The following is a 288,358-nucleotide window of genomic DNA, read 5'->3' on the forward strand; positions in this document are numbered from 1 at the left end:
GCAGAGGCTTGGTGGATTCTGAAAGCCATTATATTGAGAAGCAGGTCTCTAAGGCAAGATCTGAGAGATGCTCTGCACATGAAAAACCCAGTATTTTATAAGAAGGGACCCTCTATGTGATTCAGTATCAAAGCAAGAGTAGTTTCAGAAGATCTTTCCAGATTTCAAACAAATGTTGGATGGAAGAGACCAGATGGATGTATGAAATTATCTTCTAATCAAGATCTACCATACTCCCCCCCCAAAAAAAAAGTACTTGCAGCATCATACACACAGGGCAATGCAGTAAGAATTCAGGTAATCAGCATTCCTTCATAGTCCCCCCTATCCACCTAGTGCAATAACTCAACATTTCTCTTCAGCTGTGTGAAATCCAGCCATATCTTTCCAGAAGCCTGTCAGAATATCCATTTCCTACCACTCAAGCCACAGTATCTTTCTGAGAAGGTCTCTATCCCCTCCTTGGCAACCACGTCTCACGTGACTACTGTGTGCAACATAGTTATGCAAGTATATTAAGCACCTATTGGACAGTGACTGTAACACACTTGGTAGTTACACAGCTGCCTGCACCAATTTCTGAACTGCAACGTTCTTAAAAAGCAAATAGATGCTAAACTCTCTTCCTCCTGTTTTGTCACTCAAGTAGGGATATGCTCATGTTGCTTGATCATTTAAGAAAAAAATGCTCTTTCCAGGCTCCTCACCTTCAACTCTAGACCATGGCCTCACTGTTTCTTTCTTCCCCCCCCCCCTGTAACATTCGTGCCTTGAAAACCCTATGGGATTGCCATCAGTCAGCTGTGACTTGATTATCACACACACCCAGGCAGCATCTCTCTCCCAGGACCTTTTGTCTTTCATGGGGAGAAGGCAGTGTGCTACTTGGTCTGGATTCTACTGTCTGAAACGGCTGCAAGAACATGTGAAAATATAAGCTGTAGAAGTGGGAAAGGAGCCCCGTGGCACAGAGTGGTAAGCTGCAGTACTGCAGTCAAAAGCTCTGCTCAGGACCTGAGTTCGATCCCAACGCAAGTTGGTTTCAGGTAGCCGGCTCAAGGTTGACTCAGCTTTCCATGCTGGGGGTAAACTGTAGATGACTGGGGAAGGCAATGGCAAACCACCCAGTAAACATAGTCTGCCTAGTAAACGTCAGGATGTGATGTCACCCCATGGGTCAGGAATGACCCGGTGTTTGCCTTTTACCTTTAGAAGTGGGAAATGGCTTCTGAGATATCAGAACTTTACGACAATATTTCTATTTATGACAAAGCCTTCGATAATATTTTACAACAACTCTTTGTTCATTTCTGCTGACGTTATGTTATGTGCTTCTGCAATTTGTAACAAATGCCTAATAAAGGTTTTTGATTTGAAGACAACATTTCTACTTAATAGAGAGCGTTGAGGAAAAACAATATTGTTCAAAATTAATGCTGCTATCTTAAGCCCATCAACTTCAATGGTCTCGGAAGGATGTAACTCTCATTAGGATGGCACTGTGTTTTCTTTCAAGTAACTCACTGCAAAGGTAAATAGTATTCCCCCCAAGAAATCTCTGTAAAACAATAGATGAACCACTGGTGACTCTGCAACTTTTTCCATTTAAAGCACAGCTGCCCAATTGCCTTTGGTCACACAAGGTTTAAAAGCACAATCCTCAGAGATGTTTGCTGGTATAAATTGAAAGCTCAAATGAGCGGGACCTCATTTCAAACTGAGCTCTTGTGCAATTTCCATTCCACTAAGTGGGACTACTCAGGCATTCACAGTAGATTGCAAAGCTTTGCAAAATGAAAATAGTATTAAAAAGGGTATTTGATGTCCCCCACCATGACTCATAATGTGGAAAAAAGAAGCAAGAACACTGTGCCTGCAGAAAATTGTTTTTTTTGGTATGTGAAATTTTCATCCCCACAAAATTATTTTACAGACACTTCAGCATGCTCAAATGAAGAAGACCAGTAAGCGTTAACAGCCTGCTGTACAATGGGGCTATTTTTGATGATTAAAAAGACAAACACACTCCCATAAAATGGCTCTCAGCAAGGATCACTTCACAGAATCACAACCTAGTGCCAAGACATTAGCTACAAAAGAACCCAGGTCCAAGATAGTGTGATGCATGTCCTAGACAATGGTTGTTAATGGTCATTGTTGCTGCCACTAAATCAGAGTGCAGAGTCAGCATTCCAATAAATATTGCTGCACCTAATTCCCATTTTCATCAGCTTTGTTAATTTGGCCACGGCTGGCATGGAGAACTCCGCAAGTAAACAGTGCCAACTACATCACTGATTCTACCATGTCCAAATGTAGCTTCCACTTCTTTCAATTGTGCAAGAGACCTTCTCAATGGACAGCACCCAACAGCAAATCCATTTTCTTGTCTTCTTACAGTTACTCAAGAAGATGTTACTTTTCTTGAGACAGCAATTTGCAAAATAATTCCAAGAAAGATATACCAGCTGAATATTGATTTTCTGGGCGAATGTAGATTTGGAAAGAGAAAGGGGGGAATCAATGGTTGAAATGCCATCACAATGAGTTTCAATCAATTTGTGGTGTGTTGAAATCCCACTAATTTGATTGTCCTTGGCATTGTCTTAAATGCACCCAGTGTTTTAGATTGAAACTTACTATCCTGCCTCTACAACATTTGCAGGAATTTGAATTATAATACTCAATTGCTGAATGTAAAGTATAACACCTTACGCCTTGGAGCTAAGTCCCCTTTAAGTGCTTGAAACTAGATACCTGATGATACCACGTATAAGGAAACATTGCATCAAAGTTGCCAGCTAGTCACCTTTTCTGCTTCAGCGATGAACAGTTTGTCCATTTCACAGTGCAAAACAGATCCACATCAACTTCTGCCAGTGATATCCTCATCCTAGATCTTCATATCAAGGAAATGTATTAGGAATTCGACATTTTTACACGTTTGCCCCCTAGTGATTCACTTTAAGACATTAACTTGGTAAACTTCCTTGAATCTTTCTAAAGGACACTTTCTAAATAGTGGACTGGAAATTCAGGTCAACACTTAATACAAGCTTTCACCAAAGGCAATGGCTGCTGGGGGGCAGGGGAGGTCCCATTCCTTCTAAAATCAGTTTCTGAGCAGGCTTCAGTCTTTTGTAGACAAGCAGCTGTGTGAGTGTGTGTTAAGGACCATCAAATTGCTTTCAACTTATGGAGACCCTATGAATTAATGAATTCCAAAATGCCCTATTATTATCAGCCTTGCTCAGGTCTTGCAAACTGAAGGCCGTGGCTTCCTTGATCGAGTCAATCCATCTCATCTTCGGGGTCCTCTTCTTTTCCTGCTGCCTTCAACTTTTCCTAGCATTATTGTCTTCTCCAGTGACTCTTGTCTTCTCATAATGTGACCAAAGTACGATAGCCTCGGTTTAGTCATTTTAGCTTCTAGGGAGGATTCAGGCTTGATCTAAAACCTACTTCTTTGTCTTTTTGACAGTCCATGGTATCCATAAAATTCTCCTTCAACACGACATTTTAAATGAATCTACTTTCTTCCTGTCACCTTTCTTCATTGTCCAACTTTCACACCTATACATAGTATTGGGGAATGCTATGGCATGAATTATCTTGATCTTGGTTGCCAGTGATACATTCTTACACTTCAGAATCTTTTCTAGCTCCTTCATGGCTGCCCTTCCCAGTCTCAATCTCCTTCTGATTTCTTGGCTGCAGTCTCCCTTTTGGTTGATGGTGGAGCCTAGGAATAGAAGATCTTGAACAATTTCAATTTATTCATTGTCAACCTTAAAGCTGTGTAATTCCCAAGTAGTCATTACCTTTGTCTTCTTGATGTTCAGCTGTAATCCTGCTTTGTCATTTTCTATTTTAACCTTCATCAGTAGTCATTTCAAGTCTTCACTATTTTCTGCCAGTAATGTGGTGTCATCTGCACATCCAAAATGGTTAATGTTACTTCCACCAGTTTTCACTCCACCTCCATCTAAATCTAATTCAGCTTTCATTATAATACGCTTGGCATAGAGACTGAAGAGATAGGGAGATAAAATGTATCCTTGTCTGACACATTTGCCAGTTGGAAACCTTTCTGTTTCTTCATATTCTGTCCTAACTGTAGTTAGTTTCTTGTCCAGAGTGCAGTTTGCACATCAAAATAATCAGATGTTGCGGCACACCCATTTCATTTAAAACCAACCATAGCTTTTCATGATCCACACAATCAAAAGCTTTGTTGTAATCTCTGAAACATGCTGATTTTCTTCTGAAATTCTCTTATCTGCTCCAGTAACCACAGCCCGGATAACCTACAAGAACCAATGAACTCTGACCGTGAAACCCTTCGACAATATGTTGGCATATTCTTGTTAAGGTTTTGATGGACTCCATTTCTGTGGCCTGGAGTAGCTCTATTGATATCTCATCTACTCCTGGTGATTTCTATCTCCCAGTTGCTCTCAGTGCAGCTTTCACTTTCTAAAACTGTAGGTTCTTCAAAGAATCTGTTATCCTTTCATCTCTTCTGTATAGTTCTTCAGTGTATTGTTCCCATCTTTTCTTTATGTTGTGCTGTTAACATATTTTTGTGTTGGTCTTTCAGCATTCCTGTGGTTTAAATTTCTCTTTGATTTCTTGGATCTTGTGGATCAGATCTCTTGTTTTTCAATTTTTGTTCTCTATTTCTTTACAATGGCTATAATAATAGTTCGCTTTGTCTCTGTGCGTAAGTCACTGGAACGCTGAATTTAGACTTTTGATTCTATTTCTGTCACCTTTTACTTTTGCTTCTCTTCTATTTTTAGCAATTTTAAGAGTTTCATCTGTCATCCATCAAGGGTTTTCATTTCTTTTGGCTACAGGAATGGTCTTTGTGCATTCTTCCTTGATAATATCTCTGGTTTCAATCCATAGTTGTTCTGGTTCTCATTTGCTTGAACTTAGTTATGCAAATATGTTCTTTACATGTTCTTTAAACTCTTCAGGAATGTTGTTTAATTGTAGTTTGGCACAATGAATGTTTTGTTTTTTTCTTCAGCTTTATTTTAATTTTCGATATTAACAATTCATGGTCTGTACCAGTCAGCTCCTGGTCTTGTTTTGCCAGAGAGAATAGAACTTCTCCATCTTCTGATTCCAATTATGTAATCTATTTGATTTCTATACTGGCCATTTGGTGATGTCCAAGTTTGGTTGTCCATTCGGTTGCCTGAAACCTATGTTCACAATGAACAAATTGTTGTCTTCACAAAATTCTATGAGTTGCTCTCCTGCTTCATTTTGTGCTCCTAGCCCAAATCTTCCAACAGTATTTGATCCTGCTTTGTTTCCTACTTTTGCATTCCAGTCACCTATGATTTTAACTCTAAGCAACACAAATCTAGTTTTATACTATAAATAGTCCAGTTTTTACAGATCTTGGTTTGATTGAGAAATTCGAGTGTTTGAATTTATTTTCATCTCCATTCCGTACATTCAGACAAACTCCTGAATTGCACAGTCAGAATTATTGCATGGTTTTGCCCATTATAGACTGGATGTGTAAGGTAGTACACTGGACAGCTGATCCACCTTAACCTTGCTCCTGGAAGGCCAGATTATTAGAGAAACAGATTCTCAACCTAGCACACACTGAACATGGTGCTTTTTACGTGCAGAAACGTGCTTTAAATGGGGAAACATAAAAAAACAAAAACAATTCCCCACCTGCACTCTGAAATATTACAGTCCAGTGATATTTATGAACATGCAGTTCAGCTCTAACAGGAAACAGATTTTCAAAAAAAACAAAAAAGCTCGACAGTAAATAGCAAGAATCCCATGACCTTTCCCTTTCAAGTCTTTAATGATTCACAATGCATCCATTACTTTCCCGCAGCACATTTCTTATACTTTTTACAAAAGGACGATTAGCAGCGGGTTTCCTTCCAAAAGGTCTAGGAAGGTTAAAAGTAGTTTGGTTCTGTTATACAGCGGTGTTATCCATATTACCAGCTAGCCCAGAGTCGTCCCTCTAACCCCCCCCCCCCATTCAGGGCTGGCACCAGCCCAAGCACTCCCAGGCATCTGGTGTCCCCCTGGGCTTAGCTCTCAGGTTCCTTCGTGATAGCACATGCGCTCGTGGTCAACTGCCTATAGAAGCAGTTAATCAAAGGAGAGGAGAAAGTCAACAAGCCAGAAGCTGGTAGATATCCTGGATGAGCCTGATACAACTTCACTGTTTGGGCAGAGGCATGCAATACCTTGGCGAATATGTATCTGCTGGTGAATGGTAACACAAAGGCAGGCTATTTGCAGGAAAGAATCAGGTGCCTAATTTCCCCCAACCCATCAATTCTCCCTTTTAATCACATCCCACCCACCCAACCAAATTTCAGAGTTGGGTAGAGGAAAACCAGAAGAAAAGTAGCAGAGAAGAGGGATTATATGGAAACAATAAAGCCTGCCTCCCCATCCATTCTCCCTGCAAACGTGTTCTTGGCTCCCATGTTAGTCCTATGTGGCATACTATGCTTGCTATGCACCTTACTGCACAGATCCTTTGGATGTCAGAAAGCTCACCTTACCGCAAACACTGCTGTTGAATATAACAAGCGTTTTCCCTTTACCCAAGTCATGGTGTCCCTTTAAAAATAATGCAGCAATATCATAGCAAGAAAGAATCCGGATGGGCATTCTTTCTTCAAGGGGATTAAAGAAAACCACGTCATAGTGAGATGTTTGACTCTGGTTTGGGGCACAGTATGGCACTGTAAGTGTTGTCTACTTAACAGTAAGACGAGCCACCCGTTCAAAAGGATTTTCCAAGATGCTCAAACACTTATATCTACCTGACCCCCCAAAAGTAGTAATATAAAACATCACGAGGAAACGAAAAAGGAAAACAAAATATATGACATTGTTTTCAAATAAATAGCCTCGTTCACAGTTTCCAAGTAAGCTGATTGCACAATGGAAGCCACGCTTTTTGCAATTATCTGCCTTGGACTTCACTTGAAATAAATAGAAATGGACAGAGCTTGACCGATCAGGCAGTTCTTCCCGCTTACTTGGCTGACTCCTAGCCAACTTGCTCAACTGCCAATTATTCAGTCTTTTCCCACAAAGGTCACCAGTCAACGCACAACCCTTACACAACTGTCAGAGGCAGCTGTTACTATGATGAACACACATTGATTTTGTCTGTGAGCACTGTGCAAAAAAACACGAGTCTTTGCTTCGTTGGGAGAAGCACCTATGACGTCAGCTTCGAATAGCTCGGAGGAGAGAACCTTCGCCTCAGGTACTTCAGGACGTAGAGAGGGAGGCAGCTGACCAAGGTGATGACCGTCACCTTCCACAAGAACGATAAGGTTGTGATGAAATAAACATCTGGAAGGGAAGAACAAAGAAAATGATCCAGATGATTGGAAGGGAAATCAAGTAGTGCAAATTAGGTAAGGTAGAACCAAGTGGGGTCCGTGTACCGCAGTGAACTTGACAATTACAGAAAGGTAACCAGATTGGCCCTCAAGATCTAACTACACATTAGACAGGTCCCAAGTCTGTCCTAAGTAAAAGGTAAAGGTCCCCTGTGCAAGCACCGGGTTATTCCTGACCCATGGGGGGAAGTCACATCCCAACGTTTACTAGGCAGACTTTGTTTACGGGGTGGTTTGCCAGTGTCTTCCCAAGTCTGTCCTGCATCCTTCCAAATCAGACATGTATTGAGACATCCGTATTAAAACAATTCTCAGGCATGTAAGAGCCCCAGACAGGGAGAGGAGTCTTTCTTACAGCTCCTCCATTTTCCCAGCCTGAAATGAAACAAATTCTCAGGCATGTGGTAGCCCCACACAGGGAGAAGGGTCTTAAAGCACCTACATTTTTCCAACCTGAAATGGCCCCAGGGAGCTGTTATTCATCCCACTGGGGAAATTAATCTATACCGATGGGCTACATAAAAGGGGCAAATACTGGAGTCCCCAGAGCCATTTTCATGTCAGGAAAATGGTGCTAGAGGCTTTGCGTGCCCTCTCCCTGTGGGTCACATAAATGGGCCACTCCGAACCTCAGAATTAAGTTTCAACACACAACTCCCTGGACACGCCTGGTTGGACAGGACCCAGGGCAAATTTGGAAAGAGACTATTATCCTTTGAAAGAACATTGTTGGGTAAAAGACGGGTGGCGGCCCTTTTTCCCCCCTTCTGGGGAACACAGCCCAGGGAGACTAGTTTCAAAAGGTGGAGCTGTATGGAAGGATTAAACCCCTTATCTCCTTCCCACATGCTTCTGATCCAAATTCGGGCCATGTGCATCTGTAACTTAGCTTTGAAAAAAATCGTGGGGAAATCAGATTGCTAATTTCCCAGCATCTCATCATTCTTATGAGTAATAATGGATGCAAAAAATTATTCTCAGAGGAGGGGCTGTGGCTCAGTGGAAGAGACTCTGCTTTGAATGCAGAAGGTCGCAGACTCAATCCCTGGCATCTCCAGTCAAAAGGACCAGGCAGTAGGTCATGTGAAAGACTTCTGCCTGAGACCCTGGAGAGCCACTGCCAGGCTGAATAGACCAAACTGACCTTTATGGGCTGATGATCTGATTCAGTATAAAGCAGCTTCATGTGTGTTCATGGGTGTCCCAAGTAGAACTACCCTTAACTGAAGTAGCACTAGAGAAATGAATGTTGTTTCCCCTTTTTTTTGGAAAACAATAGTCTTCATCCACTTGGCTACTTGGAGGGGCTCCACATTTGTTCTATGAATCACAAAGCTCCATGCAGGATATATTTGTGCTAAAGCTCAAAGCAAAGTAGGAACACCCATGTGGAAAGACAGCCTTCATATAAATGAGGGTTTGTGACAGAGAAACTAGCAGGATCGCCTTATGGGTAGTTAATAAAGCTTCGAGGTACCATTTTTTACTTCACTGAAGGTGCTGCAGAATTTGATTGTTGGGAATCCACATAGGGAGGATGGGGAGTTAAATTCTTCACAGGGTTGTCCTTCAAAAAGCACTTTTTTTCAGGTTATAACAAGTTTTGAAAAGGCAGCCATAAACAAATGCTCCAACATTAAACTGTGTTTTTACAGATCTGTCTGAAAATGTGCCTATAACCCTTGTAGATGCCCCCCCCCAATATCTCTGAGAGTAAGGGTGGTGTATTAGCTAGAGTCCTGGATTAGGCCCAGGATGATCCCCACTTAGCCAGGTAGCTCACTGTGCAGGGGGGGGGGCACTTGGGATAGTCAGTTACACTCAGCCTTAAGTTACCTCAAAGGTCTATTTGTGGAGAAGAGAATCATGGAGCGTGCCATGAGCTCCTTGGAAGGAGGGTGGAATACAAATCTAAAAAAGCACTTAGACCTCTGACTGGCTCCTGAGGACTCTACAGAGAGCCAGCATGGTGTAGTGATGAATAGCGGTGGACTCTAATCTGGAGAACTGGGTTTGATTCCCCACTCCTCCACATGAGCGGCGGATGTTAATCTGGTGAACCAGGTTGGTTTCCCCACTCCTCCACATGAAGCCAGCTGGGTGACCTTGGGCTAGTCACAGTTCTCTTCGAGCTCTCTCAGCCCCACCTACCTCACAGGGTGTCTGTTGTGGGGAGGGGAAGGGAAGGTGATTGTAAGCCAGTTTGATTCTCTCTTAAGTGGTAGAGAAAGTCGGCATATAAAAACCAACTCTTCCTCTACTACAACTTATTTTATTTATTTATTTATTTTTGGACTTGTATCCTGCCCCTTTGTCTTGGCCCAAGCCGGGCTCAGGGCAGCTAACATCAATTAAAATGTCCTGAAATACAATAAAAACATTCAAGATTCAGTTCAGTACTAAGTAAAAACCCAACAGTTCTAAGCTAAAATCAAATGGCGCTCAATTTTGGCAAGCAGGGCCACAGCCGGCCTGGAGAAAGCAGCCAGGGTCCCCTATTTGAGTGATATAATAAAAATGTAAGAAAAAATGGGGAAAGGCAGGGAGGCCAGCTCTGACAGAAACTGTTTGAATTTGTCTGTAATATATATCAGCTCCGGCATAATTCTCTTTTTCTCCCCTAGGCACTCATGGCTTTGCGCATGGGCCCAGAAACCACAGTCATTTCCAATGAGAGAAAGGATTTCTGTCAGTGGAATGGGACTTCCCCTCCTCCCACTGCAGCTGAAAAGGGTCCCTGAAATGCTGCTCCTGGGGGACAGAGCCCACCCCCCACGAACAATATGAGGGGAGAGTTGGAGGTCTGCAGTGGGAGGAGGAAATCACTGAGAACCAACCTCTACTTCCAGCCATGGAAATCTTCTGCTAAATCCAACCTAAGGACATTTTTGTCCTTGAGATGGAAAATCCCCTCACACACACTTGACTAAAAACTTCCTAGACAGTTATTTGCTGACCTTTTAAAACAGTGGCCAAAATCTGCTGCCTCACTAGCTGCCTGGCAGAGCTGGCCCTGACTTGGTAAACCTTCTCTCGAGGAAAGCTCAGAGAAAGACGAAACAGTGACTGTTACCAATAAATTCGTGTAAGAAGACCAGCGAAGCAATGTAGCAGGAAAGACTGAGTAATTCGGCCACTATCATGAACCAGTGCCACGTCTGGATGGTCAGCGCCACCATCAACAGCTCTGTGAGGATCAGGGACGTGAAGGAAATGGCCACAATGTGGACAAACTCCGATTCAAACAGCAGCAGTGCTCCGTACATAATGATGCTACCTGGAAGGGGGCAGAGGAAGAGAGGGGAGGTTACAGGCCTTGGTAGAAAGTGCTGCCAAGTCACAGCCCGGTAGGGTTTTCAAGGCGAGAGACAAACAGAGGTGGCAAAAAAAAAAAAAAATCAAACAGTATCTACAAATATATTTGGAGAAGCCATATTAAAACCTATCGCAGCTGTGGTGCTCCTTGTGGTGAATCACGTCAAACCCATAAATATCACTCTAAGGCAGAGGTGTCAAACTTAAGGCCGGAGGGCCTATCCGGCTCCCCTAGAGAGCTCTTATCCAGTCCGCAAGCCAGCCAAGGCAGACACCTGCCCCACTCTCAATCTGTGCTGGCAAGGCAAGGCCCAGCCCAACCAAGTGACATTTATGTCATAGCTGGCCCTCGTAACAATTGAGATCGACACCCCTGCTCTAAGGCCTTTTATGCAGGGACGGTTCCCCGTGGTCATCCTGCCGACTGCTTCAGGGCTTCCTTTTGATTATGCATGCTTTTTCTGCCTGTCAGAGGTTGCCTCGCTCTCCCTGCACATTTTGCTCACATTTTCCAGATTCTGTTTAAACAGCATCTGGAAAACATGGGCAAAACACACAGGGAGGACAAGGCAACCTCTGACAGGCGGAAAAGGGATGCGTGATCAAAAGGAAGCCCCAAAGCAGTCGGTGGGGGTGACAGCAGGGAAACGTCTCTGCATAAAAGGCCTAATAGTAAAGTGACTGACCCCAGCACCAATCATCAAGGAAGCAAACAGGCAAGATGAGGGTTGTTCCCTGGTATGAAGGAAAATCTGGCTTTGTAAATCAGCCAAAAATATTGAACCCCTTCCCCATCAGGAACCGCACATTTCAGGAATCACAGCATGTTGCGGGCGGTTGAGATAGTCAGAGGGGGAAAGGCAAAGGGAAAAGTAGAAATGGGCACAAAAGCATACAGAATTCTTCAGGGGAAGAGGGGGTGGTGGCAGAGGAGGAAGAGGGAGGGGAATTTCTAAATTGTTCATCTCCCCCTCCCCACAATTCCTTACGGGCCTCTAACTTGTTATGTTTTGAACTACTGGATCGCTCAAGGGCACAGAGAAAAATGAGTTTGATTCAGGTTGCAGTACGGACAAGAACTGTTGATCTGTCTTCATGAGCTGAAGAACCCTTTCGTAAATGGTGGGATTTCCTACACGGAAGGGCCTTCTGTGTCTGGAAAGGTGAGAGTCCTGCAAATAATTATGCACCCCTGTGCAATTCATTGTGGACATACACCTGGCGAGAAGACATGATTGATACATAGGCATCCTAACAGAAATACTATATTTGAGGGGTATACATTTTTTTAAAAAAAAGTGAAACAGAATGGGAAACAGTCATTTCACTATTTTTACAATGTAAAGTAATGGGAAACCCTCAAAACAATGACAAGACTCATTCATTTTGACTTTTGTTTATTTCCCCATGGCAATGCAGTGCAGGCATTTTTGAACTGCATGTGGGCGAACACGGCATGCAGGGTTCACAGAAAGTTTGCTTGGCAGACTGAAAAGCTCTCCCACCCACCACAAAGAAATGTTTGAATACCGGTTGGGTCTTCTGCTGAAATCAAGGAGGAGGAGAAAAAGGGGGAGGGGGACCTCTGAGTGAAGAAAAAAAAAGGTGCACAGCAATCAGAGGTTGCAAGGTGTTTATATAACAAATTGTAGCTACTCCAAAAACATTCAATGTAGTTGTTACAAAGGGTCAAAGTAACAGATGATTTACAATTACTTTGAAGCTTTGTAACAATGGTGCAGAAAAGAGCAACCAAAATGATCAGGGGACTAGAGCAACTGCCCTATGAGGAGCGGTTAAAACACTTAGGGCTGTTTAGCTTGGAAAGAAGGGAGCTAAGGGGAGACATGATAGAGGTCTATAAAATTATGCATGGTATGGGGAGGGTGGATAGAAAAGATTCTCCCTTTATCATAATAAGAGAACACGGGGTCATCTGCTGAAGCTGGAGGGTGAGAGATTCAAAACAGATAAAAGGAAGTATTTCTTCACACAACACATAGTTAAATTGCAGAACTCCCTGCCCCAGGATGTGGTGATGGCTGCCAACTTGGAAGGCTTTAAGAGAGCAGTGGACATGTTCACGGAGGAGAGGGCTATTCATGGCTACTAGTCAAAATGGATACTAGTCATGATGCATACCTGTTCTCTCCAGGATTAGAGGAGCATGCCGAATATATTAGGTGCTGTGAAACACAGGCAGGATAATGCTGCTGCAGTTGTCTTGTTTGTGGGCTTTGTAACAACTATATGTATGTTTTCGAAGTCGCTACAATTTGTTATATAAATGCCGTGCAACCTCTGGTGCTGTGCACCTTTTAAAAAAAAATCAAGGGGAAGCCTACAGCATGTAACATTTGTAAGCACCTCTAAAATGGGTGCCCATCGGCCTCTGTCTCTGAAATTTGGCAGCTCCAGTGCCTTGGGGGGTTTAGTAGAACAGCATGCTCTTTTGGATGAAAAGCACAAAAGGTCCCGGCAGGAGAAAACTGGCTGGGTCTCCTGTTGCGATCAATGGACAATTTAAATGAATGGACTAATAGGCTAATGCAAAATAACATGAACTACATCTTTAAAATGAAAATAGAGAAACTAACGAGTTTTCTACCTTCATCCCTAATATACCCAAACCATGCAGTTCTATAAGGTAGTAGCAGTTTTCTAGACAAGAATATCTGGTGCTCAAAGGCCCAAGTGGGCAATTTATGCCTTCATGTAGGAGTGTCAAAGCGGCTTACAATTGCCTTCTGTTCCTCTCCCCACAACCTACCTTGTGAGGTAGGTGGGGCTGAGAGTACTGTGACTAGCTCAGGGTCACCCAGCTGGCTACATGTGTAGGAGTGGGGAAACCAACCCGGTTCACCAGATTAGAGTCCGCTGCTCATGTGGAGGAGCGGGGAATCAAACTCGGTTCTCCAGATAATAGTCTGACGATCCTAACCACTCCACCACGCTGGCACACACGAAAGGAAGACGGGCTTGCTTAAGACTACCCAGTGAGCCCATGGCTGAGGAGAGATGTGAACAGAGGGCTTTCCAATTTACAGTCGTAAGCACCACCAACACGCCAGATGTCAATACAGTCTCTGGAGCTGGAGAGAGAGGGAGGGAGGACCACTTCACATCCTGCTTCTGGCTGACCTGAAAACAGCCACACTGCTTCCCAGATACTCAGCTGTAGACATAACTCATATCAGCAGCATGAGTAATCTGCGTGGATGAGTAATCCACAGCCTTTGCATTCTGCTTGTTTGAAGAACAATTCTACCAGTGACTCAAGATCCAGCCATAAAACACAGACCCAGAAGTAACCTTTCCACCATCTGGGTACTGCTCAGTTTCAAGTCAACTCCTTCCCCTCCACCCATCTTGGGTGAAAACGTCTAGCTAAATTGCATTGAGAGGTGAAGTCATCCGACCCACAGAATGTAACAGGAGAACAGCCTTGGCCTGAAAGTCTTTCCCATGATTGTTGCTCTTTCTTTCACTCTGACCATCCAGAAAACTGTGTGCTCCCTTTTGAAGGCCTGGGGGCGGGGCGCTGCTCTTCTACAGCCCTAAAGAGAGTCATTGCTGCTGCAGGGTTCACTTTTACAGCTCTGTTACTCCCTGGAATACAACAGAGGTATTCTGTTCCCGGTGTGGCTTTCCCAATTTAAATGAACAAAATTATTAATGAAATTCTCCTCCTTACTACAGTCCAGGCGTGGTCTTAGCCATAGGACATCTGTGACAGCTGTCCTGGGCTGGGGGGGGGCAACCACCCATACCCCCTCCAATGAGGGGGGGAGCAAAAGCTGGCCGGGTATTGCTCAGGCAGGGGTGGTGGTGGTGGCCGTGGTTCTGAGGTCCCATCCAGGGCTTTTGCCTAGAACCATCAATGGCAACCATGCAACAGCCCCCATCCCACCTAGCTTTTGCCCATACAAGTCCCATGACGTCCAGCATAGACCGCCAGGGTGGTGTAGTGGTTAAGAGCGGTGGTTTGGAGTGGTGGACTCTGATCCGGAGAACTGGGTTTGATTCCCCACTCCTCCACATGAGCGGGCGGAGGCTAATCTGGTGAAATTGATATGTTCCCCACTCCTACACATGAAGCAGCTGGGTGACCTTGGCTCTCTCAGCCCCAACTACCTCACAGGCAGACCGCCTGTTGTGGGGAGGGGAAGGGAAGGTGATTGTAAGCCGGTTTGGTTCTCCCTTAAGTGGTAGAGAAAGTAGGCATAGAAAAACCTCCTCCTCTTCTTCTTTTCCACCCAAGGGAAAACATGGTTGGATCTAAGCTATGCTTCTCTGTTGCCATGCAGTACCATCATCACAGATGGCCGCAGCGAGCTATTACAGTCTCCAGCTTGGCTGAGCTGAGCATCCTCCCCAGCCATCGGAGCAGTTTTTTTTTTTTGCTTGTTTTTTTTAAGTGCAAAAAAACCAGATATCAAATTTGGGAAAACATGAAGTTCAAACAGTTCGTTTCCCAGCACAACACCACATTTTGATTATACGGTATTAAGTGTTTTACAAGCAACTTGACAAAGAGGAAAAAGCTTCATACCTTGATAAATACTTATCAAAACCCATATCAAAAACGTTTTGTAGGATAATGGCCTCCCCTAAAAATAAAACAGGACAAACAAATTACATAAGTCTAGCGTATGTTATACTAAAAGAACACATGCAAGAACCTGAAAGAAAAAAACAAACAAGAAAATCTGTTGAACCTTCAGAAGATCTTTGTAGAGCTCTGGATATAGCATGGCAACTTCTGATTTGACATCCTTGTCCAGGACCAGAGAGAACACCGGAAACATGGTGTAGATTGTAGAATACCTGAAAGCAGCACCAGGAGAAATACCCACTGATTTCTTCATTCTTTTAAGAGATTTCCTTCGGCACATTGGACAAACAGATTTACTGCAGGAGGGGTGGCAAGTTTAAGTGGAGCATATGGGCGGTTTTGCTACTTCCTGTATTTCCCGAGGGGGTGGAAGGCAGCATGATATAGCCCAATCTTGTCTGCTCTTAGAAGCTAAGCAGGATCAGTAATTGGAAGGGAGACCAACAAGGAAGACTCTGCAGGGGAAGGCAATAGCAACCCACCTCTGCTTTTCACTTGCCTTGAATACCCCTTGCTGGGGTCTTCATAAATTGGTTGCCAACATGATGGCACATACATACATATATTTCCTCCTTATGCTAACTGCCAATCCAGTGGTAGAGTCTGGAGAGACTTTGTAAGTCTGTAAGGAGTAACACAGCCTCCAGGATTCTGATTCCAGGAGATGGACACATAGATTTTAAGTCAGTGAGGGACTCAAATGAAGCGCTGGCATGTAAGAGCACATAATAACAATTAAAATCCAACAACAATTGATTTAAAAATATTTTAATATGTGGTGTAGTGGCTAGGGGGTCTGGGATCTGGGAGACCCAGGTTCAAATCTCCACTTTCCCATGAATAGGTGACCTTGGGCTAGTCACACACACTCAATCTAACCTTCCTCACATGGTTGCTTTGAGAATAAAATGGAGAAGAGGAGCATGATGTCAGCTGCTTTGGATCGTCATCTGGGAGAATGGTGGGATATAAACAGAGTAACTAAATAAATCAAAGAAGAAAGAAGAACTGTGCCTCAAAAGCTAGGTGCTGTAATCCCAAAAAGTTGTAGGGTTACATGCCTCATATGTTTTCTGTGCAACCAGAGTTTGCAGATTATTAATGTAACATGGATCAGTGTGCATACAACACAACCCAGGCATATTTTAAGGAGCTAGAACTGGCTATGCCTCTCTGAGCTTTGCCATAGATTAAGACACAGATCTTACACCTCAAGTCCAGAATGGACAATACCACTTCAGACAACAGATCGTGAGCTCTAGCCCTTTGCCCCAAAAATGCCACTCAAGCAGAAACCTAGCACAGCAGAAAGAAAACTTCTACCCTTGCTCTTTTTCCTTGCTGTGCTGATTTTATTTATACCCCGTTTCTCCCCAATGAGGACCCTGAAGCAGTTTATATTATTCTCCTCTCCTCCATTTTATCCTCACAACAACCATCCTGTGAGGTGGGTTAGGCTGAGAGTGCATGGCTAGCCCAAAATCACCCAGCATGCTTCCACGGCAGGGTGGGGATTCTAACTTGGGTCATAGAGGTTTTTGTCCAACACTTGCCACTACATCACACTGGCTTTTGCGGGGTTTTTTTTGGGGGGGGGGAGGAATCCTCCATTTGCTGTCTAAAGCAGCAAAGTCCTTCCTACTCAAGTCAGGTCTCTCACTGCCAAATCATTTCACATATGTAAACCAGCCCTTACTATTAAGAAAGTTCAACCTCAAACCCAATTTACAATGCCAGATGCATCCCCCCCCAACACACACATAAAAACCCTGTAAAGGGGATGCATTCATTGCCCTTTCTTCCACAAAAGGTACCTCTTGGAAAGACTCTGTGTGTGTGTGTGTGTGTGTGTGTGTGTGTGTGTGTGTGTGTGTGTGAAGTGCCGTCAAGTCGCTTCCGACTCATGGCGACCCTATGAATCAGTACCCTCCAAAATGTCCTATCATTGACAGCCTTGCTCAGATCTTGCAAATTGAGGGCCGTGGCTTCCTTTATTGAGCCCCCTTTTAGATGCACACCTTAACGTGGTGAGGGGGTGAATGTGTGTCAGGCAAGCTGAAAGCAATACCGTAAGGGGTTTAGACTCTATCAAGAGACTAAGCTCCTAGCAGAGTCACTCAAGACGGAAAGGTCATGGCTGAGACCCCCGACGAAGATGCATCCACTGCCTCCTTAAGGGATCAATGGCCACATCCGCAGAAGAGAACAGGCAGTTCCAATGGCGATGGGGACAGAGGAATCTCTGAAGGTTAGTTACTGGGCAGTAGCAGCAGTGGAAGGTGACACTGGCGGAGGATCTTTCGTAGACAACGGCAGTGCCTCTACGGCTAACCCTGGTTAGCACTGCGCAGAAGAAGGCACTGGTAAACCACTTCTGACCAACATTTACCTTGAAAACCCTATGATGAGACAACGGAAAGACTGTCCACCCTAATTATTTTATTTTTTTACAAATGTATATTCTGTGTTTCTTCCAAAAGACAGACGCCAGGCAAAACTAAACTTCTGATCCCGAAGCTCAAATAAAAGGAGTTTCAACAGGTCCTGACAACAGCAGCTGAAATTCGGCTAAACAGGATCCCACATGCTTATCCCTGTTGCTGGATAAAAGTAGCTTTGAAAAATCTCATCCCTCCTTCTGATAACCGCAGCAACAGTCGACAAGACAACCGTTTGCGGCTTAATCAGCATCAGGTGTCGCGGCGAACACTTCCAAGCATCTGAAACGTATCAAACAGGCGCCTTTACATTGTGAGCTCTCTGCACTCGTATTTTGGGAAACTGTTTGGCTCTTACCCAATGATGAGGAAGCCCTGGTAGAGGGAGATGGAGGCGAAGTAGAACACTGAAGAGAAAACAGCCTGCGGGAGGAAAGGGAAACCTATTTACCTCAGGTTCAGGGACCATGACCCGTCCTCGTAGTTCTTAACAGGAGCAGGCGGGGTAGCCCACTGTTCAGATGCTTAGATATCCCACAGGCATGAGGTAAAATTAGAATGGGCTAGGGCCACGATTATTCCCCACTTCCAACCCTCAGAAAGTTGAAGACAGTTTTGAAAGAAGGATGGCTGCTTGTGGGCTTATCCTTGCATCTGACTTTAGCCTCTAGCAGACGGGTTACTGTATGGGTTCCCAAACGCAACACTGAGACACATAAGAACATAAGGAAGGCCATGCTGGATCAGACCAAGGTCCATCAAGTCCTAGTTCACACAGTGGGCAACCAGGTGCCTCTAGGAAGCCCACAAATAAGACAACTTGTCCTGCCTGTGTTCCAATGCACCCAATATAAGAGGCATGCTCCTCTGATCCTAGAATCATAGAGTTGGACGGGACCACCCGGGTAATCAAGTCCAATCCCCTGCACAATGCAGGAAATTAACAACTACCTCCCCCCACATCCCCAGTGACCCCAACCCTCCCCCCGCCATGCAGGATCCCACAATCAAAGCACTCCCGACAGATGGCCATCTAGCCTCTGCTTAAAGTTCCCAAAGATGGGGACTCCACCACCCTCCGAGGCAGCACATTCCACCGTCGAACAGCACATTCCACTGTCGAAATGGATCAAAGCTTGCAACACCAGTTAAAATAATCCTTTTTTAAAAGTACCAACAGAAACAAAAGGCTACCCCACAACGTTTTGCAGAAAATGTGTTCGGTTGATGTCAGTGACATAATAGATGCAATGTGAAAATATTGATTTTTCTCTTCTCTGTGTTGAAGGCTTTAAGAGGGGAGTGGACATGTTCATGGAGGAGAGGGCTGTCCAAGGTTACTAGTCAAAATGGATACTAGTCATGATGCATACCTATTCTCTCCAGGATCAGAGGAGCATGCCTCTTATCTTAGGTGCTGTGGAACTCAGGCAGGATAATGCTACAGTTGTCTTGTTTGTGGGCTTCCTAGAGGCACCTGGTTGGCCTCTGTGTGAACAGACTGCTGGACTTGATGGGCCTCGGTCTGATCCAGCATGGCCTTTCTTATGTTCTTTTGATCCTCCAGTCTCTCTAAGTCAATAAGGCCAAAACCTGGCAGAAGATACAGAGCGGGATTGTTTACCTGCATGGTACTGATGCACAGGCTTCTGTGGATCACGAACTGGCTGAGAGCTGCCGATCTTTTGTAGCTGTTCCGTCCGTGCACCATCAGTAACCGGCCCAGGTGTTTAAACTGACTGATGGAGAAGTCTGCAGCGAGAGAAGCCTGCTTGCCTTCCTAGGGATGCCGGGATAAAGAAAAGCTCATCAGACCAAAAAGAAGCAGCAAAGCCTCTTGTGTCATAGAAGTAAAAACAAGAAATACAGAATAGCACAAAAGCAGCACTAAAAGGAAGGGCCTTTCGAAACAGGGCGATGCAACATAATGCACCAGCCCCATGGTTAGCCCGAGTTTGATAAATGCCTTGCATTTGCTACGTGCTTAGGAATGCAGATGTGCAGAGGGTTGTTAAGAATGTGACATGCTATAATATCCTTTGGTAGCTTGCATTTATCTAGAGAATGATGCCTCGTTTTTCTCCTCCATGGGGATAAAAAGGAGCTTACATCATTTCCCCACAACCACCCTATGAGAAGTGGCAGAACTACATTTTTGGGGCCCTGAAGCTAGAACTGTTATGGGGGCCCCTCTGCAACCAGCAACAATAGGGCAACATCCAACAAGGTCCAAAGGGCCTTGCTGCCCTTGCAAGGACCTGGAGGCTCAAATGGTGGAGAACAGGGTGGTGGGGTGGAGTCCTTGAAAATGGGTCATACAGTGATGAAATAAAACTACAGAACTATTAAGCCATGCATTAACAAAGGGTCTGACAATCCAGATGCCCAAATGTAGGCTGTGAATAGATCCTGGCGAGCTCAGTGAGCCCTTACAGCTGGGGGTTCGAGCGCTGTATGTCCCCGCGAAAATTTTGAAATTTGACCAATTACAGGGACATTTTGAGGCCATATGGAATGGGTATTAGAGCACATTCTAATGTCAATATTAAGTACTTCAACCCATTGGCTTATGATTCTATCACTTAAAAAAAACTCCATCGATTTTGTTGAGAAATTCACTCATTACAAAAAGTTGTTTCATGGCCCCCTCTGGGATTAGGGGCCCTGAAGCTTCAGCTTCATTAGTTTCGCAGTAGATCCGCCTCTGCCTATGAGGTAGGTTTGGTTGAGGGCGTGTGACTAGCCTAAGGTCACCCAGTGACCTTCCATGGCAGTGTGGGGGTTTGAACATGGATCTCCCAAATCCTAGTCTGACTCTCTAACCCAGGGGTGTCAAACGTAAGGCCCGCGGGCCGGATCCAGCCCCTTGAGAGCTCTTATCCGGCCCGCAAGCCAGCCAAGGCAGCCACCCCCCCATTCTAGGCTGGCAAGGCATGGCATGGCCCGACCAAGTGACATTTATGTCATATCCGGCCCTCGTAACAATTTAGTTTGACACTCCCCTGCTCTAACCACTATACCACTCTGGCTCTCATTGGGTTTAGTGGGAGGCCAGTCCATTTAAAACACTGAACATAGCTTCTCCTTTTTTACTTCCCCCATCCAATGTTTATGAAGCCAGAGCTTACTGTGGCACACGTACAGTCCTATCGGATGAAGAGGATTTTACCATGTCCTTGCTCCTGCTTATTGCTATGGTAAAAGGTGTGGTCCTACACATGCAGTAGAATGAGGTGGCAGAACACCAGAGACCAGCGTGGCATATTGGGTAAGAGCGGTGGACTCTAATTTGGAGAACCGGGTTTGATTCCCCACTCCTCCACATGAAGCCTGCTGGGTGACCTTGGGCCAGTCACAGTTCTCTCAGAACTCTCTCAGTCCTACCTACTTCACAAGGTGTCAGCTGTGGGGAGAGGATGGGAGGGAGATTGTAAATCAGTTTGAGACTCCTTAAAGGCAGAGAAAATTGGGGTATAAAATCCAACTCATCTTCTCCCTACGTGAAAAATTCCATGCAAATAGAAAACTAGCACAACAGAACAGGCTGGACTAAAACGCTTCCTGTTTCTGTGCCACTTTCAAGGGTACCTGCCACCCGCAGTACGACGTGGTACAGCCCATTCTATCATCTCAGAACGCTAGCAATTTGTTCTGCTGCCTGTGGAAAGCTGGCAAAATTTCCCTTACTGTATGGATGAGCACTAACATTTCTCACAGGGAAGTATTCAGTCCCAGGAAGTTACACCATTACACCAAAATCAAATGGCCAGCTATGTATACTCAAACACAAGCCAAAAAAGACCGACTGACCGAACGAGAGTCTTATGGAGCCTTAAAAGCTATCATGTTTATATTCCACAAAGGCTGGTGCTAGAATAATGCCTCAATGATACATATGGTCCTGTAGAAAACGAAGAAGAAAGAAGAAAGAAGAAAGAAGAAAGAAGAAGAAGAAGAAGAAGAAGAAGAGTTGGTTTTTATATGCTGACTTTTTCTACCACTTAAGGAAGAATCAAACTGCTTACAATCACCTTCCCTTCCTCTCCCCTCAACCGACACCTTGTGAGGTAGATGAGGCTGAGACAGCTCGGAGAGAACTGTGACTGGCCCAAAGTCACCCAACTGGCTTCATGTGTGGGAGTGGGGAAACAAATCCAGTTCACCAGATTAGCCTCCGCCGCTCATATGGAGGAGTGGGGAATTGAACCCGGTTCTCCAGATCAGAGTCCACCACTCCAAACCACCGCTCTTAACCACTACACCACGCTGGCTACACCACACTGGCTTTAGTTTCAGGTGGGATGCCGTGGAGGTCCGCAGTAGAACAACAAGATTCGAGTCCAGTAGCACCTTAAAGACCAACAAGATTTCCAGGTTTCGAGAGTCAAGGCAAAGGACTCTCAAAAACCTATATCCTGGAAATTTAGCTGGTCTTTAAGGAGCTACTGAACTTGAGTCTTGCTTCCAAAAACTTGCTGGTCTGTAAGGTACTGCAAGATTCCTGTTTATTTTTGCTGCAACAGTCGTAACACAGCTACCCATCTAAAATTAATGTTCCTCATGTCTGAGAGTCAGGATACACATTTGACGTGCAGCCTGGCTCTGTCTGCTGATGACTCTGAAGGTCCCCTCCCTGTCTACGCAGAAAAAGAGAATGGCTTGAAGCAACTGGTAGAATCTCGTCTCTCCTAGTTCTCCCACTCCCAACTGCTGAGGAAGGCGAGATGAGTCAGAGCTTATGACGGGAGGAAAGAATCCAGCATGACTAAGCTGGGTCTCTCTCTTTTCTGGGATTGCAGGGGGAAAGGCAAAACCTTCAAGAACCTCCAAGAAAGTCTCCAAGTCCTGCACAAGTAGGGCTGGACTACCCCCCACCCAGTAACTACAATATCCAGCCCAGCAAACAATCCTGAAGAACATACAGCAATGTTTGACATAGGCCATTTATTCAGGGACAATTTTGATGCTTGCTCACAGTTCTTTTTTAAAATGCGACCTTTAAAATGCCTATTCACGGTCCTGATGCAAAAGGAGAAATTCCATCACCCCTCACTCGCCTGCTCCTTCGTTCCTTTGTTTGCATAGCCATTGGCAATCGCTGGTTGCATAGCTAACGCGCAGCTGTGATTTTGCATGCTTCCTTGAGGGGATTCTTCAAGGCGTGAGCGGAGCAAACACAAAAGGTCGTGTTAAAGGGGCTCTTAAGAAATGTGAAGCAGGTATGCGCTGGCTTCACAGTCACTTCCTGAATGACGGTTCAACGTGAAAAACTAAAAAAAAAATATGCGAAGCACTTCAGCCTGGAACGCACTGCTAATTAGCAAGCATAAATGGCCATAGCAAATTATCAAGCAGGTTAAAACTAAAAGCTTTTCTTCCACTCCACCTTTCTTCCACTCACCTTTCCTTCCACTCCAACACCACAATCAGCTTCCTGAATCATACTGACGTCATTCCCACCATCACCTGCAGGAAACATAGAAAAAGGTCAAGTGAACCTCGGTGAAAAACCAATTTACAGCTTAACAATCCCAGTGTTTTACGTTTGGATTGCATACGTTCCAAAGTAAAGATCGCAAACCTCTGAGTGAATGCGCCCTTGCGCTACAGATGGGATTAATCCACTGCAGCAGCATTTGCGCTCTGTGGCTGTGTAAAACTTCTGCGTCATCATTCAGCAAAAAACAGGAGACAATTGGTGCAGTGGAAGAATTCATTTTAATTCAGAAGAAGTTGATTTTTATACCCCACTTTTCTCTACCTTTAAGGAGTCTCAAAGCAGCTTACAATCGCCTTCCTTTCCTCTCCCCACAACAGACACCTTGTGAAGTAGGTGAGGCTGAGAGAGTTCAGAGAGAACTGTGACTAGCCCAAGGTCACCCTAGCAGGCGTCATGTGGAGGAGTGGGGAACCCAACCCGGTTCTCCAGATTAGAGTCCACTGCTCTTAACTACACCACGCTGGCTATCATTGGGACTTTTAGGCATTTTGCACAGGCTTTGTCAGGGGATATGTAAAATATCATAGTCTGAATGCTTCCCACAGCATCATCAGTCAGGCCTATCTGTACCACAGAACACAACCATCTCTGCAAAAGTCAGATTTCATTTTAAGGAATGGAAGTGAGAGACTGCTTGGCAGATGAAACAGAACTAAGTTATTCATGCTTATGTGCTTCTTCCAGCTAACATGCAAAAGGAGAAATTGCCCATGCCCCTTGTGGTGAGACGCACAAGTTACAAATGCATATAAGTGGAAGGTGCACAAATTCATGTGTGATCTGGAAGATACACGTGGCAAAAAAAAGTGCCAAGTCACACAAAGATCTGCTTCCTGACTTTTTTCGTACTACTAACTTGCCAACGGCAGTCTGTCCTGCTCGCCAAGACCAAGCTTATATTTAGCTGTAACAGAGCAGGTGATGTTCAATACAACACAAGTTCACTTGGGTTGTTTCATGGTTTGCAGCGTGGCATTTCCCCCTCTCTGCAATAATCAGTTCCAGAGCTTAATTATACATGCAACAAAGCGAAAGATGCAAAAACAAAAATCAGCTGCGAACCTGCTATTTTGTTCTTGGATGCGACACTCTTCGCTTGCAGGAATGTTGCTTGGGGCAAAGGTTTCAAGGCTTCTTCATACAAATTTAATTCCCCCTTATGCCCTTTAGCCACTCTCTCTCACTCACAATCAAGGTGATGTCAGAGTAAAAGGGTCTAAACAGGACCAATACGTTCCCAAACGTGCACTTTAAAAGCGAGGTGAGGTCCATAATCCCAGAATCATAGAGTTGGAGGGGCCATACAGGCCATCTAGTTCAACCCCCTGCTTCATTCAGGATCAGCCTCATGCATGTTAGTGACTCAATTATTAGAATATAAATGTAATCTTACATTCCACCGTTGCAGAATTTTTAAAGTTTGGAATTCAATGCAATTTACAGATTCATCTTCCGTGGTAATGAAAATCCACTAAAATAATTATATCCACTAAAATCCACTAAAATTAATTATATCTCCTATCCAGCGTGGTGTAGTGGTTAAGAGTGGTGGACTCTGATCTGGAGAAGCAGGTTTGATTCCCCACTCCTCCACATGAGCGGCGGAGACTAATCTGGTGAACCGGATTGGTTTCCCCACTCTTGCACATGAAGCCAGCTGGGTGACCTTGGGCTAGTCACAGCTCTTAGAGCTCTCTCAGCCCCACCTACCTCACAGGATGTATGTTGTGGTGAGGGGAAGGGAAGGTGATTGTACGCTGGTTTTATTCTTAAGTGGTCGAGAAAGTCAGCATATAAAAACTAACTTTTCTTCTTCTTCTTCTAAGGAGGGGGAAGGGAGGGGCCTTCTCAAAGTCATGAGGCCTTTCGCCCATCTAGGTCAGCCCTGACTCCTCTGACAGGCAGCAGCTCACCAGGATCTCTGCTAAGTCTACTACCTGGTTTCTTTTAAGTGGAGATGAACCGGGGATCTTCTACACCAAAAGCAGATGCTCTACCACTGAGCCACAGCCCTCCCCTAATAAATGACATATAATTTCTCAGTTTCCTACCCCCGTTTCCTACTTAGTTTCCTATCCTAGCCCAATTTGATGGGTGAAAAATCTAATGAAGAGCAATGGTATTCCCAAGGGTGTCTGTGAGGAAGGGCTAAGAAGTCAGGGGAATCAATTTCTTTTTCGCAATTTTATGTGCAGACAAACTATAAATATGCTGAGTTCCACCCTCCTAAATTGTCTGGAAAATGTACTTAAAAATGTAGGCATGTGGTGTACAGAAGCAGAGATTGACACAGGGCTGGCTACAGCAGTCCACGTATTCTGCCAACCCATCTTTGCGGTTGGCAGAGGCTAGCCTTTGAGAGGGAGCTTTGGAATCACTCGAAGGACCCTTAAGGCCCAGTTCCCAATTCTGAACGGGAGGTGGGTGGCAGTCTTGGCCTCCCTTCACTGGCTTTAAGGATCCTTTGGGCTCTCTGCATGGTAAACCTACATCCTGCCCTGGGGACTTGAGCCCAGAGAATCAAAACCTGGCCTTCTTGGACATGCTAGATAGTGCGATAAAATACTGCACATGAACACATGAAGCTGCCTTATACTGAATCAGATCCTTGGTCCATCAAAGTCAGTATTGTCTACTCAGACCGGCAGCGGCTCTCCAGGGTCTCAGGCAGAGGTCTTTCACATCACCTACTTGCCTAGTCCCTTTAACTAGAGATGCCAGGGATTGAACCTGGGACCTTGGGCATGCCAAGCAGATGCTCTACCACTGAGCCACGTCCCCTCCCCCAATGCAAGAATGAGAGCATTGGCAAATCGCCAAATATGCAAGGCTAGGTATTAAGCATAGAAGCACTTGGTCTAATTCTGATAAGGGAAGAAGAAGAAGAAGAGGAGGAGTTGGTTTTTATATGCCAATTTTCTCTACCACTTAAGGGAGACTCAAACCGGCTTACAATCACCTTCCCCTCCCCACAATGGACACCCTGGGAGGTAGGTGAGGCTGAGAGAATGTGACTTGCCCAAGGTCACCCAGATGGCTTCATGTGTAGGAGTGGGGAAACCAACCCAGTTCACCAGATTAGCCTCCGCTGCTCACGTGGAGGAGTGGGAAATCAAACCCAGTTTTCCAGATCAGAGTCCACTGCTCCAAACCACAGCTCTTAACCACTACCCAACACCACACTGACTCCCTGAATGGGTAATATTAAGTAAATATTTAATTTTATTGTAAACATTTAATCCTAAATAGTGTTTTATGAACAGATGTATTGCTAGATTTTATCCTTTTAGTCATGTTAATTGTTTTGAATATTTGCTTTGCTGGTCAATGACTAATAAATTAAACCAAGAACATTGAAAAATGCCTTTTATTATGTAGGTAGGTAATGTGTGGCCGGGGAGAAGCTGGCATGATATAGCCTGATCTTGTCAGATCTCGGAAGCTAAGCAGGGTCAGTACTTGGATGGGAGACCACCAAGGATGTCTCTGCAGAGGAAGGCAATGGCAAACCATCTCAGCTTCTCACTCGCCTTGAAAACCCCTTGCTCGTTTCAACTTGATGGCATTTACGGATATTATTGTGTGGCCAAGATCCAGAAAGGCCTGTGTGGGAAGCGCTTCTATACTCTCAGGGGCAGAGGGGCTGGCCAATTCTTTCCACCTGATGGCAGCCCCACACACCTCCCTGAAGGACTCTAAGCCAACGTGGGGTTTTTGTGAGGAGGAGGCCCACAGAAATGTGAAAAATCCCCACATATGTAGTATTTGGCATCACAGCTTATATCTCTGATGTACAAAAAAAAAAAGAAGAGGGAGGAGAATACAACTGGCGCTTCCTACCAACTGCACAGGTCAGCTTCCCAGTTCTCTCTTGGAGCAAGCGCACAATCTGTGCTTTCTGGGTCGGGGCACATCTGCAGCAGACCACTGCTGGACACTGACACGCCAGCTCCATGAACTCGTACTCATAGTATTTCAAGCAGACCTGTTCATGAGACAGACAAACGCGGTTACGAGGCATGGCGACTCTCTGCAGCCCTTCCCACCCTTTCTTGGGGACGCTAGGGATCTGGCAACTGCTGCCGTGGCCGCTCGGCTCTCACCTCCAACGAGTCGCCAGAGATCACAAGGGCACAGTCGTGCTTGCGGCGGAAGGCGTTCAGTTCCAAGTGAGCTTCTCCACGGTTGGTCACCTAGCAAAGAGCAAAGAGGTAACCCTGGACACATCGTAAATCCTTGGGGACGGGGAAAGGGGAAATCAGAACCAAAAGTACATAACTAAACATGGTTAATCTGTAGACCAAAGTATACTTAATTGAGGGCTAATGGCCAGCTAGATGAAACTTTTGTTTTAAAGAGTCCGGCGTGTGTTCCCTTGACCCAGTTCTCAGAATATCAGCTATACATCATGCTGCTAGGAACTCATTTTCCAAGTGTACGAGATCCTGATTGGGACTGGAGCACAGAGTTTCAGCCTCCCCTCTGCACTGTTTCCTTGACCCAAAAATGATCCAGGTGGCAGAGTGAATCCACTTCTTCTCACTCACCACAGGGATGATCAGAATTGGGGCTTCGGACTCTTGGGAAAATGTAACCCTGTAGTGTGACATGTAGGGAGCCAGCATGGCATAGCGGTTAAGAGCAGGCGGATTCTAATCTGTAGAACTGGGTTCAATTCCCCACTCTGGGGAATTGGGTGACCTTGGACCAGTCTCAGTTCTCTCAGAACTCTCTCAGCCCACGCAGAGGAAGGCAACGGCAAACCACCTCCGAACGTCTCTTGCCCTGAAAACCCTACGGGGTCTCCATAAGTCAGTTGTGACTTGACGGCACACACATAGTGTGACATGCGGCTGATTGGTACAAAAGTTGGGTCACGGGGAAAACCAGACCTCACTCTCAAAAAAACTAGTTTACACCCAAGTTCTACAGAAAAGAACAGAACTGCATGGTGGGGGGGGGGAGGCATAAAATCAGGTTCATAATAGATCAGTCCATCACAGCTATGCAGTATGCCATAGACTAAGATCAAGAATTACAGCTACTGAGGAAAAATTCTTGCAAATGGTTATCTACACTACTACCAATATCAATTCTATGGCACATTAACAGTCAGTTTCCCCAGAAGAACCAAATTATGAGGAAATGCCCAAAACTCTCCAATTCCTAGCTTTCCTCCTCAGAATTACAGCTCCCTGGTTTCTGCGGGAAGTAGGAATGGCACTTCAGCTGGTTTAAGACTGTAGTGCTGAGATTTCATGACTTTTTTAGCCAGGCTAGGAAACTTTTACTGAGCCAGTGTGGTGTGTTGTTTAGAATGTCTGAGTAGGAATTTGAATCCAGGTTTCCGCCATCCACAATGAAGCTTACTTGGGGCCATTTCTCTCCGCCTAATATACCTCACAGGTTAGTTGAGGATGAAAGGGGGTTGGGAATATGTCCTCCTGAGCTCTTTGGAGGAATGGATAAAAATGTAGTAGTTCAAAATCGAAAGATTTACTGCATAATACAGATTGACATCATTGGCTTCTCCCAAGGAATCTTGAGGCCTGTGTTTAATCTATTTCCTTATTTCATTTATAGCCCCACTTTTTTTTTACCAACAGGTAGAAGCCTGAATAGTATTGACAAAAACACAGTAGGTAAGCGACTAAACTAAGCAGGGTCAGTACTTGGATGGGAGACCATCAAGAAAGATAGGGATTGCTAGGCAGAGGAAGGCAACGGCAAACCATACCTCTGATCATCTCTTCCCTGGAATGCCCTGCGGATGGAGTCGCCATGAGTTGATTGACCCAATGGTGCTTTCTTCTTCTTTTTCACCAATGGAGAATGACTCACAATGTTCTTCCTTTCTCAGTTTTATCATCATAGCAACCCTGTGAGGTAGGTTAGGCTTAGAGTGTGTCCCTGGGCCAATCTCACCTAGCAAGCTTCCCTGGCAGAGTGTGGATTCGAACCTGGGTCTTTCAGATCCTACTCTGACACTAGCCCTGTTCATACGTTACAATGAGTATGTGTACATCCTGCATGCACATGCATACATCTGTTTGTAAGAAACAGCCAACAGGTGGTCATTTGACAAATAAAATTGGTGACCAGTACCTGGATAAACATGTGGTTTAAATCACACCTTCAGCTGTACAGGTGTTGAACACAACATGAACATTACTCAATGCATGTATAATAATATCAAGTGTACCCTGTACATGGACTGGACGTGTGTTCACTAGGGTTGCCAGCTCCAGTTTGGGAAATTCCTGGAGATTTTGGGGAATGGAGCCTGGGGAAGGCGGGATTTGGGGAGGGGAGGGACCTTAGCAAGGGATTTGGGGAGGGACTTTAGCAAGGTTCCAAAGCAGCCATTTTTCTCCAGGGAAACTGATCTCTGTTATCTGGAGATCAGCTTTCATCTGGGAGATTTACAGGCTCCACCTGGAGGTTGGCAACCCTACTGTTCATTGTAACTTGTGAACAGAGTACTCTTTCTGGGAATTCCAAGTAGTAGAAGAAGAAGAGTTGGTTTTTATATGCCAACTTTCTCTACCACTTAAGGGAGAATCAAACCGGCTTCCCTCCCCCTCCCCACACAGACACCCTGTGAGGTAGGTGTGGCTGAGAGAGCGTGATTTGCCCAAGGTCACCCAGCTGGCTTTTTGTGTAGGAGTGGGGAAACAAATCAAGTTCACCAGATTAGCCTCCACCACTCATGTGGAGGAGTGGGGAATCAGATCAGACTCCACCACTTCAAACCACAGCTCTTAACCACTACACCATGCTGGATGTCTATAAAGAGGTTCCTGTCCCCTCACAGAACAACTCAGCAGTGCCTTTCTAAACAAAAAGGCAGGGAAGAGAGAAGCCATGGAAATCATACTGCTTTAAACATAGTTTTAAGCATAGTTTTAGAAAACAAGTCAATGAGATGGACCAGAACAAGACCCATACAAAGATACAGTTTTCCGTGATCACATTTATCATTTGTTAGCAAAAAGTTTGCTCTACATTTTGCCCTCTTTGAGAATCTGTTGCAGAAGAGACTGCAAGTAGCCCCTGGCCGCTGCGGCTGCAGGAAAGAAGGCCACTGATGCCAAAAACTTGGAACAAAAGAAGGGCTACGTTTTCAGAATGTTCTTTTCCCTCTATGAGCATCCAAGTCCGGCATATTCATCAGATGGCTGTACGTGTTGTGGAAATGCAAGAGAAGGTCTGAGAAAGACGAGGTTTGTGCAGTATACCCCCAATCTGGTTCTAACTGTATGCTGAAGCTGGTGTCAAGTTATCCTCCTTGGTTCACAAGGCAACTCCTTGGACAAGGGCTAAGTAAACTAGTTTTGTTCATATAACTCACCAGTCTAAATATATGAATGTCCTGGGTCCTGGTGACCAGATGTGCATTCTTAGCTGTACATGTGGCTGTTTCCAATTTATCCCCTGTGAGCATCCATACCTACAAGAGAAACGTATTTAAAATATCCCAACCTCAAAATTAGCAACAAGAAAAGGTTTGGCTAAATGAAAAACAAAACAGCAAACATAGACTCAAAATATACACCCAGATCCTGTAAGGTGTGCCATCTCCAAACCTATAAATGCATGCCAAAACATAATGGATGGATACCATGTACTGCCGAGGCACACTATTGGGGAAGTGGATTTTTCCTGCCTTCTAGCAGCTGCCTGTGAACACATGAACACATGAAGCTGCCTTTTACTGAATCAGAGCATCAAAGTCAGTACTGTCTACTCAGACCGGCAATGGCTCTCCAGGGTCTCAGGCAGAGGTCTTTCACATCACCTACTTGCCCGGTCCCCTTAACTGCAGATGCTGGGGATTGAACCTGGGACCTTCTGCATACCAAGCAGATGTTCTACCACTGAGCCACAGCCCCTCCTGAGCTTTGAAAAGGTGTTGCCAGGTTAGGCAACCTGCCTTGGACAAAAAAGCTACGCAACATGGCCTGCTGCAGTGAGGAGGGGGGAATTGGGTGAAACCCCTTCTTGTCTCTTCCACCAGTGATACTTCTACTAGAGCAAGAGGGGCCATTTCACCAATGCCTTGTCCTCACTGAAAATGTCAGGGCTTCGTGGCTTTTTTTGTCTCATTCATCTCTCTAGTCCAGCACTCCAGCTGCCGACTGAGAGCAGGCGCACAACAGACGTAGCCAAGCTGTTCTGAATAACACAAACAGGACCTTGAGGGCAACTCTGAATTGGGTCTTAAATTTCTAGCTATCACAAAGCTATACACACAGGGACTATAAAACATAATGCCTTTTGAAGTCTAATTTTAAACTGGCAAAGAACATACATGAAAACTGGACTTCCCTACCATATCATGGCCAAAGCCAGCTAACACAAAATAATTTTCAGCTCTGGACTTGGTTGGTGCGGGGAAACCAGCAAAAAAGAAACACCAGGACTCCACCATGCTATTCTTTTAGATGATGCCCCCTCTGGTGGCCGTCTCAAGACAGGAACCCCAAACCTCACGGTTTAAGGAGGATCGTTCAAAAAGCCTCAGACCAGCTGAAGGGAGCAATTTTGCCCCATTCACAATCAATTAATGCAGAATAACTTGATAAAAGGTCTGGAACACTCTCAGGTTTGCCAGGCAATACTCAAGAGAGGCAGACTCATTTGCCGCTGACTCATTTACTCTTAACGGGGTATAATTTTCTAATGTTCTCCCTTTGTAAAAAGCTTCCTGTATGCTGTTTGCTGGCATCAGAGTTTGGCACAGCTATCTCTGCAATGTGCGGGTCACTTTTTTTTTTTTTTAATATGGGAGACATTTAAAAACGGGATCTGTCCACCTCCAGTCGAACTAGCGCAATTGAAAGTCTGTTATTTATTGCTGTGGACTGGTTCTTAGCTGATACTTTACTTTTCTGTTTACCGAATGTAAAAGAAATTGTGAAAAATCATTGTGAAATTGTTCACCAAGGTTGGAGGTATGCAAACAACTTCTCAATATCCAAATCAAAAGCCAGCACTACTCTTGGGAACTGATTTTGTGAGTTAAATTTAATGGGTACTTACTTACTTCGTTTATATCCCCCCTCCCCCGCTCCCATGGGGACCCAAAGCAGCTTACACTGTTCTCCTTTCCTCCATTTTATCCACAGAACAGCCCTAAGAGGTAGGTTAGACAAAGTATGCAACTGGCTCAAGGTCACCCAGTGAGCTTCCATCGCAAAGTTGGGGATCTGAGCCCAGGTCTCCCAGATCCTAGTCTGACACTCTAAACAATACACAACACTCGCTCTGTTGTCAGTATAACCCCTCTTTTGACATCCCTGAAACCACGACATTTTAATAAATACAATTCTTCTACACAGTGATGCTACTATGTCATATGAGATTGATGCGTGCTGATTGTGGTCTTTCAGATGTCCCAGCACATACTGGTTAGCTCCGGTGACGCAACACACACATGAACACATGAAACTGCCTTATACTGAACCAGACCCATGGTCCATCAAAGTCAGTATTGTCTGCTCAGACCGGCAGCGGCTCTCCAGGGTCTCAGGCTGAGGTCATTCACATCACCTACTTGCCTAATCCCGAGATGCCGAGATGAACCTGGGACCTTCTGCATACCAAGCAGAAGCTCTACCGCTGAGCTACGGCCCTTCCTCATTCATTCTCTCAACCCTACTATGTTGTGACAATTCAACAGTATTTTATTAGCACATGCTATGCTTAACAAGTTCTCCCAAAACTAAGGAAATAGGAAATCAGCTCTTTTCAAAAGAACAAAAAAACCTAGAGACTTGGGGAAAGCATTATTATATATGCAAGTGGTCAAAAGGAGTCTGAGGAATCAAGTCTATACAATGAATACTAAGCTGAAATCAGTTATTAGAACATTAGACATTTCAGGAGGGCAGCTGTGTTGGTCCGCAGTAGAAGAGCAAGATTTGAGTCCAGTAGCGCCCTGAAGACTAACGAGATTTCCAGGGTATAAGCTTTTGACTTTCGAAAGCTTATAGCCTGGAAATCCTGTTGGTCTTTAAGGTGCCATTGGACTCAAACCTTGCTCTTCCAATGGATTAAAACTGTTCCTAAGGACGTGGCGCAGAGTGGTAGGCTGTCGTACTGCAGTCAAAAGCTCTGCTCACGACCTGAGTTTGATCCAGACAGAAGTTGGTTTCAGGTAGCCGGCTCAAGGTTGACTCAGCCTTCCATCCTTCCGAGGTTAGTGAAATGAGTACCCAGCTTGCTGGGGGTAAAGTGTCGATGATTGGGGAAGGCAATGGCAAACCACTCCGTAAACACAGTCTGCCTAGTAAACGTCGGGATGTGACATCACCCCATGGGTCAGTAATGACCTGGTGCTTGCACAGGGGACTACCTTTACCTTTAAGCATGTGAAATTCTCCTCCTCCCTCCTGCATTTCTTTACCACCGCACTGTCCGTGGGGCGAGGTGGGCACTGTTCTGTTCCCTGTTTCGCCTTACCTTAATGCCGGCATTTCTCAGAGTCTCCAGCGTAGGCCTGACGTCTGTTTGCAGCTGATCCTCCACGCCAGTCAGACAGAGCAGCTCCATCTCCATCTCCAGGCTCTCGATCACAGTTGCTACCTTCAGGGACCGGTCATGGACGCTGAGCTTGGCCTGGACGTAACGTGCCTAAGAGAGGCCGGAAGACAGAGCTCACCAGCTCAAAAACCCTCTCGAATGGGTGCAAAGCGCGTAGAAGGAAAAAACAGGCATGACTCCCACAAAGCCAGCGGCCAACTGAACATGAAGCTACCTTATACTGAGTCAAACCCTTAGTCCACCAAAGTCAGTATTGTCTACTCTGACCAGCAGTGACTCTCCAGAGTCTCAGGCAGGGGTCTTTCACATCACCTGCCTGCCTGGTTCCTTTAACTGGAGATGCTGGGGATTGAACCTGGGACCTTCTGCATGCCAAGCAGATGCTCTACCACTGAGCCACAGCCCCTACACTGATTTGCCATCCCAAGACAAAGAGGGACTCTCAAAGCCGGGCCCTCTCCCCCATTCCGTTGCCAGCATATTTGTAGGTGGTGGAGACCAATAAAACTCCAACACCAATATGCTTCTAGCGCTGGGAAGAAGAGAGCCAGCACAGGAAACATATTCATGGAGCAGCCTATGTGGGTTTTTTAAAACACTCTCTTTCCTCCCGAAGCCAGCTGTGAAAGGACTGGCTAGATCTCAGCTAAGTGTCTAGAAAAGCACTGATGTGCCTAAAAAAGCATCAATCTACTTGAAAAGCATGTGTAGCCCACTTAGGTTTGCCAGGTCCCTCTTGGCTATCAGTGGGAGGTTTTCGGGGCAGGGTCTGAGGAGGGCGGGGGTTGGGGAGGAGAGGGATTTCAATGCCATAGAGACCAATTGCCAAAGCGGCCATTTTCTCCAGGTGAACTGATCTCTATTGGCTGGAGATCAGTTGTAAGAGCAGGAGATCTCCAGCTAGTACCTGGAGGTTGGCAACCCTACTTACCTCAAAGTCTTGATACTGTTCCTCAGTCAGGGATTTCTTGGCTACTACAAGGACCCTGAGCCCTTCTCTTGCCATATTGCCACACTGCCGGGGGACAAAAGATATTGCAAACAAAGTCAGGCGCTTTTGAACAAGCTACCCCAAAGTCAGATTTGCAATCAGGAATGATTAGCAGGGGGAAAAAAAAACCTACTTATTAGAACAGAAAAGGGAACATGTGCTTTCTGAAGCTATCAGATAAGGCAGGAAGAGGAGGCAATTTATATTTCAAGATTTTGCGGCTGCATTGAACCGACTGTCCCAGTATTGTTTTTATACTCATGAAAACATGATTAGTCAGAGATAAGAAGTCGATGTCACAAGCAGTATCCCTAATGATCACTTTCCACAGGAACAGTTGCTAAGTTCTACATGGCACAGGCGCCAAGCTTCACATGATATCCACCCACGACTGAGGTCATGAATGCCCCCCCTTGCCACCTGGTGGTGGTGTTACCAAAATTGCTCTTTGGATGTTAGGTATCAGTGGTTACCCCCATGATGAGGCCTACCAGACATCACAGCTTCTGCGTGGAGTTACCAACATGCAGAAATGCTTCCTCCGGCTTCCCACATGGGACCGCAACATTTCATCCCGTAAGCAAGCGATGAAATAAACCGAGGATGCCTGGTGTACCACAATTCAGTGGGTCTCCCAACTTGTACCTATGCAACAGCTTGATATCTGTGAGCTCCTGTTCCGACGCAGCAACTCACAAGAAACAGGCATCCCGGAACGGGGAAATAACGTGCACGTCTTAAGAGACGTACTTTCCTAGTTGCACATAGATGGCACTCAGATATTACCCGACCGGCCTTACCCGGCAATACTGTTTATTCTTGTGTACATTTATATTCGGAAGCTCTTTGGAAAACTGAAAGTGCTTACAAGGGCGGTCCCAATGGTCCCCCACTTGGGCACGATGGTCCATACTTACGTTGTCTCAACAACGCCACACTGACAGCTGGCTCCCAGACTATTCCGCGGGTCGAAACCACTTGGATAGCCACTCACTGGCCCAATTCGTATTTCGGAATGAAAAATCCACACGGGCCATTCCTTACCTCTTCTTCCAGCCAGTCGTTGTATTGAACAATGCCAGCCATCACCACGTCAGCACCTTTCATGTAGAAAGTTATTTCTCCTGTAGATTCATCCTGAAAAAGGCAGGGGCCAGAGATAAAAATAGAAATCTTTGTTAAATTACGTACTGGCACACAAACATGGGGAGCTCTAGATCTGAGGGTGAGAGATTCAAAACACATAAAAGGAAGTATTTCTTCACATAACACATAGTTAAATTGTGGAACTCCCTGCCCCAGGATGTGGCGATGGCTGCCGACTTGGAAGGCTTTAAGAGAGGAATGGACATGTTCATGGAGGAGAGGGCTATCCATGGCTACTAGTCAAAATGGATACTAGCCATGATGTATACCTATTCTTTTCAGGATCAGAGGAGCATGCCCATTATATTAGGTGCTATGAACACAGGCAGGATGGTGCTGCTGCAGTCATCTTGCTTGTGGGTTTCCTGGAGGCACCTGGTTGGCCACTGTGTGAACAGACTGCTGGACTTGATGGGCCTTGGTCTGATCCAGCATGGCCTTTCTTATGTTCTTATGCCTCAGCATCTACTTGAAGATTACCATTTCTAAGGCCCAAACTAGACATGACAGTGTCCTCGTGGCCACCACTGGGATGTTATCGCCATTTAAAAGGGATTTTAAAATGGCACAAGGGCCCGCTTCAGATTGGGCCTGCAGCACTACCCCCTGGTACCCTTTCAAGTGCCAAAATAGCCACGGGGGTACAGTCATTGGGCACTTGATAAGGCACGTGGGTAGGGGAACCAAAGCCCCTCAGACTACCGCGCTGTGGGCCCACTCAGGTCTACATTGGTACATGGACAGTTCAATCAGTCTAGCAACAAGGGCTGGAAAACAAACACACATCCTTAAAATAAATTAAAAAAAAGATCTCTGGCATCAGTTAAGGTAGATGTTTGCGCATTAAATGATTTAAACTGTTAAGAGGCGTTGAACAGCTTTTCAGTAGGAAACTGAACAGCGACTCCTCTTCCTGTGGTATAGAGCGAGCCTTAAGATAGTTTAGATCTTTTGTCCAATATAAATACTATATCAACTATCTCCTTGCATTAGTCATTTCCCCTCAACAAGTTCAGTGGGAGGTTAGCACGTTCCCATGTTATGGTAGTATTACTACTATAAATCTGCAGAAAGGTTTGCCAGTTGCCTTGTTCCTCAACCACCACTTTTTCCACCATGGTCTGATTTTGGCCAGAGTTCAAAGGCCTTTCCCTCTCGCATTCTACATATGACAGCAGTGCGCTCCGAACTGCAAAGAAAACAACTACAAAGACGACGGAAACTTTTGTGGTTGAACAGATCGCTCCTTACCAACAGCAGCAACAGTATGGCCATCTGACTATGACAGAACCTCTTGGAACTAAGATAAGAGCTGAGGAACCTCTAGGATTCAGCTTTGAGGAAGCAGATATTGCAAAACCCAAAAAGGAGACAAAAGTCTTGCACTTTTCCCCCTGAAGGTTAGCAAAGTCTAGAGGCAGCCAGAGAACCTGAAAAAGGAATTCATCTAAGCAGATGAACACATGAAGCTGCCTTATATTGAATCAGACCCTTGGTCCATCAAAGTCAGTATTGTCTACTCAGACTGGCAGGGGCTCTCCAGGGTCTCCAGGCAGGGGTCTTTCACATCACCTACTTGTCTAGTCCCTTTCACTGGAGATGCCAGGGATTGAACCTGCGACCTTCTGCATGCCAAGCAGATGGTCCACCACTGAGCCACGTCCCCTCCCCTAATATCTGGTCCAGATATCTGGTCCAGAGTGAGACCATTGACTCACGCAGTTGAGTTCTGCAGACCCTGTACGCCAGAGGTTCACCAGGATCTCAGATTCACCCAGTTATCTAAAAGCTGTTGATTGAATTGTTCAACCAAGAAGAGAGGAGCCTGAAACCTGCAGCATGCAAAGCATATGCCCTACCACTGAGGGCCAGGGATGCTAAGACCCACCTGATGGGGGGAGAGGGAGAGAGAGCAGCATTGTCTGTTGCAGGTGGAAGGTCATCTCCCACCTGGGCAGCTGCTGCAACGAGCAATCCTTCCAGGGCTCTGACCCCTTTGTTTGTTTCGAACTCCATCTACATCTCTGGGTGCTTGACTTGTGTTTCATGTTCCCAGCTCTTTGCTGCCCATGGGCCTCACCCTATCACCTGGATCCCCTTCTTCCTGTCAGAAGATGCTGATATCACATGATTTCCTGTCACCTGATAGCAGCTCAGTGGGTTGGGTCTGAAAAAGCTGAGGGCCACTGTGCAGAACACCATGTACACATGACGCTGCCTTATACTGAATCAGACCCTTGGTCCATCAAAGTCAGTATTGTCTACTCAAACCGGCAGAGGCTCTCCAGGGTCTCAGGCAGAGGTCTTTCACATCACCTACTTGCCTAGTTCCTTTAACTGGAGTTGCTGGGGACTGAACCTGGAACCTTCTGCATGCCAAACAGATGCTCTACCACTGAGCCACGGCCCCTCTCTAAAGGGAGCGGGGTAGCTGTGTGGCACTGTCATGAAGAAGTACTGTATGCCATAGCAGCCAGTAGTCAATGCGACTGTTAATGTGAAGAGATAATTTCACAACTATTTGAATTGACTGAGCAGATCTTTGGCAGCAGGTCTCCAATAAATGGTGCTTTCTTTCATGAAGCTGGTTTCAGAGAGTAGCCGTGTTGGTCTGCAGTAGAACTACTAGATTCAAGTCCGATAGAGCCTTACAGTGCATTCCTAAAGAGAGTTACTCCAATCTAAGCCCATTCATTTCAACGGGCTTAGAAATGCACTGTTAGACATCAAGTAGAGTTTTGGGGAATAAGCTTTCAAGAGTCAAAGCTCCCTTTGGCTATCTGACGAAAGGCATTCTAACTCTCAAAAGCTTATACTCCCAAAATCTTGTTGGTCTCTAAGGTGCTACTGGACTTGAATCTAGGCATTTTCTTTATAATACAAATGGCTGAGATTTCTTATTATAAAACAAAAATTAAACTAGAGTTCTACCAAATGTGACCATCGCACAAAGCAACTTGTGTGCAATTGCTAGTTAAAAAAAAAAAAATTCACGGCACCTCCTCATCTAAACTCAGATTGTTCCATTCACCCAAGTCCAAAGTTACCTGATACGGCATACATACAGCTCACTTATGGTGACCCTGTAAGATTTTCTATGCAAGAGACATTAGGAAATGGTTTGCCATTGCCTGCCTCCACGTTACGACCCTGGTATTCCTTGGAGGTTGCACATCCAAATATTAACCAGGGCCAACCCTGTTTAGCTTCTGAGATCTGATGAGATCAGCCTAGCCTAGGGCTATCCAGGTCATGGCACTGCATACATGGGCAGTCCTTATTTACATATAAAGATGCAACACCCGACAGTTCATTCCTTTCATTGTATCTGAATGTTACAAAAATATACCCAAAGTCATTGTGTTTCATTGACTGGTTACAAACTCCACAATCCACAAATGCCACAATATTCCCCTACCTTTTTGTACACAACTACTAAAGAGAACCTCTCTCTGGGGTTGCAATTCATAGTGTATGACCACTGTGGTTCAGTGGCAGAGCATCTGCTCGGCATGCAGAAGGTCCCAGGTTCAATCCCCGGCATCTCCAGTTAAACAAACCAGGCAAGTAGGCGATGTGAAAGACCTCTCCCTGAGACCCTGGAGAGCCGCTGCTGGTCTGAGTAGGCAATACTGACTTTGATGGACTGAGGATCTGGTTCAGTATAAGGCAGCTTCATGTGTTCGTGAGTGACTGAACAACCTTTCCAGTGCTAATTTGATCATGTTGTAGGACTCTAGTTCCATAGTTTTATCAGCTAAAATAACTTGATCAAAACTTGTCCTAAACCAAAAGTGAGCTAGTCATAGATGCGTTTTAAGACTGCTATCGTGAAGTTGAACATGACTCACCCGAACAATGATCCCCATACGTTTACTTTCGTAAGTGAATGGAAAGATCTGCAGGATGGTGTAATTTAAGATGTGGCCACCAGGCGTCCTCAGTTGCACAGAAGACTGATCTCTGCCGACCAGGGTCAAGCCGACACTCTCCGTCCACTGTACCAGGGCCACCTAAACAGAGGAAAGGTCACAGGTCAGATAGACTGCTGAGCTCCGCAGTTCAGAGGTCATGCAAATGAAACAGGAGGGAGGGGAGGAAAGGGAAGAGGGCGAGGCAGAGAACAAAGTTGCTCAGTTCTTAATGGAACACTTTTTTTACCCACCAGATTTCATCCACTATGGCCACTACAATCAAATACAATAATCAGAGTTTACCCCTTCATTGCCAGCATTTCATTCCTGGCACTCTGGCATTAAATCTGAAATTTTGTTACTGCTAGTACCTCCAAGCATTGAAGTCACAGTGCAAAATGACTCAGGGAATGAAAATATTTTTCTTTGTATAACCCAAAGCTATTGGGGTGTCCCTTTCGAAACAGAATACGCTCCAGTGCTTCCTTAGATATTGCAAGAGAGTATGGGACATTGTAACTAATCAGCATGACTCATGTTAAGGGCATATGCTGGGGAAAGATAACATAGTACTCAGTAGGACAGCACATGTGCACGTATGTACATGCAAGTTGGGGGTGGGCTCCATGTAGCCCCATTGTGCCTCTAACAAACATGCCTTCTGAATACCCCCCCCCCCAAGAGGTTGCATTTCTAGAGTTGCAAACTCCAGGCTGGGGAATTCCTGGAGATTTGGGGGTGAAGCCTAGAGACCTCAGCAGGGTCTAATGTCATGGAGTCTACTCTCCAAAGCTGCCATTTTTTCCTCCGGGGGAACTGATATCTGTAGTCTGGCAATCAGTTGAAATTCAGGGGGACCTCCGTCCCCACCTGGAGGTTGGCAACCCTAAGCAATACAGATGTCACCTAAAGCACACATTAAACCAATACTAAGCATGAAACCAGTTTGTAGCTAGGCTTGCACATGTCCTCACCTCAGCCTCCTCCCGTCACGCACAATGAAGTAATCCTCATTTAAGCCTAGCTCCACTTATCTGCACTGCACAAACGGAGACTTCAAGGTTAACCCAAACTACTTTCCTTCCTGCCCACAAATTTGGATTCTGAACTTGGAATCAACTGTGTTCTAGAATCCTTCTTTGCTGAGAGAAAACCAATTCTGGTGAACACTGGTGCTGGCATTTATATTGCAGGTAACTACAGGCCTGAACTGACCTTAGAAGCTAAAACGACTAAACTGAGGCTATCGTATTTTGGTCACATTATAAGAAGACAAAAGTTACTAGAAAAGACAGTCATGCTAGGAAAAGTTGAGGGCAGCAGGAAAAGAGGAAGACCCAGCAAGAGATGGATTGACTCAATAAAGGAAGTCACAGCCCTCAATTTGCAAGATCTGAGCAAGGCTGTCAAAGATAGCACATTTTGAAGGACATTGATTCATAGGGTCACCATGAGTCGGAAGCAACTTGATGGCACTTAACACACACACAGCCACAGTTGGCTTTTAAAACTGGGATTCCTTATGTTGCACTGAGAAGGGAGAGGAAACGAGGCATCCGAGCCGGCCTGGAAACAAGACAGGTTCATCCACATGGTCGACTTCATGTTGGATTAACGTGACAACTGTCTGCAGCCAGAGGCTTGGATCCTGCGGGTTTCTAACTATTGAGCATGATCTTCTTGCCTCTTCCCTCTTGCTGCACACACCCCCCCCCCCCCGAATGTGGCATTTCAAGCTGCCACCAGGATGGGAGAATTGAGAAAGTCCCACTCCATCTTTCACCCATGGAACCATCCAGCTGGATCCATTTCAGAGAGTTTTCTGCACATAACCGTGACCAGCCTCCAAAAGTGAAATCAGTGGAACAAGGTTCCTGCGGCGGAACTTGTAAGCCCGAGCACATTCTTGTAAGCCATAGTACAGGCCAGCAACCCATTGGTTTTAATCCAAAAAAGACAGGCTTTCCAAAAGAAGGTCTGTGGATCGCCACATGAATGTGTGAGAGAACATAACACATTCGGGCATTAACACTGAAGCTGATAAACAGGGTATTGTAGAGAGTCTCCGAACAGTCTCTGGGCCACAGCAAATGACTGATCTTTTCTACCTTATGCATCATGAGCTACAGAAAACATTACCATCGAAACAGCCCCAGGAATCCAAATCGAGTGTGAACTATTAACTTCAATCATCATCAGAAGGACAGCAAAACAGGACATATAAGCAAGGCCCCTTAGCGATGTCTCCCGTCGGCTGACAATAATTAATTATCTTGGGTTCTGAGGGGCGTTAGCAGCTTCCCGTCAAAAATGCACAGCTTGAACCAGGTTACATTGTTCACCCCTGGTCTCACAGAGGAAGTAAAATAGCTGGAATGGACAGAGTGATGACGGAAATGATACAGCAACGATTTGCTACCAAACAGTTGCATTTAAAAGGTGTGGAAACAGTACGATCATTGCGTGGGAATGCTATTTGTAGGTTCCTTATCATCCCCCAGGCTCTATGTGGTGGTGGAAAATGTCATCCAGTTGCAGTGATCCCATAGGGTTTTCAAGGCAAGAAGTGTTCAGAGGTGGTTTGCCATTGCCTGCCTCTGTGTAATGACTCTGGACATCTTGGTGGTCTCCCATCTAAATACTAACCAGGGCCAACCCTGCTTACCTTTTGAGAGCTGACAAGATTGGGCTAGCCTAGTCTGAGCAGGCCATCCAGGTAGAAGAAGAAGAGTTGGTTTTTATATGCTGACTTTCTCTACCACTTAAGGGAGACTCAAACCGGCTTACAATCGCCTCCCCTCCCCCTCCCCACAACAGACACCCTGTGAGGTAGGTGAGGCTGAGACAGCGGTGACTGGCCGAAGGTCACCCAGCTGGCTTCATGGGTAGGAGTGGGGAAACAAATCCAGTTCACCAGATTAGCCTCCGCCGCTCATGTGGAGGAGTGGGGAATCAAACCCGGTTCTCCAGATCAGAGTTCACTGCTCCAAACCACAGCTCTTAACCACTACACCACACTGGCTCTCTAACCATGACACCATGCTGGTCAGGGCCCAGCCTGTGTAGGAACAGCAAAGTCTTGGAAGCCAGCATGGCCTTGCGGTTAGAATGTCAGGCTAGGATCTGGGAGACCCAGGTTCGAATCCCCACTCCACCATGTAAATTTGCTGGGTGACCTTGGGCCCATCGCCTAGCACTGTGGTCTCTATCCAGTCGACCCATGCAAAGCCATGAGAGCCCGTGTGGTTAGTGTGCTGGCCAGGACTCAGGTTCAAATCCTCACTCTCTCATGAAACTCATTGGGTGACCTTTAGATCAGTCTTTCACACAGGGTTGTCATTTTGAGGACAAAGGAGGGGGAAAGCCACGGATGCCACCTTTGGCTGCTTGAAGAAAGGGTGGGATAAAAATGCATCAATATTTATAGAAGTTTAAAGAGATGGGAGATCAAGCCACTCATCTGCAATGCGTCTGCTAGTTGCACCCCGACATAATATTCACAGTGCCATAAAACAGACTTTATTCATTGTTATGCTAGCCAGGGATATGATATTACACCCATCTGCCTAGGTTGGGTTTGGAGATTTTTTGATCTGATGGGCAGGGAGAAGAAAGGCAGTTTGCATTTGTCTAGAGAAAAACATTAATTTTCGAAAGCTGCTGAAGAAGATGCAGAGACAGATACCACTTTAGGATCTGTAGCGCATATACAGATGCTTGCTGTCTAGCCATTCAGCCGGTATGTTTCAGCACAGATGTTAGCAGAGGAGCAGGAGAGATCCACATCTGATACCCTGAGCTCCTTGGAAGAACAGTAAGATTAAAAAAGTGAACGTACAGTTGCCAACTCCGGGTTGGGAGATTCCTGGACATTTGGGGGTGCAGCTTGGGGATTTAGGGAGGGGAAGGACTCAGTGGGATATAATACCATAAAGACCACCCTCCAAAGCAGCCATTTTCTCCAGGAGAACTGATCTGCTGTCTGGCGATCAGTTGTAATTCCAAAAGATGTTCAGAGAGAGGTTTGGTAAACAAACTATCAGGAAAACACTACGACTCCCCAGTTTCTCCCAAGAGAAAGCGTGGTGTAGTAGTGAAGAGTGGTGGTTTGGAGCGGTGGACTAATCTGGAGAACTGAGTTTGATTCCCCTCTCCTACACATGAGTGGTGGACACTAACCTGGCTAACTGGGTTGGTTTCCTCACTCCTACACATGAAGCCATCTGGGTAACCTTGGGCTAGTCACACTCTCCCAGCCTCACCTACCTCACAGGGTGTCTGTTGTGAGGGGGGGGAAGGGAAGGTGATTGTAAGCCAGTTTGCTCCTTCCTTAAGTGGTAGAGAACGTTGGCGTATAAAAACCAACTCTTCTTCTTCTTGTTGTTCAAAGGTAAAGGTCCCCTGCGCAAGCACCGAGTCATTCCTGACCCATGGGGTGACGTCACATCATGACGTTTTCTAGGCAGACTTTGTTTGCGGGGTGGTTTGCCAGTGCCTTCCCCAGTCATCTTCCCTTTACCCCCCACAAGCTGAGTACTCATTTCACCGACCTCGGAAGGATGGAAGGCTGAGTCAACCTTGAGCCGGCTACCTGAAACCGACTTCCGTCGGGATCGAACTCAGGTCATGAGCTGAGCTTTTGACTGCAGTACTGCAGCTTAACACTCTGCGCCAAGGGGCTCCTTTCTTCTTCTTGTTACCCGGAGAAATTTCCCTCAGGGAAGGCAGGAAGGACAGAACGGTGCCCCAAACTACAGGGGCAGAAGTGTCACCCGCTGTTTTAGCCAGCTCCCTTATTTATCTGCTCAGGTCATTAAATCACATCAAATGTTGTCAAAATGGCTCTTGATTGGTAACACTCTGGCACTGGAGAGAGCCAAGCAGATCCCTGTTTATGGTTAGCCACAGCTCCAAAGATGCAAGCCGGTCACATGGGCGCAAAGAAGCCGGGTAAGCCGTTGACCAGGACATTCTTTCGCATCCGGCAAAGCGCTGAAGTGTTGTCAGGGTTAAAGGCCAGGCTGCCAACAATCCTCTCAGGCAGTTATCTCTGATCAGATCCCACCTATTACATTCCCTTCTTGGTTACTGTATGGCCTCGGACTGACAGAACCACGGAGCCCCCTTAAGGCTGAAACTGATCTCTCAATAGAGATGCTTTTCAGCAGTCCCTGCCCAGGAATGTGCACAGGAAACAAATTTAGGAAATCCTGCTTTGTGTTTCAGGAAATGAATCCTGTACCAACTGGTAGAAATTACCTTCGCTGCTCAAAAGTCGGGGGGGAGGGACCGCCACAAAACATCCCAACCACAAGGTTTTGTTCCAATTTTGTCACGGGCTGACCTTCCTGCTTTAATAGTATTTTATTGCTATAGAATTTCAAAGGTAGAATCTGGATGCCGATTAAAGAGACTTTGAAAGAACTGCCCACAGGGAATGGCTGCTTAGCACCATCTTTCTTAAATGAAGGTTTCAACCGGCTTTCCGCTCTAATTTAAGAGTCATCTGCAGCAGATACAGAAAAAAGCACACACAAAAATCGCAGGCACACAGTTAAAGCCTGATGTACTCTGTGATTGCCCATCCCACCCTCAATCAGGTTTCTGGGTTCAGCATTTGACTGGGAATGAGATTTTAGCACATTCTTTTTTAAAAAAAATATATGCGCCCTGACCCTTACAGATGGCACAGTCCTGAAGTCTAGATGTATCCTTTCTATAAATGACACTTCTATTATGTTGGCTATCAACAAATCTTAAGATTGCCATCTCTAGGTTGGAAAATACCAGGAGGTTTGGGGGTGGAGCCTAGGGAGGGCAGGGTTTCAGAAGGAGCAGGGTCTCACAGTTGACTTATAGCAACCCCATAGGGTTTTCAAGGCAAGAGACCTTCAGAGGTGGTTTGCCATTGTCTACCTCCGCGTCATGACCCAGGTATTCTTTGGAGGTCTCCCATCTTAACACTAACCAGGGTCAGGGCTGAGAGTGTGTGACTGGCTCAAGGTCACCCAGAAAAGCTTCCTTGGCTCAAGTGGGGATTTGAACCTGAGTTTCCCAGGTCCTAGTCCGACACGTTAACCACTACACCACACTGGCTCTCTCAGTGGTGTATAATGCCATATAATTAGGGTTGCCAGGTCCCCCAGGACACTGGGGAGGGAAGGGATGATTGCTCAGTAGTCTGGAGATGAGCTGTAATTCTGGGAGATCCCTAGGCCCCACCTGGAGGCTGGCATCCCTACACAGAATCTATCCTCCTCCAAAGCATCCTTTTCTCCAAGGAACTGATCTCAGTAGACTGAAGATCACTTGCGATTTCAGGAATTCCCCAGGCCCCATCTGGAGGTTGGAAGCCCTAACAAATCCCCCAACATTTGATGCTAGCTGGAATCTAATAGCTGTGCACACTGATTTTTTTCAGCATATCCAGAGTTTTGTCCCCCTGTAGCAGAAAAACAAACACACAATCCAAATCAGGAAGTCCAGCCATGTTAACTTAGGCTTTTTACCTCATCAGGACTAGAAGCTTGGTACACCCGGCATGAGTCTTCGTAGTGCCTCTCTGCTTCAGCTTGATCCGTCACACCATTCGATTCATAGACAGGAGTCACGTTGTGGCAGAGGGCTATTGCTTTCACCGCCTCGTGGACCCGACTGCTCAGGGTTTTCCGGACTTTGGTAGCCAAGGCGGGGCCTTTCGAAGCAGGTGGCTCCTGGGACTGCTAAGAAAAAGGACAAAGCCCCAAGTGTGTTAACTGGGAGGAAGATCCTTGTCGGAAGGTCCCACAGGTAGATGCGTGCCTCACCCATTCTAGGAGGCTGTTCCACAGCAGCAAGGCATCCAGAGAAAAGGCCTAGGCTGTAATGGGATCTGTTTTCAGGAGCAAGGAGAAGTGGATTTATATATAGGGTTCCCAGCTGTCTGCTAAAGGCGGGCAATCTGCCACCAATTCGCCCCGCTGCATGTGAACACTCAGCTAGTCAGTGGGCAGAAACAGGTTGGCAGAAGGGGGGGCGCAATCTGCGTCCCCTGTGTGATGACATCACTTTTGGCTTGATGAAGAAGCGCCGGCATCACGTGGGGTGGGGACAATGCTCTAGCACTCTCCCCAAAAACTCGATGGAAACCATAGTGTTTGGGGGCTAGTGCTAGAGCACCACCCTGTCATGATGAATGGCTTCCTCATCAAGCCAGAGTTGATGTCACTGCACAGGGTATGTCAAAGGAAAACAGCGCCTCTATGTAATGTGTTACATTATCAATAGTACAAAATACATAGACCAGCCACAACTGTAAAGGTAAGCACAAGGTTAAAAGGTAAAGGTCCCCTGTGCAAGCACCGGGTCATTCTTGACCCATGGGGTGACGTCACATCCCGACATTTTCTAGGCAGACTTTGTTTACTGGATGGTTTGCCTTCCCCAGTCATATTCCCTTTACCCCCAGCAAGCTGGGTACTCATTTGACCAACCTCGGAAGGATGGAAGGCTGAGTCAACCTTGAGCCGGCGACCTGAAACTGACTTCCTTTGGGATTGAACTCAGGTCGTGAGCAGAGCTTTTGACTGCTGTACTGCAGCTTACCACTCTGCGCCACAGGGCTCCTAAGTACAAGGTAGGTATAATTAAATGAGCTTGCTTTTCTATATATAAATAATATCAATGACAAAGATGTCAATATCGTGTACAGGTATCAAAAATACATACACATTCCCAAATAGAAAGTCCAAAATAAGGTACTATTCCAAGGAGGAAAAATACAATTTCAGGCGAAACTTATGAAGTATGATTACGAAACGGCAAGATTGCCTCTAGAGGACTGTTTTTCGCCTGGAATTGTATTTTTCTTCCCTGCAGTGGTACCTCATTTGGGACTTCCTATTTGGGATTGTGTATGTACTTTTCACCTGAAATTGTATTTTTCCTCCCTGGAATAGTACAGGGTGTGCAGATCGCTGCCCCCGAACCCTCCTCCCTAAAGTTCCCACTGGATGCACAGAGGGACCTGGAAACTCTCTTTATATACCATTTCACAGCATTTGTGTGCCATTTTTAAACAAAAAAAGAGACACAAGTTTTCATATCAATTTGGCTACCGAATTTAACTCTTTGGGTTGGGAGAAATGCAGCCACAAGTTTGTCCTGACTGACAGAAAGCTGCAAAAGACACACCAGATTCTGAATCCAGCTCCAGCAGCTGTGAAATTCAGGAACAGACTTCTCCTTACAAGAGTTTTTATTCCCATTTGGAGATGGAGAACTGATGCAAAAGAGACAGTGGGTTGGAACCAGCAGTTGATTTCCACTGACAGAAGCACAGGGAGGGATTTTTTCTGGATCCTTCCTTTTGCCACAGAAGTACAGATACACCCTTTATGCTGATCCAGGAACGGGGGGAGTCCCTCTTCCCCAGAAACAGCATTTCAGAGAGCTCTTTCAGTTGCAACAAAATAGAGGGACACGAGAAAGTCCCATTCTACTGATGGAAATCCCTCGCACCAGAACCAACCCAGTGATCAGATCCCAGCAACACAGTCTGTTCAAAACTGTTCAAAACTGAACAGAGATTTGTAATCCAGATTCCAATTAAATTTGAATCTATATTCAAATCTGGTCCTTTGGATGACACAGGCCTTCTTAGAGCAAAAAAAAAAAAATATTTGTTGGTCTTTTGCATGGTATGAAATGTATACTTAGACTGAGTAAGAAAGTAACAGGGCATCAAGACTTTTGAACAAAGAATTTTTCAAAGTTATTAAAAAAATTGTGCAGATAAAACAAAACTTTATAAAAGTGCTAAACTATGTCTTTTGAGGAAATTTCTTAACCAAGCAAAAAAAAAAAAGGAAAAAAAAATAACGAAAGAACAAACTTATGCATTCATAAATTTGATCACTGAAAACAGATGACGGAGGCAGACAGCAGATCATTTAATTTTTAATACTATTTTTAGAGTCCACACCAGACCCTTCAGGTAATTTTACAATTACTAAATTATACCAGTCACAAGTCATCCCATTTCCTGCTCTGTTAACCTCTTGTGTCAAGAGGACAAAAGTTTCACTTCCAGGTCAAAGGGCATAGCATGGTAACAATAATTAGAGCAATGAATCAGAACTACAGTTTAAACGAATCATGGCTAGCAAATGCTTCCAATTACCAAAGAATCTAACCTTTTAATTATATTTAAACTTATACTCCCCAGGAAGCTCCCCTTGACCACTGTTCAGTGCTACTTTTCCGTATGTAAATGCAAACGGTATCTGTTAAACTTTAATCAAGGTCTGTCTCAAAACCTAAGGTAGCCTCATTCACTGCTGAAGAAGAACTGACAGTGAACAAGGTATGGGAACTACATGCCACAATTCCATGAAGGTGTAGGTCATAATTTCCTCCAAAGGTAAAAATAAATAAATTACATCCACTTCCCCATATGCTCTCCATCCCACATTACTCTGAAGCGTGAGCCCTTTTCAGACATTACAATCATGTGTGCCTAGGGTTGTCAGCCTCAGGTACTAGCTGGAGATCTCCTGCTATTACAACTGATCTCCAGCTGATAGAGATCAGTTCCCCTGGAGAAAATGCCCGCTTTGGCCACTGGACTCTATGGAATTTAAGTCCCTCCCCTCCTCAGGCTCCGCCCCATTGGTGGCAAAACCCCTCCCATTGGTGGCAAAGAGGGACCTGGCAACCCGATTTGTGCCAGAAGCCTACAAAGGGGAACACATGCTATCCATAATTGTCCTGATATGCACAGTTGCTGGTTGTGTGAAGAGGGTGATCTGTGAATTTTTGATGCACCTACAGTTTCAGCACATGCTACCCATTTGTATGGCACATAACGAAGCTATACACACAAAGAAAATCTGTACATTGCCCTCTGCATGCTAAATGGCAACTGCACATATTGGGAGCATGGAAGGCAGCGCACCCTTTTTGTAGGCTCTCACTATGGGTGGTTCTAATATTAGAAAAGGGTATAGAAAGAAGATATTGCAATCTCAAAACTATGGAGTTGGAATTAAATAAACTATGGAGTTTATTTCTTGTATGTCCAGCCATAAAGAGCTCTTGTTAACTCAGATTTCTCCTCCTAGTAAATGGCAATTGTGCGTGCCAGCTTCCTTGAAAAAGTAAATGGAGAACCTGTGGGAAGCTATGATTATGCAAAAGCCAATTTATTAAAATTCAGGCAGCTAAAGCCATTCCTCCTCTACTGTACATATGAAGCTGTCTTACACTGAATCAGGCCAGAGGTTCATCAGATTCAGTACTGGCTGTGGCTCTCCAGGGTCTCAGGTAGAGGTCTTTCACATCACCTATGACCTGATTCTTTTAATTGGAGATGCCAGGGATTGAACCTGGGACCTTTTGCATGCCAAGGTGATGCTCTACCACTGAGCCATGCCTCCCTCCCCTGTTGCTTGGTTTTTGCTACTTGAGAGACACAGGAGGGCAAAATCTCAGTCCCTGTACAAGTGGGTTTTTCTTTCTTTAATGGTTGACTCATTTGACCAAAGGTCTCAAGTCAGGCCGCAGGGATTTTCAGAATTTATGCCTTTCGTTACTAATTTTTTTTGCCATCAAGTCACATCTGACCTATGGCAACCCCTGGTGGGGTTTTCAAGGCTAGAGGCATTCAGAGGTGGTTTGCCATTGCCTGGCTCCACATCACGACCCTGGTATTCCTTGCAGGTCTCCCATGCAAATACTTACCCGGCTCAACCCTGCTTAGCTTCTGAGATCTGACGAGATCAGGCTAGCCTGGGCTACACATTCTTGCTCTGTCCAGGAACTGTAGCATTTCAGAATCTACAGAGCCTCATAAATGTTTACGAGTGAAAACATCCATGATATGCAGCTGATATATCTTTCATCAATGTCTTGTTTTTGCAAACTTCAGAGGCTACAGATTTGAGATAAGGAATGGCAAGGGAAGGGCTTCACAATCATTTTCCCCATGTATATTTTTCCACTCAGAATTGCCTCCCTCCGTGGCTGTCTTCCCCTCTCCAGGGGGAAATAGATTTGAAAAGACAAATACCAAAAGGGAAAAGGTTAAGCAGTACATTGCCAGCTATTCCTTAATCTCACAGTGGAAGCATTCAGATCTGACAGCTAACCATGGTTAAGGGGGAACTTGCGTGAACTGGGTTTGTGGTTGGACTTGCATGCACATCTCACTATCCCTTCTCCACTGAGAATTACAGTTAAACATTAACTCTGGTTACCTGCAATGCATGAATGCAGGCATGGGAGTTAGTCAGACTTAGTTCCCTTTCCTCAATACTTAGGATCGCAGTTAGTGGGGTGGGACATCTAAATCCACTTAACCAACTCATCTGATCACAGGTAACCAGAAGTTAGCCTTAGTCTAAACTCATTTACTTTTGGGGGACTATTCCAAAATCTATAGTTTGAAAATTAGGGCTGAACTGAATAATTATTGGCTTGTTCCCCCACCTCCACACACAATTGTAAAATCACAACATTAGTCTTTAAAAAAACTGTATATGAGAGATTTGGGATTTTTTTCTTACATAACAACACAGGGATCGACTCACCTTTATTCTTCTTGCTTGGCTGATGCTTTACCACCTAGTCCAGTGATGGCGAACCTTTTAGAGACCGAGTGCCCAAACTGCAACCAAAAACCCACTTATTTATCGCCGAGTGCCAATGCGGCAATTTAACCTGAATACCACCCCCAGAGGGGGCCCAGAGGGAGAGGCTAGGGTTGCCAAGTTCCTCTTCGCCATGAGTGGGAGGTTTTTGGGGTGGCGCCTGAGGAGGGTGGGGTTTGGGGAAGGACTTCAGTGCCATAGAGTCCAATTGCCAAAGTGGCAATTTTTTCCAGGGGAACTGATCTCTATTGGTTGGAGATCACCTGTAATAGCAGATCTCCAGCTAGTACCTGGAGATTGGCAACTAGTTCCTTAGTGTTTTCTCTCTACATATCAAGACAAATGGAAAGGTGTTTGGAGGATAGCTTGTGGGCACTTCAAAGGTGGAATAGGACTACACGCCCCTCCGCCCGCACAGACCCAGAGGGTGCCGGAGAAGCCGCTGGAGGGAAAGAAGGAAGGAAGGAAGGAAAGAAGGGAAGGGAGGGGGAAAGGGAAGGAAGGGAGGGAGAGAAAGAAAGAAAAAGAGAGAGAAAGGGAGAAAGAAATGGAGCAAGGGAGAGAAAGAAAAGGACAGAGGGAGACAGAAAAAGAAAGAGGCCATTTATGCATGGGAGGTTTTGCCTTGGATTTGCCACTCGGTGGGGCTCGGCGGCAGGCTTGTGAGAGGCGAGCAGGGTGGGGCAGAGGGCTCCTCCTTCGCACCCACCGACCAGCCATGCCCCTCCGCCCGCACAGGCCCAGAGGGCGCCGGAGAAGCCGCCGGCCATGCCGAGTGTGAGTGCTCGGCATCTGTTCCCCGCTCTCCCACCCGCCTGGCTGGCCGCGCACGCTCCAGCGGCGGCAATGGCGGCAGCTTCTGTGGGAGAGTCTGGGGCCACCGCCAATGATGTCGGAGGTTCCCCACCCCTGGGCTACAGCCTCCCCCATCCGGGGTGGGGCAGAGCCGGAAAGGCCAGCGGCTTGGAGGAACAGTGCGTGCCGGCAGAAAGGGCTACGCGTGCCGGAAGTGGCACCCGTGCCATAGGTTCGCCAACACGGACCTAGTCCGACTGTATGATCACCACGAGAGAAAAATACTCATCTGTTCATAAAGGTGGCACTAGAGGCTGAACTTTACGTTACTTTTGACACGTGACTGCCGTTGGGATTTACAGTCAGACATCAGCTGTGCAATTCTCAAGCAAGCAGAGTCCCCAATAGGGGTGTACACCATTTTTTTCAGTATTTTTCGGGTTTAGGTTTAATAGACCCAGAAATTTTAGGAAAATCCGAAAAAAGCCAAATCCCCATACTGTTTTTTTCCCAGATATTTGAATATTTTTGGGTCTATTAAACCCAAACCCGAAAAATTCCAGCCTCCTACGAAATCCGCGTGGGTTCCGGAGGTGGCAGGCAGTGTAGAGTTGAACGCGTTCAGCTCTGCACCACCTGCTGCCTCCGAGACCCAGCCAGCCTGCAGGTAAGTGAGGGGGAGAGGGGGGGAGGAGATCCCCCCCGTTTTTTAAATTTTGGTGGGGCCAAAGCGGCTTGAATAATGCTGATAATGTACTTTTTGGGGCGGGGGGGGGGAGGTTCAGCTTTGCCAATTGCACACACCTAGTCTCCGATTCAGATTGGGACCATGATGTCCTGGGAGACAAGGCTCCTGCCTCCCTCCCAAGCCATTTCCCTTACCTGAAACAGCCACAGGGGCTGCTAGTTGGCTTATTGGCAACTATCTGTGCAGGCCCATGAGTACATAAGCAGCTGCCAATAGGGCCGAGTATCACCTCCTGGCTGTTTTATGTCCAGAAAAATGGGGCAGGGAGGAGCCCCTTCTCCTGTAGTCCCAATCCAAATATGAGCCACACAAGCTTTAGAAAGGGGCTCCCTGGGGGGAACTTGTCTCTGTAAGTCCCCACGATGGTCATGTGACAAACCTAACATGTAGCTTGGCCGTAGGGTTGTGGAAGGTTCCAAAAAAGAACCTTTGAATTAGCAACAGCTTGCCACCTCCCTATTATACATGCTTCCTATCCAAAACCTCCAGCCTATAGGCTTGGATCCAACAGAGTATTTATTGACCAGCCAATGCAACATCACAAGTTGCTGGGAAAGCCCTTTCAATTTCAAAAACCAAACACTGTATCCCATAGAATAAGATACTGGGCTGGAGAAAACACCCACACATGAACACCCTAAGCTTGAAGGTCCATTTTTCTTCCCAGTTCTTTGGGTTCTGCACCATAAAGTCCAACATGTAACATTCCAATAACATTGCTCTGCTTACCTGAGTGTATATACTAAATATATGGCTCTGAACTTCATCCATGGAGTCTAGTCCGTAAGCCACAGTTCCAAGGTGTAGGCGTTTGAAAACCATCTCATTTTGCGTTAGGGTCCCTAGAACACAAGCAAAATTCCAAGTCAGGCATAGTTAAATCAGGCCCACCTATTTTTATCCTTGGTGTTTGATCCACAGTGATGAGAAGGGGCACAACATGTCTGCCATATCGGCGCCTTGGCATAAAGCAACATCGTTATTTTGATTTCTAGGGATGAACTGAGATAGCTTAATAACATGAAAAGGCTGACTAAATGACTAGTCAGGGTCTTACAGACATACTGCAGCTCTGACTTCTTGGTCGGAACTTCATTTAAAAGCGCCATGGGGGTCCAATTCAGACTGGAACCAGGGAATAGGGGGAAGAGGAGCTCCTGCCTTTCCCCAGTGCCATTTTCCTGGCCCAAAGTAGGTCTGGGAATGGGGCATTATTTACCCTGTTGGGGCTCCATGCGCACTGAATGCTTGCCCATGCATCCCCCCAGTGGAGCAAATAATATTCCCAGCAGTTTTTTCGGCTCAGCAAAATTGCACAGAAGAGAGGGGAGCAGAGCCCCTCCTCCTCCTGCCCTACAGTTGCAATCTGAATCAGATCACCATGAGAGAGAAAGCAACCGGCCCAGGATTACCTAGTGAGCTTCATGGCTGTGTGGAGATCTGAACATGGATTTCTTCAATCCTAGTCCAATGGTCTAACCACAATGGCTCTTAAAATGGGTAGGTGGGAAACATAGAGATACTGCTTTACATGTTATGTGGTTTGTGGCCCCCAATAGATTACATGTCTGCTAACACAAAAATCATTACTGAGATTTAAAGTTCCCATTGAGTCAAGGCTGATGAAAAGTTTCTTGGACACACTCTCATCTCTAAGAGCAAACTTCATTTATTTATCAGAACATAGAAACATAGAGCTGGAAGGGACCTCAAGGGTCATCTAGTCCCAGCTCAGGAAATTCACAACTAACTTTGCCCCACCACTCTTCCAATGGCCCCTGCTCTAGGCCCAGAGAAAGGCAAAAAACCTCCAGGAATCCCTGGCCAATTTGCCCTGGAGGAAAATTCCTTCCTGACCCCAAAGTAGTGATTGGCATTACCCTGGGCATGCAAGAAAGGGCCACGACAGCCCACTGACTCATCCCTTCCTGCCCTCCCTCCCATGATCTGCCTAAGTTCACAGAATCACAGAACACAACTCCTTTACATGCACAGATACCTGTTTTATCTGTAAGCAAATAGGATATTCTTCCTAATTGTTCTGGGATTGTACTGGATCGAACCACAGTGCCAGGAATTTTGGAATCCCTCCGGATCATCCAGCTGTAGACTATTTTCCCCATGTCTAGATTCACACGTAAACTATAAAGGGGGGGGAAGCAGAGAAAATAACCAAGTCATAATATCTTAAGTGTATTTCTTCACGCCAACACTCAAAGAGAGCCATGAAGCTGTGTGGGAAATACTATGAAATTATATATTAAATATTATTTTTAGAATGACTAAAAAGTTGATTTAAGCTTAAGTGTGAAATGGTAGATAAATAACCAATGGCTGCTAAATCTAGGGAAAGGAAGCATTATGTCAGGAAAGATATTGTAGGCTAGTTTCATACAAACAAGGAGCATTTTAGGTGTATGTGTGGGAAATCATTCAGACCTTTAAAATGGTACCCACCATCTGAAATGGGACAACCCAGCAACTAATGCATCTCCTGAGGTTTCTGTTCATTTATTTCAGTTGTCATGTGATGAAACTTGGAACAAAGCTGCCATCCATGACAGGACACAGGATAAGAGTGTGGAATGTAGCTGTTCATGTTCACCATTCCCCTCCCAAAACTACGGTAGGCATGTATTAACTGAGATATGGTACTTCTTTAAAAAGAAAAAAGAAAATACCCCAACTATCTCATACCTGATCGGAATGATGTTTGAGAAAAGAAGAAGAAATCTGAGGATCTGAAGATACCAACGGCCAGCAAAGTGTTGAAGAGCAACCATGACAAGAGAAACCACCACTAAAGCACCAAAGAGAATCTTGGTGAGGCAATTCACTTCCAAGTCAAAGAGGCCAATCTAGAAAGACAAAAAGACTGGCTGAACAAGATTGAAGACTAGTAGCATTTTAAAGACCAGCAACATTTCCAGGGTATACACTTTCGAAAGTCAACTCTCCCTTCAAAGAATGGTTGTAACAGGTCATAACTGTTGCTGAACTCCGTAGCCTCACAATCCAACCCCAAACCAACCAGTGTATAGAAAAAGATAAAATCCACCCTGCTCTCCAACCATCCTGAGTGAGAGCCTGATGGAGCAGATGAAGTATGGAAAAAATTAACTACTAAATATTAAGTGATCTTGACCAGGGCTTCCTTCTCCCCAAGATAACAAACTTGTGTCTGGTCTCTCTCACTTCCTCTGGAGTTGGGCTCGCAGAGTGTAATGGTCTCTTCATGAAAAAAAAAACTTACATGAAGAGAAAGTGAGCCTGTCAAGGAGGGGGCTAGACTAGAGCCCTTTTGACAGACATTTTGTTTTTTGGGGGGGATGTTTCTGTATGGGTGAGCATTTGATCATGTAAGCCCCACCCCCACAGCCTGAGGCAGTACTGTCCAGAGACATGGACTTTCTTACCAACTCAGAGAGAATTATGCTTAACTGCCCAAAGTGTTCCAAAATATGAGTGTGGTGCTTTGCAAGGACAGTGTGAGAAGGCAGAGGCCAGCCAAAGCATTTATTTTGACCCCCAAATGGAGGGTTCCATCTTTTTTTTTAGCTGCTTTGAAAGGCTGTTTGTAGCTTGAAGACTGTTCTAGGGATATCATTTTAGGCTGCTGAATGTTTTTTTACACTGTTTTTTTTTTAATTCCCTGTCTTATTTTTATAGTTTGTTTCATTATCAGCAGTTCTTAATTTGTTTATAATGATTTCACTTTATTGCTTCTATACCATTGTGAGCAGGTCTCCGAAGAGACAGTGCAGATATTCTCTAAAAAAATAATCATGTATACAGGTATCATCAAGGGGTCCAGACTGGCAAGAGCTCCTTCTCAGATGAAGATTCAGTTGCAACCCCGCATGGGCTAAAGCCTTATTGTAAAAATAGCCCACGCAGAACCTCATTCCTTACTTTACTCCGTGGATTTGATGTGTTCATAACACTGCGCAGTTCCCGGCCTGTGTAGAGAACAACTCCCACAATAGTTCCTGAGAAAAGATGAAAGGACAAAGTTTAAAGACAGAAACATGGTTGTAAAAGAGAGGTGTGTGTTGTTGTTTTTTAATTTAAAGAACGAATGCATGGAAACTCATCTTGATAATTTGTACCACAGACCCAAGTGGGAAGCTTGACTCAGATAGGAAACTGGTATGCCTGCATGTGGGTTTAGGAAACTGGGGGTAGAGTCTGATTTCCACTTATCACACCTAAGATGTCTTTTTGGTGCACATGATTTATGCCCACAGAAACCATCAACGCTCACTTCGATATGCATCAGAGTATGCTGTCAAGCACTAACAGCACAGCAGCATAAATCACAGCTGAAGCTGTATCGTTGTGGCTCATTATTGCTGCCTAAGAATAACGTGAATTACAGGCCAACCGTTCAGTTAAAGCCACAGTTTGTTGCTATATGAAGAAGCTTGGGTGACGTACGCTTACACTCCCTCCTCTCCCCTTCCCTCATATGTGGCCAACCAACAAAAGACTTCTACATTTTCAGAACACTTGAGTTGTCCAAACAGCAAATTATGATTGGTGCTGCCCCTGAAAACCAGGGTTGCAAATGGAATCTTGTTCCCTGTTAGGAACCCTGGAGGCTAGCAGAAGCCCACCCCATGGTTCACCAGTTCAAATACAAACTATGATTTGCCGTGAAAGTGGAAACCATTCATTAGGCGGTTGCATGCACAGGGAGAGGGCGCCCAGGCTCATTCATGCAGAGGCAAAACCATGGTTTGCAGTTACATCTGAAGTGAGCCAACATGTGCTATTCACCCTTGAAGCAAAACTTTGGCTGAGATGGATCATGCATCTAACAGTATTTTAAGTTATTTGCAAGGCAAAACACGAACTATAAATTGGGATGGTGAATCTTTTTGTCTGACACAAATGAACAGGATGCAAGGCCACCAATCTAGCATGAACGTACAAATCTGCCTTACATTGACTCAGACCATTGGTCTGAGGGGCCGTGGCTCAGTGGTAGAGCATCTGCTTGGCATGTAGAAGGTCCCAGGTTCAATCCCCGGCATCTCCAGTCAAAGGGACTAGGCAGGTAGGTGATGTGAAAGACTTCAGCCTGAGACCTTGGAGAGTCGCTGCTGGTCTGAGTAGACAATACTGAATTTGATGGACCAAGGGTCTGATTCAGTATGAGGCAGTTTCATGTGTTCATGTGTCTATTAAGGTCAATATTGTCTATTCTGACTAGCAGTAGCAGCCCTCCAGGGTCTCTGGTAGAGGGGTCCTTCACATCATAGAATCATAGAGTTGGAAGGGACCACCAGGGCCATCAAGTCCAATCCCCTGCATAATGCAGGAAATTCACAACTACCTTCCCCCTCCACACCCCTAGTGACCAGAAGATGGCCAAGATGCCCTCCCTCTCATCATCTGCTACCTGATCCTCACATCGTCTGCTACCTGATCCTCCTAACTAGAGATGCTGTGAATTGAACCTGAGAACTTCTGCATGCCAAGCAGATGCTCCACCACTAAGCCACAGCCACTCCTACATATGACGATCAGAAGGCCTTGGTGTTACTCTCATCAAATGAACCAGAGAGCAGACAGCAGAACAATACATATAAAGTAGTCTGAGGTGCAAGTAGGGTTTTTTGTTTGTTTGGGGCCCCATGAAGCTTAAACTGGCTTGCGCTTCAGGAAAAGATATCAAGCCTTTATGACCTGCAAATAACTGGCCACTGGCCTGCTCCTGTGCAAGAATCCTACAAATCCCCATTGGCTGTATCACAAGTGGCATTCAGGCCGCAGTTTGGCCATCCATGAAATACAGGTGTCACGGCATAGGACAATGTTGATTGACCACAGGCCTAAGGTAGCTAGCTAGCTAGGTTAACACTCTCTCTGTGACCACCAGCAGTATCCTTCAGACTTACTTAAGACTGAAGTCTCTGTTAACTATGGTAACTATCCAAACCTGGGTGTAAAGAAGGAAGGGGAGGCAGAACCTTGCTCACTAGAACAGATGCCTCTACCCATACATGCATGCTGATAAGCGGCAACACCAAGTTATCAGAATCTACGTAGCCACATTTCTCCCTGTTCCCATTTTTATAACCACCTCGTGTGGCGGGGAGGGAGACAATCCATTAAGATTGTTGTATGAATAGTGGCATTTCGCCAAGTCCACAGGAAAATGATTTCTAGATGTTATGTATTATTATTGTGTTATGATACCCTCTAGAGGTTCCCAGAAGTCATGACTGTACTATAAAAACTCTCAGCTGTACATTTACAACCCTGAAGTACTTTCCAATAGATAGGCAATAGGAGGTCAAAGTTGCAAGTGGTCAAACTGAAACATTAAAAATAATACAGAAAAAAATGGCTCTGGCTATTGAGGAGAGCCACAACACCTACCACAAAGCTAGTAGATGGTGCAATATCTTATGTTGACTCAGTTTTCTAATATCTAGCTCAGTTTCTGGTTACCATTCCACAGACTAACTTCCAAGACTTCCTTGGATTGCTTAAGGGTTATCTTGTTGAGCTCCCTTGCTGGATTTTCTCCAGCCCCAACTAATCCTTCCACCTAAACTCATAAGAGGCCACAACTATTACCACAACCAGGACAGCAAGATCACAGGACGCTTCTATCTGGTGTATCTTTTAGTTCTCTCACAGAAAGGGGAAAAAATTAAGCTTACATGAAAAACAGTAACTGAAGAAGTGAGCTGTGACTCATGAAAGCTTATACCCTGCCAGAAAGTTTGTTAGTCTTTAAGGTGCTACTGGACTCTTGCTCTTTTCTACTGCTACAAAAAACAGAGATATATTAACTGTGTGATTTTTAAAAAAAATTGTCTTCTTTCTTTAAGAAGCGCTCAATAGAGATCTCATCCTCTTTTTTACCAATTTCCACATGATACATTTCAATTTTCACAGTTGATCCATCGTTACTGGCCTCCCCATCTCCCCCCTCCCGACATCGGTGGGGGGTGACCTGCTGGAACCCTGCTACATGGTGGCATCTGGGAAATTTTTAAGGCCATCTGTTTAAAGTTATATTATAATATTTTATTGTTGTGTTAATGTTTTACTGTTGACTGAAGTTTCAATGTCTTTTTAAGGTTCTAACCCGCCCTGAGCCTGGCTTGCTGGGAATGAGGGCGGGCTATAAATTTGAATAAATGAATGAATAAATAAAATGTGGTCAGAAAAAGGTCTCCTTTCTTTAAGAAGCCCTTAATAGAGATCTCATCCACTTTTACTAGGTGTCTTTCTATGGAACTACAAACAGGGTGGTGGCGGCGGTGAACTTAGAAATCTTTTATCCTACCTCCATCTATAATCTCTTTGACACCCTTCCTGTTACAGATTTAAAACATCAATATCGAGAGCAATTAAGTGCTGTTCTGGCAGGGGATGCTTTGCCCAAAGGTTATTAGAATTCCAAGGCCTTCTCATCTATAAATGTCCAGGAGGTAATTAGATGTCAGCTCAAACTCCCCTGTGGTGTTAGGACAAGTGGAAAACTTCATTCCAACCGCTAATTTTCATTGACAAGAGATGATTATTTCAATTACAAAGAGATTTTTTAAAAATTGCTAACATACCCTCTCAGCCACTCACACATTTTAGGGCCTTACCTGAAGCTATCACAGTGCTGGCCCACAGAGTATTTTCAATGCTTAAGCTCTCGTTCACTGGAGGGTCGCTGTCCTCCTGAAAGATTTTTTTTTTTAAAGGACCACTCAGGAGTGCATTGTACAAACTTTTCAACAAATACAGAGTCTCTCATGGATGGTCTGAGGCATGGGAATCAAAGTCCTCTCAAAGTGAGAAGATTCTGACAGCCAAGGACGTCCACTTAGCTTCATTTACAGAATCACAGGAGTAAAGCTGGCATCAAACTCCCACAAACATGCTATTATTCAAAAATCTTACTTTACTTTACTTACTTTTATTATTGTTACAGTCTTTGACCAGTAAAATGCATATTCACAAATATAAAACATTCAAATGAAGAAGAAAACAATTTTCTATAGGACAACACCAGAAGACTAATTCATTATAATAGTAAGGCCGCTTTACCGATAACAATGGAGTCTACAGATAAATCTATAAAAGCTAAAATAAAAATAAAATACAACAAAAATATGAATATAGAATTTAAGATTTAAATTCATTTAATATTTTTTCCAATTATACTTGCAGCGAACTTTATATACAAAAGCACAGAACTTAGCAACGTTATTTGTGTCCTGTGAATTTTCAACAGAGAGGAGTTTTTCAAGTCGAGTTTTTTCAGAACGACCTGGGATTTTCTTTAGTAGAGGGTAAATAATTTTCATTTGCATTTCGTTGTAAAAAAGACAAAAAAAAAACAACACGCATGTTCTCGAGTCTCCACTTCCCCAAGTATACATGAACACTTTCTCTCCGAGAAGTGGATCTTTTTGTACCTGCCTTCTAAGGCAGCTGATGGCATCTTATTATTCAAATCTAAATCCAACAAGGGCCCACTGCAAGCATTCATGGGAAACTGAGTTTTCCCACAATTCTTGGATGAGGAAGCAGGCGGCCATTAGAGAGACTGAGAAGTAAGTACTTTTAAAATTCTCCCAGGGGGCATTTTTTGAGAGAGAGTCACCAAATTCGCAGCGTAGCTGAAAGGGACTCTCCTTGCATGAACCCCAAAGTTTGGTAAAGTTTGGGACGGGGGTCCGATTTTATGGGGTCCCAAAGGGGTCGACCCGTCGACTCACCATATTTCTTGAAAGAAGTTGCCTCCAAGCTCAACACTATCTTAGAAACTGACTAGACACTACTGCATGCTTACCAAACAACCATTCACTTACTCTAGTAAAAGTCCCAACGAAGTTGTGGATGTCAATGTTAGGCTCCTCTGCATACACATAGGATCGGATCTGAAGAAGATCCTATGGATAGGGTTTAAAATGTGACACGTTATTAGCAACTTTGCAAGATCCTGTTTTAAGTAACTATTTTTTCCCAAATAAATGATACATGGTAAAAAAATTATAAGGATACATATTTTGATTATGTTAGTTTCAATTGGGTCGATACAGATGAGATTCCAAATGAACTGTACTATCAGCCAAGCCAATCCAATCTGATCATGTAATTCTGAAGATTCAAGGGTGCTTAAATTTTCTTAAAATTTTCTTAAAGTGGGGCTGGCAGTTCCCATTGATTTTCTGCTCCAGCTGCAAGCCCCAGAAATTTTGTGACTAAGGAACAACAGACTCTCAGGAACAGCATAGGGGGGCAAATTATGTGGGGGGATGATCACCAGAAAAAGCCACGCCTTTTAATACTTAAGCCCACTTGAATTTCTTTTGGAACAGCACAACTGGATACAGGCCACATTTTGTATTACATTTTGGAGGAAAACCAAGAAACATCAGAAAGCTTTTACATACTGAAGCAGTGGGTAATCTCTGAGTGCAGCTGACGGGCAGGCGCAGCTTCCAGTCTGTTTCACCATCCAGTTGATCCGTACGCAGAAAGCAGGACCCTGGGGATTTTTAATCGGTGTTCATCAGGGTTAGTTTGTTTTTTAAGATGGTGGTGGTGGTTGCATGACACCCAAGAGGTGCCTACTAAAGACAAACCTTAGATACAAACTGCAGACGGTTTATGGCCAAATCAAAATGAAAATAAGAACGTAAGAAAGGCCATGCTGGATTAGACCAAGGTCCATCAAGTCCAGCAGTCTGTTCACACAGTGGCCAACCAGGTGCTTCTAGGAAGCCCACAAGCAGGATGACTGCAGCAGCATTGTCCTGCCTGTGTTTCACAGCACCTAATATATTCGGCATGCTCCTCTGATCCTGGAGAGAATAGGTACACATCATGACCAGTACCCATTTTAACTAGTAGCCATGAATACCTCTCACCTCCATGAACCCATCCACTCCCCTCTTAAAGCCTTCCAAGTTGTCAGCCACATCCTGGGCCAGGGAGTTCCACAAATGAAAACCGTACCAAACATGGCATCGATGATAAACAAGTAACCACATGAGAGTCAATCCCAGAAATGTCTATTTCCCTGCTTTTCCTTTCTCCTTGCAGCCCACTGGGATGCCTGACAAACTGATGCTGAGGGTCAGGGATCCTCACAGATAATGTGCCACACACCATGTGTGTGGCAGTAAGGAGAAAGATGTTGTGTGAAACTGTCCCCTTCAGTTCTTTACCCTTCAAAGAAAATACTTCTTTACACAGCAAATTATTAAAATGTGGAATTCGCTGCCAGATTATGTAGCGATGGCCACAGACAGCTTTAAAAGGGGATTAGACAGATTCATGGAGGATAGTTTTATCAGTGGCTATTAGCCATGGTGACTAAAGGGAGCCTCCCCATTCAGAGGCAGTAAACCTCTGAATACCGGTGCCAGGAGGCAACATCAGAGGAAGGCCTTGACCTCCATGCCCTGTTGTTGGACCTCCAGAGAAACTGGTTGGCCGCTGTGCAAAACAGGATGCTGGACCAGAGGGACCAATGGTCTGATCCAGCAGGGCTCTTCTAATGTTCTCATGTTCATCTTCTGCTTTTGGACAGTTCAATATCACATTTTTCTCTTTACTATTTCAAAACTCACAAAGGAAATCAGCTAGAACACAGGATAGGAAATATGTTTTTGTATGGAATTTCAACAGTGAGAGTCTGGGGTCGTTTTGAAAAAAGTTCCCAGAATTTTTCTCTGTAGTTCTTGGGCTCATGTCAAACTTTTACCATCAATAAGACATACTTCTGGCATTTATTCTCAGTGAAATAAATGCAAATGTCCCATTGCAGCTTTAAATTTGTTCTTTTTTAAGGAACAAAACTGATTTGAAGAAGAAGAGCTGGTTTTTATATGCTGACTTTTTCTACCACTTAAGGGAGAATCAGATTGGCTTACAATCACCTTCCCTACCCCTCCCCTCCCCACCCCACAACAGACACCCTGTGAGGTAGGTGAGGCTGAGAGAGCTCTAAGAGAGCTGTGACTAGACCAAGGTCACCCAGCTGGCTTCATGTGGAGGAGTTGGGAAACAAATCCATTTCACCAGATTAGCCTCCACTGCTCATGTAGAGGAGTGGGGAATCAAACTTGGTTCTCCAGATTAGAGTCCACCACCCCAAAACACCGCTCTTAACCACTATACCATGCTGGCTCGTGGTATAGAAGAGCATTGCACATTCTACAATTATGTTATGCAAAGTCTGTAATTTTGTGTGCTATATTCCATAATGCAAAAATCTCACTCTTCGTTTTTTTTTAAAGAAAGTTTCCAGTCCTTATGTTATGAAAGCTATCATGACAAGATGATTTGTGCCAGTGACTGATAAGCATGGATATAGAGACACCATTTACTTGCCATTATCCAAGACCTCCATCTATTAGTTCTGACCGCCACATCACAGTGGTTTCCTTCCACATTGAGCAGAAGCAAAATTGTTCTGAGCATGTCAGACCAATCCAGTGTGCCCTGGGAGTCTCCCGAGAGCAGGGGCTGCACCATTGGGTTGATCATCAGTCTCCTTTTGTTTGTCATAGCCATAAGCCTAGCAACCCATTCATTTCAACATTGGGGACAGGTCCATGTGTACTTCCCGACTGCACTTTCGATTGGGGTCATCTTCTCTGTATGACCCACAACCAATTTGATGGTGGCCACCAAGACGGTAATATGACTGCACTTGAATAAACAGTGCCACGGGCAGCTGTTCGCTTGATAAATATTATCACACGCAGGCAGGGTCCCGCAGTCTGGAAACAATGGGGGTATTTCGGCATATATTTTAAAGTTACCCTCACCTTTCCTGGCAGTTCTACAAATGGCTAAGTAAATAAACACACCAAGGAATCCCGAAAACCAAGGCTGGTTTTAAAAGCTTTTATCAGATACATTTTTTTCTTGGCCTCTGAATAATAGCAGAGATATGCAAAGCAGGTCAGCGAGAAATTCAGTGATAGCCATAGCAAGACAGAGAGGAATACTGCACACCCTCTTTTGTTCATGGTCATAACAAGACACAACATAGAATAAACAGTCTCTGTATTTTTATAGTCACAAACAAGGACACCCAAGTGATCAAAAAAAGGGTGGGTGGGGTGTTAGAATTGGTTGGATCGCCCAGACTAAAATTGTGTTTACTTGGGCTACATTTTCAAACTGATTATTTTTGTCCCTAATCATCAGTAAAAGGTTTTAATGGTTATTTTCACAATCGGTTCCAGATGTTTACCGTTCTTTTCCGACGTCCTCAGGAAGATCATGTCTGCGGGGACTCGTTGGTTCTGCATTGCAAACAGAGGGGAGGTTATTGAGCCTTCAGTACACCATCCCAATTAGCAATAAGACATAAAGTTGAGTGGGTTCAGAACAGAGTATAGAATGGAGTTATTTCTTTTTTATTTTATAATATAAGAATGTGATCTTCTCCAACCCGCCACCCTACCCCACTCCTCCACGTTGTGTGGATCAAGGCATATACTTGTTGGGGTGAGGTAAATAGTTAAGCTGGAGATATGTGCATGAACGGAAGGAGTTGTCGCAAAAAAAGCAGCAAATTAGGAAAGGGATTATTCTCCATCCCAAATCACCCCCTCTGGACACAACAGCCCTTGCTGGTTTAATACATCATTAGATTTGCATTTATAGTTTTGGCCTTGAGACATGAGTGAGGCTGCTTCCAATCAGCACCAAAGAAATGTACCCCTGCTAGGGTTGCCAACCTCCAGGTGGTGGCGAGAAATCTCCCGCTATTTCAATGGATCTCCAGGCAATAGAGATCAGTTCACCTGGAGCAAATGGCCACTTTGGAAGTGGACTCTATGGCGTTGAAGTCCCTCCCCTCCTCAGGCTCCGCTCCAAAAATCTCCAGGTATTTCCCAACCTGGAGCTGGCAACCCTAACACCTGCCAAGGCAGCAGTGACAAGTGAACTTCATTTTTATTCTCTATGTTAAAAGAGAAGGCCCCAGGAACAATCTCAGTCACGCGCCTTTTTATGCCAATAAAGGAATGATTGATTGAGTGATTGATTGATGTCATTTGGATGTTACCCTTTAATCAGAGGGCTTTCTGCTTTCCATACAGGGAAAAATCACCATGTGAAAAAAGCTTAAGTCCCACTGAAACCAATGGAGATGTTTCTACAACTTCATAACTAAACTTGTACCACAGGGGGAGGGATGGACCTCAATTCAATTTGCCTGGAACAACTCAAGAAATCTTCTGAGTCCCACCAAACTACCCCCCATTGTGATCTCCTAAAAACAGTAGCTAAAGGAAATGTTGAAAAAAAATAAGGGGCGGGCCCCACTGCTTCACTCTATCTGAAATAGAGTGGCCAACTTCCAGGTGGTGGCTGGAGATCTCCTGCTTTTGCAATTCATCTCCAGGCGACAGAGATCACTTCACCTGGAGAAAATGGCAGCTTTGGAGGAGGAGGAGGAAGACGAAGAAGAAGAGGAGGAGGAGGAGTTGGTTTTTATATGCTGACTTTATCTACCACTTAAGGAGTATCAAACTGGCTTACAATCACCTTACCTTCCCCTCCCCACAACAGTCACCCTTTGAGGTAGGTGGGGCTGAGAGAGCTTTAAAAGAGCTGTGACTAGCCAAGGTCACCCAGATGGCTTCATGTGTAGGAGTGAAAAACCAACCTGGTTCACCAGAGTAGAGTCCGCTGCTCATGTTAAGGTTCTCCAGATTAGAGCCCACTTCTCCAAACCACCACTCTTAACCACTACACCAAGGTGGACTCTATGGCATTATACCCCATTGAAGTCCCTTCGCACCCCAAACCCCACCTTCCTCAGGCTCCTCCCCCAAAATCTTCAGGTATTTCCCAACCTGGAGCTGGCAACCCTAGTCTGAAATCTATTCAATTCCATTCTTGATTGAACTCTGCAAGTACAATATTAAAAGTGTAAGATCTGGCACAGCCAAGCACCACGTTTTCTCTGCGCTTGTCAAAATTGCTTTAATCCCTGGAAAATCTCAAATGGAAGCTCTAAACAAAACACACAAATGTTGACAATTTGCATAATTTATTCTGCCAATATCATCTGGCTCATCTTGCCCAACACTTTGGCACAGAGTCTGGCTTTGCTTGGGTAGGTGTGTTTGGTGGATGGGTGCAGATGTATCACAGGCTTGTATACACACAGATCCCTCTCTGTCATCGAATCTGGGCCAACAAACTTGCAATTTGTGAATGACACGAGCGGTGACAAAGTGGTGACAGACCACGAAAAAGGGCTCACTTAAAATGAACACATGGGCCCCCTCCAGATTCCAGCACACGCTGCCTGCACTTTTAGAGACAAACTAGAGAGGACAGCATCTTTGTGCCTACCATGGGGACACAACTGACATTTTAAAACAACATGGCAGGCCAAGGAAACAAGAGCATTGTTCTGTTTCTTTAAAATAGCAGTGGCATCCCCGTGACAGACACAAGGACACCATCACAGTTAGTTTGACCCTTAGGCCACCAGTTTAGGAAAATCTCCTTAGGAGTGATTGGCATTGTACCTGAGGGATGAACTGAGGAAAGATCTCCCTCATTTGCTGGGCTGCCCCCATATAGAGACACAGCAGAATTACATTTTTAACCTCGCTTTCAGTGGGCTAATCCAAAGAAAAACGCAAGTTTTCAATGAAAGATGGCACAGAATAATGGCTGTAAGACTGAACTGTGAATCAGGAAGTCCCTGCTTTAAATCTCACAGAAGAAGAGTTGGTTTTTATATGCCGACTTTCTCTATCACTTAAGGAAGAATCAAACCGGCTTACAGTCACCTTCCCTTCCCCTCCCCACAACAGACACCCTGTGATGTAGGTGGGGCTGAGAGAGCTGTGACTAGCCCAAGGTCACCCAGCTGGCTTCATGTGTAGGAGTGGGGAAACAAATCCAGTTCACCAGATTAGTGTCCGCCGCTCATGTGGAGGAGTGGGGAATCAAACCCGGTTCTCCAGATCAGAATCAACCGCTCCAAACCACAGCTCTTAACCGCTTCACCAGGCTCATTCCCACCACTTCTAGGAACTCCATTGGTTGAGTCAAGCTAGTCAATTTCTCTCAGCCTCTACAATGTGGGAATACCAACCCAATTTACAAGACTCACAAACGATCTAAGAAGTACTACAAACAAGCCGAAGGCCTGTATAAATGTTACTAATCATACAGCAGTGAGAACTGTACAAGTGTCTCCGTTTGGACATGCGGAGGAACAACGATCAAAGACTGCATAAAAATGGGAAGGAATCTCTGTTTCGCATTCCTTGCTACTGAAACGCAGAGGCGTTCGAATTGGCTACAGAGTGTCCACATGGGAATTTTCTGTGCACTTTCTTCTACCAGCCCTCATTTCCTCTGCTGTGCCACAGGGGGGCTTTGGAAAGCTTTCAAAACCTGGTTCATCAGATTAGAGTCCACCGCTCATGTAGAGGAGTGGGTAATCAAACCCAGTTCTCCAGATTAGAGTTCGCCGCTCTTAACCACTATGCAACACTGTGGACAGTGCTGAAGATATTCCGACAATAATCAAACAGTGTAAAGATGGACAGCAAAGCCAGAAATCTGAATAGCATTCATGTATCAAATAATTAATATACTTTATGTTATGAGCTGTTTATTCAGCGTGAGGGACAACAATCTTAACCCCAGATAGCGTTTAGTTTTGCCAGAAAACTAGGCGGTCTCCTGGCGTGGCAAGAAGAATAAACACATTTGCAAATCCAGACATACCTTTTCCACAATGATAAGGTCTCCCACTTGAATATTTGAACTCTTCACCTTGACTGTTCCTATAGAAGAGATAAGATATGCATTCATTAGAGCCATTTCTGCTTCCTCCACGCAAAACACACACACACACACTTTGGCAGTATATTTCAGACATGTGTTGAACCCATTTGTTTTTTTTTATATTTGACATCTGAATTGTGGTTTGTGTAACAAACTCTGGGGGTTACCGTACTTGTATTCCCAGCGATGTATTAAGAGTTTGAAAATGTTATAAAAAATACTGTTTGCGCTTTCTATGTATTCCCAGCGATGCATTAAGAGTTTGAAAATGTTATAAAAAATACTGTTCACACTTTGTTTGGCCCCTTTAGCTGTGAAGACGTCTTCCAATCATTTATAAGCTGCGGTATCCAAAAACCCTTTTAAAGCAATGTTTTTTACAACATTTTCAAACTCTTAATACATCGCTGGGAATACAAAGTGCAGTAACCCCCTCTGATTAGCTGTGAGCAACAAAAAATGGTTCATACACAAATGCTGGTTGATCTGTTTCTTGCCCCTCCACTGCCCATGATATTCTCCATCCTACATTGCTATCTTTATATCTAGGTGGCCGCCAGGAGGCTACTACTCAGCTAAAGAGGTAAAATTTCCAGAAATTTTGATCCCATGGAGGAAGATAAAATGCACTATTTTCCTAGCAGAAGACGGAAGGGATGCAAAAAATTGAAAAATGCAATACTTGGTTTCCCATCAAACCTAAACATCTTTTGCTGCATTAACAACATAAAATACATCATTTATAATAGTTAGAATATAAAATTGTACATCACTTCCAGATACAATCCAGAAGTGACAGAGGGTAGCTGTAGGAAACTCTACGGTAAAACTACAGAGTGTCTGGTGATTCCTAGAGCTACCCTCTGTCACTTCCAGGTGCAAACTGGAAATGATATAGTGATGCCAATGACATCATGGTCACCTCCCCATATCCCCACTCCCAGCCCTCTTGCCAGGCTCCCCCAGGAGCAGCATTTTGTGAAGGCCAGTGGGCACAGTGGGAGGAGGGAGGCTGGGAAATTAATTCAACCGCTGGTAAAATTTAGCCTAATCCAACCCACTGCCTGTACCGTCTCAAAAGGATGCAGCAGAACACAGCATCAGGCCACACCAGTAATCCCATTCACTTTCAAAATACTCTCTTCACAAACTATCCTTTGCCACGCCTGCTTCAACAATTAACAATGGAGGTCATTCTGCGCTCCGGGGCTGCTGTTGTTTTGCTGACAGCACTGCATGTTCAACAACTTGCCTCATCCCGGCTGCTCATAAAAACAACAACACAGATTTCTTCGCATGCCATTCCTGTTGCTTCGAATGGTCAAAATAAGTCGTGGGAGACATTTGCAATGATACTCTAACGAGCGCTCTCATAACTACTGGCAAACATGCGGAGCACTGAAATATTGGCTCTACGCCAAAGAGTCTTTTCAAGTCCTTCCGCATATACACTGGGCTGCCGTGCCCGCCCCCCCGTCCAATTGCAATGACCGCATCAGATACCACTTTCAATATTTCCCTAAAATTTAGGAGCAGTTGCCTTGTACCAGCGGGGGCTTGATTTAGAAGGGAGAGTCTCCGAAGACATTGGGCGAAAACGCATGGTCGCTTTAGCCTCCTTTATTCCGTTTCAGCCAGGATTGAACCAGGATCGAACGCACGTTCGGTGAAACGCATGTGTTCGATCCTGGCTGAATCCTGGCTGAATCAGGGAATAAAGGAGGTTAAAGTGACCATGCGTTTTCGCCCCTACTGTACGAGTGTTGCTCACCATGCAACTCTTTGAAACGTGGCCCTTGAACCCAGCTCTCCTTCTTGGGAGGGGATCTGCAGGCGGAACCAGTGGAAATTGCCAATGTAATCTGGTTTCAACATGATTAATCTAGTCTGGGTCCTCTTAAATCACCCACATGCCAATTGTGACAATCTGGTTGGCTCTCCCGCTTAAGGTGGCCCGCTTGGCATCTGCTAGAGCAGGGGTGGGGAACGTCAGGCCCGGGGGCCGTTTAATGCCCACAAAATCATTTGGTCTGGCCCTTCGTGGGTCCTGGTAGATCTCTAGCTCAGAAGGATCTAAGACGGGCGATCTGCCCCCTCCCATGGACAGGAATAGCCTCTATTCAAGGCGGATGTGAGTTTGTTTTGCTGAGAAAAGGAACCTTTTTTCCCCCATGCAGAAGAGTCGTTAGCTATGGAGCCGCTACAACCGCCCAAGAAACTGTATTGACCCTTTCCCATCCGGGCCGTGGAGAAATGTATTCCCTCTGTATTACAAGAGGGCTGAGGGTGGAAGTGGCGACAATGGAGGGGTTAAAGGGGGCAGGGCCAGAATGCGAGCGGCGGGGGGGGGGGTGAATTCTTAGCCAGTGTGTCCTCATTTCATCCCTGCAGGCAGAGGTAGCAGAAGCCGTCTGTAGAATCCGGCCCCGACCATGCGGAGCAGGAGCAACTCTGGCATGTGGCTGGACGACTATACCTGGCTGGTGCAACAGACCATCCTGTGCCACCAGGTGGGCGAGTGCGCCACCAGTTGGATGCCTGCCTGCTTGCCCACGTCAGGGGAGTCATCTGGGGCAGCTGCCTGCTTGGGGCTTGGTCAGCTAATTTTTAAGTTGATAATTTTGTATGGCTCGCGAATGATGTTTTAAATATCCAAATGGCCCTTGGCGGGAAAAAAGTTCCCCACCCCTGTGCTGGAGCCTGATCCTTTACTATACAGAACAGACTCCCTGAGGAGGTGAGTGGGGGAACGCTGTCTTTAAAAGTTTTTAAGAAGTTCTGGGGTCTTTTTTTCTTTGCCAGCAAGTCAAAAATGACTTATGACGACCCTATGTGGTTTTCAAGGCAAGAGATGTTCAGAGATGGTTTGCCATTGCCTGCCTCTCTCTCATGACTCTGGATGCCCTTGGTGGTCTCCCATCCAAATACTTACCAGGGCCAACCCAGCTTAGCTTCCAAGATTTGACAAGATTTGGCTAGCCTGGGCTATCCAGATCAGGGCCAGAGTGTCAGTAAGGCCACTTTATTCACAAGGACTTTTAATGGTGTTACAGGTTTAGCTATTTTCTTGGGGGTGGGTTGGTAATGGGGGGGTTATTGTATTTTGTGTGTTTTTAATCTTGGAACTGTAAACCACGAGGGAAAGGTAGGGCACAACTTTTTAAAATAAATAAATAAATAGGAACATAGCAAGCCCTTTCTTACTGAGCTGTGCCCCACACTGTTTAGTGTAGGTTTAGCATTTGAGATTTGCAAATGTATATACAGAAAGATAAAAACAAACAACAACCTACTTCAAATCTAAGCCAGATTTAAGGGGGGGGATTAGCCATGACACAGGAAAGTGCAAGAAAATGGAGCGCTTGGGATCTCAAAAATGAGCTTTTCCACACACCCCAAAATGGCATGTTTACCCCCTTCAGAAGTGCACGCACACAAACACACACAAAGTGGTGTGAAGCTGCTTCCACACAGCACAATACCATAATCCTGGGAACAGAGTCCAAAATATTGCAAGCATGTGGGCAATATTTTTTTTGCCTTTTTTTTTACTTGATCTTTTCCTACGGAGACAGAGGTAAAGGGAGACCCCATCTTGATTCAAACCAGAGAACCATGATAGGAATTAAGCATAACTGAATGCCCACTCATGATAAGACAACACCCAGATCTATGTGAGAAGCTACTAAACCCCTCGTCAAGGGCTTATCTTATGACCTCCCTTATCCTGATCAAATTGAATGACCTGTGCCTGTGAGACAATAACCTGGCATTCTATTCCCCTTAATCCCGATTTATGTAAGAGCTGCCTGGTGAAATAATCAAGTTGCCAATCAGCAGGGTAACTGCTAGTGTGGTGTAGTGGTTAAGAGTGATGGACTCTAGTCTGGAGAACCGGTTTTGATTCCCCACTCCTCCACATGAGCAGTGGACTCTAATCTGGTGAACCAGGTTGGTTTCCCACTCCTCCACATGAAGCCTGCTGGGTGACCTTGGGAAGGAGGAAGGGAAGGAGATTATAGGCAAGTTTGAGACTCCTTAAGGGTAGAGAAAATCTGGGTATAAAAACCAACTCTTCTTCTTCTAACTTCTTTTCCTGTCCCACAAGCATTTCTCTTGAAGTTGCACAGATACAAAGGAAACCTTGTTTCCACCACTGGTAGAAAAGGGTGCAAATTTGGGGTATAAAGAGAACCCCTTTGGTGGTAATAATAATGTGCTAACAAGGTAGGAAAGACCTTCATGATTGTATGTATATATGTCATATCCTACGGGATGTGGAATTGTATGGTTTAGCCTGATCTCATCAGATCTTGGAAGCTAAACGGGATTGGTATTTGGATAGGAGGCCACCAAGAAAGGTTCTGCAGGGGAAGGCAATACTCTGCCTTTAAAGTTCCTTGCTGGAGTTGCCATAAGTTGGTTGCAACTTGATGGCACTCTACACTAGGGTTGCCAGGTCCCTCTTCGCCACCAGCAGGAGGTTTTTGGGGTGGAGCCTGAGGAGGGCAGGGTTTGGGGAGGGACTTCAATGCCATAGAGTTCAATTGCCAAAGCGGCCATTTTCTTCTCCAGCTAGTACCTGGTTGGCAACCCTACTCTACATACATATCACATCCTACTGGTATATGATTGCAACACAGAAGAGGCTCCAGCATTGGGGGGGGGGGGTTTTCCTGGTCACTCTCTACAAAGGCACGTATGGGGTGGGGGGAAATGCACATGAAGCCACCGCTCTAAAGGGTACTCCAGCTGCAGCTATTCTGCCTGCTGAACAGGCCAGCCCGTTTTAAACAGCCCAATCCACATGTGCTGAAAGAACTGCCCTCGGGAGCCTTTTGGTGTCAAATTCCATAAGCTAATTGGAACACCAGCCCACAGTGCCATCTGAGAAGGCTTGGGAAATCAAAAGGCAGCGTGTATTCAAGTTATGCAAGTGTCAGCCCAAGTTTTTGGATGTTTTCAATACTACAGCTGCTATGCAGAATTATTGCGGAAGTGAAATCTAATAAGACCCAACAATAGTAGTGATGTACCTTCAGGGTTTACCATGACATCCAGATGGTATAGTGGTTAGGAGCAGTGGTTTGGAGCGGTGGAGTCTTATCTGTAGAACCGGGTTTGAATCCCCACTCCTCCACATGAGCAGCGGAGGCTAATCTGGTGAATTGGATTTGTTTCCCCACCCCTACACACGAAGCCAGCTGGGTGACCTTGGGCAAGTCACAGCTCTGTTAGAGCTCTCTCAGCCCCACCTACCTCACAGGGTGTCTGTTGTGGGTAAAAAGGTAAAGGTAAAGGTCCCCTGTGTGCAAGCACCGGGTCATTCCTGACCCATGGGGTGACGTCACATCCCGACGTTTCCAAGGCAGACTTTGTTTGCGGGGTGGTTTGCCAGTCCCTTCCCCAGTCATCTTCCCTTTACCCACAGCAAGCTGGGTACTCATTTTACCGACCTCGGAAGGATGGAAGGCTGAGTCAACCTTGAGCCGGCTACCTGAAACCGACTTCCGTCGGGATCAAACTCAGGTCGTGAGCAGAGCTTTTGACTGCAGTACTGCGCCACGGGGCTCCTGTTGTGGGTAGGGGAAGGGAAAGTGATTGTAAGCTGGTTTGAGTCTCCCTTAAGTGGTAGAGAAAGTCGGCATATAAAAACCAACTCTTCTTATATTGATTCTGCAGTTAATACATGTCAATTAGCTTTTGCCCCCAGGCTTTTACATACTTTTAACACAATAACGCTGCAGAAGCCAGCAGAAATTTAACAAGAAGGCTTAGAGATATTTGAGGTGTTTCTGCACAGCAATGATCAGGACACATTTCGCGCACAGAAAGCAAAGCCAAGAGGAAGCAAAATGCATTTAGCAAACAAGGAGTTTTTACTCTGTTCCAATGAGCTTTTCTTTTTGGCTTTTCGGTGGCCTTACACTCCAGGACTTACAAAAATATTGTTTTTTCTATACATCTGCTAAATGCCAATGATCTGTATCAAAGCAGCACTCCCTCGGCAGGATGTCTCTTTGCATTTCATAAGGCCTTTTTTATGTAGTTCTCCCTCACTATGCTCTGCTAGCTTGAAGGGGGTGGGAAAACAAGACAAGGAAAACAACCCTGAAATTTGAAAGCAAGAGAAAAATATCACACAGATATCAGGCCTGCAAATTCAATAGCCAAGTTGGGCTGACAGATGAATGAGTAGAGAAGAGTTGTTTTTTATATGTCGATTTTCTCTACCTTTTAAGGGGTGAAAACACATGGTCACTTTAACCTCCTTTATTCCCTGTTTCAACCAGGATTCAGCCAGGATCGAACGCACGTTTGGCAAAAATGCATGCATTCAGTCCTGGCTGAATCCTGAAACAGGGAATAAAGGAGGCTAAAGCGACCTTGCATTTTCACCCAAGGAGAATCAAACCGGCCTATAATTTCCTTCCCTTCCTCTCCCCACAACAGGCACACAACGGGGTACAATGTCTTCAGAAATTTTCAGGAGGTACTCCAAGGCCATTTTATTCACTGGGACTTATAACGGGGGTACAAACTTCAGGCATCTTTTTTGTGGTGGGGACAGAGGTTAGTTGGGGGTTTATTTTGTACGTTTTTAATGCTGGTGTTTTTAATTGTGATTCACAAGCCGCCGAATGCCATGAGGAAAGGAGGGATATATCTATTTAAACCAACCAAACGTATGAACTCCTCCACACTCTTATTCAGACCGTCTCAAAACACAAACACATAAGATGGAACTATTCCAAATCATTTGATAGATCCCATTTCCTCTCCATTTGTATTTCATGAGAAAATGCTCATTTACTAATAAATTTCAGCTATGAGAAGGCAAAGAAGCCATGTACTCTTCCACTAATGTTCCACCTGAACCAGGAGCAACGAAAAGGGCCATTAAGCCATGAGCTTGTGTACATGTCAACACATACGCACACCACCATGAACACCCAACCCTCCTTCCTACAATCTGCTTCTCCAGCTGTCAGTAACTTTTGATTGAACTGCAACTCCTGCTGTTCTGGCGGTCAGCTGCAGGACACAGCAAACAGATGTCGAAAGTCTGAGCCCAACATGAAAGTCTGAGCCAAACAGCTGACCTCTCGCTGTGAGCTTGCTGTAGATCTGGGAGTTCACTTCCTTATCACGCATGTAGCATCGGATCTCCTCTACCGCCTCGCGGATGATGGTCACGGCGAGCACAAAACCCTGAAAAGAGCAGGAGGGACAGGGATCGTTTCTTTTAAAATGTATCAAGGCCGCAGAATAATGCTCAGCACATGGAAAAGTGCCGAATTGTGCTTCCCAACCTCTAGATAATGCTTCCCATTTCAGATGCTATTGGATGTGAACCTAGTGAACTAGCTCTAGAATTCCCCCTTTGATTCATTCATTGAAAACAATGAAAATTTCTAGCAAAAGCATGCTTCATTACCTTTTATTATTTATTTATTATTACCATTTTTATCTCACCCATCCTCCAGGGAACTTAGAGCAACTTATGTTGCCTCCCTAACCCTACTTTCCTCATTCTAATCCTGTACTCCATTTTGTCTCATGTTGGGGGTGCAAGACTTTGCTATTGTATGATTTCCTTAATTAAGAAATGTACATGCAAAAGGAAAGAATCCATTGCTTAGATGCTATAAACAGACCCCAGATGAAGCTAATCTGTCCTGCTAATTGCAAGGCATCTTTAGTTCTCTGCACATACCGTCCATTGACATGAATTCAGAATTATATTGTTACATGCCCTCCAGGCTAGGAACTGCTTTACAAAGAGATGCAAAGCCTGCACAGGCAACCGTTCAACTGACAAGAAGTTTGGAAGTCATTTGTGTACAATACCAAGCAAAAGCTCTCATTCCAAAGGGTCCCGAGAGGTCATAACTGCTCAGTTAAGGGCGCTGATGTATCTACAGCTTAAGTGACAAGCAAAAAAGAAGAAGTTGCAAGTCTTTTTAAAGCCTTGCCATCAAGGATTTGAGAAAACCTTTGCTGGATTTTGAACTTCTCCTTAAAATGCAATTATTACATATTATTGTTCCAAAAGGAATCTTAAAAAAAAAACAAAAAACCCAGCTCATCACCACTATAGACAGCATGCAAAAACCAAGTCAGAGGGATTTGCGGAATCAGCATTTCCAATAATCATTTTTTCAGAAAAACCCAATGAATTTCACATCTGCTAGTCCAACGTAACCCAAGTTGTTATTCTATACCACAACGGCCATGCTTGCAGGAAATAATGAACAAAAGACTTTTTATGTGTGACTCCCAGCAGCTCGCATGCTGAATGCGAATGGTTCACGTGACCTGGACAAATCACAATGGCCTTACAGGTTAGGGCTACTGCCTGTAAAAAAACCAGCTTGCAATAGATACATTGTTCCCAGCCATGACAAACTCAATGGTGCAGCTACAAGCAAGCGCTTGAACGCCAATTCCATTCTGCATAGAATATAGGGCTGTTTAGCTTGGAAAGAAGGTGGATAACGGGAGACACGATAGAGGCCTATAAAATTATGCATGGTATGGAGAAAGTGGACAGGGAGAAGCTTTTCTCTCTCTCTCTGGTAATACTAGAACGCGGGGTCATCTGCTGAAGCTGGAGGGTGAGAGATTCAGAACAGATAAAAGGAAGTATTTCCTCACACTACGCATAGCTGAATTGTGGAACTCCCTGCCCCAGGATGTGGTGATGGCTGCCACCTTGGAAAGCTTTAAGAGGGGAGTGGACATGTTCATGGAGGAGAGGACTATTTATGGCTACTAGTGAAAATGGATACTAGTCATGATGCATGCCTATTCTCTCCAGGATCAGAGGAGCATGCCTATTATATTAGGTGCGGTGGAACACAGGCAGGATCCTGCTGCTGCAGTCGTCTTGTTTGTGGGCTTCCTAGAGGCACCTGGTTGGCCACTGTGTGAACAGACTGCTGGACTTGATGGGCCTTGGTTTGATCCAGCATGGCTTTTCTTATGTTCTTATGCCACAAAGTAAAAACAAAACACACACACACAGTTTCTAGCTCCTCTCCCTAAACCCTGCCCTCCTCAGGCTCTACCCCCAAAATCTCCAGGTATTTCCCAATGTTGACCTGGCAGACCTATTGGTTTTGCTAATAAAAACTGGGTTTCCTGTGCCACTATTAGTTACTGGAAAAAATAGACAGGTTTCAAGAGTTCATCTTTTTTTCTTTTAAAGTTGCTAAAAGTGGTGTGAGGAGCCTGGTTATAATTAGTAAAACTGTGGGGCTTAAAGTGCTAATCTCCCTTTCCCTGATCCATATGTCTGTGCGTGCGATTCACTGAGATCTGTGATCTTCTGTGCGCAAATTTTGGTTTTTTGGTGGTGCTTGAACTCAGATCTCCGAGATGTATGCACTGGATCACACTGGCTCAGTGGATGGAGAATTATTATTTTTCACAGGAATCAATGCTAGAATGTTCACATGATAATCTGTTTTTCCAAACGTTAGCCCAAATAAATTTCTTCCCACTGTACTTACAGAGTGACCAAGCTATGGGATAAATTACCCATTAGATCAAGTATCCCTGTTCATTCTTTGCATGGCTCAAGGTCCTGTTTCTGAATGGCAAACCTTTATTAAATCAATTTAAGGAGTCAGACCAAGCATCTACAATTCCCAAACTCACGAAGGGCAGGTTTCATAAAATAAGCTAACAAAAACCATTTTAGGTTACAGCATTCCCCGGATCCTGGAGATAAGGTAACAAAAGACATCTTGTATTCAAACACTGGAACTTTTCTTGAATAAATAAACCCGATATTACCTACCAGTGGAACCCAATACGTGTACAGGGCACCAAGCCTCATTTCAGGAACAAATTGAGAACAGGCCAGAAACAAGAAGTAGAGGTTGAAGAAGTATTTAAACTGGTTGAACAGCACCTAAAAAAAAAAGGGAGGCAAAGCGAATGGGTAAAAGACAGAATCCAAAAACAAAAGTCACGTTGTATCTTTTCCACGATCAAAACAACACGTCACAGCATGCAAGCTTTTTAAATTCTACAGAATTCTTCATCAGGCTGGGTTAAACAAAAGAAACGAGGGGAGGGGGGAAAAAGATAAATATTCCACTACAAAGTAATATGTTTGCATCCTATGTTCCTTGCCAGGCAGTCCTAGAGACACTTGCATTAGATAATTAACATTAACATGGTAGACAACGGAAACATAAGGATCCTAGAAGGATATCCGAGAAAGATTTTATAAGGGGACACATGCCAATTTAAATGAGCCATTGTAAGAATAAAATATTCTTCACCGGCAGAAATGGGCGAGGGGGTGATTTTCACCAATTTCCCCTTCCACTGAAGAACCCCACTTTGGCCCTCCATGCTGTACATGAGGGTCCCCCAACACTAGGGTTGGCAGCTCTGGTTTGGGAAATACCTGGAGATTTTGGAGGTGGAGCCTGAGGAACGCGGGGTTTGGGGAGAGGAGGGACTTCGATGAGGTATAATTCCATAGAATCTACCTTCCCGAGTGGCCATTTTCTCCAGGTGAACTGATCTCTGATGCCTGGAGATCAGCTGTGATAGTGGGAGATCAGCTACCACCTGGAGTTTGGCAACCCTACCCAACACACAGGGACAGAATTTGAAGGGAATCGATGAGATGAAGTTCGGGGTCAGGAGGAATCTCTTTTCCAGTTTGGGGTCAGGAGGAATTTCTTTTCCAGAAATTATCTGCTCACAGTCCGTGGGATACAAATGAGGTCTCTGAACCTATTTTTGGAAAACCACCATTCAAAAGAATGGAACATTCTGAAAGGTTTGTGTAATACTCCAGCCAAAATCAAAGATAAGTTTTTAACACAAGATCGGTTTTCACGTCGAGGGGTAACAGAGGGGGTTACTGCATTATGTATGAGTTTGAAGACGTTATAAAAAATACTGTTCACACTTTGTTTGGCACCTTTAGCTGTGAAGATGTCTTCCATTTTTTAGCCGTGGTATCCAAAAACCCTTTTAAAGCGATGTTTTTAATAACATTTTCAAACTCTTGATACATCGCTGGGAATACATAATGCGGTAACCCCCTAAGTTGGACCTACAGTTTCTGGAAGGGTATGGCTGTTCAGTAGAGGTCCCAGTTTCAAGTTCTGCCACAGGCACTTCAGATCCAAAGTTTCTCCAGCAGCAGTGCTGGAAATAGCTCCAGGCTGATACCTCAACTATTTACAGCAAATTGGGGTAGACAGTACTAGGCTAGACGGGCCAATGGGTTGACTCACCAGAGAGCCAGTGAGGTGTGGTGGTTAACAGCAGCAGACTCCAGTCTGGAAGAACAGGGTTTGATTCCCCACTCCTCCAAATGAAGCCTGCTGGGTGACCTGGGGCCAGTCACTGTTCTCTTAGAACTCTCTCAGCCCCAACTACCACACAAGGTGTCTGTTGTGGGGAGAGGAAGGGAAGGTGATTGTAAGCTGGTTAGAGACTTTTTTCGGTAGAGACATTCAGGGTATAAAAACCAACTCTTCTCCTCTTCTTTTTCAGAAGCCAAGTTCATACATTCATCCAGGAACATGTGAGGGTTTTGAAGGGTGTATTAGTTACTAAATATTTATATATATTTATACCATAAACCATCCAAAGTCGACCAATAATCACCATTATCAATAAACTATGGCTAAGTACACTTGTTTAGTCACCAGCTAAATGCCTATCTACACAAAGCATCCTTGCCTGTCTTATGGAAAGAACAGCTAACATAAAAGGGCCTTCTAGGGTTGCCAGGTCCCTCTGCTCCACCAGCAGAAGCTTTGTGGGGGCGTGGCTAGGGGTGTGCGTAGGGTTGCCAAGTGCCAGGTGGTGGCGGGCAAACCCCCGCAAATCCACCTGGCTGCCCGCTGACCAGCTGAGGGTCGGAGGGCAACCTGTGCACACGGTGACACGTCACTTCCAGTTTACATCTGGAAGCGCCAAATCGCAAAGGGCCTGTTGCGATGCAGCACTTCCAGGTGTAAAACGCATCACAAGGGGCAGTTTTCCACTCCAACTGTTGATTTTTGTCAGGACTCCCAGGTAGTGTAATCCCGACCATCACATAGACAGTTAACTACATTCTCTCTAAGTTAAACATGGAGTTTTATGGAAAACGGGAGGGGCAGGATTTACAAGCAAACATCATGGGCTTTCTCAGGCAACAGTGTTCAATGGATACAGCCTGAAATAGCAGCAATGGACACACACATGCACAGAGAAAGAGATGGAGGCAGGGATGCAGTATAGGATAACACAAATCAATACCACGAGATCTAAAAATACCAAGAAAAGAACACATCTGGATAAACTGGAAGTGGTTGAACCTTTTGAAAAACCCATTCATCAGTCTCGATTTTTAAAGAGGACATGAAAATTTAGGGCTCAACTACATGTAATACCAAGAGACAAAGAAAAAAAGAAAACATGCTCTTCATATTACAGTTTTAAAAGAAGAGATTACTTCTCTGGGGTTGCTTTTTTTCTCCAGCGCCCGCCGACACCTGAGAGTCAGTGGGCAGCAGGAGCAATGGGCAGTAGATTGCCTGCTAGAAGCGGGCAGTTGGGAACCCTAACTATAGCAAAGGCAGGCAGAGAGAGAGTTACATTAACTCTTAACAGGAGAACAAAGGAAATGGTTTGGCAACAGGTTTTCAAGAGGACATACCCCTGGTAAAAAAGTAAAGAAGTTGTATTTTTGGTTGTTGATCACATTGCGTGGGTATCGCTGCTCTCTCTTCTCTGGGTGGCCAAGCCAAACAGTTCGAGGCCTCGGGTCTCCTCTTCCGCAACATCTTAAGCAGTCACAACACCTGTAGAAAGGCCAGAGTTTTAAAATGTTTTATTATGCAGAGAACGGCTTTATTTTTATTCCTTCCTGTCTGGTTTTTTTTTTTTTTATTGTTTTGTATGAAGCAAAAGGAAATTTTCCATTTGACCACAGCTCAAAATAGAGAGCTTGCAACACAAACTGCAAACACAATGGCTTGTTTCGTCACAGTTTCACTATTAAAATGGCCTGCTCTTCAGGAAACAACAATGTATTGCACAATATCTGGCAGAGGGCATTCCCAACACACTGGCGCTGCCAAACCTGGCAGAGGATGGAAAACATCAGGCCCCACAGCAATTATGAGCTATTTACAAGCTTTTGTTAAACAATTGTAACTTTTTTTAAAAAAAAAAGGCAAGCAAAGCATGCTTCCAGTCCAGAGAGAAGTCTGAAACCAAAATTAGGATCTATAAAACCAAAAATAACTAACATTATCTAACAACCCCACTATAATGATTTTCCCACCCTCCAATAGCTACCCCATGTTTGAGGGTAGCAATTTCAGTAAAATAAAAACCTGTTCTCCCACACCTTTTTGCAAGTTCTGCTGGCTTTCTCCTAGGGATGCCAGCCTCCAGGTGGGACCTGGGGATCCCCTGGATTTAGAGCTCATCTCCAGACTACACAGATCAGTTCCCACGGCTGCTTTGGAGAGGAGAGGGGAGAGCCATGTATGCAAAGCTCTCTCATAATACTAGAATGTGGGGTAATCTCCTGAAGCTGGAGGGTGAGAAATTCAAAACTGATAAAAAGTATTTCTTCAAACAAGTTAAATTGTGGAACTCCCGGCCCCAGGATGTGGCGATGACTGCCAACCTGGAAGGCTTTAAGAGTGGAGTGGACAGGTTCATGGAGGAGAAGGCTATCCATGGCTACTAGTCAAAATGGCTACTAGTCATGATGCATGCCTATTCTCTCCAGTCCAGGCTCAAAGGAGTATGCTGAATATATTAAGTGCTGTGGAACACAGGCAGGATGGTGCCGCTGCAGTTGTCTTGTTTGGGGGGCTTCCTAAAGGCACCTGGTTGGCCACTGTGTGAACAGCCTGCTGGACTTGATGGGCCTTGGTCTGATCATCCAGCATGGTCAGGATCATCCAGCACGGCTTTTCTTATGTTCGTATTGGAGGAAAAGTTAGGTAAAAACGTGATAGCTAGCTAGAAAGAAGAGTTGGTTTTTACATGCTGACTTTCTCCATCAATTAAAGAAGAATCAAACCGGCTTACAATCACCTTCCCTTCCCCTCCCTACAAGAGACACCCTGTGAGGTAGGTGGGGCTGAGAGAGCTCTAAGAGCTGTGACTAGCCCGAGCTCACCCAGCTGGCTTCATGTATAGAAGTGGGGAAACCAACCAGGTTCACCAGATTAGGGTCTGCTGCTCACGTAGAGGAGTGGGGAATCAAACCTGGTTCTCCAGAGTCCACTGCTCTCACAAGAGCAAGATTAGTCAGAGTTCAAATTACCCTGTTTGAACACCAGCCCAGCTCTCATAGTTCTCCTGAAAATATTTTAATTAAAATATCTTCCACAGAAGATGGAGCGCTTACGTCCTATTGCATGTCAAAAGCTCCAGGACCATACTTACTTCTATATGCTCTTTACAGTATTCTAAACCAATGTCACTAAGTATCTTTTTCACAGTTTTCTGGGCTTTTCTTAAACTGCCAAGGTTGTAGTAGGGTTTTTTTTTTTTTTTTTGCTGTCAAGTCACTGCTGACTTATGGCAACCCCATGGGGTTTTCAAGGTGAGAGACAGCCAGAAGTGGTTTGCCATTGCCTGCATCTGCATCACACCCCTGGTATTCCTTGGAGGTCTCTCATCCAACTACTAGCCAGGGCTGAGAGTGTGTGACCAGCCCAAGGTTACACAGTAAGCTTCCATGGCACAAGTGGGGATTTGAACCTGGGTTTTCCAGGTCTTAGTCCAACAGCTGAACCACTACACTACACTGGCTAGCTGAAATACATTAACACAATCTAGAAGACTGCCCTCATAGCAAACATAAGAGCCCTGTTGAATCAGGCCAATGGCCCAGCTAGTCCAGCAGCTTCCAGTTTTTCACTGTGGCCAACGAGATACCTCAGAAGGGTCCACCAACAAGGGAATGACAGACAAAGAGTCTCACTGCTGTTGCCTCCTAGCATCTGACCACCAGATCCATACTGCCTCCAAGCAGGGAGGTCCTATTCAGCCACGTAAAGGACCTATCCACCATAATTCTGCCCAATCTCCTTTTAATGAGCAAAGAAGTCTTTTCTTCTCTGCAGCCCCAGAATAAGAAAAGTTGATCATGTACTAGGGTTTCCAACGTCCAGGTGGGATCTTCCAGAATTACATCTGATTTCCAGACTACAGAATTTATAACATTATATCATGCTAAATTCCCTCCCCTGACATCACCCTTATATTTAAAGGAATTTTTTAATCGAGAGTTGGCAACCCTATCATACACATCCAAGAACTCACCCAAGGCAGTGGATGTCTTATTCCCAACTGAGATTCCTGCACGGCCTGTTAAGATAGCAAGTCATTGCATATCAGAAACTGTGAGTTTGGGAACACATTGCACTGTGGAAACTGGGTTCAGCTGGAGAGAGCAGGTGTTGCTCATGAGCTGATGCAAGAAGGTGCAATGACTAAGCTAAATGAGTCAGCTGGATGCTGATTGGTTCCTGTAAACCTGAAATTGTATAAATGTAATGTGAAATGTACCAACAGTGTGGGAGATAGTTGGTGGAGTGTTGAGAGTGTGTAAGTTGGATTTTATACACTGTAAATAAACAATCACTGGCTTTTGTAGCTTGGCTGTATCTAGATTCTATTCTAAGGACTCTATAACTAATCCACCAAGCTCCTTGTGACACAGCCAAGCAAGGTCTCTAAGGAATTTAATTAACTGGTTTGTGTGTTCTATTAAAATTTATGGATCCAATCAGATGCTATCTTCCTGGTAGCCAAACAAGTGTTAGAAAAAGTCAAGCATGATTGGTCACACGCATTCATTCCTTGAGTAGGGCCTCATTAAATGGTGGGTGCTTTTCTCTCTTTTTGAGCGGTGCTAACTTGTCCTTATTTTCCCTAGAGCTTCAACACCACATGAGCTTGTTTGGGAATAAGTCCCCATGAAACTGGTGGTATTCAATTTGAGTTGCCAATCTCCTGGTGGTGGCCGGAGATCTCCCACTGTTGCAGCTGATCTCCAGGTGACAGTGATCTGGTCCCCTGGAAAAAATGGCCACTTTGGCAGTTGTACTCTATGGCATTGAAGTCCCTCCCCTCTCCCCACAGATTCCACCTGAAGCTATTTTTTTTCAGCTTCTTTCATGCAGATGTTGGCAAAAGCCTACTTTCCATGCTTCACCTGCTGATGTGATTTCTATATCTCAAGGTGATTTTAAAGGAAACATGTGGATGGGTCCAGCATCTAAGGAATCCTTTAGAGTACAAACCTCCTGCTTCGACAGAGGCCAGAGAATCTTCCATAACAGCCAGTTTTAGTCTGTCTTTCAGCATTATTTTCTCTCCCCTGCCCCTTACCAACAAGGATGGGCTCTCTGTTCTGCCCAGAATAATATGTGATTTCCCCTTTTTGACCTTTTCCTTAGTTCCCATCCCTATTAAGAATTCTGAGTGACTTGAAAGTTTGCACACTCTGTTGTTAGGGTTGCCAAGAACTTGGAGAGAAAAAATTACTTGCCCCATTAACAGACTTTAACATGTGGAAATGCACAGCTGAAGCTTTTCAAGGCACAGAGATAAATAACATATTTTGGTAAATAAGATCCCATTAGGCCTCTGTTAAAGGGGCAGAGCATTTTTTTCTCCAGTTTGTTGGGAACCATATGTTTTGGAAACACTGGTTGCTCTTGAAGAAGGTGGTGTTTTACTTTGCCTATGCACATTTGTTCTAATAGAAAAATCTGGCTTTCTCTTTGATACGGTTTGTAGTAGCCTCTTTGAGCACTTTGGAAAAATGACCTGGAAAAGGCTTTCAATAAACAATAAATAATTGCAGCTCGCCTCCAAGCAGCTTAGCATGGTTGTAAATAGCTTACAGTCACTGTTTGGTTGACCTCAATCATTAAATACTGCTCTCTGTCCAGTCCAGGAATTGGAGTATGAAGTTGTACTTTGTCACTGTGCTGCTACAGATAAGGATGACAAAGCTCAGTTGGAGCACAACCTTCAGTCAACACCACACTGTAACACCCTTAGAATACACATTGTTTAATGGGTGAAGCTAACCGCTTCCGTAATGCTTGCTTCTGCAAAGGCTCAGATCTGGAGCAACAAAGAAAAACTGTGCATAACTGAAGTTTACCATGTGGGGGGCTGGTTCACTTTTCCAGCTATTATGTGGGGGCCCTGACTGCCTTTCCAGGCCCTACAACGGCCTCTATGCATCAATAATTGAGCGCTACCTGTTGCTTATCTTAATGATGTTTTTTGGGATTGTTAAATTGGTTTTATTTATTGTATTTTATTTGATATTTTGTTGTTAGCCGCTTTGAGCCTGGCTTTGGCTAGGGATTGAGGGCGGGGCAAACCATGGAATGAATGAATGAATAAATAAATGCATCTTTGAGAGTATGTGGTACAATTAAAATAAAGGCAGATTTAGATACCTGTCCTTGATCGAGTTTTACAGTCTCTTGCCATCCTAATTTGTACCAAAAGTAAAAAGGAAACAAAATCTGGACTACAATCCTGCATGTTGGACTAGATGGCCCTGGTGGTCCCTTCCAACTCTGTGATTCTATGTACTTCATGGAAGTAAATTCCACTAAACTCAATGGGACTCGCTTCTGAGTAAACACATTTTATTTACAACATTTATACCCTGCCTTTCTGCCTTCAACAGTGTCTCCAACAATTAAACCATTAAAACCAAAACTAAAATACACATACAAAAACATCAAAACGACAATGAAAATTTAGGGCAGGAAAGAAGGATCTCTGAGCGAACACCAGATTAAAAAAAAAAAATCTTCACCCGCTGGCGGAAGACAGCAACAGAAGAAGACAAAACAAGTCTCCCTGGGGAAAGTGTTCAAGGGTTTTGTTGCCATGACCCAGAAGACCCTCTCCTGGGTTACCACCCACCTAACCTCAGAAGGCAAGGACACCCAGAGCAGGGCTTCAAAAGATGTCTATAGTGGTTGGGTAAGTTCATAAGGAAGTAGGCAGTCCTTTATGTGTGATGGTCCCAAGCCATACAGGCTTTAAAAAGTCAACACCAGGGCTTTGAATTGTGCCCGGAAACAAATTTGTTTGAAACCTGTACTAAATCTAGGGTTGCCAACTGCCAGGTACTAGCAGGAGATCTTCTGCTATTTCAGCTGACCTCCAGCCGACAGAGATCAGTTTACCTGGAGAAAATAGCCACTTTGGCAATTGGACTCTGTGGCATTGAGGTCCCTCCCTAAACCTCGCCCTCCTCAGGGTCTGCCCCAAAGACCTCTTTTTGATTCTTCAGTACACTATAGTCAGAGAGGGTTCAAGCAAAAGAGGACAAGGATGTTAAAAGTGCTAGATTCAAGTCCAGTAGCACCTTAGAGACCCACAAGATTTTGCGGGGTATAAGCTTTTGAGAGCCAAAGCTCCCTCTCCCTTTGACTCTTGAAAGGTTATACTCCAAGAATCGTATCGGTCTCCAAGGTGCTACTGGTCTTGAATCTAGCTCTTCTACTGCAGACATGGTTACCCACCTGAAAGGATATTACAAGTGTGCCCCTGTTTTCTTTGTGTGATGGCTGAGGTTGTTCAAACACTAGATGCCACTCAAGCACACTACGCATCTAGACTGTGGGGTTGAATGGGCTGAAGAAGAAGTAGTTATCCCCCAAATCACAGCTGTTCTGAAAAGCCCTTAGGGAGATCTCTCTTGAGCACTGCAAGCTTGGAATCTATCCCAAAATGAAATATTAGGGTCAGGACCTTGGTAAAAATAGCATTTCACCTGTCTTGACTTTCAACAAATACTTCCTACCGAAATACTATAGTGCTGAGAGATTTGACACAACAGGCATGAAAAACCGTCTTGCATTTATTCTCCCAGGACTGCCTGAAAAAAGACTTATTCTGAAAGTTAATATTTTTGTTGCCTGTGGTATATTCTGATTTAAGCTAAAGCAAGTTAGCAACATTGCAGTCAACAGGATTTTCTAACTGCTGCTGCTGCTGCTGCTTGCTCTCTCTCTCTCTCTGCCGGCCCCTCTTTTTGGCCTTCTGAAGGCATTTCCTAAGTGGATAAGATTACTCCTATGCTTATTTGCAGGCAGTGAGGTGGAAAGTGAGATACTTGATATTCTTTTTTTAAAAATAAAAAAAATAAAACTAACTTCCTTCCTCATTGTTGCCATTCCCCAAAGAGTATCCTGTTTTGTAGTCTGCAAAATAGTGACGACTCTACCTGTTGAAAGAGGTGAGCATCTCCTGAAATGGAAGTTTCTTTGTTTCTAATCAACACATTATTTGCTCACTCAAGTCACCGGAACAAACAGGTACTATTGCTTAAGTTAGGTGGCTAGATACTTTGCCTATAAGAACTGCATCTGATTTCTTCAATGTACCTCTGACAGTAACCCACATTTCAAAATGTCAGCAGAAACCATTTATGCTTTAACTTTTCAGTTTTCAGTCACTTGCAAACAACAATCTGAGGCCCCATAGATGCCAATTAAACCATTGTTTTTGAAAACAAATGAAATGCAAATGGCTTTAATTCATAGGGGCTGCATTCTATTCAGTAAATTGCAACTAGACTAAGAGAGGCAGCGTGGCGTAGTGGATAAGAGAGGTGTTTTGGAGCAGTGGACTCTGGTCTGGAGAACCAGGTTCGATTCCCCAATCCTACACATGAAGCCAGCTGGGTGGGTGACCTTGGGCAAGTCACACTCTCCCAGCCTCACCCACCTCACCAGGTATCTGTTGTGGAGAGGGGAAGGGAAGGTGATTGTAAACCGGTTTGAGTCTCCCTTAAGTGGTAGAGAAAGTCGGCGTATAAAAACCAACTCTTCTTCTTCTTAGGTATGAGTACAGCATTTTGCCATGTCCTTCCTTCTCTCCTCCTCCTCCAGTTTGACTAAAAGCTTTATGGTTTGATCCAACTCCAGTTCACTGTGATCTCTGAGTGCAGGGGCCTAGGCAAATCAGAGTTTGTAGATTCCCCACAAACTGGGATTCTAAAGTAGGTTAATTAAACTGAGGTTTGGAAGCCTGGCTTGAGGGGAGCAGACAAACTCCAGTTCACCAAGGCCTGCTTTCAGAAGTCATAGGAAGTTGGAGTTGGATCACACCAGGTAGCTCTAAAGCACTCTCTATGAACAAGGAGGAAAGAAAGGTGAAAGGAACATGGAGAGTATACATATGTCAGCTGTGTTTGAGCCTAAACTGAGGAGCACTTTCTCTCATATGAGTCTTTAGGTGAGGTTCTACTTCAGAAGCCATATTATGCAGAGGTTAAAACCTATTTAATCCTTTGGCCTTGGGCAGATGAAATCAATCTGCATTTCTGTTTTTGGGTTGCTACTTTTGGTCCCATACATGCCCATCTACTATTTGATTTTATATACGGTTATATCATTTTATATTGATGCTTGGGTTTAATGTTTGGCAATGAGGAAATTTTAAGCTTTTTTGAATGTCGATGAGGTGTTTTGTTTTTTTACTCGCTAATGGCTTTTGATTAAAAAGGTAGTCCCCTGTGCAAGCACTGGGCCATTAATGACCCATGGGGTGATGTCACATCCTAGACAGATTGTGTTTACTGGGTGGTTTGCCATTATCTTCCCCAGTTGTCTACACTTTACCCCCAGCAAGCTGGATACTCATTTTACTGACCTCAGAAGGATGGAAGGCTGAGTCAACCTTGAGCCGGCTACCTGAAACTGACTTCTGTTGGGATCGAATTCAGGTCGTGAGCAAAGCTTTGACTGCAACACTGCAGCTTTCCACTCTGTGCCATGGGGCTTTTGATTACTGCTGTGGAATTTCAGTATAAAGAAGTATAATCCCTTCTGTAAATAAATATTTCTCAATGATTCTAAGTTTTTGTTTAAAAACAGAAATGGCATTAAGAATAATTATTTATAGTACCAGGGAAACAGCTGTTCAGGACTGATATCTGGAGTCTGTAAGGACCCCCAATGTTAATTCCATTTGTGTCTCACAGTTCAATCCATAACACTCAGAAGGGTTCTATCTCTACAAAGTAGAGCATCTGCTTGGCATGCAGATAGTCCCAGGTTCAATCCCAGCATCTCCAGTTAAATGGACCTCGTAGCAGGGGACGTGATTGACAACCTGAGACCCCAGAGAGCCCTGCCAGGCAGAGTTAGGGTTGCCAAAAGGCCCCTTTGTTCCCCACAACAACTTTGTTTACATCAGCAGGGGCTTCTGCAAGTGCCAATCTGCAAACAGGCAAAACCAACAACTGCCCATACTCATGCCTTCTCTATTGTGGCACCCGCCTTGTGAACACATGAACACATGAAGCTGTCTTATACTGAACCAGACCCTTCGTCCATCAAAGTCAGTATTGTCTACTCAGACCGGCAGCTTCTCTCCAGGGTCTCAGGTAGAGGTCTTTCACATCATCGACTTGCTTAGTCCCTTTAACTAGAGATGCCAGGGATTGAACCTGGGACCTTCTGCATGCCAAGCAGATGCTCTGCCACTGAGCCACAGCCCCTCCCCAAATGCAAATTCCAAATTGTGGAATGGCCTGCCTGAGGTGGCCAGGAAAGCTCCCGCTCTCCTGGCCTTCCACAAACTATGCAAAAATGAAATATTCAAGAGGGCTTTTCTGTGCAGGTAATAGGGTTGCACTGTACAAAACAGTCCACAAACTTACTTGGATAAATGATTAGGGACTGTGGTCTATACTGCTGTGTATATCTTACTGTAAGTAGGATCCTATTAGGTAATTTCTGTACCGCTTAGATGTGTCACGTTAATACTTCGGCTATGCTTCAGTTCTTTCTGGTTGGTTTCAGACTTCTACAGTCCTAATGCATTGTTTACTGAATGTCCCATTTTGTTTACTGAATGTCCCATTTTGATTGTACAGACTTACTATGTGTAATTTGCCAAGTCCCTGTGAGAAAGGCAAACTATAAATAATATAAATAAATACGCCCCAGGCCACTGTGAACGCAAGAAAAAAGTAGGCTAGGAACCATTTTTTAACATTTGTATAACACTCTCAGTGTTGGCCACATAGATTATGTTGTAGTAATCCTTACAATAGGGAGCCCCGTGGTGCAGAGTGGTAAGCCACAGTGCTGCAATCAAAGCTCTGCTCACGACCTGAGTTCAATCGTGACGGAAGTCGGTTTCAGGTAGCCGGCTCGAGGTTGACTCAGCCTTCCATCCTTCTGAGGCTGGTAACATGAGTACCCAGCTTGCTGCTGGGAGTAAAGTGCAGACGACTGGGGAAGGCAATGGCAAACTACTCGGTAAACACAATGTGCCTAGCAAATGTCGGGATGTGACATCACCCCATGGGTCAGTAATGACCCAGTGCTTGCACAGGGGAATACCTTTACCTAATCCTCACAATAGTCCTATAAAATGGGTCAGTATTATGATGCTCATATTGAAGATGGGGTGTGTGTGGTTTGCCTATTGCTCCCTTGTTCCAGAAATAGCTTAATGGGGAGCCCCCAGATCACAGTTCATTTGCTTAGCCACTTTGCTGATCCATCTCTTAAATATACACATATTTCAAATAAGTACATTCAAAATTGTATTCAGGTTATATTTCTGAAAGAGAGGTCAATATTAAAATTGGCATGAGTCAAAAGCTGCTTTGTAATTGTAAACTAGCGATCCTGGTTGGTTACCTTTCAGGCTGGGCTTTTGTCATAATTTATTTATATGATGACTTCATCTATACCTTGCCTTTCCCCCAATCGGGACCCAAAGCGGCTTACATTATGCTCCTCACTTCCATTTTATCCTCACAACAACCCTATGGGGTAGGTTAGACTGAGAGTGTGTGACCGGCCCAAGGTCACCCGGAAAACGTCCGTGGCAAAGTGGGGATTCAAATCCCGGTCTCCCAGATCCTAGTTTGACGGTCTATCCACTACATAACACTGCCACCACCTGTTAAATATTCAAATATTTTAAATAAATAAATTTGAAATTGTGCTCAGGTTATGTTTTTGACTCAGCATTAAAAAGGACATGTTTTATTTGAATGCTGTTGAGCAAAAGACTGCTTCGTAACAGTACACTGTAAATTAGTTAACCTTGTTTACCGTTTAGGCTGGGCTAGTCTCAGTAGATTTCAGGAGTGGGGGAGAGAGAAAGAAAGGAAAGAAAGAATCTTAAACTTTGTGTTTCTAGATTAAAGAGAACGGGGCAAAGCGTCAGAATATTTGCACACAACTTCCCAAGCAAATGGAGTACTGAAAATCCTGCAGTCTGCTCCAAAGGCAAACATTTAACTATCCTTTACCTTTAAGAGGGTTTAGCTGCAATGAAAACAGCAGAACCTGAAGCACAGGTGCAATGTAAATCATGGAACTTAAAGTGATGATTCATCTTTGGGTGACTGAGCAACAGGTCAGCAATCAAACAAACAAGGAAGGGCCTATCTAGGTGATCGATGAATGGATATTTCCGGGATGGTTCCTCAAGTAGGGATGCCAGCCTCCAGGTGAGACCTGGGGATCCCTTGAAATTACAGCTCATCTCCAGACTACAGAGATCAGTTCCCCTGGAGAAAGTGGATGCTTTGGAGGGTGGACTGTATGCCACTGAAGTCCCTGTCCTCCCAAGACTCCACCCCCAAAATCTCCAGGATCTGGCATCCCCCGCCAGTAGCCAGGGGGAACCTGGCAACCCTATCCTTAAGTCCCCATTCAGAAACAATAATGACACAGCATTGAACCCCCAGACTTGCTAACATCATGCATAGCTATTCCACTGCTAGAGAAGGAAGCACATAGACTAGATCAACTAAAACAGGATTTACAACACAGTGGGTTACTGATGTAGGCAAGCCCACAGACTGAAATGTTAGGATGAGGGGGCATGAGTTGGGTTGTCATTCTCCCAAATCCTGAGAGTCACTGGGCCTGACCTGATGATGTAACGGGTAGCGAGTTAGTGATATCATGGGGTAGAAGATGGTGATGCCACAATGAATTGCTTTATTAATAGTAGTACTTCCATGCATCACTTGGTATATCTCAGCATTATGCCTCTTCAGCCTTTTAACCGTAATCCCAGATTCTAGGAGGGGTAAGAACTCTGCACATGCCCAGAGGCTAACTTTATTTCACACAAGTTACAGTAAGACAGCTTTCAATTAAAAAGAGAAAGCAGGCTGAATGAAACCAGGAATTCATTTTTGTACTCCTGCTAGGTAGGGTTGCCAACAGGCCTGAAGAAAAATATCCTTAAGCTTAATGCATGGAAATGGGCAGTTGAAGCTTTTAAAAAAATATGCCTCTGCTGGACCACTCTGTGTGTTAAGTGCCGTCAAGTCGCTTCCGACTCATGGCGACCCTATGAATGAAAGTCCTCCTAAATGTCCTATCTTTGACAGCCTTGCTCAGATCTTGCAAATTGAAGGCTGTGGCTTCCTTTATTGAGTCAATCCATCTCTTGTTGGGTCTTCCTCTTTTCCTGCTGCCCTCAACTTTTCCTATCATGACGGTCTTTTCCAGTGACTTTTGTCCACTCTAGCAAAGCAAAACACTAAAACATTTTGACAGCACATTTATATGGCTGGAATGACATCTTAAAAACAAAAATCTCATTGTGCACACAGTACTGAATCATATCATCAAACTTTCCCAATTTTACCAGGGATAATTCCTGTTTTCCAGTCTCTGTCCCTAAAATTTTTTTTTAAAAAATCACCATTCCTATTTTGACTTGGCAAGATGGCAAGGGTGAGTGTCTTGAGAAAAACCGTGAGTGCATGAAAGTTTATCTAGGTAGTAAATCCTGCTGAATGTCCGTTGTTGCTGTTCTCTAGTGAGACTGAACACTCCATGACGTATTATCAGGTTTTAAAAAAGGAAACTGTTTCAGTTGATTTACTAATACATCCTACTGCAGAAGCCAGCAAATCACAGGTTACTGCATGTTAAACCTCCTGGGGAAAGGGGGGCAGCTTTGGGGATGTTGGAGGGAGGAGCTAACCGGGGCTCAGGCAGCAATTTTTAATATAAGAATAGGGAAATTATAAATACAAAAGCGGAGCCCCCCAATCAACCAGGCCTGGGTGAGTCATGCAAGTCACATGACATCAAGTTGCCCAGGGATTGGTGCCTGGGCTGGCCCCTCGGAGTCCTCCCTCAAAAGAAAAAAAAAAACAGCCCTGGAAAGGGTCCCCCCCACACACACACACTGACAGGGCATTCATTTCTTAAAGCTAAAGGCACCATTTCTATTATTTTTAGTGGGGTTAACCCCCTAATACTTTATCTTTTAACTTTTCAGGTCTTTCTGCAAACCTGAGGCTTTTCTCAGGCCTGCAGAAATGTGTCTCTTCATGCTCCAAACTCTGGACTCAAGAATCCACGGATTTGGCCATGTGGAAAATTAGATATATTGGTTAGGGTTCGTTTTAATTGGCGCAACTTCTGAGGAAATACTGGATGTATTCGCAAAGCTACTATAGGAGTAACCAACTCCACCAAAGAATAATCCTTCAAAACAGCTTTAATCTTTGACAAGTTAACAGGCCATTTTTGAGATGAAACCCAGCTTTCTGCCACAACTTGTGGCTTTTCTTTTTGTTGCTGTTAAGAGGGCATTTTTTGTTACTTCAAATGGGGCAGGCAGTTTCCTTCATTTGCTGGGGCTATGGGATTCAGAGTCCTGTGGCAAAAAATAGCCCTCTAAATTTTGGGCAAAAATCAAGAGATTAACTATGACAGGAAGGTGTTGGAGCAGGAAAACTCAGATCCAAAACCCTTCTCACTATTAAAAACTCACCGGGTGACCTTCAGATAGTCATTCTCTCTCGGATTAACCTGTCTTGCAGGGTTGTTGTGAAAGTAAAATGTTGTAAGGGAAAAAGCAGTGTCCCCTGAGTTCTTAGGAGAAATGGAGGGATAAACAAATACAACAGGCAGAACAGTAAAGCAATCAGGCCAGCATGTATGAGACATCGAAATATATGTCGTCCCTGACCTGGGGTTGCCAGGTTCCTCTTTGCCACCGGTGGAAGGTTTTAGGGGTGGAGCGTGAGGAGGGTGGGGTTTGGGGAGGGACTTCAATGCCATAGAGTCCAATGGCCAAGGCAGCCATTTTCTCCAGGTGAATTGATCTCTATCGGCTGGAGATCGGTTGCAATAGCAGGAGATCTCCAGCTAGTACCTGGAGGTTGGCAACCTTACCTTGACCTGGCTAACAGGATCCTGAAGTTTCAACTGCAGGAATTAAAGCAACAGGATCCTGAAGTTGCACCACCAGGCCACAAACTTGGACAATGAGAAGAATTTCATTTCCACTCTGTAATTTCCTGAAGGTTTCGCTAACCATCGATGTCATAATCTCATTACACACAATGAAAGCATGCTGAGTCACAATTAGATGCCAGGCAGAACTTCCTGCCCAACTGGTTTCTTAAAATATATAAAAAAAGAGACACATGTAAGAATTATGAGCTTCCGTACAGAATAACTTCTGCCTCCTGCCAACAGACCTAGAGAAGAATGCCCTGCCCATTTAGTAAAGGCCTGATGAATGGAAATGGGCAGCCGGAGCTTTTCATGACATGGAGGGAAATAACATCACTTTGTAAATAAGACTGTTAAAGGGACTGGACATTATTCTCCAGGCGTTTTGCAAACCTAACTCTGCCTTCGCATGCAGTTGCCAATCATTTGCTGAATATTAATGCTGTTGATGGAACTGCTTGTTTTTTGCAACTAAAGCAGAAGTCTTCCTTTCTTTGGAAGGACCTTAAGCATCAAAGCCTATAGTTCTAGTTAGAATGAATAATGTGGAGGGTTGCCAACAGCCTGAAAAAAAGTGTCCTGTTCCTTTAATAGAGACTTAGATGTTATTTACCGGGTGATGTTATTTACTCCCATTCCATGAAAAGCTTCACTTGCTCATTTCTATTTCTTTGCCAAATAGGCAATATTCCCCCCACCCCCACCCATGCAACCCTAGTAATGTGTTCTACCCAGCACCAACCTATACTGCTCTGAAACTTGCCTTCCTGGCTTTGGGCTGGGAATCATAGAATCATAGAGTTGGAAGGGACCACCAGGGTCATCTAGTCCAACCCCTTGCACAATGCAGGAAATTAACAACTACCTCCCCCCACATCCCCAGTGACCCCAACCCTCCCCCCGCCATGCAGGATCCCACAATCAAAGGCTCCTTGGAGGTGATTAGCCTTGCTGGTCTATTCGTGCCAACCTCCTCGGCAGGTATTTTACAGGAGTGACTCATTTAGCGCGTCTTCTTTGTGTTAATTGAGTTTGTTTTATAGTTTTAATATGATATGTTTAAACCTATGTATTTATATGAGCCTGACTTATACTGAATCAGACCCTCAGTCCATCAAAGTCACTATTGCCTAGTCAAACTGGCAGCAGCTCTCCAGGGTCTCAGGTAGAGGTCTTCCACATCACCTACTGCCTGGTCCTTTGAACTGGAGATGCCAGGGATTGAACCTGGGACCTTCTGCATGCCAAGCAGATCCTCTACCACTGAGCCATGGCCCCTCTCCATACTTGTATATTTATACTTGTATATTTGTTGTTGGAAGCTGCCCTGAGCCCGACAGTGGCGGGGAGAGTGGGGTACAAATTGATTGAATAAATAAAGTAATTAATTAAGACTCTATTAATGGGACACAGAGCCCAGTGGCGCAGAGTGGTAAGCTGCAGTACTGCAGTCCAAGCTCTGCTCATGTCCTCAGTTCGATCCCGACAGAAGTCGGTTTCAGGTAGCCAGCTCAAGGTTGACTTGGCCTTCCATCCTTCTGAGGTCAGTAAAATGAGCACCCAGCTTGCTGGGGGTAAAGGGAAGATGACTGGGGAAGGCACTGGCAAACCACCCCGCAAACAAAGTCTGCCTAGTAAACGTCGGGATGGGACGTCACCCCATGGGTCAAGAATGACCCGGTGCTTGCACAGGGGATCTTTACCTTTACCTATTAATGGGAGAGGCCATTTTTCTTCAGGCCTGTTGGCAACCCTACTCTGAACCCATGCACACATAATTGACAAAGCAGACTCTTGTTCACAAAAGGTTATCACCAGTTGTTTCCCTACAACACAGGGCTGTTCTACAGGAACTATCCTCTAGCATCAATAAAATCAGTAGTATGGACAAGAGTTGTTTCACCTGTTCACTGCTGAGGCCCCGTTTTACTCATTACATGACAGCCAACACAATTTTTCCACCGAGTAGACAGTCAATGGGGAGCTGCTCCCAATCCTGCATTTAGATACCTATGATATTACATATTTTCTGTATCCAGATTACATTATTATACAGTAAAAAAAAAGATCTTAAGTGTACACCTACAAAACGAAATGTATGAAATCAGCTCTATGTCAGAGATCTTAGGCACATTTCCTTGGACATAAATATTCCCAAGGAAATACGCTTATACCTGGGCTGTAAAACAGCCTGGTTGCTGCTATATACAGCACTGGAGTAGACTGGGTCTAGTTACCTTTTACCACTGAATAGGCAACAACGTACAAAAGCAAACTGCACAATTCAGGAGTGTTACGCAGTAACTGTTTAAACCCCGCATTTCATTATTGCGGATACAATATGTCCACCCACTCCTGTATTAGCAACAGAACTAGCTGTAAAGCGTCGAGTATCCCCAAGAAATTGCTTTAGGGAGATTATAGTCACCGGAACATCATAATGGATTTGTGCATTCACATTGTTCATTCAGATAAGAGTAGAAGCACAGAGAGCATTCAAGTAGCAGCAGCAAAGACTCACTCACTTTAACAAGCAAAGCAGCGTCCAAATTGTGAACTATGTTAAAGTGCCAATAAGCCTGGCTTCTCCCACTAACCCGCTCCTTTTTTTTAACAACTGATCTCTCCTCTATTTGTTTTAAAATTTGAATACAACTTTGAACTTTCAGTTTACACCCAACTCCCTCCCTCCCTCTTCTCAGGTCATTATAGAATCAAAGCTTTCTCCTGCTTATCCAGGAAATTAATCAACCATTAGTAGGGTTGCCAGGTCCCTCTTCGCCATTGGCGGGAGGTTTTTGGGGTGGAGCCTGAAGAGGGCGGGGTTTGGGGAGAGACTTCAATGCTACAGAGTCCAATTGCCAAAGCGGCCATTTTCTCCAGGCGAACTGATCTCAATCGGCTGGAGATCAGTTATAATAGCAGGAGATCTCCAGCTAGTACCTGGAGGTTGGCAACCCTAACCATTAGACCATTAACATTACTTCATACAGACTAGGACCTGGGAAACCCATGTTCAAATCCCCACTTGCACCACAGAAGGTTGCTGTGCGACTTTGGACTAGGGTTACCTCCTCCCGGTTGGAAAATACCTGGAAATTTTGGAGTTGGAGCCTGAAGAGGGGAGGGTTTGGAGAGGGGAGGGACTTAAATGGAGTATAATGCCATACAGTCCAACTTCCAAAGTGCCCATTTTCTCCAGGTGAATTGATCTCTGTTCCCTTGTCTTAAAAAGCATTTCACTAATTTCAAGGGAAAACAAATATTTTTATTGGCGTTTTTTCAGTGTTCCTGCATATTTTCCAGTTTTGTCCAGTGGAAAAATTGAAAACAACATCCTCTGACTCTTTCATTCTATACATTTTGAATGAATAAAACCTTGTCTTAAAAAGCATTTCACGCATTCCAAAAAGAAAAAAAATACTGATAGGAGGGTTTTTTCCACAGTGTTCCCTCCAATTTTCCAATTTCCCCCTGGGGAAATAAGGCCTTGCAGGAAAAGACATACCCCAATTTTTTCTTCAAATTTTCCCTTTTCTTCCAAGCTTTCAGTGTAGTCCACAAAAGCTTATGTTGGAATAAAATTTTAGCTTTTAAGATGCCACAAGACTTCTGTTTATCTTGGTTTGAGGCTTTCCTGACAGGGTCCCCATCTAAAAAAGGCAGAATGAGATTTCCTGCCCAATCCTCAATGAAATGAATAGATGCGGTTCAACAACCAACAGTTCTTGGAGTATTGCAACCCAAATAAATGTTTACCGCTTTAGACATATCCCACAGTTATGAAATCAAGCTTTAACAAATGATCTGTGGGAGGTGAAGCTACACTCCTCTAAGTATGTTCAGGCTTGACGGATTTTTCTCCTCGGGGCAATACTGTTTGCTGCTTGCTTTCTGGATTTTATGTCATGCTACATTAAAAAGAAGTCATTGGTGGGGATTCATTTCATTATGCTTAATTGAGATATCTATATTTTCTTAAAAGAAAAATGTATTCCGGGGACAACTGGGTGTTGGGACACCTCCTTTCTTTTCCACCGCCCCTGTTCCTATGCCTTTCACAGCAGCAAGATGTACAGAAATTCAGCAAAATTGAAGCTTCTCCAGGCAAGGAACTAAAGCCAGAAGAAACGCTTGACCCTCTTTACTTCTAAACATCAGGCTACTTTAAGGCAAAGGAAGAGAGCCAGTCAAATAAACTGGCAACACTTAACAGCCAATTCTTTAACAGTTTCTCTGCAGAAGCCTTGCAAATAAATATTAAGGATCAGTTTCTCTGGGAAGAATAGGGTTGCCAGGTCCCTCTTCGCTACTAGCGGGAGGTTTTTGGGGCGGAGCCTTAGGAGGGCAGGGTTTGGGGATGGACTTCAATGCCATAGAGTCCAATTACCAAAGCGGACATTTTCTCCAGGTGAACTGATCTCTATCAGCTGAAGATCAGTTGTAATAGCAGGAGATCTCCAGTTACTACCTGGAGGTTGGCAACACTAGGGAAGAACTATATCAAAAAAACATATTGGCTTTATACTATTAATCTGTCTTTTTTCCCCTATGAAGAATCCAGGTTTGGTGAAGGTGCTGAAAATTCTCTGTGAGAGATCCATAGTTATTACTTGTAAAAACTAAACCAGTTCAGGTTTCCAGGGGAGATGGAATGTTTTTGTAAACACACCACACCCTCTTCTTTCAAAATCTGGCTTGGAGCACATTCACAGTATTCTTACTGAGGGACCAGATGTACTCATGCAAAACATCTGATCCCTGCAGAAGGTCCCAGGTCCAATTCCCAACATCTCCAGTTAAAAAGATCAAATAATGGGGTGATGAGCAGGACTTCTGCCTGAAAAGAGCTGCCAGTCAGAGTAGACAATACTGACACTGATAGACAAATGGGCCAGCTCAGTATAAATCAGCTTCAAGTGTGGATATTCTCAGGGTATGTATGAATGTTCCCACTCTGGGATCCATCACTCCAGCAAAATTGGGGGGGGGGAGCATTAGCATTGTGCTGATGTTACTACGTCACTTCCAGTGCGATCCTGGAAATAACGTTGACTGCACTGGAGCAACGCTCTAGGATTTGCCCCGAATTCTTTGGTAAAACCATAGAGTTTTAGGTAATCCGATAGCATTGCCCAGAATCATGCTGGAAGAGATGTTACAGCGTTGGCGTAATGCTCCTTATCAGGACTCCACCCTCCTGCATGTCCTAGGGGTTTGGAAACACTGGGTTGGCAACCATATTTCAGGGGCTTTGATTGGTGATAGTTCTTTGCACATCCACCCAGCTGAAAAGGGATGACTTTGCAGGCTGTGCTCTGCAAAGCATGCTTCCCTTCTGCCTTTCTCAATAAATTTACCCTATACAGAACATAAGCACACCTATGCTGCATTGGCCCAATGGTCCATCTTGTCTAGCATCCTGCTTCACATAGTGAGCAACTAGATGCCCCTGCAGCTGGCCACCAGCACTGATGTTCAGAGTAGGGTTGCCAGGTCCCTCCTGACAACCAGTGAGAGCTTCACAGGGGAGGGGCTGTTAGCTCTGTTAGCATGAACCATAAGCATTTTCATAGGGCTGCCAGACAATCGACAGGGGGTTGGGGGTGGGGACATGGGGTGTGCAACAGAGTAACTCTAGGAACTGCTGGAAACTCTATGGTAAAATCATAAGAGTTTCTGGAGAGTCCTAGAGCTACCCTATGTCACTTTCAGGTTTACCCTGGAAGATTGGGGGGGGTCAGCTTTTGAGAGTCAAAGCTCTCTTCATCAGGCAACAAGGGCTGCCCTCGGGAGGCTTCACAGCCTGGCAGCCCTACATCCTCATGACAATGGAGGGCATGAAATTAGGCTTGCCAGCTCCAGGTCGGGAAATACCTGGAGATTTTTGGGGCAGAGCCTGGGGAGGGCAGGGTTTGGGGAGGGAAGGGACTTCAATGCCATAGAGTCCAATTGCCAAAGCGGCCATTTTTTCCAGGTGAACTGATCTCTATCAGCTGGAGACCAGTTGTAATAGCAGGAGATCTCCTGCTAGTACCTGGAGGTTGGCAACCCTAGCTGGAGATTAATTGTAATAGCAGGAGATCTCCAGCTAGTACCTGGAGGCTGGCAACCCTAAGTATGCAGCCACTGCCTCCTTTACAAGGGACTCCTATGAGAGGTGCTCATCCCTCCCAACTGCTTGGCATCTCCCTCCACAGCACAGCTGGCTGACTTGGGTCCTGGCATGTGAAGGGTGAATGCCCGAAGCCCTCATGTTTCCTGCCGCAGCAGCTGCTCAGATTGGGCAGCAAAAACACTTGTAAGTCATGTCCAAAGTGCACTTCTCTTTGGCTAAGGACTTGGAGGTTTCCTTATTCCCCTCCCAACACCATTTGAATTAATGAGTTGACGATGCGCCCATCCAACATCTCCATCAGTCCGTCTCCTTTCGTGATTAAAAGCATTATTTCTCCAGTACTGTGGCCAGCTGAACAATATCGCCCTCGTCCATTTTCAGTTGCTCCACCTTATCTGCCCTTATAATTGCTTTTTGTGTTCTAGAGCGCAACGCCAACATTACCAACCCATTTCCCGGTCATGATTTAGCAGCGTCATCTGATTACTTTATTTCTGTTGTCTTTTACGGGATGCTTGGCCCTGGCAGGACAACCCAGGGTCGGCTCCAGCAATATCCAAATGGGTACTTCAATATGGCAGACTCTCAGGGCACTCTGTTCCAGTTCAGCTCTTGCTGAGGCAAAGCATGCCTGCACATGGCTGTCCTTAGGAACCAAATGTCTCAGGGTGCCCGATCCTACCATTCCCAGCTCCTCACGTTATTAATCTGCCAGGACTGATGTCCTACACACATGAAGATGCCTTCTACTGAGTCAGACCATTGGTTTATCATGAGTACATTGTGTACTCTTACCAGCAGCAGCTCTCCAGGGTCTCAGGCAGAGATCTTTCACAGCACCTACTACCTGGTCCTTTTAACTGGTGATGCCAGGGATTGGACCTGGGACCTATGAGTCCTATGAGGAAAGGTTGAAGGAGCTGGGTATGTTTAGCCTGGAGAGGAGAAGACTGAGAGGTGATATGATAACCATCTTCGGGTACTTGGAAGGGCTGTCATATAGAGGATGGTGCCGAGTTGTTTTCTGTTGCCTCAGAAGGTTGGACCAGAACCAATGGGTTGAATTAAATCAAAAGAGTTTCCATCTAAACATTAAGAAGAACTTTCTAACAGTCAGAGCACTTCCTCAGTGGAACAGGCTTCCTCAGGAGGTGGTGAGCTCTCCTTCCCTGGAGGTTTTTAAGCAGAGGCTAGATGGCCATCTGTCAGCAATGCTGATTCTATGACCTTAAGCAGATCATGAGAGGGAGGGCATCTTGGCCATCTTCTGGGCATGGAGTAGGGGTCACTGGAGGTGTGAGGGGGGGAGGTAGTTGTGAATTTCCAGTATTGTGCAGGGGGTTGGACTAGATGACCCTGGTGGTCCCTTCCAACTCTATGATTCTACCTTCTGCATGCAAAGCAGATGCTGTACCACTGAGCCACAGCCCATCAGGGAAACTCTCAGAGTAAACAGAATAAGCCAGGCTTGGAGAATTAATTCAGGCAGATTCTGACAAGGCTAGGTCACAGCTCCAGGTCAAGCTACCAAAAGCTACCCTGTATATACAGGATACAATTACAAGGACCTACCAAAAAGGCTAAGGATTGCCATTCCATTTTGTGAATGATATTAAATAGACTGTCGAAACATTCATCAGGCCATTAGCACTGCCATTTTTATTGAAACAGGAAGTAAGGGAAAGCAGTTAAAAATGGAAATAATGCATTTGCTTTGTTTGAGGACAAAAGGTGGATAGGATGTGCTCGGGCCCCATTAATGTTCCACGCCACCCCAGCACCCAAAATCCTAGCTATGCCCCCTACTGACCTCCTGCCAATTCACTTTTGCTCATTATATGTCAATGTCATTTCCATATAACTATATGAACAGATGAAGTTGCCTTATACTGAATCCGACCATTGGTCCATCAAGGTCAGGATTGTGTACTCGGATGAGTGGTGACTCTCCAGGGTCTCAGGCTGAGGTCTTTTCATATAATCTACTGCCTGATCCTTTTAAATGGAGATGCTGGGAACTGAACCTGGGCCCTTCTGCATGCCCAGCAGATGCTCTACCACTGAGTCATGGCCCTTCCACGTTCCTCTGTGGAACTGTAAAGTCCATAGGTTTGCAACATCACTTCAAGTGTAAACCTGGAAATGACATGATCACATCAGTGTGACTCTCTTTGATTCACCCAATGTTCCTTGGAGCAGGAGCCTCCATTTTCCTTATAGTTTCGCATGATAAAAATAATAAATAATGTCTCTTCCTCTCTGCAAAACAAGAGAAGTTAAATAAAGGTTCTCTCCCCACCCCCACCCCCATAGTACTAAGAGAAATTGGCAAAACTGTTTCACAGTAGGGAGATCGATCCCTACTTTTACATCTTGTACTTGGCCTTTCCATCTCTGACATGGCCTTTCTTTCAGGACAAGAGGAAATACAAGAAAAATGAAAAAATTCAAGGGGGGGGGGAAACCCACATTTTTATTTTTGAAAGTGAAAAGAATCTCACAAGCAGCCTTATATAGATTCCGACAATTGATCCATGTAACATATAACAATCTACTTCTGCATCAGGTTAGCACAGCAGCTAAAAGATCAAGCCCTTATATTAACTTATTTGCATGAACTTATTAGATGGCTCATTCCCTCACCTCCAATAAGGGGCTGATAACAAATACCAGGCCTAATAAAGTTGGCATTTCTGGTGTTAGCTGCCTGCCTGGGACTGCAAAAAAAAAAGGAGGGGGATGAGGTGTCCAGGATCTGGAAAGCCACAATACATGGCTTTTGGTTCATTTTTTGTTTATGGCTATAATTATTCCAGGCTAAATACTGATCTACCTTGAAAGGTTGTTGTAATGATTACCGAGAAAATATATGCAAGGCATTTTGAGCATTCTACATAATGTATAAATGCTAACTTTTATTCTTCTGGTTGGCAGTGGTACTCTAGGATCACATTATTTTACCCAGTGAGTCATTTTTCTCCGTATGTCTTTCTCCTCTTGCAGATTCCACGTGAAAACTATAGCTGGCATTGATTGTCTGCTCCTTACATTAGGTTCCAGGGATAAGACTGAATATCCTACTTATTTACCAGTTGCTTAGCTATCCAGTTGGCACCCTGTTTGATCAGGTAGTGGTAATCTCAGTCTTTTTGTCTACAGATACCCAGATTGATTGTTCTGGGCGATTTCAACGTTCATGCCACTGGCACCCTGCCAGGGCTGGCTCAGGATTTCGTACCCCTGCTGGCCAATACGGATCTCTTTCAGGTTGTGATGCGCCATAAGCATAACAAAGGAAATAGCTTAGACTTAGTTTTTTGCACTGTCTGGTTTGGGGACTGGAGGTGCAGGGGAAACCAAAGGGGTTGAGCTAAACACTATTTAATGAAACAACAAATAAATATATTGTATTTTATTGTGCAGTGTGCACAACTTTACAATATATTTTATTGTATAGCATGCACAATTGTATTTAAAAACACAGGGCCTAAAAATCAGGCTTCCTAAAAAGTACGAAGAATAAATGTTTACAAATGTTACAAACATGTACGCAGTTGATGCTAATACATATAACGACCAAAATCTGACCAGACGCATTTCGGCCTTTGAGAGGCCTTCCTCAGTGGTCATACACACACAATTTCACAATACACATCCTGACATATACGCATACATTGTTCAAGATTTTTTTAAAAAAGCCTTTTGGAAGGAGAGAAAAAAAGAAGGGTTGAAAAATCCAATTAGTATTACCATAATTAACTATATAACCACGGTCCGACCACTACAAAAGTCAATGTAGCACCAATGCTGTGCAGATATGAGGGGTTGGTTAAAATAGTCTGCCTGAGGAGACGGGCAGGTTTCTAAAAAGCCCTGGAGGATGTTAAGATCCCCACTGGCAGCCCTGTTGAGGCCGTGGTGGGAAGCCAGAATGAGAAGCTTTCTGGAAGCTTTCAACAGGGATGCCTTTTTTTTGGGTTCTCTCCTACCTTTGGGACATAATCTGGCACTAGGGTTGCCAGGTCCCTCTTCGCCACCTACGGTAGGTTTTTGGGGTGGAGCCTGAGGAGGGTGGGGTTTGGGGAGGGGCTTCAAGGCCATAGAGTCCAGTTGCCAAAGCGGCCATTTTCTCCAGGCGAACTGATCTCTATCGGCGGGAGATCAGTTGTAATAGTAGAAGATCTCCTGCTAGTACCTGGCAGTTGGCAACCCTATCCAGCACCTTTGTTTAGTAGGGAGCTTGGTGACTTGAAGAGGGCTGGGGGACATCTACAACAGTGTTGGCAGAAAATCTGAACGGAATCTGACAGATGCGTGCTACAGATCTCACCAGGAGACCTACGAGATGGCAAACAGAGCAGCAAAGAAATTGTACATCTGGGCTCCCATAGCGCCAGCTAGTTCATGCCCAGCTCAGTGATTTAAAGTATTTTGACATTGTTGACTCTCCAGTTTGAGCCTTTAAATTCCCAGGGAATTATGACTGGCTGTGAAACTTTAGCACTTTAGAGACCAACAAGATGTGGGGGGGTACCAAGCTTTCAAGAGTCAAAGCTTGAGCTTTAAGAACATAAGAAAAGCCATGCTGGATCAGGCCAAGGCCTATCAAGTCCAGCAGTCTGTTCACACAATGGCCAACCAGGTGCCTCAAGGAAGCCCCCAAGCAAGATGACTGCAACAGCATTATCCTGCCTGTGTTCCATAGCTTTGACTCTTAAAAGCCTATACCCCCAAAATCTAAGGTGCTACTAGACTCGAATCTAGCTGTTGATCTATTTATGGATCATTTTGATCTGGTTACTGCAACAGATGCCGACAGGATCCTGAGATCTGTGAAACCCACCACTTGTACACTGGATCCTTATCCATCCAGGTTACTGAAATAATGTAAGGATCATATCAGTGAGTCCCTGATGCCCAAATCATTCCACATCTTGACTTTTCTGAAGGTGCCACCCTGCAAATGGATAAAATAGCCAACTGTCCATTGGCACACATTTTCCGTCATGTCTCCTGGAATGGCCTATATGAAGAGGTAAGGAAGGCACCTCCCCCCACCCCCCATTTCACAGAACGTACAAAACAGATGTTCAGAAAGGAATTGGAACTGTAGTGTAATGGAACAGTTAACAAGGTCACTTTTACAAGGGAATAGGACCGTGTGTGTGTGTAAAGTGCTCTCACAGCTGACTTATGGTGACCCCTGGTGAGTCTTTCAAGGCAACAGATGTTCGGAGGTGGTTTGCCATTGCCTGCCTCTGTGTCACATTCCTGGTATACCCTGGAGGCCTCCCAGCCAAATACTAGCCAGGCTCAGGGCTGAGAGTGTGTGACTGGCCCAAGGTCACCCAGCAAGATTCCATGGCAGAGTGCGGATTCAAACCTGGGTTTCCCAGACCTAGTCCAACACCTTAACCCCCACACCACACTAAATAGTTGTCTATTGCAATGCTTCTTTTATTGCTTTGTCTTCTACCTTTGTAACCCATGTTCCGCATTAGATGTAATGCCTTATGCGGGTTTTTCTTGCTGCTTCTGTGTTTATTTGCATTGTTTTCCAAGCTGTTTTTGCCCCAAGGATTTCCCACATTTCAGCCACCAGAAGGTGCAGGTGGTCCCCCCCCATGTTTCCACATGACATGCTAACAGTCCACACACACACAAATCTGCTTTATTTTAAACTTATAAAAAAAATTTTTTTTTCCTGGACAGGATGTTGGATAGCACCAGCAGATTCTTGTGTCTGAAGGTGAAACAGCATGATCAGCTAAGTGCTAGTCAGTTACTCTATTCATTTGTTGATGACTGCAAGGAGCCAGTCCCCTGCAGATATTAACATAACAGATGAGTATTATCTGCCTTTATGGGCAGCCTTGTTAGTCTGTCACTAGCAGTAGAAAAGAGCAAGAGTCCAGTAGCACCTTAAAAAAAAGGTAAAGGTCCCCTGTGCAAGCACCGGGTCTTTCCTGACCAATGGGGGTGGCGTCACATCCCGACGTTTCCTAGGCAGACTTTGTTTACGGGGTGGTTTGCCAGTGCCTTCCCCAGTCATCTTCCCTTTACCCCCAGCAAGCTAGGTACTCATTTTACCCACCTCAGAAGGATGGAAGGCTGAGTCAACCTTGAGCCGGCTACCTGAAACCAACTTCCATCAGGATCGAACGCAGGTCGTTAGCAGAGCTTGGACTGCAGTACTGCAGCTTACCACCCTGCGCCATGGGGCACCTTAAAGGCTAACAAAATTTCTGGCAGGGTATGAGCTTTTGTGAGTCACAGCTCACTTCTTCAGATACAGAAGAATCTGAAGTATCTGAAAAGTGAGCTGTGAATCACAAAAGCTCATACCCTGCCAGAAATTTTGTTAAGTCTTTAAGGTGCTACTGGAACTGGACTCTTACTATATTCTGCATTTTAGACAGGAGGGAGGGGATCATTGTAGAAGGTTTTCTTTTTTTTAAAGTTGTGATAGTATAGCATTATTCCTAACCAGCATTATACATGGTTGTGTATTTTTAAAAAACAGAAGAGAATCACCCACAGTGCTTCTGAACTCCAATTGGCCAAAAATAAAACCCTTAAAGACTAGAAAGGAGTATAGTGGGGGTGGGGGGGACACCATAAAATGCACAGTTGCTACAACCAGCCTAACAACTTGGCTCTCTGCTGTCAACAGCTCTGGAGGGTTATAGGAAATGCCTCTAATGACCCAGTTGAGCAAAGTGACTCTCTCATCTCTAATAGAGCTATGGAACTAAGGTTAGATCAGGGTAATTGCTGCAAGCATTACTAACAAGGCAAGCCACATAACAATGTCAGTGAAACCCCAGTAGTAATTGTAGAATGCCTCAAAAAACAAACAAACAAACAAACAAAAAGCAAGATTAGGTAAGGAATGTGAATAGGAATGGTATTCCCCATCCTATTGCTTATACTAATTTATATTACGGTATGTAATCTGCCTTGAGTCTCAGTGACAGTGGTGGACTATAAATACATTCATTCATATTCCACAACCATGAAGTGGCTTTTGTGTCTTCACAACTGGACTCTTAACAACATTTAGCATTTGATGTTTGACCACTATCATGTAACTAGCTAAATAGCCACCATAATGATGGCATGGTAAATGTTTTACATCTTCAAGAGGCTGTTTAGGACTCTCAGGAGGGACAGGATTTGTTGTTATTTGAGCTATCAAACAAGTCTTTACAACCTGTATGGCAAACATGGCCCCACTAGTCATGTCCACTGGCCAGCCAAGAGACTGCTAGAGCTCCTATTTCTGTCGGTTCCCAGAACTACAAAAACACAACATTGTCCAGCTCCATGAAAGCTAAGATATATAGCTAGTGTACTACACTTCATATTGGTAGGTCAGATAAACATGTGAAGCTACCCTATACAGAGACAGACCATCAGTCCATCTAGTTGAGTACTGTCTGCTCTGACTGGTAGAAGCTGGGGATTGAACCTGGGACCTTCAGTATGCAAAAACAGGTGCCCTCCCACTGAGCCACAACCCCACTCCAACAAGCATCTCCTCACATATAAACATGTGAAACTGCATTCTGTTGATTCAGATCACTGGTCTATTAAGGTCAGCACTGTCCACTCGGACTGGCAGCAACTCTCCAGGCCATCAGGTGTTTCACATCACCTACTACCTGATCCTTTTGGCTGGAGATGCCTGATTGAACCTGGGACCTTCTGCATGCAAAGCAGATGTTCTGCCACTGAGCCACGCTCCCTCCCAAAGATGCTGTACAGGCCTGGTCAGAGCATCAATCCATCTCATCTAGTACTGCCCGACCTAAGGTCTCCGTCAGAACTGCAAGAGAAGCCTAGAGCTGAACCCAGGACTTTGTGCACTCAAAACTAGGATATTTCTCCCCCTCCTGAAAAAAAATGTGGCTGTTATCCTACAATTTGCCCATTGACAAACGGTTGCTTTAAGCATGCATGCACTGTACATTTTGCATCTTTGTCGATAAAAGTGATTTGGAATCCATGGCTTGGTCTTGCAAATCTCAAAGAAGCTCATTAGGCTTCTGGTAGCTTGACTTGAAAACTGCCTGTACAAGCCATATAGCAAAATGCTGAAAACATGGTAGCACAAATGCTTACAAAGGGATGTGTGATTTCTGAATTATGAACACACATGAACACATGAAGCTGCCTTCTACTGAATCAGACCTTTGGTCCATCAAAGTCAGTATTGTCTATTCAGAACGGCAGCGGCTCTCCAGGGTCTCAGGCAGAGGTCTTTCACACCACCTACTTGCCTAGTCCCTTTAACTGGAGATGCCGTGGATTGAACCTGGGACCTTCTGCATGCCAAGCAGAGGCTCTACCACTGAGCCACAGCCCCTCCCCAAGAGTAACCAAGAGTTGAGTCCAGTAGCCACTGCTAGTGTCTTTTGCAGCAAGCTGGGCCTGTGCAATGTTGAAGTTGAAGCCACATCAAACCAAACGCAGCTCAGCAGGAGGTTGAGAAATTCCTGTACTTGCCGCCTGACACAGAGGCTGCCAAGCATCTGGCAAAGCCATAATATTTGTTGAGATAATCTGTTTACTGCATCTCTAGAAGTGTGTCAAGAGGGCAGTCTGGCATACCACAAGTTGTAATACACGTTGTAGGGCTTCCTCCTCCCATGATGTTCAGCCTGCCGGTCACATAGGGTTGCCAGCCTCCCAATGTGGGTGAAAGATTCCCCACCCTCAGCTGGTGTGTCCCATTGCCACCCAGAGCAGTGGCAGTAAAAAAAAATATATTTTTTAATGGCCATCAGCCGACAACCTGATGTCGCTTCTGGGAAAACCTGTGTGTTCATAATTCACACCTCTCTAGGAACTGGATCTATAGTAAAACCATAGGCTTTCAGCAACTCCTAGAGAGGCATGATGCCACTTTCACATTGCACCATCACTAGACAGCCACCCCCCATATCCCCGGCACTCCCAGTCTCCTGTCCCACTGGTTACTAGGCTTGACTGTGCAACTGTATTTCCACAATCCCAGTTCTCGATGCCCTTGCTTTCAGAGCTGAGACAACCTTTTCAGCCATGGCACCTTGCCAGTGGAATGCCCTTCCTGTTGAGGATCTCCTCTCTTTTAGGTACCCTACTCTCTTCTTACCCAGGCTTTTAAATAGGAGGTTGATCTTTTAAGCACAATTTTTATAATCTTCCAGCCTGAACTGTTATATGTCTCCTTTTAAACTGTTCTATGTTTTTTGCTGCTTTTATGGATGAGTTTTTAGTGCTGTGTTTTTCATTGTTAAGGACTGTTAACGTTTTATGTTTTGGTTATGTTTTATTTTGTAAGCTGTCTCAAGCAGGTTTTCTGGGAAGATGGCACAGATATGATCCAAATAAATAAGTTACAGAGGTCTGCTTCAAGTAATTGTTTAAGGAGGTGCAGATAAAAATCCAGGAAAGTGATCTTACAACCTAATTCAGCTTCTATTTCTCTCTCTGTGTGTGTGTGTGTGTACCATCAAGTCACAGCTGACTTATGGTGGCCCCATAGGGTTTTCAAGGCAATACATGTTAGGAGGTGATTTGTCACGACCCTGGTAGTCCTTACAGGTTGCCCATCCAAATTCTAACCAGGGCCGACCCTGCTTACCTTCCGAGATCTGATGAGATCAGGCTGACCTAGGGCTATCCAGGTCAGGGCTAGTTCTATCCTTTAATATATCTTTGGCAATAAGAATATGCTGCATGAAGCTCCCAGCAAGCTATCCAGTCAAAACTACGCCCTACGCTGTCTTCAAAAAGCAATGGGCCAAATCCCATTAGGATACTTCTAAAATACATAAAGCAGGCTGGCCACCATATATTTAAGAAGTTCTCTGGCTGCACTGGCCTCTTTCAATGTGACTCTTGTCCCACTAGAGGGTGAAACATGGCTGCTGCTCACTTCTTTCACAATGAAGTCTTCTCAGCAAATGCTTTCCCAAATCCACTAGCAGGAATCTAGGCCAGAAACAAATCCCACTGGTGGAAAAGCAGCCTGGGGGAACATTTCCAAGACATAATCTGTGGGCATGGACTTCTCCCATCCTTTACTCTGGCAAACGTAAACTTGGAGAGCAAGGCAACATAAAGAAAAGGATGCCTCATGGGAGATACAGTGTGCATTTCACTCATTACTCCAGATATACAGCTTGTACCTATTTGAGATGGAAATAAACAGGAATCTGTAGGTACCTTAAAGAATAGCAACATTTTCTCCAAGCATACATGTTTGTGGACTAGAGCCCCCCTTCTTCAGAGACACCGAGTGGATCCTTAACTCGGCAGACATTTTATGCAGGAGGTACGAAAGACCAAACAAACCATGAGGTCAAGAGGCCACAAAATGCTCTGCAAATGCTGACTGTGTGAAATACAAATCTAATCAAGAAAAACACACAGACCAATCACTAGCTATGCAATTGTGTGAGGAAAGCTGCATAAAGTCATAGCCAACTTGAGGCAACCAAGTAAAGTTTTCAAGGCACATTCGGAGGTGGTTCACCATTACCTGCCTCTGCTTAGTGACCCTGGACATCCTTGCTGGTTTCCCATCCAAGAACTGGGGCCAATCCTGCTTAGCTTCCAAAATCTGACCAGACTGGGCTAACCTGGGCCATTACCTGCTTATTATTGCTGAAACAGACTACTATGGCTACTCCTCTGAAATCATTAAGGTGCTGAAATAAGCAGGACTGCAGTGTATTTAAAGAAGAATTGGTTTTTTTATGCTGACTTTCTCTACCACCTAAGGAAGAATCAAACCGGCGTACAATCATCTTCCTTTCCTTTCCCCACAACAGACAACGTGTGAGGTAGGTGGGGCTGAGAGAGTGTGACTCGCCCAAGGTCACCCAGCTGGCTTCATGTGTAGGAGTGGGGAAACAAATCCAGTTCACCAGATTAGCCTCCGCCGTTCATGTGGAGGAGTGGAGAATCAAACCCAGTTCTCCAGATCAGGCTCCACCACTCCAAACCACCGCTCTTCACCTCTATACCACGCTGGCTCTCGTAACTACATAACAGGCAAGTAAGGGAGGTAAGCAAAAGGCTCAGGAAATATTTAGGTTGCAGAAGCCAGGGTGGTTTTATATCTCTGGCTTCATTAGAAATGTTAAATGGGATGGCCAAATCTCCAGGTTGGGGCCTGGCAACCTTAGGGATGGGGTTTTCTAGGCCATGGTCTTCTAAACAGGGAGGGGCTGTGGCTCAGTGGTAGAGCATCTGCTTGGCATGTAGAAGGTCCCAGGTTCAATCCCCGGCCTCCCCAGTTAAAGGGTCTAGGTGAGTAGGTGATGTGAAAGGCCTCTGCCTGAGACCCTGGTGAGCCGCTGCCGGTCTGAGTAGAAAGTACTGATTTTGATAGACCAAGGGTCTGATTCAGTAGAAGGCAGCTTCATGTGTTCAACCCTGCACCTCTTTCCCTCCCTCCGCAAAAAAATTAATCACTGCAGAGGAGAGGGCTGTGGCTCAGCAGTAGAGCCTCTGCTTGGCATGCAAAAGGTCCCAGGTTCAATCCCCGGCATCTCCAGTTAAAGGGACTAGGCGGGTAGGTGATGTGAAAGACCCCTGCCTGAGACCCTGGAGAGCCGCTGCTGTTCTGAGTAGACAATACTGACTTTGATGGCCCAAGGGTCCGATTCAGTAGAAGGCAGCTTCTTGTGTTCATCATTCCTGACAAACCCACACGATTCATACCTAACAGCAGGACCCAGGGATGCTTTCTAAATCTCCCTCCCAATCGACCTCCCAATTGCACAGCCCTGAGTTTGGCTTCAGAAGGGAAAGGGCGGAGTAAAAATCAATAAATTTCTAAACCAATCAATACATTTCTTAACCATCGCAGGACACCGATGGGCAAGCAGGCTGTTTCCAAGCTAGCCGAGGACGGTGGCGGAGTCTCTCTGCTAGGACCATTGTGTTCCAAGCAGCGCCAGCGTTTTCCTCAGAGGCCGCCCCAAGCCCTCCAAGGAAGGCGAGGGATGCCTTCGGGTGGTCTTCCCGCCCTGATTTCCTCCCCCCCCCCCTCGTCGTCCCTCTCATCCCCCTGGCCCTGCCCAGCTTTCCTTTTCCCGTCCAGGTCGCCGAGCCTGGAATGGCAGCCAGCGCGCCTGGGCGGGCCTCGACAATGGCGTCAGGAGCAACCTGTCAGCTCACCCCCCCCCTCCGCCTCCGCCGCCGCCGCCCAGGAAAGGGAGGGAGGTGGCGGATCCATCCCGGCGCCCTTTTAAATCACAGGTGTAGAGGGGTCCCTTTCCCATGGGGGGGATCCATTGACCCCCCCGACCCCCTTCTCCAAAGCTCTCCTCCCCCGGGGAAGGGGACGCGTCCAGGACGGTTCCTCCACCCGCGCTGAGCTAGCCTAGGACCGGATTGCAAAGGAGAAAGGCGAACGTGGTCGGCCACGCAGCTAAGGGAAAGGCGGCGGGGAGAGGGGGAGAGAGAGGGGGACAGAGGGGGGAGGGGAAAGGAGAGGGGGGAGAGGGAGAGAGGGGAAGAGAGAGGGAGACAGGGGAAGGGGGACAGGGGAAGAGAGGGAGACAGGGGGAGAGGGGAAGAGAGGGGGGAAAGGTGGAGAGGGGGAAAGAGAGAGGGGGGAGAGGGGGAAAGAGGGAGGGGGAGAGGGGGGAAAGAGGGAGGGCGAGAGGGGGGAAAGAGGGAGGGGGAGAGGGGGGAAAGAGGGAGGGGGAGAGGGGGGAAAGAGGGAGGGCGAGAGAGGGGAAGAGAGGGGGAGGGGGAGAGAGGGGGGAGGGGGAGAGAGGGGGGGGAGAGAGGACGGTCCCGGAAGGTCCAAGGCTGGGGGCCGCCGTGCGCGCGGCAGGGGAAGAGACGGCGCCTCCTTTGGCGCCCCGCACGGCAGCGCCAGGGCCGGCCGGCCCGCGCATTGCTGGGGCGAGCCCCTCGCCGCCGATGGCCTGCCTGGCCTGGCCTCGCCGTCCCTCCCGGGGCCCGCCGGGGAAGGGAGGGGGAGAAGACCCGCGGCCGGAGCCCGCCGAGCAGCCGGGGAGGCCAGCCCAGGCGCGCACGCAGCCGGCGGGCGAAGGAAGGAAGGAAGGAAGGATGGGCGGGCTGGGCTGGGCTGGGCTGGGGGGGGGGTCTTTGGGGTCGGGGGTCCGGCTCACCCTCCGCGGCGCTTGCTGTCCATGCGCTTCTTCTGCCTGACCGGCTGCAGGGGGATGTTGTCGCTCATGGCCGCGGCAGCCGGGCTGGGCGCAGCCGCGGGCGGGGAGGAGCGCCGGGGGAAGCGGCCGGCCTCGCCGCGCTCCTCTGACAGCCGCGCTCGCCGCCGAGGCTGGGCGGCGCGCAGGTAACGTGGGCGCTCACGCCGCCCCCGGGGCCGCTCGCTCGCTCGCCCCCTCCTCCTCCTCCTCCTCCCCCCCGTAGCCCACCCCTTGGGCCACGCTGCCTTGCCCCCTCGCCCCCTCCCAGCTGGGGCATCCCCCCACCCCACCCTCTTGGCACCCGGGCCCATTTCTACTCCTGGGCCATTTATGCATGGGAGGGTTTGCCTTGGATTTGCCGCTCTCTAGATGCACCTTTTCCCCATCCGGATTCTCAAAACTCTGCCTGGGCGGCTTCTTTTTGAATTTTGAGACTTTGGATAGGGAAAAGGTGTATCTGCAGAGCAGCAAAACCTCCCATGCATAAATGGCCCTGATTTCCAACAGCCGCTCTTTTGTGCATGCCTTTAGCATCCAGAGCCCTTCTCCTGCCCACTTTACACTATGGCCATTTATGCACGGGAGGTTTTGCCTCGGATTTGCCACTCTTTAGATGGACCTTTTCCCCATCCGAATTCTCAAAACGCAGCAATAAGGCCATTTATACACGGGAGGTTTTGCCTTGGATTTGCCGCTTTCTAGATGCGCATTTTCCCCATCTGAATGCTGAAAACTCTGCATGGGGGCTTATTTTTTGGGTTTTGAGAATTCAGACGGGGAAAATGTGTATCAACAGGGTAGCAAATCCAAGGCAAAACCTCCCATGCATAAATGGCCTAAGCCCCCATGCAGAGTTTTGAGAATTCAGATGGAGAAAATGTGGATCTAGAGAGTGGCAAATCCAAGGCAAAACTTCCCATGCGTAAATAGCCATACATTTCCCCCTGTATGTCAGTTGGCCCAGATAAAATATATGAAGAGACCTTTGGTGTATGGGGTCAAAATGAGCATCTGGGATTTCTTTCTTTTTACACCCTTTCCTCCCTCCCGAGATCCTATTGTCTCTATCTTTTTATACCCATCTCCCATATGGAAGCCAAGATTAGAGGAGCCAGGGTTCCATAGGGTTGCTAGCTTTGAGGTGGGAAATACTTGGAGATTTTGGTGGTGGAGCCAGGGGAGGGCGGGGTTTGGGGAGAGTAGGGACTTCTGCAGGGTACAATCCGATAGACTTCATCCCCCAAAGCCACCATTTTCTCCAGAAAAACTGATCTCTGTAGTCTGGAGATTAGTTGTAATATCAGATCTCCAGGCCCACCAGGAGAGAGCCAGCGTGGTGCAGTGGTTAAGAGCGGTGGTTTGGAGCAGTGGACTCTAATCTGGTGAACCCGGTTAGTTTCCCCACTCCTACACATGAAGCCATCTGGGTGACCTTGGTCTAGTCACAGCTCTCTTAGAGCTCTCTCAGCCCCACCCACCTCATGGTGTCTGTTATGGGGAGGAGAAGGGAAGGTGATTGTAAGCCGGTTTGATTCTTCCTTAAGTGGTAGAGAAAGTCAGCATATAAAAACCAACTCGTCTTCTTCTTCACAGTAAATTGAAATAGGATTGAGGAGATCTAGGTTCAAATCCCCCAATCTGTCATGATGCATGTTGGGTGATCTTGGGCCAGTCTCTCTCTCAGACTAATCTGCCTCACAGACAGGGGTGGTGTGAGGATAACATGTAAGGGTGGGTGCCCTGAGCTCCTTGAAAGAAGGGTGGGATAAACATATTAGTTGGCTACTTCTTCTCACAGCTTCTGCTCATTCGTTGGCTCCTAACTTCCTTTTGCCGCCTTCGCTGTTCAGGCAATTGTCCGGTTTTCATTAAATATGATATACAGAACAGCGAAACTGATCACTTTCCTCTGATTAATCTCCGTGTGCCCCCCATAATGTAGTCCGTGCAGCTTTTATCGGGCCCATTTGGCTATGGCCCTACTCTTCTGGGTGCTTAATGTGATGATTAATGCCACCCTGCCCTTAATTCTGTAGCCTCCAGTTTCTTTCAAAGCCCCAGATGTGTCCCGATGAGATAAATATACCTCTGGCAAGTTGCTGTGAAGAAGAGGGAAGACCCATGAGGTGAAGGAAAGCCGATATCTCAGTGAGACCGTAGAGTTTTAGGAGGAACCTGTTCATGAGGTATCTGTTCATGAGGAATCGGGGGCTGAGGTGATGAAGAGGGGAAAAGATAAAAATGTAAATACAAGCTCCCAGTTTCTGGAGTCAATTAGAGCAACCCAGTGCCATAGGTGAACCCCTGACACATGACCCCAGTTAACACACTCACGCTCACACAGGGCAGGAGTTGAAGAGGCCTTCCTAGTTTCCTTGAGATCAAAGAATATCGCTGGTGACAGGTTTTCAGCCTGGTTGGGGCAAAGGGTGGACTCAAAGGGCAATGACTGTGTATTCTTGCAGAGCTGCAATCCTGAACAGTTAGGCTGCTTAAACCCCACTGAAGTTACCGAGATTTCTCTATTATTGTACGCCACCCTTTCGCTAACAGCTCAGTGTAGGGTTGCAAACCTCCCTGATCTGGGATATCTTGAAGGTCAAATTGGAAACAAACAAAAAACAGAATCTTTTTTAAAAAGGAATGTGTGCCTTTGACATGCACGTCTAATAAATAGTTCCGTTTAACTGTGTCACTCATTCTGTGTACGATAATTTGTTCCGCACCATTCCAAGGAAGCCTTAGGGGTTCTCTGAGAAGATCAGAAATGCCTACCAGTTCCCTGAAAGATCGATCACCCACATCAAAACAGGAGTCTAGTGGCACCTTAAAGACAAAATTTATTTAGAAGAAGAAGAGTTGGTTTTTATATGCCGACTTTACCACTTAAGGGAGACTCAAACCGGCTTACAATCGCCTTCCCTTCCCTCCCCACAACGGACACCCTGTGAAGTAGGTGGGGCTGAGAGAGCTCTAAGAGAGCTGTGACTCACCCAAGGTCACCCAGCTGGCTTCGTGTGTAGGAGTGGGGAAACAAATCCAGTTCACCAGATTAGCCTCCGCAGCTCATGTGTAGGAGTGGGGAATCAAACCTGGTTCTCCAGATCAGACTCCACCACTCCAAACCACTGCTCTTAACCACTATACCACGCTGGCATACAGAGGCTGGAAGAATACTTCTGGAACAATGAAGGACTTACCCAAGAGTGTCTTGGCTTGATACTGCAGATGCAGCTGAACTTTGGGCAGGGTTTTACAGTAGTCAAGAGATGGGATTTCAAGGCCCTGGGCAGTTCCAGTCTGTAAGCATTCTGTTTGCCTGCTTTGGATGGGCATAGTCCAGCTGCTGGGGCATCAGGTCCTCCTAGCCATTGTTGCTTCTGGGGCCACCAGGAGAACAGTGGCGGGGGGCGTGTGTGACATGCTATGTGTCATGTCTGGGAAAACCCTGGAGGTGACATCCACTGACACTCTGGTGGGGCTGAGAGTGTGTTACTAGCCCAAGGTCACCCAGCAGGCTTCATGTGGAGGAGTGGGGAATCAAACCTGGTTCTCCAGATCAGTCCACCTCTCCTAACCACAACTACACCACACTGGCTATCACGCTGGAAGTGCTGAATGCAAAGCAGATCCTCTGCTATTGGGCCATGGGCCAAAGGCTTGCCCAGTGCCTGAACGACTAAGTGCCTACCCTTGATCCAGAGCATTCCTTCACAGATAGGTCAGTTAGGCTAAGGTTTCCTTGCAGGTTTTCAGTTAGCTCTGACCTGGTCCGGGCTAGCCTGATCTCATCAGATCTTTGAAGCATGCAGGGTTGGCCCTGGTTAGTATTTGGATGGGAGACTACGAAGAAATACCAGGGCAGCTACGCAGAGGAAGGCGCTGGCAAACCACATCTGTTTAGTCTCTTGCCTTGAAAACCCTACGAGGTCACCATGAGTCGGCTATGACCTGACGCTTCACACACACACACACAAAACACATTTCAGTCATAGATTGGATCAGCCTGACCAGACTGGTTGTCTTCCACCACGAATAAGGCCACTTGAGTTTAGCCAACGGACATCCTGTTGAGGATAACTACAACAAACCAGCCTGTGATGAGCTTGAGGGTAACGAGAAATGTGATTGTTGTCAAGGCAAAACTTGGAGCAGTAACCACAGCCAGAGGTCTTGACAGCAATCCTAAGCAGGCCTACTCAGAAGCAAGATCCATTTTATTCAACAGGACTTGCTCCCAGGAAAAGCGTTCTTTGGATTACAGTGCATGTCTCTCTCCTTAAAGTGCTTCTAATTCTCTTTGCTCAAACAGAAGAGAGGACCTAGAGCAACAGTATAGTTGACAACCGGTCATGCCAAGTGACAAAAAGAATCTTACTGCATCCCTGCTTCCGTGAATTCCTATCAAGTGTAAAAATGAAGAAGAGTTGGTTTTTATATGCCAACTTTCTCTACCACTCAAGGAAGAATCAAACTAGCTTACAATCACCTTTCTTTCCCCTCCCCACAACAGACACCCTGTGAGGTAGGTGGGGCTGAGAGCTCTAAGAGAGTTCTGACTAGCCCAAGGTCACCCAGCTGGCTTCGTGTGGAGGAGTGGGGAAACCAACCCAGTTCACCAGATTAGCATCTGCCGCTCATGTGGAGGAGTGGGGAATCAAACCTGGTTCTCCAGATCAGAGTCCACCACTCTTAACCACTACACCACGATGGCATGTTCTCAGACAGATCTAAAAACTTTGGAGTATTTATTTATGGCTGCCTTGTTCATAACTTGTTATAATCCGAGAAACTGCTTTTTGAAGGACAATGCTGTGGAGAATTTAACTCCTTGCCCTCCCTATGTGGATTCACAAATATCAAGTTCTGCAGCACCTTCAGTGAAGTAAAAAATGCCTCTTCCAAGCTTTATTAACTACCTATAAGGACATCCTGCTAGTTTCTGTCACAAACCCTCATTTATATGAAGGCTGTCTTTCCACATGGGTGTTCCTTTACTGCCCCTGCAGTAGACAGTTTCATGAACAGTATTAGATTCCTACTAAATTTCCAAGGGTGACGAAGGGAATGCTTTCTCCTCATTTTCATTAATCAACGTGCACAACCTATCCTGTTTTCTTCCAAAGGAGCAGAAAATAAAAGGACATCTTCTGAGAAACACAAAATGGGAGGTTGTCCCTGCAGATTAATAGACCGTCTCCAAAGGCACTGAATATCTGTGCTCAATAAAACAGAAGAGCTTCTGCAAGTGAAGCACAGTCATGATCTTGTTTTTTTAAAGATATTTTATTAACATTTTCAGGAAAAAAAACACAAATTACATATACACACATTTGTGTAAATGTGCGCACAGCCATGATCTTGGATGCCAAGGCAGGAATTATTAGCAGCATTGCAGCGTTCTGCTTGCCCAAAACCTGCATGTGATACAGGTATCTTTTCTTTGTGTCTCAGTCCCAGCAAGGCTACTGCAATTAATGGGCCACTTAATCACTACCAGAGTATTATAAGCTGTTAGCACCTGTACCTCAGATCTTCTGGAACGGCTTTGATTTCTCCCCCCTCCTCCTTCTGACAAGCGGGTGACAGCGGATATCCTTTAAACACACATTTAATGAAGACCTTCATAAATCCATCAGCACTTGCTAAGGGAACCAACAATAAAGCTCACACTGCCGGAGGCTTTTATTAGAGAGGCCATTTGGCATCTTCATAATGACGCGTCAGGGGTGTGATGCAGGCTTGGGAAAATATGTGGCAATCCTCATAGAATTTGGGGAGGGAGGATATAGGCAAGTACGGAGTACCATTATTTTTTTCCTATGGCCTGAATGAAAGACAGCCCCATTTTCTCTCTGCTCCGGCATTATGGTAAATTATGAGACTTACTTTGCTTTCATAAAATGGAGCCCAAGCAAAGTTAGGAAGAGACTGTCCTAAATGGTAGAGGCTAGAAAAGGAACTATGAGAACTGGAGTCCCCCCGCCCAAAAATTTTAATTATACCACTAGTCATAATTATTATTTTTGAAACTCACAGTGCAATTCTAAGCAGTTACACCATTCTAAAGACCACTGACTTCAATCAGCTTGCACCGTAAGCACCATGACTCAAAATCTGTATTGTGGTAATAGTGGCCCAAACTAGTACTAGGATCTGGGTTCAAATCCTCACATGGTCTTCAACCTCTGCTATCTTTTGGCTTCACGTTCTCGAAAACCAAGAAGGGAGATTTCTGGGGCCTGTGTCTTGCCCTGTTCTTTGCCCATTTCATGATGAGTGTAATGACGATGGTAATATAGCATCTAATGAAATGCATCTAATGAAATTTATCAAACGGCGAATATGATTCGGTGGTTTCAAGGACTTGCTAGAAATAATTCAGCTGCCCTTCCTTCAATGGGATGGCGGAAAGTGCTGTAAAGTCACAACTGATTTATGTCAACCCAAAGGTTTTCAAGACAAGAGGTGTTCGGAGGTGGTTTGCCATTGCCTGCCTCTGCATAACAAACCTGGACTTCCTTGGTGGTCTCCCATCCAAGAACTAATCAGCTCCTGTAGCTGACATGTTCGTCTTCTTTTAACAAACGCCAAACACTAAAAGGTTGTACCTTGTGACCAAGGTTTACACATTAAGCAGATGTGCGTAGTCATTAGTTTACAGTACACTTTCAGTGTACAAAACTCTTCATATTAGGGTTGCCAGCTCTGGCTTGGGAAAATCCTGGAGATTTGGGGTAATGCCTAGAGAGGGCAGATTTGGGGAGGGAGCTCAGTGAAGCTGTGATGTCCCATGAACCCCTGAAACTGCCTTAGAGCTATTTAACGGCAATGATCCAATTCTGGTTGCCTATACTTCTACCACTTCATAAAATTCTGAATCAAGTTTCCCTCCAGACTAGCTTTTCTTTTACATGCTAAAATCCTTCCCCTCACACACACAGAGAAAAGGACCACTCCATGCATTCCTTACTATTGATCAACAACTAAGCACAGCTCTACCGGAGCAGCTGTGGCTTAGTGGTAGAGCGTCTGCTTGGTATTCAGAAGGTCCCAGCTTCAATCCCAAACACCTCCAGTTAAAAGGATCAGGTAAGTAAGTGATGTGAAAGACCTCTGCCTAAGACCCTGGAGAGCTGCTGCCATTCTGAGTAGACAATACTGAGTAGACAGATTCCGCCAGGCCTATGGGTGAAGGCAGCATATCATAGCTGGCCTCCCTCCCCTCCCCACTTTCTTTGTTCCATCTTACTGAGTTCTAGCGGGGTCCCCACTGCCTTCCCTCGGCTTTCCATGAGCCAGTGTTAAAAACAGGTGTCATCTGTTTTTTGTTTTTTGTGTGCAAAACTTTAGTTTATTCTTAAAAGGGAATGGTAGTCCCCTGTGCAAGCACCGGGTCATTACTGACCCATGGGGTGATGTCACATCCCGACGTTTACTAGGCAGACTATGTTTACTGGGTGGTTTGCCATTGCCTTCCCCAGTCGTCTACACTTTACCCCACTACACTTTACACTTTTTCTTTTTTTTGGATTTATTATAAAAATCAATAAAAAAATTTATATATATATAAAAAAAGAGTAACATAAATTTGTAATAAAACAGTATCAGTCAATCGAAAAGTCCACAAAATAAAATATATCAATAAAATCCCATATCTAAGAAGGTAAGTAAGCTAGCTTCTAAAACGTTTATCAGTCAAATTGTACCTATTTGTACATTACATCCTTTTAGGCCTTATATATAGCAGCACAAAATTTGGCCACACATCTCTAAGTTTGTGTGTTACTATCTTCCAGTAGTCGTTGGATACAGATTTTATCAGGTAGCCTTGTATTATTTCTTAAGAGTTTCTTGAATAGTCTTAGATCTTAACTCATGATGGAGAGGGCAGTATAAAAAGATGTGTTCATGGGTCTCAATTTCTTCACCATTGCACGGGAAGACTCTCTCGGAAAGAGGAATTTTTTTATATCTGCCTTCTACCGGTAGTATCAGCTGCACAAGTCCTTCCCAAAGAATTCACACTAAGATCAAGGAGCAAAGAAAGCACAGTATGCAACGGCGGTGGAAAGTGTCATCACGTCAAGTTGCAGGCAACTCATGGCAATCCCATAGGGTTTACAAGGCAAGAGACAGGCAAAAGGTGGTTTGTCGTTGCCTGCCTCTGCACAGCAACCGTGACCCTGGTAGCCTCCCATCCAAGTAGACTTGGTGAAAACTTTGTTTTGTTTGGCATACCCTCGATAATGGTTCTTGGTCCTCCTCCCTTGTTCAGGTGTCATTTGTGTTTTTATTTAATTATTTTATAATTTTAAAGTTGTTTTAATTGTTCTCAATGTTTTAATTTTTTATGTGTGCCATCTTGGGGAACCTGATTGGGTGGGAAAGTGGCATTAAAATGTTTTAAATGAATAAATAGGTAATAACCAGGGACAACCTGGCTTATCTTCCTAGATCAGGCTAGCCTGGGCCATTGAGTTTAGGCATAGTACATGATAGAAAGTGAAAAAAATCAGCTCTTCTTGGCACAGAATTTTAATAGCTCGAGTACAGAATTTGTAAGCCCTCACTACAAAGTACGTAGTACTTTGGGGAGGGGCTGTGGCTTCAGTGGTAGAGCAGCTGTGTGGCATGCAGAAGGTCCCAGGTTCAATCCCCGGCATCTCCAGTTAAAGGGACTAGGCAAATAGGTGATGTGAAAGACCTCTGCCTGAGACCTTGGAGAGCCGCTGCCAGTCTGAGTAGACAATACTGACTTTGATGGACCAAGGGCCGGATTCAGTATAAGGCAGATTCATGTGTTCATGTGTGTACACTGAAAGAGCTATAGAAATGTAAAAAAACAAAAAAAGAAAGCTTGAATGCAGTGTGTGAAAAAGTCATCCCAAATTTATTCTCGCATCAACAGAAATTCATCAGTAGATATTTCGTAAAAAAGAAAAAAAAGGAAAAAAAACTACACATAATCCCATTAAAAGTCCATACATTCGCAATGCAGAAGAGAAACAATGTTCAGGATGCACCTTTGGCATATTCCATGTAACAAGATCCATTTTACAGTGTAAACAGTGTTGTCACTTACAAAGTCTAGCAGGAAAGGCACACCTTGGCAAAAAAACAAAAACAAACCAAAACTAATCCTAAGCGAGAAGAGAGGTTCTCCCCCCCCCCTTGAATATACACAAAAAGCAATTCAGGCGCAACAACATTACAACTGCAACGTTTTTTAAATTAAATCTACACTCCGGGCCTTCCGCATGAGCAAAGGTGGACTCTGAAACCAGGGGTGGGTGGGAAAGCCACACTTTTGTTCAAGTCGTTTTGCTAAGTTCTCCAACGTAGCTTGACATCAACACACAGAGAGCCCCTGTAAATGCATTGAGGATAGTTTGTGGGGGTTGGGAGAGAAAGAAGACAAATAAAAAAAAGCCACAACACAAGTTTACAACATCTGCAGACCACTGCCACCAGTACATCACGTTTTGGTTCAAAATAGTGCATGGGAGCCTCTGCTTGGATCTCAAGTTTAATACAGTGGTTATTTTTTTAATAGAAAAATAGATACTTAGCACTACAAAAAAAAGAACAAAAATAATGAGGTAGATAACTTAGAATCCAGAGGGCCATCCCAATAACCTTCATACAATACAATTACAGACGCCATCAGGGTTTATTTTATGTAAATGCAAACACACGCACACACAAAATATCAAGAGGGGAAAAAATACTTAGGGACCCAGGGAAATATACCTGTATAAGCCGTGAAAAATCTGCACAGGGCAGCACAAGGCTTATGCAGGGGAGCGTTCTTGTAGACTATGTCCTGGATGCTCAAGTGGAAATGTCTTCAACAAAAGAACACCCCACCCCCAAAACACGTGATACCTAAGCGCATACTTCGTTTTAAATACAGATGTAGACAGACTCATCTCCATTGGGTTTTTTCCCCCAAACAAAAAGCCTACAAAGATGAGATGCATGAATGAGGAAGGGTTTTCCCTTGCTAAGGGAACCGCAACACAAGTCACCTGAGATTCCTAGCAGAACATTCAAAAACCTAAAGTCTGAAAGACCAGATTCCCTTTCAACAGTATATACACAATGTCTCTAACCCATGCTCGTTCTGGTTTTCCGATGCAAACTCTCTCCCAGCCCACCTCCCCCAGCCTTACGTGGGAAAAAACAAAAACGAAAAGACCCTGCACCAACAAGTCAGAATTTTGGCACTATTATTCAAGCCATGTGTGCATGTCCAAGTAGTATTTAAATAAGCAGCAGTCATTAACACAGGGTATCTGAGATGTAACACCAGAGCCAGTTTTAAAATTGTCCTTTTTGTTTTCGAACAGCAGTCTTCTGCATAAATGGAGAACTGGCACGTTTGACAAGCAAGATTACATTCAAAACCACCACAAGGAGGGGAAAAAAAGAACTATTCAAAAAGGGTGGTGTTCTAGAATATTTACCCGCATAATTAAGTTTCCATGTATCATTTGTGAATTACAGGACCTCCGAAGTCCCTTGTCCCGCTTAATGACTAATAGATTGGATTCTACTCCACTCAGGAGTCACCCCATGGTTTCTATGTAAGCAACCACAGCAACCCAGGAGGTAAACATTATCTATCACCTTTGGAATTTCACGTTGTAAAACTTCTAAGGCTTTACACATTGAAGTCAAACGTGTAAAAACTACTCTGCAAGACCCGCATCTTTCCAATACAGAAAAGAATCCTAAATTGGTTCCACCTTTTTTTTTTTTTTTTTGCGCAAAACAATGACATGATTGTACTCTGGGCAACTCTGACAAAGACAACCACAGAATCATTTGCACGTCAATAGGAAAATAAGGATACTTGGGGTGTAATCTCTTAAAAATATATAGATTTATATATACTTGTATAGTTATTTTTTTTTTGTAAATCCATTTTGCCTCCCTTTTCTGTTTCCCGATTTTAATTGACAGCAATTTTGTTCTCCTCCATGAAATGAGGAAATTGGTGTTTTGGCACATTGCCTGTGGTAGCACCACTGGGTTTCTCCATCTCTGAGCCAATGGCAGACTGAGAGCCATCTATCTTGGAGACGGTGGCAGAATTCATGGCGATGTTGATTGCCGGACCTCCCCCAATTGTGGTTGGAAGAGGAGGGATCCCGCCACTCTGAATCACAGAGATTTCATTGGTCTTCATGGCTAAGCCGTTGCTGAGCACTGCTGCATATTGGTTCCAGGCTGCAGGATCAAGATTGACCGACTGGGGTACAACATCCTTATGAAAGATCTCCGATACCTTCTTTGGGTCACTGCCGAGCAGAGCCATGGGGTTATCAATGGACAGTCTTCTTCCGCGTCTGGCTGAGTTGTTCCACATATGAGTTCCAACGTGGACCTTATGGACAGAAGGATCAGGGGGAAAAGTTATCTTTCTACTTGTACTGATCTTGCAAGGCTAGGACAAAAACTCAAAGGACAAAGTATTAGAAAGGAGAACAAACTCCAGTTTGTTTCTGCACAAGAATGACCCTGGGGTATTCTTGGACTTGGGTGCTAGTTTAAGAAGTCTTCACAATCAACTGGGATTAGCTTGACATTCAAATGTGGGCACACCAGCAAATTAGCTTTTATTTCTTGCCCACAAGCCAAGATTAAACCATGGTTTAGAACCCCAGTTTGAAATACCTGAATCTGGACAGAGCCTAGAGCAAGGGTCCCCAATGAGGTGCCCATGGCTGCCATGGTGTCTGCTGACACCTTTTTGGTGCCTGCCAAGTATTTTTAGGAAGTGAGTGGGGGCAGGTAGGGCTTTTTTCCAGCAAGGCTTTTGATTGGCTGTGCACATTTTTTTTAAATGCTACTTTGGCAGCAGCTGCCACCACAGCACAAGGAACTGCACCCAAGAACAAACAAGGCCTGTTCTAATCACAAACAACCTCTAGTTGATTTAGGATAGATGAATATAGCCTAGCCAACATCTCCATTTACCTACCCTACAGGTAGGGTTGCCAGGTCCCTCTTCACCATCGGTGGGATGTTTTTGGGGCAGAGCCTGAGGAGGGCAGGGTTTGGGAAGGGACTTCAATGCCATACAGTCCAATTGGCAAAGCAGCCATTTTCTCCAGGTGAACTGATCTCTATCAGCTGGAGATCAGTTGTAATAGCAGGAGACCTCCAGCTGGTACCTGGAGGTTGGCAACCATGCCTACAGGACTATTGTTAACATAAATGCACTAACTTCTTGAATGCTATCTCATGGTACCTGGAATACAGTTGTGATAGGTTATGAAGAAAAAGGGGGACCTGCCACACATACTAGACAAAAGAATACGGTCAGTACTTCTTCACTCACACGTAACTGTCTTCCTTCAATATAGGTATCTCCCTCCCCCATTTAAAAAACAACTGTGGGATGGGTAGGGGATGCCAAGGCATTTGCAGAAGCTACGCAAGTCACATCAGCCTCACCTGAAGTGTTTTGGAAACAGCCGGAAATGATGCCATCCCAATGAGGAATGCACTGATGTCAGTTTGCCTGGACGAGGAGACTATATAAACTATCCTCCCAGCTTCTCTGGGGTCGGTCTGCTCTTGGCAGTGAAGCTGAGAACATGCGCGGAGCCCTTTCAGAAGAGCCTTCTCAGGACCCTCCCCTTACCTCCCAGGCCCAGACCAAGGGGCTTTATAGAAAAAAAGATGCCAAATGGATGCATATAGAGCTGGGACAGCCACTGTTAGATGAAGGGGGTTCAAGGGAAGCCCCTGTGTGAGGAAACATGAAGGGGCTTATACCTCTAGCTTCCTAAATAAGATGCCATTCTAACCCCAGAGGTGGGAGCTGGAGGCTTGCCAATAATGTATCTCAAGAAGCCAGTGATGAAGTAAACAACTGCCCCACAGGGCAGGGGTGGGGAGTGAGACCTCTCCACCCCCACCCTGCGGGACAGTTTTTTTCTGGTTGCCTCTTCTGGCCAAACAGGCTTTAGAAAACCATATAAACACCTGTTTCATCCTAATGTGCCACTGGGACACCCAGAAGGCTAGGCGGAAGACTGGGGCTGCACCCTCAGAGACCTTCAGGTGGGCAACGGTTGCAAACCATTTTCTGGGGTGGCTGCCTTCACCAGTGGGGGCCATTGCTCATACCCACCAAACAGAAACAGGGCCATCAAACTTTACTCCTTGTTCAATTAGGCCCCCACAGTGGTGCCAGTGTGGTGTAGTGGTTAAGAGCCGTGGTTTGGAGCTGTGGACTCTAATCCGGAGAACCGGGTTTGATTCCCCACTCCTCCACATGAGTGGTGGACGCTAATCTGGTGAACTGGGTTGGTTTCCCCACTCTTTCACATGAAGCCTGCTGGATGACTTTGGGATAGTCACAGCTCTCTTGGAGCTCTCTCAGGGTGTCTGTTTTGGGGAGGGGAAGGTAAACTAGTTTGATTCTAGTTTGATTCTTCCTTTGATTCTAGTTTGATTCTAGTTTGATTCTTCCTTAAGTGGTAGAGAAAGTCATAATATAAAACCCAACTCTTCTCCTAGTTTTAGGGGAGTTTGTGATGGTTTTCTGGGATACTTCAGAACATTCACCACAGCAGGGCAGCCTCAAGATTTATACTCCCTGTATCTAAGATTTATACTCTCTGTATCTAAAGACCCATAAACACCTTCTACTTGCTCACCTTCAGGTTCCCTTTGGTGGTGAACGCTCTTCCACAGATGGAGCATGCAAATGGCTTTTCACCTGTATGAGTCCGTTCGTGAATCTGAAGCGCGCTCGCTGAAGAGAAATTCTTGCCGCAGGTAGTGCAGATATGCTGTTTAGCGGTACGGCGGGGGGCGGGCACCAGAAGAGGAGGGACGCCAGGAGACAACGCAGGGGGGCCAATAAAATGGCTTGCACCGATAGGACGATCACTGGGAATTTCCATTTTGATGAGAGCTGGCGGTGCGCGGATAAACGCTGCATGGACGCTGCTTCGGCCTGAGGAATGAGAACATGAAAACGCTATAGGTGGGTGGCGGCACTGAGCGAACATTAAAATAAGTGTTTGGCAAGCTGGGTGTTAGAGGCAACATAAGCCCATCTTTATAATTACACACCCAGCTGCGTAAATGCAAACAAGGCAGAAGTTGCAAGATCGCTGCCTAGAGACAAAGTTGAAAGCAAGATTGTGGGTTATGGTGTGAACAAATCCCAGTGGCACATTCGGATGAAGCAGGTGTTTATATGGTTTCCTAAAGCCTGTTCGGCCAGAAGAGACAACCAGAACAAAAACATGTACCCACCATATTTATTTATACCCCACCTTTCTCCTCAATGAGGACCTCCTAAGCAGCTTATTTTATTCTCCTTATCTCTTCACAACAACCCTGGGAGGTAGGTTAGGTTGACTGTGACTGACCCAAAGTCGCCCAGCAAGCTTCCGCGACTGCTTGGCACTCCCAGGAGCTTTGGAGGAGGGGCAAAGAGCAAATATGATGTAGTGCTGTGTGTCGAAGTCATGTACAGGTGAAAACCCAGATGTGATGTCAGCCAACGCTCTGGAAACTATGGTATTACAACAGAGTTTCCAGAGTGTCAGTGGATGTCACCTCCAGGGTTTTCCCGGACATGACACATAGCATGTCACCTCCTCCCCCCGCCACTGGTGGCCCCAGAAGCAACAGTGGGCAGGAGGGCCTGAGGCCCCAGTAGCTGGACAATGCCCATCCAAAGCAGGCAAATAGCATGCTGACAGACTGGACTGCCCAGGGCCCTGCAATCCCATCTCTGACTACTGTAAAACCCTGACCAAAGTTCAGCTGCATCTGCAGTATCAAGCCAAGACACTCTTGGGTAAGCCCTTCATTGTTCCAGAAGTATTCTTCCAGCCTCTGTATGCCAAATTCTGTACCATGTATAGTACCTCCAGGTAATAGCTGGAGATCTCCTGCTATTACAACTGATCTCCAGCCATCAGAAATCAGTTCACCTGGAGAAAATGGCCGCTTTGACAATTGGACTCTATGCATTGAAGTCCCTCCCCTCCCCAAACCCCGCCCTCCTCAGGCTCCGCCCCACAAACCTCCTGCCGATGGCAAAGACGGACCTGGCAACCCTAACCATGTCCCAATAAATGTTTTCTCTATGCATTAATTGCTAAGAAAATGCAGGCCAAAGCTGTGTTGGACCAGGAAGCAATGTGCCCTAACTCACTGTAGTTTAATTCGTTTTATGGGAAGGAACTTTAGGCTTTATTATTCTTTTAATATACATTTTAGTGTCTTCGGATCTTCTTGGTTCTTGTATTTTTAAATTCTACATGGTCTTTGTATTTTTCCTCTTTTGACTTTTGCTTTTTTTAAAGAGTTAAGGTTGCAATGGCATTTGGCTATCGGCAATAAATAAACCTGATCTTACATCTCTGTTTTAATGCCTGGTATCACATGGCTTTAATTTTTGGAATTTGGACCAACACCTACAATTCCTGCATTTCTGCAGGAATCCCCATGTTGATTTTTATCTGAAATATGCCGCCATATGTGTCAAGTTTATACCTCCCTACAGGTTGAAAATAATATACTGTTGCCAGCCCTCAGCTCAAGACCTCTGCAAGAAAGTGGAAAGCAGAAGACTACCCAGAGGTAATTGAATGGTCAAATAAAGTAGCAGAATATGCAACCATGGCTAAGCTAATGCCTGTAGTGCATTACAGAGCAACCTCTGAGTTATATGAAAAATGGAAAGTATTCCTTGATTATATAACTTTTAACCAATAAAAATAATAGAATGTAAGAAGAAATAGGAATAGCGAGTCTCTTGAGCATATCCTTTTTGATTGTAAGATCTACAATCAAATTACGGAAACTCTGATTACCCCCATAATTTCCCGCCACCCTGTTAAAAATAGAAGGACTCTTCTCTCAGTTATGCTAGCAAATAAGAATCAAGAGATCACTTTCAAAGTCGCCAAATTTGGATGGATAGCCTATAAGACTAGGAAAAGCTGGGTAAGCAACATATAGGCTTTTAAGCTATAATTTTTATAAAGGTATTGTATAATTCTATGAATTTATAATTTTAAAATGTTTCTTTTCTCAAAAGTCATTTGATACTGGAAGTCTGAATTATATGGATTTTATTTTATTGGTCTTAAGTATTTACTGCTAAGTAAGAAATGCACTGTCAGATATGCAAATATAATTACTCAAAGAAGGCATAATCAAATTAAAATCATAAAGCAAGTTCGTGTGTAGGAGTGGGGAATCAAACCCGGTTCTCCAGATCAGAATCCACCGCTCCAAAACACTGCACCACGCTGGCTCTAGGTTCAACAAATCCAAAAGAAATTACAGCATACTGAGCTCATTGGCCCCAAGATGTGGAGACCATTGCTAGCTTAGACAGCTTCGATCTACGGGCAGCTTTTGCCTAGATTTAGACAGCTTTGAAAATGGATTAGACAAGTTTATGGAGGATAGGCCTATCAATGGCAATTAGATATGGTAGCAAAAAATGGAACCTCCATATCTAGAGGCAGTATACCTCTGAAAATCAGATTCACAGGGGGAAGGACAGGGAAGAGCTGTTGACTACATTCCCTGCTTGTCGGTTTTCAGGAAACATGTGGCCTGCATGCCACAGTTTGAAACAGAACACTAGATTGAGTAGCCTAAGAACATAAGAAAAGCCATGCTGGATCAGACTAAGGCCCATCAAGTCCAGCAGTCTGTTTACACAGTGGCCAACCAGGTGCCTCTAGGAAGCCCACAAACAAGACAACTGCAGCAGCACCATCCTGCCTGTGTTCCACGGCACCTAATATATTCGGCATGCTCCTCTGATCCATGACTAATAATATCCATTTTGACTAGTAGCCATGAATAGCCCTCTCCTCCATGAACATGTCCACTCTCCTCTTAAAGCCCTTCAAGTTGGTAGCCATCACCACATCCTGGGGCATGGAGTTCCACAATTTAACTATGTGTTGTGTGAAGAAATACTTCCTTTTATCAGTTTCAAATCTCTCTCCCTCCAGCTTCAGCAGATGACCCCGCATACTAGTATTATGAGAGAGGGAGAAAAGCTTCTCCCTGTCCACTCTCTCCAAACCATGCATAATTTTAGAGACCTCTATCATGTCTCCCCTTAGCCGCCATCTTTCCAAGCTAAACAGCCCTAAGTGTTTTAATCGCTCCTCATAGGGCAGTTGTTCTAGTCCCTAATCATTTTGGTTGCTTAACTGCCCTGCAGAATCCAATGGTTTGTTTGCAGTCCACCAAGGATGTATAAAAAGGGTGCTTGCATCGTGTTCCTGTTATGTTGCAGGGCATTGTTGAATTAGCCTGGGCCTGAGGGTTTTGACCAACCTTCTATAGGCAGCAAGCATCAACACAAGCTTTTAACCAGACAATATACTACCATGCCACTTATTTCAATTCGGATCTATAAAACTATATCTATTATGTCTTGACGGACTCACCATACTCTCCATTTTGGAAGTGTAGGCCAGGCTCCTCTTTAATAACCTTTCGACCAATATTGCTGTAAGTTAGATCCAAAGCACTGTCCCTTTCTACGGGATGGATTTCAGGACCGTCAGACTTGTTTCCTGCAACACCATCTTCTGGGATGTTAAAACCCGGAGACCTGGATCTGGTGCTCTCCGCCTGACTGTTGGCCGGAGACAATGCCAGGAAGGAAGCTGATTCAGAAGCAACAGGGCTACGGCTGCCATTTTGATAGTCTGGATCACCTGCTACCGAGCAAGAATCGTTGGTCATGCCATCACTCTCTGCCGAGCCATTGTCACAGGACTTCAGACTGCTTTGACGCTGTAAGGTCAAAGCCGAGTTGACTATTTTCATCTGGTTTTCCAGAACTGATATGCTTGAAAAGACAGAGCTGGAAGGATCGGGTTGAGTATCGCAAGGGATGGGTGGCTTGGAAGAGTGGCTTGGACCATCCTGCAGCTCCAGGTGTCCTGCCGTCTCCATGCTTTCTACATTCTCATCTGGACGGCACGGGTCTCCGTTCTTCTCAGCTACCGCACCCTCCACATCAATACTGTCACGTGTGTTTTCTGGGACGGGCGTGTTGGGAATTTGCCCTCCCATGTGCATACGGATATGCTGCTGCAGCACAACCGCGTTAGTAAACTTCTTCTGGCAGATGGGGCAGGAGTGCTGCATCTTCAACGGCGTGTTCGCTCGGTGGACGCCGTAATGCGTCTTGAGGTTCCCTTTGGTAGAGAAGGCACGGCCACAGATCTTGCACTTGAAGGGCCTCTCGCCGGTGTGGGTCCGGTAATGCATTTTGAGAGAACTCTGGCAGCTGAGGACTCGGTGGCAGATCAGGCACTCGTTGGGGTCAGCCGTGGATTTGTCGATGTTCTCCACCAGCTGCTGGAGCTTGGTTGTTTCGGAACCCTGCTCGCCACTTCTGCCTGGCTGAAAGGCACTTGTGCTGCAGCTGGCTTGCGGGGAACTTTGGCTTGGTTCAATCCCCGACTCATGACTGGCCGCCCCTGATGAAGAACCCCCTTCGCTTTCCGGAGAAGGCCTTGGCTGCATGTGCATGTCGCTCACAAGTACCCCAGTGAGAGAATCCTTGATGTTTGGTAGATGGGAAACGTTCTGAGGTAAGCCTATACCTACGGAGGCAGGCAGCGTGGTCAAAATAGGCTTCGTATCCACAATCATATTCGACTCGTCCAGTGGGACAGACATTCCATAGGGTATGCCGCTGCTAGTGGGCACATTGTCTAGATGCTCAGGAACCGGGTAGGGGTTCATTTTGATGTGAGGGTATTTGTCTTTATGCCGCTGGAAATGCACTTTCAGGTTCCCTTTGGTTGTGAAGCGGTTGCCGCAAATGTTACACTTGTAAGGCCTTTCGCCAGTGTGGGAGCGGAGATGGATCTGCAGGGCACTGTCATTGCCAAAGACCTTGCCGCAGAATTTGCACTTGTGTTTGAAGAAGGGCTCTTCCGCATTCGGTTTGCTTTCAGACACGTTCATGTTCGGCGGCTTCCCTTTCCCTTTCTTCGCGGGGTCAACCGCCGGGGAAACCGCTGGGAGCAGGCTTTGGAAGATGACTGAGCTGGACGATTGAGGTAGCAAAGGGCTTGGGAAGCGTGACATGGAGCCGGGCAGACCCCGGCCTGCCTCAGGCTTCAAGGAAAGGGAAGGCGCGAGCCCGGCGGCCATGGAGACAGCAGCCGGAATGCCAACGTTCGGATGAGGTAGTTTGCCTTGTTTCAAGGATTCCAGTGATAGGCTTTGGTTCCCAGCTTTCTGTCCGATTAAAGCAACGGCAGCCGAGAGCTGTTGGGACATGTGAGCGCCCAAAGCTTTGAGAGGATCCGCAGCAGTGGCTATGGAAGGGTGAAGGACGTGGGGAGCCATCATGGCTATCTGGATGCGGATTTGCTCCGTTAGTTGGATCTGCTGGAGCTGCTGTTGCTGCAGGCACACGAGTTGCTCGAGGATCATCGGGATAGCGTGGAGGCCAGCTGCCGACGGAGAGAGGCTCTCGGAGGCACACTGGTTAACGGCCACTTTTGTGCCACGGATAGTCTGCAAAGTCACGTTAGTGTTTGGTACTTTAGGTTTGGGTAAATAGCTTAAACCGTGAGCTGCAGGGGCCACAGGGGGTTCCGTTTTTAGATACATCCGTCCCACCGGCTCGGCACCCGCTTTCTCTCCCCTGTCTTCCACAGAACCAGAGCAGCCCTTGGCGCGACTGTCCTTGGCAGTTCGGTCCATCCGATTGTTCGGGAAACTCTCCGAGGAGTTGGGGAAGTCCTCCAGGGGCATGGCTCCCTCCCCATCGTTCATGATTAGGACAGGCGGTGTTTTAGTGCAATTTTTCTTATGTGCGAGGAATTCGGAGAGGTTGAAGAACTCTGCACAGCATTTCTCACAGATGTTGGTTTCGTCCGTTCGGCACCTTTTGGCACTCATTTCCCCTTCTCTGTCACCTGGGTCGTCTTGTGGACTCCCTAAGAGAGGCATTTAAAAAAGACAGGGAAAATGTATCAAGGAAAGTTTATGATTAAGATCAAGATAAAAATTTCTCAGTTGGAAGAAATTGTTGGTAGGCCGAGAATGAACTGAGCTACCAAATAAAATCCAGACTATGCATGGTCCAGTACAGAAGACGGCAAAACCCTATTTTCAAAACCCAGCTTTCATTTCTGCTACAGGCTCAGACAATTTTATGCTTTAAATGGGGCGAAAATCTCCTATATAATGTCCAAAGAAAATGTAACAATACTGTGGGTGTATGAATTGTATCCCTATGCCTAATTCAGAGATTTGCAATGGATGGGCTACCCAATGCAAATGTTTTGTTTTTTTTGTTTTTTTTAAAGGTAGCCATGAACAAGGAAATACTAGCATAAGTCTACTGCAAGTCATGGAGTCTACTGAAAGCCCTATGGCCTTCACACCTCCAGAGAAATTAGTCATGCCCAAAGACATCATGGTGCTCTCCAGTTTGACTGGATTAAATGGTCCCTGATTGCTGCTGTAACTTGGATCTTGCCACCAGGTCCTATACTCAGAGAAAGCGCAAGAGAGACAATCGATCTCATTCTGACGGTATATTCACTGAAAATGAATTTTATTAACTTGCAAGAAAACCTTATTTTGAGTCTTGCACAACTCCAAGCTGGGAAATTCCTGGAGATTTAGGGATTCAGCCTGGTGAAGATAGGATGTGGGGTGGCAAAGGACCTCAGAAGGTCCACCCTCCAAAGCAGCTATTTTTCTCCAGGGAAACTGATCTTTATAGCCTTGAGATCAGCTGCAGTACTGGGAAATCTCCAGGCCCCACCTAGAGGATGGCACCCTAGTCTTGCTGAAGCTACTCACAAATAGGGGTTTGTACAAGCCCAGAAAACCCCATCTATTATGGTGTACTGGACAACTGCAAGAAAAGACAGGTACACAGATAGAGCCATAAAATGTCACAGCCATGGGGAAAAATATTTTTCTTGATTTCCAGACCAGAAAAACACACAAAGTTGAAGAAAAACTGCAATACATACAGTACTTATTTCTTATTAACTCTAAAATTATTTCCCTACCTTAACATAAAACACACCATGTGTAACGTAGCAAACAGTACAATTATACTATTTGGCATGTTTATGAAAAGTATAAATGGCTTCATTTTCCACAAGCAGAACTGTCTGTCTAGTCAACACTAAAATGAGAGCTGTGAACGGCTACAGCAACTCTCATTTTCTCATGCTGATTGTTTTACATTAAAAAAAAGTATTATGGCACATCTTGAGTGAGTAAAGAAGCGTCTTAAAAAGGATTTTGTTCATTCCAAACACAAAATATTTCCACTGGAGTCTTTTCCAGTGATCCCCAAATTTCTGATTTTTCCATTGGAAAAAAAAGACAAGACCAGGAAACACCTCACTCAGGAAGTGTCGGTTTTTCTCTAGGCCTTTACATCTCTATGTTCAAATGCACATTAGTACAGCCAGTGGTAATTGTTCCAAGGAGTAGTAACGCATGGAAATGGGCCCTTGTTAGAATCAGAGTTGGAAGGGGCCACACAGGCCATCTAGTCCAACCCCCTGCTCAATGCAGGATCAGCCTAAAGCAGGGGTGGGGAACCTCCGGCCCATGATTGGCTGCGGCCCGCGGACTCTCCCGCCGCTGGAGCGTGTGTGGCCAGCCAGCCGGCCAGGCAAGTGGGGAAAGGAAGCCAAGCGCCCGCACTCGGCATGGCCGGTGGCTTCTTGGGCGCCCTCTGGGCCTGTGCGAGCAGAGGGACGTGGCTGGCGGGTGAGCGCGAAGGGGACTCTGCCCCACCCCGCAAGGCTCAGTTACACGCGACGCTGGGACCTGTAGAGAGAACTTCCAGTATTTTTAACTTAGTTTCCAGGCATGCAGGGGTACGATTACAAATCAAAACAGGACCACACTGTCATTGGAGGGTCATTGGAGGATGGATTTGAGTCTGCCACCTGCACCATTTTCCTGATTTGAAATGGCCCCACAGCAACTCCCTGGAGCATCTTCTTTTGTGTCAAGAAACTGTCACTAGGTGGGAAGGCGTAACTGCCAACCCTCCTCTCGTGCAGCAGTCCTGAACTGAAATTGAACCAGCATCACTTCTTAGATGAACTTTTAAGGCCCTTACAGAACACAGCAGCCAGTCACTAGTGCTTCCACTTATTAGTCCACCGCAATATCCAAAGTAGCTTTAATATAGGGTTGCCAACCTCCTAGTGGTGGCTGGAGATCTCCCGCTGTTACAACTGATCTCCAGGCGATAGAAATAAGTTCCCCTGGAGAAAAAGGCCGCTTTGGCAATTGGATTCTATGGCATCGAAGTCCCTCCCCTCTCCAAACCCCACCCTCCTCAGGCTCCGCCCCCAAAATCTCTAGGTATTTCCCAACCCGGAGCTGGCAACCCTATTCTAATACCATGCTAATTAAAGTTAAGGGAGCCCTGTGGCGCAGAGTGGTAAGCTGCAGTACTGCAGTCCAAAGCTCTGCTCACGACCTGAGTTCGATCCCAGCGGAAGTCGGTTTCAGGTAGCCGGCTCAAGGTCGACTCAGCCTTCCTTCCTTCTGAGATCGGTAAAATGAGGACCCAGCTTGCTGGGGGTAAAGGGAAGATGACTGGGGAAAGGCACTGGCAAACCACCCTGTAAACAAAGTCTGCCTAGAAAATGTCACATCCCAACATCACCCCATGGGTCAAGAATGACCCGGTGCTTGCACAGGGGACCTTTACCTTTTAATTAAAGTTAGGAATCACATAAAGACACAGTTGTAAAAATGTAGTAGTATTCCACGAAACACTATTTTAATAGTTATTCTGTGCATTCCGTCAAGCCAGAGTTGTGCTAGATCTCCACTATGAAAACACCAAAGGTGGACATTCACTCATGCCATACCATAGAGAAGGACATTTGCTTACTGATGTGCCAGCAGATTGCTAAAATAAAAGTGATTTTATCTGATTTGTTTTTCTTATTAATGCTCCCCCGTGTGGTAGCAGTTCATATTGTCACCAACAAGGGAAGGCTTATATGAGTGTGTTAAAAATATTATCACCCCAGGGGAAGAATTCCTGAGGATGAAAATTAAAAACCAAACCACTTACATACAGAAATCTAGCAAATGGTTCAAACCATTGGGCTCAATTCAAAGTTGCAATATCCTCAGCACCCCATTCCATGCCAACTTCATGAAAGGCAAGTCCTGCAATGATGTAAGTAGTCCATAGCCTGGTAAAAAACGTACACACTTACTCTTCCCCCAATGCATAGGTCTCAGTCATTATCACATTTAACAGCCAAATAAAACCAATAGATCCTAAAGGTCAGGCTCCAAGTTATAAAATTATCCTTTGCAGATTCAACATGCTGAATTTTCAATGCACTCTAATTTGCAAGTGGATTTTGCCATTTTACACAGTAAAATCTGGTTCCCAAGTGCGTTGAAAGCGGATTTAAAGTGCATTATTCAGCATGCGTGAAGGCTGCAGGCTTACGTTTCTAGGATTCCAAAGGGTCTGAAAACCAAGCCAGTGCCCATTGGCTGAGGGATTTTTCTCCACCCCAGGCAGCAAATATGGATGAACTCTGATCATTCCTGTTGACAACATCCTATACAGATGCAAACACTCCTCAGGAGAGATTTCCACGGTTTCAGCAAAACTCCCTTCAGATACCGACGCTCTTGTAGTCACCTCGTTCCAATTACCTGCACATGTGAATAAGACCTAGCAGCAGCTGGCCCCAACCAATGGCCGTATGGTTTGTAATAAAGTAAGAATCAAGAAAGTTTGATACACACAAACCCACCCCTCAACGTAGCCTGGTGGAAAGACACTTCTTTCTCTTCTGCACTACTATCATTCTGATAGGGCTGCCAACTCTTGGGAAATTCCTGGAGATGCGGTGGAGGAGCCCAAGGAGGACAGGGATTAAATGCCATATAGTCTACCCTCCAAAACATTTTCTCCAGGGGAACAGGAGATCTGCTGTAATTCTGGGAGATCTCCAGGCTCTACCTAGAGGTTGTGTGGGTGTAAAGTGCTGTCAAGTCACAGCCGACTTATGGCGACCCCTTTTGGGGGGGTTTTCATGGCAGGAGACTAACAGAGGTGGTTTGCCAGTGCTTTCCTCTGCACAGCAACCCTGGTATTCCTTGGTGGTCTCCCATCCAAATACTAACCAGGGCTGACCCTGCTTAGCTTCTGAGATCTGACGAGATCAGGCTAGCCTAGGGGCCATCCAGGTCAGGGCACCTAGAGATTAGCAATCCTACTTTCTGGTCAACCTTCGATTCCATCACAGATTTCTTTCCATTTCCTCTCTTCTCCCTCACCTCCACTGCCCTTTTCTCACATCCAGCAATTTTGCTTAGAGGTTTTCCAGCATTCTAGGTGGGGTGGGGGGAGATGGCACCTGGTCACATACGTGTAGTCAGATCAATCTACCAGATTTTAAGATTACCTGGCCCTGATGAAATGTGCTAAGCTTTCGCCTGTTGTAAAACAGGGATTCATTCATGTGAGTTACATTTTTAAAAAAAATCTATTTTCAGTACTGAAGGGGAAAAACTCAACTTTCTCAACAATCACAGGCACACTGTAAAGGCACAAACAGCAGTTCGACACACCCACAATTCGTGGCAAGCACTGAATCATTTATACCAGTAAAACTTTTACGGAGGATGAAGAGGCAATGTCAAGGTCTGGTAGAGCAAAAGATTCATTCCCCCCTGCCCATCAAGAAGGGAGATGCTAAATGCTAAAAAACAAAACAGCTTCCCACACAGTAGTGGTTTTGAAAACATGTCCTCAAACTAGAGCTTGGCAACCCACCCGAGAAACATCACACAGGTTTCTTGCACAGTCGGCATTTTAAGTGGCTAAAGTTTTGCATTCTCAAAAGGTAATTCAAAACTATTCGTATTTTAAAAGGAAACTTCACCATACCAGATAAAATGAAAATGTGTGCACACCTATTAACAATGACAATTATACAGGGCTTAGGAGGAAATACACACAGGAAGACATAGAAACCACATTAATATCAGTAAATAAACAACTGGGGGGGACTCAGCATAAAAGAAGTTACTTTATATAGGCTGCTTTGCCAATCCCTTCCTTGGAATCTTATGCAGAGTTCCTCTAGTCTAACCCTAATGGAGCAACTCTGCATAAGACTGGACTATTACTTACTCCCATCCCCCCCAAGCAGCATAAAAGAACAGCTAGATTCGAGTCCAGTAGCACCTTGGACCAACAAGATTTTCAGGAGCCCCGTGGCGCAGAGCGGTAATCTGCAGTACTGCAGTCCAAGCTCTGCTCACGACCCGAGTTCGATCCCGATGGAAGTCAGTTTCAGGTAGTTGGCTCAAGGTTGACTCAGCCTTCCATCCTATCGAGGTTGGTAAAACGAGGACCCAGTTTGCTGGGGGTAAAGGGAAGATGACTGGGGAAGGGACTAGCAAACCACCCCGCAAAATCTGCTTAGTAAATGTCGGGATGTGACGTCACCCCATGGGTCAGGAACGACCCAGTGCTTGCACAGGGGACCTTTACCTTTTTAAAAAACTTTTGATAGTCAAAACTCCCTTGTGGCTCAAGGCAGCTTAAACTCCATTAAGAAAAAAGATATACATTATAGCTCCCCATATAAGAAAATGCCTGCTGCTCAACACCCCCATTAAAAAACCTCAGACATAAATGGCCTTACAGGGCCCCCACAAATACTTCTCGAGATGGTGCCTTCCTCAGACAATCTGATCCACAAGGGAATTCAACATGCTAATAAACAACAATGTTCACATACAAGGAAGAACAAAGCCTCTACCACTGTTTTCTATTTTCTTCACTTCTGTTTTCTTTTTTTCTTTTCTCGGTCACTTCTCTGATTTCTTCACTTCTCACTTCCCTCTGTGGCCCCCTAGTCTCGTGCCGTGGCCCCCCATTTATGCAATTTTCACCTGTGGCCCCCTTGGAATATCCTGCCCCCCCCGGGGGGGCATATGGCCCCAGGTTGAGAACCACTGATTTAAATCAGGATTTATATCACTAGTCAGTAAGACAAGATTTAAATCATGCACTTAGCTCCTTGTGCAGATCTATTCCACTCCAAACAATCTTCAATTCATTGAACTTCTTGAAACTTAGCACTTACGAGGTAAGGGGCTGATTCTGTGTACATAGAATTTCAAAGGAACAATGGGATTAAGGTCATTTTCTCAACTCTGTATGTTTATTTTATAACATATTTGCTGTGAAGAAGAGGCATGTTATCTCTGCAGACTCAAATTCAGTTTTGAGAATGGCAAAACCAAGCATATCTGTAATTATATATTCTAGATAGAAAAACTGCCTAAAATAATCATACAAAAACCTCTGGAAGAGCATGACATTGTGAATGGATTAATGGAATTTATTTACCAAAAACATTAAACACTGCATGAATATACAGCCTCAAACTAATCCTTATTTCATGACGAATAACCTTTAGACAATAATGTACCTTAAATAGAAAACTATCTTTAGATGGATTTTTAATAAAATGCTTTTTGAGGAAAAATCTGCTTTAAATAAAAATCCGATTTAAATTTTATTTATTTATTTTTATCCACCCTGGTCAGGTTGCTGTATAGATGCTCTTTCATCTTCCCAACTCAACAGCAGAAAGCCAGAGTTGTAATTTATACATGAAAAAAGACACCAGCCGAGCCTTTGATACCTCTCCCCACACACAGCATTTCCCACATCACAAAAGGCAAGCAGGTTGTCACTTCAGATACGGGAAATGCTTCGGGAAGATTTTAAAGGAAGCTCCAGCAGCCTCGATGGTGAGCTTAAGTGACCAACACAGGAATGTTTGCATTATTGGGGGGTGGGGGAAATCAGGAAAATGCCGTCTGTGCATCGTTGGCCACCTAAGTGCCTGCGACACACACACCAGAATCACAGAAGAATCAGTTAAGTAGCCACATCCAGCCAGAAGATCGTATGAGTTCGGCCACACAACTGGACCTCTGGGAAACATGGGCGTGCAAAGATGAGACCGCTTGGCTGGCTCTCCCCGACAGCCATACAGCATCGCGCTCTCTGGTCAATTGATGGAGCATCCCAGGAGAATCATCCCAGTTCGGATACCCCAGTAAAGCTTTCAAATTGCTAATCAGGAAAGGGAGTAAGGATTTAACATTTCTAGAAATTCTGAAGCCATGGGAATCATGGGAAAAATTAAAATATACGCAGTACTTATGTTATTGTCAAACCTAACCTTTTCACGGAATAAGGTGGCACTTACGCTACAGCGGGAGCAAGCATGCCAGCGTCTAGGAAAGGGAAAGCCTGGGAAAGGGAAAGCCTGCGCCGGCGTAGGGGAGGGGAGTTCCCGGGGGGAGGAGCTGCTTAGGCAGCTTCCTCACCCCTTTTGCCCCGGGAATGCCCCTTTGTGCTGCGGAGGTGCTGTGTGTGTGTGTTAAGTGCCGTCAAGTCGCTTCCGACTCATGGCGGAGGTGCTGCACCACCTTTTTTGGTGGTGCAGCCCCATTGTAGGCAATGGGGGATCCCCCTTTTTAATTTTTTATACTCTTTTTGCCCCTGTGGTAGCCAGGAAGTCTGAGGAGGCAGCGCGGCTGTACTGCTCCCAGCTGCCACAGATCTATCCCCCCCCTTCAGGATTGGGCTGCCTGTTTTCTACAAGCCAAATCTGTAAATTTATTGAATACTAAAGAGACAGCTTGCAAACTGCTCACCATATGTAACCTTAGCAAACGTGAATGAATGACTGTCAGAGCAGGGCATTCTTAAAAGTTGATCAGGGGTGATCTAAGAAATCAATTGCGGAATTAAGGGTTGATCAAAATATTGGTGCAGGGAGTTGAAAAAGACAACACAGCAAACAAAAATAAATGTGTGATGCGGTTAGAAAAAAAGTCTCACAAATCACTATCGGACCAGCGGAGTATTTGGGTACTGAGTTACACTTTATAATAGTGTATCATTCAAGAGCACATCATCATCCTGTGTTCTAACTGCAGACAAAATTAGCCACATTTAAGCAACAAATATATCCTCGAAAATATTGCATATACTTAAATGATAGAGAAGAGCTAGGGTGGCACAGAGTTACTCCAGTTATATCGAGGGCGCAACTTGAAACCAGCCAGCCACACCCTGTGTGCACTGCAGTCGACAAAGCAACCCACACAAGATGCTAACAGAGATGTCGGTGGCCTTAAGAGTCCCTTGCTTTTTGACCTCCAGCCAGATGAAGAGTTCTAAAGAACCTGAAGCATGCACACTGTTGTGTTATTATGCTTGGCCTCAATAAAAATGGGATTGATTGGCTTCTCTTTTTTAGACTAACTTCTAGGACAGGGCTTCTTAAACTTTTTCCACTCACGACCCCTTTTCGCCCAAGAAATTTTTACATGACCCCAGGTATAGAAGAATGTGAAATAGGTATACAAACCAAACATTTACTGATAATAAATCAAAGAAATTTATTTTAAAACAATTCTTTGGTATACATATAATTTTACCATTTACTGTTGCTTTAAATATCCGGTAAAAATCATACACACTTCCTATCTGGAAGTTTTTTCCTCTTTTGAAGGTTAACAAGTGGGCGGCTAGGGAGTAAGTTACATTACTATTTCCTTCACGTGTCACAACCATTTGTGTGTCCTACCGCAGTGCTGAAGATGCCGCAAAGTCACATCAAGACAAGCAAACAGTCAAAAGGACCCCTCAATCAGGTACATCAACATGATCACATCCTCTACCTGGGGGCCATTGCCCATGGCTCATTTCTGGAAGTGGCTGGCACAGATACTCCACGCACAGAGGATCCACATAGAAGTAACATGACATGGAAATTTTTGGCAGCAGCTCCCAAACTAGGATCAGTTTAGCTTGAAGAATCTAGCCTAGCACAGCAACACGAAGGCAGGCAATGGCAAACCACCTCTGAACGTCTCTGAACTTGAAAACCCTATAGGGCTGTCATAAGTCAGCTGCGGCTTGATGACCCTTTCCATCACCACTATACTTCTTGGGGCAGGGACTCATCTTCCTGTATTCTTTAAATCCTCTGCAACCCACCCAATGCATACTGAGAACAACTGAACACATGAAGCTGCCTTCTACTGAATCAGACCCTTGGGGCATCAAAGTCAGTATTGTCTACTCAGACTGGCAGCGGCTCTCCAGGGTCTCAGGCAGAAGTCTTTCACATCACCTACTTGCCTAGTCCCTTTAACTGGAGATGCCGGGGATTGAACCTGGGACCTTCTGCATGCCAAGCAGATGCTCTTAGAACACTATCACAACCTTCAGGTTTAAAGCAAGTTCAGCCTTCTGTCATGAGGCACAGTCAGTGACCTACAAGACCCCCAAACCTCAATCAGGATAATGTTATTTGACTTCTGGAGTAGCTGACTCTACCTCTCCACCAGTTCTCCTGAGTGCCATTGCTTATCCTGGCAAGTGGCACATTTCCTACAGGACACCAGCCCTTTCCCCAGCAGAGAAAATAAGGAATGTGTATTAGGATCACAGCCATAAGCTGCACCTCTGACCGACCCACATGCACTGGAACACACGTATCAGGCCAGCGCTACGGCTGCCCACTTCGGCTTGTGAAATTCCTGGAGATTTGGGGGAGGTGCCTGGGGAGGGAACTCAGCAGGGATATGATGTCACTCTGGGACTTCCATTTCGCCCAGACTCTATGCCATGCCATAGAATCCACTCTCTGAAGCTGCCATTTCCTCCAGGGGAACTAATGTCTGTAGCCTGGAGATCAGTTGTCATTCTGGGAGATCTCCCGGCCCTACCTTGAGACTGGTAGCCCTAACCTGTTGGAACATGTAAGACCCAGAAACCTTTAAAAGCAGGGCTCTTGATCACTGAGTGCCATACGTGTTTATGCACCTAGGCTGAATGAATAGTTCAAGGCCAGAGCCTGCCCCTTCCCACGTGCATTCAATTTACCCATCCTTTAGAACATCTATTAAGGGCCATGGAGTGCCTAGAGGGATACGCAGTTATTGTTCAAAAGACATTGCAGTCAGTATAACCAGCACAAGAAGAAATGATGGTCCAATAAGAGCCTTGTAATTAAGTCCACAGCTAAGGATTTAGTCAGTGGTTCTCAAACTGGGAGCTGTATCCCAGCAGCAGATCACAAGGCCAAGACAGGAGGAGGAGGACCAGAGTGAGCTAAAAGGAAGACGCTCAATAGCAAATTCTGGGTTTACTCTGCATAATGCATAAAACGGCCATGAAAGGTAACCCATTGCTTACTAAATATGAAATTACAAGCTCAGTGTTAAACCAGTTCCTGTGTGTTACATTGAGAAGAGAGGAAATAGTGTGGAGTTGTTTGGTTAAGTGGGTTATGAAAAGTACAGCAAGTTTAGAAGCTGGCCCCCACTTTCGAACGTTTGATAACTGATCTTGGAAACTGAGAGCGTGTCCCAAAGCAAGTATCCTACAGAAAGACACCTACAGAGCAAACATGTCCCAATGACTTACAATGGCCTCTAGCGAATGACGGATGGACCACCAGTTATGGCATTGCCCTCCTCTCCAGGAATCAAGCAGTCTCTCTTTAGATGGGTGTCTCAAATGTTTTAATTCCAACTGGTTTTTTTATGAAGATAAAAACCCAGAAGGTAGAGGAAGAATGAATGCATGCGCACACAGTGGCGGATCTACTATGAAATTAATGAAGCTTAAGCTTCAGGGCCCCTAATCCCGGAGGGTCCCTGAAGCAACCGATTTTTTTATGAGTGAATTTTTCAACAAAATCAATTGAGTTTTTTAAAGTGTTTGTTATTAAAATAAGACCATTTTAGTGATAGAATCATAAGCGAATGGGTTGAAGTACTTAATATTGACCTTAGTATATGCTCTAATACCAATTTCACATGGCCTCAAAATGTCCCTGTAATTGGTCACATTTCAAAATTTTCTTGGGGGCTTGCAGCACCCGAATCTCCAGCTGTATGGGCTCGCTGAGCTCGCCAGAATCTATTCAGAGCCTACATTTTGGCAGCTGGATCTTCAAATCCTTCGTTGGTGCATAGCTTAATAGTTCTATAGCTCAGCCCTTAGGCTAGAGCCAATTGGAACCATAAAAAGACACCTGAATTCTCAATTCAGGCTGCACTCATCTCACTTGTGCATTTTAACACCAAAAATCAGATTTTCACCTCTTTCCCCTAACAAGCCCCCTCTGATGACCTTCTGCCTCTCAATTAGAGAATGAATCAATAAATCTGCCATAAGGTTGCCAGATCCCTCTTTGCCACTGGCGGGAGGTTTTTGGGGCAAAGCCTGAGGAGGGTGGGGTTTGGGGAGGGACTTCAGTGACAGATATCTGGAGGTTGGCAACCCTAATCTGCCATAGAACAACCCCATTGAAGAAGGTAACAGTGGTTACCCAGACGTTGCTGGTTGGGAAGGGGTCCCCATAACAGTTCAAGCTTCAGGGTCCCAAAAATGTAGCTCCGCCACTGTGCACACACATACAATCGATCCCTAGAGTTTAGTTAAAGCCCAGGGCTCAATCCTAAAGTGCCTTTTGATTCCCAGACCTAACCATGACATGCAAGTAAGGGAGACGCCTCTAAGCACGCACAGAGCATCTTTCAAAGACAAGGCCATGTCGTATGTTGGCTGGCCCTAATAAAAAGTAAATACAAAATAGTGTGCAATCTTTTAAAGTTCTATTAGAGTTTATCAGGCTAGATGGAAATGGGGAAGGGAAGACATTTTGGAGGCCCTGATTTTAAGTCCTCTTTGGAGAACACTCTGAACATCTGAACAGGTTAGGTGACCCTGGGTGGAGCTGGTTTCAGGTTGTCGCTTCAGTCTTCTAGGAAGAAAAAGAAACAGCTGCCTCCAGCTGAAAATATACATACTAATAGTTGATCACTTGTGAACAGCCCCCTCCCTCCTGGTATTAGGAGAACAAACTTTCAGTTCAGAGATGGTAACTTCCCACCAGACTGAAGACACTAGAGAAGTTCACAGACTTTTTCCAACAAGGATCCTGACCAATAAGTGGGATCGTGTTTTGCTTGGGCATCATTCAGCACAAGAAGACTTGGAAGTGACCCCTTCCAGAAGCTAACATGTAAACAGTTGTGGTATGTATCATTTTAATGTTTCCTCGCTGTTGTTTTTTTATTTAAAAAGGCAGCCCCAAACATCTCATACACCAGGTCAGAAATACATCTACTGATATGTAGAGTCAGAACCTTTGTCAACTAACCAGCTTAAAATACATCCAACACGCAATTGCTTTAGGACAGCAACACTGCAAGGTGCTTCCACAATCACAACTACCGGCGCTGTAACTGGACCCATTTTACAGTCGACACAGACTGAGGAGGCAGGACAGAGCAACTCCACTCCCAACTGGAAAGGCTGTAGCAAAGTATCCATTCTGAACATGAAGCTGCCTCTTACTGGGTCAGACCATTGGTGTATCAGGCTTAGCATTGTCTACTCAGATGGGCAGTGGACCTCCAGGCTATCAAGGTGATGTCTTTCACCCCCACCTACCACCTGATCCTTTTAACTGGCAATGTTGCGGAATTGAACCTGGGACCTTCTGCAAGCCGAGCAGATGCTCCACCACTGAGCCACAGCCCCATTTAAACCCAGGTCTCTCAAACTGCTGCAAAATCCCAGTCAATGGTTTCAGAGTATCAGAGTCTTGTCCCCCTCCTCTTCTCATTTCTCAGACCCCTCCCCCCAAAAAAAGGTTTACTGGGAAGTTATTCCGCAACATCTCGTGAACACTGATTTAGGCTGCATTAAAATTAGGTGGAAGGTTTAGATACGAAGTCGAATGAATGGAAACCACAGAGAGAATAGATAAGGAGGTTATATTCCATTGTGAAACCTGAGTACTAAAGTCTATGCCCATGCTTTTCTCAGAAGATCATCTGATAGCCTGGCTTAATTTACTCAAGTGCCTCCTAACAATGTCTTCAGTGAGCGAGTTAGTTCCACAAATTTATGCTTCAGTATCATCGCTGTGACTTGATTAGAAACAATCCTTCTCCAAAAAGCTCTGCGCTGAGTCAGAAACAGAGATTTCCAAATAGGCCACCTCATTGTAGATTTTTTTAAAAGGCATGATCCTGCTACAGTGAACACTTTTCATCTCATTCAGTTCAATGAGATGCATTTTAAACTAGATTTTGCCTAAACTGGCTGGATGGTGGCTACTCCCCCCACCACTGTCTGACGCGTACAAACTGCCCCTCCCCCCAGAACTCAACATGATCTTTAGAGGCATCAACACCATTCAAAAGTCATGAATGGCTTCTAATTTTAGGCCTTTGTTTGCTAATAAAAGGTGGTCATTTAGATCAAAACCTCAGCATCTCTCCTCCATCAGAGGCAAAAAAAGAATGCACAAAAGCAACAACATTCTGACCAGCACATAAAAGACCCAGATTAACATCTTGCAACAGTTTTGAATATTTGGTTCTATTTCACTTGGTCTTTGGTTCTATTTCACTGTGCATCCTTTTAAACATGAAAAAAAAGGGATTTTTTTGGTTAAACAATTCCAATTTCCAACCATGATTGTAAATAATACCATCAGATATCCCCAGAGCTGGATCAATACCAATTAGTTACACTTGTAGGCCAGTGAACACCTTTGGATAAAATCTGATGCATGAGGCTTTTGATCTTGCTTTCAACTATCAGTGAATACGCAATTCAGGCTGCCAGAAGGGTTTGTGAATACCACATACCCCACATATGAAAGGGATTATACAATCACCCTTTAAGCGTTGTCAGAGGAAAGACAAAATATCAACTTTCATTTAGCACTGTAGATTTACTTGAAGTAAGTATCACAGAATTCAACAGGACTTGCCTTCTAGGAACTGCATTTATGATTGTATTCCTCAGTTAGAGCTTTATATTCCTTGTCCTTCTAACGGGGAACTTTTTGAAACAATTTATGCTTTAGAAATAAGGTGGCCAAATGATAACCCCAGCGTTTAAACAAAAAGTCTCATCGTTTTCCGTAGAGGCTCAAAACCAAAACATCTGTTCCAACACTGCGAACAACAGCCAAACAAAAAAAGGAGGACAATCTCTGTACGCTACTGAAAACAGCCATTTCTGAAGAACTGCCAGAATAATTTTTTCTGGCTCAAAGTATGAGGGATTTATTTGTCACTTTAATTTTGAACATGAACTGCCTGTGCACAGCGTTCAACAAAAAGGCGACACAAGCAAAGTGTTATTTGTACACAAGGTAGCCAACCCTAACCTGGGGCCACTGGCTTACAAGAATCCCTAACTCCAGAAAAGCAACTGTATTAATCGGTTGCAGAAAACGCAAACAGGAATCTTGGAATATCCTAAAACATACAATGCTTTTTATTCTAGCGTAAGCTAAACACTCATCTCAGCGGGTTCTGATCTACAAAAGCCATTTTTTAAAAAAAATGTTAATCTTTAAGGTACCGCAAGACTCTTCCTTATCAATCACGACTGCCCAGACGATGCACAAAAACCAGAATATCCATAAAGAGAATTCTTATTTGCAGTCTAACCCATATCTGAATTTAAAGATCCAAGCACAAAAGCCATGTTTTATTATGACCCACCAGAATGACGCGAAAGAGAGCGCAAGCTTCCAAGTTCTTCAGAACTCTTCCCCAGGCTATATGTTAAAGGGGAGGGAGACAAAGGGGAAAATATTTTTATTCCCCCCCCCCTCCATCCCGCATTAAAATTCTAGCTTGATGAAGAGATCTGGAAAACTCAAGTACTGGCCCACTGTTTTGGGTCATTTTGGTTGGTCTTAAAAACAGTTGTATTTTCAACCACCCCTCAATCTAAAAAGGACTGAGTTAGACATAAATAGCTACTGAATTGTTATTCCCATTACTGACCAAATCCCCTGGCTTCATGAGTAAACAAGGGGAGCAGAGACACCCGCATATTATGAATGTCCACTGATAGCTGCAAGAGGTTGCATTCTAGAAGAGGGTGGGGGAGAAGGAAGGGTGGGAGGGGAGAAAGACCCCTGGCTTCTACCTTATCCCAGGACCCGTTTCTTCTTCCACACTCAATTACATCCACCAGCAAGTCCTCTTGCTTATCAACAAGGCAGCCCCAGACCACACTGAACACTAGGCCAGTGTTTAAGACCAGGCTAAGGAGCGCAAAACCCCGCTGCCAAGGTCAATTGCATGAGAGTCCTAATTGTAAGCTTGACATCAACTTACCACCCACCGCAGGCAGGAGGAGGCAGAGGTTAAAGCAGCAGCTCTGTCAAAAACGTCACCCACTGCCGGGCTGAGCTGACAAGGCCCGGTCCCTACAAGCAATATAGTATTTCACTGGCATCGAGAGGAAGGGGGGGTGAGGAAGACAAGAGCAACAAACCCCACCCTCCTCGTGGGACCCTGTTTAAATGGTTCATCCCACCGCCAGTCACTCTTAACACAGGTGGATCAGGGCTGGATTCAGATACAAGGTCAGTGGCGAGAACTTGTTCCCAGTTGTTCCAGGAACTTTGATGTTTCTCTTCGGCCCCGAATGTGTAATCTATATCCATTTCTTGAAGAGCAGGATTCTAGTCCAGTAGCATCTTAGAGAACAGGGTGTAAGCTTTCAGGAGTCACAGCTCCCTTTGTCAGATTCCATGTGGCTCTAAAGATTATACCCTGGAAGTCTTGTTCATCTTTAAGGGACCACAGGACTTGAATCTTGCTCTTCTACTGCAGATCAACACAGCTACCCGCCTGAAACCATTTCTAAAACCTTCTCTGAAAGCACAAAAAATATTGTTTTTATGTAAACTTTTCCAGTTCTGCAAGCCGATTCTCTTTAAACCAGCAATTGTGTGGGTTAAATTTCCCAATACTGAAGCTGCGTTAGCCCACCGTTAAGCACTTTGCCTAGCCTAACTGTAACACTACTTATTCCCAACGTCTTATACTTTTTTTGTTACTCTGATTCTCAAGTGGAAGCTACAGGGTTAAGAAAAAATTGCAGCCTTTTAAAGTTTTAAACTGCCTTTTGGAAGGGAGGGAAAGAATGTAGGTTAATGGCTATTACACAAGTACAATGGGCAGTTAAATCCTTTGCAGTGGAAAATGCTAATTTTCAGTATGCAATTATTGTTCTCAAGTGACCACCTGCTATTTTTTTGATCTGTTAATTAATCACTGAGTCAGCAGCAACATTTTCCAACTCCCCCATATGATTCTGGGGTTGTTGCTTTTTGGGGAGGGGGGAAAGGAGATTCACAGGTGACTTTGCAAATATTAATTTTGCATAAGTTTCCTTCCCTAAAGCCAAAAGATAACTGTGCATGCCAAGAAAGCATTTTAAGTCTATACAATAACAGATAAGTGTGTGTGGCCAGACTTGTGGCTCCTTAAAGACAAACATCAATGAAGAGTTCTAAAGAAATCAAAAGCTATACACACCAGATTGTTTTTTTACAACTAACCAAATTAAGACACAAAAAGGTGGCTTTAGTTTTGCTTTGGAACCAAGGCTTACAACCACTTTACAGTTACACCCAATGAACACATTACCATTTCATGTGCCACAAGATTCTGTGTGTGCATACACGCAAACTCTTATGGGGACTTTTCTAATTAAATGCCATCAACTTGATATCTGAAAATGCATCTCCAGAGTTTAACTGAAATGTAGCATAAACAGCAAGGAAACTGATTCGAGACTCACCCGCCCTTACGATTCAGGCTTTAATATGTTTCTGTGCCAAATCAGTTCTACCCCACATTACTACAAAGACTGAAAGGGACCTACTAATATTTATTGCACATTAACCTTTGGTGTAGCAGATACCGGAAACACCGCATTGATACCGGAAACACAGATCTCAACGCTCAGTTGGGTGGTTTTCTATAAGATACACCCCACCTTCCCTACCTCACAGGGCTGTTGTGAAGATAACTATACAAAACAGGAGACATAGTCCTTTATAAGCAAGATTCTTCATTGGGCACCCGTGTGCTGCATTCAATGAAATCACACTTGCTTTTAAGGGGCTGAGAAGCTTTTTATTTTTGCGACACACAGCCACTCTTCTCAAATGTAGCAAATAAGTGGTTCACACAGTGGTTTACATTTCTTATCTAGGCACAAAAAAGACCGGCCTAGACTCAAGAGCTTAAACATTACGATCTCTCTCTTTTCTAGGGTCGAGTCAAAGAGCCATCCGTTCACATCCCGAGAGAGTAGGGGGTGTCCACCTCAATTTAACCCAGCTCTGCGCTCAGGGCCGGTGCTACCACCAGGCAAACTCGGCGTTTGCCTAGGGCGCAGACCTCAGAGGGGCATAGAACTGGCCAGAAGGGCACAGTTTTCAACAGACTCGTTTCTGGGGGGAAATGCAACTGAAAAATTATATTTTTTTCACTTTAAGGTAAGTCCCACAACAGTGCTATGGAATGTCATTAATTATAACGTCTCATAAAAAAGTCTTGTGCTTTTTTATTTTTGCCACAAAGACATCTGTTTCTGAAAATTGGTTAGCAATGGGGGTAAGGCACAAGTAGTCCGCCTTGCCTAGGGCGCAAAAATGACTGGCAGCCCTGTCTGCACGCTAGAAAGAGCAAGACCTGAACCAGGAAAGGGTCCCATCTCTAAAGGCAACGGCAGGAAAGTCTTTTTGCGACCCGCAGCTCAAGGCAGGCAGGGTCCTCTGGGGGGCGCCCGAGAGCAACCGAACTGTCCCCTCCGCACGCAAGTAAAAAAAAAAGTCACCTTCCAAACAATTGCCTGGGATTTAAGAGCGTGGTATTGTTATCGGGTGATAAGAAGCGAATGCAAAAAAAAATACGGGATCGCCCCTCCTCCTTTTCTTTGCCAGCCCTCGAAAGTGCTCCCCCCCCCGCCACTGAAGGAGAAGGGGGGCAGGGAACGCAGTACCGCCGCTGCAAACGAGCGTGTGAAATCGTGAGAAATGGGTGCAGTAAGCAATTAATAATTGGAAACGCGGTGGCCCCGACGGGATCGCGAACGCGCACAGGCACCTCTGTTGTATTCCCCCCCCCCTATTCCCTAACCCTCCTGAGCACGAGACTCGGAACACGTTATTCACCCTCTTGTTTCCAGGCAGCCCCCGGAGGTGGCTTTCCAGCAGCGGGCGAAGATTTACATGTGGAAACATCACCCCCCCCCCACCACCACCACCCGTGCGCCATCCTAACCATATGCACAAAGGGAAAACAGTCATGCATTAAACATGGGATTTACGGCCCTCCGGCCAGCTCGCCGTTTTCTTAAATCACCATTAACCGGACTCAACAATTGCACTTTCGGGCTCCAAAGAAAAGAGGACGGGGCGAGAGAAAACGGCTCGAACCCCTCCTGCGGACTGCAAACAGAATAACTCCCTCCCCTCCCAAATATACATTGTTACCGACCATTTCCATTAATTGGGGTGGCGATGGGGGGGGGGGAGATTCGTTTGGAAAACTAGATTCTTGCGCTCACCCCAGCGTAAAGGAATAAATTCGATTTTTGTAATTCTGCCCCATTTTCCCGGCACTCATCCTTGGCAGGGGGGAAAAAGGCACTTAAAAAAACAAACACCAAAAAGTATCCCCGAAGGGTCGCTGACGCCACTGAAGGAAAGCCGAGATCCCTTTTCCCGATCGCTATCGGAATTAATTGCGAAATCCTAATATCCCCGTTGTACTCTTCTGGGAGACTCGATCGCCCACCCGCGTTCGCTGCAAAGTTGAGGATCCCATCGATAAATATCCAGTGCTCAAAGTTTTTTGGGTTTTTTTAAAGACCCCTCCCCCGGATTTTATTCCGCACCATCCTTCCCAAAAAAAAAAAGGGGGGGGAGAAAGAAAATCCGAAATCCAAGAACAGAATACAGTCCGGTTTTACGATCTGCTCCCTGAACTCTATACAGCGGATTCAACCCCCCCCCAAACCAGGCATTTAAAGGTCTCCGTGTTAACATTCTAGCGAGTTCTGCAAACTCGCCGGCTTCCCCCCCACCCCAAAAAAATCGCTAATAAATTATAGGGAGAAAGCCAGAAATTTCGCGTGTCGTTTTTTTTTTTGGGGGGGGGGGAGAGAGAAGGGGGGAAAAAGTCCCAAAACAGCAGCTGGAAGAGGAGAGAGAAAAGCCAGCGGCGCGTTTGGAAAGATTTTAAGAAGCTCGCCTCTCCCCTCCCCACCCCCCCAACCCAAAGCACCATATTAGCTCACCGGAGTTATTTTAGGAAGTCGGAAATCAAAGATGGCTGGAGGTCAAGCCACAAAAGGTCCCGGGTTGATTACGATCTCTCTCCCTCGCCATAAAAGATAGTTCCCAATTTTTTTGGGGGGGGGGGGAGAAGAGAGAGGCAAAAAGAGCGAGGAAGCGCCCCCCTCCCGCGAGAATCAAGAAAAGGGAGAAGAGACCCCCCCCCGCCGCACCCACCCACCCACCCCATCCTTACATTACAAAAGGTGATTCTCTCGCCTGCCCCGTCCCTCCCCGAAAGATTTCCTCCAACAGGGAAAAAGTTTGGGGAGAGTCCCTTTAGAAGCGAAGAAAGGCAGTCCGACCGCAAAGGATGCTTAAAGGACATCCTGGGACCCGTCGAGAGGAAAACTGTTGGGTTTTTCACCGGGGGGGGGGGCCGAAAAGAAAGGGGCAGAAGGAGAGAGACGCCCGGGGGGGAGGGGAGTTTACAAAAAGTTTGCGAAAATTAATTGCAAAATTAGAGGGGGCGTTCCCTCGCCCCCCCCGGGATTAAAAATTAAGGTGTTCCAAAACCAGATCCAGTTCGGATTGGCCAGAGATGGAGAGAGAGAGGGGGAGAAAAACTGCAATTTATAACAACGATTATGAGAATACACACATGCTCCGCGCCGCTCCTGAAAGGTCGGCAGAAAAGCGCTCGGATGAGTAAAAAAAAATAATAATTAAAAAAGTGGTCCAGGTACTGAAGGGATCCGTTTGGCTCCAGATCGCAAAAAAATAGGGAGCCCCCCACGCGCTAAGAGGGTGGGTGGGAGAAAGGAGCCGCTCGCACCCAAAAAACCAGCAACCCCCCCGGGGGTTGATTTCTTTCGCCCATCAATTACAGTTGGCAATTGACCCGGGCTCCCCCCCCCCCGTCCCCGACCTTACCATTTGCTACATCCGGGGGCGGCTGCTCGTCCGAGTGGATGTGCTGCGGCTTCGCCTGCTTGCGCCTCGACATGGTGCACCCGCATCGGGAGCGAAATAGTAGCAATTATTTTCTGCTTCTTCACAACAAATTCCTCGAGTTGGGAAATTACTCCCGGGGACCGGAATGCGCATGTCAGAGTAATTATGATTATCAATAATGCATTGCGATTTATCATGGGCCCCTGACAGCTGATTGGCTTGAGGCCAAGAGCTCACAGATTATTCAAATCAGGGCCATTGATCAGGGAGCACCAGGGGACGACGGGCGTTGTAGTCTCCGCTTGGCTCGGGCATGTGATCGAAGCCTGGACAATTGCAAACCCGCACAACAAGGGAGTGGAGCGCAAGATCAGCTACTGCCGGATTGGATTATATTTTCCTTAAAGGGGGGGGGGAGAGGCGAAAATGTCCTGGGTCCATCTTTGAAAGTCAACAAACAACCCGCAACCTGGGCTATCAGGAGAGAACAATGCCTCGCTTATCTTCCCAGATATTATAGTCTTGAAAAACCGTCTCCTGCCTTTTTAAAGGACTTTTGGAAAAGGCAGTGCTGGAAAACAGGGTAAACTGGAGGAAACTTTCTATCAAACAGAAATTGCCCCCAAAGTATCCTGTGCATCTTTTTTTTCAGAAGTTAAGACTTGTTGGGATCGATAACAGTTACTCCTATGTAAATTCTATAGGACTGCAGCTATATTCAGCATTCCTAGTATGGGGGAGGCTAGCTTTTTGCATGTGGAGTGATATTTTTTTTAATTAATAGTACATTTAATAAGCCACCCATCAGTGTTTCTGCATAAATATGTTCCAGTTCAGGGGAGCATTTCTATCTCACTTTTTGAGTGCCCAAGATGCTTCATGTATACGTATATCCCAGTAATCCTTACAAACAGGTCCATACAATTACTCCCTCCACAATGAAAATGTGGGAGATGGAGAGATCCATGGCTAGCCTAAGAGTTTATATGATAGCGTTGGGACTGAGCATGGACTTTGCGGCTCGCTCTCCGGCGCCTCTCATTTCTTTAATGAATGTGTTACTGACACTTGCTCCTTTCCTGCTTCTGGATTCCTGACATGCATATTCCTAAGGTTGCCACCCTTTTCTCTAGCAGGCTCCTCTGCCTTTATCTGCTGTATTTAGGGTTGCCAGGTTCCTCCTGGCCACCAGCAGTAGATGGAGGGAGGGGGGCTTGCCAGATCCAAGGTTGGGAAACTCCTGGAGATTTGGGGATGGAGCCTGGGGAAGACAGGGACCTTGGTGGGGCTCGATGCCATAGAGTCCACCCTCCAAAGCATCCATTTTCTCCAGGGGAACTGATCTCTGTAGTCTGGACATGAGGTATAATTCCAGGGGATCCCCAGGTCCCACCTGGAGGCTGGCATTCCTAGCTGTATTATAGAGACAAACAGGTTCATCTTTTTTTTTTCTGGCAGCGCTGGAGAAAACATCTGTTGAATTTCCCCCCACAGTGCAACTGTTAGAGGTACAGGAGTTTTGCCAGTGGTAACCTGACAAATTCTACTTTGGACATAATGTGGTGCAAAGTTTGACAAGCAACATCACATGCTGCCTCTGTATTTTGGAGAATAAAGCAGTTGGTATTGGGATGTGAGTTCAAATGCTACTTCTGCCACGGACTCATGCACTGAATAAGTCATGGTCTATTATTGACTCTGTTAAATAGAAATTTATACCCAGCTTTTCTCATCAATGGGGACCCAAAGCAGTTTATGACCTCATTCTCCTATATTCCATTTTATCCTCACAACAGCCCTATGAGGTAGGTTAGGATGAGAGAATATGACTGGCCCAAAGTTGCCCGGCAAGCTTCAAGGGCAGAATGCGGATTTGAACCTGGGTCTTCCAGATCTGAGTCTGATACTTTAATCGCTACACCACATGTGAGTGGGCAAAACACTAAAGCACTCCATTCTTTGAAAAAAATGAAATGTTACAGGAGCGTGTACATTTCGCTAATAGAATATCATGCCAGAGAACCATTTACCTTCCAAAACTTAAAAGTACTTTTTGTGTTTATATCTCCAATCTAAATATATTTTCCCCACCAAGTTATTTCCAACCCCAGCTGATTCACACTTCACTTTTAAACTTGGGTATACGAAGTACCCAACATTTCAACGGAAAATTATAGGCAGGGCACCCTCAGTTGGGAACAGTGGATGATACAATTGCATTTAAAAGGGCTGAAGTTTCCTTACAATAAATATAGAAATCAAGAAAGGATTGACCTGCTCTGTATGGTAGAGAAAGTTGGTTTTATGCCTGATTCACAATTGGCGTGTAACATTTTTCTATTTAAACTCTTTCATACTTGGGCCAGTGACTTAACAACACTGGCCAGATGATTCATAAACCAATTACTCCACAATGTTCAAACTGATTATTTAAAAAGAATCATACTTCTTCTTAATCAATGCATTCCACATACATTTTGCCATTTCAACCTGCATACTTAAAAACAAAAGTTAATTGGTTAGGAATGAGCGAATCCTCCTTCCCAATGAAGGCTCAGATAAAATTACAGTAAATGATATAAGAGTTATAACATAGGGATGTAATCTTGGAAATTACTTTAGCTTGGATTAGCAATTCCATACAAGGCAACAGAAGGAAGTAGGGTTGCCAGTTCTGGGTAGGAAAATACCTGGAGATTTTGGGGGTGGAGCCTGAGGAGGGCAGGATTTGGGGAGGGGAGGGACTTCAATGCCATAAAGTCAAATTGCCAAAGAATCCATTTTCTCCAGGTGAAACTGATCTCTGTTGCCTTAAGATCAGTGGTAATAGTGGGAGATCTCCAGCCACCACCTGGAGGTTGGCAACCCTAGCAGGAGAGCATACTTAAGTTTGCAGCCTCTGTTGGTTTGATTGGATAAATCTGGTTGAAACCATAAAATATCTGATAAAATGGGCATGCCCGAACTCATAAACTATTATTTTTTCTTTTTTAAGGGGGAAAAACACACTTTTCCCCATTTGCACCAATATAATCAAGATAGACAATTTTGCAAAAAAGTGTTTCTGTGAGTGATGATGGCATTAGATCTGTGCTAAGCAGAAAATGTTCAACAGGGTATTTGTATAAAAGTTTTAGAACTGGAGTACAATGCAATAGCTCAGGAGATGGGTTTTATAAGGGAACAGAATGCAGTGCGTTGTAATGTTTATCATATTGTATCACTTTGCTTTTACTGCATTGCCTTCTCTGTAACCCACTTTCTGTACGTCATGCCTTAGACAGGTTTTTTTTGGGGGGGGGGCATTGCTTTCTAATTCCACAATCCTTGTCCTATTGCATTATTTGTTGGATGTCTTAGGCTGTTTAATTGAATTGCTTTTTTATATTTTGTAATGCTCCTTGAAAGGTGGGCTATAGATGAAGTTGATAAATAAAGAAATAGAGTCCTTGCAAACAGAACTTTGCAAAGTCATGCAGAATTAGGGGCAAAATCCTGCAAAATGTTCCACAGTTCTTCTTAGCACCCTGCTAAAATCACTGTAGTGTGAGGATGTGCAAAGTCCTCTTGATATATTTAAGGACCTCTCTTGAAGTCCTTCTTTCTTAACCTTATGATTGAATTTCCACCAATGGTGAAGTCGCTCATGAAGATGTTATAAATTCTCTGTGATGTATGAGATTTCGGGGGTGTGGCTTGGGGAGGGGAGGGACTTCAGTAAGGTATAATTAGGATTGCCAGGTCCCTCTTTGCCACCAGCTGGAGGTTTTTGGTGCGGAGCCTGAAGAGGGAGGGGTTTGGCGAGGGGTGGGACTTCAATGCCATAGAGTCCAATTCCAAAGCGGCCATTTTCTCCAGGTGAACTGATCTCCATCAGCTGGAGATCAGTTGTAATAGAGGGAGATATCCAGCTAGTACCTGGAGGTTGGCAACCCTAGGTATAATGCTATAGAGTCCACTTTCCAAAGCAGCCATGGATTTCAAGGGAAGTGATCTCTGTTGTCTGGAGAGCTGTTGTAATTCCAGGAGATCTCAGGATAGGGTTGCCAACCTTCAGGTGGTGACCGAAGATCTCCTACTATTACAACTGATCTCCAGCTGATAGAGATCAATTCACCTGGAGAAAATGGCCGTTTAGGCCATTGGACTCTATGTCACTGAAGTCCCTCCCCTCCCGAAACCGTGCCTTCCTCACGCTCCGCCCCAAAAAAACCCCTCCAGTGGTGAAGAGGTACCTGGCAACCCTATCTCAGGATCCCACCTGGAAGTTGGCATTAGGAATGCCAACTCCAGGCCAGGAAATTCCTGGAGATTTGGGGGTGGAGCCTGGGGAGGGACCTCAACGGGGTATAATGCCATAGAGTTCACCCTCCAGAGCAGCCATTTTCTTCAGGGACACTGATCTCTGTAAATCAGTTGTAATTCAAGGAGAACTAGATGCTAGCAACCCTAGTGTGGTGGTGGTTGTTTACATAATGAGGTTTTTCACTGGTGAAGTCTTCGGGGTAGGATAGGGTTGCCACTACTAGCTGGAGATCTCCTGCTAGTACAACAGATCTCCAGCCAATAGAGATCAGTTCACCTGGAGAAAATCGTTGCTTTGGCAATTGGACTCTATGGCATTGAAGTCCCTCCTCTCCCCAAACCCCGCCCTCCTCAGGCTCCACCCCAAAAACCTCCCACCAGTGGTGAAGAGGGACCTAGCAACCCTAATAATGAGGTTTTCCACTGGTGAAGTTTTCAGGGTAGGAACATTGACCTTCAGCTACAGATTTCAGCACATGGCTTGATTTCCTTTAAGACAGTGGGGAATCAGTAGGAAGAGTAGTGTCTTGAATAGGAAACATTGGGGTAAAAAAGGCAGCTTTTCTCTGATGCACTGTCCCACTGAGGCACAGCTCGGGATGCCAGCCTCCAGGTGGGACCTGGGGATTTCTATTTAATTTCTATTTAACAGCGTCGATAATAGACCATGACTTATTCAGTGCATGAGTCCGTGGCAGAAGTAGCATTTGAACTCACATCCCAATGCCAACTGCTTTATTCTCCAAAATATAGAGGCAACATGTGATGTCACTTGTCAAACTTTGCACCACATTATGTCCAAAGTAGAATTTGTCAGGTTACCACTGGCAAAACTCCTGTACCTCTAACAGTTGCACTGTGGGGGGAAATTCAACAGGAGATGTTTTCTTAGGGTTGCCAACCACCAGGTACTAGATGGAGATCTCCTGCTATTACAACTGATCACTAGCTGATAGAGATCAGTTCACCTGGAGAAAATGGCCGCTTTGGCGATTGGACTCTATGGCATTGAAGTCCCTCCCCTCCCCAAACCCCGCCCTCTTCAGGCTCCACCCCAAAAACCTCCCGCCGGTTGCGAAGAGGAACCTGGCAACCTTGTGTTTTCTCCAGTGCTGCCAAAAAAAAAAAAGACGAACCTATTTGTCTCTATAATACAGCTAGGGATGCCTGCCTCCAGGTGGGACCTCGGGATCCCCCGGAATTACACCTCATGTCCAGACTACAGAGATCAGTTCCCCTGGAGAAAATGGATGCTTTCGAGGGTGGACTCTATGGCATTGTCCCCCAATGAGGTCCCTGTCCTCCCCAGGCTCCATCCCCAAATCTCCAGGAGTTTCCCAACCTTGGATCTGGCAACCCTATACCCCCATCCCCTGCCATTGGCCAGGGACTTTCCAATATTGAGGACCAGCGTGGCACTTACACACTCTACTGAAGAAATCTGACTTACTAGTACAGGAACAGGAAGAGAACTTACTTTCTCCATGGAAGGAGCCAAAGACAGTAGAGTGATCCAAGTGCAATCCTCTGCAGAGTGGTCGTTATTGTATTAGTCTGTTGCAGTGTAAGTAATCAGGGGTCTATCCCCTTGAAAACAAACAAGCATAAATGTGCATGAACTAGAGTCCATGGTTTTATGCTGGAATAAAGTTGAGCTTGTCTTTAACGTTCCATTAGACTTATGTTTGATCTATACAGTTACTCCAGCCTAAACCCAGGGAAAGAAATGGCCCTAGAAGAGTAATTCTGCGCAGAAGTGTATTGGGAAACCCCCATAAGGAAGAGCTTTAAGCAGCACAACATGTGTCTAGTTTTCTCAGTTTCAGTGACTCTCACGGTCATCCTTTTAATCAGATTGTTCACAACTGGACTCTAATCTGGTGAACTGGGTTGGTTTCCCCATGAAGCCTACTGGGTGACCTTGGGCTAGTCACAGTTCTCTTTGAACTCTCTCAGCTTCACCTACTTCACAAGGTGTCTGTTGTGGGGAGAGGAAGGGAAAGAGATTGTAAGCTGGTTTGATCCTCCTTAAAAGATAGAGAAAATTTGGGTATAAAGGCCGACTCTTCCTCTTCATAATCTCTATCTACATTCACCTGTCAGGTTGCCAGGAGTTCACCTAGAGACTCTGCCTCTCAAGACAGAATGCAGCAGCGGTATTTCAAAAGGGGCTACTACCACACTTCCAGCAAACACTTTAGGTTACTGGCGCTGTCTCTGGATGAGCACGTGGCAACCCTGTTGAGACAAACAAAGGCAAATGAACAGCACCAAATTCTGCTATCGGTCATTCAGGAAAATGTTGTTGCATCTGCCCTGCTCAGACATTTCTTTTATGTATGGGTGTGTGTCACATGCCGTCCAGTTGCAGCTGACTTATGGTGACCCCAGTATGGGCTTTCAAGACAAGTGAGCAGCAGAGGTGGTTTGCCATCACCTTCCTCCATTTCTTATATATAGGAGCCCTTTTCCCATTTACCCCCAACGAGAAGAATGGATTTCCGGACAGTTGCATGATGCCATCCCAGAATTCTCTCTGTTGTCCCCTCAAGGGAGGAAGTAGTTAAAGAGCTATAGTGGATTGGGTTGCCAAGGAGGGAATGGAATGGGACCTACCTAATTTATTGATATTTTTCATAAGCAAAGAGACGATAGAGAAGCTTTTAAATGAGTAGTACGTATTCCTTTTCCCTCCTTGCTTTATTTTCTGAGAATCTAACAGGATAGTTAATGTATGTGTCCATGTCATTTAGGTTGATTATTTATTCTTCTTTGGGAACCAATTTTGGCTGAAAAGCAGGATTGATGAATAATCAATTAAAAATTTCTCCAGTTGAGCTAATGTGTCTAATCTTCAGGTAAAGGCAATTTCTCCTCAGCATGGAGATAAGTATGTTTACCTGTGAGTATCTGCAGATGCCCTTGTTATGATAGGCAGAGGAGCAGCAACTGGTGAAAAAAATTGGCAGTCCTATTGTTAGGGTTGCCAACCTCCAGGTACTAGCTGGAGATCTCCTGCTATTACAACTGATCTCCAGCCGATAGAAGCACCTGGAGAAAATGGCTGCTTTGGCAATTAGACTCTATGGCATTGAAGTCCCTTCCCTCCCCAAACCCTACCCTCCTCAGGCTCCGCCTTAAAAACCTCCAATTGGTGGTAAAGAGGGACCTGGCAACCCTACCTGTTGTGAATGTGACCAAGGATATAGAGATGAACTGGAGAGGCTGGAATGAAGGGATATAAAGGTGAGAGCCAAGGTTATATAGTGGTTAGAGGATCAGTCTAGGATCTTGGTGGTCTAGGTTCATATCCCCACTCTGCCTTGGAAGCTTGTTGGGTGATTTTGGGCCAGATACATACTTTCAGTCTAACTTAGCTCAGAGGCTTATTATGAGGATAAAATGGAGGAGAGGAGAACAATGTAAACTGATTTTAGTCTCCATTGGGGGAGAAAGGTGGGATATGAATGAAGTCCACAAATAAATATTTCTTTTCATCAGATATATGCACTAGAAAGTGCTGGGAAGAGCGAGAAGGGTCAAACCCACCCGCATGACTATGGGTGCTTGAATTAGAAAAACAAGGTAAGCAATACAGATTTGTCCTCAAGATTGTAATATTCAAGAGTGAGGTCAACACCCTTCCCCCACAACCCCCTTGGCCCTTCTTCACATCCTATTTTTTCACAAGAGATCATGGATGAGACCCAGCCAATATTTTCACTTAATTTCACTCAGGGGGTTACCGCATTATGCATTCCCAGCAATGTATTAAGAGTTTGAAAATGTTATTAAAAAAATCACTTTAAAAGGGTTTTTGGATGCCACGGCTAAAAAATGGTTGGAAGACGTCTTCACAGGTAAAGGGGCCAAACAAAGTGCGAACAGTATTTTTTATAACAGTTTCAAACTCTTAATACATCGGTGGGAATTCATAGAAAGTGCGAACAGTATTTTTTATAACATTTTCAAACTCTTAATACATCACTGGGAATACATAATGCGGTAACTCCCTCAGTTCTAGGGTTGCCAGGTCCCTCTTCACCACTGGCAGGAGGTTTTTGGGGCAGAGCATGAGGAGGGTGGGGTTTGAGAAGGGGAGGGACTTCAATGCCATAAAGTCCAATTGCCAAAGCAGCCATTTTCTCCAGGTGAACTGATCTCTGTCGGTTGAAGATCAGTTTGAACTTTTGGGTGGTCAAAGAGGACTCCTTCCTCTCTTTTTTTTCAACAGCAGAAAACCTGATAGGATTCAACCCATGTTTTTTTTAAAAAAAAAAATTGGTGGATTTCCGTTTCATAGGACTAAAACCAGTGCCTCTGATAACTCTGGTCCAAGAATGCTAAAATTGGGTTAACGTTTAAAGGGCTGTTTTTCATACAACAGAGTTTAGTTGTTTGGAATTTGCTGAATGGAAGATAACCTCCTTCCCCCGTTACGGATATCCCAGGATATGCTGCTGCGTGTTTCTTTAGGTTCCTCCCTCATCTTTTTACACAATCTCTTCTGTAATATAACAATCCCACACATTATTCTTGAATGCAGTTTGTCCTTTCTAGAAGAAAGCGACAGAAAAGATATCAGGGATCGGAACCGAAGTCTGAAAAAGATAAATCTGGGAAGCCCAAGTTAGATCAAAGACAGATTAGGAGGCCTATAGAATCTGTAATATTTTGAAAGACACATTAACTGGCTCCACCGCCCGGAAGAATGACAAGTATGTGGGCTAGGCAGGTAAACAAACAACTGCCGGGATGTTTGTTAAAATGCCCAAGCGTTTCATCTCATCCAAAGTAAACATTATCAGATCTATTTTTTCACAGTATGGAGCAACAGCCTCTGTTACAGAGGGAGGAGGGATCCACGGAGGAGGAGAATTGGCCCCAACCCTAAAGTTGAGATTCTTTCTTTCTTTCTTTCTTTCTTTCTTTCTTTCTTTCTTTCTTTCTTTCTTTCTTTCTTTCTTTCTCTTCTTTCTCTTTCTTTCTTTCTTTCTTTCTTTCTTTCTTTCTTTCTTTCTTTCTTTCTTTCTTTCTTTCTTTCTTTCTTTCTTTCTTTCTTTCTTTCTTTCATTACCTTGTTCTGCTAACTCGCGCAATGTATTTTATCACCAGACCAGCATGTACACAGTTGGGAAGAAAGGGGAAAAATCCTACACTCTCTCCCACCATTGTGTGCATTTATTTATAGAGTACATTTTTATTCCCCCTCCTTCACTAACGAGTTCAGGGTGTCATACATGACTTTCTGCCATTTTATCCTCACAACAACCCTATGAGGTAAGTTACGCTGAGAAAGAAAGTGACTGGCCCCAGGTCACCCAGAAAGCTTCAAGGCAAAGTGGGGATTTGAACCTGGGTCTTGCTGACACTCTACCTACCACACCAAGCCAGTGTATCATTGGGTGTATGATCTAGTAGGGCACATGCAGAGATCTACCTGTGAGTAGTTTTTGTGAGAGGCGAGGACAGAAAGTATACACCCAACCATGTTGCAGGGTGTCTACACAAATGCCTATGTGAGACTCACTCCTGTACTACACTTTGGGCCTCAGGGATTCAGATACCCAATGAGTTTAGATGATGTGTGTGTGATAGGGTTGCCAAGTCTGGGTACAGTTACCAGCCCCGGGTTCAGAAATACCTGGAGATTTGAGGGAGGAGCCTGAGAGAGTGGGGTTTAGAAAGGGGAGAGATCTCAACAGGGTATAATTCCATGCAGGCTGCCCTCCAAAGCAGCCATTTTCTCCAGGAGAACTGATCTGCGTAGATGTGGAATAAATGTTTTAAACAAATAAACAAAAAATGAGCAATTTAATCAGTTGTAATTCCAGGAGTTCTCTAACCCCCACCCTGTTGGCAACCTGAAGTGTGGGATAGGAAATTTCTGGAGATTTGGGGGTGGAACTGGGGAGGGCAAGGACCTCACTGGATTATAATGCCATAGAGTTCACCCTCCAAAGCAGCCATTTTCTCTAGGGGAACGGATCTATGGAGCCTGGAGATCAGTTGTAATTCCAAGAGATCTCCAGGCCCTACTTGCAGGTTGGCTGGCAACCCTACTGGGTGACCTTGGGACAGTTGACGTCCTTCAAAGGATAGTCATGAAGATAAAAATGGCATAACTCCATATAGACAGCCTTGAGCTCCCTTTGAGGAAAGGCAAGATTTAAATGTGTATAAACAGTGTTTGGGTGAATCAACCCCAATCTCTTTATCATTCAGGGTTTCTTAAGATCCAGTTGTACCTCTGAGATCAGTGAAGCTTTATATTCTTCTGACAGTATATTACTCACATAAATCAACACTGACAGTGAATAGAGTGTCTTAAAGAAACTGACCCTAAGAGCCTTTGAAGAAATTCTTGGGATTAGTTTACCTAATACACTAGAATACAGAATGAGAAAAAAATTCTGGGTGACGTTTATTTTCCTTCAACCTTAACAAAACTAGTATTTCTTCAAGGGTCAATTTTATATTTATTGTTAGGGGCCGGTTTCAAGCCAGGCTTTCAAAAAGTCGGTTGCATTCGAATTGTGTGCATGTGTATGTGGAGAGGTAGAATTCTCAAGCAAATTTGCTTAGCTTGCTTGCAAAAATTCAAAATAGAGTTTACTGAATAGATTGTTCCCTTCCCCTTACCAGCATTACCAATACAAATACTGCTGGGTTAGGGTTGCCAGGTCCCTCTTTGCCACCAGCGGGAGGTTTTGGGGGTGGTGCCTGAGGAGGGCAAGGTTTGGGGAGGGGAGGAACTTCAATGCCATAGAGTCCAGTTGTCAAAGCGGCCATTTTTCTCCAGGTGAACTGATCTCTATCGGCTGGAGATCAGTTGTAATAGCAGGTGATCTCCAGCTAATACCTGAAGGTTGGCAACCCTATGCTGGCTTTATATATGGGGGGGAATAAAAATATTTAGGTTAGCAAATTTATAAGTATTTATCAGTATTATGACCCTTTCTCCAGATGCAAAAGCTGCAGCATAAGGGAAATTCCTCCATGATGGTTTCACACATATCTCATGAATACTGGGCTTCCTAGAGAGATTAGCATGCTAGCTTACAATCATAGAATCATAGAGTTGGAAGGAACCACCAGGGTCATCAAGTCCAACCCCCTGCACAATGCAGGAAATTCACAACTACCTCCCCCCTCCACACCCCTAGTGACCAGAAGATGGCCAAGATGCCCTCCCTGTCATCATCTGCCTAAGGTCACAGAATCAGCATTGCTGACAGATGGCCATCTAACCTCTTCTTAAAAACCTCCATAGAAGGAGAGCTCACCACCTCCCGAGGAAGCCTGTTCCACTGAGGAACCACTCCAATTGTTAGAAAATTCTTCGTAATGTCTAGACGGAAACTCTTGTGATTTAATTTCAACCCGTTGGTTCTGGTCCGGCCTTCTTGGGCAATAGAAAACAACTCAGCACCATCCTCTATATGACAGCCCCTCAAATACTTGAACATGGTTATCATATCCCCTCTCAATCTTCTCCTCTTCAGGCTAAACATACCCAGCTCCTTCTACCTTTCCTCATAGGACTTGGTCTCCAGACCCCTCACTAGCTTGGAGGTGCTTCCTTCCTCGACTGCCACCACAAGAGGCTGGTAAAAGATTCAGAGGGACATTGTATACAAGATGTCTCCTAAATTTGTCACCACTCAAATTGTGACCCTGATTTGCTGCCTGAGATGAAAGCTTTCAGCCTCGCCGATGGTGACAGGGGAGGTGAAGTCTTGTTTTGACCACAGATTGGAGAAGCGGGATATAATACAATCTGCTCTTCCAATTATGCTCTTATAATACAATCTGCTCTTCCAGTCTGCTCTTCCCATCTCATCCAAGCATCCAAACAGAGAGAGCTACCCTGGAGACATTATATTACTAGGGCTTGCAAAATCCAGACTGGAATTCCTGCTATTAGAAAGAAACCCAGAAAAAGCTGCAGGCCTCCAAATTCTCACACCCTGTCTCAATGCTTGCAAAACCCTTATTGGTTATCCCCCCCTCCCCCGCACCCGCAGCAAAAGTCAGAATTTCCATCTAATCTGAAATCCTGCTATTAGAAGGGGAAAACGGCAGGCCTCAAACTTCTCACACACCCCTTTCAGCCATTTGCTTCTTACTGTTACCTGTATTTAAAGGTAACCTGACCTTCCCAACAGACTGGCTTTCCAAATTAATTAATTTCTGTTAAATCGTTCTGTTCTGGAATTACAACAGGAAGAAATCAACCCAAGAATCTGTCCTTGCGGCACAGGAGAAAACAGAGAATAAGTGATTTGCGGTCATTTGAGACAGCGATTAAAAATAACAAGTGGTAAAAAAGGGAATCTGGTTGATAGATATCATACACTCCCATTCTATAAACCTTCCTTTTATGTATGTACGCTTGAAGGCCCAAGGGCTGTCAATAACAACTCACAAGAGCCGATTAGTTATTATACTCTATTTATTTCCTATGGTCACATGACAGATTAAGTATGATGTAGGGATAAACCTAGGCTGGGTTTACCATACTTAGTTCCCAACTGCCTGGAGAAAAAAATATCCTGTCTTTTAATAGTCTCTTAATAGGATGCTATTTACCTGGTGACTGCCTTGTGTCCAGAAAGGTACACTATATACGACGTAAAAGAAACAATTACCTCCAGGCCATGGAAAGCTTCTGATGCCCATTTCCACACATTAAGCCTCTATTAAAGGGGCAGGACATTTTTCTTCAGGCATGTGGACAACCCTAACTACATAACTGTGAAGCAAAGTGTTCTCATATGGTTCTGGTCACCTTCAGAGTTTATCTGACGGAATCAACCCAAAGGCTAGGGATGTACCTTTGAATATCGGCTTGACACAAACCCTAAAGTGTCCCATCCATTGTCATTATTATGACATATACACAATGTACTCTGCCTCTTTCTTGGACAAGGGACAGGTGCAAAGAGCAGAAGGAAGGAACAGGCAGCAGTTGCATTTACACAGGGGCACAAAAAATACACTAGAGCAGCAGTAACAAGTGGAGGGCGAATTAGGGTTGCCAGGTCCCTCTTCGCAAATGGCGGGAGGTTTTTGGTGCAGAGCCTGAGGAGGGCGGGATTTGGGGAGGGACTTCAATGCCATAGAGTCCAATTGCCAAAGCGGCCATGTTCTCCAGGGGAACTGATCTCTATTGGCTGAAGAACAGTTGTAATAGCAGGAGATCTCCAGCCACCACCTGGAGGTTGGTGACCCTAGGGCGAATGGTTGAGGACGGAGTCAGCGCACACCTATTCTTACTCCACTTGTTGCTGCTGTTGCCGACCTTGGGTTGCCATAGAGTCCAATTTTCATAGAGTCCAATTGCCAAAGCGGGCATTTTCTCCAGGGGAACTGATCTCTATCGGCTGGAGATCAGTTGTAATAGCAGAAGATCTCCAGCTAGTACCTGGAGGTTGGCAACCCTCTGGCCGACCCCACCCTTGCTCCTCCCCCTTTCTTCTGTCATGTGTGCACAAAACCATAGCATGATGTTGAGAGAACAGCTGAGCTGATGAATTGTGATAGGGGTTCACCTGGGCCAGGAAAGGGTGATAAGTAACGGTACACCTCGACTTGAGTGGGAAAGGAAGGGTGCCCTTTAAACAGTGAGGAGATGACGGGTGGCAGATAAACTGTCCTGTTCCATCATGAAAGCAGAGCTTAGTTCTGCCCCCTCCCATAGAGGTTGTGGGTGGAGCATCGCTGCGGATACTTCCATTCCCTCTTTCAACTGGATGAACGAGGGTTCATTTTCAATCTGGTTTAAAGAGGGAAGCCCATGAGTCGAACTCTGAATGAGCACAGGTCATGTGGATGTTCCCTTTCAATGCGGGGGTCTTTCTGCTCTCTGTGTGAGGGGAAATCCCTGTTAGGAAGCAAGTTCTGAGGCAAAAGGGCTGATGGGTCCATGGTGGGTACCAGCTAAAAAACAGGGCATTTTTGGCGGAGGGGTTTGTGGGAAAATTAAATTAAAACGGAGTGCCTTGGTGCTGCTATGAGAACTGCTGCTCTAGAGCATTTGCTGACGGCATGATATTCTTGCCCTCGCCTTGTGGTGCCAAGGGTGCATGACCAGCTTGATAGCTTTGTTCGTTATGACGTCATGCTACCAGTGCAGTGGTCACAGTGCCAGCTTCATGGCTTGTGTGCCAACCTGTAGGCATTGTCTCGAAGTTCAATATTTGTGGTGCTCAGAATCCCCAGAAAACTGGACAAGATTAGTAATCACCTTGAGTATACCATAGACAGACCAGAGGAGGGGGAAAATTGCAATTTCCTGTATTTACTCAGCTTTCTTCATTCCCTGTTTTTGTGCAGCTTGGCAATGATATATTGATTTCTGTGGGGTTTCTTTTTACAATTACAAAAGAAAAACTAAATTACTCATTGCAGAAGTGGGGAGGGGATCTTCTTTGTGCCTCTTGTTGAAGAGAAACAACATTTTTGTGTCTATGTGTGTTTGGGGGTAGAAGGAACACAAATGCATTAAAAAAAAGAGAAAATAAGAAAATGAGATGATACCGGGATCGATACAGAGAATTTGGTGAAAAGGAATGCCTTGTATGGTTTTGTTTAAAAAAGAAGAACAAAAGTCATTTTTCATATACTAAACACGCTTGGACACTTTCTAGCTCGAGAATCTTTTCAGGTTGCAATTTGAGCCAAAGTAGTATGTATGTGTTTTAGATGGCTGAGAAACTATATTCTTTAAAAAAAAAAAAAACTGTTAGAAGAATACAGAGATTGTCAGCCTCCCAGTGGAAATTTGCTTTGTAGCGGCTGCTCTCTTCACAGTTGCTGTTATAAGTAGTACAACCCTGGAACAAAGACAGGATCAATCTGCTGGGAAGATTACTGAACCATCCCCATTGAATTGTATTTATTTATTTATTATTTATATCCCACTTTTCTCCTTGATTAGGGACTCAAAGCAGTTTTTCACATAGTTCCCCCCTCCTCCACTTAATCCCCACAACAACAAAAACCCAATAACCCTGTGAGGGTAGGCTAGGTTGAGAGATTGTGTTGGGCTCAGGGTCACCTGGAAGGCTTCCATGGCCGAGCAAAGGATTCGAACCTGAAGAAGAGTTGGTTTTTATATGCCGACTTTCTCTACCACTTAAGTAAGAATCAAACTGGCTTACAATTACCTTCTCTTCCCCTCCCACAACAGACACCCTGTGAGGTAGGTGGGGCTGAGAGAGCTCTAAGAGACCTGTGACTAGCCCAAGGTCACCCAGCTGGCTTCATGTGTAGGAGTTAGGGTTCCCAACCTCCAAGTTCTAGCAGGAGATATCCTGCTATTACAACTGATCTCCAGCCAATAGAGATCAGTTCACCTGGAGAAAATGGCCACTTTGGCAATTGGACTCTATGGCATTAAAGTCCCTCCTCTCCCAAAACCCTGCCCTCCTCAGGCTCCGCCCCAAAAACCTTCTGCTGTTGGCAAAGTGGGACCTGGCGACCCTAGTAGGAGTGGGGAAAACAACCCGGTTCACCAGATTAGCGTCCACCCCTCATGTGGAGGAGTGGGGAATTACACCAGGTTCTCCAGATTAGAGTCCATCGCTCCTAACTACCGCTCTTAACCACTACACCATGCTTGAGACATATGAATATATCTAAATAATGATTAGTGTTGCCAACCTTCAGGTACTAGCTGGAGATGTCCTGCTATTACAACTGATCTCCAGCCAATAGAGATCAGTTCACCTGGAGAAAATGGCCACTTTGGCAATTGGACTCTATGGCACTGAAGTTCCTCCCCTCCCCAAACCCTGCCCTCCTTTGGCTCTGCCCCAGAAACCTCCCACCAGTGTCGAAGAGGGACCTGGCAACCCTAATAATAATGCATGGTATAACCTGGGCTTTTGTGTACAGTGACCCACCGGGATTTTCTGCAAAGTGCCCCAGTGGGAAAAGACCATCTCATGTGAGCCCTACCAAGGAATCAGAAAGGCTTTTTGTCAGAGGGCTGCACAAATTAGTTGCGTGTTACCACATCATCACAAAGCACCTAACCCTGAGAGAATGAAGGCACCAAAGCGGCCCCTCTGCCTACTCACTGTATGCTGACTCTTGCATCCTGAATTTGCAAGACCGGCTCCACAGTGGAGTGTTTTGTCTGGGCTGATTATGAAGTAATGCCGAAAGTTCAGTTCGATGACTTGGAATTTTTGTGAACATTAACTCTTAATACCAGTTGAGCCATCGGCAATAATCAGTCCGGTGACTTACCCAAGTACATTGCTCATTCATTTATTATTTCTGGGCTCTTATCCCTGTGTAAACAGAGTACAAAACTCTACTTAGGTAGCATGACCTTATATGGGAACTCTTGTTCATATTTCCAGTCTGCATGGATTTGCCACAGTATTGTTTGTTTAAAAAACAAAACACAACCTTATTTATTCAATTTGCAATAGGAAAAAGAGCAACCTGAAATAAATAATTAGATTTTAAGATAAATCATGTACATCACACAAGCACAGATGAAGTTTGACAACAGCATAAACTGCCGATCTCCCTGGAATCCCTCCAGTTGTTAGCAATTGGTTAACAATTAATTGGTGCGATCCTGTTCTCTTGCAGGACACGGAGAGTGAATAAGAAAAGAGGGCAAGTGAGAGATAGAGGCAGAAAAGCAAAGAGCAGATAAAGAGAACGGGGGAGAAAGAAATAGTTTGAATCTACCCTGCCTGCTCTGTCTCACTCGCTGATCACCAGTCGTGGTGCATGAACTGCAGTTAGCGATCCTATACAGACATAATAACCACACTTTCCAGGAGTCTCTCCCCACCCTCCACTCCCGAATTGCACCCTGGAGCACTTGGGAATGTTCGTTTCCTGATGTTACATCTGACTGCAAGTTGGGTCGAAGGAGCCCTGACCCAACTGGTGTCACACATATTGTCTAGTTTAGCTAGGGTTGCCAACCTCCAGGTAATAAGCAACAAGAATCTTTGACATTTATGGACTCAGTGCTGATGAATAGACCTACTTGACTGTGTTTCTGTGTCCATAGTGTAGTGTAACTCATGCTTACAGCTGGTTGTTGAATGCTATTTGCTTATTATATTTGAGAATGTATAATACAACTAGTGAAGTTTGAATTGTAGTGCTGGCTTATTCTTGTTGCTTAGTCTCTGACAGCACAGGTGAATTTTTTATGAAGAAAGCCTCCAGGTAATAGCTGGAGATCTCCTGCTATTCCAACTGATCTCCAGCCAATAGAGATCAGATCACCTGGAGAAAAGGGCCCCTTTGGTGACTGGACTCTATGGCATTGAAGTCCCTCCCCTCCCAAACCCTGCCCTCCTCAGGCTCCACCCCCAAATCCTCCCGCTGGTGGCGAAGAGGGACCTGACAACCCTAAGTTCAACTAAGTGTTCAGCTTCCTGGCTTCCACTCCGCTCCTGTTTATGAGTTCAAATTTTTGGAATGTGCTAAGTGGGTATAGTTTACTGGTACTCACACTTTTGTTTATTGTGTGGGGTGGGGGGCAATCCGGACAAAGTCAGATGTCCCAGCAAAACCCACAAGAATTTCTGAGTGGATCTGTCCTGTCGATTTCAGTGAGCCTTAGGTGTACCTACCTGAATTGCGCCAACCCCTCTGCCTTTCTTTGGGCACTGAAACTGCCTGCTTTGCCCGCATTTATTAAAATACCTAATTCTGAAAATGCTAGCATCCTGCAAGTGAGATACTGCCGGAGAGTGTGGGGAGAGGAGCCTTCTAGCATCTTAACAGGAAAATGTGCCTTCTAGGCCATACAGTATTTTAAAACGTCTTATCACGTTTTTTTCATGTTCTCATTTTAAAAAAATAACTGTTGTTTGTGCTTTCAACATTTCTAGCATTTCAAAAATAACTACAGCTTTGCATAGGGTTGCCAACCTCCAGGTACTAGCTGGAGATCTGCTATTACAACTGATCTCCAGCCGATAGAGATCAGATCACCTGGAGAAAATGGCCACTTTGGCAACTGGACTCTATGGCATTGAAGTCCCTCCTCCCCAAATCACACATTCCTCAGGCTCCCACAGGTGGCAAAGAGGGACCTGGCAACCCTAGTCCCTCCCCTCCCCAAACCCTGCCCTCTTCAAGCTCCGCCCCCAAAATCTCCTGCCGGTGATGAAGAGGAACGATGAAATAAGCCTCACTTGGTTCGGTAGCACTTACTTAAAAGTAAGAGAGCACAGGACTGCAAATTCAGTCACGATTAACTCTCGACTAACATATGGTATCGGGAGCAGCATTTACAGTTAGAGTTTGCGAGAGCAGCTTAAAAACATATGGGGGAAAGTACATAAATCTTAGAGCAGGAAGTGAAGTAATGGCTGACTATTGAGTTAAAAATGTATTTTATTCTAACACCTAAGGAGGATGGTATTTCAATATGATGTATTGATCCCAAGAAAATGACAGATTCTTTTGTGAGCAGAAAGATGTCTCAGCAAAACGGAGCTTAACTAAGTGGGCAGATCCGAGTTGGGCCCCTCGCCATCAAAATGCTTGGCCAAATTGCCTTTGATTTATTGAACTTATGAGTTTCAAAAGCATGTACAGTTATTTTCACATGATTTTCTTGGGGATGGGGGGGTAGGAAATAGCCTACATAAATAATACCAGTGAAGGGCTTCTTTGTTCTTCTAGGCTGCTTTGAGGTGATTTCATCAGAAATTCTGATTTATAAGATTTTGAGCTCCTTCTGACATGCCTAATGGCAAGAGGCTTAAGACAGAAGAGGCAAAATGAACAGGCTCTGGCCCTCTTGACTGCTTAGGGAAGATCAGCCGGTCAGTGTATTTAAACCAGAAACTCAGCTGGGGCGGTGAAATTTTGGAAGACTAATCACCAGACAAACAAACACAAATCCCAAAAGTGAAAAAGGGGTTTCAGCTAGGGTTTCAGCTCCTGCTACTACCTGGAGGTTAGTAACCCTATTGGCAATCTCCCACACTTGGATCACTCTGCAGAAGGTGTAAAATAGCACTGAACTTCAGGAAGGCCGTTTTATAAAGGCTTTAATGTCTGGGGAAAACATTACTGTTTTTACTACATTGTTTATTGTATGCATTATCTTCCTTGTATTGCATTGTTTTGTCATTTTTGTCATCTTGCACTGCACTGTTGTATGTATTTTGCTTTTATTACATTGTTTTCTAATTTTAAAATCTGGTTTCACACCCTTCTAAATTCATTAAAGTCCATCAGTTTAGAAGGGTGTAACTTTTTTAGGATTGCACTGGGCTTTGTCATGTACTATACTGCTTTTATTGCATGAAAAAAACACCTGTAATTTGCCTTGGTTCTCACTGAGAAAGAAAGAAAGAAAGAAAGAAAGAAAGAAAGAAAGAAAGAAAGAAAGAAAGAAAGAAAGAAAGAAAGAAAGAAAGAAAGAAAGAAAGAAAGAAAGAGAATCAGGGCCTCATTTGGTAGATCATAAAGGTCAAAGAAGTTCATATGAGAAAGCTGGACTAAAATGAAGGTGGGAGGTAGGGAAGGAAGGAAAGAAGGAAGATAGATGAATCAGAGCTTCATTTGGTAGGTCATAAAGATCGAAGACGTTCATATGTGAAAGGTGGACTGGAAGGAAGGAAGGAAGGAAGGAAGGAAGGAAGGAAGGAAGGAAGGAAGGAAGGAAGGAAGGAAGGAAGATGAATCAGGGTTTCACTTGGTTGATCATAAAGGTCAAAGACGTTCATATGGGGGAAGCCCTGCCAAAGAAATCCAGGTTATTTAGACATGTAACAGAAAGTACAAAAAAGTTGTGAAGGAAATGAAACATGGCAAAAGGGTGGTGGTGGTGAAGAGAATAAAGGAGAAAACTGGCGAAAATGACCAGTCCTCCATGCCCCTACTCATGTCAAAGAAGGAGAATTTTTCTTTCTGCCCCCAAGTGCCAGTCACAACATTTGGTTTTTGGTCAGGGTACCAGTGGCATCAGGAGATTCTGGAATTTTTGTTTGACTGTCATGATATTATGTGTCCATGGATTGTTCCAGAACAGAAACACCAGATGTGGGCCCAAGCTGTTTTAGCTGGTGCCTGATGACTGAGAGAAAACAAATGGAGGATGTGTGAAAATCTACGTTATAAAAACCTGAAGTCATGTAGGTGGGCTGGTTTCCCTCCCTCCTTTTTAAAGATGCACACAGAGTGCTCGGCTCCATTACAGGGCCATGATTGCTCTGTATCTGAACTTTCCACAGGAAAAGTAAAATATTTTGCTTATATGGAATTTTCATAAACATTTCTTGGGATGTGTAAGAGGGTGCATGACAAAGGATATGCATTAGGAGTAAGCTAAACAGGATGGTATAAACAAAAGAATAGCTTGTAATAGGAGAATAAATTATCTGGCCCTGGAGCTTCTAGAAATTACTATTTAGTTTGCAGAGATACTGCCTGGTGTGCACTTTGAGAGCCAGTGTGGTCCCTCCTCAATATTTATTTTTTTAAATGAGGGAGGGAGGCAGGCAATGGGATGAGAAGGACTGACAAAGCCCAGTCCTCTCTAATCTCTCCTTCCCTCCACTTAGGGTTTCCAACCTCCAGGTAACACCAGGAGATCTCCCGCTATTACAACTGATCTTCAGTTGAGAGAGGTCAGTTCACCTGGAGAAAATGGCTGCTTTGGCAATTGGACTCTATGGCATTGAAGTCCCTCCCCTCCCCAAACCCTGCCTTCTTTAGGCTCTGCCCCAAAAATCTCCAAGTATTTCCCAACCCGGCGCTGGAAACCCTACCTTCATTTCCTCCCTCAGAACTACTACTGCAGAGAGATCACAGTGGTGGTCTTTGGACTCTTAGATAGGGTTGGGCAACCACCACCCTTATCACAACTACATAGTAACGTGATGCCAAAACTGTGGGTCCAAATCCAGACTGGGAGGGTGTATTCATCAGGGTACCTAAAGATCAGCCACCAAAACTGGAAACTGAAGTGCAGCAGGTGGAAGTTAGTGCTTTTTTAGGAAGGGAAACATAGGTGGCTCAGGTTACTTGAATTATTAGTGATCCCCAGTGTGGTGTACATGGGCACCCAGTCGCTGGCCAAAGTGTTTCCTGGTGTGTACTTCCTTTTTCCTCAAAGCAAAGCACTAATTCTGGATTTCTGGTTCCTCGCAGGAATAGGAGGCCCATCAGAAGAGCCCTTTGTGTCTACAAAGAGCCCTCATTTGGAAACAGCTGGTTCCATCATAGGAGGACACCTGGCTTAGAACCTCCCCATATTTTGTGAATCGCTGTGCCCCCTTGGCAGCCATTTTGTGGTTCCCACTCAAAATTCCGAAAGTGTCCCGGGGCTCAACAAAGTTGGGGACCATGGATGTGTTTAAACCAGGATTGACTGGTCTTCTTGACACTTCATGCTACTTGCCAATCACATGGGCCAGTTTTGCACAATTTGTTTGTGTGTCTGAAGAAAGTTCTGATGCCTGTCCACAGTGAATTCCAAACAACTCTCTGAGCTAGATCTGGGTCTTTGGCCTGGAAGTTCCTGAATGAATCCCTGTCCTTGGATAGTCATTTTAGAAAGGGCTGTGGCTCAGTGGTAGAACACCTGCTTGGTATGCAGAAGGTTCCAGGGACAATTCCTGGTATTCCCAGTTAAAAGGATCCATTGGTGATATGACAGAGCTCCACCTGAGATCCTGGACAGCTGATGCCACTCTATGTAGACAACACTAACCTTAATGGACCAATGGTTAGGGTTGCCAGCTCCGGGTTGGGAAATACCTGGAGATTTTGGGGGTGAGATCTGAGGAGGGCGGGGTTCGGAGAGGGGAGGGACTTCAATGCCATAGAGTCCAATTGCCAGAGCGGCCATTTTCTCCAGGGGAACCAATTTCTATTGCCTGGAGATCAGTTGTAATAGCAGGATATCTCTAGCCACCACCTGGATGTTGACAACCCTACCAGTGGTCTGATTTAGTATATGAGGAACAAATGGCAGAATTGGTTCTTGTAGGTTATCCGGGCTGTGTAACCGTGGTCTTGGTATTTTCTTTCCTGACGTTTCGCCAGCAGCTGTGGCAGGCATCTTCAGAGGAGTAATATCCTGCCACAGCTGCTGGCGAAACGTCAGGAAAGAAAATACCAAGACCACGGTTACACAGCCCGGATAACCTACAAGAACCAATGAACTCTGACCATGAAAGCCTTCAACAAATGGCAGAATCAATCAAGGCAGCAAGAGACATTAGGGTGGTTTAAGATTGTGGAAATGGAAGAACAAAGGTCATAGGAAAGAGTGTATTCAGATATGATCGTGGGGAGAGAAGAGGGCAGAATTATGGAAGGGCTTTGAATTTGAGGTGGTCATGTTGGCTCTAGATGCCTACAGGAAGTCAATGTAGGGATGTAAAAAGAAGCATCTTATGGCCAGGATCATGAACAAGATGAACAATTTTGGTGGTAGAGTGTTGAACAGAGGTGAGGAACTGATGTTGACAATGGAATACCAGAGAGAAGGAGATGCGGGGGAACCCTCTCCACCAACGGAGTCACCTCAGTTCACCATGCTACTGCTCTTCTCAGCATGTGTGCAAGGAGAGATGGGAGGAGTCAGCAAAAAATGGCAGCTCTGTAGGGGCTCATAACCCATCAGAAGGGCCTGTATGATCCACCTGAGGGTGCTGACAGATGGGTTGAAGACCGCACTTGTAAATGGAGAAGCAACATGACCTGAGAACGGCTTGGATGTTTGGAAGAAAGAAGAGAGAAGTGTCAAAAATGAATCACATTGTCCTGTTTGTTCTACAGGGTGGATAGTTGGATTCTCCGCACTGCTTCAGCAAATGCTAGAAGATTTGGAGAGTGGTGCCTGGGGAGACTGGCGTTTGGGAAGGATTTGATGTCCCTTCCAGGTGATGCTCTAGGTTGCCTCCCTTATGGTCCTTACCATAGAGACTAGGGAAAATTCCTAAAGCATCGCCATGTGGAGACCTTTATTTCTCGTGCTCCTCAGTTCCTCAGGGTTGAGAAATTGGGGCTGGGGGTAAGTAATTCTCTTCCTCCAGGCAGGCATATGGGAGACCCAGTGGAAAGTGATTTCACTGGTTATGGAGAGTCCAGAGGAGCTGAAGGCTTGGGAGGGAAGCGAGTCTTGAACATATTGACTTTAAGATGGCTGTGAGATTCCAAGCAGAAAAGGCAGACTAGCAATTGCAAATGTGAGATTGGGGGGGGGGGATCAGTGGTTCAGAAGGGAACCTGAAAGCCATGAGATTTGGTGAGATAACCCAGGGACAGTGCACAGAGAAAGAATAAGCAAAGGATTATATTGCAGTCTTGTGGAAGCTGCGGTGTACCCTACTTTCCACATGCAAAGGGCATAGGTTTATGACCTAAATCTCGGGTTTTGGTGCCCCATTCCAAAACCCAAGTAACACCCCACCCCCTTGTGTTAACAAGCTCAGTTATCCCTTTCCGCAGAAGTTATCCCTGGTAACTCCAGAAGAAGAATCAACAGAGAACAATATGAGCACTTTAAAAGGGGAGGGGTATCTCCTTTAACTGACCCAGCGCTGTATTTTCTGTCTGTGGCTAGGTGTTAAATTAATTATTGCTGTGGGAATGTTGACCAAAGGAGGGAGAAACAACAGCTGTGGAAACCATCCTCAATCTAATAACACCGCAGTGGCATCTCCAATTAAAGTCCATGAGGGCTTCCCACCTAAGGAGCAGAGTCAATTTCCATTTAAAGTGTAAATAGGAGTAAGTCTTCTGCCTGTTTTCCTGGCATCCACTGACGCCCCCCCCCCAATGCTTTTTAAACAATATTTGGCTTTGGTTTCTTTAGCTGATGAAGTTCTTTATACACTTCTCCCAGATTTCACAAGACAGCACGGGTTTCGGTTTAAAAATAAATAAATGAATTCATGGCCTTCAAGTCATACAGCTGATCTCCAGCGCCTGATATCGGATACCACTGTTTTGTTACTCCCCTGGCTTGATAAGAGCTCCAGAAATGAATGATTGAGAAACAATTTGTTGGTTCTGCTGAGGAGCAGAGAACAAAGAAGGCCGAGCAGGAGAGGCAGAGATTCCTGGGGCTGCTTTGCCCGTCGTTTTGTTTTACTCTAAAATAAGGGGTCGGGTAGAGGTCCCTATGCAGCGATTATGTTTACGTGGACGTTTCTTGCAGTAAACACGCGTGGTTTGAAGGGCAGACACCCCGTCCCAGAATATCCCTGTACCACGGAGCCCTGATAGGCCATGGCTGCCCTGCTCAGGCCGATGTATTGCCTTTACTTACTCTCACTTCAGGAAATATCGTCGTAACGCTGGCACAGGCACAGTAAACACAATTACCATATAAAATAGGAAGTGGCTCTCAGGTTGTACATTTACTAACTTGCCTGGAAACAAAAGATAAAGCCATTTATTTTCCTTTCAGGAAGTATATCAGGAAGAAATCTGTCTGACACAATTTTTCAGAATATGCCACGCAAACGCGATATCCCATGTTGCCATGTAAGGCTGTTTTTACAAGCGATACCTATTTTCTCCCTTTTCAGAACATTTCCTGCATTTGTAATACAATGAGAGAAAGCTTTTACGTGCATTCCATTTCAAGAGAGCATGCTTTCTTTTTTGAGCTTGAAGAAGCCATATTTACACGTGACGTATTCTGGTTTTAAAGGTATTCATGTAAGGCAAACAATTGGTTTGGATCCTGAAAACTGGAACTCGAGTCCCCCCACAATCTTCTCCAGGAGATCGTTACATGCATTGCTGGGACCCTGAAATTGTTGGCTGAAAGGTCTCCCTGCCAGTAAAGCTCTCTCTCTTTCTCTCTCTCTCTCTCTCTCTGTGTGTGTGTGTGTGTGTAAAGTGCCTTCAAGTCGCAGCCGACTTATGGTGACCCCTTTTTGGGTTTTCATGGCAAGAGACTCACAGAGGTGGGTTTGCCAGTGCCTTCCTCTGCACAGCAACCCTGGTATTCCTTGGTGGTCTCCCATCCAAATACTAACCAGGGCTGACCCTGCTTAGCTTCTGAGATCTGACAAGATCAGGCTAGCTTGGGCCATCCAGGTCAGGGTGCCAGTAAAGCTACTTAAGGGTAAATCTGTAAGTGAGGAGGGCTTCAGCACCACTCAAAATGGAGCCCTTCGCAGACAGCCAATCTGATGGGGGAGGGGAGGGGCTGTGGCTCAGTGGTAGAGCATCCGCTTGGCATGCAGAAGGACCCAGGTTCAATCCCCGGCATCTCCAGTTAAAGGAACTAGGCAAGTAGGTGACGTGGAAGACCTCTGCCTGAGACCCTGGAGAGCGGCTGTCTGTCTGAGTAAACAATACTGACTTTGATGGACCAAGTATAAGGCAGCTTCATGTGTTCATGGGATGCACTCCCTCCTAGCTGTGGAAAGCAAACTGATGCTCTGTAACCAAGGAAAATCTTGCAGATTTATTTATTTAGACTTTTATATTCTGCTTTTCTCCCCAGTGGGGACCCAAAGCAGTTGATAAGTTTATTCTCCCCTTGTCCAACTTGTCCCAGCAACTACAAACTTATGACCAAGGTTATGATGAGAGGTTACACCCGTGGCAGAGTGGGGATTCGAACCTGGATCTCCCAGATCCTAGTCTGACATGCTAACCGCTACACAGAGGTAGGACTGAAGCTGAAAAAACAGCAGCTTTTCCAAGGCCACCAGATGAACGGCTGGGATAAGAAATGGACCAGTGGCATTGCCAAGATCAGGTGTATTAGCCACAAATTACATATCAACTAGATGAATGTCACACTAGCTTGAAAAGTTAATAAATTCAAAACTGTAATGATAGGATCTATAACACTCCTAAAAGAGAACACACCCTCCTGCGATCAGCGACGTTTAGTGGTGGTAGAAAAAGAACTGCTTAGGGATGCATGGGAAGCATGAGAACACACCGTTTAAAGGTCACTGTGGCGGAGAGATCACAAGGGGATGCGAAAGAGGTGAAATTTATTTAGTATAACCTATAGAGGGATTTTATTGCCAAACCAACCACGTTATAAATCAGCCCCTCTGTAAATGCAGTAAAACAATTGTTTAGTCTACATGATTCATACCCCAAACCTCAGGATTCTGTGTTTTGATCTTATTGCCGCAATAAACTGTCTAGACAGCAATTAACAATCTGCTTTTTCCCCTTCAGATGTTTGGAGCGTCTTTGCAGCGAGCATAGAAATAACAAGACACTTCTCCCATCCATCCCCCTCCCCAGGCCCCCATTCGTGCACACTGATTCTCAGGTTGACTGGAACAAAAAGTGACTTGGGGGGAACTCTTCTTTGTGTGGAATTCTGCAGAGGGGAAAGGCAGAATCGCTTTGCACTCTAAATTATCCTGCATTATACCACATCAGGCAATTTGGCCTGCCTAACTTGGTACTGTCTTAGATTACCATTCGCCAAGGACTCAGGCCAAGAAAGGTCTTTTCCAGCACCTGTGATCCTTTACCTGAGGATGCACCTGGGACTTTCTGCATGCAAAGTACAAGCTCTGCTACCAAGGCACAGACCTTTCCCTTCCAATCACCTGGTGGATCCACCCATTGTTCAAAGGGCTGTGGCATACTTGCATGGTAAGTATGCATCTCTTCACTAGCCATAATAGCGAAAGTGCGACATCTATAATGCACTATAATATGCCCCGTTAGGACCTGTAATGAATTCCTTCCTCTTGCTTCCCATGAGGTTCTGCTTCCAGGTGCAGTCTCCTTACACAGGAGGGCTACACAGGGGCCTAAAGGAAGACCCTTGTGAAATAGTTAGGAAATAGGTTTCAGGACAGACAAAAACAAATACTTCTGTCCTCAACTGTAACTAAACTGTGGAATTCACTGCCAAAGGAGGTAGTGATGACCAGGAGCACAGTCAGCTTTAAAAGGGAGTTAGATTCATGGAGGAGAGGTCCATCAATGGCTACTAACCAAGGTGACTGAATACCAGTGACGGGAGGTAGTGGCAGGGGAGGGCCTCAGCCTCTAGTCCCTGTTGTTTGGTCTTCCAGCATGGTCTAGTGCAGGGGTGGGGAACCTTTTTTCTGCCAAGGGCCATTTGCATATTTAGAACATCATTCGGGGGGCCACACCAGGCGTAGATCTCCTGGTGGGGGGGGAGAGAAGCTAGGGTTGCCAGATCCTGTTCACCACCGGTGGGAGGTTTTTGGGGCAGAGCTTGAGGAGGGAAGAGTTTGGGGAGGGGAGGGACTTCAATGCCATAGAGTTCAATTGCCAAAGCGGCCCTTTTCTCCAGGTGAATTGATCTCTATTGGCTGGAGATCAGTTGTAATAGCAGGAGATCTCTAGCTAGTACCTGGAGGTTGGCAACCCTACCTGGGAAGCAGCCAGAATTAAGTAGAGCGTCAGTTCATATACCATAGAAAACCATAGTTATGACTCACTGTGGTTAGTAAACCAATTTTAACCCATGGTTTCATATACTGGCTTGCCATACCCTAACTGAAGCTAATGGGGTAGCCTGTGTTCCGATGATCACATTAATCATAGATTAATTAAACCATGGTTTGGAGTGATGTCTGAACCAAGTCACGGTGAATTTGTGTAGTGTACATGGGAATGCATAGGTAAGGAGAATGCATTCAGATAGCTCTACTCTCACACTTTATTCTACACATCCTTTCCAACTGTGGCAAACCCATAAAGATCTGCATTCCCATTCAAACACAGTAGTGGGCTCAGGATCTCAAATAGTTTTGGTTTTTTTGTCTGAAACATTCAGGAGGAAAGCCAAACTCTTTCAAGCATTGTTTGTGGATGTTTCCAAAGCACAAAATCAAACTTGAAAGTAAAGCCAAAAAGGTTGAAAATGTAATGTGTCCGACCTTGTGTATCTTCCTCTATCTGTTTACAAAAACGAATCTGTGTAATTCTTTACATGTTTTTCCCCCTTTCTCTTTGAAAACAAATATCTTTTCTCCCAAGGAGTGGGGGAAAAAATCAATGGCGGCAACAGAGATATTATTTTTTTAAAAAGATTTTATTTTTATGAGTATAAATAGAAAGGAAAAAAGAGAAAAATAGAAGCCATATCACAAACAACACTTACAATTACATAAAAGAAAAAGAAAAGAAATATATATATAATTTAATAAACAAACAATATGTGATGATAGCAACAATTATTAGCGGTAAATAGTGATATCATAATTCACATTAAGTGGTGATTATTGTATTAATATATCTTCACATAACTCATAAGAGAAACTATATAATACATGATAAGGATAGATTTTTAAAAGCTTGTAATGGTGATTACTGTTATGAATTTTTAAAAATACTTCCTGAATAATAAAAATTGAGTTCCCATATTATTATCATCTATCCATGAGATGTTTAAACGTCCCCCCCCCCTTTTGCAGGGAGTAGAGATATTATGACAGGGATAGCCATCTTTGCAGCTTTTCTGTTTGCACACTGTGGTTGTGGAGTAGATTGGCTCAAGCACAGCATTCCAACCAAATGTCAATTTGACATAAAGGTAAAGATCCCCTGTGCAAGCACTGGGTCATTCCTGACCCATGGGCTGACATCACATCCTGACGTTTCCTAGGCAGATTTTGTTTACGGGGTGGTTTGCCAGTGCCTTCCCCAGTCATCTTCCCTTTACCGCCAGCAAGCTGGGTACTCATTTCACTGACCTCGGAAGGATAGAAGGCTGAGTCAACCTTGAGCCAGCTACCTGAAACCAACTTCCGTCAGGATCGAACTCAGGCTTTAAGCAGAGCTTGGACTGCAGTACTGCAGCTTACCACTCTGCTCCACATATCAAATCAGCAACAGAGATGTGACACAGAAGTGTGGGAATCTCTATTTACCACTGGCCCAGAGCTCGCAATCCCTACATGGGTTCAGTTACTGCAGGGAGAAGGGGTTCAGGCAAGAACACGCTGATCTCACCCCTGCCTTGGCTCAAGGTCACCTTCTAAATATTAATTTCAAGATCTTTGCTGTAGGGGTTCCATCGTTGACTTAATCAGAGTATTTTAACTCAATGTGGAATTGGGTGAGGGGCTCTTGGTGGCTGCACCACGGTAGGGCTCCCAGGTCCCTCTTCACCACCAGCTGGAGATTTTTCAGGCGGAGCCTGAGGAGGGCGGGGATTTCAATGCCATAGAGTTCAATTGCCAAAGCGGCTATTTTCTCTCTTTTTTTTTAATACAATTTTTTTATTTTTTTCTAAACTATTAAAAACATATTTCAACAATACAAATAAACAGTAAAGAGCAGAATAGATAAAAACATTTGCCAAGATTGTTACATTCAAACATAAGTTGACTTCCCCTACACCCTCCTCTATCTCAAAATATATTTGTATCATCTTTTGCATAAAACTTCTAATCCTAATATTTATTTCCATTATTCATCTATCCCTTACTGTAACAAAAAAGAAAACAAAAAGAAACAAGAAAACAAGAAAAAAGGGTTAGAAATTAATTGTATCTTATAATATAATAAAATCAAAGAAAAGAATATAATAATGAAAGGATTAGTAAAACAAAGTAACATTAATTACTTAAGAAATTTAATTCATTTTGAATTCTCCCATCCTCCCTAACACCAATTCAATAAAATATTACTAGTAAATTTATTATCAAATACAATCCATATCCATAAGGCCTGTCCTTTTAACCAATTCCATTTGTTAATCTTCACCACATGACACTAAAGTCAGTTAAGCTAGTTCCTTCATCCGAGTTTTCCAACGTCTCCTTCTTTTCATCATTGTCATTGTCATTAAACACCAAAGATGGTCCATAAGGGTTGTTAGCAAGCTCTCTTCCAAAAGTGAGAAGTCTTCGAGACGTGTCTTAGTTGCTGTGTTTTCCGCATCCAGTTCTAAGAGGAAGATCCCAACAGGTCTCCTGTCCAAGTAGGTATTGAACCATCTGTCAAGCAAATTGAAGAGATTAGTTACATTCAGCTCCATTGGTATCAACAAAGCTATTGGAGTTTGGTCTATTATGTATTCTTTCTCTTGTTCCTCAGCTAGAGAGCTCTCTAGCATTGCAATATTTGGGAATACATCTTCAGAATCTTCTATGACTTCATTCCTGTTTTGAGTTGCTGGCAGGGTGGCTATTTTCTCCAGGTGAACTGATCTCCATCAACTGGAGTTGTAATAGCAGGAGATCTCCAGCTAGTACCCGGAGGATGGCAACCCTACACCATAGCTTTTTTCTTCTAGAAAGTGGCAACATTTCTCCCCCCCCCCCGAAAATGCACTATCTATGCTACTCCCTGTGGCATAATCCGTGTACAGGGATAGTGCTAGCTGTTTAATATGAATAGCAGCAGTTCTAGAATTTAATAAATTTAAATCAAAGTTCCAAATGAGAGACAGGCAGCGGGGGAAAGATCTTTCCAAAATGGAACTGCTTTCAGGCTCCAACGTGTTCATATCCTCCTGAATGTGATATTTATTAATTAAAAGGAAAATAAACACAGTCTGACATTGTAAATATGTTTTGCTAATTTCTTTCTCTTGATTGCAGCCATCAGACGAGGATTCTAATTAACTCGACTCAGGTGAGCCCTGATGAATAGACTGTAATCTGAGCACACAACGTAATCTCATTAGATTGGGACAGCAGCTTAAATTCCACTTCCTGTTATGCAACAGGTAAAATATTGATGGAAGTCTGCTAATAATGTTTCCTTCCATCTGCAAGGAATAACTCAGTGCTCCTTAACAAAACTCGGGAATTAGTTTTGCACATTTCTCTTGCATTTCTTTTTAGATCCACAGCATAGCAAGTAAAACGATCTGCCACTTATTGATTTATTTACAATATTTGGAGTCCACCTTTCTTGCTGAGATTCAAGGCAGATTGCACGGTGTAAGTCAATAGGATGGGACATCCAGGAAGCAATATAATAGGATTAGGATTGCAGAATTGAAAACCAAGAAAAAAAAATCTGAAACAAAGCATCAGTATTAGGAAGGCACATTAAACAATGCAGAAATTACATAACAGGATAATTCAGGAGATTTTTAAAAATTGAGGTGAGATTCAAGAGGGAAGCGTGTCTCTGAACTGCCCCTTCCATATTGTGAGATCTCAGGTTTGTACAGATTTGCTCACGATTATAGCTATCACCAAGAATCATATTACAGACATGTTCTGAGATGAGGTTATAACATGCAGTGTGCTTTACCATCATTTATTACTATTACTATTATATAATTGTATTAATGTGTGTGTGCATGCGCTGTCAAGTCACAGCTGACTTATGGCAACCTCGTAAGGTTTTCAAGGCAAGAGACGTTCAGAGGTGGTTTGCCATTGCCTGCCTACGCATGGGCTGAGAGAGTTCGGAGAGAACTGATTTGGCCAAGGTCACCCAGCAGGCGTCATGTGGAGGAGTGGGGAATTGAACCTGGTTCTCCAGTTTAGAGTCCGTCACTCTTAACCATGCTGGCTCTCTAATTGTATTAATAGTTCGCCTTTTTCACTGAGATTCAAATTAAAGGTAAAAGGTAAAGGTAGTCCCCTGTGCAAGCACTGGGTCATTCCTGACCCATGGGGTGACATCACATCCCAACTGTTCCTAGGCAGACTGTATTTATGGGGTGGTTTGCCATTGCCTTCCCCAGTTATCTACACTTTACCCACAGCAAGCTGGGTACTCATTTTACCAACCTCGGAAGGATGGAAGGCTGAGTCAACCTTGAGCCGGATACCTGAATCCAACTTCCGTTGGGATTGAACTCAGGTCGTGAGCAGAGCTTGGACTGCAGTACTGTAGTTTACCACTCTGTGCCACGGGGCTCCTTGAGATTCAAATTACACAATGTAAATTGATAACAGTCCCTATGAAGAGACATTAGGGTTGCCAACCTCCAGTTACTAGATGATAAGATAATATATCATTTTGAATCTGTATACTATTAGATTTTACTTTGTATTTTGCATTTTCTTTTGTATAACTAACAAAAAGATGTTTGATAGATGTATACTGTATAAATCAATAGTTATTTTTGAATAGTGTATACTTATGAAAAGATAAGAGTCACTGGAAAAGACAATCATGCTAGGAAAAGTTGAGGGCAGCAGGAAAAGAGGAAGACCCAACAAGAGATGGATTGACTCTTGGAAGGAAGCCACAGCCCCCAGTTTGCAAGATCTGAGCAAAGCTGTTAAAGATAGGATGTTTTGGAGGACTTTGATTCATAGGTTCGCCATGAGTCGGAAGCGGCACTTAACACTCACATACTTGTGTTAAACTTTGGGAATCTATATACTGTATAAAACAACAGTGATTTATGTTTTGAATATATATGCATATATATATTATTATAGGTACTACTATTTTGTTATTTACCTTCAGTATATTTGGTACCTATACTCCCTATGATTATACTTGTTATACCCATCTGCAATGTAAGACAGAAGAATACAGGAAGGTGCTTTCCTATTTGTGCTCAGGTAGTGTAAGATATGAATTTTGAATGGCTTTATTTTATTGATTTCCCAGAAATATGACACAGTCTTAGATACAGACAGCTAGGTGCATCATATGCATTTTATTGCATGATGTAACATTAATTTGTTTCTTTTTCTCATAAGCCACTTTGGAGGGTTTACTGAAAATCAGGGTAGATACTTTTACAACAAATAAATAAAAGCAACTGATGAGCAAGGTAAGAAAAAAAGAGAGGAAAAGCCATGTTATTAAGCATAATGACATAGGAACATAAGAAAGGCCCTGCTGGATCAGACCAAGGCCCATCAAGTCTAGCAGTCTGTTCACACAGTGGCCAACCAGGTGCCTTTAGGAAGCCACAAACAAGATGACTGCAGCAGCACCATCCTGCCTGTGTTCCACCACACCCAAAATAATAGGCATGCTCCTCTGATCCTGGAGAGAATAGGTATGCAGTATGACCAGTATCCATTCTAACTAATAGCCATGAATACCCCTCCTCCATGAATATGTCCACTCCCTTCTTAAAGCCCTCCAAGCTGGCAGCCATCACCACATCCTGGGGCAGGGAGTTCCACAATTTAACTATGTGTTGTGTGAAAAAATATTTCCTTTTATCTGTTTTGAATCTCTCGCTCTCCAGCTTTAGCAGATGACCCCGTGTTCTAGTATTATAGGAGAGGGAGAAAAACCTCTCCCTGTCCACTCTCTCCAAACCATGCATAATTTTATAGACCTCTATCATGTCTCCCCTCAGCCGCCTTCTTTCCAAGCTAAACAGCCCTAAGCATCCTAACCGCTCCCCATAGGACAGTTGCTGTAGCCCCCTAATCATTTTGGTTGCTCTTTTCTGCACCTTCTCAAGCTCTGTGATATCCTTTTTTAGGTGTGGTGACCAGAACTCTACACAGTATTCCAAGTGTGGTCTCACCATAGATTTGTACAAGGGCAGTATGATATGACGATGAGCACAGGATGTTTAAATAATTATCTTCCACCAGCTGTTGGGCAGCCCATTCCTGAAGGGCCCTCCGAAGCTCCTTAGGAGCCGGCATGACCCCGTGCCAGCATAGGTGCCACCTTATCACGGAATAAGGTGGCATCTATGCTGGCACAGGGGCAAGCACGGTGGCATCTGGGACCCACCGGTCCCTGCCGCCACCGCAGCCATGCCAGCGGGGATTTCCTAGAAGGGAAAGTTCCCAGGGCAGAGCTGCCTTTGGGCAGCTTCCTAACCTCGTTTGCCCTGGGAACCCCCCCTTGAGGTGTGGTGTGGCTGCACCACCTTTTTTGGTGGCGCAACCTCACTTTGTGCAATGGGGCATTTTGGATTGTGGCAACTGTGTACCATAAAGAATATATTGCATATTTATCATATGCACATAATTATAAAAGGTTGAGATTAACACTGTGAGGGCTAGAACAGACATGAAGAGTTTAAAGGGTTGAACTTCCTCTCCTGCATGGCTGCAGTCCAAATTGAGCTGTGCATGCTTCATTTTGCCCATGTGTTGGAGTGGTTAGCTTGTTGAACTAGAATCTGGGAGGCCCAGGTTCAAATCCCCAACCTGCCACGGAGGTTTGTTGGGCTAGACCACTGGTTCCCAACCAGGGGTCCGTGGACCCCCAGGGGTCCGCGAGAACTAAATTAAGGTCCGCGAAACAAAGTTATAAACCCATAATAAATTAATAGTTTCAATTAAAAGTTCTCTATTATAAAAATATATATTCAAATATTATTCTAAGTTTAATGTTTAACTAACAGTTATGATTAAAGTTTATTTTCAAATTCTCAGAATTTTTATTTTGAACCTTGGGGTCCCTGCACCGAACAAAAAAGTCCTAGTGGTCCCTGGTCAAAAAAAGGTTGGGAACCACTGGGCTAGACACTCTGTCTCAGTCTAATTTACCTCATGGTTCTCCCAGCTCCTAATCCAATACTCTAACCATGACACCAAGCTGCGTCTCTAAATATATTGCCCTTGGGCAGGAATTGAGGCACTGAAAGATGATGAGTGAGCTTGTGGCCGGTCTGACATTCAAACCATGGGCTCTGTGGCTCACGCTTGAAAACCTCGGCATTGCACCACCTGTGTATTGCAGTTATCTCCGATCTCCGGCCGTCTGTCTGTCTATTGCATTTCATTCCCCTCAAACTGGGAACTCTTCAATGCAGCTTCTTTCAGCTCCGCATGGGGCCACCTTTATCTTGCCACTGGCTTTTGGTTTTTTTTTCTTTTTCTTCCCCTTCATTTCCATAAACAATATGCACCATTCCCCCAAGCCATTCAGTCTGCAAATAAAGGCAGAAGGCTAAGTAAATTTGCTTCACACCAATTATATTTGTGAAGTCACAGAGTTAAGCATGGAAGAATACTGCTGGGGAGGAGCAGTAAGAAACAATATGATTTGTGCTGTAAAGGAGACAAATCCCTCTTTGGGTGAGCAGAACGCAACGTTTACTGTGGGGGCCTTTGTCTCCGCGGGTTACTAGAAGGAAAATCCTAATCCTTAACTCTTATGAATTGTGTGTTTTACATTGTACACACTGGTACAATTCTTCAGTGATGATGCTTTAGTAAGTCATACCTTATGAAAGGAAAATGAGATATATGTGATTTTTAAAAGAAAGCTGCTATTTAAAATCCAGCACTGGCCCTTTTTATTGCCAAATGTGGCATGTTTGTGAAAATGCAGCCAATATTTTTGGTCCTTTATTTAAGACAATGCAAAAGTCCCACAGTCAATTTTTCTTTATATGGAGGATTTTTCTTTATATGAAGTCCCTCCCCAAACCCCACCCTCCTCAGGCTCCGCCCCAAAAGCCTCCTGCTGGTGGCGAAGAGGGATCTGGCAACCTTCTGTATTACACAGAAAAAGTTCTCTTTGTCAACTCTCTCCACCCTGTGCATAATTTTATAATCCTCGGTCCCCCCTTAGTTGTCTCTTTTCTATACTGAAACAAGGCTGTATGTGGTCCGCACTACGCTGGATATGCCTATCCTGATTAATGGTTATTGGTTCTATGTAAATGTACTGGTCCCTATGTCACTATGATGTCAGAATTTCTATGGAATGACTCTCATGCCTCTGAGTTCATTAAAGTCTGTCTTCCTAATAACTAATGTACATGTCTGGTTAAGAACTCCCTTGGCTCCCAACAACAAAAGGAATTCTAGGAGGAATTCATAGATAATAGATAGATAAGATAATGTAAAAGTATAATTATTTATTAAAAAATTCATAGAGGTCAACATAATTTATTCTATTGTTTAAAAGAAGAAGAAGAGTTGGCTTTTATATGCCAATTTTCTCTAGCATCTAAGGAAGAATCAAACTGGCCTACAATCACCTTCCTTTCCCCTCCCCACAGCAGACACCCTGTGAAGTAGGTGAGGCTGAGAGAGCACTAAGAGAGCTGTGACTAGCCCAGGGTCACGCAGCGGGCTTCATGTGTAGGCGTGGGGTGAAGTGTAGGGCTTCATGTGTAGGAGTGGCGGTGAACCAACCCGGTTCACCGCCACTCGTGGAGGAGTGGGGAATCAAACCCGGTTCTCGAGATTACAGTCCACCACTCCAAACCACTGCTCTTAACCACAACACCACACTGGCTCTCAAGAGAGTTAATTATATATATATATATATTTTTTCTAGCAAAAAAAATTTTTTTTGAACCTACCATCCCAGAAAGGGAAAGGAAAAGGTAGTCCCCTGTGCAAGCACTGGATCATTCCTGACCCATGGGGTGATGTCACATCCCAACATTTACTAGGCAGACTTTGTTTATGGGGTGGTTTGTCAGTGCCTTCCCCAGTCATCTTCCCTTTACCCCAAGCTGGGTACTCATTTTAACGACCTCGGAAGGATGGAAGGCTGAGTCAACCTTGAGCCGGCTACCTGAAACCAACATCCATTGGGATCAAACTCAAGTCATGAACAGAGCTTGAACTGCAGTACTGCAGCTTACCACTCTGCTCCATGGGGCTCCTACCATCCCATAATCACATTTAATTCCATTAATTTAGATCATTTAGCTGGTTGCCGAGTTTTATTAAGCCAAGACTTTATGCTTAAATATCTAACATCTTTTCCAGTTTTTAGCCATATTCTTTTTAGTTAGCGTAAGTAAATCTAGACTCATAACTTTGTGGAGCAGTGGCCAGTGATCTATTAAACAGCCAATAACATAATTTTAGAAACTTTTTAAATTTTGCCACAAGTATTTCATTATCTTTAATGACCTGGGCTCAGAATATCTTTGGGCATACCTTTGTCTATATGAACTGCACCATTTATTTAGATCTGAAGCAGGGACCTGGTTTGATATCCCATCTAGCTGAAAGGTCAGCTTAGCAGAGACATTAGCCATGATCTTTTCAGTTGTGGCACATATCTTCTGGCTTCCCATATTTAGCTCTTCCCTGCCATTCTTTTTAAAGGATCTCTGACAACAAAGGAAAAGATACTCTGATGTTTTGGAGGCCTACAGCCCATGAGACAATACTATCTTGACCAATGGCCTGACTTGGTATTTACAGTCCCATAGTATTTTAAGAAGTTGCTCAAATCTTTGGACTGAGTGCTGGATGTTTGATTTTTCCCTACAGGATTTTAAGAAGCAAGTTTCTCAAATCAGCCTTTGGGCTGGGATCTGGATATTTGATCCCCACCCCCCACCCCCTAGGATTTGTGTTGTTTTATTGCTATTTTTCACAATGTTGTTTGTCACCTTGAACAGGATTTTATTCTAGAAAATCACTGGGTATATTTTTCAATTACATTGTCTGCCCCCCACAAATTCTTTTTAACAATCTTTTTGATACAATATAACTGTGATTATACCTTTCATTGTTGGGTTCCACTTACAATGAGAGAGAGAGAAAAGCAAAGAGCTATGTATTTGCTGGCTATTCAAAGCTGATGAAATTTCCCTGTATTTAAATTTTTCCCCGTTGCATTAAAACAAAACCCTCTCTGGCTCAGATGTCAGCAAATTTTCATTGAACTGTGAGCAGCAGGGCACATGACAGAGTATAACAAAGAGATCACATTCTTCGTTTATAACATTCTGGCATTTTTCTAATTGAAATGGACATTTTGATATACTGATGAATCCCTTTTTGTAGTAATGTGTTTTATATATCTGACCGTAAAAGCTAGATTTTGACTGAATCATCTTTCCCCTACCTTTTCCGAAAGCATCCCTCCCCTTTGAAGAAATATAATCCATTGTTGCTCACGCGTCAGACATGCATCAAGAGAGTTAACAGGAAAAGAAACCGTATAAAACTGCAAACATTTGAAAGAATTGTACAGTAAAGATTAACAGATCTAACCGTTTATTACCCAGCCGGTTTCTTCTTAGAAAAGAGATCTTCTGATCACAGAAGAAAGCTGGCTGAAAAAGAAATCCTTGAGAACAAGAAAACGAAACAAGAATGATAGCAACGTAGGTTTATCTGTGGTGACAGGTCTGCGAAGAAGTCATTCCCACATTCAAGTTATCACTTGATGGTGCAATCACCAAGCGACAAACTTTGGTGTGCACGCCGGCCCTGAATTTTCATTCAAACAGGGTTAATGCAAGCCCTCTTGAAGTTCATGTTTTTAAAAACTCAGCGAGTTCTAAAAGCAGCTAAGGAATTCTGTGAAGGGCTCTGCAGAAAGAAAGTGTGGGGGAAAGCACACAGAAATGTTGTGACGAGGGTAGAACAATGCTCTTTTGCATGGTGGTCAGGTGGTCACAGTCTGGCGAAATAGTAGACTGGCAGTGCAATCCTAAAACTGCTTTCCTAGCAGTAAACCCCATTGAATACACCTGAATAGGGTTCTGAGTACTTATTTTATTTATGCCATTTGTAGTCTGCCTTTCTCACTGGGACTCCAAGTGGATCACACAGAGTGAGTCAATACAATCAACAGGATGGGACATTCATTAAACAGTGAAATAGTATTTCGGTTGTAGAACCAACTTTAAAGCTGCTCTCTATCCAGAAGAAAACCCGATTTTATTCACTGGGGTTTTACTCAGGGAAGGGATTACAGATTAACAGTTCTGTATGCTCTGGGTGATATTTAGGGTTGCCAGCCTCCAGGTAATAGCTGGAGATCTCCTGCTATTACAACTCATCTCCAGCCGAAAGAGATCAGTTCACCTAGAGAAAATGGCCGCTTTGGCCATTTGGACTCTATGGCATTGAAGTCCCTCCCCAAACCCCGCCCTCCTCAGGCTCTGCCACAGAAACCTCCCGCCAGTGCCGAAGAGGGACCTGGCAACTCTAGTGTCATCTCTTAGCCTAACCTACCTCACAGGGTTGGCATATAAAAACTGTAGTGGGGAAAACAATGTTGTAAGCTGCTTTGGGCGCCCACTGGGGACAAAAGTGGGGTATAAATGCAACAACAACAATGATAATAGTCCTATGCAGACAAAATCACTGAAGAGACTTGTGATATCTTAAAGTCTAACAGATTTTTTTAATGGTATAAGCTTACATGAACAAGACCCCAGCGTGCTCTGTCTAAGCCAGTGATGGCATTTGAACCCAGGTCTCCCCTATCACAGTGATACTCCAGCTCAATGGTCCCTAAACATTTTTGGGCCACTGCCCTTTGGTTCCATGAACTCATCCCCAGTGCCCCCTAGCCTACCCTAAAAAAGCATTATTCAGAATAGAGATTTACATGACCCACTAAGGGGAAAATAACAACAACAACAACAACAATTTCAAGAGTGATAATTAAATGTACATTTATTCAAAATCCAATTAAAACTTTTAATTTAATTTGCTTGACAAAATTGATGAACTTGACCCAGTGTTACCAGCTTTTCAAAGTCTGATAGTCGTCTAGCAAGAATCTTAGACACCACATTTAGTAACGACTTCACTGTTCAGTAAATTTTTAACACAATGGATGGACTTGATGAAATGATACCAGTTTCCCAGTGTCTGGTTTAGAGTCACTCAGCAGGAGTCTTAAATTGCCACAGTCAGTAATCCGGAGTTGATTTCTTCGCTGGAGGTTAGTTGTAATCTCCAGCTGGTACCCGGAGGTTGGCAACCCTTATGCAGAGGCGGAAACTTGGTGTACCATTTGCCAGTACGGTTTCATAGACAGTCAATCGTAAATAAGTGAACAAAGTAGTCAGAGGAGCTCTCCTCTGGTGACCTCTGCTACCCCTTGTCTCTTAGCACCCCCTAGGTAATCTCACCCCCCCCAGGGGGCAGTACCTCCCACTTTGGGAACTACTGCTATAGCTACTACACCGTGAGAGAGAAACATCACTCACATTTTTTGTTTGTTTGTTTACTTCAACTATATCCAGCCTTTTCTGGCCTACATCTTTCTCCCTTTTATCCATTTTATTATCTCAACAACCCTGTGAGGTAGGGTAGGCTGACGGTGTAGCCCAAGATCACCCAGCAATCTTCCACAACAGGGTGGGAATTCTAATCTGGGTCTCCCAAATCTGACGCTGGCTGGGTTGGCACAGTGCATTTATGTCGTCCTGTAAACGTGCCCACTGTTTTTGCAAAACTCTTAAACAGGAAAGTGTGAAGTGGTTCTCTGATTGCTGGGACAAAGAAGAGTCGCTCTCCCTTCCCCTGCTTGCAAATTTCCCTCGGGTTATACGCTTAGCCCCTGCTGCAAACACAAGGCGGAGATAGGCGGACCACCGGCCTAACCAACCCTGTCATTTCTTGTGCTCTAATAAGGTCGGTCAAAGTTGCACAAACTTCTAAAGAGAGAACTGCCAAGGCTCTGCCAACGATCTTCCTTTCTGACTAGTTGTCTCAGGAAGGGATTTGGGAATCATAAATTGCCCTCTGGCTTTTCAACACTTCAGAATCTCTTTCGTGGCTCCCACAAGAGGAAGGGGAGGGGGACAGATGCCTCTTAACAGCTCATTAAGGCTTTGTCAAATGCAAATAATAATAAAAGGATTTTTACCAGGAGATACATATATATAGATATATAGATAGATAGATATAGATATAGATATATAGATATATTCCTGTTAAAAATATTCCTCTATAAAAATATATTCCTCTTCAACCTTTTCTGAAGGTTGAACCTATAACTAGTATGGGAAGTTGGAAGCTTTAGTTTAACTAACATAAAACTTACAGCTATTGTTTTATACATTTTACTATTACAGGTAGAGTTAGACTATTTAATCGCCATAATATTTAATATTAGTTATATTGTTAGAATTTAATGATCTTTTATGTGAACAGTGCATTTTAGTAAAGAGGTGGAGTATAATTATGTTTAGATATCTTTAATGTTAAAGTTGAAATTAGAGATGGGGGCAAGTACGTATTTTTAGACCAACCCTTGGGCACAGACATGTTGATAATTCTGTTAATTTCCCTTTTCTTTTCCCGTTTCCCCTTTTTCTTTTCTGTATCCTCTTATAGAAAAATAAAATATATTTTTAAAAAATATATTCCTCTATATCCCCCCAATACACAAAATATGCCTACTCTAGCATATCAGAAACAGTTCCATAAAATAGACATGAAAGGAGATCTCAGTTCGGTTAATTTCTATGCTGTTGTGCAGGATTCCTGTATTAATTTAAAATCCCAGGGGCAATCGGGGAGAAACAGGCTGCTGCTTTCCACTAAGGAGATGATTATCTGAAAAGGTAATTGCGTGGGCGATTAGAATTACATTTTCCATTGGAAACTTTGCAAGCCTGAAGCCCGAGCATACTAATTCTGGTAGCGGTTTGTCCACCCAGAGATTTTGATTGACTTCACAAACACACGATCATTTGTTGCCTTTGCCATGCTTAGGGTTGCCAGGTCCCTCTTTGCCCCCAGCAGGAGGTTTTTGGGGTGGAGCCTGAGGAGGGTGGGGTTTGGGGAGGGGAGGGACTTCAGTACCATAGAGTCCAATTGCCAAAGTGGCCATTTTCTCCAGGTGAACTCTATCGGCTGGAGATCAGTTGTAATAGCAGGAGCTCTCCAGCTAGTACCTGGAGGTTGGCAAACCTAGCCATGCCAACTGTGTTAAGCGTTCCCTTTAAGGCCCTCAGCTGTATCTCTAGTTGCATTGTCTAGTCCATTCAGACAGCGCTTAATGCCTCGAAAGTGAAAGAGCTGATTTGTCCGGAAATGATAGGCTCTGATCGACAGGCCTTTCGTCCAGAATTCCTGGTGTGTGGCAATGGTCAGCAGTCATGCGTGGTAAGGATGGTATTGCCAGGGGGTAGCCCTGACCTGGATGATCCAAGCTAGCATTATCTCATCAGTTTTCACGAGCCAGACAGCCCCCTTCTCTGGCTCACAGAAGCTCACAGAGGCAGCGTGGTGTAGTGGTTAAGGGTGGTGGTTTGGAGCGGTGGACTCTGATCTGGAGAACCGGGTTCGATTCCCCACTTTTCCACATGAAGCCAGCTGGGTGACCTTGAGCTAGTCACAGCTCTCTTAGAGCTCTCTCAGCTCCACCTCACAGGGTGTCTGTTGTGGGGAGGGGAAGAGGGGAAGAGAAGATGATTGTAAGCCAGTTTGAGTCTTCCTTAAGTGGTAGAGAAAGTTGGCAGATAAAAACCAACTCTTCTTCTTCTCATGGAGTTGGAAGGGTCCACCAGGGTCATCTACTCCAACCCCCTGCACAATGCGATAAATTCACAACTACCTCCCCCCCACACCCCCAGTGACCCCCTACTCCATTCATTTTCTGATCTCAAATACAGAAGTTGTAAAATATCACTGCTTGTTTGCTGAGTGGCAGTCACGTAAGAGTCTTCTCTTCAAAAGGTTCTTCCTCAAACCCCTAAAAGGATTCTTAAAAGTTCCTTTATGATATAAAAAATTTCCACTCATTTCATATTTTCAAAGTTATGGCTGAGGTAAAATTTGGTGAAGGAATTTGAGATTTCTCCTGTTGCTGTTGCTTTATAACGGGCTATGTCACATTTTAAAGCTGCAGTGGGATTTATGGTCCTTTCCCCAGATCTGGCCTTCGAGTGAAAAAGAAGTAATACACAATCTGACTTGACTGTTCTAAAACACAAATATTTTTGCCAGAGGTTCCTCTGAATGGTTAATTTTGCCATAATGGAAAAGAACAGATTACTTTGCTTCACAGGAACCCCAAAAGTGTCCCCCCCCAAAAAAAACCTGCATCCTAAGACTCAACTTTTGTCCACTCTTGCAACTCTGCCTTCTTTGATTTGCTCCCTCCCCAGATTTAAAGTCTGCATTGATTTGATAGTGCCTAGTTGGCAGGCTGCCCTTACAAAGAGAGAGATCGAGAGCTAGAGAGAGCGAGAGAGCGTGGGCAAGGTTACATTGTGAAGGGCCCTAGGTTTGGGGGGAAAACTGCTGAGCTTCACCATATGGGCTGCTGTATGGCAGAGAATATGCTTTATTGGCATGGCTCGGAGGTTTACAAGCAATCTTCTTGAAGTTTTAATGGTTGCTCGGGTGATTTATCCCATCTTGAGAGTCATGGTAGTGAGGAGGCACCCTGTTCTTGAGCCCTTGTTTTCCTTCTGTATGAAATCCTTTAATCTTTCCTACAATTCGCCTCCATCTACCATAAATAACTGCATTATAGGCCACACAAAAGAAATATGTAACGGTTCTCATGTAAGGCTGAACTTCCACCCGGTGTGTTTATGAGCGACTTCGACTTAACAAGTCGGTTCCATAATATCGAGAGATGTACATCTGAGGACAGGGGGGTAGAGCATTTCGATGTGCAGCATTGTCCAGAGGCCATGAAACAGAGCATTCCATGCTGGTATAGAAAAAAAAGCAGAGTTTCACTTGCTTGCGGGACTTTGAGCAAACACTGAACACTCACAAAACTGTGAGGTCCAAAAAACCTTTAAGGAAGCGTAGTGGGCCTCTCTTTGGTTTAGTTGTATACTCTTGACAAAAGGGTTTCAATTTCTATTATGTGATGAACTTCCCCATTCTACTCTGCAGCATATGCCTTAATTGGATGTGCTAATAAAAAGCCTATTTGGGTTATGCAAGCTTGGGGTCAAGATGCAGTATAGCCAGGTGTTGGCAAGCCGACAGAGATCAGTTCACCTGAAGAAAATGGCTGTTTTGGCAATTGGACTCTATGGCACTGAAGTCCCTCCTCTCCCCAAATCCCACCCTCCTCAGGCTCCCCCCCAAAAATCTCCAGGTATTTCCTAGATCTGGCAACCCTATTTTAGACCTGCAATTGCTGCAGTACTGGGTTTGTTTGGAAAATATTGAATATCCCAATTACTAATGAATGGTCATGCATTGATACATTGACTACTCTGTAGAATGCCCAGAACATTTTGGTGAACGAACTAGTGTGATCCTAAGCAAACTTATACCTTTCAAAGCCCATTGCCATGCCTTTTGGAAACTTGATGATCCTGTTTTGACATCCTCCCCTGTCCTCATGTCCAGCTTATGATACAAGTAACTGGCAATGGAAGGATAATTAGATTATCAAGAATGGCAAATGTGTGACTAATTCAATAAAGATGCTTTGTACTGTGCTGATAGCATTGAATGACACATTGTTTTATCTCAGTGAATTCCCCAAAACTCATGTTGGTGATTTCTCTGGCTCCATCTCCTTTGCAATAGAAGAAGAAGAGTTGGATTTTATGCCCCACTTTTCTCTACTTTTTAAGGAGTCTCAAAGCAGCTTGCAATCACCTCCCCCCCCCCCCCGCCAACAGGCACATTGTGAGATAGGTAGGGCTGAGAGAGTTCTCAGAGAACTGTGACTGGCCAAGGTCACCCAGCTGGCTTCATGAGTAGGAGCGGAGAAACCAACCTGGTTGACCAGATTAGCGTCCACCGCTCATGTGGAGGAGTGGGGAATCAAATCCAGTTCTCCAGATTAGAGTCCACTGCTCCAAACCACCACTCTTAACCACTACACCACGCTGGCAGTACACACCAAGAGCAGTCGCTCATTATTTATCATGTTTGAGGGTGCAATGTGATTTCAACTCCTTATCTTAGTGATCCTCACATGACAATGGAAATACATTTTTAAAAGCCTTCAGGGTGTACCACAACACATGGTAAGGATTGAGCAACATCCTTTCTGATCGAAGAGATTACCCCTGCCTCTGTGTACTTTACATTTAGTTAATTCTCTACCTTTCTCTGCCCACCTTCCCTCCGCGTTCTCCTTATCTGTTATTTTGGTACTTTGCTGCTATGAGAGGACATATTCAGAGGAAGAAAACCTCACAGTAGCTGGGCCCCAACCACAATAACGGGCGACAAATTCATCGACTCAACGGCCCGGCAACACAGAAATGGAAAACGCAGAAGTCGAATGGTTTCAAACAACCTTGTGGGCACCGTGTCTCCGAGGAAGATGTTATCTGCTCTCCAGCATTAGCTATCTCTGCATCAAAGGAAAAGAGAAAACAATATGAAACAGTCATTTTCAGCAATCAGACTATTGCCTGAACAGTTATGGGCAGTTTGGATAAAGATTTTTTTTAAAAAGGCACATGATTAGAGATATAGTGGTTTACTAACTGACTCAATCGTTGTAATTGATTCATCAAATGCTTTTTAACCAGGTAAATGATTGATTCAATGTAAATACTTTTGCCTTCTTCACTATTTTCCTTTCAGAGGCTAAAGGAAGAATAAGCTAATGTACAATTTAATAAACTCCTGGTTAGCAGGAAAGGAAATTGATGATAGTTTCTTTCTCATGCTCTGTTACAAATAGGACCTTGTGGCGTCTTAAAAACTAATGCATTTGTCATTGTATAAACTTCTGTGGGCTACGGATCAGATAAATGAATTGAATTGTCATTCAGCAGATTGTCTGTCTATCTGTCTGGGGGTAGGGTTGCCAGATACACCCCTGGCAACTGGCGGGGAGTGGAGGGGACGAGTTAGTGAGTGGTCGGGGGCCCTCACCAGCCATTCGCCGATATTGCCAGTGATTAGGGTGCCAACCACTAGGTAGTGGCTGGAGATCTCCTGGGATTACAACTGATCCCTAGGTGACAGGGATTTGTTTACCCAGAGAAAATGGCATCTTCGGAAGGTGGACTCTATGGCCTTATACCACACCAAAGTCCCTTCTATTACAACTGATCTCCAGCCGATAGAGATCAGTTCGCCTGGAGAAAATGGCCGCTTTGGCAATTGGACTCTATGGCATTGAAGTCCCTCCCCTCCCCAAACCCCACCCTCCTCAGGCCCCACCCCAAAAACGTCACCCCAAAAGAGGGACCTGGCAACCCTAGTGGGGGTCTAATCCTGCTGGTTCCTGCACAATGAGCAGGATGAGGAGCTCCTGTCTCCCCCTGCTCTTTAAAACAGTCCCCAGCAGAATCAGGCCCCTGTGCATTTTGAAAAGTTAGAAACTAACCTCCAAAATACCCCTGTGACAGACTCAGAGGTGCAGTGTTGTCGAGTTTCCCCCTGTGTATATACAGCTTTCATGCCCTGACCTGGATGGCCCAGGCTAGCCTGATCTCATCAGATCTCAGAAGCTAAGGAGGGTTGACCCTGGCAAACATTTGGATGGGAGACCTGCAAGGATTACCAGGGTTGGGACGCGGAGGCAGGCAAGGTCGAAACACTTTTGAACGTCTCTTGCCTTGAAAACCTTACGGGGTCACTGTAAGTCAGCTGTGACATGATGGCAAATACTACTACTACTACTACTAGTAGAGCTCTCATTACTAGGTCCTGTGCCACTGAACACCTCTGTTGCCACAAAAGACTGGTGAGGGTGACAGTTGGGTTAAAGCAGTTGCCAGAGTTCAGACATTGGAGGCCTGCCCACAGGAGCCAGGGCTGATTTGGGTTTCTTATCTGCTTCGAGGAGAGGAAGGAAAGTGACAGAAATCATACTAGATCAAGGCACTAGTGGTTATACTTGATTGTGAGTGTCCTTCTTGTGACTCATTTACCTTACATTGTATTAAATTGAGGCAGTGGCTGTTGCCCCAACTGTTTGGGGATTTATTTGCAGTACGTCATTCATTTATTCATTCATTGGCTCCATTTATATCCCACTTTTTCCCCAAATGGAGACTCAGGGAGGTTTACATCAATCTCCTCTCCTCCATTTTAGCCTCACAACAACCCTGTGAGGTAGGTTAGGCTGAAGGCGTATGACTCACCCAAGGTCATCCAGGAAGCTTCCACAGCACAGGGGAGATTCAAACCTGGGTCTCCTAGAGCCTAGTCCAGCACTCTAACCACTACACTACACTGTCTCTCAATTCTCCTGATTCCTGTTTCTTTATATCTCCCAATAAATTCTGATTCTTCTCCACACTTCTCTCTGATGCATAGTTTGGGAGGAGGGACTTAAGTAGTGTGGGGTTTGTGTCAGCTGTGAGTGTTCAGGCCTACTATGTGGACCAGAGAGAGAGCCTGGAAAAGCTGAGATCTTTCTTCCACAAAACCCCGGGATGGAGGGAAGCCAAAGTGTTCTCTCTCCTTTAAGTTGAAACCTTGGTGGTGACAGCTAGAATCATAGAATCATAGAGTTGGAAGGGGCCATCAGGATCATCTAGTCCAACCCCCTGCACAATGCAGGAAATTCACAACTACCTCCCCCACACACACCCAGTGACCCCTACGCCATGCCCAGAAGATGGTCAAGATACCCTCCCTCTCATGAACTGCCTAAGGCAGGGATGAGGAACGTCCAGCCCAGGGGTCGTATGCGGCCCCCAAGGACATTTTCAGTGGCCCTCGGGAGCTCCAGGGCCCAGCCACGGAGGCGCAGCACAGCATGGCCCTCCCCGAGGGTGTTCCTGGGGCCGCGGTGCCCTTTGGACCTCCTCTCATCGACTGTTGGTCGGTGAGAGGAGGGGGGAGGAGGAGGAACGCTTCCCCCAAGGCTGCCCCCTACAGTTGTGGCATGCAGGAACGTCGCAGCACACTGTAAACCCCTCTCGCCGCCTGTCAAGCAGCAAGGGGGGGAGAGGCCGGTGGCTACCAGTGGCGGAACATGTGCGCGGGAGCCGATTGGGCTTGGAGGGCCTTTTGTGGACTCAGGGTGGGGGAGTGGGAGGGCGTGGAGGCTGGGGCCCGGTCGTGCGGGGCTGCATGTGCTGCCGTGTGTGTGTTGGGGGAGGCAGGGAGCCTGGGGCCCGGTTGCATGGGGCCGGCGTGTGCGGGTGTGTGTGTGTGTGTGGGGAAGGCTTTTCTCTCTTCCTCTTTTTCTGTCACTCTTTCTCCTTTCTCCCCCTTTCTCCCTCGTCTCTTTCTTTGTCTGTCTCCTTCCATACTTTTCTCCCCCTGTTTTCCTTCCTTCCTCCCTTCCTTCCCTGAGGATCGGCTGCGGGCTGCACCCCCCTGGCGCCTCGTTTGCTCGGGGCCCACCGCTGGCTGCCCTCCCGCCTGGGAGAGGGGAGGGAGGGGAAGCGGGGGTGCCCTCCAGGCCTTCTCTGCGTGGCCTCCCCTGTGGTTGCCAACCTCCAGGTGGTGGCTGGAGACCTGGCAACCCTATCCTCTCCCCCCCACCCAATGCCAGGAGATCTACACCTGGTCATGGCCCCCGAATGATGTTATAAATGAGCAAATGGCCCTTGGCAGGAAAAAGGTTCCCCACCCCTGGCCTAAGGTCATAGAACCAGCATCGCTGACAGATGGCCATCTAGCCTCTGCTTAAAAACTTCACCATCCCTTACCACCTTACCATCCCTAGTGTCTGATGGGGTGGCAAAGGGAGATTAAAGGATGCCAGGATGGGCACCTCCTCTCACCTGTGACAGCCTCTCTGAGAGGTGGTACTGTGTACTAGAGTGCACCCAACAGAGGAGGTACAATGGCATAGGCAATTTATGCAGGGCTGTTTCCCTTGCGGTCACCCCGTCAATTGCTTTGGGGCTTCCTTGTGTTTATGCATGCTTTCTGCGACCATCAGAGGTAGCCTCGCTCTCCCTGCACATTTCTGCGTGTTTTGCTCATGTTTTCCAGATGCTGTTTTACCCAAAATTCAGAAAATACAGGCAAAATGTGCGGAAATGTGTGGGGAGCACAAGTGACCTCTGACAGTTGGGAAAGGCAAGCATAATCAAAAGGAAACTCTAAAGCAGTCAGTGGGGGTGACCGTGTGGAAACAGCCCTGCATAAATGGCCAGACACAGGAATCCCTGGAGATTCTGTAACAACTTTCAGTTGGGCTTTCCTAGTAAAAATTTCTGGAGATTGTGTCCTTTAGTAACCAGACTTTACATTTTCTTTCTTTTTTGTTAACTGGCCATGAATCATCCATTCGTCCATTTATTAAGCAATTCAACCTTTTCAACAGTTAAATTTGCAAGTTAGTTTTTTAAATGAATATTTACCACACAAAAAAAGCTGCATTAACATTGACTGGCGGGTGTGACTTTTTGCCAAGATGAAATTTGATTAGATCAGTTAATTAACTTCTTAATGAACTAATCAAACTCAGAGCAGAGAGTTGCTGTTTTTTAAAAATTACCCTAAATGGAGCTGATGTTGATGTGAATGAAGGAGTGCAAAGATTTGCTTAATGGTTTACGGCTCTTCAAAATTGTTTCATCAATCTTGATTAATTTCCACCATAACGAGCCAGTCCACTAAAACAATGAGATTACACATATGTTCAAAGTAAAGGCTTGCGCTTAAATAAACATTTTCAGCTCAGTTTGAATTAAGCATGCACATGCTTTCAGTGTACAGAAGACTATGGTATTTTATGCATGGCTGTTACTCGCAGTCACCCCTCTGACAATTTTGGGTCTTTGTTTGGATTATGTATGCCATTTCCAACCGTCAAAGGTCGCCTTGGTCTCCCTCTGCATTTTGCCCACATTTTGAGGGACCTGTTTTATTTCAAATTTAACAACCTGGGCTAAACGTGGGAAAACGCAGGGGGAGAGCGAGGCGACCTCTGACGGTTGGAAATGGCATACATAATCCAAACAAAGACCCAAAATTGTCAGAGGGGTGACTGCAAGTAACAGCCATGCATAAAATACCATAGTCTTCTGTACACTGTCAGAAACGGCATGCATAATCCAAACAAACACCCAAAGTCGTCGGAGGGGTGACGGCGAGTGAAACAGCCATGCATAAAAGACCTATGAGTATATTGCTATCATATAGTACGGTAGGTTGTGCTCCTGCTTCCAGAGAGGAATTTGGGGGGAAATCCTACTTGTCTCTCCTGGCAAAGAACCAACTCTATTTCCCAGTCCTGGAGACTAACCACTAAATCACCCTGGCTCTCCTGGCTGGTGTTATAAATCCATGATTAATCTGCTAAATAAGAAGGTTTTAAAAAAAGCAGTGATTGATTATTTCAGAATATTGTTGATGATTGTATTATATATTGATTTGACAGGTAATCCCCAATGGGCCATCCAGGCCAAAAGGCGAGTTGTAAAATTAGTACAAAAACAACAACAGCAAGTAAACTAATTGCCATTAAAAAGACATGGTCATCATTACTATTATCGGAATATTGCTGTTTGTGGATTTGGGACGTGCAATTTCACATATTTGCAGTCTGGGGTCTGATCATACGATATAACCTCCAGATGGTTTTTACACCTTCTGCCCCTTCATTGTAATCATTACATTGTTAAATTTTGCAAGAAAGGCAGTTGTGTTGCTATTGGGAGGCAGCGGAACCATGCCTAAAGGTGAGATCACTTACAGTGGAGCAAATGGCTGCTTTGGAGGGTGGACTCTATGAGATCACACCCCAGCTGAGCTCCCTCCCTTCCCCAAACCTCACCCTCCTCAGGCCAACCCCCCAAATCTCCAGGAATTTCCCAACCCTTAGGGTTGTTGTGAGGATAAAAATGGGAAAAAGGAGAATGGTGTTAGCTGCTTTGGTCCCTGTTGGGGGAAAAGATAAGGTATAAATGAATAAATTAAATAAAGAAGGAATCTTTTTCCCCTTGAGCTATTCTGTGCTCACCTGAGGTCTCCCTTAAGTGGTAGAGAAAGTCAGCATATAAAAACCAACTCTTCTTCTTCTAAAGGCCGCATGCTACAGATGACATTTGGGCATTTATAATTAAGGCAGGATCAAGGAAAACCCTCAAGATGCAAAAACTAGCCCTTAATGGGGAAGGTGAGCCCCTCCAGCAGGCTGAAAAGTGCCTAGTTGGATGGTCTACCCAATCTACTCTGTGTTTTCAGGAGTCAAGTAACTGGACTTTGTGGTTCTTTTCCCTGTAAAATGTATCTGGGAATTGTCATTTGTAGCACAAAAGGATTAACCAAACTCAACATCTATGTGATGAGAAAGACAGATTTCCTTTTGTGTATGTTTTTCCCCCCAACTGCCAAATCAACACCTCCTGTTACAGAAATCTTTGTCAATTTCCTTCCAGGCTATCCAACTATTGATTATGACCCAAACTGACTGGAACACAAAACCTTAGCAGATTAGTCAGTGCGATTCATCAGTTCTTACTGCAGATTATATTTTATCATTGATGAATTGCACTGACTAATCCGCCAAGGTTTTGTCTTTCAGTCAGTTTTGGTCATAAATAAATATAAATATATATATTGTCTTGCAGTCAGTTTTGGTCAAAAATAAAAATATATATTTATTACTACCGTATTACTAGAATTGCCTCTTGTAAATGGCTCTACAATTCCCTTGATTCCACCTCAAGCCCGCCAGCTGGTGTAATTATGACTAGGGCTGGTAACAGTAAATAGTTAGATGGTGTGATCAATTGATTGATTGGCCACAAGGGTGAATTTTTGTGTCAAACTAAGTACATTTCTTGATTGAAACAATGCATCAAATTTCATTCTCAACAGTCCCTTCTGTGTAGAGTAAGGTGGTCGAGATAATTTTTTTCTCCCTGCACCCAAAGTTGTTCCTTGTATCAGGGCAAAAATGTGCATTATTTACTAAAATTACTAAATCGAAAAACAGAAATTGTGCGCAAATTAAAAATGACCTGTTGTTTTAGAAATTAGAGTGGGCTAAATGCATCTGAACGGTTTTCTTTTGAAGTCTGGCTGAGGAATTTTATGGCGCTAATGTTATCTGAAGAAGTGAGCTGTGACACATAAAAACTCATATTGAAATAACTGTTAGCCTTTAAGGCGCCACTGGACTTTTGTTTAATTCTGCTACTAATATCAACCAGCAACATCTGCCCTGAAAACCCATAATTCCAATACCAGTTATACTCTGTGAACATTGGGGAGGAAAAAAATCACTAAAAATAAAATTTGAATTTCACAAGGCAATTCGAGCTCAAAGAATTTTCTTGATAAATGTCCCATATTTGTTTCCTCTCTAGTTCTATGGTGGCCCAGTAGGGGCAGTTTGGCACACTGGGGTACTGGTGGATAACTCAAGTTCATATCCATGCTACACTATTACTCTCTCTGAATGACCTTGGGTGATCCGCTATTTCTCAGGCTAACCTACCTCGAAACGTTATCTTCCATTCATTCCTACAGAAGTCCCAAACAGCTTCACAGTGCTATATAAATTCTAATCAAGTGTATCACTTTTCTTTATGGGTAAATTCCACTTTGAGTCTCATCGAGAAAAAACGGGCTATAATTATTGTTCTTAACTTCATTTATAGCCCACCTTTTTCACTGAGACTCAAAGCGGATTACAAAACATGAACAACAAATTCAACCGAACAGCACATTTCTCTAATCGAACAATGCAGTAGGCTGGAATCGAAGAGCTGGAAAGTGCAAGGAAGTAATAATCTAAAAACCTGTCTAAGTCAATAAAACAGGCAAAGAACTACCTAAGGCAAAAAATGTCTGGGGCAGATTCTTGCCACATTGAGAGGGAAACAAGGGATATAGCCCTCCCTCCCCACGCTTTTGCTCTTCACATCTATACCCGTTATTTAATTTGGGGGCTTTCCTTCCCTCAATTCTCATTCATTTCCCCGGTTATGATCTTTAATGAAAAATGCCCGCTGGGTTTAGTACAAACCATTTGGTGCCCCAGTGTCAGAGGAGGAAAAGAATAACACTTAGTACAACTGAAGGTTTTTATTATCACATCGTAAACGAACAAATGGCATCTGTCAATACAAAGGAGCACGAGGGGGTATGGAAAGGAAGCTTAGTTATTGCACTCTGGGTGTGCTGTCGAAGTGACAAAATGGGATTTTATTAACATGCTGGTTACAGGCCTTCCCTCCCCCCACCCCGTCCACTTTTCCATTCTTTTACTTTCTTCAATTTGTTCCATATAAGGGCTACTGTAAAATGAAGAAAGAAAAAAAAAAGATAAAATTTGGTTGTTCCTTACAAAATCTGCAGGTTGTTCATCGCCATACAGAATTTAACAACAGTGCTCGAGATGGTATGTGCCCGCGCGAGGGTGTGCGTAGTATGCTGTCAATTCCATCTCAACATTAAACGCGAGGCTTTGTTTTGGCTCTTGTTCAAGAGCTATCTCTGTAAGGAATTAAGCGGCCCTATTTATTTAAGTGCTGAACCCCGTCATAGTTTTTCATATTTAAGCCATAAACATCTTTTTGCGGCATTGATAAATGGCCTTGGTGTTTATGGGCAGCAGGAATGGTTTAGGCCTGAATGTATAAACCCCAGAGATGGCATTGTTCATATTAGGCTGGGAATTAACTTTTGTATTATATAGACTGTAGTGAGGGGTGGCTGGAGGGGAGGGGGGATCGGCAGTGGGAGTAAACAGCTGTCAGGAATGGCTTTACTGGAAGTTGTTAAAGTCGGTTTCTCATAAAAAGCTTTTTTAGGAGCGTACTCAGCCTTCAGCAGGTGTGGCCACAAAACAAGGATCGATATGAAAGAGGATGTGGACTCGCACCTCAGGTGAGCACAGAAAAGCTCAAGGGGAAAAAGATTCCTTCTTTATTTAATTTATTCATCTAACTCATTTATACCTTATCTTTTCCCCCAACAGGGACCAAAGCAGCTAACACCATTCTCCTTTTTCCCATTTTTATTCTCACAACAACCCTAAGGGTTGGGAAATTCCTGGAGATTTGGGGGGTTGGCCTGAGGAGGGTGAGGTTTGGGGAAGGGAGGGAGCTCAGTTGGGATGTGATCTCATAGAGTCCACCCTCCAAAGCAGGCATTTGCTCCATTGTAAGTGATCTCAGATGTCTAGAGTTCAGTTGTAATTCCAGGAGATATCCCACCTGGAGGCTGGCAACCCTACCTGTGAGGTAGGTAAAGCTGTGACTGGCCCAAGGTCATCCAGCGAGCTTCCATGCATAAGTGGAGTTATGAGCCTAGGTCTCCCAGATACTAGTCTGACACTCTACACACTACATCACACTGACTCTTTGGGATGGTACAGATGTATCCTCAGTTCACAATGGGTTTAAATCTCATCGCACAGCACTTTCTGACATCTAGTGACCTAGTTGTTGAATAGAAGTCACCGCATGGAGAGTTATTTACATGGACTCACAGCTGGCCCTTTTCAGAAGCATTATGAGGTGGAAAGTCTGACTGGACTCCAGCCATTTCATTGGCACACTATCTCATTTTTCCACAGCATATCCCCCCCCCAAACACAGTATACCACTCAAAACTCTTTTTTTCCTTGACCAAATTGTGCCATTGTTATCAAGCTATTGTGTGGGATCCAGCAGTTTCCCCACAATATTTTGCAGGCATGAAAAGGCAGTTTGGCATGTCTACTCTGATTGTGATAGCCATGCGGAATACAGTTGCATAAGCTTTGTAAGCCCCTACTGGATAGTGCCCATACCATCACTGATGGAGCACCATAATATCGCCATACCACAGTGCAACTGGGTTTATTTTTTATTCCTTAGAGACAGAATGCTCCCCACTGAAGTGTTCTTTGATATTACAAATGGGATTCTGGGAACCACGACCACCCCACTCACTGAGCCACCATGATATATTGCCAAAAGAAGTATTCTTCTGGCCTGTTGTCTGCCATTATGAGCCCTTGGCAATGCAGCTAGTCAGAGGGCACTACTGCAGCTTCTAATTTAGCATTTACCAGATCCAAAGAGACCAATGAGAACATAAGAAAGGCCATGCTGGATCAGACCAAGGTCCATCAAGTCCAGCAGTCTGTTCCCACAGTGGCCCAACCAGGTGCCTCTAGGAAGCCCATAAACAAGAAAACTGCAGCAACATTATCCTGCCTGTGTTCCACAGCAACTAATATAATAGGCGTGCTCTTCTGATCCTGGAGAGAATAGGTATGCATCATTAGTATCCATTTTTGCTAGTAGCCATGAATAGCCCTCTCCTCCATGAACATGTCCACTCCCCTCTTAAAGCCTTCCAAGTTGGCAGCCATCACCACACCCTGGGGCAGGGAGTTCCACAATTTAACTATTAATACAGTCCTACCTGTAGACTCTGAGCAACTAGCAAGTCCATTTCTTCTTCTTTTTTCTATTTGGTGTCAAGTTACAGCCAACTTATGGCAACCCTGTAAAGTTTTCAAGTCAAGAGACATCCACAGCTTCTCACCTGGCTTTCCTTATACCTTAGACATGTTGCCCATTGCACTCCACTCCAATCTGTCTTCTCAAAACTCCTAAAATCAGTTTGGGCAGACGAAAATGACATTGGATATTTTGGCCCTTTAGTAAAAATTGAGTAAAAAACCGAATCTCTTGGTTGCATAGGCTGAGAGACAGTGGCAGTCCCAAAGATGCCCAGTAAGCTTCTGTGACTGAATAGGGATTTGAATCTGGGTCTCCCAGATTGTAATCTGGCATGCTAACCACTATACCTTGCTGACCTGATAGGAGACACCCAAGAAGCAATGTACTGTATACCTATTCAATATTTGAAGATGTGCTATCTCATTTGGGATAGATGTGCTATCTATATTTGAGGAGGGGCTGTGGCTCAGTGGTGGAGCATCTGCTTGGCATACAGAAGGTCCCAGGTTCAATCCCCGGCATCTCCAGTTAAAAGTACTAGGCAAGAAGGTGATGTGAAAGACCTCTGCCTGAGATCCTGGAGAGCTGCTGCCCATCTGAGAAGACATTACTGACTTTGATGGACCAAGGGTCTGATTTAGGATAAGGCAGCTTTATGTGTTCATCTTCACATAATAAAAAGTCAGGATAACTGTGGCACAACTGCAGTGTAAAGACTAAACTGGGTCCCAAGAGGTGTTAATCTTCCTATATTTTATTCACACACACACACACACACACAATGTTGAACATATTTTAAATAATACATTTTTAGCATTAAAAGTGTTTTATAATGTGTTCTTGCAACACTAGCCCTATAAGGCAGACCACCATTATTATCCCCAGAATACTGATGGGGAGCTGAGTCTGAGAAAGAGTGGAAGGCCTAGATTTGAGTCCAGTGGCACCTTTGAGACCAACAAGATTTTCAGGGTAAAAGCGTTTGAAAGTCAAAGCCCCTTCATCCGATAAAAGTAGGCATGGAGATGCCGGAGTCCCTATATCCCAGTCCTAGTGAGAAGGTGGGAGGGGTGTTGCAAAGAAAGGAGTCAGCATGCAAAGGTACAATGCAGAGATACAGAGCTTATAAAGGTAAAGGTAGTCCCCTGTGCAAACACCGAGTCATTCCTGACCCATGGGGTGACGTCACATCCCAACGTTTCCTAGGCAGACTATGTTTATGGGGTGGTTTGCCAGGGCCTTCCCCAGTCACCTTCCCTTTACCTCCAGCAAGCTGGGTACTCATTTTACCGACCTCGGAAGGATGGAAGGCTGAGTCAACCTTGAGCCGGCTGCCTGAAACTGACTTCTGTCGGGATGGAACTCAGGTCGTGAGCTTTTGACTGCACTGCAGTTTACCACTCTGTGCCATGGGGCCCCTACAAAGCTTATACCCTGAAAATCTTGTTGGTCTCTAAGGTGCTACTGGACTCGAATCTAGCACTTCTACTGCAGACTAACACTCCTACCCACTGGAACTGCCTTCATGAGAAAGAGTGGGTTGTTTAATATTTTTCATGCTGAAGATCTTAAATTAATCCCTGGCCAAAAAAGAAAGAAAAAAGGATCAGATATTAGGTGGTGTGAAAGACCTCTACCAGAGACCCTGGAGAGCTGCTGCTGGTCAGAGAAAACAATACTGACTGAGATAGACTAGTGCCCTGAATCTGTATAATGTGTTCATCTTGCAAGTCTGTGGCCAGAAAGGGATTTGAAGCAGGGTGTTAAAAAATGCAGCGATACTAACTCTCTTTTCTATTGTAGTAAGTTCAGCTTTGCCTCATTTCTGCAAAATGCCCCCGAAAACAGTCTAGACAATAAAATTGTTTCTTCAGGTCCTTAAACGGCATTCTCCCCACCGGACATAGAGGCAAGTGTGTGAAAATGCATACACAAATACAGCAATAAAACAGAAAGAACAAACCCCTTAATGCTGCAAAAGTCACACAGATGCTCTCAGCTTTGCAAAATACAAAAGAATTTGCAGGGTTCCCATGACTTCAAAGCAGGAATTTCACAAGTTATTGCCACAGCAGTTCTCAGCTTAATATACTGGAATTGTATGAACAAGAATAGGAGTTGTTTGGATAAACCAAATGGAGAAAACCAATTTTCTGAAAGGTAGAACTGACAACAGTTACTTTATGCTAACTGAAAATCAAAGTTAGATGTCAACTGTTAAAACATAAACAGTGATTCTTAATCCCCAGCTAAGGACCATTATTATTTTTTGGCTCTGAATAGGCAGAAAGAGCAAAGAGAACATATGGGGAGGGTTACAGAAAACAAATCATTTTGTTCTGGGGCTAGTCAAGCACAGCAAAGTTTTTTTTAAAGTAAGTCTCTGGCCATTTTGGTTGAGATATGCTTTCCCTCCCATATCTCTGCAATGGAAGGGGCTGAAGACATACTTCTAAAAAAGGAGAGCTGAGAATTCCAAGAACTTAGACAGATCATTATAATGCTGTAGCAATATTTCAATTGCCCTTTAAAAAAATAGTCACCAGTGGCAGGGTAAATGGCAGCAGTTGAGGGAGGAGGGGTTGAGGCTATGAAAATGGAGCCGATGCGGGACAGAATTGCACAAAAAGGACTTTAACTGCAAGCTTTCCCAAAGGATCATCCCAAACCAAGTTTGGGAAATAACACAGAAAAAAAAGGAAAGAGGAAGATTAGGCAACGGTGTCATGTAGATGATTAAAAAACAAAAACCTTAGTCCAATTTGGGATGCTGGTTTGGCTGCAAAACCAGGGAAGCGCAGGGAAGCCTCCGAGGTGGACACACCTGGCCAGGCCCAGCAACTAGACCCCTTCTCCCCTCTAGGCTGCTTCACTGCTGAACGCCACCCAGCTGGGATGGGCCCACAGCCTGCCCCCAAAGACAGCAGAGGGAGAAGATGGCTGGTGGAGAAGCTGGCCTGCCGTCACTGCAGATTGCCCTGCCCACCGCCGAAGAGCTGTTAGGCAGGCAGGCCAGGCCAGGGTGAGGCCGAGGCTCAGGACATCTGAACGCCTGCAATAGGATAATCGGGGGGCGGAGGCCAGCTCTTGATGCCGGCCCTTTTATAGACTTTTGCGGGGTGGTCCAAGGGGTGGAGCTGGGAGGGGCCTTCTGAACCTGAACCCTATTTAAGGCCAGAAGGGCACAGAGACAGGAGAGGAACGCCATGGGTTGCCTTGGCTGAGACCAAAGCCTGGAACCCTGGCCTCCTCTGAGGGTGAGAGCAGCTCCGACTCTCCCTCAGTGGTCTCAGGCCAAGGAAGCCCCCTTGGCCAAGACCTTCTCAAGCTCGAAAGGCACAAAGGGGGCGGACCCAGGGTCTGCGCCCCACAGGACTCGTACAGTAAGAAACCAGTGGAAGTTGTACTATGCATCTTCTGCTTTGAGCCCTCTATAGTACAGGTAAATTTAAGTTCCTTTTACCCCTCTCCCTCTCCCTCGTATATCCCCTCAACCTGAGACAGCCAAAACAGAGACAGCCAAAGACATCGAGAGATAGAGCATTGCATCCCAGACAAATTAGTATTTTCCCCTGGCTCTTCCCTTTGAGGCACTGGTTCCATACTTTTATTCTTCAGCTCTGTCCCTAAGCACATGACCTCTACACCTTGACTCCACTGAGCTCCACCCCTTGATCCCTCTGGTCCAGACTTTGGTGGGGCCCTTGGCTTGGTTCTGTCAGAACATGTGAAAAGAATGATCAGAACACAATTAGGGTTGCCTACCTCCAGGTACTAGCTGGAGATCTCCTGCTATTACAAGTGATCTCCAGCCGATGGAAATCAGTTCCCCTGGAGAAAATGGCTGCTTTGGCAATTGGACTCTATGGCATCGAAGTCCCTCCCCTCCTCAGGCTCCACCCCAAAAATTTCCAGGTATTTCCTAACCTGGAGCTGGCAACCCTAAGCACAATTGATGAACAACATCATATAGATGGTACACTAAAAACCTGTTCATGTTTGATCACCAATGGCCCCTTGTGGACAAAGTTGTTGGGGGCTTCGTAAAGCACCAAGGAGTAACATCTGCTTACATTATTTACCAACCCATTTCTTGGCACACAGAAGGTGAGCATACAAGAAGAACATCATAAAAGAAAAGAAGGAGGGGGCTTGGAGAAATCTGCTTGTGTTTCAGCGTAAATGCAACATGCACTTTTTGCAGGGCACACCTTGAGTGGCTAGATTGCTTAAAAATTTCAGCCCTTTTCTTTGTGCCTTAGACCCGCCAAAGTAATAATTACAAGAAAAAGAATCTATTGCAAAATGTGGGTAGTTATTGAAAAGCTCGGCCACAATCTAGGATATAGTGAGGCATTTTAGTCCTGTGACAGTCATTTGTCCAAGGATCTATTGTTACATTCCATTTATTTTTGTCAATATTGACATCTGACCATGGACACAAAATGATCTCTTCTTTTTTCTCCCCCTCTTGCCTGTACTCACTCATCCAACTTTGCATTAGGAAAGCAATTGAAAAGCCTAATGCATGGAAAGTGAATCTTTTGTATTCTCTATAATGCCCAATTTTTTCCCCCTTTGGACTTACCAAAGCTGTCCAAACAAGAGCTAGATTTTTCCCTTTCAGAAGAGATGAATGGAAACGTTAAATGAAATCAGAAGGTTACTTGACCTGTTGGAAACTCAGAGGTAAAACAGAAGTGAGAGTCCACCATAAAATTATGTGGGGCAGCTTTATAAAAAATAATTACACATTGTGCAAATTCATATTGTCAAAGGCATTAAACAAAATAGGTCAAGGCCTTTGGAAGGAGAAAAGATCATTTCAAATTAAAAATTCACATGGGCTTTGGATGTGTGTCCAACAGGAGTCTCCTGGGCATCCAGATTGATGCTTTACAGCAAAGGGAGAGGAAGGCTGTCATACTTAATGTCTGTGTTGGAGATGGCAAATAGTTATTCCCCAGGGGCACCTATCTCGATATCTAATTCTGAAGTGTGTCCCCTGCCTGCGGATACTTACATCCACAGATGGGGGGCAAGCTCACCCCAAACAGTTTTTTCTGCACTCAGGGGAATCAAACCCTGTTCTCCAGATGAGAGTCTGCCAGTCTTAACCACTACACAATGCTGGTTCTGTAGTGTAGTAATGGTTATATAACTAGTAGCAGTGGACTATAATCTGGAGAACCGGGTTCAAAGACCCACTCCACCACATTAAACCTATTGGATAGCGATGCCAGGTCTGGGTTGGGAAATACCTGGAGATTTTAGGGGTGGAGCCTGGGGAGGGTGGGTTTTGGGGAGGGAAGGGACTTTAGTAGGGTATAATGCCATAGAGTTTACCTTCAATAGTAGCCATTTTCGGCAGGTGAATTGATCTGTGTTGCCTGGAGATCAGTTGTCAGGAGATCTACAGCCACCACCTAGAGTTTGGCAAACCTACTGTTTAGTGTCTTTGGGCCAGTCACAGTTCTCTCAGAACTCTCAGCCCATGCAGAGGCAGGCAAGGGCAAACCATCTCTGAACATCTCTTGCCTTGAAAACTCTATGAGGGTCAACATGTCATCTGTGACTTGATAGCACTTTCCACCACCACTCTCAGATCCTAGTCCAACATTCTAACCACTGCACCATGTAAGAAAATCCAGGGAAATCTGAAATGAGCGACTTCCTTTCAAGAGGTTCAATTATCCAATATTCTACTAATATGTGCTAGTTCATAAGGGTGTAACAGAAGGGCCTGCTTACTTTGACCCTTTTCATCCAAATCAGAGTACAGCCACAGCAGAATACTTTAATACATAGACTAGTTGCGGTCAAGTGGTTTTGTTTTATTGTTTTTAATGTGGAGGTCATTTTCTTCATCGCTGATTAGGAGAACATCTGACATGCGCACCAGATGGCTGCCACCTTGGAATACGCTTGCCTGTTTATTTTTTCCGCTTCTGCTGTTTTGGGGGCAGTGGGAGCCATTTTCCTCCTCTCCCCTGCTACACTTGGGTGCATTATGTTGACAATGCCCAGGATTGCCAGACAGGTTTGTCACTTATATAATAGGTTTTAGTATCCCTTTGAACCTTGAACAAAAGCAGTTTTTGTTCATCCTTTGATATGCACATCTGGAAGGGGCTTCTTATCTCCAGCATGGTAATGCTGCTTCCTGAGGATAATGATAAAAACAACAACTGAAAATAACAAAAAAATACACCAGATTTTTTCTTCTTCTCCCCCCCACTTTTTTGGGCAAAGATCTCTTGTCATTGCTCTGGTGATAAAATAGCAGCACCTGCTAGGAGAAAGCAACCATCTGTGTGGCTGTTTAGGCCAGGTTTGAAATAAAAAGGAAATATTTCATGGGGAGCAATACTCTGGGTTGTCAGTCCTTGCAAAGTTGAGCTAGGCTTGTGCTAAGGTTGCCAACCTCCAGGTGGTGGCTGGAGAACTCCCACTATTACAACTGATCTCCAGGCAACAGAGATCAGTTCACCCAGAGAAAATGGCTGCTTTGGAAGGTGGACTTTATGGTTATACCCCACTGAAGTCTCTCCTCTCCCTAAACCCCACCCTCCTCAGGCTCCACCCCCAAAATCTCCAGGCATTGTGAGTCACTGGAAAAGACAATCATGCTAGGAAAAGTTGAAGGCAGCAGGAAAAGAGGAAGATCCAACAAGAGATGGATTGACTCTACAAAGGAAGCCACGGCCTTCAATTTACAAGATCTGAGCAAGGCTGTTAAAGATAGGACGTTTTGGAGGACATTGATTCATTGGATCAGCATGAGTCTGAAGCAACTTGGCAGCACTTAACACACACAGAGATTTATGTGTTATTTATTTATTTATTTATTTAGCAAACAAACTCTTATGATTCATTCAAGGAAACTTTGTCGAATATTATAGAGGGCATGAAGGGAAGGCAGACTCTTGCTGGTAACTTTAGTCAGCCAGCATGTGGGTCTAAAATTAAACCCTATTTCTTCTGGTGAAGAGATGTCTTGCCCCCCTGGCATGTGATTACATTTAACTACTCTGTATGGGGATTATTTTTATGTAGTAGCAAAATACCCAAGTTTGCAATAGATGAAGAGGGTTAGAGTTCTACTTACCGATCCTCTATGAATACAGGCTTCTTACATGAAGCAATCTTCAAGAGGTATTGCTTGTCATCTGTATTCATTCCCTAATGCTTAAGGAAAATAGCAGGAAAGCCTAATGCATAGAAAAAAGGAAGGTGGGTTATGAATTCTGAGGCCCCAGATTAGAATTTATTGTGTGGAATATGGGATGTATCTGGTCACACAGTCCTGGAGACTAATAATATTTACATCTTTGGAAGAGGTGGTCAGCACTTTTGACTGATTTCCCCCTCCCCACAGGCTCCCCACTTTGTCCACTATGTGGTTCCTAAGGTTCTGCTGACCTTCAGAAATGTTGGGGGCTTAGGGGGCTGCAGCGGGTGGGGAAGTGGGGAAATCCTATGCTGTAAAGCCCACAGGTGGCTGGATAGAACTAATCTGGAGAACCTCGTTTGATTCCCCACTCCTCCGCATGTAGCCTGCTGGGTGACCTTGGGCTAGTCACAGTTCTCTTAGAACTCTCTCAGCCCCACCTGCCTCACAAGGTGCCTGTTGTGGAGGAGGAGATGGAAGGTGATTTTTAAGCTGCTTTGAGACTCCTTACAGTAGAAAAAAAGTGGGGTATAAAAACCAACTCTTCTTCTTCTAAATCATTCCCACTGATCCATTTAAACAAAAGGATCATTCTTTTGGGGCCAGTGATGACCCAAAGGTTTGGTGACCAAAAGGTGCAGTTCAGAAGATCTGACGATCACTCATTGGTTCCTTGTCCCCTGAGTTGATGAAGCTTTCTGGAATGAGCAGGTGGTTCGTGGTGTAACACTTCAAAACAACCCAGAATTCTCCAGAGATTGAGAAGGAGCAGAAAAGAGCAACCCAAATGATCAGGGGGCTAGAGCAACCGCCCTATGAGGAGCGGTCAAAACGCTTAGGGCTGATTAGCTTAGAAAGAAGGCAGTTAAGGGGAGATATGTTAGAGGTCTATAAAATTATGCATGGTATGGAGAGAGTGGAGAGGGAGAAGCTTTTCTCCCTCTCTCATAATATCAGAACATGGGGTCATCTGCTGAAGCTGGAGTGTGAGAGATTCAAAACAGATAAAAGGAAGTATTCCTTCACCCAATGCAGAGTTAAATTGTGGAACTCCCTGCCCCCGGATGTGGTGATGGCTGCCAACTTGGAAGGGTTTAAGAGGGGAGTGGGCTTGTTCATGGAGGATTGGGCTATCCATGGCTACTAGTCAAAACGAATACTAGTCGTGATGCACACCTATTCTCTCTAGAATCATAGAATCATAGAGTTGGAAGGGACCACCAGGGTCATCAAGTCCAACCCCTGCACAATGCAGGAAATTCATAACTACCTCCCCTGGTATACAGCTCTAGTATCAGAGGAGCATGCCAAATATATTGGGTGCTGTGGAATACAGGCAGGATAAAGATGCTGCTGCAGTTGTCCTGTTTGTGGGCTTCCTAGAGGCACCTGGTTGGCCACTGTGTGAACAGACTGCTGGACTTGATGGGCCTTGGTCTGATCCAGCATGGCTTTTCTTATGTTCTTATGTTCAGGAGCAGACTGGGAAGTGGAAAATGACCCTGGAACAAGCCAAACTGAGCAGTCCTTGTGACGCTGCAAGCCGGAGGGGCCACTCAGGCCAGCAGTTCCAGAAATGGGCATTAGCTCACCCATTGCTTTCCTCTTTCAAACTGACAGCAGTATAGGAGACAGTGGATTTGCTGACACCAATTGCTCTTGCTGATGGTCTGAGCCAAGTGGCCCCTGCGGAGCTGGCAGAGTTGCTGCGGTAGGATTGCCAACTGCCAGGTAGTAGCTGGAGATCTCCTGCTATTACAACTGATCTCCAGCCGATAGAGATCAGTTCACCTGGAGAAAATGGCAACATGGGCAATTGGACTCTATGGCATTGAAACCCCTCCCCTTCCCAAACCCCACTCTCCTTGGGCTCCGCCCCCAAATCTCCCGCTGGCGGTGAAGAGGGACCTGACAACCCAATGCTACAGCCTGGCTGTGCTTATGACTAGCCACCAGTGGCTCTCTAGGATTGTGGTCCACTAGGAAATTACAAATATATAAATTTTAATATGGTGCACAGTAAAGTTAAAAACATAAGGCCTCTATCATTCACAATCAATAAATACGTGAAACTCATACACAGTTGATGTGAAACCGTACAATAACCAAAGTAGGACCTTCTTTGGTCCAACTTTGGTCATTGTATGGTTTCCCATCAACTGTGAGTTTCATGTATTTATTGATTGTGAATAGTAGTGTTTTTTAGCTCAACCTTTTCACTTTGGATTCAACATTTTGGCTGAGTTTAATTTGTTCCTCCCCTCTTTTGTTGTTGTTCCACCAGGAAATTACCCTGTAAGTTAAATGGCCAATCCAGCCCTGAGTCAGGGGAACCAGGTGACACTAGTGGACCAATCCTTTCCCACTGTCTGGTATACAGCTCCCAGATCTGCTGTAGTCCCTTGATCTGCCAAACGTGTTGCTAAAAGAGTTGCCATCCGATTACCCATCATCTGCGTGTGTGTGTATATTTTAAAAGTCATGCCATTCTCTGGTGGTACATTTCCACCTAATGAAGGAGCATATGAAAGGTTCAAGACCAAAACCAGTTCCAAAGCTGTGTTGACCTGATATCTCATCTTATTTCTTCAATGACTCTTTTGCAGCGATGTCTTGGGATGTTTCCACCACTTAATTTTCTTTCATGCGAGTATGTCCGCAAATTATATTGCAAGGATGTTGGCAATCAACACATGAAGTTGCCTTATCCTGAAACAGACCTTCAAGGTCAATATTGTCTACTTGGGCAGTTGAAGAAAATGGGAGTCTGTTCTGCCTAAAGACCAACAACACCCAGGGTATAACCTTTTGTGAGTCAAGAACACTTCCTCAGATGGGCAATGGCTCTCCAGTCTCAGGCAGCAGTCTCTCGCATTGAACCTGGGAACTTCTGCATGCAAAGCAGATGCTCTTTGACTGAGTCTTAGTCCCTCGCCAAATGTTTCAGTCAACAATATGGGTGTGACAAGCCTTCCTCCACATTTTCAGTCTGATCCATTTTGTGTATGTTGCTTCGTAGTAATCGTATAAACACAAACCAGATCCCTGGCTCAAAAAGGATGCAGTCTAAATTTAGACAATGCATTGGAGGGGGGAGGAGTCAGAAAGTGAGAGGAAAAGGTAATGGAGATAGGAGGATTGCAAGCATATATTCTTTGTCAGTCAATATGCATCTGCTGGCCCCACTTCTAGCATGGTGAAGTGGTTAACAGAGGTGGTTTGGTGAGGTGGACTCTGATCTGGAGAACCAGGTTTGATTCCCCACTCCTCCACATGAGCGGTGGATGCTAATCTGGAGAACCGAGTTGGTTTCCCCACTCCTCCACATGAAGCCAGCTGGGAGACCTTGGGCTAGTCACAGTTCTATTAAGAGCTATCTCAGCCCCACCTATCTCACAGGGTGCCTATTGTGGGGAGAGGAAGGGAAGATGATTGTAAGCCGGTTTGATTCTTCCTTAAGTGGTAGAGAAAGTCGGCATATAAAAACCAACTCCTCCTCCTCCTCCTCTTCTTCTTCTTCAAACAAACTAGACATGAGTAGGCTTTGGATGGCCAATCAGGGATCCATAAATAGCAGGATTCCTGATTGCATGTACAATTAATATGTGTATAGATTCTTGCAGAAGTTATGCTGAATGCATGTAGGGATGGGGCCACTGTACCCAAGCAGGTGCAGCCTCATTCCCAATACATACACATTGAGCATTCACACAGGAAACATTTAATTCTATACTTGGAGATGATTATTACTGAAGCGAATCAAAGTTTTAATGCAACAGATTGGTTTGGCACTGGGATTTGAAAGAAGAGGGAACTACTCTTTGGGGTTACTGAGAACCTTTCTTTGAGTGAATACTGAAAATGGTTCGATCTTCATAACAGAGTTCATGATTTTCTTCCTTCTGGCTATCCCACTTTAGGGCACATATACTTCAGGGGCACGTTGCCACTCCTGTTAGTGAAGCTGGCTGCTGGTTCAGAGTCAAAGGGTCCGAAACTTCCATCCCTCATAAAATTATGAAGTGCTGCCTGGCTGGAGTTGAGGGTGAATGACAAGCCTTCTGCATTGTGATTCCAATAAGATTGTAGCTGCCAGAGACCTTTTTTAGCCTTTACAGATAACATTCATGCATTGATCCCTCATTAGTATGCGGCAGGCATGGGAAAATGATAAACTCCTATTAACACTGTCATGGCAACTGGAAAAAAAATGGCTGCTTTGGAAGAAAAGGCCGGGGCCTCTTTCCTTTCTTCTGTTTGACATCTGCTGCTTAACATACAAAATTGTGCCGTGGTGACACAGGCTGGAGCAGCGAAAGTGTGGGACCTGGTTTCTTATCACAAGCTGCTGTTTTGCAGGCACACCTCTGGAGTGACATTCTTGGCTGTAACGTGCCATAAGAGAAGGAAATTTATAATACTGCTTAGAACCCAAAGGGAGGGAACACCCGAGGTTCAAGTCCTCTTTGATCCAGTAGCATACAATAAACTTTAAAAAGAGCCATTTGGGATCTTTTCCACTTCTCTACACCAGGATTTCACTCAACAACTTATGTATATGGATATCTGGAAACAGTTTGTTACAATCTTTTTAAAAAATTGATACTGATATTTAATATTAATTCAGGGACCAGTAGCATACATGATATTTTATAGTGCACCATAAGCACAATATAGGTCCCTGACCAAGAAGCTTACTATCTAAATTGATGCAGTACTTTATAATTGACTTCTATTGTTTCCATTTTACGGACAGGAGAACTGAGGCTAAGATATGCTGATTTACCAGAGCGTACAGGGGTTTAGCTGGTAACATAGACTCTACAACCTACATTGATTACCATATTCATGTTACAATGTAAGTGTGTACATCTGTTTGTAAGAAAAGCCAAGCTGCATTCACTTGACAAATTAAATCGGGGACCAGTATCTGTGGTTTCAATCAAAAATTAAACTGCACATGTATTGAATGTAACATGAGAATTACTCAATGTTAGGGTTGCCATGTCTCTCTTCACCATCAGTGGGAGGTTTTTGGGGTGGAGCCTGAGGAGGGTGGGGTTTAAGGAGGGGAGAGACTTCAATGCCGTAAAGCTGGAGATCTGCTATTACAACTGATCTCCAGCCAATAGAGATCAGTTCTCCTGGAGAAAATGGCCGCTGTGGCAATTGGACTCTATGACATTGAAGTCCCCTCCCCAAACCCTGCCCTCTTCAGGCCCCACCCCCAAAATCTCCAGGTATTTCCCAACCCGGAGCTGGCAACCCTACAGGGGCTATTGTTGGATGTGAGCGATACAGAAAAATAACTTTTTTTTCCTGTGATGAAATTTTCCACTCCCATTCTGCTAACCCAGCACTCTCTGAGAGCAATGATGAAAACAAGCTTATCTGAATCAAAAGCAAACTCCCAGCCTGTATAAACTCACCCATTGCTCGTTTGCGCACATTTTCTCGAGAATTACACAATGTCACCTTTATTGAGTTTGTGAAGGATACAGTATCTTAATGACCTGCTTTCAGCCAACAGAAGCCCTGCGAGTTGTGCAACGGGATGAGTTTTCAGCAACATGTCAACAGTTTGGAGTAATAGTTCCAGAATGTAAAGTATGTCCTGACTTTTTTAAAAAAAAATGTTTTTCTGAGAGAATCATTTGTTATGGCAACTCCTGATGACAGCGGGAGCCGAGTTGCACGCATTTGTTCTTTACTCTGCAGAGAAATAAAGTAAGTGAATTTTCAGATTAAATGATGGTCTTGGAAGATCATCTAGGCATATAAACTTTTCCTGGGACGTGTCCAAGTAAATACAACAAAGTGGTGGCACTTTAAAGACTGACAAATTTATTGTGACATAAATTTCATAAGCCAGAGTTTACTTCCTCAGATGCATGAAATGTTATACTTAGTGGACAGAGCCCACCTTTTGGCACCCTTAGAACACATACAAAGAATATGTGTATACAAGGTGAAAATAATAATTAAAAGTAATAAAATACAAATGATACAAAAATTCCAGTGATGTAACTTCCCCTGCACACCATGTTGAATGCTCTAACTGAGGCTTCCCTAATGTGGTACCCGTGGGAGCCATGGCATCCACCAACACCTGTCCTGGCACCTGCCACGTGTTTTTAGAAATGGGTGGGGCCAAATGGGGCTCCTGTCCCGTTGGCCACTGGAGATCTGATTGGCTGTACAGATTAAAATAACCAGTGTTGGTTTAATTTTCTCACTATTTCCCAGTGTATTTTTAAAAAATTAGTCCTCTTGTCTCGGGCACTTTGGCTTCCTCTGTGTGTATGTGTGTATATGTGTGTGTGTGGTTGGCTCCACCTCCCGTGGGGGCCATTTTGTGGTTGCACCCCCCACACACACCCTGTGTCAGAGTTCCAAAGGAACCCCACAGGCTCAAAAAGGTTGGGATGGAACCCTTACTCTGACTCAAAGGCCATCTGGAAAAGGAAGGTCTTCAAACCTATCTGGAAGGCCTTGTGGGAAGTAGCCATTCTCAAATCCTTTGGCACAGATGGATAGACCTTGCTACCTGCAGTCATGCACTGTACTATATGGTGACCACATCTGAAGCAGAAAATGAATGTATGAATGTGATCACTGATCCTTTATGCAGCTCTTTAAATATCTAAAGCACTTTACAAAGTTCATTAAGTTCCAAAACACTTTACGACGTCCATTACATTTTCTTCAGTAGGTCAATATAGGGGGTTACAGCATTATGTATTCCCAGCGATGTATTAAGAGTTTGAAAACGTTATAAAAAATACTGTTCGTACTTTGTTTGGCCCCTTTAGCTGTGAAGACGTCTTCCAACCATTTTTTAGCTGTAGTATCCAAAAACCCTTTTAAAGCGATGTTTTTTATAACATTTTAAAACTCTTACTACATCAGTGGGAATACATAATGCTGTAACCCCCATAGTTTGTAAGTGTGAAACTAAGTGCCATAGTACAATTGTATGCATAGTCATCTAAGCCCATGAACATTCCCCTGGATGGAAGGATTTTTGCCTTTCCCCTGTTCCCTGGGAGCAGCATTTTAGGGAGCATTTGGGGCTGGAGCAGTAAGGGAGAGGAAAAAACCTCATACTTCCACCTGTGGAAATAATCCATGGATCCAAGCCGTTGGTCTTAAAAAATTGAAACTCTGATAAGGATGGCACTGTAAGACTATCACTTGGCAACAGAGCATACTAGCTGAAAGTTATATATATATATATATATATATATATATATATATATATATATATATATATATATATATATATATATATATATATATATATATATATCAAAACCCAGGTTTGAATCCCCACTTGCGCCATGAAAGCCTGCTGGGTGACCTGGGGCCTGTCACACACTCTCAGCCTCAACCCTAGCAAGTATTTGGATGGGAGACCTCCAAGGAATACAAGGGGGGGGGTGATGCAGAGGCAGGCAACGGCAAACCACCTCCCAACGTCACTTGCCTGGAAAACCCTATGGAGTCACCATAAGTCAGCTGGGACTTGTTGGCAATATTTTTTAATTTGTTTAATGATATTTTTTAATACTACTCTGTTTTAGTTGCAAACTGCCTTGGTGGCTCTGATTGGGCTGAAAGGTGGGAGCTAAATCAAGTAAGTAAGTAAGTAAGTAAGTAAGTAAGTAAATAAATAAATAAATAACTTCTCTGTTTAGAGCAGGGGTGGGGAACCTTTTTGCTGCCAAGGGCCATTTGCTCATTTATAACATCATTCGGGGGCCATAACCAGGTGTAGTTCTCCCGGCGTGGGGGGGGGGAGAGGCTAGGGTTGCCAGATCTCCAGCCACTAGGGGAGGGCACACAGAGAAGGCCTGGATGGCACCCCCCCTCCCCCTCCCCCCTGCTAGGCGGGAGGGCAGCCAGCGGTGGGTCCCAAGCAAATGAGGCACCAGGGGGGCGCAGCCCGCAGCCGATCCTCAGGGAAGGAAGGGAGGAAGGAAGGAAAACAGAGAAATGGAGGGGGAGAAAAGGACGGAAGGAGACAGACAAAGAAAGAGACGAGGGAAAAAGGGGGAGAAAGGAGAAAGAGTGACAGAAAAAGAGGAAGGGAGAAAAGCCTTCCCCCCCACACACACACCCGCACATGCTGGCCCCACGCAACCGGGCCCCAGGCTCCCCACCTCCCCCAACACACACACACACAGACGGCAGCAGACGCAGCCCCACGCGACCAGGCCCCAGCCTCCACGCCCTCCCACTCCCCTACCCCGAGTCTACAAAAGGCCCTCCAAGCCCGATCGGCTCCCGTGCACATGTTCTGCCGCTGGGAGCCACCGGCCTCTCCCCCCCACTGACCGCTTGACAGGCGGCGAGAGGGGCTTACAGTGTGCTGCTGTGTTTCTGCATGCCTCAACTGTAGGGGGCAGCCTTGGGGGAAGCATCCCTCCTCCTCTTCCCTCCTCTCGCTGACCAACAGCCGACGAGAGGAGGTCCAAAGGGCGCCACGGCCCCAGGAACACCCTCGGGGAGGGCTGCGCCATGCTGCGCCTCTGTGGCTTGGCCCTGGAGCTCTCGAGGGCCACTGAAAATGTCCTTGGGGGCCGCATACAGCCCCCGGGCCGGACGTTCCCCATCCCTGGTTTAGAGTGAGTCCGACTGAATTCAATATCTCTGATCATAGAATGGAGCTCAAAGTCTTGACTCAGCTGTCTGACTATTTGGGAAAACTTTATATTTTAGCAATCTTTTGCTTTCCTTCCAGATATATGTTTAAACGGATCCATGTGTGTGTGTTAAGTGCTGTCAAGTCGATTCCGACTCATGGCGACCCTATGAATGACAGTCCTCCAAAATGTCCTATCTTTGACAGCCTTGCTCAGATCTTGCAAATTGAGGGCTGTGTCTTCCTTTATTGACTCAGTCCATCTCTTGTTGGGTCTTCCTCTTTTCCTGCTGCCCTCAACTTTTCCTAGCATGACTGTCTTTTCCAGTGACTCTTGTTGTCTCATGACCAAAATCCGATAGCCGCAGTTTAGTCATTTTAGCTTCTAGGGTTAGTTCAGGTTTGATTTGATCTATAACCCATTGATTTGTTCTTTTGGCAGTCCATGGAATCCGTAACACTCTCCTCCACCACCACATTTCAAAGGAATCTATTTTCTTCCTATCAGTTTTCTTCACTGTCCAGCTTTCACACCCATACATAGTAATAGGGAATACGATGGCATGAATTAATCTAGTCTTGGTGGCCAGTGACACATCCTTACACTTCAAAATCTTTTCTAGCTCCTTCATGGCTGCCCTTCCCAGTCTCAATCTCCTTCTGATTTCTTGGCTGCAGTCTCCCTTTTGGTTGATGGTGGAGCCAAGGAATAGAAAGTCTTGAACAATTTCAATTTCCTCATTGTCAACCTTAAAGTTGTGTAATTCTCCTGTAGTCATTACTTTTGTTTTCTTGATGTTCAGCTGTAAACGGATCCATAGCTCCTTCTTACTGTAACTACCGTCAAAGGGCATATATCAGCCTACCTGTAGTGCTCATATGTCAGCATATAGTTTGTGACCTACCAACCCAAATGCAGTCTGAGAGCTATGTATTCTGGCCAACTATAAAGCTTGCTTGTTCTGCCTGTCTGGCACTGCAAAAATGAAAAGAAGCACCTGGCAGCTACAATGCGGTCAGGGTTGTCAACTCCAGTTTGGGGAAGCTCCGGGGAGATTTGTTGGTAGTGTCTGGGAAGGGCAGAGTTTGGGGCAGGGAGGGAGTTTGGCGGGGACATGATGCTATGTAGACTCTGTCCTCTGAAGCTGCCAATTCCGCCAGGGGAACTGATCTCTGTACTCTGGAGATCAGTTGTAGCATTGGGAGTATTCCAAGCCCCCCCACCCCGCAAGTTGGTAACTCATGAACTGGTGAAGTGGCTCACCCATAGCAGAAATGGAACCAATCTGAATGGCTCCCTCAAAGATGATAAATGACACCTGTGTTATCTGGAAACACCCCTTCGATGTTTATTTCTAGTCTGTGTCACCATTTGCTAATTTCAAGGCTTTAGATTCCAGTCTTGGAGGTGGGGAGTGGGGAAACACCCAGTATCTTGTTGTGCTAGTTTTACAGGTAATGCGTTAAAAAAGCATAGCCAAGGCATTGCCTTCTCAACGTCATCTGTTGTTGCTCACAAATGACCAACAGATCTGGTCTGTAATGATAACTCATCTGGTAATTATATATTACTTCGCAAGAGGGTGGAAAGCCTAGATTTTGAGCACTGCAGAACGTTTTCTAGCCGGACACTTCAAAAAACCAAAAATAATTGTCAGTAAACATTTTGTGTGGGAAAAGTGATGTGTAGAGAAAAATGCCAAATCTCATATCTATGATAGGATGGCCCAAATGCTGTGATTTGTGTTATTTGCAAAAGATTTTAATTGTCTAATAATTTCATAGCCTTTAAATGTGAAAACGAATTCATGGTTGGTATATGGATTCCTAATGCCATAACATCGCCTTGCTGGGGTTTTGCTATTTCATGTACAACCAACTTTCTTCTGCCAGTAGTGGTTAAGAGCAGTGGTTTGGAGTGGCGGACTCTGATCTGGAGAACCAGGTTTGATTCCCTACTCCTCCACATGAGCGGCGGTTGCTAATCTGGTGAACTGGGTTGGTTTCCCCACTCCTCCACATGAAGCCAGCTGGGTGACCTTCGGCTAGTCACAGTTCTCTTAGAGCTCTCTCAGAGCCACCTCCCTCCCAGGGTGTCTGTTGTGGGGGGGGGGAAGGGAAGGTGATTGTAGGCTGGTTTGGTAGAGAAAGTCGGCATATAAAAACCAATTCCTCCTCCTCCTCCTTCTATTATAGAGCTATAGATGGCTTAATTATATAGAACTCTCAGGAGATCTCCCACCCAAGCATGGACCAGTTCTCCAGACCTGGTTCACTTCAACACGTTTGCTGTATCATATGTCATATAGACATAAGCTTTCCTCTTTTACTGGATGTTTGTTGTGCTGCTGTTCCAGCATAAGACCATGCTGTCCTCCATTAGCAGAAGACAGAACAAACATCTGAAGAAGAGAAAGATCTATTTCTCTTTTCTGGGATCTTTTCAGCGAAGTCAGTATTCGTTTGAATCTGTGATAGAACCTGTGAAAGTTTTATCTTTTGCTTTACATCATCCCAGGCAGAATTGGAGAGCGAAATTTAGTTTAGTGACTTTGGTTACTGAATCTGTTAGGATCAGTAGCCCTGTAGAGAAATAAACTCAGTTCCTCACAGGACTGTTAAACAAAACTCAGATGCACTTGCTTTCGTAAGGTTAAGTTGAACTAACACAAAACATAGTTACATTCTCACAGTCTATATCTATCTATCTATCTATCTATCTATCTATCTATCTATCTATCTATCTATCTATCTATCTATCTATCTATCTATCTATCTATCTATCTATCTATCTATCTATTTTGCCAGTGCCTTCCCCAGTCATCTTCCCTTTATCCCCAGCAAGCTTTTACCGACCTCGGAAGGATGGAAGGCTGAGTCAGCCTGGAGCCGGCTACCTGAAACTGACTTCCGTTGGGATCGAACTCAGGTCATGAGCAGAGTTTGGACTGCAGTGCTGCAGCTTACCACTCTGCGCCATGGGGCTCTATGGAGTTCCAACTGTCAATAACACCTCCCAGAATGCTTTGCTCTCTCCCACCAGCAGACTCAAGAGTCAGTGTTCCAATGCAAGCCTGCAATATCCGCATGGAGAGAAAAAAAGGGACAGTGCAAACAATAGGGGACACTCCATCCCTATGATCCATAATGTGGTGCCCACAGACAGAATAGCACCCAGCAATGGGTTTTCTGGCGCCTGCCCCCTTCCTTCTCTATTAAAGGTCTAGTCTTGAGTTTCCTTTACCTCAGTGGAACACAAAGTCTTTCAGGAGACATCACTTTGCAAAATGTGCAAAGCAGAATTGTTCAGGAGGGCATTCTTGTAGAGAAGGCAAAGCCCCAGTGTAATGGATTAGCTCAGGAGGTGACTTTTATTAGGGATGAAATTTTTCCTACATTAATTGTCTTGTTGCCTTACACAGATAGGTACGCATATGTTGTTCTTGTTTTTTCCCCTCCCTGTTCTACAATCCCAGCCCAACTGCATATCTTACTAGGAATTTTTGCTGTTAGACCCAGATGTTATCATAATTTGTAATCTACTTAGAGATTTACTGCTGTTGTATTTTGTAATGCATTTACTGATTGATTAGAATGTTTTTTTAATCATACATGTAATCCGCCTTAAATCCCAGTGTGAAAGGTGGACTACTACTACTTCTATTACTACTACTGTTACCACCACCACCACCACTACTACTACTGCTGCTACTATTAAATTGGGTCTGCTGGGAATATCCATTCAGAAAACAGCTGCCTCCATCATATTGGGAACTTCCCAATATTTTGTGAGTGGTGGGCCCACCCATGGCATCCACTTTGTGGTGGCACCTATGTAGGATTGCCAACCTCCAGGTGATATCTGGAGATCTCCCGCTATTACAACTGATCTCTAAGCAACAGAGATCATTTTACCAGGAGAACATGCTGCTTTGGAAGGTGCACTCTATGGCATTATATCCCATTGACGTTCTTCCCCTCCCCAAACTCCACCCTCCTCAGGCTCCACCCCCCAAAACCTCCCGCCGATAGTGAAGAGGGACCCGAGAAGGCCCTCTCCCAGGTTGCCACTCACCTAATCTCAGAAGGCAAGGACACGTGAAGCAGAGGCTCAGAAGATGACCTTAGCAGACAGTTAGGTTCATTTGGGGGTAGGCAGTCTTTTCTGCATTTAAATGTCCCCCGTTTCCCTTCATATCAACCAGTTAGCAGGATTCTATCTTCTTTTACATGTGTCTTGGCTGCTGCGTTGTGACGTTAGGACCATTGCGCTCAAAGGACTTCAGCATTCTTGATTTTGTATTGGATTACAGTGCCAGTGTTTGTGATTCATGCGTACCTTCCAGCAAAGTTTGTACTTTAGAGTCAGGCTTCCTGAAACATCATTTCAAGCCCTTGGAAATATCTTTCTTGAACAATGAAAAATGTCCACCTTGTTATGACAGTTTTACAAGCGCTGAAGTGCACTACAAGTAACTAGGTATATGCCTTTCTTGAACAAGTAATTTATTACAGTACTGCAGAGCTGATCATATCTGCTTCCCTTGCATATTTTGAGGCCACCTTTTAATTATATAAATTTCTTTTTGTGTTTCTAGAACTGGATGCAGACAAAAGAGCCATACCGTTGATTGCATTTAAAATGCTGAGCAGGCTGGCCCAGATATTCGGAGCCTTTTTTTTTTTTTTTTGTATATTTGAAGAGGACACAAATCTTTGGCCTCCAAATGAATCATTTCATCATATCTCTGGGGGTGGGGGGTGGGAACTGATATCACAGGAAAGAGGGAGCTCATAGTGTATGAGACCTAGGGTTGCCAGGTCCTACCTGGCCTCGGGCAGGAGCCTCATCCATATTGCCATGAGCGCTGGCTTCTCACGCATTCATAGCACAAATCTGTTATTTCCGGGTTGCAGCGCGCATGCGGAACGCTCTAGCAATTCCCCTCCGAAAACTTTATGGAAACCATAGAGTTGGGGGGGGGAGATTGCTAGAGTGTCACCAGCACTTCCAGAGACTCACCACCCACATCACTCAGCACGGTGGCCACCATGCAACTGGTCCCAACCTGGCAACCACCATGCCTTGCCTAGGGTTTCCAGATCCCACTTCGCCACTGGCGGGAGGCTTTTGGGGTGGAGCCTGAGGAGGGTGGGGTTTGAGGAGGGGAGGGACTTCAATGCCATAGAGTCCAATTGGCAAAGCGGCCATTTTCTCCAGGTGAACTGATCTCTATCAGCTGGAGATCAGTTGTAATAGCAGCTCTCCAGCAAGTACCTGGAGGTTGGCAACTCTAGCCTCACCTGGAGGCCACTGAGGAGCTTGGCCCAGTCAGCCACTGGGAGCCACTGTGCAAGTCAGCCAGACTTTTCCCAGTGTGAGAAAGAGGGAAAGCAGAAGACAGGGGAGCAGATGCAGGTTGGTTGGCTGGTTGCAGGAAAAAGGGAAGGCTGCCAGGGAAGGAAAAGAGGAAATAGTGGGGGGAGGGGATACAGGGGAAATGAGATGCCCTGCAAGGTCTTGCGGAGCCCCCACTTGTTAATTCTGTAATTTGAGATCTGTACTTTTTAACATGCAAAATTCATGGAAATTTCCATTGGAGCCACGTGTGTATCTCAGTTAAAAACTCAGCCAAGAGGCTAGTGCCTGTTTCTGAACATGTTCTGAAGCTACGCAAACATATCTACAGAGGGAAAAAGTATTTTAAAGTATAATGAAGACAGTGGTAACCGAGGGGACTTTTGCTACATTAACAATGACTCCAATGCCAGTAACAGCTAAGATAAGATATTTGTTTATGTTGATGAAATTGTACTTCTCCTTATCACTCTGCAAACACCACCCTAATCTATTTCTCTCCTTCAACATTTTATTTACATGATTCTTCTGTCTTTGAAGATTGCATTGAAGCTTAGACTATAATGGAGGAGTTTGATTCTGAGGGTAAATAACATATTTTGCATGCACTAGAGAGGGTTTTATTTCCCCAGGGGTTTACGAAACAGTTGTCTGAATTGTATTTTGCTGATTAGGGTGTTTAATTTATGCATAACTTTAGAACTGGCAAACTAAGTATAAAGGTATCTTGTTTGGTTTTTCATTCATCTGAAGATGAACTCAGCGTAAAATGAGATTTGGACATCTTTTCAACAGTACAAAGTAACCAGATTCCATTTCATCTATTTTACTTAAACCCTATAGCTGTATGTATATCTACATCTAATCATGCCCTGATCTGGAATACCAGCAACTTCATTCATCTTAATTTAGAATATTCTTACTCTTCTTATCCAAAGGATTCAACACATATCATCTCTTTTTATCCTCACAACAGCTTTGTGAAGGTATGTCTGCACTATGTATTTGTATATCACATTAATTCTCATGGCTTCCCATCAAAGAATTCTGGGAGTTTAGTCCAGAGAATCCTTCTATTAGAAATCCAATTCTACCCCTTTCCAGAGTCACCTGTCCAGAGAACTAACCAAAGTGTGCACCAAAGTTGTCGTGTTCTCTGTGTTGGAGGACATTCCTGTAGGATATTCCAAAAATTCTAAAATGGATGCTCTAAAAAGAGTCAGCAAATAAATCTTTAATTGCTATTTCATGAGGTGTAGTTTAAATTAAATCTGAAATTTAAGCTGTTCCCCATGGGAGACGTTTTATTACTATTAGCATGAGAGAGTCTGCACATCCAATACCCAATCTGTAACGCACCCACCAGTGTACACATGCACAGAAATATACACATTATAACAAGCTTACATACCTGCATTGACCATAGTCATCTCATACTGCATAGCTTTGTATCATACCTAGTGTTCAATTAACTTGTGACATAGGATAAATTCTGCAGGTCTAATACCCAGTGGCCCCACACTTGCGTGAGGCTCCAGAGAGACAGTGCTCAGAAAAGTAAATTGTGTTTGGAGGTGATTATACAAAGGTATCCCACTGATGACAAGCTATTTGCAACAGATGGCTTTATAAGTGTGGGGGGACAAGAACAATACAATCTAAAAAAAATGATGGGACGAATGAACCCCATGAATGAAATGTGCCTTGTACATCTCTTCTTTGATTTAGTTTGTTGTGTCCACTGGCTTTTCTTCTGGTATAGTGCCATGGAAGCTTACTGGGTGATAGGGTTTCCAGGTCCCTCTTTGCCACCGGTGGGAGGTTTTTGGGGCAGAGCCTGAGGAGGGCGGGGTTTGGGGAGGGGAGGGACTTCAATGCCATCGAGTCCAATTGCCGAAGTGGCCATTTTCTCCAGGTGAGATGATCTGTATCAGCTGGAGATCAGGTGTAATAATAGCAGATCTCCAGCTAGTACCTGGAGGTTGGCAACCCTACTGGGTGAGGGCCAATCATACTCTTTCAGCTCAACTCATGTCACAGGGTTGTTTCAAGGATAAAATGGAGAAGATTTCCAAGTTTAAATCCCCTCTCTGCCATGGAAGCTCACTGAGTGGCCTTGGGCCAGTCACTCATCCACAGTCTAATCTACCTCACAGGGTTGTTGTGAGGATAAAATGGAGGTGAAGAGAATGGTGTGAGCCACTTTGGAGCCTCATAGTGGAGAAAAAGCCGGGGATGAATTAAGTAAGTAAATAAATAAATTCTGCAATGTGTGACTGTATTTTGGGGGGGAAGGTATGGTAAAAATATTTTAATATAAAAAGACTATATTAGATGATGCACTTTGTAGATGGTATTTGATCACTGGCAGCTTTTGAGATTTCATATTCAACAGCTCCCCAAATCACCAGAAGCTGATAAATCTCAAACTTTCAAAGTGTGAAGAGAAAAATTTACATTCATAATAAAAACAATTGAAATATGCAACTATGTTCCAGTTCAAAAAGATTGCCTGTATGCAGATGAGCAGTTAGGCGGAACTTGATTATAACGTTCGGCATCTCTTCAAGGCAGCTGTTAGGTAATAAACTACAGATAGAATAACAGCCTTATCTTTACCAGATAGCAAAAAAATGCAACTGTGTATTCATATGCTGTCGGTATAGATATGAAATTTGGAGTTGAAATCTGCATAGCATAATAAAAATGGCATTTGGGGGTGAATTTTGAATCCTTACTGTATCCATTTTAACTTTACACCAGATACTGTTGTTGCAGGCGCAAATGCCAGACATTCTGAATGGCCGACTCTCCCTATGAGCTAGCTTTGATCCTGCAAACCGACTCTGAAGAACAACACATGTTGCCCTATATTTACCAGGTACTACGGTTGCCAACCACCAGGTGGGGCCTGGAGTTCTTCTTGAATTACAACTGATCTGCAGAGTACAGAGATCAGTTCCTCTGGAGGAAAAGGCAGCTTCAGAGGATGGACTCTATGGAATCACATTCCTCCTGAGTTCCCTCCCCTTCACCACACACTGTCCCCAATCTCCAGGAATTCCTCGTCCTGGAGTTGGCAACCCATGAGGTAAATACTTCTTCAGAACTGAGCCTTTGGAACTGACCGCTGAACTTGAAGTAAGTTTGCAGGGCACGTTCAGAAGCAACCTTCCAAAAAGTAGGGTTGCCAGCCTCCAGGTGGTGGCTGGAGATCTCCCTCTATTACAACTGATCTCCAGCCAATAGAGATCAGTTCACCTGGAGAAAAAGGCTGCTTGGGCCATTGGACTCTATGGCCTTGAAGTCCCTTTCCTCTCCAAACCCCACCCTCCTCAGGCTCCGCCCCCAAAAATCCCCAGATATTTCCCAACCCAGAGCTGGCAACTCTACCAAAGAGGCTGTAAAATGATCCTTTTAAGATTTATGTTATCTTGAGTCATGGAACATTTAATGGTAGTTTAATCTTCAATAGGTGTAGTACTAATTTTTAATATTTTATATTTTTCATATGGATTAAATGAAGAAGAGAATGTTATAAGCCTCTTTGGGTCCACATTGAGGAGAAAAGTGAGGTATAAATGAAATAAATCAATAATAGTTTTGCATCCTTTTGAGACTCCAGCCTTTAAATAACAAAGGTTCTTGTGACTCCAATAAATGAATTAGCCTCTATGGTGCCACAAATGTTTTTGTTATATTGGCTGGGCTGCCACAAATGAACATAGCTCTGGAATTAACCTTTAAATATTACCTCTACACTTTATAATGCTGCAGTTCAAACTGGGAGAAGCTACAGGGGGGGAAACCCCCGAGTATTTTAATATTTATTTGTTTCTTTACTTAAAACATCTCTGTGCTACCTTTCCACCCAAATGGGGTCCCCAAGGCAGCAAATATTATTCATAATGATTAATAATATTTTATCCTCTCATATTCACGTGTTGCAATTTGTTGAGATGGAATGGCCGGGCCAAAGTGGCGAAGCCAAAGCTTCAGGAACCAAAAGGGGGGAATGAATTAATCAGCTCACTCGGTGATTTGCATCTGAATGGAATCCATGTTCTCTTAGTCAGAGAAACCCAACATGCCATGTGGCTTATCTCAACAAACACAATTACCCTGCACAGCTTAAAGGAAAACTAGCCAGGAGCATTCCTGGTAATCAGATCCCTATCCAACCAGTAAACATATCTAGATTTTTTAATAAAATCAGTGTAAGCATGCAGATAATCCAGTCATTGTTATTCTGAAGCTGAACAGAAACAAGAGCTGGGTTTTATTCTTTACGAACCTGGGTGCTGTTTCACATTGAAGGGGGAAGAAGAACGAGATTTCCTGGGGGTGGGAAGCGAGATGCAAAGCAAGTCCCAGTGGTTATAATGCAAAAGCGTATTGCATTTGAATGGCATCTGTGGTGATTATTTTTAGTAGTGCAGCCAGCATGGGCCACACAATTACCCGCCACTCCCGTTTTAGTTTTGCTTGTTATTGGATAACACAACCTTGTTTCCCCTGTCAGTGGTTGCACACACACACAGGGAGAGAGAGAATGGTGGGTGTTCAGGGCAGGCATTTAATAGCTTGCAAACTTCCAAGCGGGGGGCTGCAGTTGTCCTGGAATTTGAGCCCCTGTGGGAAAGGCACACTATAAATAATGTAAATAAAAATAAGATTACAACTGATCTGCAGACTACAGCGATCAGCTTCCCTGGAGAAAATGGTAGCTTCAGAGGGCAGACTCTGTAGTATATAGGGTTGCCAGGTCCCTCTTTGCCACCGGGAGGTTTTTGGGGCAGAGCCTGAGGAGCGCAGGGTTTGGGGAGAGGAGGGACTTTAATGCCATAGAGTCCAATTGCCAAAGCTTCCGGTTCACATCCAGAAGTGCTGCAGCGTTATGGGATGATTTATCACTCAAATGGGGATTTGAGTAGTAAATTGTCCCGTCGTGCTGTGGCACTTCCAGAAGTATACGGAAGTGATGGGATTGCATTGCTCGCAGCTGCACCCGTGTGATCGGAGCCCCAAAAATATTCCGCTGGAGGAGAGGGGGGACCTGACAACCCTATTGCTGACTCATTTAAGCGCCTAGTGTTTATACTGGATCCAACATAGCTGCTGGAGAAGCAAGTTAATGCAGCTGCAAAAAGCACTTTCTACCAACTTAGTTTAGCGTGGAAGATGGCACCCTACCAGTAACTCAGTTGATCTGTCCACCTGATCCATGCCACAGTAACATCAAGATTAGACTATTATAATGCACTCTACATAGGTCTCCCCTCAAAGTCAGAGACTCCAGTTAGTGCAGAACACTTCAGCTGGTTATTGTTAGGAGCTAGACAGAACATCCATAGTAGCCCGATTCTGCAATTCCACTGGCTTCCCATCAGTTATTGGTTTCAATCAAAGGAATTTGCTATCAAATAGAAAATTCTTCATGGCCTTGGACCCTCATGTCTGTGGGGCAACCTTTCCATGTATGCTCTTCCACAAAAGCTTCACTCATCTGAGCAGGGACTTCTGCAGGTGATACCCCGCAAATGGGCAAGATCAACAACTGCCCGTACATGTGCATTCTCTGTTGTGTAGCCCCCCGCCCCAGCCTTATGGAATGGCCTGCCTGATGAAGTCAGGAAGGCTCTGACTAGAGTTGCCAGCTTTGGGTTAGGAAATACTTGGAGATTTGGGGGGTGGAGCTTCAGGAGAGCGGGGTTTGGGGAGGGACTTCAGTGGGGTATATTGCCACGGAGTCCACCTTCCAAAGCGGCCATTTTCTCCAGGTGAGCTGATCTCTGTTGCCTGGAGATCAGTTGTAATCCCAGGAGATCTCCAGCCACCACCCGGAGGATGGCAACCCAGGCTCTGACTCTCCTGGCATTTCACAAATTATGCAAAACTGATTTATGTAGGAAGTCATTTTTAGCATAATCACGCTTTATTATAATGGCATGACTGAGGAAGAATGTGCTAATAAAGGGAGATAGTCTGTGTATAGGAAATACTATCTCCTTGCTGTATGTATTATACTATTATGTAATTTCTCCATTGAGTCTCAACGAGAAATCTTATTTATTGAGCACAGGTTTGTTTGTTTGTTTACCTCAAGAGCACAATTTCTGCTTCAGTTGTTGTAACGGTAACATGCTTTTCCTGTACATTTACGTCATAGTATTCTGGGAAAATGTAACATTTCTTTCAGACAGGGTAAACAATGCTATTTTGATTACAAATATTCAGTGGATTGTCTCTCAATACTTGCACAAAGTGGCCATTTCATACATAGATCTATGAGCTGTTTTTACTGTTTTGTATAATTTAAAAAAATAAAATAATTACTGTTTTTAATGCATTGCTTTGATCACTGTGAATGAGTGAGAAATGTGAAAGCAATGGTAACTCAACAAAGACTGTATATGCTCGGAATGTGGCTCTGTAAGTTACATGGTGTTATTTGACTCCACATTACGAGCTAAGTGGCTACCAATTATAATAGCTTCCACCACTGTGCTCTAAGGCAGTGTTTCCCAACCTGTGGGTCGGGACCCAAAAGTGGGTCGCAAAGCCTCTGAAAGTGGGTCGCAGGCCAGCCCTCCCTAACGGCCACTCCTGCCCTATGCATCCTTTCCTTTCTTTCCTCCTTGCTAACTTCTCCGGTTCTCCTCTCCCCTCCCTCTTTGCCCTTTTATGCATGGCTGTTTCCCTCGCCGTCACCCCTTCGAGGACTTCGGGTCTTTGTTTTGATTATGCATGCCATTTCCGACCATCAGAGGTTGCCTTACTCTCCCCGTGTTTCCCCACGTTTTGCCCGTATTTTCAGAGACCTGTTTTATCTCGAATATGAAAACACGGGCAAAATGCGGGGAAACACGGGGAGAGTGAGGCAACCTCTGACGGTCGGAAATGGCATGCATAATCAAAACAAAGACCTGAAATTGTCGGAGGGGGGACGGGCAAGTGAAACAGCCATGCATAAAAGGCCTTTGTGACATTAATGAGGGGAGAAAGCTGTCCAACAGCTAATCACTTAACAGTAATAGCTGAAAGGGTGGAGGGAGGATGGAGCTGTTCAGTATGCCACGGAAAAACCAGAGGAGGATACGAAGAGGCATGTGCGTATGTGGGCTCTGTCTTGGTGCTGAGAGCCAGCTTGGTGTAGTGGTTAGGAGCGGTGGTATGGAGTGGTGGACTCTGATCTGGAGAACTGGGTTTGATTCCCCGCTCCTCCACAGGAGCAGTGGAGGCTGATCTGGTGCTCCTACACATGAAACCAGCTGGTTGACCTTGGACTAGTCACACTCTCTCAGCCCCATCCACCTCACAGGGTGTCTGTTGTGGGGAGGGGAAGGGAAGGTGATTGTAAGCCGGTTTGATTCTTCCTTAAGTGGGAGAGAAAGTCGGCATATAAAAATCAACTTCTTCTTCTGCAGGCTACCTTCTTGCCCAGCCCCCTGCAGTGCCTCACTGGCTTCTGCCTGATGTTGGAGATGTACTGCACCAAGCCCCTTGCCGCCAGCCTCTTCACTACCATCTACCATCTTTGCGTATCTCCTCAACCCATCCTCAGAAGCACACCTCCTCCAACTCCAGCTGTGGCCCAGTTGGCAGAGGAGGAAGAGATGAACCCCCCACTTGCTTGGGGTTCACAGTGGGAGCAGTTGCACATTTTGTGTGATGCTTGTTGGTTTCTGGTTGGGCACTATAGAAAACGCAATGCTGGAATAGATGGGAGCCAAGGTCATAGTTTACCTAGGGCACCAAAAGCCATGGGCCAGCCCTGGGTGGATCACTGCACAAAGTCAATTTGGGTCACCATACTAAAAAGGCTGGGAACCACTCTGAAGGGTTGCCAGCCACCTGTTGGCGACCCCCTGAAGCTTTTGGGGCGGGGCAAAGGTGACATCATGGTCACAATGCCAGGATGGCACTTCTGGTGACATACCATGATGCCGTTTTTCCTTTATTTTTGCTTCTGAGCAGCAGTAAGAGACCTGGCTGCCCTACTATGCCCTCAACATTTTGTCAACCACAGTTTACTTACTGGTTCCTAACTGTGTTGGTCCTAAGAAAAATCCCAAAACAAAAGCCATGTGATACCTTTTATTAAGTTGTTTATGAAGATGCACTTTGGCCTTCTGGGAAGAAAGCCAGTGGGATGTAGTGGTTATAGGGTTGCCAGGTCCCCCTTTGCCACTGGCGGGAGGTTTTTGGGGTGGAGCCTGAGGAGGGCAGGGTTTGGGGAGGGGAGGGACTTCAATGCCGTAGAGTCCAATGGCCAAAGTGGCCGTTTTCTCCAGGGGAACTGATCGCTATTGGCTGGAGATCAGTTGTAATAGCAGGAGATCTCCAGCTAGTACCTGGAGGCTAAGGTGAAAATAGTACAAGGCTCTCAAATGATTGCAAAAAACATATATTAACAAATACAAAAGTGAAAGTGCTGTGGTGTAACAACGGAAACTTATCAAGTCTATAAATGGACTCAATACAAAGAGCAGCAGGAGCTGCTCCAATAACAACAATAATATGTACAAACTCACAAGCCAACTGTAATAAAAATCAATTCATATGCCTTGGATTCAAATCAGAGAAGTTCGGTACATAAGTCTCTTATTTCTTAACAGAAGGCAGAAGAAGGAGATTGAGGTCGGAACGCCGTCCGGATGCTTTGCGTTTTTGCTGCCGCTGGGGGCAGCTTCTTCAGCTCTCCATGTATAAGGAGACGAGGCTCCTATGAATGCATTAAAACATTTCAAAAAGACTCTCAAAAATGGTTTCATTACTTATAAATATAAATATAACAGAGCAAATGTTAATCATTCCAAACAAACAATGGATACAAATACATACCTTAAATATCAGAATGAATACCTTAAATATAGGAAAAGAATAACATTCTCAGCTAGTCACTACTTGCTCCCAAAGGGTTGCTCAATGCTCTATCTTTGGTGACTCAAACACAGGTGTTGTTAATTATAGAGCTCCAGGTTCAACAGTAAGGTTTCGCTGTGAAACAGGTGAAGCTAATCAAAAGGACAGGTAGAGTCTTCTAATATTTACAAAAAGCAAGAGAAATCTAATTCACTGTTAAGCCCAAATGGAAAATAAGATTTAAACAAATAAATAAAGCGTAATTCTTGCCTAAGCAAGATCTTTTGGACATTTTCAGCGTCAAAAGAATTCCCCTTATAAACCCAGATTGCAAAGAATCTGATATCATTTTCATTGTGTTTTTGCTCCACAAAATGAGAAGTTAATGGGGCTTCAAAATTCAATGATCTAATTCTCGATTTATGCTCACCTATCCTTAGTTTCAATGGGCGACATGTACTACCCACGTACAATTTTTGGCATTTGCACGTTATCCCATACACGCATCTGCTCGTAGAACAATTGGAAAAATGATTGAGCTTGAACCTAAAATCTGAACTGGTTGAACTGAATTCTTTAAGTGGTAAACTCAATGGGCAGAAAGAACAAGACCCGCATGGAAAGTGACCTGTAACAGAAGGGGAAGAACATCGTGGTGAAATGTCAGAATGGATCAACCTGTCCCTGAGGGAAACATTCCTCCTAAGTCCAAAAGTGGGGGGGAAGGCACATCCTGGAATGCTCGAGAGTATGTGCCAGTGGTTTTTAATGATTCGTTGGATGGAATTGGAATGGCGACTGTATGTTAAAGAACAAAAGATGCCCTCTCTAGTATTAGATTTTGATGTTGTGAGCATGGAGTTGCGTGTTCTAAGGTCGGCTTTCTGTTTGGCATCTCGTATGACCTGGTCAGGATAGCCCCTATTGCTTAGGTCTGTATGGAGATTCCTAGCTGCCTGTTCATAATCCCGTGTTAATGTGGAATTCCTCTTGAGTAGAATGAATTGACTGAAAGGAAGGTTGTTTCTGAGATGTGAGGGATGATAAGAGTTGTACCGTAGTCCAGAATTTCTAGTCATTGGTTTTTTAAAAGGTTTGAATGCTAGGGATCTATCAGTTCTAACAAATAGTTCAAGATCCAAAAAGTTAAGTTTTGTTTGACTGCAAGATCCTGTGAATTGGAGATGCTGATCGTGTTGATTGAACCAATCTGTAAACTTGTAAAATGAATCTGTATTGGAAAAACAGATTTGTTGAGAGGATTAAATGGAAGAAGGGAGCCGCCTAGGGTTGCCAGGTATCCCCCCCTCTCCATGAGCGGGAGGTTTTGGGGGGTGAGGCAGGGGCAATCACACGTATGTGACATAGGGTTGCCAACCTCCAGGAGATCTCCCGCTATTACGACTGATCTCCAGCTGATAGAGATCAGTTCACCTGGAGAAAATGGCCGCTTTGGCAATAGGACTCTATGGCATTGAAATCCCTCCCCTCCCGAAACCCCGCCCTCCTCAGGCTCTGCCCCTAAAACCTCCTGCCGGTTGCGAAGAGGGAGCTGGCAACCCTAACGTGATGTGATCCCGTCACTTCTGGGTTTATCCCCAAAAGCAGTCACCACTCTTGAGCATCTGGGTGGATTGGCGGGCAATTGCCCACTGAAACCACCCACCTGGCAACCCTAGAGCAGCCTCAATACTTCCATGTGCTCACTGGAGGAGCAGCAGCACAATAACATATGAACGAACAAAAGAAAGAAAGAGAGACAATAGCTCTTTGCAGATCTTACAGTGGTTTCTCTTTCATTAGTTGCAGGAGCCCACCAGCTGTGCATTTGGGGAGCGAGATACCGAGGGTTGCCAGCTCTGAGTTGGGAAATACCAGGTGATTTTGGGGGCGGAGCCTGAGGAGGGTGGGGTTGGGGAGGAGAGGGACTTCAATGCTATAAAGTCCAATTGCCAGAGTGGCCATTTTCTCTAGGGGAACAGATCTCTATCGGTTGGAGATCAGCTGTAATAGCAGGAGATCTCCAGCTACTACGTGGAGCTTGGCAACCCTAGTGATATCCTTTCAGGGTTTTGGTTCATGTGAATGGAAGCTGTACCTCCATGGAAAATCCATGTGTGTGCCAAGAGTTGCCAGGTCCCACGTGGCCACCAATGGAGGATGAATAGGCTTCCCAGGCCCCGCAGCTCCACTGGCGGGAGCTTTGCGGGGCTGTGGCGGACGTTTGCGGTGTGCGCGCTTGCCTGGCACGGCATGACCGTGCATCCCGCGTGACGCATCTGCCTCACTTCCGGGTCTACCCTAGGGATGAAGGGTAGAGTTGCCAGATCCAGGTTGGGAAACTCCTGCTGATTTGGGGATGGAGCCTGGGGAGGGCAGGAATCCCAGTGGGGGACAATGCCACAGAGGCCATCCTTCAAAGCAACCGTTTTATCCAGGGGAACTGATTTCTGTAGTCTGGAGATGAGCTGTAATTCCAGGGGATCCCTAGGTCCCACCTGAAGGCTGGCATCCCTACGTGTGCGTGTTCCACACATTACGGGATTGCATGTATTGCGCACATTTTAGGGGCTTGCGTACTCCCCCAAGGCACAATAGGCAGACTCCCACAATGCCATCCTAACATATATACAGGGCAAATGTACATAAAAAGCAGCGATTAATCAAATGTCCCTCTAACTTCAAACAAAATACTCAGGCCTAGGCAGGACTAAGTTAATTCAGGGTATTGTACACAGACAAAATGTAAACGAACGGGCTCAAAATCATAGCCAGAAACATCTTTTTTCCCCCTCACTTTTTTTTTAACATCCAGCCTGAAGAAGAGTTCTTGGATACTATTTTGGGTTTTAATGAAAGGTATGACATGGTGTTTTACTTAGTAGGCAGTGGCATGATCCAACCAAAGTTAAGCACTTCTAATTTCCATTAACCTCCCAGAGAAAATTAATCAGTTTGTTTCACTCTGGATACTCTCCTTGCTTCTTTTAATTTCTTTGTTTTTTTAAATAGTTCACACAGTCAGTTTAAGCTATTAACAATTCAATCCTATGCAGAGTTACTCCAGTCTCACCCCATTAAAATCAATGGCTTCAGACAGGAGTAACTCGGCATAAGACTGCACTGTGTCTCACGGTCCTGTGTGGCAAAAATGAATGGATGTCCCAGAATGTACAAACCAAACGTATTTTAGATATACCATTATTAGATGTCTGCTGAGGAAAGTGCCTCGTAAACCATGTTGAGAATTGCTGTCAACTCTGATCACTATTTTTAAAGCTGGTTTTTTTTTCTATTTGCCTTTAAAAAACATTCCAGGTGTCTATTCATTCTCACATGAATCAATCATGAAAAGATGAATAAACAAATCATTTCTAGTTAAACACAGTATGTGTGTTTTCATTCGGACGGGGCTGTGCCCCTCACATAAAGCTCTGCTCCCAAATAGGCAGCTTATGGGTCACTAGCATTCCAAATGTCCCTGGTAAGCAAGGCAGACCTATGGCCTCCCAGAAAATACCGATATGCATATTTTATTGCCTCGTTACACAGAGAGTTTATTTTTAGACATGGGGCTTAAGGGCTACCAGTATGTTTGGGAATGGTGATGCAGTAGGCAAAAAAGTTACAAGGAATAGTTAAATATGGCCTTTTGAAGCCACAATATGAGTAGGAACACCTGGCTTTAGAAACATGTCTGTAAAACTACTTCTTATCCTTCTGTTCTGTAAAAGGGAATAGTTACCCACCCCTTGACTTTTTTTTTTTTTTTTGTCATGACCTTTGCTTTCTGAAATGAATTAAGGGTTTATGTGCAGGAATGTAGTGAGCTGGAAGGCAGGAAATAGCTTGGGAAATGACTTTCCTGTCCCATTTCATTGGTTTACATACTGTGACATCATCAAGGCCAGAGCCAGTGAGTTAATGGCACGGCCAATGAGACGGTAGCTAGCTGGGGGATGTATCCCTTTGGTGTCAGTAGGATTTCTCAACATTAGCACATTTAACCTTTAGTAATGATGTGCTTGCCCTGACCTGGATGGCCCAGGCTAACCTGATCTCGTCAGATCTCAGAAGCTAAGCATGGTCAGCTCAGGTTAGTATTTTGGATGGGAGACCACCAAGGAATACCAGGGTTGCTGTGCAGAGGAAGGCACTGGCAATCCACCTCTGTTAGTCTCTTGCCATGAAAACCCCAAAAAAGGGGTCGCCATAAGTCAGCTGCGACTTGACGGCGCTTTACACACACACAATGGTGTGCTTTCGGTGCATTCCTGAAGGAGGTGCTGAATGGTCTTAGGAGGCGGGGTGACCCCTACCAGTCCATGCTAGTTGCACCGAGACAGTTGCACCCTGTAGGGGGACTTATGCCAGCACCCCTGGACCGTCCCACTGGTCTTGAATATTGTAACGTTCTGTTCCTTTAAATCTTATTTTCCCTTAGTTTCTATTTTCAGTTTCCTTCTTTTGACTCACAGTAAATGAGTTGAATTTACCTGCTTGATTGGTGTGTGTTCTTGGGGGCAATAATTTCTACAGTAATGAGGCCGCATATATAACAGATATGTCTAAATGTATGCAGAAATTTGATTGATGTCAGCCCTGCAGAAAACTTGTATATAATTCAGTTCCTCCAGTATTTGATGCTTTGGATTCCTATATATAAATACAAAGTACAACATGGTAATTGTTAATCTTGCTACCCACCAAACGCTGATCACGTAAGATTTCCTAGAAATAGATTTTACGAACAATTGAGTAAATGAGAGCTGTAATATCCTACAATCCAAAAAACATTTCTTTATGGGTTTTTGATTAGCATTATTGTAGATGATGATCTGGAATTAATTAATTGGAGATTTAACAAAATTAAGTATTGCTTTGTACTGGAAAGTTTCAATATCTCCATCATTAGTAGGTTAGTACAGATGTATTAAGTATGCAGTACTCCTAACTAGGGTTGCCAGTTCTTTGTTGGGAAATACCTGGAGATTTTTGGGGTGGAACCTGAGGAAGGTGGGGTTTTGGGAGGGGAGGGCCTTCAATGCCATAGAGTCCAATTGCCAAAGCAGCCATTTTTTCCAGGTGAACCGATCTCTATCGGCTGGAGATCAGTTGTAATAGCAAGAAATCTCCAGCTAATACCTGGAGGTTGGCAATCCTACTCCTAACTAATATGACCTATTACAGGAAGTCAAGCGGAGTGCTAATATATGAAAAGTAGGGTTGCCAGGGCCCTCTTCGCCACTGGCAGGAGGTTTTTGGGACGGAACCTGAGGAAGGCAGAGTTTGGGGAAGGACTTCAATGCCATAGAGTCCAATTGCCAAAGCAGCCATTTTCTCCAGGGAAACTGATCTCTATTGGCTGGAGATCAGTTGTAATAGAAGGAGGTTGGCAACCCTAATGAAATGATTGGTTGAAAAATTGACTTTCAGAATGACCTTATCGACTATTTTCTTTTTTTGTAAACAATAAGTACATACTAGTTGTGCGTTCTCCTTTATGACATAACATAAACAAATTAAAATTCAGAAATATCCACATCTTTGATGAATGTTTTGAGGCAATCATGTTCTATAGCAATTCATCCGATTCCATAATTGTACATCTTGTTGGTTTCCCCTTAACACCATCATCATCCCTGTAGGAAAATGAGGGAAGATGCTGAAATCTTCTAAATAAAACAAATAAACAAATTATGAGAATATAAATTTGGAGTTTGCACACAAATTCATAGTAGGATAATCTTCTAAAAAAAAAATCCCTCCTCCCCCAAATTCATTTCACTTCTATGTTAAAGCCCTAATTGTTACCAGGCAGGGAAAAGTAGAGCATTAAGAGATAAGGTAACTAGCCCAATCTGACCTCTAAAGGTCAAAAGAGAACTAAACAATTTTGTAGCAGCACTTGCTTACTCAAGGCAATGCAAGCTCAATTTCCTTTCTTCTGTTTTCCCTGGTATGGTATGCTGTCCAGTATTACCTTAGTCTGACAATAAAATACACACATGTTGATTGCCTAAAGTATAATTACTGGAAAAGGCAATGGGGGCGGGGAAGGAAATCCAAAGCATTTGGCAAACAGAATAAACCAATTAAATCTAAACGTCATCTATACACACTACATTAAAATGCCCACCACATTATATTAATTTCTTACCAGATTTATGGAGGTCACTATAAGAAAATGCAAGTCAGTGATGGGGAAGGAAGGCGGCACAATTTGGACGGCATCTTTTAACCCCTTTCCTGCCGCATCAAGGACGGGCACAAACATCTGCAGGAAGAGATTCACCTCTGGATTGAAAGGTTTGTCAGGGTTGTTCCTGCCAAGGACTTTTATCTCATGAGAAAACAAGCGTTAGGAAAATTGCTCGTGTTGTCCCAACATCGAAGGCTTCCCAACCCCTCCCCTTTCATACCCACCCCGCCATGTCAACTCAAGTTTAGAATTACATTCTAGGGAGGGGCCCATTCAGAATTCTCCAGCCGGATGAGGCTAAGCTTTGTTTGAACTGCGTGGCCCTGTCTGTTTTGACTGCAAGCTGTAAATTCAAAAAGAAATCAATGTTGCATTTTTTAACATTAGCACATGCCAAAACAAAAAAACAAAAAAACCCAAATTTTTCCAGGGCGGTTCATTGGTGTGTGTGTGCACAGAGGGGATATGACTATAAAAACTGCTAAATCAAAATCAAATCTATTGGCCTCAATTTGGATTCCCTATTCATGCTCTCTGACATAGAAGCTTTCCAAAAGAGAAAACACAGACTTTTAGACATAGGCCTTCAGCATCTATATAGGGCTGCTAATAAAACCTGCTCACCACTAAACTTAGGGTTACCTTTTGATGTCTACCAGCCTTCCCCATATCTATCTCACATGTATGATCCATCTTATCGCAGAGCCAACTCCCTAGCTAGGTTTAATGTTATGCCATCTGAGTTACTCGATGGAAGATTTAGCAAAATCCCCCAGTCAGACAGACTTTGTCCCTGTGGCAGTAATTGTGCTGAAACTGTTGCCCATGTTTTATTTTATCATAGTTTATATTCAGAAATTCGTAATGAACTACTAAGCCCTTTGCAGACATGTAGACCGAATGCTTCCGATTCTTGTAATGCGGCCTTTCTATTGAATAATGGTTTGCTCTATGTTCTGGAGAAGGTAGCACAATTTTTAAAGAGTGCTATAGAACGCCGCAAATTAGTTAAACCGATTAACCCGCAACTCTATTTTATGCAAGTGTCTTTTGACCATTTTGTAAGGTTACATCTCAAATATCTATATTTTTACATGCTACCGTATGTATAGTGATTTTATGCCAATAAAGGACGATATGACTATGAGTATAAAAACCGCTTAAAGGCTCGGGGGGGGGGGGGACGACGACGGAGGACACACTCTGCTTTAGTGACAAAACAAATTTGCCACAAATCATTTTACAAAAGAACAGCAGGACTGTGAACTAAACAGGGGAGACTGTTGCTATTCATCATTCATTTGTTTCTGAAGCTCCACCTTCTGCCTGACATGTTCAATATCTAATTGGCATTCTGACACTTGGGATAAGTCAGCATCTGCTGCATGGAGGCTTCTTGGAAGTCTTTTGTTCTGTAAAAAAGTTGGAGTTCAAGGGACTCGGGCTTTGGCCACAGCGCTGGATTCAGGCTATTGTTGAAACAGTTCCTCTTTGCTGCCGTGGGCCAGGGCGGGGGGGTGGGGGTGGGGAGGGGGAGACTGAAAAGGCAAACACGAGTTCCTTTGTGGGGGGTAAATATCAGTTTGCTTCTAGCGACTTCCACTAGCTCGGGGACCTCCCCCCCTTTTATTAGGGATAGCCACTGACAAAAACCGAAGTACATCCCAGGGGTGAAACTGTTTTATCATTGATTAAAGCTGAAGGCAAGGGTGGCTTTTAAGAAAAAGAGAGTGCTGTTTGCACAAATGGGAAATTTAGATAAAGGCCCTGTAGGTAATTTCAGAGGGTAGCCGTGTTTGTCTTCAGTAGTACAGTTACAGCCGATTCCTGACCTGAAAGGACGAAAGTCCTTTGGAGGCCAGGAAATGGCTGTGCTGGCGTAAGTGGCCGCTGTGCCAGTTACGCCATCCAGGTTGGCACGGATGTTGGCGGGGGGGGGGGACCCGGATGCCGGTCTCCTGGTGCTGCAGTGGCAGCGCCATCCAGGGGCACCAGCCGGACCTTCCGCCGGTGTCCCACTGGCATAAAGCCCTGCGCCGGCATCCAAGGGGACGTTCCCGGGATGTGCCGGAGGGCAGAGCTGGCAGTAGGCAGCTTCCTGTCCCCTTTCACCCTGGTAGGTTGACGGTGAGAATAGAGTGGCTGCGCCAGCTTTTTTGCCGGCACAGCCTCACTGTTCTCAACGAGGCAAAATTCCCCTTTAAAAAATAAAAATAAAAGCCTCCGAAAGGCTTTTTAAAGCCTTTTGGCGGCCGGGGAAGAGCTTTGGAGGTGCCGCCACGCCACGAGCTCAGGAATGGGCTGCCCGATTAGAGTCCAGTAGAACTTTTGATATCGACAAGACTTTTGGGGGTATAAGCTTTCGAGAGTCAAAGCTCCCTTCATCAGACATGAGTAAAAACTCATGTTGGATTATTTAGGCAGCTTTGACTCTCGAAGGCTTATACCCCCAAAATCCTGTCGGTCTCTAAGATGCTACTGCACTCGGATCTGACTGCTGAAAGGGTATCACTAGGGTTTACAACATCCAGGTGGTGACTAGAGATCTCCCGCTATCACAACTGATCTTCAGCCGATGGAGACCAGTTCCCCTGGAGAGAATGGCCGCTTTAGCAATTGGACTCTATGGCATTGAAGTCCCTCCCCTCTCCAACCCCACTCTCCTCAGGTTCCACCCCCAAAATCTCCATGTATTTCCCAACCCGGAGCTGGCAACCCTAGGCTACATTAATTACTATTTCAGAAGCATTTTGCGTAAAAGCTACCCTCCAAGTGTGTCCTTCTCTTTGTGGTGCAGTCCAGTAGTTATGGTCTTGATGCTGCAGTCGCTCATTGTGATCCACATAATGAAGTTGGAGAGTGAAAATCCCAGCAACTGAACAGGGATAATTTGTATTGGAACATTTCAGTATCTCCACCATTAATGGATAGGTGTGTGTTTTGCCGTGATGTCACAGCTGACGTATGGTGATCCTATAAGGTTTTCAAGGCAAGGGACATCCAGAGATGGTTTGCCATTGCCTGCCTCTGCGCGGGCTGAGAGAGTTCTGAGGGAACTGTGACTGGCCCAAGGTCACCCAGCAGGCTTCATGTGGAGGAGTGGGGAATCAACCCCGGTTCTTCAGGTTAGAGTTCACCGTTCTTAACCTCTACACCATGCTGGATCTCTATAATAGATAGGTATTTGCCATGCTTCTATCTAATTTAACATATTTTAGAAGACTTAGGACGGCCAACATCAAAATAGATTTATTGGATTCAAAGTTATTTATGACAACTGTCAATATGGTTATTGTATTAATGGTTAAAAATACAAAACACCATGCAATCAAAACAGTTAAAATCAATTAAATCAATAGGAATAGTTTGCAATCATCTTGCTGCTTACACAAAACATCAGGGATTTCTTCAGCTAAAAAGCTAGTGTAAAGTATTGTACTCCTTTCTGAAATTGCTTTCCTCACCTCTTTGGGGAGTCAATTCCAGATGAGTGGCGCCAAGACAAAAAATAACCTTGATTCTTAGGGTTGCCAGAAGGGGTATGCATTTGACTGGGGAAAAAAAGTGGTTTTAAACTGTAGCTGGCCATCCTGATCCCGAAAAAGCTTTAAAAAATCAGATTTTTTAAGTTCATTTCAGGATCAGCTAGAGATCAGTTGTAATAGCAGGAGATCTCCAGCTAGTACCTGGAGGTTGGCAACCCTATTTGAGTGAGCTGATTTAGTCTCAGGGGGTGGTGTGGTGTCCCTGCTTGGTTACTTTTGTTTGTTAACTAGAAGTGTAGACTTCATGAGCTCCCTGAAACCTGTAGTTCCCCTACCTGTATCTCCTTGTAAATAAACAAATATTTTTAGCATGTCCATCCCTGATGCATAAACCTAAGAGTAGGAACCTGAGTGAGTAGTTCCTTAATCCTCACATACAAGTAAAAAAAGAATATTATACCACCAATATGCTGAAATCATACAAATGGCATACAAAGCTCACAACATGAAAACAAAACAGTATCAAATGATATGACAGATTTTTTAAAAATCTAAATTAGCAGCCTGCCGCTGCAGCAAAGAACAAGCAAACAAAGCAATGCTTTAGAAGCAGGGATCAGTCATAAAAAATAAATTTCAACAACAGAATCTAAACTCTCCAATAGATTTGGAGAACAGGTATGGGTGGACTGGGAGACCAGGGTTCCAAGGTAAACTCACGAGGTGGCCCCAGGCCAATCACTCTTTCTCAGCCTAACTCTTTCTCAAAGGGCTGTGTGAAGAGGAATACCATATACTAGGGATGCTAGTCTCCAGGTGGGAGCTGAGGATCCCGCAGAATTACAGCTCATCTTCAGACTACAGGCAACAGTTCCCCTGGAGAAAATGGCAGCATTGGAGGGTGTACCCTATGACATCGTACTCTACTGAGGTCCCTGTCCTCCCCAGGCTCCACCCTTAAGTAGGGTTGCCAGCTCTGGGTTGGGAAATACCAGGAGATTTTGGGGGCGGAGCCTGAGGAGGGTGGGGTTTGGGGAGGGGAGGGACTTCAAGGCCATAGAGTCCAATTACCAAAGCGGCCCTTTTCTCCAGGTGAACTGATCTCTATCGGCTGGAGATCCACCCAGCGTGCGGCTGCTGTAAAAAAAGGCAAATTCCATGCTGGCCGTAATTAGACGAGGAATAGAGAATAAAATTGCTGATGTCATACTGCCCTTGTACAAATCTATGGTGAGACCACACTTGGAATATTGTGTCCAGTTCTGGTCACCACACCTAAAAAAAGATATTACAGAGCTTGAGAAGGTGCAGAAAAGAGCAACCAAAATGATTAGGGGGCTAGAGCAGCCATCTCCTATGGGGAGCAGTTAAGACGCTTAGGGCTGTTTAGCTTGGAAAGAAGGCGGCTAAGGGGAGACATGATAGAGGTCTATAAAATTATGCATGGTTTGGAGAGAGTGGACAGGGAGACGTTTTTCTCCCTCACCCATGATACTAGAACGCGAGGTCATCTGTTGAAGCTGGAGGGTGACAGATTCAAAACAGATAAAAGGAAGTATTTTTTCACACAACGCATAGTTAAATTGTGGAACTCCCTGCCCCAGGATGTGGTGATGGCTGCCAACTTGGAAGGCTTTAAGAGGGGAGTGGACATATTCATGGAGGAAAGGGGTATTCATGGCTATTAGTTAGAATGGATACTAGTCATGCTGCATACCTATTCTCTAGTATCAGAGGAGCATGCCTATTATATTAGGTGCGGTGGAACACAGGCAGGATGGTGCTGCTGCAGTCGTCTTCCTCGTGGGCTTCCTAGAGGCACCTGGTTGGCCACCTGGTTGGTGAACAGACTGATGGCCTTGATGGGCCTTGGTCTGATCCAGCAGGGCCTTTCTTATGTTCTTATGAGATCCGTTGTAATAGCAGGAGATCTCCAGCCACCACCTGGAGGTTAGCAACCCTACCCTTAAGTCTCCAGAAGTTTCCCAGCCTGGAGCTGACAGCTCTACCCCCGCCGGTGGCCAGTGGGGGCCCTGCAACCCTACCATATACACACCACACTGTGAGCTTCTTGGATGAAGAATGGGCTAAAAATTTTGATAGATGATAGATAGAATTTACAAAATAAAACAACTTGAGGTTATAAAAGCAACACATGCCCGGCCTAATAAAACTGGCTTCACAGCTTTCCAGGAGAGCAGACATGGTGGGAACCTGAAGGCCCCCCTGAGGCAGGGAGTTCCACAATCTGTCTCAACCGCTGGGGATGGGGTCATCTTGCATACCACCGTAATGCAGAGATGCCGAGGAGAGCAGCAGTATACAGTCTTCTGTATACTATATTTTTTATCTTACCCTTAGTCCAAGGTTAAGATAGAACTTAAGGTTAAGATATAACGGCTGGCTTGGCATGTCATTCAGGTGCCTCAGGGTTTTTGGCCTTGTCACTCCTAAAGATTCAGGAATTTGAATACAAACTAAGAAGTATTGCACCGGAGTACAAATTCTCCTGGGAAACATCCATACAGTTAAATGCATTTTCATTTTGATGAGGTTTCTTTCTCCCCCACCCTCCCTCGCCTTTAAACAGATTACTAACGGCTTATTTGGACCTCCCAGGCACTGCTGAAATGTGATTATCCTTCAATGTATCTCCTTAAAATACAACATACTTCTGAGAAGGTCCATGCGGTGTGATGTAATTGGATGCAAAATGCAGTTCCAAAGAGCTGTTTACTTCCTGTAATGCTGGGATAACAACTAATGAAGGAGCGACTCTTGGGAGAGGCAGCTTGTAACTGGAGATCCTAAAATTCTTACCAGATACATGGTGATTTCTTTAAAAAAAAAATTTTTTTTAAGAGTCCTGGCATCTTGGGCCCCTTCCTCTATTCATTCTAAAGGGTTTTGTTTTTAGCGTATTGGTAAAAAGGAGCCCTGGTGAGCTTGAAGGAAAGACTGAACGTATCAAAGCAGGATGTGACATTTGTGATACTTTGCAGATCATTCTTCCGGAGAGCATCTTGTGGACAGATCTGACAGCAGGGATTAATTCAAGCAATGGCAATAAACAATAGCTGAAGTGAGGTTGAGGCCGAACACCTGGTTGTTATGTTACCATCACCAAAAAGGTTAGTGCCGTGCTGTGAAAAGAGATAATTCACAGCATGACATAGATAGATAGATAGATAGATAGATAGATAGATAGATAGATAGATAGATAGATAGATAGATAGATAGATAGATAGATAGATAGATAGATAGATAGATGCAACTAAACAACATCTATATATCAGGGCCCTTGATCTATTTATTGTTACATTTTCTAGGAAACTCAGGGTAGCATACATCATTTTCCTTTCCACATTCTTCAGTAATGGACTAAAGGCAGATCTATATGTTCAAAAATAAAATCATGCAGCATTGTCTCTTGGGATCCAAAATACAGATGACTTTAAATTGCTAGTTGTCTATATGCAGGGATTTCCAGTGTTCAAATTGAGAATATAAGATTCTGTAGTGACATAGTCCCAGGAGGATTTTTTTTAGACATGACATGTGAGGACTGATGCACTGCAGCATTCTGCCTGACCTGGAGTTCCGTGCTGCCAAAAAGCTTGCACGTTCCTATACCAACAAAGGTTGGCCCTGCAAAATTGACATTGTGTCTGTTTTACTTATCAGTTGTTAGTGAAGGTGTCTGAATATAACTTGCAAAATGTTGGAAGCCAGATCAATAAGGTCAAGTGTATAAGATCTATAAGGTGATCCTTTATATTTGGAGGGGGATTTGGGGCAAAAGGTGAGCTAAAATTATTCTCTGTGTATAAGAAAATTGCCAGCAGGGACCCTGAAGGCAGGGGAAAAGGATGGCAGGCATACTAGGGTTGCCAATTTCCAAGTAGTAGTTGGAGATCTCATGCTATTCCAACTGCTCTTCAGCCGATAGAGATCAGCTCACCTGGAGAAAATGGCCGCTTTGGCAATTGGACTCTATGGCATTGAATTCCCTCCCCTCCCCAAAGCCCGCCCTCCTTAGACTCCACTCCAAAAATCTTCAGGTATTTCCCAACCTGCAGCTGGCAACCCTAGTAACTGTACAGATTAATAGGTATGTATTATACACATTATTCATGTCTGGGGGCCCCTTTAAGTGGAGATTCTGTGCTGCTTCTGTTTTGCATAGCTTACGGTTTTGGAGATGATTTAAAAACTGCTCTTCCCATTCTGTAACAAGCTGGAAGATGTGGCTCAGTGGTAGAGCCTCTGCTTGGTATGCAGAAGGTCCCATGTTCAATCCCCGACATCTCCACTTAAAGGGACTAGGCAAGTAGGTGATGTGAAAGACCTCTGCCTGAGACCCTGGAGAGCTGCTGCTGGTCTGAGTAGACAACACTGACTTCGATGGACCAAGGGTTTGATTCAGTAGAAGGCAGCTTCATGTGTTCATGAATAGTAAGTTTTAAAAATTAATTCAATGAACAATATTAAATCTGATCCGCTATGCACTGCCTAGGATTTGAAGTTTAGGAAATAGGTGATATCCATTCCATTTTTACCAGTGGAGTGTGCTATTCCTAACATCACATTCTCCCCTTAATGGCTGGCAACCCCAGGTTACCTTTACAAAAGAGCAAATGTGGTCCAGCTGGATTTGAATGCTGCAAGAAAACACCGAGCCGGCTCTTCCGATGAAAGGCTCTGCGATGGTGATCAGATTCCATTATGTTCAATGGAACTCAGTTTGTCACATCCACTCAAGCGTACAATGCCTCTCAACGAGAAGGGGGGGTTGAAACGGCCCTCCTCCATTTATATTTTTAGCAATCACAGCAGAGAATGGAGGGGGGAAACACTCGTTCGGTTTGGATCACCGAAATAAGGTCCAAAGATTTGCGAAAAGATTGGAAGTTATCGTCTACTGACGCCATTCTAAAAATGGGAAGGTTTTTTAGTAAAGTACTTCAAAGGGTCCTCTTCTATTGTTGGCCCTGTTTAATCTCGTGTATTATCCGAGATCGTTTGGGGTGAGACCTATGTAGGTCAAGGTTCCACTGACACAGATGTTCATCTTTTCCCCCCCTGGTCCAAAAGAAAGGAAGAAAGAAAGTGGATTCGAGTGAATGGTACAGTCATGTTCAGGAAATGCTACCACATCAGGCCAAGACCGTAGGATGTAAGATGGTGAAGGAAAGGGAATGATTCTTAGCTCCCTCAGAAATGCATCTAAAGCAGACTTTTGAGGTTGTTTCAAGGAACGAAGAAAACATGACTAATAGCATTTCTTAGAGGACGCCCACATATTCCCTCAAGGGAGAAACCTGTTTTCTAATCAAATTAAGGGGTAGGTGTCAACTGATTCCAGGTATTTCCCAGCCCGGAGCTGCCAACCCTACTTGGGCCACTGGTTGTCCCTCCCATTTTAAAAATTGCCAATTTAATATCATTATATCAATATAACATTATAACAACATGTGTTATAAGTTCTCTGAATTCCCAGGTTTTGTTTTTTAAAAACTACACCACTAGCCCTGCAATGGAGAACCTGTTGCTGGTACAGCTGCCTGTTGCTGGTACAGCACAAGAGCAATGAGGCTTCCATGTGGTTTCCCTACCCCACAGCAGCAGCAGCAGCAGCAGCCACCCCCTCCCATGGGTCGGGTTGCCAACCTCCAGGTGGTGGCTGGAGATGTCCCACTCTTACAACTGATCTCCAGCCAATACAGATCAGTTCCCCTGGAGAAAATGGCCGCTTTGGCAAATGGCATTGAAGACCCCCCTCTCCAAACACCACCCTGCTCAGACTGCACCCCCAGAAATCCCTGAAGAAGAAGAAGGAAAAGAAGAAGAGTTGGTTTTGATATGGCAACTTTCTCTACCACTTAAGGAAGAATCAAACATCACCTTCCCTCCCCCTCCCCACAACAGACACCCTGTGAGGTAGGTGGGGCTGAGAGAGCTCTAAGAGAACTCTGACTAGCCCAAGGTCACCCAGCTGGCTTCATGTGTAGGAGTGTGGAAACCAACCCGGTTCTCCAGATTAGAGTCTACCACTGCAAACCACTGCTCTTAACCACTACACCACGCTAGATTATGTGCATGATTTTTTATTTCTAATCTCATTTATATATCCTAGTCCTTTGGTATAATTGTGATTGTTGTTTATTTAATACATTCAAGGATAACTAGAGTAATTTTGCACAAAGTTCTTAAATGACAGCATTGAGTGATCATTGCCTGGGACAGAAGTTTTTCACCAAGACCTGGAATAAATAAACTTCTGACTTCTCTTCAGGTCAAGAGATTTGTACCTGTATGGAATGATCATTATTTATACAGCCTTATGTTTTAGTGGTTAATGATTTTTGGTTTCCCATGTGCCTGTTTTAAGTAATGTCCTTCCACGGGTAGGGTTGCCGGCTCCTGACTGGGAAATACCTGGAGATTTTGGGGTGGAGCCTGAGGAGGGCGGGGTTTGGGAAGGGGAGGGACTTCAGCAGCCATTTTCTCCAGGTGAACTGATCTCTGTCGTCTGTAGATCAGTTGTAATAGCAGGAGATGTCCAGCCACCACCTGGAGGTTGGCAACCCTACCCATGGGCGGGAGATTACCTGATCTAGCTGTCAAAACTCTAGATACCTGGCTTGGTTAGAAAACTGGCAATGTGCCAGTAAGCTAGGATTGCCAGCTCCACATTGGGAAATAACTGAAGAATTTAGGGGTGGAACCTGAGGAAGGCGGGGTTTGTGGAGGGGAGAGACTTCAATGAAGTGTAACACCATAGAGTCCACCTTCCAAAGTGGCTGTTTTATCTGGATGAACTGATCTCCGCTGCCTGAAGATCAGGTGTAATAGCAGGAGATCTCCAGCCACCACCTAGAGGTTGGCAACCCTACAGTCAGCTGTTCAAAGGATTGTCAGGCCCAGCCTGACAACCAGCGGGAGACAGGGGGGCAGGGACATGGGAGGCCACTGTCAGTGACAGTTTTATCCAGAATTGGTCAAGCTGTTGGCTTGACTGCAATTTAAAAAGATCTCCCCCACTCCCTCTGGAGAAGCAGGGAATCAAACCTGGTTCACCATATTAGAGTCCGCTACTCATGTGGAGGAGTGGGGAATTAAACCTGGTTCTCCACATTAGAGTCCACCACTCTTAACCACTGGGCCACCCTGGCTCTCGATTTTAGGATTGCAGCCTCAGATGAGATGTGGAGACATGGTCCTTCTAGGCATCAGAATATGAATTTTCTGAATGTTATGGATAGGGTTACTACTAGGTCCCTCTTCACCACCGATGGGAGTTTTTTGGGGTGGAGCCTGAGGAGAGTGGGGTTTGGGGAGGGAGGGACTTCAATGCCACAGAGTCCAATTGCCAAAGCGGCCATTTTCTCCAGGTGAAATCTCTATCGGCTGGAGATCGGTTGTAATAGCAGGAGATCGCCAACTAGTACCTGGAGGTTGAATCAAAGAACGGCAGTAAGAGAACTCCTACGTTCCAACCAACATGAGAACAGGCTACGTAGCAGTCCATGTTGAATCCTGATGAAGACTTTGTCGAAACAGGGTTATACCTGCATCCCTGTCTAGTCCATTTGGAGGGTTCACAGTATTGACAGTTCATCGTTACGAGGGACCTTTGGATTTACGTCTTTGCACCATGGTCATTGCACCTAGGATTAAAGTCCAGCATTGATTCATTGCACTCCGGGGAGAGCAAGCTGTATGGACAGTGTTCTCAAGGAAATATTTGTCTGTGGACTTTTTTTGAGGTTTCTTGTTGTGTATTAGGTATAAGGATATTTGCAGTAACTGGAGGTTGGCAACCCTAGTTATGGATATATATATATTTTTTAAAAAAAAATGCCTGGAGTGGTACGACAGCCTATATGTCTTTAAAAGCTCACCAGAAATAAAGAAATGTCAAAGTGACTCTGAGCTACGCTTCCTGTAAATAGATTAATTATTTCCAGAAACAGAAAATTCCAGGGAGATAATCTTGTTTGACTCAAGATCAACTTTCTGCAAGAAAAAAGAAAGAAAGAAAAGGAGGGCTTGTGGGATGTAAAAGGGAAAGCTAAAACAATATCTTTCCATTATGCTAGTCCAAGTGGAATTACTTACTACAGGGCATTTGAAGCATTAATTCTGAGGACGTGCTTCAGGCTGTTGGGAGCTGAACTAGGACTTTGGTTTTATGATCCTCAAAAGATGTGTGAATATGGTCTCAGCAATAAATCGTCTTACGACTGATGCAGTTGTCATTTTTTGGTGGTGGAAAGTGCAGCCAGGTTGCACCTGACTTATGGCGACCCCTTAGGGTTTTCAAGGCAAGAGATATTCAGAGGTGGTTTTCCATTGCCTGCCTCTGCCTGGGCCTCATGACCCAGGACTTCCTTGGTGGTCTCCCATCCAAATACTAACCAGAGCTGTCCTTGCTTAGCTTCCAAGACCTTATGAGATCGGGCTAATCTGGGCCATCCAGGTCAGGGCTTTGACATTTTTTTTACCTACAACAAATGTACTTTTGCACCACTGCCCACCAGTGATACAGGTGTCACTAGGACGTGGTTCCTTAGTAACATCTCCCCTGTGGCACTAGATCCCTATGGGGGAGCTTGGCCTCTCAGTCCCAGAGTCCCCCCTGCCTCTGAGGGCAGATCAGTCTTTACTTTGGTAGGCAAATGTGGCCACAGCTGGGGCATTCATATGGCAGATAAACTCTAGTATTCCCTTTCTGAGAAAGAATCTCATTACAACTCTCTTACTGAGTCCCTACTGGCTGACCCCAGTTGAGGTGCAGGAAAGGGATGCTCTTTCTGGGTTGTTCCATCTGGAGGAACTCCTTCACATTGCTTCATGGTAAGGCCATCCCTGTTTAACAAGTAGTTTACCTTTTGATACTGGAAACAGAGAAATGGGGCTCCGTTACTTGAACAAGTGGTGCATAGTATTGTAGTAAGTAAAGATGTGTTTATTGTAATGCCTTTTATTGCTGTTCCATCTCCCTCTATTGCAGTGTTCCGCCAGTAGGGTTGCCAGCCCTAGATTAGGAAATACCTGGAGATTTTGAGGGTGGAGCCTGGGGGGGCAGAGTTTGGGGAGGGGAAAGACTTCAATGGGGTACAATGCCATAGAGTCCACCTTCCAAAGTGGCCATTTTCTCTAGGTAAAGTGATCTTTGTCACCTGGAGATCAGTTGTAAAAGCAGATCTCCAACCACCACCTAGAGGTTACAGTGAAATAGACTCTTCTATGCTACTATGCTACTACAGAGATTAGAAAATCAGCACAGACGCGAAAGTATCACAAAGTGCAACATTCTTATTGAGTGCTACAATACATATACACATGCTGTTGATATAATATTAACACAAAACTATCCTAATTCTAATTATATGCAAGGTGTATACATCCAACAAGTGACTCAGTCCAATGTGAGAGAAATATCCATCTGGTAATATATCTCAATAATCTTCTTAAGAATCGATGGTCTTCATATTGTTATCAGTGATCCTTTATTCTGGTACTGTGTTCCACCAGTAGGTCTATAAAATTATGCATGGTTTGAAGAGAGTGGACAGGGAGAAGTTTTTCTCCCTCTCCCATAATACTAGAACACGGGGTCATCTGCTAAAGCTGGAGGGTGAGAGATTCAAAACAGATAACAGGAAGTATTTTTTCACACAACGCATAATTAAATTGTGGAACTCCCTGCCCCAGGATGTGGTAATGGCTGCCAGCTTGGAGGGCTTTAAGAGGGGAGTGGACATGTTTATGGAGGAGAGGGCTATTCATGGCTACTAGTAAAAATGGATACTAGTCATGATGCATACCTATTCTCTCCAGGATCAGATGAGCATGCCTAATATATTAGGTGCTTTGGAACACAGGCAGGATAATGCTGCTGCAGTTGTCTTGTTTGTGGGCTTCCTAGAGGCACCTGGTTGGCCACTGTGTGAATAGACTGCTGGACTTGATGGGACTTGGTCTGATCCAGCAGGGCCTTTCTTATGTTCTTATGTTCTTATTGGATTGTTTATTTCATACATGCTGTATTTTAATTGCTGTTTTAATGTTGAAATGTTTCAGCTTTTGGATGTTTGCTGACTAGGGGAGCCTATTTGGGTGGAAAGGATGGAAATGCTTTAAATAAATAAACTAACTTGCTCATTGGTGCCCAAGCCTTCTCACTGGAGTTTGTTCAAACATTTAACTGCAAGTCATGAAGTACTGGATAATGACTGGTTATGAATTCTGGTAATATGCAAGCATATGTGAACTGGCCTGACAAGAAGAAGAAGAAGAAGAAGAAGAAGAAGAAGAAGAAGAAGAAGAAGAAGAAGAAGAAGAAGAAGAAGAAGAAGAAGAAGAGTTATATGCTGACTTTCTCTACCTCTTAAGGAAGAATCAAACCAGCTTACAATCACCTTCTCCTCCCCACAACAGACATCCTGTGAGGGAGGTGGGGCTGAGAGACCTCTTCTTAATCACTACACCATGCTGGCTCTCAAGAGCTGTCTTGCATTTGTACATTTGTAATTGGCAGAGAATTAAATCACTAAAAGATGCTGAATGTCAAAACTTAATGCACATTTAATATTATAAAGCAGTACATTCAACGTCATAAAGTCATAGTAGCATTTTATGAGGAAGATCGTTAAGAGAGAAACAAAGCTGTATAGGTTCACCCAGTTCTTTTTTGTCTGTTTTAGTTTAGGTGTATGTAATGTAATGTATTGTCTGTGTCTTTTTTCCCTGTTATGTACACACGAACACATGAAGCTGCTTTATACTGAATCAAACCCTTGGTCCATCAAAGTCAGTATTGTCTACTCAGACTGGCGGCAGCTCTCCAGGGTCTCAGGCAGAGGTCTTTCACATCACCTACCTGCCTAGTCCCTTTAACTGGAGATGCCGGGGATTGAACCTGGGACCTTCTGCATGCCAAGCAGATGCTCTACCACTGAGCCACAGCCCCCATTTGCATTTTATAATTATGAAATAAAAATTTAATTTTAAAATACCCAAAACTTAATGCTCATCCATTTGATTGTGAGATCCAATTTCCCAATGAATTGTGTTAGCTATGATGGATAAAACCCTGTAATCTATTCACGGCACGAGAAAGGATTAGTACAAAATTGTAAAATATGCAGTAGTGACACAATATATTTTTAACTTTTCACAACAAGTGCTGCTTAACGAACAACCTGGTCATTGTGATTTTGATGTTCTCTGGGAAATCAGCCCTATTGAGCTCAAAGGGATTTACACCCAAGTAAGTTTGCATATAACAACCTTTTTTAAAAAACAAAAAAACGCTTCCTTGTGCATAAGCACAGCTGTTTCTCATAGCCCGCTTATGTGAATGAAAGCATACCCAAGGCATGGTAGAGGATTTCCAAACCATTCAGCCTAGAAGCATTGTGCTGTCTCGTGCCTCTTTATTATCATTCTCTCCCCCTGCACATATGGCCATCTTCCATTCATCTAACTGATTCCAGGGCCTTGGAATTCAGCATGACCCCTAAGGGCTATTCTAATGCAATCAGTAGGAATACTATATCCAGGGCGAGCCCGAAATCAAAGGGCTGGGCCAAAGCTCAGGATAAATTACAGCTGTTATAAAGAAATCACCTTTTCACCTTGGCCCTCATATTCTTTCGGTTTACAGTCATAACTCAACAAGCCCAGCAGCATTTGCCATTAATAAACCGGCTTGGATAAACAAGACTGATGGATTAACAAGTCACATGCAAAGAAACTTGAGAAAGTTGAAATGCTGCAGACAGGAGAGGATTCATCTGAAAACCTTTCTCAAGTGGGAATCTACCAACTTACCTAGCTACATATATTGGGAAGGATTCGCCAGCAAAAAAGAATCCTTCCCAATATGTGTAGCTCGGTAAGTAGCTGTGTGTCTCTGGGTGTGGGTTATATTTCTAATCGTCATTTCCAAATGCAGATCGCTCTACTGCAGCCCCTGGCTGCCAACTCCAGTCTGGGGAAATTCTTGGAAATTTAGGGGCTGGAGTCTGGGGAGGGTAGGTTTTTTTTGGGGGGGGGTGAAGGACCAAAGTAGGGTATAATGCTATAGAGTCCACCCTCCCAAGCTTTCTCTGGAAGAACTGATCTCTGTCTGGAGATCTGTTGTAATTCTGGGATATTTCCAGGCCTCATCTGTAGGTTAGTAACTCTTCTTAGGGATCAATTTACCCCCATAGGCACAATTGGGAGGGGGACACAGCAGGCTGAGATGGAGGGGGGAATCTCTTATTCAATGGCCGCTTTGCTCGTGCATAACTGGATTCTTGACATAGCAGATAACTTTTTAAATATGTTATCAACAATGGCATTATATAGTGGGGTGCATCCAGCCAGTATGATCATCAGTGGTTGAAGCGTTCTTTCAACCTGAAGTTTTTATTTATTTATTTAATTCCTTTATACCTCACCTTTCTCCCCAATGGGGATGCAAAGCAGCTTACAGCATACTCCTCTCCTCCATTTTATCCTCACAACAACGCTGTGAGGTGGGTTAGGCTGAGAGAGTGTGACTGGCCCAAGGTCACCCAGCGAGCTTCCATGGCACAAAAGAGGATTTGAACCTGGGCCTTCATATCTGATGAAGGGTACACTCAAAAGCTTATACCATGAAACTCTTGTTGGTCTGTAAGGTGCTACTGGACTCGAATCTAACTGTTCTATTTCAGACCAACACGGCTACCCTCTGAAAATATACTAGTCCAACACAAGTAGGCCCATGCATATGAGCATTGGTCATGTATTTCTTCCCTCCCCCCCTTTTTTTTAGACCTTGATGTGGAAATCACAGAACTGCCCATTTCGCAAACAGTAAAGTTGTGCAATTTCAATGTATGTATTCTCTGAAAAGGTAAAGGTAGTCCTCTGTGCAAGCACTGGGTCATTACTGACCCATAGGGGTGACATCACATCACGACATTTTCTAGGCAGACTATATTTACGGTGTGGTTTGATGTTACCTTGCTATTTTCACTTTACCCCCAGCAAGCTGGGTACTCATTTTACCGACCTGGGAGGAATGGAAGGCTGAGTCAACCTTGAGCCGGCTACCTGAAACCGACTTCCGTGGGAATCAAACTCAGGTTGTGAGCAGAGCCTTTGACTGCAGCTCTGCAGCTCACCACTCTGCGCCATGGGGCTCCTTGATTCTCTAGCACAGTGGTTCTCAACCTTTCTTGCTCCATTCCCCCCTTTCACCATTGTTCAGAATATAATTCCCCCCTTCCCAAGATAGTCTAACTCAAAAAAACAAAATACAATTTTACAGATTGTACATAATCCACAGGACATCACACTTTGCTGAATAGTGGTCCCAATTCCCCCCCTGGAACCCTAAAATTCCCCCAGGGGGGAATTCCCCCCTTATTGAGAACCCATGCTTTAGAAGGTCTTGATTCTCTAGGTCTAAAATACTTTTTTTTAAAGCTCCTCGATTTCAAAATTAAAGGAGTAGAAATCAGTGAGTTTATCTGTCTTAAGAATCTACATTTCAAAGGCAAATGGAAATGTCTAACTTCATGCATATATATATGCCCACGCATCACCTGAAGCATTGCCAGGTTGCGCTGTAGCTGCAGAACCTGGGAACTGCCTTCAAGCAAATAACCTCCTTATCCTTCCATCCCAGGTTGCAATTTGAGTTGTGGCTCATTCGATTTTAAAGATCAGTCATCAAATATATTATGGAACAAAGGAAGTCCTTCCGAATATTCCTCACTGTCAAGTAGCCCTGGCTGTTCCTCTCCTCTGGGATCAGGAGGTGGGGCTCTTGGCTCAGAGGTGTGGCTTCCAGTTGAAGCTGAGCTCTGACGTGCCCGTTCTCATTTTTAAAGATGAGCCGATTCCGTCTCCAGTTGCGCCCTCCACGTGCAGCCAGCTAAAAAGAATGTTGAAAGCTGCAGGCTTTGTAACGGAGAGAGAATTGGAGAGAGAACACTGATTAATAGAGGCAACTGGGGTGAGCCCCGGGCCTCTGAACAGAAGGATGGAGAAGCCCTCAGGGAGTGTTTGGGCACACGCATGGCTCTTTCAGTTCCAGCCAATGTCCAAAACATCGAATGATGATTCTCAGGAATTCCAAAAAGTTGACCTAGATCTCTCGAAATGAGAAGATTTTTGCGTTCCAAGACAAACATGTCTACTTGGGTATAATTTCCATTTCATAAACAAACCTGTTGTTGAAAAATATCAGTTTTAATTTAATTTTTTTAATTTTTATTTTGTCTTCAAGTCGCAGCCGACTTAGGTGACCTGGTGGGGTTTTCAAGGCAAGAGACTTCAGAGGTGATTTGCCATTGCCTGCCTCTGCATAGCAACCCTGGCATTCTTTAGTGGTTTCCCCTCCAAATACTGACCGGCCCTGCTTAGTTTCCAAGATTTGATGAGATTGGGCTAGCCTCGCTGTCAGGGCAAGTTTTAAATATAACCATGTAAACTAAGGTGAGGTTGTCAACTTCCAGATGGGGCCTGGAGATCTCCTGGGATTAAAGCTGATTCCCCAGACAGATCAGTTCCCCTGGAGAAAACGGCTGCTTTGGAGGGTGGACTGTATGGCATTACACTTCATGGAGCCCCCTCCCCTCCCCAAACCCTGCCCTCTCAAGGCTCCATCAATTTCCCAGAACAGAGTTGACAACCCTATACATAGGGTTAACAACCTCCAGCTGGTAGCTGGAGATCTCCCACTATTATAACTGATCTCCAGGCGACAGATATCAGTTCCCTCGGAGAAAATGCCTGCTTTGGCAATTGGATTCTATGGCATTGAAGTCCCTCCCCTCTCCAAACCCTGCCTCCCTCAGGCTCCGCTCCCAAAATCTTCAGGTATTTCCCAACCTGGAGCTGGCAACCCTCCCTATACATGGTTTTGATGCTGAATGTTTGTGTATCTATATACAGCCCATTGTGACTGCTCTGGTCATCTGAGCACAGTCTTCCGAAGGTACTGCTCTGCAAATGGGTAAGATCAGCAGCTGCCCAAACCTGGCTATTCTCTGCTGTGGCTCCCACTTTGTGGAACAGCCTGCCAGAGGAGGCCAGGAAGGCTCCCACGCTTCTATCATTCTGGAGAATGTTGAAAAATATCAGTTTTAATTTAATTTTTTAATTTTTATTTTGCCTTCCTGGCAAAAAAACAGAATCGTTTGGGAGGGCACACATTTTTATAAGGGGAATAAGGCTGTAGTTTGTGGCCATATTTATTGTATGCATTATTTTATTGCATTATCTAATTTCTGTAATCTAATTAATCTATCGTCTATGATGTCTCATGCCTTATACTGTATTTTTGCTGTGTTGTTTTCTAATATAGGAACCCAGTCTTATTACTTTGTTTATTCTATGTCATACTGCTCCTTCCTGTTGGGTTGATTTTAAATGTTGTAATCTGCTTTGAGTCCTATGAAGAAGGGTGGATTGTAAATAAACAAACACATAAATCATCTGAAAACAGTGGAGTTTATTTCCAAAGCGAGAGCAGTGATGTAGAGCTATACAGGTGTCCTGCATATGCTGTTCAAGGATTCCGGCTTTGGTTTTATATTTCCCAGGTGTCGGAATGGCACAGGTTTTACATGTGCTAGACAGTTAATCTGGAAGAGATCAAGTGCTCAGTAGGCATGACTTGGCAGTGACTCTGGGACACACCAGCTATGTACATGTGTCTGTGTATAGAATCAGAATCATAGAATCATTGAGTTGGAAGGAAGGGGCCATGCAGGCCATCTAGTCCAACCTTCTGCTCAATACAGGATCAGCCTAGAGCATCTCTGACAAGTGCTTGTCCAGCCTCTGCTTAAAGTTTGCAGGTGAGTGGGAGCTCACCATCTCCCTAGGTACCGGTAGCTGATTCCACTGTCGAACAACTTACTGTAAAACAACTTTTCCCTCATATCCAGCCAGTACCTTGCTGCCTGCAATTTAAACCCATTATTGCGAGTCCTATCCTCTGCTGTCAACAGCCAGCATGGTATAGTGGTTAAGAGCAGTGGTTTCGAGAGGTGGACTCTGATCTGGAGAACCAGGTTTAATTCCCCACTTTTCCCCGTGAGCGGCGGAGGCTAATCTGGTGAACGTGAACTGGATTTGTTTCCCCACTCTTACACACGAAGCCAGCTGGGTGACCTTGAGCGAGTTACACTCTGTCAGCCCCACCTACCTCACAGGGTGTCTGTTGTGGGGAGGGGAAGAGAAGGTGATTGTAAGCTGGTTTGATTCTCCCTTAAGTGGTAGAGAAAGTCGGCATATAAAAACCAACTCTCCTCCTCCTCCTCCTCCTCCAAGTGACAGCCCTTCAAATACTTAAAGAGAGAAATCATGTCCCCCCCTCAACTTCCACCACTTACACACCACTCACCTCGGTGGTGCAGAATGAACTGCCCTTGCATGATTGCGTACCCCAGAGATTTATCACCACTTCAACCAATATGGTAGAGCGTGTTCTGGTGGAGCTCTGAAAACTGGTGATATTCCGTATCTTGGCCTTTGCTATTCAAAACCATCCACTAATTTTATGATGAGGACAAACACGACAATAAAACAAAGCTGCTATCTTGAAGACAATAAATAAAGAGTATAATAGCATTTGTCCTTAGAGTTGCCAACCTTTGGGTGGGGCCTGAAGATCTCCCTTTCTAGATCACAGAGATACCTAAAGAAAATGAAGATTATTGAGGTTGGACTCTGTGGCATTATACTCCACTAAAGTTCCTTCCTTCCCCAAACCCCACCCTCCCCAGTCTCTGCCCCCAAACCTCCAGGAATTCCTCAGTTTGGAGTTGGCAACTGTACATGCACTTAGTTTTAAAAAATAACCTTCGGCGTGCTGCTCTTCACCAGAGATGCAAAAGGCATTATCAGAGCCATCTACTGTTTTTCAGAGAAATGCAAGCTTTTAAAGAAATGCCTGCAGGGTTTATATTAATGACAAATTTAGTGAGTTAATTACTGTAATTCCATTTATTGCAACATTCAGGTCTATTTTAAATTGATTAGCCGGTGTCCTTCTATCAAAGTTTATGATGCGATTGGACATTTAAAAAAAAAAAAAACGTGGGGTGTTTAAAACATTTGTCCTTACATTATCTGCATCTGGGCATCTATTATTTACTTTGCAAACATCCCCTTTCCTCCCACCCACCCCAATTCCGCACAATACCAGGTAGTCCGCTGGAGTCCGCTCAGAGACTTCAGCAGCTGCAGAATACCTTTTGTGTTTTCAATTTAAAGCCTCGATAGCTCACATTAACGTGGAACTAAATATACCACTCGTGAGTTTGGGAAGCAGATTTTTACTCATAAAACCTTTGATAGTTTAGCCATCTGCTCAGAGTGAAAGAGGCTCATAAAAGAGGCCCAAATAAGGTTAGAGGTCGTATGCTACATGGGTCAAGGGGGGGCCAGGAAAGGTTGGCCATAGTGGACTTTACTAAAAAACTTGTCAGGAAAGGGGTTCTTTGACAAATTATGGTGCATTCCTCAGCTTTTCGAGGAAAGTATTTGATTACAGTGGGCCCAAATGTTGTTGATATTTCCCGAGACTTAACAGAAAATGACTCCTTTTAATTAGAAGAGAGAAAGATATTTTAGAATCCCATTTCCAATTATGCCCACGACTAAATACTTCAGGGCAGGAGACTTTTTATTTGGATTAACGTTATACAGCAACCGGCCAAGTTATGTAATGCAGAATGCTCATCAGGCTTGACCTTTGAACCTGGTCATTTATTTTATTTTTTTAAACTGGCACTAAATGAACTTGTTTGAGTCTCCCCATCTCCTGCTCTTCCTTGGTTTTAACACTCCCTGTTATGCCCCACACCCACCCAATATTGCTGTCTTTATTTACAAGGAGCTATGGCCTCCTCAATCGAGCGCAAGCTGCTTGAGCACATGTTTCTGCAGAGATCTAGAAGAAAAGAGAGATTTTATTGTCTGTGGTGAGACAGAGTCCTTCTCCATGCAGCTGTATAACCATTGTAGGCTTGATCCGATGCCAAGTTATAACACGTTTATGTATAAAAGATTGACACTCTAGGTGGAAAACGAACCACTGGCAACATCATTGTATTTTATTCTGTACTTCAACCAGAAATTGGCTTCCAATGTGGCTCGCAGGAAACAAAATCACACCCCAGAATTAAAATTAAGAACAAAATATTCCTTAGATCCATGACTTCTCTAATCTGGAGAACCGGGTTTGATTCCCCACTCCTCCACATGAGCAGCTGACTCTAATCTGGTGAACTGGGTTGGTTTCCCCACTCTTCCACATGAAGCCTGCTGGGTGACCTTGGGCCAGTCACAGTTCTCTCAGAACTCTCTCGGCCCCACTTTCCTCACAAGGTGCCTGCTGTGGGGTGGGGAAGAGAAGGCGATTGTAAGCTGCTTTGAGACTCCTTGAAGGTAGAGAAAAGCGGGGTATAAAATCCAGCTCTTCTTCTTCCTGCCCTCCTTTGGCTGGCCCCACTGATGGGCACTGGAAGCTATTCTAAAAGATGACAGAGAAATAAAATCTGAGGCTTGGATCACAGTGCTCAGGTGAGTTGCGAGGCAGTGTCCACCTCCCTTGCCCAGCCTGGGTGAGTTGCACAGCAGTGCTGTATCCAAGCTAAGTGCTTGGCATGGCTCACTGGAGCTAGGCCTCCCTTCATCAGTGGGGCATGAGGGAATGGGGCCCTCTCCCAGTCTGTTTTGGTCTCTTAGTGCTGCCCCTGAGAACCATTGGTCCACTGGACTGCACTGATCAGGGTTGCCAGCTGGCACCCGGGAGGACACGGGAGGACACGGAAGGACCTGGGGGATTGCTTTTGAAGGTTCCAAGTTGGACACCAGCTCTTCCCGTTCCAGCACCAGCTGTTACTTGTGCTAAACGAAGTGCCATGAGATGAAAGGAAATGGGCATTTGCAACAGCTGTGCATTTAATGCAATGTGGAGTTTGACCTTTAATCCCGATATGCTCAAAATGATATTTTTTGCAGTTATGTGTAATCCTTAAAATCCACCTAAAGTATTTGACTCTGTAATAGCGTCAGGCAGTAAATTCCACAGGTTAATAATATACTCAGTAAAAGATTCTTTTTATTTATTCCAGTGGTGACAGTCTTTCAAATTTAATCCGGTGACCCTTACTCTACTTGTGTTTGTCTGCTGTGGGATCAGTAAAATCCCACACCCTGGGTATGAGTTTTCCCCTGTATCTGAGCCCCCTTTCTCTCCTCTCTCCCTTGGCACGGACCTTAGCACATGCAGGATGATGGGCCGTGTATTTCCCATATCCCCTTACAGCTCTCTCTCTCCACTCAGTTGTGTTGCATGAACTCCAGAGTTCAACTAGCTTGATCATGGGCACACAGTGTAGTGTAGTGGTTAGGGTTGACGGCGATTGAGGAGACTCAGCTTCAGGCTCCTGCTTAGCCATGAAGCTCACTGGATGACCTTGGGCCAGGCACTCTCTTTCAGCCTAATTTACCTCATAGAGTTGTTGTGAGGATAAAATGGAGGATGGCAGAGAATCATGTACACCATCCAGAGCTGCCTGAAGGAAGGCCAAGATGGAAATGTACTAATAATAGGAGGTATACTAATTCTTGTTTGTGGGCATCCTAGAGGCACCTGGTTGGCCACTGTGTGAACGGACTGCTGGACTTGATGGACCTTGGTCTGATCCAGCATGGCCTTTCTTAAGTTCTTAAGTTTCCCTCAGAGTGCAGCATGGCATCCACAAAACACGTACTGCTATCCTGAATATGGATAATTCTGAGCAGATAGTTCTGAACATTTCCAAACTTTTCATTAATGGAAAACACTTTCCCCACCCTGAATACCCACCCTTGCTCCTGAAAAGAATGACCTGCCTCACAGGAACCCAATGTACTTCTACATGTAAGTGTACCTTCAGAAGGACAGCCTTGCTGGTCTGCAGCTGAAGAGCTAGATTTGAGTCTACTAACACCTTAGAAAGCAGCAAGATTTTTGGGGTATACATTTTGAGAGTTATATATCTGAAGGGAGCTTTGGCTCTCGAAACCTAATACCCTGAAAATCTTGTTGGTTTCTAAGGTGCTACTTGTGGGGATGCCAGGTCCCTCTTTGCCACCAGCGGGAGGTTTTTGGGATGGAGCCTGAGAAGGGCGGGGTTTGGGAGGGGCGGGACTAGGGTTGCCATGTCCCCACTTACCTTGGGCGGGAGGTTCCATGGGGCGGGGTGGGGTGGAGGAAGCACTACACTCTCCCGACTCCATTTCCAGTTTCCCAGTCCTGCTGTGCATGCGCACAGCGGGTCTGGGAGGAATGCTCCAGCCTCCCTCTGCATGCTACAAGCCCGATTGGGCTTGTAACATACAAAGGGAGCCTGGAGCCGTACAAGACCCACTGTGCACTCGCTTGGTTGTAAACTGGAAGTGCCGCGTGCAAGGTGGCGCACGTGTGCACATTTGCCCGCCCACCCTCAGGTGGTCGGCGGGCAGAAGGGGCAAATTGCCGGGGGATTGCCCGCTACCACCGGGCACCTGGCAACCCTAGGCGGGACTTCAATGCCATAGAGTCCAATTGCCAAAGTGGCCATTTTCTCCAGGGGAACTAATCTCTATTGGCTGGAGATCAGTTGCAATAGCAGGAGATCCACAGCTAGTACCTGGACGTTGGCAACCCTAGCTACTAGACTGCCAGAAGATGTGGTGACAGCCACATAGACAGCTTTAAAAGGGGATTTGATAGATTCATGGAAGATAGGTCTAGCAGCAGCTACTAGCCCTGGTGACTAAAAGAAATCTCCACATTCAAAGGTAATAACTTCTAAACACCAGTTCCAGGAAGGAGCATATGTTCTTATGACTGGAATCTAGCAATAAACAAGCCTCCTGATTGGAAAGAGGCAAACATAGTGTAAAAGAGACTCTTGGCTCTTGGTGGGCGCAGTTAACACCTCTGTCCTCCATCAGGAGCCTTGGCGCGACCCTTGATGCCTCCTTGTCAATGGAAGCACAGGTCACAGCTGTGGCCCGGGTGGCTTTTTACCACTCCGTTGGGCCCAGCAGTCGGTGCCTTACCTCTCCCACCCTGAATTAGCCATGGTGATCCATGCGACGGTCACTTCCAGGTTAGATTACTGTAACTCACTCTACGTAGGGCTGCCCTTGAGATTGACCTGAAAACTCTAGCTGATACAGAACGCTGAGGCGAGGCTTCTTATGGGGACCCTGCTGTAGACGCATATTCAGCCAGTGCTTCATTAGCTGCACTGGCTCCAGCTGGAACATCGGATCAGGTTTAAGGTGCTGGTTTTGACCTTTAAAGCCTTACATGGTCTGGGACCCTCGTATCTGCGGGACCTCCTCTCCTGGAATGTCCCCCAGAGAACATTTCATTCAGCAAATAACAATCTCTAGGTGGTTCCTGGCCCAAAGAGTGTCCAGCTCGCCTCGACCAGGGCCAGGACCTTCTGGTGGAATAGCCTCTCTAATGAGACCAGGGCCCTGTCGGGACCTTAGGGAATTCTGCAGGGCCTGCAAGCTGGAGCTATTCCACCAGGTTTATGGTTGAGGTCAGCTACGGGTTTCTCCATCAATGCTGGCCTCCCTAATTCCCCCTCCTTTTCATGCTATTGTCACCTGAAATGCATGGGGGGCTCTGACTGATTGCAGACTCCCTGCGGCTTGTATGCCACAATAAGGGCACCAAATGTTTGAGACTGATATTTTTGATATTTTATGGGGATGGTTTTATTTATGAACACTTTTAATAGGGTATGATGTGGTGTTTTAAACATGTGAGCTGCCCTGAGCCTGGCTCTTTGCTGGGGAGGGCAGGATACAAATGTAATAAAATAAAAAAATAAATAAATAAATAATAAACTCATGCAGATATACAACAGGTAGCACCCTTTATGTGTTGCATCTCTGTGTGAGGAGTGATTTGATTATTTACAGTGCAATCCTAAGCAGAGTTACACCCTTCTATCAAAATCAGTGGGCTTAGAAGAGTGTAATTCTGCTTAGGACTGTAGTTTTAGTCATACTGTCATTTATAAATGCAGCAGAATGACCTATTCTGCATGGAATCTGTTTGGAAGGACAGGGCCGAAACTCATTTAGAGGTACCACAGACAGCCTCTTCTACAGATATGTATCTGGAGCTCATGGGAGCCTTCCCCCCACCCTTACCTTCCTATTTATTTAAGCAGGTTCTTAATAGTGCTCACCTTTGCCTCTATCTTGTCCTTGCATCAAGCCATGGCTTCCATGTGTGAATGAGCTGTCCAGATCACTCACCAGAAGGGCTTTTCATTGTCCAGCAAACACCCTGGAATGGCTCCAACCTGGTGAAAGGAGGAGGATGGGGTCCCCTTTGACCATCAGAACAGGCGTGCTGAGGATCGTGGGATCAGCAGAGATTTAAAAAAACACATGTGACAAGGGCTGTAGGAAGGACAGTAATTGGAACTCGTCAAAAAAAGCTGGCTGGATCCAAGCCAGTGCTTTTCAGCACAGTCAAGTCATGCATTCAGCTGTTAAAATATATGATATCATGTACATATGTGCAAACCAAACTTACTGTTTTCCCTTCCTCAACCTAGCGTAGCAATTGAGCTGACATCAGAAGGTCTTCAGTTTGTTTCAGTACTGACCACTGAAGCTATCATCATCGTAGTCTTCATAATTAAAACACAGTTTACACATGTACGCAAAATATCACCCCAGGACAAAAAGGGATGGCAATGACTAGTGGGCCTATTTTATTTACAGGTCTATTTGTCCTGTCATCGTCCTTGAATCATACTGTACTTTCCTCTTTCCTACCACTTTGCTGTAAACGGAAAGGGCGACGATGGGACGTCCCACACCAATCAATCTCCATTCATTATACGTGAAGCATGGTGAATTAGTCCACTTTGTCATCTGTGGAATATTAGTCGGCTTCCCCCCCCCCTTTTTTTTTTTGTTCACTCAATCCGATTTGTACGAGCTTTATTCTTGCACTTCTGACCTCCGGATTGGATTATTGGAATTCTTTGCTGACAGCTCTTCCTGATAAGGTGCCACACAGGATTCTGTGAACCCAGCATGCAACGAGGACTTGATGCAGTGGTCTGAAAATGTAGGGCCAGGCTCTCAAACCTGGCAGTGATTTTTCATGACTATGTACCAGCTGTCTTAGGATCACAGTAACTCATTACCACATTTCAAGGAGCTGAAGATGCATGACCTGTTACACAGGCCCATAAGGCGCCATCCCAATGATGGTTCCATTCGCAGGAATGGGTCTCCGTCATGAGTAAATTAAATGTCATCAACGTTGACAGCATTTATAGACTGATTCTGTGCATAGTGACTCCAAACTAAGTCCTACTGAAGTCAGGAGTATAGTCTCAGGTTCCACTATTCAGAGATTGTGCTCACCCTGTGACTCCGGCTCACATTAGCATACGACAGCATCATGAATATATCTAATTCTCAACATGTCCTCATCTGTGGATACTTAAATTGGGAGATTGGAGCCACGGACAGACAAGGCAGGTCTTCATACAAACCTCAGAAAAGTCCCAGGTTTGCAGAAAAAGCTGAAATCTTAAAAAAAACAAAACATTGGGGGGGGGATTAACCCCCTAATAATAGAAGCAGCACCTAGAGCATTAAGAAACAAATGCCCTTAGTCGTTGCTGCTAAGCAACGATAGCAGTAAGACCAGGTTTCAAGCCTTGGATTCTATCGGTAAAAGTCAAGGGAAGGGGGAAGAGCTCTTTCCAGAGCTGTTTTGGCCTTTGAGGGAAAATTCAGGGCAGACCCGCCCACGGCCATTGGGTGATGTCACACCATTTGACATGCATTACTCACCCAGGCCCAGCTGCTTACTACCATTCAATAGCAACCTCCCCACGAAAGCCAGCGTAGTGTAGTAGTTAGTGTTTCAGACTAGGTATAGGACTGCCAAAAAAACAAATCAGTGGGTTATAGATCAAATCAAGCCTGAACTGACCCTAGAAGCTAAAATGACTAAACTGAGGCTATCGTATTTTGGTCACGTCATGAGACGACAAGAGTCACTGGAAAAGACAGTCATGCTAGGAAAAGTTGAGGGCAGCAGGAAAAGAGGAAGACCCAACAAGAGATGGATTGACTCAATAAAGGAAGCCACAGCCTTCAGTTTGCAAGATCTGAGCAAGGCTGTCAAAGATAGGACATTTTGGAGGACTTTCATTCATAGGGTCATCATGAGTCGGAAGCGACTTGACGGCACTTAACACACACACACACACACACACACACACACACACACACACACAGGACTGTCAACTCCAAGTAGGTGAATTCCTAAAGAATTGGAGATATAGTCTGGGGAGGGCAGAGTTAGGGTGGGCAGGGATGTCCACTTTCCAACACTGCCGTTTTCTCCAGGGGAACTGATTTCTGTGGTCTGGAGTAGGGCTGTTGATTCGGTTCGGCCCGAACTGAAAAACAGCCAAATTTCCCCTGATTCGGTGGTTTTTAGTTTAAGACGAACCGAACTCAAAAATGGCGGGCAACCGGAGGGGCCGAATTCAGCGAGTTCGGGAGTTCACGAATAAATCCGGCAAATTCGGCAGTCAGTAAGCAGCATAACCGTCAGTAAGCAGCATTCTCCTCCCCCGGCCAATCGGCGGCCAAGCTGGGTCTCCTTCTGGCCAATCAGTCAGGATTAAGTACTGGAGGAATCAGCTGATGTGCGGCCCGGCCGGGGGGAGAGAGAGAGAGAGAGAGAGGGAAATCTTCGTGTGTGTGTGTGTGGGTGCTTGTGCACATTCGCTCCTTTCTGTGGCTGCAGGGAGCGTATTTTTTGGAGTACAGACACAAAACTTTCAGCAGAGATTCAGACAAGCCTTCTTAAGAGACCACCCAAGTTTTGTAAACATTGGGTCAGGGGGTCCCGAGATATGGGCTCCCCCCCTTTTTCTTTCCATGGCTGCAGGGGGTGCATTTTTGGGGGGTACAGACCCCAAACTTTCAGTGGAGCTTCAGATGAGCCTTCTTAAGATACCCCCCAAGTTTTGTAAACATTGGGTCAGGGGGTCTCGAGATATGGGCTCCACCCCTTTTCCCTCCCCCCTTTTCCATTTCCATGGCTGCAGGGGGTGCTTTTTTGGGGATACAGCCCCCAACTTTCAGCATAACTTCAGACAATCCTTCTTAAGATACCACCCAAGTTTTGTAAAGATGGGTTCAGTGGGGGCAGAAATATCGGCTCCCCCCTTTTCTCTTTCCATGGCTGCAGGGGGCGCATTTTTGGGGGTGCAGATCCCAAACCTTGAGCGGAGCTTCAGACAAGGCTTCTTAAGAGACCACCCAAGTTTTGTAAACATTGGGTCAGGGGGTCCCGAGATATGGGCTTTCCCCTTTCCCCTTTTCCTTATTGGGATGAATGGATCAGCTGATCCTGTGCATCTCCAGAGCAAAACGTCCTGTGCTAATTGGAATTGTCTTGGATTACAAGTCATCCCCAGCCCCTCCTGATGGAACAGAAGACAGCCACAGTAAGACCCCTTTGGGGGCTTTAATCTATAATTTTTCTCCTGTGTGTGTGTGTGTGGGGGGGAAGCAGAGTCTGTGTGTGTGTGTGGGGAGGGAGCAGTTTCTGTGGGTGGGGGGGAAGCAAAAGGGGGCTTTTGCCGGTTCTGCCTGGGGGTGTGTTCCCCCTCGAGTCTCTCTCTTTCTGGTTTGAGGGGGGGTTTCAGTTGTGTGTCTTCAGGTTTTCCCTCATTCATAAGAGCAGTTAGGTCTATTTGGATGCTTGCTCAAAACTTGTTTTCAAATGGTGACTTAAAGAATGCATTTGGAGTCCGATGCAAAAGGGGAAATTCCACCCCTGCTCATTATGCATAGCTAGCTGCCTCTGTCTCTTTCCATGGTTTGCAAACTCCCAGGTGTCAGGTGTTGCTTTGCACAGTTGCAAAGGTGTTGCTTACAAGGTTGTGTTGCTTTTGCAGTCGTGTTGCTTGCAGTTGTGTTGCAATGCTTTGCAAACTTATCAGCTGTTTGTCGGGGCTGGGAGCTTTGTGCGTGGGCGGCAAGCTCTGCTCAGAGATGCACATTAAGGGTGGGGGACCCCTTTCGGGGCCCATATCTCAGCCCCCCCTGACCCAATCTTTCAAGAAGCGTCCTTTGAAGCTCCGCTCAAAGTTTGGGACCTCTACCCCCAAAAATGCCCCCCCAGAGCCGCGGAAAGGCGCGGTTGTGTTTTTAATGGCTTTATTCGGCCGAATTTTTTCCCCGAACTTTGAATTCCCGCCGAATTGCACGGACCCAAAGCGGGGGAGTTCGGACTTCAGCATATCCTGAATCTAAATGGGCCGAATTCAGCCGAATCCAAACTATACCGAATTTTTTTTTAATTCAACAGCCCTAGTCTGGAGATCAGTGATAATTGTGGGGAAACTGCAGGCCCTGCTTGGTGGTTGGCAACCCTAATTTAGAAATTCCTTCCAGCCACATACAGTGCTTTCTGTATAGTGTTCTATAAGTTTTCCATGGCTAGAATAGGCAAATTTTCATCCTCTCCTCCTCCTCCTTTAGCTAGCCTTTGAACCTCCAGGTGGGGTCTGAAGTTAGGTTTGCCAGCTCCAGTTTGGGAAATTCCTGGCGATTTGGGGGTGGAGCCTGAGGTTTGGGGAAGGAAGGGACCTCATCAGGGTATAATGCTATAGTGTCCACCATTCAAAGCAGCCATTTGCTCCTAGGGAACTGTTCTTTGTTTCCTGGAGATCAATTACAACTGATGTCCAGGCTACAGAGACCAGTTCCCCAGGAAAAAATGGCAGCTTTAGAGGGCAAACTCTATGTGTATACCACAAATTCAAGGTGAAATCCTTCCCCAAATTCCCCCCTCTACAGGCACCGGCTCCAATTTATCAGACCAGATTTAGCAACGCTTCCTTTACCTGATTCAATTGCACAACTTCCTATGCCTCCTGAAGCATGCTTAGTCCTCATCAGGCAAATTTTTTTTTGCTTGTTTTTGTTTTCTTTTGGTTAGTTTACCAAAACTACCCACCCAGAAGGGCATCCACGTTCTGAAGAGGAGGCTAGTAAATACAGTTTGGAACATTTCAGACATTTCTATGCTCCATTAAATGATGGAAGTTAGAAAAGTTCCAGATTTCATGATGCAGTCTGCTTGAATGCAGCCATGTTGTTCCTGAATAGATGGATAAGGTTGCCAGATCCCTCCTGGCAACTGGCGGGAGCTTTTTGGGGCTGGGGCAATGCAACCTGGAAGTGACGTGGATGCTCCAGCAATCACCTCTGAAAACTCTATGGTTTCCACAGAGTTTTTTTGGGCATGTGTCTGCATCTCTTCTTGGTAAATCTAGAAGTGATGGGGATGCTCTAGCAATTTCCTCTGAAAACTGAAACCATAGAGTTTTGGGAGGAGAGTGCTAGAGCATCCATATAGAGTTTTTTGGGGGAGAGTGTTCCCCTCCTCCCCTTCGCTTCTGGCTCACTCCCCCTGAGAGCCAGCATGGTGTAGTGGTTCAGTGGTTTGGAGTGGTAGACTCTGATTTGGAGAACCGAGTTTGATTCCCCAGTCCTCCACATGAGCAGCAGACTCTAATCGGGTGAACCGGCTTGGTTTCCCCATACCTACACACGAAGCCAGCTGGGTGACCTTGGGCTAGTCACAGCTTTCTTAGAGCTGTCTCAGCCCGACCTACCTCACAGGGTGTCTATTGTGGGGAGGGGAAGGGGACTGAAAGCTGCTTTGAGACTCCTTAAAGGTAGTGAAAAGGCAAGGTATAAAAACCAACTCCTCCTCCTCCTCCTGCTGACCAGCTGAGGGTCAGCAGGCAGCCCAGTCGATTGGTGGGCAATTGGCGAGCCTATAGATGGACCAAGACTCCAGTTACACTGGAGAAGAAAACAAGACCCCTCAACCTGACAGGAAAACTAATTCGGAAGTGTAGTGAGAGGTCATAAAAACGGTGGATTACTGAAGTCATTTATTTCTAACAGGTAAGTGTACAAGATTAATTTCCTGGAAATGGGATGGAGGGGGTGAGGGAAAGGTTGAAGAGTAAGACCTTTATGATTTTTGTCAGGGTTATGAATACATCAAACAATGGGTACTTCAGGAGGACAGAAGCTTTCGGATTAACCTTCCCACACTTCTGTGAGTAACCGATTGGCCTAGTCAAAGATTTTTGTGGCGTTTGCTCCGGGTATCAACGCTATCTATTTGGGAATGTCAACATTTCACAATCTTCTGTTTGAAAATGAAAACTAGAAAATAATCATCCCGCCATTATAGTCAATTGTTTGCACTGCCCGAGTGAGCTCGATATTTCTGCAAGGGTTCTTGTGCAACAATCTCTGTATGACTCAAGCGTCACATCATATGATGGGCCTTTTTATTTTGGAAACAAACCTGCAGTAGAAATGAATGACATGCACCCCAGGCCTGAACATTTTTGCTGCCATATTTGCCTGTGGCATAATCATCATGTTTTGAGATGTTTTCACTGGAATACAGGTCCCAACCCAGGCATGCTTGCCTGAGAAAAAGATACAAAGTGTGACCAGTGAAGTGTGCTTGAGAAAACTGTACAGGGTGTGAATCTACAGTGATGTTGAGAAATGGATGGATGTCAGGGTAGGGATATAATCAGCCTTCCTTACTAGGTGAAGCGGCTAATTTCCAGGTGGAACAAGCCACTCCTCAGTTCCTTGGGGTTGGGAAATTGGGACTGGGGGTGGATAATTCCCTGCCTAGGGCAAGTACATGGGTGGCCCGGGTGAGGAGGGGAATCTTCAAGTGGGATGGCACAGCCATAGGTATGGCCCGATGGCAGGGACTCTTGTTCTGGAGGAATGATGCACCACACCTAGTCCCAAGAGCAGAGCCCAAGAGCAGCTCCAAACAAAGCAGATGGACCTTGCAAAACATCCACGAAATGATACTGCAAAAACCCTGGTCAACTGGGACCAAAGGAACAATTCCAAGTAATAGCAAGATGTACGGACATTCCCATAGCCTTTTTCACATCCCTAATTTTTTATCGCAGTATATTAAGGACCTATGGAATGAATTAAAATGCCAAAATGAATTCTAGTCATGATGCATACCTATTCTGTCTAGTATCAGAGGAGGATGCCTATTATATTAGGTGATGTGAAACACAGGCAGGATGCGGCTGCAGTTGTCTTGTTTATGGGCTTCCTAGAGGAACCTGGTTGGCCACTGTGTGAACAGTCTGTTGGACTTGTTGGGACTTGCTCTGATCCAGCATGGCCTTTCTTATGTTCTTATGTTATTTATTTTCATTCTATAAAGCAAATATTTATCGACCATAGTAAAATCCTTGCTCCCATAATAATGGTCTCTGCAACATCTTTGTTCCCCTAAACAAATTTTCTAGAGTTGCAGGGTATGGGTCAGAGTGACCTCAACTGATACCTGAAAGGCTTGTGCTTCTGAAGCAAAGCCTACTTAGATATCTTCAGGTGGGGCATAGATACTGGGCTGTATCCTTCCAGCTCTTCCTCTGGTGAAAAAGGGAGAAGGCAGGGTCTCCTTTTGACCATCAAAAACACTATGCTGAGGATCATGGGACCCACGTGGACAAAAGTCTCAGGGTATGGGGGCTACACTGAATGTAGGATTCCCAACACTGTCTCAGTAAAAGCTGGGAAATATCAGGGGCAGTGCCTAGGGAATTGGAATTTGGGGAAGATGTGACATCACGTCTCAGTGATGCTCTAGGCTGCCTCTCCTGGTCTCCTTTAACTTAGAGACTAAAATGAAATTCCTAGAGCATCATTATGTAGAGGCCATTTTTTTTCTCCCACTTCTCCTTGGGAGTGGGAAATTGGTGCTGGGACAGTTAAATGGGAGGCTTAAGTGAGGAGGGAAATCAGAAAAGATTGAGTGGAAAAGCTGGTAGGATCTAAGCCACTAAACAAAGCCAGAAAGACCAGTCAAGACTATGGATCCTGACAATGGGAGTGCATACCTTCATCCATCCTCTGTGGGAATGCAGGGTTCACTCCATGGCATACATGGCCATGCACAAACACATATAGCCCAATTAATATGTTTCTCCATTTTTATTAATTGATTAAAATATTTACACTCCACCTCCTTGTTGGCACAAGGCCCTCAATAGAGCATGCAATTTTGAGAGTTATCCAGCAATGAACTATGCAAACAGTACAATGTCCCTTTTATATCTTGAACAACAGAATACACTGTTGGTCTTCATATACATTGTACAGCCACTACCATGAACACAGGATGCGTGCTGGGCTAGGCTGGTGATTAGCAATTGGGGCTATCCATCAAGTAGAGAAATTTTAGTTAATTGATCAACTATCTTTTAACCAGTTAAGCAATTAACAGTGCAATCCTATCCAGTGTTACATCTGCCAAAGTCCAATGGACTGGGACTGCACTGTAAAATGGTTTACATGGGGAAAAGGACCAAGTTCAGTAGGGACAGAATTTTGGGTATCTGTATAGAAATCTTTTTTGACCATAATGCTCATGAAAACGTTTCAGAGGACTAAATCAATTAAAGTGCCAGAAGCTGGGTTCTAAACCAATAGACTTTAAAACCAAGTCAATTACGTTTTAATGCACCAAATGTTGGATTTTTAAATGCCAGCATTTCCAGTACAGCATTTTATACTGGAAATCAATGAGCCATCTAAAACATACATACCATTCTGTGGTGTGCTAAATCCAACTTCAAGAGACAGCTTATCATCAAAAGCCAACAAATATGTTAACAAGTTAAAGCTTAAAACACAATGAACAGAGGTTACACCTTGGTCCTGAGAGAGCAAAACAGTCCTTTACATTCCAAGTTAATAAAACAGATGTTTATGCATGCTCAGAGCACAGCTGGGGAGAGGTAATAATTGGCACCAAATTCCTTGCAACTGAAATGTATGCAATGCATATTCTCAAAGAAAGGTTCTTCTTGCGCATTGTTTCCTCCTTCCCCTGTATACTCCATCCACATTTTCATCCCTACCCCCACTCCCAATATTATACCTGAAGGAACTTAATTTGTTTTATTTTCTAAAATCGCTGGGGAAAAAATTGGCTGGGAATCCCAAGAACACACAGGACACATTGTTAAGCAAGTGAATTGTCTGCAAAGGGGGGAACCCGTTCCAAAGGTTTACAGCTAATTCCTGTAGGCCTGCATCATAATTGAACAGCCAGATTCCCATTGACAAAAGAAGGATGTATCAGAACAAACAATGCGTAGGGCGTCCTCCAAAAAAGACTCAGAGAAACGTACAGCAGGCTCTAGAATAATTACTTAACAAAGCCACTTGCCCATAGAGAATACAATTCCCCCCCTTCCCCAGTGTTCCTTTTATACTTAAACTTTGTGTTATATGTTTTCTTGGCCAACAGAGAAGTTGTTTCCTACTCTTGAGAAACCAAGCTGAACACAAACTTAGCAATAATGCCCTCTCTCTAGCCCCTCCCCCAGAGGTCAGGCCAGGGTATCCCCCCTAAAAAAGGGGGGGGAATAAATTTGACACAAAGAAATTAAGCCAGCCATAATGTCTGTGTTTCATGTTAACAGCCCTGCTCTACCCTGCTGGGTTGCCCATAATGCTCTATCACAAGTACTGTCAGGGATCCATGCTGAGTAGCTAATTAAAACAATTACAAAGACAAAGAAGGTATCAATGGCATTCCAAGCTGCAAACAAAGAGATAAAGATAAAGAGAAAAATTATCAATGGTTAATCTCTTTGGGTCCAGGTTTTGAAGTGGGGACAGTCTTTTTCTCTCCCCCACTCCCCCCCCCCAACAAATGGGAGAGAGGTCCTCATATTTTCTACCCTGAAGTTGTGTGTGCTGCTCCAACTGACCTACAAGAAATAAAATATTTGCAGAGGGAAAGGTGGCAAGCCAGAAATATCGTCAAAGAGCCATATCTATGAAATGTGCAACAATTTTCAGGCAGGTGGCAATGCTGCCGTGAGAGTCTAGCTTGTATGAAATGTGTGTGAATTTGATTGAGAGAAGTCAGGAGGCCTTTTGAAGTTATTTTGCTGGGCAACAAGCAGAAGGCATTGTTACTTGAATGTACAGATCTTTGTGGATTCTGAAAGGTAACACGCAGAAATGAAAGCAAACACTCTTTCAATACTATTTACCTCCAACCCCCTCTTATTTCAGATCAAGTGTAAGTAAAAATCCAAGAGCTGCCCAGGAAGATCTGGGTTTAAATCCTTACTGATACCTAGGGTTGTCAGGTCCCTCTTCGCCACCGGCAGGAGGATTTTGGGGTGGAGCCTGAGGAGGGCAGGGTTTGGGGAGGGGAGGTACTTAAATGCCACAGAGTCCAATTGCCAAAGTGGCCATTTTCTCCAGGTGAACTGATCTCTATTGGCTGGAGATCAGTTGTAATAGCAGGAGATCTCCAGCTAGTATCTGGAGGTTGGCAACCCTACTGATACCAGTATATGTCTGTTTGCCACAATGAGGCAAATAGAGGCTCCCTGGTAGGGTTGCCAACTCTGGATTGGAAAATACCTGGATATTTGGGGGTGAACCCTGGGGAGAGTGGAGTTTGGGGAGGGGAGGGACTGCAGCAGGGTATAATGCCATAGAACCCACCCTACGAAGAAGCCATTTTCTCTAGAGAAACTGATCTCTGTAGCCTGGAGATCAGTTGTAATTCCAGGAGAGCTCTGGGTCCGACCTGGAGGATGGCAACACTACTCCCCAGGGCCATTTCAGGTAATAAAATCATGAATGGGTAAGTCTTAATATACACCCCCTTTCACATTATAGCCTCTATCTAAATCAGGTATCCAGATTAGGGTTGCTAACCTCCAGATGGTGGCTGGAGATCTCCCGCTGTTACAACTGAGCTCCAGGCAACAGAGATCAGTTCACATGGAGAAAATGGCCACTCTGGAAGGTGAACTCGATGGCATTATACCCCATCGAAGTCCCTCCCCTCCTCATACCCCACCCACCTCAGGCTCCACCCCCAAAATCTCCAGGTGTTTCCCAACCCGAAGCTGGCAACCCTACTCCACATACACAATTTTTACAGAAAAAAAATTATGGGAGCTCTATGTGCGGAGTTCCCAACACTCCACGAAACTGAGTTGTGATACTCACGGTACTGTGCTTCTTGTGGGAGGTGCCTGTGAGGTGAGCCAGTCTTACTGCCCCTTCAGACCTTGTTCCACTCAAAACGTGTGACTATATATTTATCTTATCGCATTTCTACCCTGTTCCCACCAACCTGAAGATCGGGCTCAGAGCGACTAGGACCCTGAAAGAACATTCTAAGCCTAATTATGCGGCCATTTACTACCATACTATAATGCTTTTCTTCCAAGATGAAAACCAGTGATACATCATGATTAATAGAATTGCCAACTTCCAGGGGTTGGCTAGAGGGGTAAACCTGGAAGTGACGTTATTGTGCCAATCACTCCCCCCCACAGCCCCACAATGACAATGACAGATTTAGTAGTCAAATGCTAAATGATTTTAAAACCATTTTATTGGAAAATAGTTTGCACTGTATTTTGTTACGGGAGCATTGTCTCTTGAATATTGAATGGTTTGCTGATGAAGCCGCCAGAGCAGCGGTGAAAACGTCAAGTTAATCCGGACTGCGTTTCTATCATCTTACCATCCTCCACCATTTCCTTGTCAATTTCAAAGATTGTATCACACAAGGAGTCCCGCGGGACCAATACGACAGTTTGGATGAGACGTATGATAGCCCCTTTTGGGAGCTATGCTTGTGTAAATAGTATTTTTGTCTGCTGCTTGTTGTTGTAACCTGTTTGTTATGTTTGCACCTTGCACTTGTCACTAAACTTATTGTGTTTGCATTATTAGTTGTTTAGTACTATTTCTTACCCTCAGCTTGCCTATATAGTACTAAGTGCCTGTTTCTCCAGTAGCTTCCAGGTGGTGGATAGAGCATGGAAGTTACATTATTGTGCCAATCACTCCCCCCCCCCCAGCCCCACAATGACAAAACTCCCACTGGTGGCGAGGGGGGACCCTATTTTACACCCTATTTTACATTCACCGGCTTGTCCTATTTTAGCTTCCCTACAGCCCAACGACGAAGGTGGGGTTGGCAGGCAGTGACTGCCACGAAACCCTATCATTTCTTTCATGCTTGACTGGGGCTTTGAATCCGGGTTCTCATTCAAGGCCATTCTTTCCCCTCAAGCCCACTCTTCTTCCTCATCTTGTTTAGAAAGTCTGCCATTTGTCGCTTTAGGGTTTACATTTGTATTTGTTCATTTCATGGATTGCGTTAACGGCAAACACATGACTTACTCATGTCCAAAACACTTTCAGAAAAATCCATTTCCGCGTTAAAAAAATCTCAGGCTTCCAAACTTTGTATTGTAAATTATGCCCACTTGAAAATAAGCAGTAATACAAATACAATCCTGACATATTAATTAAAAGCCTTAATTGGCCTGAAGCGGGATTGATATTGTGCGAATTTATCCCAGAGAGCTACAGCTGAAGCATTTTCTAACGAAACTGCAAGTTTTCCTCATAAAACATCTTTCCTTTCAACCATTCTTTATGATACTGGTGTATCTCTGCAATTTCAGTTCTAGACTTTTGTGATCCCAGAGAATGATTTTGAGGACATTTCAAAAGCTCTGCACCCCAAGATATGGATTGGACCACCACATATCATACACCCCCACATTCAGGGGACTGTGCCCTTCGAGAAGGCGCATGCTGGGTCCTGGTCCAAAGTCCGGTTCTTGTGCCAGCGGCTCCCAAGTGAGGTGCCCCCAGGACAGATGCCATACAGACCCTGCACCCCAAAATAATCTTTGGACCACCCCAAATGATACATCACCACACTCCAGAGACTGTCCCCTCCAAGAAGACATACAGCGGTGCCCGGTCCAAACACCGGTTCTGGTGCCATTGGCTTCTTTTTGGGTCCACCCCCCCAGAAATCTGTATTGCAAAGAGGTTTTGAATAAGGAACTGGAGCTCTGCACCCCAAAATATGGATTGGACCACCACATATCATACACCCCCACATTCAGGGGACCGTGCCCTTCGAGATGACACATGCTGGGTCCTGGTCCAAAGTCCGGTTCTTGTGCCAGCGGCTCCCAAGTGAGGTGCCCCCAGGACAAATGCCCGTACAGACACTGCACCCCAAAATAATCTTTGGACCATCCCAAATGACACATCCCCACACTCCAGAGACTGTCCCCTCCAAGAATACATAAAGCGGTGCCTGGTCCAAACACCGGTTCCGGTGCAATTGACTTCTTTTTGGGTTCCCCCCAGACACCTGTATTGCAAAGAGGTTTTGAATAAGGAACTGGAGCTCTGCACCCCAAAATATGGATTGGACCACTACATATCATACACCCCCACATTAAGGGTACTCTGCCCTTCGAGAAGGCACATGCTGGGTCCTGGTCCAAAGTCCGATTCTTGTGCCAGCAGCTCCCAAGTGAGGTGCCCCCAGGACCAAGGCACATGCAGACACTGGGGCTCAGCTGCACCCCAAAATAATATTTGGACCACCCCAAATGACACATCCCCACACTCCAAAGACTTTCCCCTCCAAGAAGACATACAGCGGTGCCCGGTCCAAACAGCGGTTCTGGTGCCATTGACTTCTTTTTGGGTCCACCCCCCCCCAGAAATCTGTATTGCAAAGAGGTTTTGAATAAGGAACTGGAGCTTTGCACCCCAAAATATGGATTGGACCACCATTATCATACACCCCCACATTAAGGTGACTGTGCCCTTCAAGGAGGCACATGCTGGGTCCTGGTCCAAAGTCCGATTCTTGTGCCAGCAGCTCCCAAGTGAGGTGCCCCCAGGACCAAGGTACATGCAGACACTGGGGCTCAGCTGCACCCAAAAAAAATCTTTGGACCACCCCAAATGACACATCCCCACACTCCAGAGACTGTCCCCTGCAAGAAGACATACAGAGGTGCCCGGTCCAAACACCAGTTCTGGTGCCATTGGCTTCTTTTTGGGTCCACCCCCCCCCAGAAACCTGTATTGAAAAGAGGTTTTGAATAAGGAACTAGAGCTCTGCACCCCAAAATATGAATTGGACCACCAAATATAATACACCCCCACATTCAGGGGACTGTGCCCTTCCAGATGGCGCATGCTGGGTCTTGGTCCAAAGTCCGATTCTTGTGCCAGCAGCTCCCAAGTGAGGTGCCCCCAGGACCAAGGCACATGCAGACACTGGGGTCAGCTGCACCCCAAAATAATCTTTGGACCACCCCAAATGACACATCCCCACACTCCAGAGACTGTCCCCTCCAAGAAGACATACAGCGGTGCCCGGTCCAAACACTGGTTCCGGTGCAATTGACTTCTTTTTGGGTCCACCCCCCCCCAGAAACCTGTATTGCAAAGAGGTTTTGAATAAGGAACTGGAGCTCTGCACCCCAAAATATGAATTGGACCACCACATTTCATACACCCCCACATTCAGGGGACTGTGCCCTTCCAGATGACGCATGCTGGGTCCTGGTCCAAAGTCGCGTTCTTGTGCCAGCAGCTCCCAAGTGAGGTGCCCTCAGGACCAAGGCACATGCAGACACTGGGGCTCAGCTGTACCCTAAAATAATCTTTGGACCACCCCAAATGAAACATCCCCACACTCCAGAGACTGTCCCCTCCAAGAAGACATACAGCGGTTCCCGGTCCAAAAACCAGTTCTGGCACCAGTGGCTTCTTTTTGGTTCGTCCCCCCACCCCGAAACCTGTATTGCAAAGAAGTTTTGAATAGGGAACTACTGTCCCCTGCAAGAGGACATATAGTGGTGCTCGCTCCACACACTGGTTCTGGTACCACCTGTTTCTATTTGTGGTGGCCCCTGAAAATCTTGTATTGTGAAGAAATGTTTTGGACATTTGTGAGCCTTCTGCACCCCAAAATTAAGTTTTTAATTTTAATTTAATATCATACACCTCATATCATACATTCAGAGTACTGTGCACTTCAAGAGGGTACGTGCTGGGTCCTGGGACAAAGGCCAATTCTTCTGCCAGCTGCTCTTAAGTGTGGTGGCTCCAGGACAAATGAGAAGTTATCAGCCCCCTTAGCATATGTGTTAAAAGTCCACTTGCAGGTCACTTAGTAACTGACAGCAGTTACCTAAGTAATTACTATTCTATTCAGGGATCTTGGAATCATTCCTTCTTCCTGGGAAAACTCCACCAAAAACCATTTCACTCATCTGGAAATGTATAGCTAATACTTAACAGTACTTTTCCCGAATAATCTGGATATTCTGCGTCTGTTTCTATCACCTGTCCTTTGTAACTAAATGTTCAAAGGTAATATCAAAGTTCATTGTCCCTGGCAATGTTTCGTTGCCAGTGAAGGTTGTGTTAGAACAGTTGCAATGTCTAGTGTGCAAAACTCTGTCTCTCAGCTTTCCTATCCTCAAATGTAGTTCCCTCAGTGGTCCAATGTGGTGGTCCAATTCATATTTTGGGGTGCAGAGCTCCAGTTCCTTATTCAAAACATCTTTGCAATACAGGTTTCTGGGGGGGAGTGGACCCAAAAAGAAGCCAATGGCACCAGAACCGGTGTTTGGACCGGGCACCGCTGTATGTCTTCTTGGAGGGGACAGTCTCTGGAGTGTGGGGATGTGTCATTTGGGGTGGTCCAAAGATTATTTTGGGGTGCAGCTGAGCCCCAGTGTCTGCATGTGCCTTGGTCCTGGGGGCACCTCATTTGGGAGCTGCTGGCACAAGAATCGGACTTTAGACCAGGACCCAGCATGCGCCTTCTCGAAGGGCGCAGTCCGCTGAATGTGGGGGTGTATGATATATGGTGGTCCAATCCATATTTTGGGGTGCAAAGCTCCAGTTCCTTATTCTAAACCTCTTTGCAATACAGGTTTCTGGGGGGGGGGACCAAAAAAGAAGTCAATGGCACCAGAACCGGTGTTTGGACCGGGCACCGCTGTATGTCTTCTTGGAGGGGACAGTCTCTGGAGTGTGCAGATGTATCATTTGGGGTGGTCCAAAGATTATTTTGGGGTGCAGTGTGTGTATGGGCATCTGTCCTGGGTCACCCCACTTGGGAGCCGCTGGCACAAGAACCGGACTTTGGACCAGGACCCAGCATGCGCCATCTGGAAGGGCACAGTCCCCTGAATGTGGGGGTGTATTATATTTGGTGGTCCAATTCATATTTTGGGGTGCAGAGCTCTAGTTCCTTATTCAAAACCTCTTTGCAATACAGGTTTCTGGGGGGGGGGTGGACCCAAAAAGAAGCCAATGGCACCAGAACCGCTGTTTGGACCGGGCACCACTGTATGTCTTCTTGGAGGGGACAGTCTCTGGAGTGTGGGGATGTGTCATTTGGGGTGGTCCAAAGATTTTTTTGGGGTGCAGCTGAGCCCCAGTGTCTGCATGTGCCTTGGTCCTGGGGGCACATCACTTGGGAGCTGCTGGCACAAGAATCGGACTTTGGACCAGGACCCAGAATATGTCATCTCGAAGGGCACAGTCCCCTGAATGTGGGGGTGTATGATATGTGGTGGTCCAATCCATATTTTGGGGTGCAGAGCTCCAGTTCCTTATTCAAAACCTCTTTGCAATACAGGTGTCTGGGGGGACCCAAAAAGAAGTCAATTGCACCAGAACCAGTGTTTGGACCGGGCACCGCTTTATGTCTTCTTGGAGGGGACAGTCTCTGGAGTGTGGGGATGTGTCATTTGAGGTGGTCCAAAGATTATTTTGGGGTGCAGTGTCTGTACAGGCATCTGTCCTGGGTCACCCCACTTGGGAGCCGCTGGCACAAGAACCGGACTTTGGACCAGGACCCAGCATGCGTCATCTCGAAGGGCACGGTCCCC

At 44.9% G+C, this 288,358-nt stretch overlaps 2 protein-coding genes across 3 annotated transcripts; both read right to left on the reverse strand.

The window, feature by feature from the left end:
- Positions 1 to 6,996: 6,996 nt before the first annotated feature.
- Positions 6,997 to 114,460, reverse strand: ATP9A (ATPase phospholipid transporting 9A (putative)). Its single transcript, XM_056844411.1, has 28 exons — positions 114,387 to 114,460; positions 81,536 to 81,680; positions 78,659 to 78,772; positions 75,957 to 76,065; positions 68,794 to 68,852; positions 65,282 to 65,333; positions 62,466 to 62,560; positions 61,881 to 61,961; positions 60,669 to 60,744; positions 56,965 to 57,041; positions 55,750 to 55,910; positions 55,052 to 55,194; positions 53,782 to 53,894; positions 46,392 to 46,604; positions 39,820 to 39,981; positions 35,867 to 35,959; positions 34,763 to 34,846; positions 33,751 to 33,921; positions 30,638 to 30,736; positions 27,390 to 27,479; positions 27,127 to 27,271; positions 23,188 to 23,252; positions 19,411 to 19,566; positions 18,145 to 18,209; positions 15,452 to 15,560; positions 15,286 to 15,343; positions 10,492 to 10,695; positions 6,997 to 7,368 (listed from the first exon to the last, which is right to left on the reverse strand). Exons 1-28 carry the CDS (start codon positions 114,452 to 114,454, stop codon positions 7,232 to 7,234), a joined length of 3,144 nt encoding a protein of 1,047 aa, XP_056700389.1. The 5' UTR covers positions 114,455 to 114,460; the 3' UTR covers positions 6,997 to 7,231.
- Positions 114,461 to 125,187: 10,727 nt separating this feature from the next.
- On the reverse strand, positions 125,188 to 154,913 carry SALL4 (spalt like transcription factor 4). Of its 2 annotated transcripts, none has more exons than XM_056845395.1 (4): positions 154,589 to 154,913; positions 131,885 to 134,404; positions 128,102 to 128,403; positions 125,188 to 125,817 (listed from the first exon to the last, which is right to left on the reverse strand). In XM_056845395.1, the coding sequence occupies exons 1-4, from the start codon at positions 154,659 to 154,661 to the stop codon at positions 125,383 to 125,385; spliced, it is 3,330 nt and encodes a 1,109-aa protein (XP_056701373.1). In that variant the 5' UTR covers positions 154,662 to 154,913; the 3' UTR covers positions 125,188 to 125,382. The 2 variants fall into 2 exon arrangements, with proteins under 2 accessions (XP_056701373.1, XP_056701374.1); XM_056845396.1 differs by lacking the exon at positions 154,589 to 154,913 and adding an exon at positions 153,679 to 153,759.
- Between the last annotated feature and the right edge of the window lie 133,445 nt (positions 154,914 to 288,358).

This window comes from Euleptes europaea, chromosome 2, assembly GCF_029931775.1.
Source record: "Euleptes europaea isolate rEulEur1 chromosome 2, rEulEur1.hap1, whole genome shotgun sequence".
NCBI lineage: Eukaryota > Metazoa > Chordata > Lepidosauria > Squamata > Sphaerodactylidae > Euleptes > Euleptes europaea.

Excerpts from the sequence above, each read along its gene's own strand:
- SALL4 (XM_056845395.1), bottom strand. The coding sequence starts at position 154,661 with ATGTCGAGGCGCAAGCAGGCGAAGCCGCAGCACATCCACTCGGACGAG. Across the intron at positions 134,405-154,588 it reads GCCCCCGGATGTAGCAAATG|GGAGTCCACAAGACGACCCA; the intron begins GTAAGGTCGGGG and ends TGCCTCTCTTAG. Across the intron at positions 125,818-128,101 it reads CCACCAAAGGGAACCTGAAG|GTCCACGTTGGAACTCATAT; the intron begins GTGAGCAAGTAG and ends TCTGTCCATAAG.
- ATP9A (XM_056844411.1), bottom strand. The coding sequence starts at position 114,454 with ATGAGCGACAACATCCCCCTGCAGCCGGTCAGGCAGAAGAAGCGCATG. Across the intron at positions 53,895-55,051 it reads TTTGCTTACAGATAAAACAG|GGACCCTAACGCAAAATGAG; the intron begins GTATCTGTGCAT and ends CTTGTGTTCTAG. Across the intron at positions 19,567-23,187 it reads GTGTTGGAGTGGAAGGAAAG|GAAGGCAAGCAGGCTTCTCT; the intron begins GTGAGTGGAAGA and ends CGGCATCCCTAG.